Raw genomic sequence first — 275,776 nt, 5'->3', positions numbered from 1 at the left:
GTGCGAATTAGTGTTAGTTCGCTGTCCTGCCAGCCCAGCTGTGTGCAAGTTGACAAACTACACACATCGGCACATCCCAATTGTTCAATGAGGAATCCCAATTGTAGGCACAATCCCTACGAGCACTGAGGAATCATCAGTCACAAGTCAGTCAATGTACGGGTCGCTCCCGTTTGCATCCCAGAACTCTGGTGAAAGTGGTGCTCGAAGCAGTAATTTTTGCTTATTGCATGTATTCTTCACCCACTCATACAGCAAATACTCAATGAGCTCCTCCTGGCTGCCAGGTACTCTTCTATATATTGAGAACACAATGGTGAGCAAAATAGAAAAAATTCCCTGTCCCCATTCTAGTGATGTGTTGGGATGAGGAAGAGGAGACAGGAGGCATTTTTTTAAAAAGACGTGATTAAAATGCATAGTATGTCATAACCGATTTTAAAAATTTAAAACAGGGAAGGGGAGTAGGGAAAGAGGTTGCAGTTTTAAATTTATGAACTTAATGTCATAAGAAGAAGCCCTCATTTCTTTTTTCCCTTGAGACGGAGTTTCGCTCTGTCTCCCAGGCTGGAGTGCAATCTAGGCTCACTGCAAGGTCCGCCTCCCGGGTTCACGCCATTCTCCTGCCTCAGCCTCCCAAGTAGTGGGACTACAGGCGCCCACCACCACGCCCGGCTAATTTTTTGTGTTTTTCAGTAGAGAAGGGGTTTCACCGGTCACCCAGGCTGGAGTGCAGTGGCGTGATCTTGGCTCACTGCAACCTCTGCCTCTTGGATTCAAGCGATTCTTCTGCCTCAGCCTCCCGAGTAGCTGAGATTACAGGCACGTGCCATCAGGCCAGGCTAATTTTTATATTTTTAGTAGAGACGGGGTTTCACCATGTTGGTCAGGCTGGTCTCGAACTCCTGACATGAGATGATGTGCCTGCCTCGGCCTCCCAAAGTACTGGGATTACAGACGTCAGCCACCGCACCGGGCCTCGTTCTTTCAATACATTAGTTTTCTGTGTTTCCGTTTCCTCACTATCAAACCTAGAGACAACAGTTATTTGGGTAAAAATTAAAATATGTAATGAAGTCACATTTTACCCAAAGTTTGAAATTATAGAATCATGAAATTATTACCTAGCAAGGAAACTTGGGAAATTATTTGGATTTCCCTTTAGGTAATTAAATGCCTAAACATTCAATATGGTTGACGATTTTATTTAAAATATATGTTTATTGTTCTTGTATATATTACCAATTTTATAGTAGAATATAAACAAAGTAATGAAAAGAACAAAATAAAAAGAAGCCTTCCCATTATGAAAGATTAGAATCATCACAGTAAAAACTGATGCCGGGCGCGGTGGCTCAAGCCTGTAATCCCAGCACTTTGGGAGGCCAAGGCGGGTGGATCACGAGGTCAGGAGATCGAGACCCTCCTGGGTAACACGGTGAAACCCCGTCTCTACTAAAAATACAAAAAACTAGCCGGGCGCTGTGGCGGGCGCCTGTAGTCCCAGCTACTCGGAGGCTGAGGCGGGAGAATGGTGGAAACCCGGGAGGCGGAGCTTGCAGTGAGCCGAGATCGCGCCACTGCACTCCAGCCTGGGCGACAGAGCGAGACTCCGTCTCAAGAAAAAAAAAAAAAAAAAAAAACTGGAAGGGATCTTAAGCATCACCTAATCCAGTGGCAACCTTATCTTACCCAACATTCCTTTTTTTAATAAATGTTTTTATAATATGCTCTTTGTTAGCCTAAAATGAAATTCATAGGTATATAAACTACCTATATACATGATTTCATCTTAAATCAAAATGATGTTCTATTTATAACATAAATGATATGAAGAAAGTACTTTATAATAAAATTATTTGTATTTCAATATATAAATGCTCAGCATGACTATTCTAGAAATACAGTCAAGTCATGGTTTTGTAGCACTTATAAATAAAATCTCCAACACTAGGGGGCAATGCCACCCCTGTACTGAGACTGACAGTAAGGTGGCAATTCCTAGGTCACCAATTGTGAGAGTCACTACCATCTCAGGCCAGTACTCCTTTTACTATACTACATTGCCAGTTTTCATATGTTTAGGTATGCATATGTGTGTTTATATACTTTCATATAGACTTATGTATGTAACACTTCATTCTCATATAATTTTAAAAGTTAACATTAAATCAGGCCAGGTGTGGTGACTCATGTCTGTAATCCTAGGACTTTGGGAGGCTGGGGCGGGCGAACTGTTTGAGCCCAGAAGTTCAAAGCTAGCCTAGGCAACTAGGGAGACTCTGTCTCTACAAAGATAAAATTTAAAAAACAGCCGGGTATGGTGGTGTCTGCCTGTGGTTCCAGCTACTTGGGAGGCTGAGAGGGGAGGATCACTTGGGCTTGGAAGTCCAGGCTGCAATAAGCCATGATCATGTCACTGTACTTCAGCCTGGGCAACAGAGTGAGACTCTGTCTCAAAACAAAACAAAACAAAAAACATTCAGTTGTATTACTTTGCTTACCTAATGATTCCTCAGTGTAGAACCTATCTATTCACTTAATAAATGTAGTTTATAAACCTTTAGGCATTGTGCTCAATGCTGGTGGTATAGCAAAACAGTGGTCAACAAAACATGGTCCCTGTCCTCATAGAGCATAATGCCTAGTAGAAAAAGCAGAGACTAAATAATCATATATATAAATAAATACAAGCATATAAACAGAAATTCATATATGTGATTACAACTGGTCATGAGTACTAAGAAGATGTTTAAAGGATGTTATGAGAAAGTTTAAGAGGGGAGCCTAATTTAGATTGGTGGGGAGAGGAGGGTAGTCTTTACCAGATTAAGAGTGGAGAATATGAAGAGACAGGAGGTGGTTTTAAAAAAACCTCACCACAGGCTGGGCACAGTAGCTCACGCCTGTAATCCCAGCACTCTCGGAGACCGAGGCAGGTGGATCACCTGAGGTTAGGGATCCAAGACCAACCTGGCCAACATAGTGAAACGCCGTCTCTACTAAAAATACCAAAAAAATTAGCCAAGCGTGGTGGCAGGTGCCTATAATCCCAGCTACTCAGGAGGCTGAGGCAGGAGAATTGCTTGAACCCGGGAGGTGGAGGTTGCAGTGAGCCAAGATCACGCCACTGTACTCTAGCCTGGACAACAAGACCAAAACTCCATCTCAAAATACAAACCTCACCACAGCCAGGCATGGTGACTCATGACTGTAATCCCAGCAGTTTGGGAGGCAGAGGCAGGCAGACTTGAGCCAAGGGGTTCGAGATCAGCCTAGGCAACCTGCCAAAACCCTGTCTCCACCAAAAATACAAAACATAAGCCGGGTGTGGTGGCACACATCCGTTGTCCCAGCTACTCAGAGGGGCTGAGATGGGAGGATCGCTTGAGCCTGGGAGGTTGGGGCTGCAGTGAGCCAAGATTGTGCCACTGCACTCCAGCCTGGGTGACAGAGTGAGACCTCGTCTCAAAAAAAAACAAAAACAAAACAAAAACGCTTCACCAGGAGGTGTGTATAGACTATGATGAGTAAGGGGAAGAGTGGCATAAGGTGAATTTAGAGAAAGGCAAGGGCCAGGCCGGGCATGGTGGCTCATGCCTGTAATCCCAACACTTTGTGAGGCCAAGGTGAGTGAATCATTTGAGGTCAGGAGTTCGAGACCAGCCTGGCCAACGTGGTGAAACCCCATCTCAACTAAAAATACAAAAATTAGCCACACCTGTAGTCCCCGCAACTTGGCAGGCTGAGGCACAAGAATTGCTTAAGCCCAGAAGGTGGACGTTATAGTGAGTCGACATCATGCCACTGCACTCCAGCCTGGGCAACAGAATGAGACTCTGTCTCAAAAATAAATAAATAAATAAATAAAAATAAAGAAAGGCAAGGGCCAGATTATCCAGGCCCTTGTAGATAGGAGACACAGCTCTTATTCCACAGGAAAAGGAAAGCCTGTGGAGGAAACAGTCATGCTCTCACTGACATCTTGAAAAGACAATGCCACCCAATGTCCATCAATGTGAAAGTTATAAATTTAATTTCAATACTTCCATTTTCTGGAATATTACATGGCTATATGAAAAAAGAAAGGAAAGAATGACATATTGACCTGGAGGAATGCCCATGATATGTTTATCAGATAAAGAATAAATAAATACATGATAACATAATATATTGTGTAATATAATACATTTTTTAGAAACAAAAAGAACCAGTGCAGATTAATACAAATATATTTCTGTATAATCACAGAAAAAAGAATAGAAGGATTCATTACACATCAAACATTTAGTGTGTGTTGGATACCTGGGAGGATTGTAATTAGATAGGCATAGAGGGAAAGCATATTTGCTTTATAAATTAACCAGGCTTGGTGGCCTATGCCTGTAGTCCCAGCTACTTGGGAGGCTGAGGTGAGAGGATCACTTGAGCCTAGGAAGTTGAGTCGGCAAAGTCTGCAGTGAGCTGTGATGGTGGGCAACAGAGACCCAGTCTCAAAACAAAATAGAAAAAACAAAAACAAAAACTTGTCTTCAACCTGAGGAAGTTGATTAAAAAAAAAAAAACAAAAAAACTTTTCTTTATAAATTGCTTCATTGATTTTTTGTATATGAATTAGTTTTATACATTTTTAAAAAATAGATCACTCAGCTTTGTGGAGAATGGATTGGATAAAGGCAAAAATGAAAATAGAACAACTAATTAAGAGAATATTTCAATCATCCTGACGGTAGTTCTGATTGTGGTGGTAGCAATAAAGATAGGGGGAAAAAAAGGTGATGAATTCAATATATATTTTTTTGGAGTTGAAATAATAGGACTTGGTGATGCACTACATATGAAGTTCTCATGAATGACTCTGAGATTTTCTGGCTTCAATGGCCTTGTAGATAGTGGCTCCTTTAGTAAAAGGAGAATGGCGAACATTGAGATAGCATCTGTAGAAAGCAGAACAACTTCATCAGAAAAACAGCAGGATTTCAGGGAAATAATGGCTTCTCATTTGAGACTCGTGAATTTAAAAATCATGGTGAATATGTTTTCCCCAACTTAGTGATTTTTCTTAATAATGCTTATTTGCTTGGTTTCTGCCAAAGAAACTATGTACAGTTGGGTTTATCTAGGCTAGAGGAGGACAATAAAAACAAGAGAGGGCAACCAGAATTACGGATTGTTTCCCATTTTTAAGCCTTTTTAAATTATTAATATATAGATTTTAATTTTAATTTTTTTTGAGACAGGGTCTCACTGTGTCACACAGGCTGGAATGCAATATAGCGCAATCTCAGCTCACTGCAACCTCTACCTCCTGGGCTCAAGCAATCCACCTGCCTCAGCCTCCTGAGTAGGTGGGACTACAGGGGCACACCACCACATCTGGCTAATTTTTGTATTTTTTTGGTAGAGACAGGGTTTCCCCATGATACCTAGGCTGTTCTCAAACTCCTGGCCCAAGTGATGCACTCACCTCTGCCTCCCAAAATGCTGTGATTACAGGCATGAGCCATCGCACCTGACCTAGATTTGTATGTCTTGGAGATGGGCGTCTCACTATACTATCCAGGCTATTCTCAAACTCCTGGCCTTAAGTGATCCTCCTGCCTCAGCCTTCAGAGTCGCTGGAACTACAGGCATGAACCACCACACTCAGCTATATATTTTAAATAAATAATATCATTTTCAAGTTACATTCTTGGGATATAGTTTCAAATGTAGACCTACTAGGCCAAGCTTGTCCAACCTGCAGCCCACAGGCCACAGTGGGCTCCAGGATAGCTTTGAATGTGGCCCAACACAAATTCATAAACTTTCTTAAAACATTATGAGTTTTTTTTGTGATGTTTTTTGTTTTAGGTCATCGGCTATCCTTAGTGTTAGTATATGTCATGTGTGTCCCAAAACAATTATTCTTCTTCCAGTGTGGCCCAGGGACGCCAAAAGATTGGACACCCCTGTACTAGGCCAAAGGAAATGATCAATTTTATGACCCTTGTTATGGCTAGATTGCTTTAATATTAATGCATACTAAAGTCACTTTATTGGTGGGACTTTTTTCCCCCCAAAACCCATTAATTTTGTGGGATTTTTCCTGTTATTTAGTTAGTTTTAGTCGTTTTCTTAGTATTTGAGTGTTAAATATTGGCTATGTGGTAGTAAGCAGAACACTAAACTCAGAGATCTTAGGGTTGAAAAGGAGAGACAGACAACAAGTAAAATAATAAGCAAATTACTTATATTGTCAAAGTATTAGGAAGGACAAAGAACAGAATGATAAAAGAAATATCAGGAAGGGATTTACTTTAGATTGGAAAGCCTCTCTGAAGAGATGACTTAATCTGAGATTAAAAGGATTTGAAGAGATTATCCATTTAATGAATGGTCTGTGCCAAGACCCTGATGCAGGAACAAGTCGAGTGTATTCCAGGAATGGAAAGTTAGCCTGTGAAGTTGGGGCAGAGAACGCAAAGGCAGAGTGGTAGGGGATGAGGTTAAGGAAGAAAGTAAAATCCAGATTACGCAGGGCTTTATGTGAAGTTTGGATAAGAGAGAGTTGAATGATTTGAAACTGGAGAGTGACACGACTCAATTTATCTTTTCAAAAGACCACTGTGGCTGTCAGGTGGGGAGTAGACCAGAGAGAGGTGGTGAATGGAGAAGTGGAGAGACCAGTAAGGATGCTACTACAGAAGTGCAGCCTGGAGATAATGCATGGCTTGGACCAGGGCAAGGCTGGGACTAGGTGAGGGGAGAAAGGAAGCATTTGCCTTGGGCACGATATTTTTAAAATTTTTATTTATATATTATTATTATTATTTAGAGACAGGATCTTGCCTAGGCTGGAGTGCAGTGGCATGATCATAGCATGCTGTAACTAAGATCTTGAACTCCTGGGCTTGAGGGATCCTCCCACCACAGCCTCCTAACTGCAGGCATGCAGCACCACCATATCCAACTAAGTCTTTTATTTTTTATAGAGATGAGGTCTCACTCTGTTGCCCAGGCTGGTCTCAGACTCCTGGCCTCAAGCAGTCCTCCCTCCTCAGCCTCCCAAAGTTCTAGGATTACAGGCATGAGCTACCATGCCTGGTCCTAGGGCACAGAATTTAAGCAAACATTTAAAAACTCAGTAATTAAGGTCCATAATGTTTAGATAAAACATTTTAAAAAGTCAAAATTAATGCAAAAAATCCATGATGAACAAAATATTAAAATATAAGATAAAGACAAAATCCTAGACTGGGCATAAAGGATCACGCCTAGAATCCCAGCACTTTGGGAGGCCGAGGCAGGTGGATCACTTGAGCTCAGGAGTTTGAGACCAGCCTGAGCAACATGATGAAACCCCATCTCCACAAAAAATATAAAAAATTAGCCAGGCGTGGGCATGGTGGCGGGTGCCTGTAGTCCCAGCTACTTGGGAGGCTGAGGCAGGAGAATGGCATGAACCCGGGAGGCAGAGGTGGCAATGAGCCTAGACTGCGCCACTGCACTCCAGCCTGGGTAACAGAGCGAGATTCTGTCTCAAAAAAGAAAAAAAAATTAGCCAGACATAACAATAGAATTGTTTTATTTATTTATTTATTTAAAGACACGGTCTCGCTCTGTCACCCAGGCTGGAGTGCAATGGTGCAATCTCAGCTCACTGCAGCCTCTGCTCTACCTCCTACATTCAAGCGATTCTTGTGCCTCAGCCTCCCGATAGCTGGAACTACAGGCGCATGTCACCACACCCAGCTAATTTTAGTATTTTTAGTAGAGAAAGGGTTTCACCATGTTGGCCAGGCTGCTCTCAAACTCCTGACCTCAAGTGATCCGCCTGCCTCGGCCTAAGTGCTGGAATTAGAGATGTGAGCCGCCACACCCAGCCACTTCATAGCAGAATTTTAAAAGTGTTTGCTTTAAAACATGACAAGGATACTCACTACTATCATGATTACTATTTAACACCATACTAGAGGGGCTAGCCAATGCAAAAAGACATAAGAAAGAAATAAGACATTTATAAACTAGAAAGAAAGAAAAAACTCTCACTATTTTCAGATATAATGATTGTCAGTATGGAAAATATATGAATACGTAACAAAAACTAAAAGCAATTCAGTTCACAATATAAACATAAGAAAACAGCAGTATTCCTATATATCAGCCACAAGAATACAAAACCATATGAAAAATACACATGACTAACTAGTAAGACTTGTTAAATCTTGGTAAGGAGTGTTTACAGAGTCATCGGGATTTGTGGCTTCCAGTAGTAAAGAGCATGCAAGGTGATTCTGACCAAACTTCTCTCTTATTATGCGAAGGGGGCGGAACAACACACACCACAAATGCTGCATAGTGTAAATGTAAAATAAGATTTAGTGGGGAAAAGATACTGGCAGAGATGCAGCAAAGCATTATTCCCTATTATCCCACAGATACACATCTGAAGGCTTCCATAAATAGGCTACGTATACTCCCCTCCCCAAAAAGGGGCAATTCCAGGTGACAGACGGCACTCTGATGTTTTACCTACCTACTGAGAATGGGAAATAGGGAGTAGGCAATTATACAACAATGAGAACTTCCTGGCTGGGAATAACCTTGTTAGAAAGGAGCAGCTCCTGGAGTTCAGATTCTGAGAATACTCTTTTTCCTCGGACCTGCTGAAGCAGGTTCTTGCTAGGCTACTTGTCTGATTAGCTATTGCCACAAAAGTGCTGTGTAATAACTACCCCCAAGATATAATAGCTTAAAACATAGTCAGTTATTCTCTCCAACTGCAGGTCAGCTGAGGGTCAGTGGATCTAAGCTGGGTTCATCTCAGCGACTCTGCTTCAAGCTGTAAGTCCAGCTGGGATTGGCTCCTCTCTGTGGGTTAGGTTCAGGATTGCTTTCATCTGTGTTCATTCTGGGGTCCAAGGTCAAGAGGCAGTAGCTTCCTGAGGAAAGCTCTTCACATGGCAATGGCAGGGGTGCAGAAAGGCAAGCCCAAGTATGCAAACTTTTTTTTTTTTTTTTGAGATGGAGTTTCGCTCTGCCGCCCAGGCTGGAGTGCAGTGGCATGATCTCAGCTCACTACAACCTCCGCCTCCCGGGTTCAAGCTATTCTCCTGCTTCAGCCTCCCAAGTAGCTGGGACTACAGGCACCTGCCACTATGTCTGGCTAATTTTTGTATTTTTAGTAGAGATGGTGTTTCACCATACTGGCCAGGCTGGTCTTGAACTCCTGAGCTCAAGCCATCCACCGGCCTTGGTCTCCCAAAAGTGCTGGAATTACAGGCATGAACCACCATGCCAGGCCTTGTAAACATATTTTAAGCCTCTCTTTACACCACATTTGGTAACATCTCAGTAGTCAAGGCATGTTACATGGCCAAGTTCAACATTACAATGCTTGGGAAATAGAGTCCTCTCCCGGAGGGTGAGGGAAATGAGTGAATATTTACTGAACACTAACTACCACAATAATGAAAGAGATATGAATGAATTTCCAGTACCATCTAGATTTGTCTTCACTTTCTGGCTCTTGAAGGTCATTAAATATAAGTCCTTTATCCTTTCATTAAAGATAACTAACAAGAGGTTGGATAAATACCAAAAGCATTTACTAAAAAGCATAAAAGACATAAAAATAGCCAGGCGCTGTGGCTCACGCCTGTAATCCCAGCATATTGGGAGGTCGAGGACGGCAGATCACCAGGTCAGGAGATCGAGATCATCCTGGCTAACACAGTGAAACCCTGTCTCTACTAAAAGTACAAAAAATTAGCCCGGCATGGCGGCAGGCAGCTATAGTCCCAGCTACTCGGGAAGCTGAGGCCAGAGAAGGGCGTGAACCCAGGAGGCGGAGCTTGCAGTGAGCCGAGATCACACCACTGCAGTCCAGCCTGGGTGCCAGTGCAAGACTCCATCTCAAAAAAAAAAAAAAAAGAAACAAAAAAAGACATAAAAGTATAGTCAGCGTTGAAATGAGAGAAAACTTGGAGCTTAAATAAGTGAATTGAAGCGATTTCCATTCAAGGGGCATTTGGTCATCCAAAAGAGGCATCTGAGAGACAAGGCTACCTTCTGCCAATTGCCAAAGGTAAAGAATCCTCTGGCAGCCAAAGATAAAGATCTCCCTCCTTGTTAAATATTCTCTTTAAATATACTACTGCTTTTACCCAGGAGTCATTTGCTAGTCTAGGGGGAGCAGCTGAAAATGAGTAGCTTTATGGAAACTGAGGCTAGAGGAACAGGAGTTGGAGGTCAACACATGCTGAAGGTGAGGACTCTCTGCCCTGGACTGGGACCCTGAAATGCCCTACTTAAGAAAGTAAGGGGGCTGGGCGCAGTGGCTCATGCCTATAATCCCAGCACTTTGGGAGGCCAAGGCAGGTGGATCTCTGGAGCTCAGGAGTTCCAGGCCAGCCTGGGCAACATAGAGAAGCCCCGTTCTCAAAACAAACAAACAACAACAACAACAACAAAAACAGATTTTAGCCGAGCACCCTGGCACACCTATAGTCCCAGCTACTCAGAAGGCTGAGGCAGGAGGATCATTGATTGCCCAGAAGTTCACAGCTGCAGTGAGCTATAATCATGCCACTGCACTCCAGCCTGGGTGACAGAATGAGACCCTGTCTCTATAAAAAGAAAAAAGAAAGTAAGGGTAGGTCCTCAGGCAATGCAGAAAATTCAAAAACAAAAAGAAATATAAAGGAAGGATAGTAACAACTTTAGAGAGTAATCTTGGCAACTGGCATTGTAGCATTGCCTTGGACTACTAGCACCATCGGGTTCTTGGTAGAAGGAAACAAAAATTCCCTGGAGGAAGCCTATATTATCCTAGTTTTTAAAGTATACCTGAAAGAATTTTTAAAATAAAATGTCAGCTGGGCGCCGTGGCTCATACTTTTAATCACAGCACTTTAGGAGGCCAAGGCAGGAAAGTCACTTGAGCCCAGGAGTTCAAGACCAGTCTAGGAAACGTCGTGAAACCCTGTCTCTCTAAGAAAAGTACAAAAATTAGCCAGGCGTAGTGGCATGCACCTGTAGGCCTAGTTACCTGGGAGGCTAGGGTGGGAGGATCACCTGAGCTCAGGAGGTTAAGGCTACAGTGAACTGTAATTGTTCTACTGTATCCCACCCCATCTCAAAATAAAATAAAATAAAATAAGTCCAAGAATCAATAAATTATGGAATATATATGAAGTCAAGACAGTGCAAATCAGGGCCCAAAAAAACAAACAAAAACACAACAGAAAACAAAATCCACAGAGACACTAAGTATTAGAATTACTAGAGAAAAGTTGTGAAACAATTACATTTTCTCTTTTAGTGTAGACAAAAGATAAACTTTAAAATCTCTGCAAGGAACTAGAAACTATTAAAAGTGACTTTATGGAGTTGAAAGAGATCCAACTAGAAGTTTAAAACTGATAAAGGTAATCGCCAAAATTAAGAACTCAGGCTGGGCGTGGTGGCTCAAGTCTGTAATCCCAGCACTTTGGGAGGCCAAGTAGGCAGATCACTTGAGGTCAGGAGTTTGAGACTAGTCTGGCCAACATGGTAAAACTCCAGCTCTTACTAAAAATACAAAAATTAGCTGGGCGTAGTAGCAGGAACCTGTAATCCCAGCTACTCAGGAGGCTGAGGCAGTAGAATCGCTTGAACCGGGAGGCGGAGGTTGTAGTGAGCCAAGATCGCACCACTGCACTCCAGCCTGGGTGACAGAGCAAGACTCCATCTAAAAAAATATAAAAAAAGGAACTCAGTGTATGACTTTAACAGATGATTAGGCAGAACTGAAAAGAAAATTAGTGAACTAGATGGTAGAAGGTTTATTCATAGTAAAACTCATAGAGATAAAATGAAGTCAAATACAAAATAGAGAACAAGAGATAGATATGATACAGAGAAATGGTCTAGTATAGTTAGTATCCCATAAGATAAGAGAGAGAAAATGGAGTTGAGGCAGTATTTGGAGATAATGGCTTTGAGTTTCCCAGAACTGATGAGGGACCTCAATTCATTGATTCAAGATGCCCAGTGATTCCCAAAAAGGTAAAAGAAAGGAAAGAAAGCCATATGTGTTCATTCTAGGGCCCAGGCTGAAGGGGCAGCAGTGTTTACTATAGTCAGTATATATTGAGTCTAACTTCTTAATTCAATCTGATGGTGACTGTCTTTTATTTTGTTATTTTCTAATTTTTAAAAAATTTGTGTAGGGACAAGGTCCTACTATGTTTTCCAGGCTGTTTTCCAGGCTGGTCTCAAACTCCTGAGCTCAAGTGATCCTCCTGCCTTAGCTTCCTAATATACCAGGATTACAGGTTCAAGCCACCACACTCAGCCTGATCACTACCTTTTAATTGAGCTGTTTAAACTATTTACACTTAATATAATTATTGATATGGTTGGATTTAAACCTACCATATTGCTAGTTGTTTTCTATTTGTCTCATCCTTTTTTTGTCCTTTTTTCCTACATTCTTTTGTATTGGGTGTATTTTATTCTATTTTATCTCCACTATTGGCTTATTAGTTATTGCTCTTTTAAAATTATTTTAGGTCAGGCATATTGGCTCACACCTGTAATCCTAGCACTTTTGGAGGCCAAGGTGGGATGATCACTTGAACCCAGGAATTCGAGATCAGCCTGGGCAATGTGGTGAGACCCTAGCTCTACAAAAAATAAAAACCATAGCCAAGCTTGGTGGCACACACTTGCAGTCCCAGCCACTCAAGAGACTGAGAGGCTGAGGCAGGAGAATCACTTGAGCCCAGAAGGTAGAGTCTGCAGTGAGCCATGTTCCTACCACTGCACTCTAGCCTGGGTGATAGAGCAAGACCCTATCTCAAAATATATATATATATATATATTTTAGTGGGTGCCCTAGAGTTTACATCTTTAATACATTCTTAATACAACACAGCCTACCTTCAAATAATATTGTACCATTTTACATATAGTATAAGAATCTTACGACAATGTATTTTAAATTCCTTCTTCCCCTTCTTCATAGTATTTTTGTCATATATTTTACTTTTACACAAGTTATAAAGCTCCAATATATTGTTACTATTTTGCTTTAGACATCAATTATCTCTCTCTTTTTTTTTTTTTTTTAAGGCAGTCTCACACTATTGACCGGGCTGGAGTGCAGTGGCACAATCTTGGCTCACTGCAACCTCCACCTCCCAGGTTTAAGCGATTCTCCTGCCTCAGCCTCCCGAGTCGCTGGGATTACAGGCACCTGCCACCATGCCGGGCTTATTTTTTGTATTTTTTAGCAGAGACGAGATTTCACTTGTTGGCCAGGCTGGTCTTGAACTCCTGACCTTGTGATCCACCCACTTCAGCCTCCCAAGGTGCTGGGATTACAGGCGTGAGCCACCACACCCAGCCCAATTATCTCTTTAAAATAAGAAAAAACATGTATTTTACAGTTACCTTCGTGTTACCTTCGTACGTTGAGCTCTTACTTGTTTATATGGATATATAAATGTCTGTTAGGTATCATACTCCAGCTCAAATAACTTTCATATTTCTTGTAATTTGTCAGGTGCAGATTACAAATTAGCCAGGTATGGTGGCTCACACCTGTAATCCCTACTCAAGAGACTGAGGCAGGAGAATTGCTTGAGGTCAGGAGTTTGAGCTATGATTGCACCACTGCACTCCAGCCAGGGAGACAGAATGAGACTCCATCTCTTAAAAAGCTCACATGTGGCCAGGCGTGGTGGCTTACGCCTGTAATCCCAGCACTTTGGGAGGCAGAGGCGGTGGATCACGAGGTCAGGAGATCAAGACCATTCCAGCTAACATGGTGAAACCCCTATCTCTACTAAAAATACAAAAAAATTAGCCAGGTGTGGTGGCTGGCACCTGTAGTCCCGGCTACTTGGGAGGCTAAGGCAGGAGAATGAACCTGGGAGGCGGAGCTTGCAGTGAGCTGAGATCGTACCACTGCACTCCAGCCTGGGGCGACAGAGTGAGACTGCGTCTCAAAAAAAAAAAAAGCTCAAATGTCTCAAATGTAAATTAAAAAAAAAAAAAATTCTTGTAATGCAGGTATTCTGTCAATTAATTCTCTCAGCTTTTGTTAGCTTGAAAAGGGCTTTACTTTGACATAAATTTTGAAAGATGTTTTCCCTGTGTATGAATTCAGAGTTAACAGTTTGAATATCATGTTAGTCATGGAGGTGCACCACTCATATGTCCCTCGGAAAGAACCTGCTGCAGAGAGCATAGAGGACGGATAATCCCAGATGCTTCACCTTTGAATCTACCACAGCATTCAGCTACATAAAGCACTGGAAAAGCACCAACTTAGAGACAGTACACTGTAAGAGTAGGATGCCATCCTTCCAGATGCAGTACAAACATTAAATCAGAGTCCATGTGGCATAGTGTCCTCACTAAAAATATGTGGGTCCAGGAAATGAGGGTGAAAGCAGGAGTGGCCCCATTTTCCCTTACTCCCAATGAGCTACTGGGGATTGTGTGCTTCGGTGATGCTGGGCTCTAGGGGGTTATAGGTCCTAGTATCCAAAAAGGTCACCTGCTTGCCAGAGGAAATAGCAAGGGTACCATTGAACTATAAGCTACTGCTGCCACCAGTGCACTTTGAACCCCTTATGACCGGGGACCAACAGTTAAGAAGAGTTACCATCTCAGGCGGGCCACAGTGGTTTGCGCCTGTAATCCCAGCACTTTGGGAGGCCGAGGCTGGCAGATCACTTGAGGTCAGCAGTTCAAGACTAGATCAGCCTGGCCAAAATTGTGAAACCCTATCTCTCTATAATACAAAAATTATAATACAAAAATCCACCAGGCATTGTGGTGGATGTCTGTAATCCCAGCTACTTAGGAGGTTGAGGCAGGAGAATCATTTGAACCCAGGAGGCGGACATTGCAGTGAGCCAAGACAGCGCCACTGCACTCCAGCCTGGGCTACAAGAACAAAACTCCATCTCAAAAAAAAAAAAAAAAAAGGCCAGACTCAGTGTTTCATGCCTATAATCCCAGCACTTTGGGAGATGGGGGCGGGTGGATCATGAAGTCAATAGTTTGAAACCAGCCTGACCAATATGGTGAAACCCCTCCTCTACTAAAAAATAATAGTAATAAAAAAAAATTAGCTGGGTGTGATGGTGTGCGCCTGTAGTCCCAGCTACTCAGGAAGCTGAGGCAGGAGAATCGCTGGAACCTGGGAGGCGGAGGTTGCAGTGAGCCAAGATCGCACCACTGCACTCCAACCTGGGCGACAGAGCGAGACTCTGTCTCAAAAAAAAAAAAAAAAGAAGAGTTACCATCTCGGCGGGGATAATTGACCTGATCAGCAGGGGGATGTGGACTACTTTTACACAAGCGGCATGGGAGTATACATGTGAGACACTTGGGCATCATCTTGATGTTTCCTTGCCCAATTTTAATTGAGAGTGGGCACATACAGCAGTCCTGGCCTGAAGAGGTGATAGTTATAAAGCACTCAAATGCCTCTGTAATTAAGATTTTAATTACACCTTCTGGAGAGCCTCTAAGACCAGCCAAGATGAGGGCTGTGGATAAGAGAAGTTTAGGGCCGGGCGCGGTGGCTCAAGCCTGTAATCCTAGCACTTTAGGAGGCCGAGACGGGCGGATCACGAGGTCAGGAGATCGTAGACCATCCTGGCTAACACGGTGAAACCCCGTCTCTACTAAAAAAATACAAAAATCTAGCCGGGCGAGGTGGCGGGCGCCTGTAGTCCCAGCTACTGCGGAGGCTGAGGCAGGAGAATGGCGTAAACCCGGGAGGCGGAGCTCGCAGTGAGCTGAGATCCGGCCACTCCACTCCAGCCCGGACGACAGAGCGAGACTCCGTCTCAAAAAAAAAAGAGAAGTTTAGAATGGATAGTGAAGGAAAGAGAGAAAATCTGTTACAGCTCCATGACCGTAGGCAAACCCTAATAGTTTCTGTATTTCTTTCCACTAACCCCCAACTTCTTTCTAAGTTTACCTTCAGGAAGAGAGACCCACAGGAAATTGGGAGGAGTTGTTCCCTAAACACATGGGAAAGTGGATCTGTGCAGTATAAGAGGTGGACAGTGACAGTCATGAAGTTTTGCTACACAGATGTTCCTTCAAGAAAACCTGCTGGCCAGGTATGATCAGCAAGGGGCGAGGCCAGCTCATGTCTGTAATCTCAGCACTTTGAGAGGCCAAGTTGGGAGGATCTCTTGAGCCCAGGAATTCAAGACCAGCCTGGACAACATAGCAAGACCCTCTCTCTAAAAATAAAATTTAAAAATTAGCCAGGTGTGTTAGTGCCAGCTACATGGGAGGCTGAGGTTGGAGGATCCCTTGAGCCCAGAAAATGGAGGCTATAGGGAGCTGTGATTGCACCACTGTGCTCCAGCATGAGTGACCTAGCAAGACCCCATCCCCCCCCCAAAAAAAAACTTGCCTTAGGGTTGGGGACCGCAGTTAACTCACACACCCTTAGGGTTGGGGACCGCAGTTAGCTCACATGCCTTCGGGTCCACAGCAGTTTCTAGTCATAACCAGGTGTGACTTTGGGAGGAGTGGCTCAGGTGGAATGAAGAAAATGACCATTGAGGTGAGGAGGTCAAGGAACTGAGAAGTCATGTGACAGGAGCTGACTTGGATAGCAAAACAACAGTATGGGCAAGTGGATGAGGGAGAAAGACCAGGAATGTAGATGACATTAAAGAGTAGGGAGAGGTCCCATGCACGGTGGCTTAGGCCTATAATCCTAGCACTTTGGGAGGCCAAGATGGGAGGATTGCTTGAGGACTGCAGGAGTTCAAGACCAGCCTAGGCAATAAAGCAAGACCCAGCCTCTACAAAAAATTTTAAAAATCACTTGGGTGTGGTGGCAGGTGCTTGTAGTCCCAGCAGCTCCTCGGGAGGCTGAGATAGAAGGATCGCTTGAGCCCAGGAATTTGAGGTTGCTGTGATTGGTGATTGTACCACTCACTGTACTTCAGAAACAAACAAAAAGAGTAGAAGGAGAGGATAATATAGCCAAATGTCATGAATTCTGAAGAAACAGGTTTACGAGAGGAAGAAACAGTATTTTTTACTATTTTACTTTAAACATTTTATTTACTTTTTGAAACAGGATCTCACTCTGTCACCCAGGCTGGAGTGCAGTGGCACAATCACGCCTCACTGCAGCCTCAACTTCCCAGGCTCAAGCAATCCTCCTACCTCAGCGTCCCTAGCAGCTGGGACTACAGGCATGCACCACTACGCCCAGCTATTTTTTAATTTTGTGTGTGTGTGTTTAGCAGAAACGGGGATTCACCGTGTTGGCCAGGCTGGTCTCGAACTCCTGAGCTCAGGTGATCCACCCACCTCAGTCTCCGTAAGTGCTGGGATTACAGGCGTGAGCTACCATGCCCAGCCCATTTTTAAATTTTTTTGTGGAGATGGAGTCTCACCATGTTGCCCAAGCTGGTCTCTAACTCCTGAACTCAAGTGTTCTTCCTGCCTCAGCCTCCCAAAGTGCTGGGATTACAGGTGTGAACCACTGTGCTTGTGGAAGAATTGATAAAAGCCTGAAAGCAAAAATAAGATCAAGAAGAACACCATGCTATCTCTGTTTCCTAAACTATGTGGGGTATAAGAAAATAAGCACCTTCGGCCAGGCACAGTGGCTCATACCTGTAATCCCAGGACTTTGGGAGGCCGAGGTGGGTGAATCACCTGAGGTCAGGAGTTTGAGACCAGCCTGGCCAACATGGTGAAACCCCGTTTCTACTAAAAATCCAAAAACTAGCCAGGTATGGTGGCATGCGCCTGTAATCTCAGCTACTTGGGAGGCTGAGGCAGGAGAATTGCTTGAACTCAGGAGGTGGAAGTTGCAGTGAGCCGAGATTGCGCCATTGCAGTCCAGCCTGGGTGACAAGAGCAAAACTCCATCTCAAAAAAAAGAAAAAAAAGAAAAGAAAAGAAAGAAGCACCTTCTGTTAATGGTGACGTGGTGTTCTTGGAATACATGTATATATTAGTTAAGGGCAGTAAAGAAAGTGAATGATCTGGAAAGATGTTGAGAGTATGTGTTGATCACGGAGTAGAAATACGAAAGGACTCCATGGAAGAGTTTGGGAGGAAGGAGAAGAAGTGAGAACTGAATCGGATTGGCACAAAGAACTAAGCACCATGAAAGTCAAAGGGAAACAATGGATAATAGATTTTTTAGCTGTGTGGGTATAGTCTTGCAACTCAAAGTGTATTCCATGAACCAGCATCATTGGCACTACCTGGGAGCTTGTTAGACACGCAGAATCTCAGGCCCTATTGAAAAAGTTTTCATCTTGTTGCTTTTATTGCATGGGAATTAAAAAGAATTTATTATATATGAGTCAGTGGCAATGGCTCATTCCTGTAATCCTAGCACTTTGGGAGGCCGAGGTGAGAGGATCGCTTGAGGCCAGGAGTTCAATACCAGCCTGGCAACATAGCACAACCCCCACCTCTACAAAATAAATATATAAATATAAAAGGCCAGGCGCGGTGGCTCACGCCTGTAATCCCAGCACTTTGGGAGGCCAAGGCAGGTGGATCACGAGGTCAGGAGATCGAGACCATCCTGGCTAACACAGTGAAACCCCATCTCCACTAAAAAAAAATACAAAAAATTAACCGGGCATGGTGATGGGTGCCTGTAGTCCCAGCTACTCAGGAGGCTGAGGCAGGAGAATGGCATGAACCCTGGAGGTGGAGCTTGCAGTGAGGCGAGATGGCGCCACTGCACTCCAGCCTGGGCGACAGAGCAAGACTCTGTCTCACAAAAAAAAAAAAAAAAAAAAAAAAGCCAGGCATGGTGTAATATGCCTGTGTGTCCTAGCGCAGGAGGCTGAGGCTGGAGGATCACTTGAGACCAGGATTTTGGGGCTGCAGTGAGCTATGATTATGCCACTTCACTCCAGCCTGGATGACAGTGAGACCCTATCTCAAAAAAAAAAATGTATTACATATGTTTGAAACTGCGAACTTGATCCAAAAGGATACCAAGGAGAATCTCATTTGCATTTTATTCCTGGGATTTGGACAAGTCAGAGCACCCCTAAGAGCCTCAGGAGTAACCAACAGAAGTCTACTTGTAGACGATCCCAAGAAATCTCCTGAGAGATCAATCTCTAGGCAAGGACCTGACATACAAGATTGTAACAAAGCCTTAGTCATTGGAAAGGCAGGAGATGACACTGAGTCAGTTTATTACTCAGATTTATGTCCCCATTCAGCCCCCTCCATAAACCCATGTGAACTATGAGTCAACATTGAAAGGCCAATTTTCCTAAAATCTGTGTATGACATTGGTATACAAGCTTTAGGTCTTTAATACTCATTCATAAAGCATGACATCTAAAGCACAATGACCCAGAATTCAGAAGAACTTTGGCACCTTGAAAAATGCATCATGTCCACCATCATGATGCCCAGAGAGGGAGGAGGTGGCAACCAGGGCCAAGTGACAGTGTGGTGAGCACCAGAAGTTGCGATGGGTGCTTTTACACAGCTTGAATTCTGAAAAATTCCTGCTGCTGAAGTCTAGGAAATAGACTATATAACATAGAATGTGGGCTTCTGGCCGGGCGCGGTGGCTCAAGCCTGTAATCCCAGCACTTTGGGAGGCCGAGACGGGCGGATCACGAGGTCAGGAGATCGAGACCATCCTGGCTAATACGGTGAAACCCCGTCTCTACTAAAAATACAAAAACTAGCCGGGCGAGGTGGCGGGCGCCTGTAGTCCCAGCTACTTGGGAGGCTGAGGCAGGAGAATGGCGGAAACCCAGGAGGCGGAGCTTGCAGTGAGCTGAGATCCGGCCACTGCACTCCAGTCCGGGCGACAGAGCGAGACTCCGCCTCAAAAAAAAAAAAAAAAAAAAAAGAATGTGGGCTTCAGAGTTAGATATGGATTCAAACCCCAAATGTCATTCCATCCTGTCTACATGGAGGTCCCTGATAGAAGGCATGTGCTGGTTGATAATGGGTACCCAATCACAGTTCTTTCATTCATTCAACAAATACTGATTGAAGACCCACAATGTATCAGGCATCACGGAGGATATGGTAGCGGGCAAAGAAAATGAGCTCCTTTTGCTAATGGGTGAAGTGCAAAAGGTTTGACTCACAACTGTGCTGTTGTCACAAAGAATTACTCCTCTGCCTGCTCATGGTATTCTACCATTTCCAAGTTATAGACCTTTTGTTACCTCTCCGCCAAGCTCCCTTTGGAGAGTTGGATTCAAACTCAGTAGCTTTATCCTGGATACCGTCATTAGTTTCCGCTTAACTCTCTGCCCTTCCCCTCTTCTGCACCCAACCAGCTCCCATTTGCTGGAGAGAAGAGCATTCAGATAGGTCTCTTTGGACAGCCCTGATAACCTCATCAGAAGGAAAGAAAGTTATATAATCTGCAGAGAAGAGTGCAGCCCTTATTTACCTTTGCCTTGCTTTTTGCTTCTCTGGCCTTCCATGAAGAGACCGAGTCTACAGCCTAGTGTTAGAGGTTAACCCATTTAGGACCCTAGTTCTGGGGATCTCTGCCTCTGTGCTTAATTCTCTCAGAGGCTGGGTCCATTTGAAGTTGCTTGCTTACCTTCCTGTTCACTGTACCAGCCAGCGTTCTTGAATGCAAAGAACAACCATAGACCCTGGCTAACATAAGTAGAAAATAAATTTATTAGAAGGATATTGGATGACTCACAAAATTGGTTGGGAAATGGAGAATTAGGCTTGGAAAACAGGCAGGAACCATAGGGCTGGTAGCTGGAGAAGTCTGGATATCAGGATAAATGTCCCTGGCATCACATCCATCACCACTGTTCTGCATAGCTTGAACGGTGACACTGTTATATCTGTCGCATGCTACCCCAAATAAAGCCTGGCTAGCTGTTCCTCCTTACATCACTCACTGTGAGTCCTAGAAAGACCATTCTAGTTGGAGCTTATGTCATACCTCTGCTTTATCTGTTCACAAAGGCAGGCAAAATTCAGTAGCTTTTTTTTTTTTTTTTTTTTGAGGTGGAGTCTTGCTCTGTCGCCCAGGCTGGAGTGCAGTGGCCGGATCTCAGCTCACTGCAAGCTCCGCCTCCCGGGTTCCCGCCATTCTCCTGCCTCAGCCTCCCAAGTAGCTGGGACTACAGGCGCCTGCCACCTCGCCTGGCTAGTTTTTTTTTTTTTTTTTTTTGTATTTTTAGTAGAGACGGGGTTTCACTGTGTTCGCCAGGGTGGTCCCGATCTCCTGACCTTGTGATCCGCCCGTCTCGGCCTCCCAAAGTGCTGGGATTACAGGCTTGAGCCACCGCGCCCGGCCCTTTTTTTTTTTTTTTTGAGACAGAGTCTCACTCTGTCACCGAGGCTTGCAGTGTCACAACCTCGGCTCACTACAACCTCTGCCTCCCAGGTTAAAGAGATTTTCCTGCCTCAGCCTCCCAAATAGCTGGGATTACAGGCATCTGCCACCACGCCCAGATAATTTTTGTATTTTTACTAGAGGTAGGGTGTCAGCATGTTGGCCAGGTTGGTCTTGAACTCCTGACCTCAGGTGATATGCCTACCTCGCCCTCCTTAAGTGCTGGGATTACAGGCATTAGTCACTGTGCCCAGCCTTTGTGTGTGTGTGGCGGGGCGGGGGGGCAAGGTCTTACTCTATCAGGCTGGAGTGCAGTGGAGTGATCTTGGCTCACTGCAACCTCCACCTCCCGGGTTCAAACAGTTCTCCTGCCTCAGGCTCCAGAGTACCTGGGATTACAGGTGTGAACTACCACGCCTGCCTAATCTTTTTGTATTTTTAGTGGAGACAGGGTTTCACCATGTTGGCCAGGCTGGTCTTGAACTCCTGAGCTCAAGTGATCTGCCCACCTCGGCCTCCCAAAGTCCTGGGATTATAGGTGTGAGCCACAGTGCCCAGCCAGTAGCATAATGCTTGACTACCCTCTTTATTGCTCCCATCTTCCCCTGGCTGATAAACCTCCTAATCTTCTGGCTGAGGAATTGAAGAATCAGGGTTGACCATGGACTGAGGTGCAAAATCATATTTGCAAATGGGCTTCCATGGGTTTCATGCTGACCCTTTTTAGGTCCATCATTATATAGACATCTTTCAGAATAGTTTCATTTCTTTTTTATCCCTGCGTACCCTTAGTTCCTTCTCGCTGGCTTTCTCTACCTTTCTCTTTGCATGTTTCTCTGTAACACTACTTGAACCTGTGTTTTCATGACTAAGACCCTTCTCCCAGCCTTAATCATTTCAAACTTACAGTCCTGTACTATGCTATATCTTTTTCACTTTTAGGGCCTTTTTACACTCGAAAAATCTGTGCACCTGTATCTAAAGTTATTTCTCTTCAACCATCTTATCCTGCTATTGAAACACTTCACTTAACTCTTGAACAATCCTTCTCGTAAAGAGAATAATTCATTCCCAAAAATTCACTTTTCTTTTGCATGTTACAAACCTCTCATTTCCATTATGTTTCATTCTTTCCTCTAAATTACTACATTTAAAATTTTTTAATTTTAATTTTTTTGAGACAGTCTCACTCTGCTGCCCAGGCTGGAGTGCAATGGCATCATCTCAGCTCACTGCAACCTCCGCCTCCTGGGTTCAAGCGATTCTCCTGCTTCAGCCTCCCAAGTAGCTGGGACTACAAGAGCCTGCTACCACACCCAGCTAATTTTTGTATTTTTAGTAGAGATGGGGTTTTGCCATGTTGGTAAGGATGGTCTTGAACTCCTGGCTGCAAGTGATCTGCTTGCCTTGGCCTACCAAAGTCCTGGGATTACAGATGTGAGCCAGTGCGCCCGACTTCTTTTTTTTTTTTTTTTTTTTGAGACAGAATCTCACTCTGTTGCCCAGGCTGGACTGCAGTGGATCATAATTCACTGCACCCTCGACCTCCCAAGATCAAGCGATCTTCCCACCTCAGCCTTCTCAGTAGCTGAGACCACAGGCATGCACCATAACTTTTGGCTCATTTACAATTTTTGCAGCAACAGGGTTTCACCATGTTGCCCAGACTTGTCTTTAACTCCTGGGCTCAAGCGATCCTCCTGCCTTGGCCTCCCAAAGTGCTGCGATTACAGGTGTAAGCCACTGTGCCCAGCCTACATTTTTAAAAAATTTGGAAATAAATACTCCAAACAAAACAAAACAAATAAATACTCCAAAATAAATACTCAAAGACCTTCTTTTTCAGTGTTTATCTAATGTTATTTTTTCCCTGACATATCTGTGGTCAGTATGTTTAGGTTTGTTTTTTTCAGTATTATATACAATAGCAAAATATAAAGTCTAAATGTCCATTGATAGAATACTGGCTAAAGAAATTATGGTATATGCATATAATGAAATTCTGTGTAGTCATTTAGAAGAATGACACAGATTTACATGTACTTGTATGGAGCCATGTCCAACACATTCTGGTAAGTGAAAAGGCAGGGGGATAGATGTGTGTATGGTCTATCACTATTTGTGAAGAAATTTGTATATACAACAAATCTCTCCACAAGAATACACAGGAAACTTGGCTGAGCACAGTGGCTCACATTTATAATCCTAGCCCTTTGGGAGGCTAAGGTGGGTGGATCACTTGAGGTCAGCAGTTCAAGACCAGCCTGGCCAACATGGTGAAACGCCATCTCTACTAAAAATACAAAAAATTAGCTGGGTGTAGTGGCTTGTGTCTGCAATCCCAGCTACTCAGGAGTCTGAGACATGAGAATCGCTTGAACTTGGGAGACAGAGGCTGCGGTGAGCAGAGATTTTGCCACTTCACCCCAGCCTGGGCAACAGAGCGAGACTCTGCCTCCAATAAAATAAAATAAAAGACACAGGAAACTAGCAATAGCGATGCCTCTGGAAATGGAATCTTGGCTAGGGGGAAGTGGTGTGAGGGAGACATTCTTTTCACTACATGCTCAATATGGTACCAAAATAAATTATTTCTACTGGGGGAAAATCCAGAGACATAGGCAAAAACGGTGATAATTTATGATTCATCTGAAAGACCTTGAAAAATCACTCTATTTAAGGATGATTTCGTTCATAGTTTAAATGTTTTTTCATTTCTGCTCTCAGTTTGACTGCCACAAAAACTTTGGGAAAAACAGGATTTGGGGTTTCACTTTAATCTATTTGGAGAGGCTGATCTGCATTTAGGGCTTGGCTATCTAACTGTATCTTCCCTTCTATGTTACTCACTCATTCAACAAGTATTTATTGAGCCCCTGGAGAGGCACCAGGGTCTGTGCTACACATCGAAGTGGCCCACATGCTGCAAGCAGGTTTCAGATCCTCTGATGAGAATAAAGTAGAAGAAAATATAAAGCTGGTAATGCTAACTCTTGCACTATCATTGAGAGCACAGTTCTGTGCAATTCTTATTCTAAATCCTTGAAATACCAGTAAAGAGACTTGAGAATTAAAAAAAGAAAAAAAAACCTTGTATATTCAAGCAAATCTGTTCCAAACTATGCAATTTTTTCATGGCACGAGCATTTGTAGAACAAATCAAGAAAGTAAAAGACTATAGAAAATGTCATAGCATGGCGGGGCACAATGGCTCACACCTGAAATCCCAGCACTTTGGGAGGCTGAGGTGGGCAGATGGCTTGAGGTCAGGAGTTTGAGACCAGCCTGGCCAATAAGGTGAAACCCCATCTCTATTAAAAATACAAAAATTAGGCTGGGCACAGTGGCTCAGGCTTGTAATCCCAGCACTTTGGGAGGCCGAGGTGGGTGGATCACGAGGTCAGGAGATCGAGATCAGCCTGACCAACATGGTGAAACCCCATCTGTACTAAAAACACAAAAAATTAGCCGGGTGTGGTGACACGTGCCTGTAGTCCCAGCTACTCAGGAGGCTGAGGCAGGAGAATTGCTTAAACTAGGGAGGCAGAGGTTGCAGTGAGCCGAGATTGCATCACTGCACTCCAGCCTGGGCAATAGAGCAAGACTCTGTCTCAAAAAAATAAAATAAAAAATAAAATAAAATAAAATAAAATAAAAATACAAAAATTAGCCGAGCGTGATGGCTACTTGGGAGGTTGAGGTGGGAGAATCCTTGAACCAGAGAGGTGGAGGTTGCAGTGAGCAGAGATCAAACCACTGCACTCCAGTCTGGGCCACAGAGCGAGACTCTGTCTCAAAAGAAGATGAGGGGGAGGGGAGGGGAGGGGAGGGAAGGGAGGGGAAGGGAGTTGTAGCAGAAGTTTCTGTTTAAATATTTTAAATATATATATTTAATTTTATTTGAATACTTTTCACAGTTTACTTGGGATCATAGAAATTTCAGCAAAATAATGCTACAAGTTTGGAAATAAATTAGTTCTCTTAGGCTTTTTTGCCCCCCATTTGGCACTCTACCGACATCAAGCAATGCTATGAGAATCCAGTTCTTCAGTTATTTTCCGAAGATTTAGACAACTCTTTCCACCTTGAGACATCTGTAGAGACTAAATAAAAAGCAGAGTAACTGAGACAGAAATATGTGCTATTTCATCCAGCCAAGTTGCAATTGTAATGTTCATCATCTTTCCACTGGGGGAGGCTGGTGAAAAATAAACCCAAGCCAAAAAGGAAGCCATCAAGAGGCCACTAGAAAAACAAATTGACGGTGAAAGCCTAAATAACAATAATCTCATAGTGATGATATACATTATGTGGTGCATAAAGATAGATATGTCATTCGTTTCTTTGTTTATTCATTCATTCAGCTTAATAGTTAAGAACATAGACAATGGAGCCAGACTGCCTGTTTTAATCCTAACATTGCTATTTGTTACTAGTGTGTGACCTTGTTCAAATTACTCAGCCCCTCTGGGCCTCAGTTTCCTTATCTGCAAAATAGTACATACCTCATTGGGTTGTTTAAAATTTGTTCTTCGAACAGTGCCTGTCACATAGTAAACATTACAGAAGTGTTTATGAGATTAACACTCATAAGTGTTAGTAAGTTTGACAAGTTATATGGTTTGACAAGTGATATGGTTTGGCTGTGCCTGCAGCCAAATCGCAACTCAAATTGTATCTCCCAGAATTCCCCTGTGTTGTGGGAGGGAACCAGGGGGAGGTAATTGAATTATGGGGGCTAGTCTTTCCCATACTATTCTTGTGATAGTGATTAAGTCTCACAAGATCTGACAGGTTTATCAGGGGTTTCTGCTTTTGCTTATTCCTCATTTTATCTTGCCGCCACCATGTAAGAAGTGCTTTTCGCCTTCCCATGATTGTGAGACCTTCCCCAGCCACATGGAGCTGTAATTCCAATTAAACTTCTTTCTTTTGTAAATTGCCCAGTCTCGGATATGTCTTTATCAGCAGCATGAAAATTGACTAATACAGCAAGTGTGCATTGAGCAACTAGTATGGTCCAGGCATTGAGCCAGGTGCTTGAGATACAGTGGTGAATGAGATAGTCACAGCATCTGCCTCTAGCACTTTTGGACTATGGAGAAAGACAATCAAACAAGTGATTACATAACATGTGAGGAGTGTTTTGACAGGGGGTGTGCAAGGTGTTATGAGATCATAGTGTGGAAGAACCTCCCTAACCCAAGTCAAAGGGAAATCTGGCTGTTCTAGAAAGGAGCTTTGCAGGCACCAAAAGAGGCAGTATAATATAACGGTTAAGCAGCCCTGGGAAGTCCAGCTCTCTGGGTTTGTACTAGCTTGGTGCAAAAGTAATTGCAATTTTTTTTTTGTTTTTGTTTTTGTTTTGTTTTGTTTTTTGATGGAGTCTTGCTCTGTTGCCCAGGCTGGAGTATAGTAGCATGATCTCAGTTCACTGCAACCTCCACCTCCCGGGTTCAAGCAATTCTCCTGCCTCAACCTCCCAAGTAGCTGGGACTACAGGTGTACGCTACCCCATGCCTGGCTAATTTTTGTATTTTTTAGTAGAGATGGGGTTTTGCCATATTGGCCAGGCTGGTCTCGAACTCCTGACCTCGTGATCTGCCTGCCTCAGCCTCCCAAAGTGCTGGGATTACAGGCGTGAACCACCATGCCCGGCTGGTGTTATTTCTAGAAGAGGAAAACCAAAATACATTATCAACAATGCTGTTATTATCTGTGCATGCAGTGGCTCCAATTTCTAGAATATGCTTTGATATTTCCTGAGAGGTCCCCCTTTAAACCTGTATTAAACTAGACTTAAAAGGGAAGGGGTAGGAGAAGAAATTTTTTGTTATAACATTAATTTAAGCAAAAGATACAGGACAAACATAATGCTCTAAAATTTTTACCAGTCTCGTAAAAGGAGAGGTAAAGCTAAAAATGAGACCTAGGCAAGATCAACTGCAACAATATTATCATACTATTATGTTAATATACTATCCTATTTTCATTATGCAATAATACTTATTATTATGTAATAATGCTTAATATTCAAGTAATTCTTATTATTAAAGCACGTAGATGTTGCTTACCATATTCCAGGTACTGTTCTAAGAGTTCTCAGTGTATAAACTCATTTACTCCTCCCCACATCCTAAGACACAGACACAGTTATGACTCCCATTGTATCAATAAGGAAATCTGAGGCACAGAGAGATTAGGTAAGTTGCTCAAGGTCACAACCAGTAAGTGATGGAGCCATGATATTAGATTGAAGCAAAAGTAATTGCGGTTTTTGCTGTTATAAAAACCACAATTGGTCAGGCACAGTAAAATATGGCAAAACCCCATCTCTACTAAAAAATACAAAAATTAGCCAGGCGTGGTGGCGTGTGCCTGTAGTCCCAGCTACTCTGGAGGCTGAGGCAGGAGAATGGCGTGAACCCGGGAGGCGGAGCTTGCAGTGAGCCGAGATCATGCCACTGCACTCCAGCCTGGGCGACTGAGCAGGACTCCGTCTCAAAAAGAAAATAAAAAAAAGAAATAACACCAAAATTGCAGTCAAACAGCTTAGGTTTCATACCTAGCTTTGCCTCTTGCTTGGTGGTCTGGGGAAAGTCACTTGATTTGTCTGATCTTCAGTGTTTTCATCTGTAAAATGGGAAAATAGTAATTCCTAATTTACTGAGTTGTTATGAATACAAATGAAATAATACAGGGAGGAAGGAGGACTTAGTAATCTGCAAAGATCCATTCAATTAGAAATAGAGTCACACGCATTTGCCTCATAAGATCTCATCCAGTTTTCTATATAACTGGCCACTTCCATGGGCTCTATTGCCATGGGCATCTATTCCATGTTGCTCAACAAATCCTCAGGCATTTGCCCCAAAGCTTTGGCTACTTACCTAAATTCCAGACCAATCTAGGAAGCCTATCTAGGGGTTAAATTGCTGGGAGGGATAGGTTTGTGAGAATGGGAAAGAAACTTAAACTTTTTTTTTCTTTGTCACTCTGTTCCCTTTCTCTTCTCTGTCCTTTGAACTTCCTGAAAAACCCTTGATTCACCTGTTCAACAAAAGAATAAGAGGTAAAATGAGTTTTCCTCCCTGTCTCTTATCTATCTGGATTTCTCTGGTGCTTTATATACAGAGAGTTACAGTGTATTGTGGTCATGTGTTGATGTATTTGTTACTACTACTGAATCTCTCTCTTTTTTTTTTTCCCCTATTTGTTTTTCATGGTGGGTTCTCAATAAATGCTTGTTGGATTGAACAGACTATAATGTAATTGAAGCTATTCAGAGCTCAGAATGTATTTCACACACTCAGATCAAGTGATTATTTCACACACTCAGATCAAGTGATTTATTCGAGACTTTCAGAGAGCTTGGTTAAAAATAAAGATCTGGATTCAGGCAATTTTGTTCAGAGAATTTTGGGGGAGTTAAATAGCTCTGGCTGCAGGCTAGGGTCTTCGTTATGGGAAAAAAATGCAACATAGGAAGAATTGCAAAATACCTCCAGGAAAACGTCTGGGTATTTTTGAACCTTTGGCAGAGATGCATGTCTGTCTGGAATACACTTCTTTCCCTTCCCCTCCTGTCTGTAATCCTACAGCTTAACCCAGTAGCACATAATAAATAAGCAAAATTTATAGAAATATTTTTCTGAATCCTGATCCCTTGAAATTATGACCTGGTGATTCCTTCCCCCACCAATAGTTCTGAAGTCAACATGGCATATAAATATGGCAACTACATGTCCTGGCTTTTTCACCCCAGTTTTGAAGTTTTGATTTAAAATACTCTCTCTCAGTATCAGACTTCATCCCATTTTTGGTTCATATTCATGGAGATCCCATAATAAAACATTTGTTAGAAAACTACTGTCACATTATTTTTAAGATATTATGCTTTATATAATTAATGTTTTAATATGTGGCATGGGGAAAGTATTTGTATTTGAACAAATTCAAAACCTCACCAGCAGTAAAAGTGCAAGATTCTGCTTTTTATTCTTATTTTTTCTTTCTTTTTTTCCATCCTAGTTCCTGGCTGTGAATATCTTTTCCTTCCTTCCTTCCTTCCTTCCTTCCTTCCTTCCTTCCTTCCTTCTTCCTTCCTTCCTTCTTTCCTTCCTTCCTCCCTCAGTCCCTCCCTCCCTCCCTTCTTTTCTTCTTTCTTTCGTCCATCTATTTAACCATACGAAGAGGATACCATTAAAAAAAAAACAACTTCCAAATAATATCCATTTAAAAATTTTAGTGTTTAGTGTTAGTGAAGTTTGGAAAATCAGTACATTGTCTAGCAGGAATGTAAATTAAAATCATCTTTGAAATAATTTTACAATATCTAATAAGAGTATTAAAAAGTTCACAGGGCCTGGCACAGTGGCTCACGTCTTTAATCCCAGCACTTTGAGAGGCCAAGGCAGGCAGATCACCTGAGGCCAGGAGTTCGAGACAAGATTGGTCAACATGGCAAAACCCCATCTCTGCTAAGAATACAAAAATTAGCCAGGTGTGGTGGTGCGCACCTGTGATCTCAGCTACCTGGGAGGCTGAGGCAGAAGAATCGCTTGAGCCTGGGAGGCAGAGGTTGCAGCTAGCCAAGATCTGGTGCTTCTGAGTAAGGCTGCTGCCTGCCCTCTGTAATAGTCCCCTGGCTTTCAGGTTTCAGAACAATAGGCCATCTCCCTAGGCTCTGTCTCTTCTTATGCTCCAAAACCTGTTGGGGATCTTCTTCCCTTACAGCAGTTTTGTCAGCTTAGAGTTGGTTTCTAGTTCTCTGCCTAGCCTTTAGGTGGTGAATGGTTTCATGAACTGCCTCTGTTTCTTAACCTGGCCTTTCTTTCACCCTCTTGAGCATCATGGCCCTTCCCACTCTGGGAGCAACAAAAGCGGAGAATGGGCTGCTTGGACAGCTAATAGGCCAGTGCCCCATAGTTTAACTGAGCTGCTCAGATCCATATTTTAGGTTCAGCAAACTGGGGTTAAAAGCAGAATACTGGTTTAAAAACAGACACATACATAGGCCAATGGAAGAGAATGAAATAAATATAAATCCATGCATTTACAGCTGACTCAATTTTCAACAAAGACACCAAGAACATACAATGGGGAAATGCCAAATCTCTTCAATAAATGATGCTGGGAAAATCAGGTAACGATATGCAGAAGAATGACACTAGGTCACCATATACGAAAATCAAATTAAAATAGATTAAAGACTTAAATCTAAGACCAGAAACTGTGAAACTACTAGACAAAAACATTTTCAGCTGCTGGGCAGCAAATAAAAAATGGACAAAGTGAAGAGACAACCCACAGAATGGGAGAAAATATTTGCAAAATATTCATCTGACCAAAAATTCATAACCAGAACATATAAGGAGCTCAAACAACTCAAGTGCAAAAAAACCCCCAGTAATCCAATTTTAAAATGGGCTGAAGATCTGAATAGATATTTCTCAAAAGAAGACGTACAAATGGCCAACAGGTATATATGAAAAAATGTTCAATGTCACAAATCATCAGAGAAATGCAAACCAAAACCATAATGAGATATCATTTCACCCCAGTTAAAATGGCTTTTATCAAAGAGTGAAAAGGGCCAGGTGCAGTGGCTCATGCCTGTAATCCCAGCACTTTGGGAGGCCAAGGCAGGTGGATCACCTGAAGTCAGAAGTTTGAGATCAGCCTGGCCAACATGGTGAAACCCCGTCTCTACTAAAAATACAAAAAAAAAAAAATTAGCTGGGTGTGGTGGCACACAAGTGTAATCCCAGCTATTCAGGAGGCTGAGGCAGGAGAAACGTTTGAACCCGGGAGGCAGAGGTTGCTTTGAGCTGAGATTGTGCCATTGCATTCCAACCTGGGCAACACAGCGAGACTCCATCTCCAAAAAAGAAGAGCAGAAAGGCCGGGCATCGTGTCTCACGGTTGTAATCCCAGCATGTTGAGAGGCTAAGGCAGGTGCATCGCTTGAGCTCAGGAGTTCAAGACCGGCCTGGGCAACATGGTGAAACCCCATCTCTAATAAAAATATGATAATTAGCTGGATGTAGTGGCATGTGCCTGTAATCCCAGCTACTCAGAAGGCTGAAGTGGGAGAATCACTTGGGGAAGCGGAGGTTGCAGTGAGATCACATCACTGCACTCCAGTCTGGACAACACAGTAAGACTGTCTTAAAAAAAAAAAAAAAAACTGGAAAAATGTCAAGGGCTTGGGAGTTAAAAAAAAAAAGAAGACTGGAAAGAATAGATGCCAGTGAGGATGTGAAGAAAGAAGAACTCTAGTACACCACTGGTAGGAATGTAAATTAGTACAACCACTATGGAAAGCTGTATAGAGGTTCCTGAAAAAAAACTAAAATTAAAACCACATGATCCAGCAAATCCACACTGAGTATATATCCAAAAGAAAGGCAATCAATCTATTGAAGCTGTCTCTACATTCCCATGTTTATTTCAGCACTAGTCACAATAGCCGAAATGTGGAATCAACCTAAGTGCCAGTCAATGGATGAGTGGATAAAGAATGTGTAGTATATTACATAGTAGAATACTATTCAGCCAGAAAAATGAATAAAAATCCTGTCATTTGCAGCAACATGGATGAACTGGTGGTCATAATGTTAACTAAAATAAACCAGGCACAGCAAGACAAACTTTGCATGTTCTTATTCATATGAAAGCTAAAAAAGTGGCCAGGCACAGTGGCTCACCCCTGTAATCCCAGCACTTTGGGAGGCCGAGGTGGGTGGATTACCTGAGGTCAGGAGTACAAGACCAGCCTGGCCAATATGGTGAAACCCGGCCTCTACAAAAAATACAAAAATTAGCCAGGCGTGGTGACACACACCTGTAATCCCAGCTACTCGGGAGGCTGAGGCAGGAGAATTGCTTGAGCCAGGGAGACGGAGGTTGCAGTGAGCCAAGATTGTGCCACTGCATTCCAGCCTGGCCAAGAGAGAAAGACTCTGTCTTCAAAAAAAAAAAAAAAAAAAAAAGTGAATCTCTGGCTGGGCATGGTGGCTTATGCCTGTAATCCCAGCATTTTGGGAGGCCAAGGCGGGCGGATCACCTGAGGTCAGGAGTTTGAGACCAGCCTGGCCAATATGGTGCAACCTCGTCTCTACTAAAGTAAAGACAATGATTAGCTGGGCATGGTGGTGGGCGCCTGTAATCCTAGTTACTTGGGAGGCTGAGGCAGGAGAATTGCTTGCATCCAGGAAGTAGATGTTGCAGTGAGCTGAGATCGCGCCACTGCACTCCAGCCTGGGTGACAGAGAGAGACTCAGTCTCAAAAATAAAATAAAAATAAAATAAAATAAAATAAAATATAAAATAAAATAAGTGGATCTCATGAAGATAGGGAGGTGGTTACCAGAGGCTGGGAAAGGTAGAAGGTAGAGGGGGCTGAAGAGAAGTTGATTAATGGGTACAAATATACAGTTTGAAAAATTTTTTTCTTTTTACATTTTTTCTTCTTTTTCTTTTTCTTTTTCTTTTTCTTTTTCTTTTATCTATCTTCAGACCCACTATATACAGTTTAATAGAAGAAAGAAAAGCTAGTGTTTGATAGTTCGGTAGGGTGCCTGTTAATTTACAATGATCTACTGTATATTTCAAAAGGGTGAAAAGAATAACTTGAATGTTTCTAGCATAAAGAAAAGGCAAATCTTTAAGGCAACAGATATCCCAGTTACCCTGATTTGATCTCTAACAAATTACATTAATGTATTAAATCATGTACCCCGAAAATATGTACATCCATTATGTACATATTTTTAAAAAAGAAAAAGCATTTTTTTCTTTTTTAAAAAAGAAAAAACAAACAAACTGAGGTTACATAGAAGAATTCAGTTTCAACTCCAACAGAGGTTCAGAATTAGTTGAATCCTCGGGCTGCAGGAGACAGGAATCTAGCTGAGGACCCTGCAATTAGAGCCATGATTCAAAATACCCAGGAGCTAGCAGAAGGGCAGCAGTACCTGGAAGTGAGATTTCACTCTGGAGAGGTTCCACTTGCTACAGATCCAAGCTTCCCACCTCCACAGCAAACAGACAAATGCTGCTCAGAGGTCCATTCGGTCACCCACCCATGAGCAGGTTAGGGGTGAGGGCAATGCTGAGATGGGCTATAGGTCAAGGAACCCAAGATGGCCTGTTGTGGGGAGTGATCCTCTAGAAAGGCCCAGATTTAGGTGCTGTCATTTCTTTTTTTTTTTTTTTTTTTTTTTTTTGAGACGGAGTCTTGCTCTGCTGCCCAGGCTGGAGTGCAGTGGCCGGCTCTCAGCTCACTGCAAGCTCCGCTTCCCGGGTTCACGCCATTCTCCTGTCTCAGCCTCCCGAGTAGCTGGGACTACAGGCGCCCGCCTCGTCGCCCGGCTAGTTTTTTGTATTTTTTAGTAGAGACGGGGTTTCGCCGTATTAGCCAGGATGGTCTCGATCTCCTGACCTCGTGATCCGCCCGTCTCGGCCTCCCAAAGTGCTGGGATTACAGGCTTGAGCCACCGCGCCCGGCCTCTTTTTTTTTTTTTTTTTGAGACAGAGTCTTGCTCTGTTGCCCAGGCTGGAGTGCAGTGGCTCGATCTTGGCTCACTGCATGCTCTGCCTTCCGGGTTCATGCCATTCTCCTGCCTCAGCCTCCCAAGTAGCTGGGACTACAGGTGCCCACCACCACCCTCGGCTCCTTTTTTGTATTTTTAGTAGAGATGGGGTTTCACCATGTTAGCCAGGATGGTCTTGATCTCCTGACCTTGTGATCCGCCCGCCTCAGCCTCCCAAAGTGCTGGGATTACAGGCGCAAGCCACCGCGCCCGGCCGGTGCTGTCATTTCTTGACAACCTTTTTTGGTTGGCCCTAAGTAGAAATGTTGTCCTGGATAATAGTAAATAGTACTACCTTCCATCTATATGTCCAGGTCCTGGACTAGTCTTGGTTGTTGAAAGGATTTTTGTACTTTTTCCCATCCTCAAGTTTTTGAGACGAGATGACTCTTACTCATAGTACTCAAAATACTACAAAAAGGAAAGAGGACTTTTTGTTAAATTGTGTCTCACAAAATAGTAGCAGGATATAAAGATGTCCTAGAATTGGGAAAATGAGATCAGGAAACATTATCCTTTTAAAAAAATTATTATCTTTTTTTATTTTTATTTTTTTGAGACGGAGTCTTACTCTGTTACCCAGGCTGGAGTGCAGTGGTGAGATCTCTGCTCACTCCATCCTCCATCCCCCTGGGTTAAAGTGATTCTCCTGCCTCAGCCTCCGAAGTAGCTGGGATTACAGGCACGTGCCACTGCTCCCAGCTAATTTTTTGTATTTAGTAGAGACGGGGTTTCACCATGTTGGCCAGGCTGGTCTCAAACTCCTGACTTCAAGTAATCTGCCTGTGTCGGCCTCCCAAAGTGCTGGGATTACTGGCATGAGCCACCACACCTGGCCAGGAGGAGGTTATTTTTTGACATCCCCAGATCCATTTACTCAGCTGTTTATTGAGCCGGGTACCATGCTAGCTGCTGAAGGTGATTACATGTGAATGGAAGAATCTGCCCTCATATTCTTTAGTAAGAGGGTTAGCCATGAAACAGTCTGCCAAATAGTAATAACGATTATTATAAACTGTAAACTAAAATAGTGATCACACAACTTATTGGTTTAAATGATCAGCTGTAAGAAATTCTAAGAGATTGAGTGCAAATTTGTTATAGAAATTTACAAGACCCAGTTCAATCCAGAGACAGGAGTGCTTTTAATCTCGTCAAAAAGTTGCTGAATGAATCAATTCTGGAAAAAATGAAACACAACAACAACAAAAAGTTACCAGAAATAGAGTTTGTTTTCTCAGGAAAAAGGTAGCGAACGAGCTAGATTTGCGAGTGGCACCACATCCTGTAGACAGAGTGCCTGGACCAGCCTCTCCAAAGATTTCAGCTGGCTTAGTAATATCTCTGGGTAAAGAAACTAATATTTTCATTTGGGATTTACTCTCCCCATTAATTAATTAATTTATTTATTTTGGAGATAAGAGTCTTGCTCTGTTGCCTAGGCTGGAGTGCAATGGCGTGATCTCACCTCACTACAGCCTCTGCCTCCCAAGTTCAAGCGATTCTCCTGCCTCAGCCTCCGAAGTAGCTGGGATTACAGGCACGTGCCACTGCTCCCAGCTAATTTTTTGTATTTAGTAGAGACGGGGTTTCACCATGTTGGCCAGGCTGGTCTCAAACTCCTGACTTCAAGTAATCTGCCTGTGTCGGCCTCCCAAGTGCTGGGATTACAGGCACGTGCCACTGCTCCCAGCTAATTTTTTGTATTTAGTAGAGACGGGGTTTCACCATGTTGGCCAGGCTGGTCTCAAACTCCTGACTTCAAGTAATCTGCCTGTGTCGGCCTCCCAAGTGCTGGGATTACAGGCACGTGCCACTGCTCCCAGCTATTTTTTGTATTTAGTAGAGACGGGGTTTCACCATGTTGGCCAGGCTGGTCTCAAACTCCTGACTTCAAGTAATCTGCCTGTGTCGGCCTCCCAAGTGCTGGGATTACTGGCATGAGCCACCACACCTGGCCAGGAGGAGGTTATTTTTTGACATCCCCAGATCCATTTACTCAGCTGTTTATTGAGCCGGGTACCATGCTAGCTGCTGAAGGTGATTACATGTGAATGGAAGAATCTGCCCTCATATTCTTTAGTAAGAGGGTTAGCCATGAAACAGTCTGCCAAATAGTAATAACGATTATTATAAACTGTAAACTAAAATAGTGATCACACAACTTATTGGTTTAAATGATCAGCTGTAAGAAATTCTAAGAGATTGAGTGCAAATTTGTTATAGAAATTTACAAGACCCAGTTCAATCCAGAGACAGGAGTGCTTTTAATCTCGTCAAAAAGTTGCTGAATGAATCAATTCTGGAAAAAATGAAACACAACAACAACAAAAAGTTACCAGAAATAGAGTTTGTTTTCTCAGGAAAAAGGTAGCGAACGAGCTAGATTTGCGAGTGGCACCACATCCTGTAGACAGAGTGCCTGGACCAGCCTCTCCAAAGATTTCAGCTGGCTTAGTAATATCTCTGGGTAAAGAAACTAATATTTTCATTTGGGATTTACTCTCCCCATTAATTAATTAATTTATTTATTTTGGAGATAAGAGTCTTGCTCTGTTGCCTAGGCTGGAGTGCAATGGCGTGATCTCACCTCACTACAGCCTCTGCCTCCCAAGTTCAAGCGATTCTCCTGCCTCAGCCTCTTGAGTAGCTGGGAATAGAGGTGTACGCCACCATGCCTAGCTAATTTTTGTAATTTTAGTAGAGATGGGGTTTCGCCATGTTGGCCAGGCTGGTCTCAAACTCCTGACTTCAAGTAATCTGCCTGTGTCGGCCTCCCAAAGTGCTGGGATTACTGGCATGAGCCACCACACCTGGCCAGGAGGAGGTTATTTTTTGACATCCCCAGATCCATTTACTCAGCTGTTTATTGAGCCGGGTACCATGCTAGCTGCTGAAGGTGATTACATGTGAATGGAAGAATCTGCCCTCATATTCTTTAGTAAGAGGGTTAGCCATGAAACAGTCTGCCAAATAGTAATAACGATTATTATAAACTGTAAACTAAAATAGTGATCACACAACTTATTGGTTTAAATGATCAGCTGTAAGAAATTCTAAGAGATTGAGTGCAAATTTGTTATAGAAATTTACAAGACCCAGTTCAATCCAGAGACAGGAGTGCTTTTAATCTCGTCAAAAAGTTGCTGAATGAATCAATTCTGGAAAAAATGAAACACAACAACAACAAAAAGTTACCAGAAATAGAGTTTGTTTTCTCAGGAAAAAGGTAGCGAACGAGCTAGATTTGCGAGTGGCACCACATCCTGTAGACAGAGTGCCTGGACCAGCCTCTCCAAAGATTTCAGCTGGCTTAGTAATATCTCTGGGTAAAGAAACTAATATTTTCATTTGGGATTTACTCTCCCCATTAATTAATTAATTTATTTATTTTGGAGATAAGAGTCTTGCTCTGTTGCCTAGGCTGGAGTGCAATGGCGTGATCTCACCTCACTACAGCCTCTGCCTCCCGGGTTCACGCCATTCTCCTGCCTCAGCCTCCGGAGTAGCTGGGACTACAGACGCCCGCCACCACGCCCAGCTGATTTTTTGTATTTTTAGTAGAGACAGGGTTTCACTGTGTTAGCCAGTATGGTCTTGATCTCCTGATCTCGTGATCCATGCCTGCTTCGGCCTCCCAAAGTGCTGGGATTACAGGCGTGAGCCACCGCGCCCGGCCACAAACTCAATTTTATTGACAGATACGAAACTATTTGGTTTTTTGCTTGTTTTTTGTTTTGAGACAGGGTCTCGCTTGGTTGCCCAGGCTGAAGTACAGTGGTGCCATCTCAGCTCACTGCAACCTCTGCCTCCCAGGTTCAAGTGATCCTCCCGCCTCAGCCTCCCTAGTGGCTGGGACTATAGGTGCATGCCACCACACCCAGTTAATTTTTGTGTTTTTAGTAGAGACAGGGTTTCACCATGTTGGCCAGACCGGTGTTATTTCGGTTTTCTATTTGGGAATTTTGTCTTTTAGGGGAGTTCATCTAAGTTGTCCGTGGACATATATTGACATAAAGTTGTTCATAATATTCTCTTGTTTTCTTTTAAATATCTGTAGGATCTGAAGTGATGTATTTGTATTTTCTCCTTTTTTCTTGATCAGTTAAGCAAAAATGTATCAGTTTTATTTTTCAAAGAACTAGTGGTCAGTATTTATAACATAGTAATGGAGAATGGGTAATTCATAAAGAGCAGAAATTTATTTCTTACAGTTCTGAAGGCTGGGAAGTTCAAGATCAAGGGACTAGCATCTGCTAAAGCCCTTCTTGCTGTGCCATGACATGGCCAAACGCATCACATGGCAAGAGAAAGCAAGAGGGCCAAACTCAATTTATAACAAATGTACTCTCTAGATAATGAGCCCACTCATGAATCCATTCACGAAGGCAGGGCCCTCATGACCTCATCACTTCTTAAAGGTAGCCCCTCTCAACATTGTTGCATTGAGGATTAAGTTGCCAACACATGAACTTTGGGGAACACATTCAAACTATAGCAGTTGGTTTCATTGACTTTTGCTTTTTCTCTTTTCCCATTTTCTATTTGATTGATTTCCATTGCTTTATTGTTTTCTTTCTCACTATATATATATATATATATATTTTTTTTTTTTTTCTTTTTCTTTTTTTTTTTTAGATGGAGTCTCTCTCAGTTGCCACGCTGGAGTGCAGTAGGGCAATCTCGGCTCACTGCAATCTCCACCTCCCGGATTCAAGTGATTCTCCTGCCTCAGCCTCCTGAGTAGCTGGGATTACAGGTGTGTGCCACCATGCCCAGCTAATTTTTATATTTTTGGTAGAGACAGGGTTTCACTATTTTGGCCAGGATGGTCTCGATCTCCTGACCTCATGATCTGCCCGCCTCCGCCTCCCAAAGTGCTGAGATTACAGGTGTGAGCCACTGTGCCTGGCCTCACTATATATTTAATTTGCTTTGCTTTTCCAAGATGCATACTTTTTATAAGTTTAAAATATTTTCTGATTTTGCCTGTGTGTGTGTGTGTGTGTGTGTGTGTGTGTGTGTTTTTGAAGTCTTTTGGATAGTTCGTTCTCACTAGATCTCACTCTGTTTTGTGTACCAAATTTTTTCTCCTGTAAATTCTTCATTCAACAAATAATTCTTGATCGTCTACCACAAGGTGCTAGGTACTGTTCTAGGTACTTGAGTGACATGAGTGAATAATATCCCTGCCCACATGGATCATACACGCCACATGGATCCCTGCCCACATGGATCATACATGCCACTGGTGGTTATAATTTTTTCATTTGGTCTGTATTTGTCCCTAACCAAGACTTCTCTCCCATTTGAAGTCTTGACATACTCCTTTCTTCCTGTATCTCCACTATGACTTTCTAGTACTTACTTGCAACTATAAAATACCCTAACAACTGATACAGATTTCCTGTCTAGTATATTTCCTGAATTTATAGTCATCTTTTTAAGAGAGACAGTATTTATTGGGAGATGTGTTCTCCTCTGTCATATTTATGCCTTGTTTGGTTTGAAGTCCGAAAGATGGACTAATTTTCACAAGCATCTTTCTAGCTTTAGCTAGCTTTAGCATCACTAAGATTTCTCAACATTATCAATAAAAAAAATTGCTGAGGCTATCTCTTAGGCTGATATTATGGTGATTTAAATTTTTATCCTTTGTACTTTTACTATTTGAAAAATGAATAAAGGAAGCAAATTGATTTATTCTATCAATTTTCTAATTTTAAAAGCATTTCAGGCCGGGTACGGTGGCTCATGCCTGTAATTCCAGCACTTTAGGAGGCCGAGGTGGACAGATCATGAGGTCAGGAGATCGAGACCATCCTGGCTAACACGGTGAAACCCTGTCTCTACTAAAAACACAAAAAATTAGCCGGGCGTGGTGGCAGGCGCCTGTTCCGGAGGCTGAGGCAGGAGAATGGCGTGAACCCAGGAGGCGGAGCTTACAGTGAGCCAAGATTGTGCTACTGCACTCCAGCCTGGGTGACAGAGCGAATCTCCGTCTCAAAAAATAAAATAAAATAATAAAAGCGTTTCAATTAGGGTTATTAATACTTGTGTGTTTATTAAATGTGCACCTAAAATTCTGAACATAATTGACAACTTTTCCTGGTCATTTGTGAAGTGATCCTAGTTTTTAAGATAATGCATTGAAAAACTCAAAAATAAAAAATGAAACAAAAATAACCTGATAATGGCTTAATGTCAATATATATAAAGAACTCCTACAACTCAACATTAAAAAAAAACTTATTAAAAAATGGACAAAGGCCTGAAAAGATATTTCTCCAAAGAAGATACGCAACTGGCCAGTGAGCATGTGAAAATATGCTCACTATCATTAGTCATCTAGGAAATGCAAATCAAAACTACAAGGAGACACTACTTCATACCTATTAGGATGGCTATTGTTTTAAAAAACCCAGAAAATAACAAATGTTGGCAAGAATATGGAGAAATTGGAAGTCCTCTGCATTTTGCTAGTGGGAGTATAAAATGGTGCAGCCTCTGTTGAAAACGGCATGGTGATTCTGTGAAAAATTTAATGCAGAGTGACCATAAGATCCAGCAACTCCACTTCTGAGCATATGCCCAGTCACATGGAAAGCAGAGATATGAAGACATATTTGTTCACCCAATTTTATAGCAGCATTATTCACACAGCCAAAAAGTAGAAGCAACCCAAGTGTCCATCAACAGATGAATCGATAAACAAAATGTAGTCTGTACATATAATGGAATATAATGCAGCCACCCTTAAAAAGGAAGAAAGCTCTGACACATGCTACAAGATGATGAACTTTGAAGACATTATGCTAAATGAAAATATACCACCAAAAGACAAATACTGTATGATTCCAGCTATATGAAGTACCTCGAGTATTCAAAGTCCTAGAGAGGAAAAAATAGAATATTAGTTGCCCAGGGCTGCAGCAAGGGAGGGATGGGAGTTAGTATTTAATGGGTATAGAATTTCACTTGGGGACCATGATAATGTTTTGGAGACAGATGGTGAGGATGGTTGCAGGAGAGTGTGAATGTACTTAATGCCACAGAAGTGTACACTTAAAAATGGTTTAAATTGGCTGGACACAGTGGTTCACACCTGTAATCCCAGCTCTCAGGGAGGCAGAGGTGGGAGGATGGCTTGAGCCCAGAGTTCAAGACCTGCCTGGGCAATATAGCGAGACCTTGTTCTCCACAAAAAGAAAAGAAAAAAAAAAAAAGACAAAAAGATGGGCACGGTGGCTCACGTCTGTAATCCCAGCACTTTGGGAGGCCGAGGCGGGCAGATCACGAGGTCAGGAGTTCAAGACTGGTCAATATAGTGAAATCTTGTCTCTACTAAAAATACTAAAATTAGCCGGGTGTGGTGGCACGCACCTGTAGTCCCAGCTACTCAGGAGGCTGAGGCAAGAGAATCACTTGAAACCGGGAGGTGGAGGTTGTAGTGAGCTGAGTCAGTGCCATTGCACTCCAGTCTGGGTGACAGAGCAAGACTCTGTCTCAAAAAAAAAAAAAAAAAGGTTTAAATGGTTAATTTTTATTTATGTATATTTTTACCACAATAAAAAATATGAGAATGAGTACCTCAGCCTTGCTATAGGTACTATGCAGAGTTAATTTAAGAAACCAAGGAGCAAGAACATTTCATTGCTGGATAGTACCATTTTTCTTCTTAAATTAAACTTTAAAATGACTGCCTTGCTATGGAGTTGTCATGCTTATGGCTGGAGATTGAAACCTTAAAATTATGGTAAAGTTCAACTCCATCCCAGCACTTCGGGATGCTGAGGCGGGTGGATCACGAGGTCAGGAGATCGAGACCATCTGGCTAACACAGTGAAACCCCGTCTCTACTAAAAATACAGAAAAAAAAAAAATTAGCTGGGCATGGTGGTGGGTGCCCGTAGTCCCAGCTACTCGGGAGGCTGAGGCAGGAGAATGGCGTGAATCTGGGAGGCGCAGCTTGCCGTGAGCTGAGATCACACCACTGCACTCCAGCCTGGGTGACAGAGTGAGACTCCGTCTCAAAAAAAAAAAAAAAAATTCAACTCCAAGTTGCTGCAGCCACATCAATTTTCTATCTAATTTTGAAAGCATTTAAATTAGTCTTATTACTAACTGTGTGCTTACTAAATGTGCAATTTAAAATGTATATAGTTGTGCAATGTGGTGAACACTGCCATGAGAACTTCATTAATAGAATCACTGATGCTATACTATTATTAGTACTGAATTAATACATTTTTATCAGACATTTCATTCAATAGCTCCTTTTTTCCTTTCTTTAATCCCTATACTTTACCTTCATCATTCTTCAGTTGGATCATCCTATTACTAGTTCTTTATGTTAAATTCATGTTATTTCACTGAATCTTCATAGCAATCCAAGTATTATTGGAAAGTATTATTATTTCTATTTTAATCGATGAGGAAACTCAGGCTCACAGAAGTTGCATAGCTTGCTTGATAACACACAGTAAGTCATGGGTGAAGTAGAAATTTAATTTCAGGGCAGTATGTCTCAGGAGTCTCTTCTCAACTCCACCAGCACGAGATGCCTTCCTCTGGTGATCATTATCTTCCTGAATTCTCAATTCTCCCATGATGTGGGAAGAGAAGATGCAAAATACACATCACTGAAGAACTGGCCTGAGCCAAGGGAAGAAGAGAAATGGTGCACACGCAGCTTCATGTGAATCTGGAATCTTTCTTAAAAATCTTCTTTCTCTGCCGGGCGCAGTGGTTCATACCTGTAATCCTAGCACTTTGGGAGGGAGATGGGGGTGGATCACCTGAGGTCAGGAGTTCGAGACCAGTCTGGCTAACATGGAAAAACCCCGTCTCTACTAAGAATACACAAATTAGCCAGGTATGGTGGTGCACGTCTTTCATCCCAGCTACTCGGGAGGCTGAGGAAGGAGAATCTCTTGAACCCCGGAGGTGGAGGTTGCAGTGAGCCAAGATCGTGCCACTGCACTCCAGCCTGCACGACGGGAGAGAGACTCCATCTCAAAACAAACAAACAAACAAGCAAAACTTCTTTCTCTATTTACTTACTTTTTGCTTTTGTTTTCACTTGGGAATATTTTCTATTGTCCCTTGTTTCTGGGTTTCCATCATGTCCTGAACAGTATAGCAGTTTATTTCAATTCATGCTTTCTTGTTCCTTGTACAAACATAGCTTCACTTTGAGTCTTTGGGTAGGATGAAGCCTCTGCTCTTTCGTCACACTCAGACAGAATTCTGCTTTCCTCAGGAGCTCCCCTCTCTCCTCCACGCACTACTGCCCAGGGCTGGAGCCAAGTATTCATGCTAATTCCCAGAGTACAATCCAGATTCTTTCCTTTTTTTTTGAGACGGACTCTCACTCTGTCGCCCAAGCTGGAGTACAGTGGTGTGATCTCAGCTCACTGCAATCTCTGTCTCCCAGGTTCAAGCGATTCTCCTGCCTGAGCCTTCTGAGTAGCTGGGACTACAGGCATGGGCCATGCCCCGAAAATTTTTGTACTTTTTGGTAGAGACGGGCTTTCATTGTGTTGGCTAGGCTAGTCGCAAACTCCTGGCCTCAGGTGATCCACCCGCCTTGGCCTCACAAAGTGCTGGAATTACAGGCATGAGGCAGGGAGCCTGTCGCAGATTCTTTCTGATCATATAAGTTGACTTTGCAACCAGCACTTTTATAGTATTCTACTCCTACCTGATTTCCTGTTTTACATCATGCTCCATGGTGGCACATGCCCTTGTTAGGACCAAGGACCTGACATAGAAGAAAATAGGGAGTACCTTGCCTCCTTCAGCTCCACATTGATAGTTCATGTAGCAGGAAAACAGGCACCCAGCCTTCTTATCCAAGAGTTTTCAGGTACTTGCAAGAGAGATGTTGGCTTATGAAGAGTCTTCAAAGAGCCCACAATATAGTCTGGCAATAGGTAGTAGACAGCAGCTTGATCTTTTGCCATCCTTATTCATTCAACAAACTTTTATTGACTACCTATTGGGTACCTCTATTCTATGTGGAGCTTCAGTCCAAAGGGACAGAGTTATGAAAAATAACCACACGTTATGGGATGGACATTTAATCCAATCTAGGGGTAGAAATGGAGTGGGGGAAGGTGATGCTTGGGTTGAGGCTTGATGGCCAAGTAAGACTAACCGGATGAAGAAGCAGCTAAAGGTGTTCTAGAAAGAAAAGATAGCACCCACAAAGATTCTGAGTTTGCCTCATGTGCTGAAGTGTGCAGTTTATTTCAATTAACACTTTTTTTTTTTTTTGAGACAGAGTTTTACTCTGTTGCCCAGGCTGGAGTGCAGTGGCACGATCTTGGCTTACTGCAGCCTCTGCCTCCCAGATTGAAGTGATTCTCATGCCTCAACCTCCTGAGTAGCTGGGATTACAGGCACACACCACCATGCCTGGCTAATTTTTGTATTTTTAGTTGAAATGGGGTTTCACCATGTTGGCCAGGCTAGTCTCGAACTCCTGACCTCAGGTGATTTACCTGCTTCGGCCTCCCCAAGAGCTAAACCACCACGCCTGGTTAATGGTTTCTTGTTCTTTGTACAAACATAGCTTCACTTTTTTTTTTTTTTAATATAAAAAGAGGTTGTGCAGGAAAAGTCCTCTTTTTATTTTCTATTTTTTTGAGACAGAGTCTCACTCTGTCACTCAGGCTGGAATGCAGTGGTGCGATCTGGGCTCACTATAACCTCCGCCTCCCAGGTTCAAGTAATTTTCCCACCTCAGCCTCCCTAGTAGCTGGGATTACAGGCACGCACCACCATGTCTGGTGGAGATGGAATTTCGCCATATTGACCAGGTTGGTCTTGAAATCCTGACCTCAGGTGATCAGCTTGTGTTGGCCTCCCAAAGTGCTGGGATTACAGGCTTAAACCACTGTGCCTGGCCTATGGTTTCTTGTTCTTTGTACAAACATACCTTTGCTTTGAGCCTTCTAATAGGATGGAAGACGAATTGGAAATAGGTCAGACTGGAGTTAAGAGGCTGTTGGGATGATCCGGCCTATGGAAGGAAGCTCTTACACAGGACCCATTTGCTGCATCATGTTGTGGGTCCCTACTCCACCAGATACTGCCAATATCACAAGGTCAGTGGATCTGCAACTACAGTCTATAGCTGGCCACTGACTGGGGATCAAAACATGGACCAGTTGTGTTTGGGTCCTCCACTGGGCCCATACGGAAAATTACAGAGTTTGAAACTCGTCTAAATGTCTAAGTCTTGTCCAGGGGAGTTGTTGTAGCTCCGTAAATCCCAAACCTTGAGCTTTGTCACTTTTTCACTGGTCTATTTCCCTTCTCCCTATCCCATACACTTTGATGACTATGTAAAGTCTTATCATCTGTCCATTCAAATGTGACTTATTTCTTTTTTTTTTTTTTTTTTTTTTTGAGACGGAGTCTCGCTCTGTCGCCCAGGCTGGAGTGCAGTGGCCGGATCTCAGCTCACTGAAAGCTCCGCCTCCCGGGTTTACGCCATTCTCCTGCCTCAGCCTCCCGAGTGGCTGGGACTACAGGCGCCCGCCACCTCGCCCGGCTAGTTTTTTGTATTTTTTTAGTAGAGACGGGGTTTCACCGTGTTCGCCAGGATGGTCTCGATCTCCTGACCTTGTGATCCGCCCGTCTCGGCCTCCCAAAGTGCTGGGATTACAGGCTTGAGCCACCGCGCCTGGCCAATGTGACTTATTTCGTATAATTTCCCCTAATTTTCATTTCCCTGACTCCAAATAAGAATTAGCTGTCCTTATTTTAAGATCTCAAATAACTTTGTGCATAGATTGAAACTCAATTCACCGAGGGTGATAAGGGAAGTTACCAGTAATGGATCAATTAGACTGGGGCATAACTATTTAATTGCTGAACGCTGCCATGTCTGCAGTGTACTCTAACAACTTAGTTAAGCTAATCCTGAGTATTTAATTATACCTCCATTTATGCCTATTTGGCCTTAGAAATAGTTTATTTTTATTTAACAAATACTCATGTAGCACTACATGTCAGACTTATTTTAAGGACTTTACAAATAAGTTCCTTAACAACCCTATGATATAGGTACTAATATTGCCACCCTATTTAGAGAGGAAGAAGCCAGGATACTCAGGAGGGTTTCATAGCTAATAAGTAACTGAAACACAATGTGAATTCAGGAAGCCTGGCTCTAAGTCCTGTGCACTTCATCACAATTGTATGTGATCTCTCCCAGCAGGCAGTGGAAGCACTAAGCTCTGCAAATTATTTTTCTGAATTGTAACTGCAAGCCAGAGATGTGGTAGGAGCATGGAATATAAATATAAAAAGACACAGCTGTTGCTTTCTAGGAGTATATCAGTTATTTCTTGGGCATAACAAATCACAAAACGGTGACTTGAAACAATAGCCATTTACTTGCTCACAATTCTACAATCTGGTCTGGACTCACTTATGCATTTACAGTCAGTTGGTGGATCAACTAGTACTGAGGATCCAAGATAGCCTCACTAATGTTCAACATTTCAGCTAGGGTCTGAATGGCTAAGGGCTGGCTAGGCCTCTCTCCTCATGGTCTTTCATCCTCAAAAAGACAAGTTCGAGTTTCCTTACATGGGCAAAAGAGCAAAAAGGAAGTAACAAGGTCTCTTAAATCCTGGACTTAGAAGTGCCCAACATCACTTCCTCTGCATTTTTCTGGTCTAAGCAAGTCAAAGGCCAACCCAGATTCAATGTGGCAGATGATTATACAATGGCTTCAATTCAGGGACCTGTGATTCACTGAGGACCTTTTAATAATAATCTACCACAAGAAGCTAACAGTTTTAGTGAGGAGACAATTGTCATAGCACATTGGGCCGTAATAAAGGTGGGAAAAAGTGCAATAGGTCTGTAGGCAAAGAAACACCTGAATTTGATGGGGGAGGGGATCAAGGATAGCATCATGAAGGCAGCATTAACACAGACCCTGAGACTTTGAGAGCAGATTATGTTTGGAGGTTAACTTGGTGGGTGGTCACAGGTGGATAAGGAAGGGAAAGAAGGGCAATTCAGGAGGACAGAATAACAGGTGCAAAGACATCGATACATGGCAAAAGAAAGCCTGTTGTACTTAAGGATAATAAATAGTTCAGAATGAGGCCGGGCGCGGTGGCTCAAGCCTGTAATCCCAGCACTTTGGGAGGCCAAGACGGGCGGATCACGAGGTCAGGAGATCGAGACCATCCTGGCTAACACGGTGAAACCCGTCTCTACTAAAAAATACAAAAAACTAGCCGGGCGAGGTGGCGGGCGCCTGTAGTCCCAGCTACTCGGGAGGCTGAGGCAGGAGAATGGCGTAAACCCGGGAGGTGGAGCTTGCAGTGAGCTGAGATCCGGCCGCTGCACTCCAGCCTGGGTGGCAGAGCGAGACTCCGTCTCAAAAAAAAAAAAAAAAAAAAAAAAAAAACAAGTTCAGAATGATTAGAGTAAAGGGCTCTTGAGGAAGAGTGTGGAAGGCTGAAGAACAAGGCTCCCCGGTTGATGCCATTCTCCTGCCTCAGCCTCCCGAGTAGCTGGGACTACAGGCGCCAGCCACCATGCCTGGCTAATTTTTTGTATTTTTAGTAGAGATGGGGTTTCACTGTGTTAGCCAGGATGGTCTCGATCTCCTGACCTCACGATCCACCTGCCTCGGCCTCCCAAAGTGCTGGGATTACAGGCGTGAGCCACTGTGCCTGGCCATTTTTTTTTTTTTTTTTTTGAGACAGAGTTTCACTCTTGTTGCCCAAGCTGGAGTGCAATGGCGCGATCTTGGCTCACCACAACCTCCGCCTCCCAGGTTCAAGCAATTCTCCTGCCTCAGTCTCCTGAGTAGCTGGGATTACAGGCATGCGCCACCATGCCCAGCTAATTTTGTATTTTTAGTAGAGATAGGGTTTCTCCACATTGGTCAGGCTGGTCTCGAACTCCTGACCTCAGGTGATCAGCCTGTCTTGGCCTCCCAAAGTGCTGGCATTACAGGCATAAGCCACCATGCCTGGCCATGTTTTTTGTATTTAAAAATCACTTTCAGGCTGGGCGCAGTAACTCATGCCTGTAATTCCAGTGTTTTGGGAAGCCAAGGTCAAGAGCTCAAGACCAACCTGGCCAACATGGCAAAACCCCCACCCCCATCTACTAAAAATACAAAAATTAGCTGGGTGTGGTGAAGTGCGCCTGTAATCCCAGCTACTCAGGAGGCTGAGGCACAAGAATTGCTTGAACCCGGGAGGTGGAGGCTGCAGTGAGCCAAGATTGCGCCACTGCACTCCAGTGACAGAATGAAACTGTGTCTTGAAATAAATTAATAAATTAATAAAATAAAAAAAAATAAAAATCACCTTGGGAGTCCATGAAAGGAAGATCAGATGAAAATAAGAAAGACAAATGAGAAACCTATTGCAAAATACCAAGTTTAAGAAGATGAGACTTGAACAATGGCATAGAAAGCAGAGAAGAGGAAAACGGTTCCAGAAATATTTGTGAGGTAGAATGAACAGGATTTGATAATTGAAGGAAGAATACAGAAAGAATCTCAGGTTTCTGATTTTGGCAACTGGGTGGATACAGGGGGCAGAGTTTTAGGGGAAAAGTGATCATTTACATTTCAGACATGCTGGTTTTGAAACGCCTGTGTGACAATCAATACAGAAATGAACTGGACAGTTGGTTATACAAATCTGAAGCTCAGGAGAGAGGATCAGACTAGAGATACAAACACAGAATTCATCAGCAAGCAGGTGGTAGTAAGACACCGTAAGATGTCCCGGAGAAGGCATGTAGAATGAAAGGACAGAAACTAGAGATGACCACAGGGGAAGAGCTCGATTTAGTGAGTAGAAGAGGAAGAGAAGTCCACGTAAAACACTAAAAATGAACTGGAAAGAGAGGAGGAAAACCAGTATCAGTGGTGCCCCAGTAGCCACAGGATAATATAATTTTCTTTCTTTTTTCTTTTCTTTTCTTTTCTCTCCTTCCTTCCTTCCTTCCTTCCTTCCTTCCTTCCTTCCTTCCTTCCTTCCTTCCTTCCTTCTTTCTTTCTTTCTTTCTTTCTTTCTTTCTTTCTTTCTTTCTTTCTTTCTTTCTTTCTGAGACAGAGTTTTTACTCTATTACCCAGGCTGGAGTGCAATGGCGCGATCTCAGCTCACTGCAACCTCTGCCTCTGGGGTTCAAGCAATTCTCCTGCCTTAGTCTCCCAAGTAGCTGGCATTACAGGAGTCTGTCACCACGCCCAGCTAACTTTGTATTTTTAGTAGAGACAAGGTTTCACCATGTTGGCCAGGCTGATCTCGAACTCTTGACCTCAGGTGATCTTCCCACCTCAGCCTCCCACAGTGCTAGGATTACAGGCGTGAGCCACTGTGGCCAGCCTATAACTATCATAATTCAGAAAAGTGCCCATGGAATTTGATGACTGATCACTGGTAAACATACCAAGAGCAATTTTAGAAGGGTTTATGATGGCAATATCCCAGTTGCTACGAATTGAAGAATCCTGTGAGAGAATACTTATAAAGTGTAATGATGGGCAAAGAGGACTTGCTGGAAGTTAAAGAGTTACTTTATAGAAAGCAAAGTTATCTACTGAGAGGGAAATGTGTGGGCTTAAAAAGTGCGTGTGGAGAGGGAAAGGCTGGTAACAGTTGTGCTGAGAGAGAAATCTTTGAATGCCACTTCCTGTCAAGTTCCTGCACAGTATTCTTTTCAGTTTCATGATAAACTTCTTGAAATATTCCTTTGCCTTTACTTTCTCTCTTCCCCACTTCACTCCTTAAAACCACTTTAATTGTAGTTTGGCATTTGTCTCTATATAACAATGACTTCTAGAAAAAAATCACCAGTGACTTTTGTGTTTCAAACCTAATGTACATTGTGTCACTTGATATTATTTGTCCAAAATAACAAATGTTCTGTTCTGGATATTCTTTTTTGTTTGTTTGTTTGAAATGGAGTCTCACTCACTCTGTTGCCTAGGCTGGGGTGCAGTGGTATGATCTCAGCTCACTGCAACCTCCACCTCCCGGGTTCAAGGGATTCTCCTGCCTCAGCCTCCCGAACAGCTGGGGGTTACAGGTGCGTGCTGCCACGCCTGGCTAATTTTTATATTTTTAGTAGAGACGGAGTTTCACCATGCTGGCCAGGCTGGTCTCAAACACCTGACCTTAAGTGATCCGCCCACCTTGGCCTCCCAAAGTGCTGGGATTACAGGCATGAGCCATCGCGCCCGGCCAGTTCTGGATATTGTTAACATACTCTGTGCTTTTGTCTAAATTATTTGATTCTGATTTCCAACAGTGACATGGGAATGATGGAGAGTTGATACAATGAGATTGTAAGGCACATGGAACATCTCTGACATAGCTATCATCAGATCATTTTCCCAATAGAATGGTTTGCAGGGATTAAATGAAATAATGGCTGTAAAATTCTTAATACATAGCTGTAAATAGCAATGATTATGTTTGAGTTTGATTATATTTAGCAAACTAAAATTTAACAACTGAAGAAAGAGAGTTCAGCTACTTTGGTTGCTCAGGTAGAAAAATACTTGGTGATTATGAAACGATATGTCTGGAATTTGTTTTAAAATCATCGGGGGCGGGGGGTGGGGAGGATAGGGTGCTGGGGTGCTAAGAGTGGTAAGGGTGCTGCTGTGGTGGGAAATTGGCCACGTTATTGATGCTGAGTGTTCACTATTCTAATTTTGTATCCGTTTGAAAATTTTATAGTTAAAAGTTATGATTTGTTTCGCTCTACGCAACTATGTTGACACAACATACTTGGTAAACTGAAATGTCACGGAAACTTAGTTTTTAACCGGTCAATGACTTTTTGAGGTGTAGACACTTCACACCTTACTCCACTCCCCACTGTAAGGAAGATTTAACTTGAAACGGAGATAATGATTTGAACTTACGGCTTTTATAATCTCATAAGTGGGCGTCATTTTAATAACTACTCTCAGAATATCTTTTTCTATTCCACTTTACTTTTTCCTCTCCACTTAACCAACTCATCATTAGAAAGAAACTACAAGTCCCAGGATGCACTACACGATGAACGTCGGATCGAGGACCTCGTGTCTCTGAAGTGGTTGCCCTCGCCTTATTTGAATAATCCCAATGAAAATTGATGCTTGTGACCCAGAGCAGATTCTGGAGCCTTCTGTACGCCTGGGACGGCCCAGCGTGGAGGGGACAGCGTGGTGTCTTTTTGTTCAGGCTTCACTCAGGGCAGCCTCACTCCTTCCTGGGGCCTCCATACGGCAGAAGGGCTCAGTTAGTGCGCCTCTAAGATGGCGACGCCTTTGGCGGTAAATTCGGGTAAGTGTGGCCAGACAGAAAGGAGACGATTGAGCTGAGCGATGACCAGGTCTTCAGGGAGAGACGAGACCGTGGGGTTTCTCGGAGTCTAGCACCCAACTTATGTGCGGTGCCTGCTTTTCACTAATTCTGGGCCTAGAGTCTCACCCCTCCCCAGTTTGAATGGCGCGCGTCGGTACTGCGGCTCTAGCCCTTGAGTTGGGGTTTGAGAATCGAGGCAGTGAGGCTTGGGCAGCTGGACCCAGGTATTTAATCTCTCACAGCCCAGGGCTGAGCCTGGCTCCCTCACCCCCAAGTTCCACTGTGCGTCTGTGGTCCAGATTTCGCCGGAAAAGCGTCAGGTCTTCAGCAGTGAAGCCAGAGGACACGAGATATTTTCCAGCCATGAGCAGAGGCTGAAAGTAGGCGCCGGAGTTCCTTAGAGGGTGGGGGATCTTGCAGGCAGCCAATACTCCCGATTATGAAGTCGGCCATCTGAAAGGTGGTCAGGAAGAGGGTGGCGGGGCTTCAGCGGACGTCTCCTAACTCTGCGGATGTGGTTAGGCCCTGGATGTTCTTGTACCTTTGGAGCTGTAGATTTTCGGGGTGGAATTGAATCTAGAAGGTAGTAAAAGAACTCTGGAAGATTTGGGGTGGATCCTCTTTTGATGATTCTCAATTCGGGAGGTACCGCCCTCCAGTGGTATTTGAATGAGTGAGTGCATTTTGATTGTCATATTTCCTGGGGTACACTGCTGTCGCATAGTAGGCGGGGCAAGGATGCAGAAAGTCCTTCATAAGCAGAGCAGTCCGGGAAAAGAATTTGGCGCTTAGAATGTTAATGCCTCGATTGAGATGCTCAGAACTTCGCGGGCAAGATTAAGAGTATATCTGTGTGGTAAATGCTTGTAAGAATCTCACTTAAAAGGACTCTTTCGTGGGTGCATTTTCTGTTTCTTTACAGTCATTTTTTAAAGTATTGGTTCTATTTTCCACAGGACTGATTTTCTCGAAAAGTTGTCTAAATCTGTTTTGTAAATCATTTCAGAAACGCTATGATAAATTATAATGAAAGCTATGTTTACTGAGCACATACTATATCCCAGCTTTACGCTTATTATTGTGCTTATCTCATTCAGTTGCCATTTATACACCTTTGGAGTAGTTGCTGTTAAATACACCATTTTACAGATTTGGAAATAGAGACTTCAAATAGTTACGTAATGTCCCCAGAGTTAAACATCTAATGATTCTAAGCCAGTCTTTTTTTTTTTTTTTTTTTTTTTGAGACGGAGTCTCGCTCTGTCGCCCAGGCTGGAGTGCAGTGGCCGGATCTCAGCTCACTGCAAGCTCCGCCTCCCGGGTTTACGCCATTCTCTCGCCTCAGCCTCCCGAGTAGCTGGGACTACAGGCGCCCGCCACCTCGCCCGGCTAGTTTTTTTGTATTTTTTAGTAGAGACGGGGTTTCACTGTGTTAGCCAGGATGGTCTCGATCTCCTGACCTCGTGATCCGCCCGTCTCGGCCTCCCAAAGTGCTGGGATTACAGACTTGAGCCACCGCGCCCGGCCCGGAAACATTTTTAAAAGCCAAGAGTCAGGAGGTGGTTTTTTTAAAAAAACTAAACGTCATAGGGAAGGAACCCTTTTTCCATCAAGTAATGAATGTCGAGTTGAGTGGGTAAAGGAAATGTGTCATATACATGCAGTATACATAATGTATATGCATATACATAACATATACATGCATATACATAATATCTTTATGCAGCCTTAAAAAGGAAGGAAATCCTGTCACATAAAACAATGTAGATGAATCTTGAGGACATACTAAGTGAAATAAGCCAGTCACAAGACACAAATACTGCTTGATTCCACTTATGTGAGGTATCTGAAGTAGTCAAACTCATAGAAACAGAAAGTAGAATGGGGTTGCCGGGAGCTGGGAAGGGGAAAATGGGGAGTTGTTAAGGGGGCATAGAGTTTCTATTTTGCAAGATGAAAAAAGCTTTGAAGATCTATTGCACAGTGTGAATATGCTTAACACTGCTGAACTGTACACTTAAAATTTGTGGAGATTGCATTCTGTGTTAAGTGCTTCCTTTAAATTAGTTTTAAAAAATCAAACATCTTAGAGTTGTAAGGAAAAAATATAGAGATTGTAGAGTTCTAAGACCTATGGTTGGCCGGGTGTGGTGGCTCATGCCTGTAATCCCAGCACTTTGGGAGGCTGAAGTAGGCAGATCACTGAGGTCAGGAGTTCGAGACCAGCCTGGCCAACATGGTGAAACCCTGTCTCTACAAAAATACAAAAATTAGCCCGGCATGATGGCAGATGTCTGTAATCCCAGCTACTTGGGAGACTGAGGCAGGAGAATCGCTTGAACCCGGGAGGCAGAGGTTGCAGTGAGCCAAGATCACGCCATTGTACTCCAGCCTGGGTGACAGAGCAAGACTCTGTCTAAAAAAAAAAAAAGACCTATGCTTGTATTTCAGCTGTATAACAACTGGTCGTGCGACCTGTATCAACCCAGCTGAGTACACTCACATACTTGTGAATAAGCAACTATTAACACTGCTTGGCAGTCCTTCTGTGATAGTCTGGTCACCTCGTCCATTCACAGCAGTGAATACTTCAGACCTTTCCACACTCTTCAAATCTTTAACCTGCGAATAACTAAACCCTCAGACTTCTAGTCACAGAAAAAATAGGAGCCAACATGCATGAACGCCCTTTATTCACTCTCAAACCTTTAAACCTAGGTGTGTCTGCATCCTTTTGAATCAGTTTTCCTCTGTGTTCCTATCTAATGTAAATCCCACCCATGTTCTTCTTCTGTTCTTCTTCTGTTACTCTTTTTTTGTGTTCTTCTTCTGTTACTCTTTTTTTGTCTTATATATTCACTTCTCTGTCTTGCTCTTTCCTTTCTCTCCACTAATAATCTCATGCCTCACTCCACTTACTGTCCTCTTCCTAGTCAAACCTGTCAAAAGATTTGTTAGTATTCACTGACTCCATCTCCTTCCTTCCTCCCTCCCTTCCTCCCTGCCTCCCTCTCTCTGCCCAGGCTGGAGTTCAGTGGTGCAGTCTCGGCTCACTGCAGCCTCCACCTCCCAAGTTTAAATCATTCTCCTGCCTCAGCCTCCCTAGTAGCTGGATTACAGGCCTGAGCCGCTGTGCCCAGCCCACTGACTCCCTCTTCATACCTACTATTCCTTCACCCATTCTGGTCTCTTCCATCCTTGTAAACAGCTCTCAATAGGGTTAACTTCTGTTTCTTGTAGTTCAGAAAGTCCCTTTATAAAAAATTATTTATTATTTATTATTTTTTTATTTTGAGACAGGGGCTCATTCTGTCGCCCAGACTGTAGTGCAGTGGCATGATCTCAGCTCACTGCAACCTCTGCCTCCCAGGTTCAAGAGATTCTCCTGCCTCAGCCTCCCCAAGCAGCTAGGATTACAGGTGCCTGCCACCACACCTGGCTAATTTTTGTATTTTTAGTAGAGATGGGGTTTCACCATGTTGGCCAGTCTGGCCTCGAACTCCTGACCTCCAATGATTTACCCACCTCGGCCTCCCAAAGTGCTGGGATTATAGGCATGAGCAAAAAGTCCTCATATTTTAAATCTTCATTTGACTTGATCTTTTAGAGTAAATACCAAAATCTTTTTTTTTTTTTTTTTTTTTTTTGAGACGAAGTCTGGCTCTGTCACCCAGGCTGGAGTGCAATGGCGTGATCTTGGCTCACTGCAACCTCTGCCTCCCGGGTTCAAGCGATTCTCCTGCCTCAGTCTCCCAAGTAGCTGGGATTACAGACATCTGCCATCATGCCGGGCTAATTTTTGTATTTTTGTAGAGACAGGGTTTCACCATGTTGGCCAGACTGGTCTCGAGCTCCTGACCTCAGTGATCTGCCTACTTCAGCCTCCCAAAGTGCTGGGATTACAGGCCTGAGCCACCACGCCCAGCCATCAAAATTCTTTAACGTGGGCAAGTGAGCCCTGCGTGATGATCTTGCCAAACCCGTTTTCTGTACTGCAGCTCTCTTGGCCTTTTGAGTTCTTTTACATGTCGCATTCCCTCTTGCCATAGAAACCCACATGTCCTCTTCCTGGAATGCGTATCTTCACCTCCCACCTGTCAGTTAACTACCACTTTTGTTCTTCAGATTTCAGCCTAGTTATCACTTCCTCATGGATAATTCTCTCCTCCTGCCTCTCTGGCTAGGTCAGATTCCCCTATAATGTGATCTCTTGCCCTGGCTACCTCTCCTTCATATCCTTCATATCCTGACCACAGCTGGATTTTACTTTTTTTTTTTTGGGATGAAGTCTTACCCTGTTGCCCAGGTTGGAGTGTAGTGGTGTGATCTCGGCTCACTGCAACCTCCGCCTCCTGGGTTCAAGCGATTCTCCTGCCTCAGCCTCCCGAGTAGCTGGGACTACAGGCGCGTGCCATCACACCTGGCTAATTTTTTGTATTTTTAGTAGAGATGGGGTTTCACTGTGTTAGCCAGGATGGTCTTGATCTCCTGACCTCGTGATCTGCCTGCCTTAGTCTCTCAAAGTGGTGGCATTACAGGCGTGAGTCACCGCGCCTGACCAGATTTTACATTTATGTATGATTATGATTAATGTTTTTCCTCACTACAGTGTAATCTTACCAGTACTTTACACATGGTGAGTGAGTGAGTAAATATGATTTGCTGGCGGTATCCCTAAACATTAAGGAAAAGAAATGTATTTCTCAGCTGACTAAACTACATGTTAAAAGTACATATTTAGTAATTTTGAAAAATTTATAGTGTCCCTTCATTTGTAATCAGTAAAAAGGTATTTACTGTAATCCTGGCACTTTAGGAGGCTGAGAAGGGAGGATCACTTGAAGCTAGGAGTTCAAGATGAGCCTGGGCAACATAGTAACACCCCAGTTCTACAAAAAATACAAAAATTAGTCAGGTCTAGTGGTGTGCGCCTGTAATCCTAGCTACTAGAGAAGCTGAGGCAGGAGGTTGCTTGAGCCCAGGAGTTTGAGGCTGTAGCGAACTGTGATTGCCTCACTGCACACCAGCCTGGGTGACAGCAAGACCCTGTCACAAAAAACAAACAAAAAAAAGATATTTACTAAAATTGGTCAAACTCAAGGCAGATTGAAGATAACTCTCTGTTGTAGCTACCTTTGGTGTTTTTTGTTTTTGTTTTTGTTTCATTTTTCTTTTTTGAGACGAGGTTTCACTCTCTTGCCCACGCTGGACTGCAGTGGCTCAATCATGGCATACTACAGCCTCTACCCTCTGAGACTCAGGTGATCCTCCCACTTCAGCCTCATGAGTAGCTGAGACTATAGAACAAGCCACCCATGCCCAGCTTTGTTTTTTTGAGACGGAGTCTTGCCCTGTCACCCAGGCTGGAGTGCAATGACAAGATCTCAGGTCACTGTAACCTCTGCCTCCCAGGTTGAAGCGATTCTCCTGCCTCAGCCTCCCAAGTAGCTGGGATTACAGGTGTGCGCCACCACACCCAGCTAATTTTTTTTTGTATCTTTAGTAGAGATGGGGTTTCACCATGTTGGCCATGCTGGACTTGAACTCCTGAGCTTGTGATCTGCCCACCTTGGCCTCCCAAAGTGCTAGGATTACAAGCGTGAACCCCCACGCCCAGCCGGTTTTTTTTTTTTTTTTTTTTTTTTAAGTAGAGACAGGGTTTTGCCATGTGGCCCAGGCTGGTCTTGAACTGCTGCACTTAAGCTCCTTGAACCTTAGGAGGCCTACCTCGGCTTCCCAAAGTGCTAGGATTACAGGTGTGAGCCACCTTGCCTGGCCCTTTGGTGCTATGTTGATATTAATGACGAACTAAGTAGGCCAGTGTACCTGTTTTTTTATTGTTGAGTTTGTTTGTTTGTTTGTTTGTTTTTTGAGATGGAGTCTCACTCTGTCTTCCAGGCTTGAGTGCAGTGGGTGTGCTCTCGGCTCACTGCAACCTCTGCCTCACGGGTTCAAGCGATTCTCCCACCTCAGTCTCCTGAGTAACTGGAATTACAGGCGCACGCCACCATGCCTGGGTAATTTTTTTTTGTATTTTTTGTAGAGACAGGGTTTCAACATGTTGGCCAGGCTGGTCTTGATCTCCTGACCTCAAGTGATCTGCCTCCCTTGGCCTCCCACAGTACTGGGATCACAGGTGTGAGCCACTGTACCTGGCCTATTGTAGAGTTTTGACCTTTAATTGGATGCCTACTGTTATTGGGGGAAAATTGGATTTTTCCGTAACATTCACTGAGCTTACTACACTAAATATGTGTAATACAAGGAAATTTTTTAGTTTTTCAGAGGTCCTGCTGTGTATTAATTAATATTTAAAATGAAGGAGAGAAAATTAACTTTCGTCAGCACTTTATCAGATTTCTGAAATATCTTTGGTAAGGTGTATTTCAGATTTGCGCAGGAGTCATCATTAATACCTTCCCTTTATAACTTGTGCCATTTGATAACCAATTCTGAGTCCTTTCTTTTACTAACAGACCTTTTCTTCCTCCTGTACTGTCCTCATCCTAGTTTAGGTTCTATTTTCATATATATATATATATATATATATATATATTTTTTTTTTTTTTTTTTTATTTTGAGATAGAGTTTCACTCCTGTTGCCCAGGCTAGAGTGCAATAGCGCGATCTTGGCTCACTGCAATTTCCACTTCCTGGGTTCAAGCGATTCTCCTGCCTCAGCCTCCCGAGTAGCTGGGATTACAGGTGCCTGCCACCACCCCCGGCTTATTTTGTATTTTTGGTAGAGACAGGGTTTCTCTATGTTGATCAGGCTGGTCTTGAACTCCCGACCTTAGGTGATCCACCTGCCTTGACCTCCCGGTTCCATTTTCTTATAAGTGGCTTACTTACCTATTATCCTTGTTTCCTGACACTGCCTGTTCTAGTCTATCAACCACACTAGAACACCATTGTCCTACAATGCCAGTTTCATTTTGTCGTCTACTACTGGAAACTTTGCCATTTACTAATAGGAAAAATTCCATCATGGGCCTGGAATCCAAGGCTGAAACCTACTCTATTCTTTGCAGTTAGAGAGAGGGCCAAGAAAATGATCCTGAGGAAAGTCAGCTAGTCACCAGGATCTAGGTCCTCATTTTGGCAGGCACAGAAATCTGATTTTTTTCAGAGTATTCAGAGTTGATTAGGTCCCATTCATTGATTATTCGCTAATCAAATTCAGAAAAGACAGATACATAAGCCAGTGTTCCAGTTATTGCTCTTATTATTTTATTATTTATTTATTTGTTTGTGTTTTGAGAGAGAGTCTTGCTGTGTTGCCAAGGCTGGATTGCAGTGGTGTGATCTCAGCTCACTGCAACCTCTGCCTCCCAGATTCAAGCGATTCTTGTGCCTCAAACTTCTTTGTAGCTGGATTTACAGGTGTGCACCACTGCGCCTGGCTAATTTTTGTATTTCTCTAGAGATAGAGTTTCACCATTTTGGCCAGACTGGTCTCGAACTCCTAGCCTTGGCCTCCTGAAGTGCTGGGGTTACAGGGATGAGCCACAACCCCCATCTGCCAGTTATTGCTCTTTAATGGGAAGTATGTCTGCATAGGTATTCACGTTGCTTTGTCAACACCTTCTTCATACTAGAAATTTGTATGTCGAGCTGTATTTTTAATCAGAAGATTGACAAGTGTGGGACCAAAGCAGGAGAAGCAAAGCAGGGAATTGAATGATCTCTCTATGTAAGGAAGATCTCGACATGCAGATTCCCATTCTTTCACATCCCCACATCAAAGACCTGACGCTTCACTTCCTGCCCTAATCTTCAGAATAGGTTCTCTCTTTCATGCACTCTCAAAGCACTCTGTACTTCATCATATTTTTTATTATATTGATATCTTTGGAATTCTTTGTTTTTTTTTTTGTTTTGTTTTGTTTTGTTTCTTGAGACAGAGTCTTGCTATGTTGCTCAGGCTGGAGTGCAGTGGCACGATCTCAGCTCACTGCAACCTCTGCCTCCCGGGTTCAAGTGATTTCTCTTGCCTCAGCTTCCTGAGTAGCTGGGACTACAGGTGTGCACCACCACACCCAGCTAATTTTTGTATTTTTAGTAGAGACGAGGTTTCACCATATTGGCCAGGCTGGTCTCAAACTCCTGACCTTGTGACCCACGCACTTGAGCTTCCCAAAGTGCTGAAATTACAGGTGTGAGCCGCTGCGCCTGGCCTGGAATTCTTTGTTTAATGTCTGTCAGTCTTATCAATTTATTAATTCCATGAGGCTTGGGATTCTGTCTGTCTTGCTCAGTCTGTATCTATAAGGTCCCTCAGTAAATATTTGATAGTGAATGAAAGTATGAATAGATGATCCAGCTCCATTGGTTTAGTCCATCCTCTCCCTGTACATCTACCCTTTACAATTTTTTTTTTTTCAGCCTGGATGTGGTGGCTCATGCCTTTCGTCCCAGCACTTGGGGAGGCCAAGGTGGGCAGATTGAGTCCAGGAGTGTGAGACGAGCCTGGACAGCATGGTGAAACCCTGTCTCTACCAAAAAAAAGGAGGAAAAAAAAGATCAAACAAAAATTAGGCAGGTGTGGTTGCACACCTGTAGTCCCAGCTATTCAGGAGGCTGAAGTGGGAGGATCTCTTCAGCCCAGGAGGTCGAGGCTACAGTGAGCTGAGATGGCGCCACTGTACTCTAGCCTGGGCGACAAAGGGAGACCGTGTCTCAAAAAAATTTTTTTTCATTACATTGCATCATCTGACATCATTGTTCATTGGTTTACAATGTATTTAATTACATTACAGTTATCTTTCATGTTATTCTTATATCCTGGTAACTTTATTTGGATTTGGGTTTTCTCAGCAGTTTAACCTGTTTACAGTCTTTAATGTTTAGGCTATAGTTAGTTCTAAGTTTCATCTGTTGAGTAATTGATTGGTTTTGACCAGTTTTTCTTTCAGAGTCTAAACACAGGGGTACCTTATCTGCTTATTTCCAAACAGGAAACTTTAGCTTTAGGGTCATATTTTTTAAATGGTGAGTCTAAAATCAGTTTACTAGAGGCCGGGCACCAGGGCTTACGCCTGTAATCCCAGCACTTTGGGAGGCCGAGGCGGGCAGATTACTTGATGTCAGGAGTTCGAGACCAACCTGGCCAAATGGTGAAGCTTCATCTCTAATAAAAATACAAAAATTAGATGGGCGTGGTGGCACGCCTGTAACCCCAGCTATGCAGGAAGCTGAGGCAGGAGAATCACTTGAACCCGGGAGGTGAAAGTTGTAGTGAGCGGAGATTGTGCCACTGCACTCCAGCCTGGGTGACAGAGTGAGTGAGACTGTATCTTAAAAACAATAAAGAAAAAATCCATTTAGTGGACCCCTCACTGAAAATTGGATAGAACACAAAATATCAGAACACAAAATACATACATTAAATGTAATAAATGAATTTATTTTAGTTTTTTATTGTTGTTATTGAGATAGAATCTTTCTCTGTTGCCCAGGATGGAGTGCAGTGGCACCATCTAGGCTTACTGCAACCTCCGCCTCCTAGGTTCAAGCAATTCTGGTGCTTAGCCTCCTGAGTACCTGAGATTACAGGTGTGTGCCACCACTTCTGGCTAATATTTTTGTATTTTTGGTAGAGACGGGTTTTTACCATGTTGGCCAGATTGATCTCGAACTCCTAGTCCCAAGTGATCTCCCCGCCTCGGCCTTCTGAAGTGCTGAGATTATAGGTGAGAGCCAGCCTGAGTTTTAGTATTTTATATAATACTTTTGTTTCAGTTTTGTATATGCATGTGTACTGGGTTGAAACGTGAAATATTTCTTACTATGGATTATGGTCAGAGTTTGAAAGCACTACTTCTGCCTCTTTAATCTTGCTACTGCTCTGTGAATTCTCTTTCACACCCTCACACCTGTCTCTGATCCTTTGCTCACACTTATTCTTGGCTATTGTTTGTTGCCCAGATTTTCCTCATCCTTCAAATGCTGCACAAGTACAGCCATTCCTTAGCCAACTCTGACCATCAGTTTGATCTTTTGAAATTATTTTATTGTTTGTGCCAACAATCATATTCCTTTACTGGAATATTTCACTTACGTACATTGTATCTCCCCAACTTGTGAGCTTTAAGACAAGGATTGTTTGTCTTATCCTCTTCAATAGTTTACTATTCATTTATGGAGCTTAAATTTTTTTGTTTTTTGTTTTTTGAGATGGAGTCTCGCTCTGTCACCCAGGCTGGGTGCAGTGGCACGATCTCGGCTCACTACAACCTCCGCCTCCTGGGTTCAAGCAAATCTCCTGCCTCAGCCTCCTGAGTAGCTGGGATTACAGGTGTGCGGCACCACGCCCGGCTAGTTTTTTTGTATATTTTAGTAGAGACAGAATTTTGCCATGTAGGCCAGGCTGGTCAGAACTCCTTACCTCAGGTGATCTGCTGGCCTCAGCTTACGAAAGTGCTGGTATTACAGGTGTGAGCCACCTCGCCTGGCCAGAGATCCACTTATTAATTAATTAATTAATTAATTTTGAGATGGTGTCTCACTCTGTTGCCCAGGCTGGAATGCAGTGGTGCAATCTTGGCTCACTGCAATCTCCGCCTCCTGGATATAAGTGATTCTCCTGCCTCAATCTCCTGAGTAGCTGGGATTACAGGCATCCATCACCATGCCCAGCTAATTATTGTCTTTTTAGTAGAGACGGGGTTTCACCATTTTGGCCAGGCTGGTCTCGAACTCCTGACCTCAGGTGATCCACCCGCCTCGGCCTCCCAAAGTGCTAGGATTACAGGCTTGAGCCACTGTGCCTGACCTGAAGTCAGGATTTATTTTACAAGTCAGATGAAGTGATGTCTTTGTATCAATGCTTGAGAATTTTAGTAAACTATGCTTTTATATTAGTGTCTCTTAATCAGTACATTGATATATAATTAGCAGTCATTTATATCAGTCATCAATCATTATCAATATATCAATCAATTAATAATCATTTATTAATATAATAAATGATTATAAATATAGTTAATGTAATGTACTAATTATAGTTATTTATAATATAATTGATAATTATATTAATTAAGATACCTTCCTAGATGAAGAAGTAGCTATGAGTGTAACTAAAATGTGTAGATGGTAACCTCATATTATTTTTCAAGTGTATGTTTTCTTTGACGGTGGTTTCATTTATTTTTTTCTTTAAGCTGCTAGTCTATGGGGTCCTTACAAAGACATTTGGCATAAAGTGGGAAATGCTCTTTGGAGAAGACAACCTGAAGCTGTTCACCTTCTTGATAAGATTTTAAAGAAACACAAACCTGACTTCATCTCATTGTTCAAAAATCCGGTAAGAAATTTTCTTTTTCAGTTTTTTTGGGTTTTTTTTTTTTTTTTTAAGATTGAGGAAGCAAGTAAACTCTTTTTTTCTTCTTCTTTTTTTTTTAATTTTCAAATTCTTTTCAGAAATTTATTTACTGTGACACAGTCTGGTGAAGTCCTGATGACACGTGCCCCTAAACACTTAAAAAAAAAAAGACAGGGTCTAACTTTGTTGCCCAGGCTTGTCTTGGACTCCTGGTCTCAGTGATCCTCCTGCCTCAGCTTCCCAAAGTGCTGGGATTACAGATGTGAGCCACCATGCCAGCTGCAAAAACTTATTTTTAAAACATTTTTTTAATTTTTAATTTTTGTGGGTACATAAAGGATGTATATATTTAAGAGGTACATGAGATGTTTTGATACAGGCATGCAGTGTGAAATAATCACATCGTGGAGAATGGGGTACCATTCATCCCCTCAAGCATTTATCCTTTGTTTTCCAAACAATCCATTTATACTCTTAGTTATTTTAAAATGTGCAATTATTATGGAGAATAAAAAGATAGTCATTGCTCCTAAGAATGATAAGAAATACTTCTGTTTGTCATGTTACCAGGCTGAATTATATCATGAATAAGCTTCTGTAGGTAACACTTTGGGACCTTGTCTCCAGTGTGCTATTTTCATAACAATTAAAATTTTATCATTGTAGCCAAAAAATGTTCAACAGCATGAGAAGGTTCAGAAAGCCAGTACAGAGGGAGTCGCCATTCAGGGTCAACAGGGAACTCGACTTCTTCCTGAACAGCTCATTAAAGAAGCCTTTATTCTCAGTGACCTTTTTGATATTGGAGAATTGGCAGCTGTTGAGCTTCTTCTTGCTGGTGGGTTGACATTTAACTGAAACAGTGGTAAAATAATGCAAAATTATAAAATGACTTATAGTTTAAAATAGTTTATTGTTTAGATTCTATCATAGTTTTTAAGGATGCAGTTTGGTAAAACCGTGTTCAAAATATTTCCTTTTTTAATCTTTCTTTGTTTATTTATTTATTTAGAGACGGAGTCGCACTCTGTTGCCCAGGCTGGAATGCAGTGGCACGATACCAGCTCACTGCAACCTCCACTTCCCAGGTTCAAGTGATTCTCCTGTCTCAGCCTCCCGAGTAGCTGTGATTATAGGCACATGCACAGCCACCCCTGGCTAGCCTTTTTTAACTTTTGATTGAAAGGAAGGCTTCAGTTTAGTCATCAGAATTATTAAAGACATCTCAGAAATTTTATAGCACAAAGCACTTATTGTTGGTGAGTAGGCAGGTAAGGTCATTAATGATGAGAATTGTTAATGACATCTCAGAAATTTTATAGCACAAAGCCCTTGCTGTCAGTGAGTAGGCAGGTAAGGTCACTGCTTTTTGGGAATTTCTTTTTGAGAGAGTAATTCAGATAATGTGTGAATAGGTGAAAAATAAGATGATTTCAATAATACAGAGTACTAGGAAGAAAATAAAGCAGTGGGATATAGAGAGGTGGAGGCTGACTAGGGCAACTCTAAGTAGGGTCTGTAGAGAAAGCCTCTCTAAGATGGGTTCATATGACTTGTGACCCAAATGATGAGAAGGTTCCAGCCACCCAGACCTATTGGGTAAGGCTTTTCCAGGGAGAGCAAGCAGCCAGTGCTTGAGGTGGGAATAAAGGTGTGTTTAAGGATAAAAAGACCATTGGGGCTGGAGCATCATTAATGAGAGGGAAAGCAAAGGAAGATGCACATACAGCAGGAATCAGAGCATGTTTGATTTTGCATGCTATGAAAGGTATTTGGATTTTATGCTAATTGCAATGGAAAATTGTTGATGAGGGCTTTAAGCAGAGACATTACATAATTCATTCTAACTCTGAAATTATTTCTCTGGTTGCTGTATAGAGAAAAGAGAAAAATTTCTATATTATAAGTAGTTTGTTTTAATTATAACGGAGGAGCCATTTGAAGAAAATATGGGCATTTCAGTTGAACAAATTTTAATATGTCTAAAAATAATGTATGGCTGCCCAAATCCTTTTTGACCTAAGACTGCATTAAAAGAAGTATGATATTGAGAATGAGGGGGATGTTCACTAGACATGCTTGAGTTTTGAGTTTAACTCAGAACTTCCATTTAACAAACATTTCTTCTATACCTACCATGTGCCAGGCATGGTGTTAATTATATCACTTCAGTGATATAAAGATGAATAAAATCTCAACTAATGTAAATAAGCTCATATTCTAAGAATTGAGAATGATGTGGAAACAAATGATTTTGACACAATTAAGTACATTAATGCAGTTTTGTGCAAGATAGAGAGATGGTCCAGAGAGAAGGTATTAGATGGACCTTGATTATACAGAGAAGTCTTAACAACATCATGAAGTTTAAGGTAGATATTGCAAAATGAGTAAGCATACATCAGGTGGAATAGGTGGTTATTTGGGAGGATGAAGGGCATCCTGGCAGAAGAAATTGCCTGTGCAAGAGGGTGAAGCAAGGTGATGAATTTGGGGAACAGAAAGGAGTAGAGTGGAGGAGTAATTGCAGTAAGGGGAAAAGAAAGCTATAGGAAATGAAACGGAAACTATAGGCAAAGTACTCTTAAAAAAAGTGAAACTTAGCCGGGGGTGGTGGCTCACGTCTGTAATCCCAGCACTTTGGGAGGCCAAGGCAGGTGGATCACAAGTTCAGGAGTTCAAGACCAGAGTGACCAACATGGTGAAACCCCATCTCTACTAAAAATACAAAAAATGGCCGGGAGCGATGGCAAGTGCCTATAATCCTAACTACGCAGGAGGCTAAGGCAGGAGAATTGCTTGAACCTAGGCAGCAGAGGTTGCAGTGAGATCGCGCCACTGCACTCCAGCCTGGGTGACAGAGTGAAACTCCGTCGCAAAAAAAAAAGTAGAACTCATTTAAAGGAGAGCAGTTAAAATGGTGAATGAACTTGAATTATAAAAAGGTTATTTATTCAGAGAAGATTCTGAGGGAAGAAACTTAGAAATATTTGAAAGATTCCACATGAGATAGTAAAATGGGCATTGAATAAAATTAAATTCAGTGGACAACAGTGAGACCAAAAGATTCTCACCCAGTGTGTAGAAAATCACAGGTGAGTGTGAGAGTTAGAAATTGAGAGTATGGAAAATGGTGAATTCCATATTCCTGCTGGTGTTTAGGGATAAGTTGGATGGCCCTAGAATATGTTGAGCAAGAAATTAGACAGTAGATGGATATTTGTAGTAGAGGACCCCACGGCCCCTTAAGCCCTGAGTGACTGATTCTTTGAACTGAACGTTGTTAAATTGATTTTTGTCTCTTCCTAAACACATATGTGTTTATTAATAATATTATTTCTCAACTTCCTTTTTTAGGAGAGCACCAACAGCCACATTTTCCTGGCCTTACCAGAGGATTAGTAGCTGTTCTTTTGTACTGGGATGGAAAGCGATGCATTGCGAATTCCTTGAAAGCCTTGATACAGTCTAGACGGGGAAAGACATGGACCCTAGAACTCAGGTTTTTTTACTTCTTGGGGTTTCAGGGGTTAATTTGAAATTACTTGAGGAATGACAATATTTCCCTTTGAGCAGTATGTAACAAGCTGAGTAGTATACTCTCTCATTCTGCCAAGAAAGATAAAACAATTTAAATCTGTTTTATTGTGTTTATAAATAAAAAATAATTTGGACCCAGATGCAGTGGCCCTAATCATTTTTGGATTACAAAGTGCTGAGATTACAGATTACAGTCTACAGATTACAGATTACAAGGATCACTTAAGCTCAGGAGTTTTAGATCAGCCTGGGCAACATGATGAAATCTCATCTCTACAAAAAATAGAAAAATTAGCTGGGCATGGTGGCATGCACCTGCAGTTCCAGCTACTTGGAACCCTGAGGTGGGAGAATGACCTGAGCCTGGGAGGTCAAGGCTGCAGTGAGCAGTGATCACGCCACTGCATTCCAGCCTGGGTGACAGAGCAAGGCTCTGTCTCAAAAAAAAGAGCGTTTGCTATATCTATTATTATGAAGAAGCATGAGCAATATTGTTTAACATAGTTTATTGATTTCTTTTCATTACAGTCCAGAGCTGGCTTCCATGACAACACGCTTTACAGATGAGCTGATGGAGCAAGGATTGACTTACAAAGTTCTTACCCTGGTGTCACAGATTGATGTGAATAATGAGTTTGAGAAACTACAGCGAGAAAGAGGTTTGGGCAGTGAAAAACATCGCAAAGAGGCAAGGGTTCAATGAAATCAATTCATGAGTTGTCTGTCAAATCTCAGAGGCAGAAACATGACAATTAGAATATTCATGTTTTCAAGATGAATTATGTAGCCAACACCATGTGTGATTGCCAGTTTTCTTTTTTTTTTGCTTTTATTATTTTTCTTTGACCCAAAATTGTATATATGTATAGGGTACAGTGTGGTATTTTGATACATATGTGTGATATGTAATAATCAAATGAACGTAATTAGCATATCCATCACCTCAAACGTTTATTATTTCTTTGTGTTGGGAACATTCAAAACTCACTGTACTACTGTTTGACAATACAGTATACAATAAATTATTGTTAATTATAGTCAGCTCATAATGTATATTAAAGTTTGTAGTCAGCTGTGTCCATAAAATTGACCTGCAGTTGTTTCAGCTTCTGTATAGTCATTTATGTGCCATTCTAGCTCTTTTTATGAAGTGAACAAGAAATTGGTCATCCCAATTTCTTAAGGAACTTAAGAATAAGGAATAACAATAGGGTTTGTTCAGAATTCCAGAGGTGACATCTTAGGATCACTTGTGGATTTAGATAGGTTTTTTTTTTAGCCTTTGTAAAAGGTAGTTTGTACTTTGGTTAATAAGACCAGGCTTCAGTGTAATTTATTTATGCTGATAGTCATATGTTTTTATTTCTAGGTTTCTGATCTCATTAAGGAGTGCAGGCAGTCTCTTGCAGAAAGCCTTTTTGCCTGGGCTTGCCAGTCACCTTTAGGCAAAGAAGACACTCTCCTCCTTATTGGACATTTGGAAAGAGTGACAGTTGAGGCCAATGGCTCACTGGACGCAGTGAATCTGGCTCTTCTTATGGCACTTCTGTACTGTTTTGATACCAGTTTTATAGAGCAAAGCACAGAGGAACGAGATGGTATTGAGTTTTATACATTTTCCTACATTAAAGTCAGATTTAAAATGTGGGGATAACATTTAAAAAGGATGATATTCTAGCTACTAAAATAGAATGCTCTGTTCCTGTGTGTGCAATCCGTTCATATTTGAATATTTGTATATAAGATCACATTTAAAAAACAACTGCAGTCCTGTTAATTATTTCTGTTTTTTGGGGGAATTTGGAATGGAAAGTATTAAAGCATATATTATACATGTTCATGATTGCACATGCCTAATTTACTTAATTGCTTGTTTCGTTACCATTTATTTACATTTTCAAACTTTTTATTAAAACATTCTGAGAGACAGTGACTGTCATTTCAGTAATGTTATCTTTGACCTGTGTTTTCTATGAAGTAAATAAAATTTTTATGATCTTTAGATAGCATGATTAATATTCTAGAATTTATGTGCAGAAAAAAATGAGTGTCTTTAACTTTTTTCTAGTTTATTTGTAGTACAGTTATGAAAATAACTGAAGGCCGGGCACGGTGGCTCAAGCCTGTAATCCTAGCACTTTGGGAGGCCGAGACGGGCAGATCACGAGGTCAGGAGATCGAGACCATCCTAGCTAACACGGTGAAACCCCGTCTCTACTAAAAAAAAAAAAATACAAAAAACTAGCCGGGCGAGGTGGCGGGCGCCTGTAGTCCCAGCTACTTGGGAGGCTGAGGCAGGAGAATGGCGTGAACCCGGGAGGCAGAGCCTGCAGTGAGCTAAGATCCGGCCACTGCACTCCAGCCTGGGCGACAGAGCAAGACTCCGTCTCAAAAAAAAAAAAAAAAAGAAAATAACTGAAAATAGTGAAATTAAAATTTAGGATTATTGTCATTTTATTTTTTTGTTTTTAGTGTGTGTACAATCAACAGTAGTGTACCTTTTGGTTTATAGAAATTAATGTTAATTAGTCATTATTCTTCTGTGAGAATGCTCAGATTTTCTGACTTTCGGACATTATTCTTATGTATCAGAAGTGAGAATTTATCTGGTGTTTGGTAAAGTGGTCTATTTTTGTGTTTTCAGATATGATTCATCAACTTCCACTGTTGACAGAAAAACAGTACATTGCAACAATTCACTCTCGTCTTCAGGACTCTCAGCTTTGGAAACTGCCTGGGCTCCAAGCCACTGTTAGACTTGCCTGGGCACTGGCATTGAGGGGAATATCCCAGCTACCTGATGTGACAGGTGAATTGATTGTAGGTAATTTTGTTATGAGAAACAGCATGTTAGCACTTAATGAAGTTTTTGGAAGGAGTCTTATCCTTGACATACATAAGCACAAGCATAGGAAGATATCCAGAGCTGTATTAAATGAAACTTTTTAGTGTAGTAGTGAAATACAGACTTTTTTCTCCTTGTTTCTCAAAAATATTATATGAAATACTATTTCCCATTCTTGGAGCCAGTGACAATGCTCTTTTACCTTCAGGGTATGAGTTTAAAATTTGGAATGACAGTGTCACCTTAAATGTTTTTTTTTTTTTTAAGATGGAGTTTCGCTCTTGTTGCCCAGGCTGGAGTCCAATGGCACAATCTCGGCTCACCGCAACCTCCACCTCCTGGGTTCAAGTGATTCTCCTGCCTCAGCCTCCCAAGTAGCTGGGATTACAGGCATGCATCACCACACCGGCTAATTTTGTATTTTTAGTAGAAACAGGGTTTCTCCATGTTGGTCAGGCTGGTTTCGAACTCCCGACCTCATGTGATCTGCCTGCTTTGGCCTCCCAAAATGCTGGGATTACAAGGCATGAGCCACCCCGCCTGGCCTTAAATGTTTTCTAAAATTAAAATTTACTATTCCTTTTATTTTTATACATTTTCTTTCTTCATTTGTTCACAGACTAATTTTTCACATTGTGTCAAATTAAAAACAATTTTTTTTTCCATACAATACATTAAAAAGGAGATATTTGGATCAGTCAAGAATAGATATGGAATCCCGACTTTCCTTTTTAGTGGTCCAGGCTGGAGTACAAGTGGCTCAATCCTGGCTCACTGCAACCTCCGCCTACTGAGTTCAAGGGATTCTCCTACCTCAGTTTCCTGAGTAACTAGGCAACAGGCACATGCCACCACGCCCGGCTAATCTTATGTTTTTTTGGTAGAAACAGGGTTTCACTATGTTGACCAGACTGGTCTCGAACTCCTGAGCTCAGGTGATCTACCTGCTTTGGCCTCCCATAGTGTTGGATTTACAGGCATGAGCCACCGTGCCTGACCAGAATACTGACTTTTAACAACCTATTAACTAACTGTAGCATATATTATTCTGCTATTTACATTTACATTATTTAATTGTCATATTAGTAGGGGTTTATTCTAACAGAATGAGGACCGTACATGGAACTTGAAGCTCAAAGAATTGTCGTTGTCTGTATCTTTTTATGGTAAATCTGGAAAGGCTTTATTCAAGTTTACAGTTTATGTCAGTTTTCTAATCCTAAAGTATCAACAGATTCTAGTATCTTATCAATTATATAATTCCAGAACATTTTGTTTTCACTAGTGTCATGCTATTCCCAAGGTGTTTGCAGAAAGCTTTTTTTGTGTTAGGAGTCTTTCCTTGGCCACTTAATTTCTGTCTATCAATTTATATATCTAAATGTTGATAGCTAATTAGACTTTTACATTCCTGTACAAATTCTGTTTCTCACCTATGCATACCCTCTTCATTTATAAATCTTACTTCACTACTTTTCTGACATAAAGTTACCCTTTAACCTTTTAAGTGGCTATGTGATAGTTAATATCTTTTTTTAAATTTTATTTTGGAGATGGAATCTCTGTTGCCCAGGCTGGAGTGCAGTGGCATGATCTCAGCTCACTGCAACCTCTGCCTCCCAGGTTCAAGTAATTCTCCTGCCTGAGCCTCCCAAGTAGCTGGGACTATAGGCGCACGCTGCCACGCCCAGCTAATATTTTGTATTTTAGTAGAGATGGGGTTTCACTGTGTTGCACAGGCTGGTCTCTAACTCCTGAGCTCAGGCAGTCTGCCCGCCTTGCCTCCCAAAGTGCTGGAATTACAGGCACGAGGCACCATGCCCAGCTGTGATAGTTAATATCTTATATTAGCTATATAATATAGTTACACATAGATAGTTATAATATTATGTAATATAGTCACAATCTTATGCTATAATTTTCCATACCATTGCACTAGTTTTGAAAGGTTTGATAGAATATGCTATAGTTTGCTGCAGAATAATAGTAAAAATAGGTTAGGAATCATAGCCCAAGTTTCAAGTCCCAGATCTTTGGCTACTTAATCTCTTTGATTTTATATGCTCATACCCTTTTATAAGCTTTAATAGTTAGGGGTATTATAGTTAGAACTTTTAAACTATAAAATTTTTTCTGTTAATTTGCATTTTAAAAATTGTTAGAGGCCAGGCGCGGTGGCTCAAGCCTGTAATCCCAGCACTTTGGGAGGCCGAGACGGGCGGATCACGAGGTCAGGAGATCGAGACCATCCTGGCTAACATGGTGAAACCCCGTCTCTACTAAAAAATACAAAAAACTAGCCGGGCGAGGTGGCGGGCGCCTGCAGTCCCAGCTACTGGCGAGACTGAGGCAGGAGAATGGCGTAAACCTGGGAGGCGGAGCTTGCAGTGAGCTGAGATCCGGCCACCGCACTCCAGCCTGGGCGACAGAGCAAGACTCCGTCTCAAAAAAAAAAAAAAAAAAAAAAATTGTTAGAAAAATTGAATAGCTTGTGTTATTTTGCAGAATGGTCACTTCTTGAAATAATCTGGACAAGTTTTAACTCAGATCTCCAATTTGAAAAATTGTTTTCTATTCTCTTCATAGATTTCTGAAACTTTTATCAAATGTGTTTATTATATTATTTTATAAAAGGCATGAAGCCAGTTGCAGTGCCTCGTGCCTCTAATCCCACCATTTTGGGAGGCTGAGGTGGGAGGATTGCTTGAGCCCAGGAGTTCATGACAAACCTGGGCAATATGGTGAGACCTCATCTCTACAAAAAAATTAGAAATTAACCCAGCGTGGTGACATGCACTTGGCTGTAGTCCCAGCTACTCAGGAGGCTGAGGCGGGAGAATCACTCAAGCCCAGGAGGCAGACACTGCAGTGAGCTGAAATTGCTCCACTGCACTCCAGCCTGGGTTACAGAGTGAGATCACATCTCAAAAAAAATTTAAAAAACAAGCATCGGCTGGATGTGGTGACTCATGCCTGTAATCCCAGCACTTTGGGAGGCTGAGGCGGGCAGATCACTTGAGGTCAGGAGTTCAAGACCAGCCTGGCCAATGTGGTAAAACCCCGTCTCCACTAAAAACACAAAAAATTAGCCGAGCATGGTGGCATGTGCCTGTAATCCCAGCTACCTGGGAGACTGAGGCAGGAGAATTGCTTAAACCCAGGGGGCAGAGGTTTCGGTGAGCTGAGATCGTGCCACTGCACTTTAGCCTGGGCAACAGAGTGAAACTCTGTTTCAAGAAAACCTAAAAACAAAAACCAAGCATCTCTGTAATTTCACTGAGCTTTACGGAATTTTAGCATAATGTTTTTAGGCATTGAAACTCAATTTATATTAATTCATTAATGATGCCTTATTACCTAAATGGTCTTCAAGAAGTAATTTTTGGCAAGTGTAGTGGCTCATACCTGTAATCTCAGTGCTTTGGGAGGCTGAGGTAGTCGAATCACTTGAGGTCAGGAGTTCAAGACCAGCCTTGGCCAACAGGGCGAAACCTCATCTCTGCCAAAGATACAAAAATTAGCTGGATATGGTGGCACATGCTCGTAATCCTACCTTCTCAGGAGGCTGAGGCGGGAGGATCGCCGAAACTGGGAGGCAGAGGTTGCAGTGAGCCAAGATCGCACCACTGCACTCCAGCCTAGGCAGCAGAGTAAGACTGTTTCAAAAAAAATAAAGGACGTAATCTTTGAGTTGACGCTCTTTTAATTCCAGTGTTTTTGAATTCAAGTAAAGGTTTGAAAGAATTTATTGTTATTAAAAATATTTAATAGTAATTTTAGTAATCGTTATTATTAGTCATACTAAAGAATTAAGAAAATATTTTACTCTTAAGGATTTTGTATAATATGGGTAGATATGCAGGTTTTTGTTTGTTGTTTGCGATAGGGTCTTACCCTGCTGCCCAGGCTGGAGTGCAGTGATGTGACCATGGCTCACTGGCCTCAACCGCCAGGGCTCACGTGATCCTTCCACTACAGCCTCCCAAGTAGGTGGGACCACAGCTAATTCTTTGATTTTTTTGTAGAGCTGAGGTCTCGCTGTGTTGCCCAGGGTGGTCTTGAACTCCTGGGTTCAAGCAGTCCTCCTGTCTTGGCTTCCCAAAGTGTTGGGTACAGGCATGAGCCACCACACCTGGCTGATATGCAGACCTTATTTCAAAATACGAAACAAAACATTAAAAAAACAGGCCAGGCGCCCTCGGTGGCTCACGCCTGTAATCCCAGCACTTTGGGAGGCCGAGGCAGGCAGATCACAAGGTCAAGAGATTGAGACCATCCTGGCCAACGTGGTAAAACTGTCTCTACTAAAAATACAAAAAATTAGCCAGGCGTGGTGGTGCGTGCCTGTAGTCCCAGCTACTCGGGAGGCTGAGGCAGGAAAATCACTTGAACCTGGGAGGCGGAGGTTGCAGTGAGTCGAGATCACACCACTGCACTCCAGCCTCCGTGACAGAGCGAAACTCCTTCTAAAAAATAGTAATAATAAATAAATAAATAACTACAAATCGTATGTTTTCCTCTGTTTGAGACTGTCTTGGCTTTTATCTGTTCTGGCCCTTTTCAAAGCAATGAAAATGTACTTTCAGTAGCAGACTATGTATTTGGTCTGTATGACAGTCAAACAGAATAAGCTGTGTAGTAGTCTTTTTCAAAGCCAGATTGCCACACAATTACCTAGCAATTTTATATTAAATAATTTTTTTTTGAGACAGAGTCTCGCTTTGTCTCCCAGGCTGGAGTGCAGTGGCCGGATCTCGGCTCACTGCAAGCTCCGTCTCCCGGGTTTATGCCATTCTCCTGCCTCAGCCTCCCGAGTAGCTGGGACTACAGACGCCCACCACCTCGCCCGGCTAGTTTTTTTGTATTTTTTTTTTTTTAGTAGAGACGGGGTTTCACTATGTTAGCCAGGATGGTCTCGATCTCCTGACCTCGTGATCCGCCTGTCTCGGCCTCCCAAAGTGCTGGGATTACAGGCGTGAGCCACCCCTCCCAGCCTTGTTTCTTAAGTATATTTTTGAGTTGTACACTGCAAATACTGACTGGTAAAATGTTAAATTTTCTGGAATTTGCTTTAGTGAGATACGTGTGGGTGGAGAGGGGGAAGATATAGATGAGGTAAGATTGTCCGTAAATTGATAGTATTGAAACAAGTGATGGGTATGTGGAGGTTTATTATACTTATTTTTAGATATGTATTGGATATTTTCCAAATAAAATATAAAAAAATTAGTTAGACAAGTTTATATTCAAGTTAAAATTTAGTTTTTAAATTTCAGCTACTTGGTTACCAAATTAGTATACTTACTTACCTATTCATGTTCAGGTTTTGGTCTTGGATTGAAGACTTTTCAGATGACCCATGAGATTTCATTGGGATTAAAGCTTTAACATCATTTTAATATGTGAATGTTTGGATAATAGTTCCCTGACTATATCAGTGTTGTATCACACATCTCTAAAGTAATTTTCATTAGTTATGTTATTATTTCGAAGAGTATGTATTTTTCTAATACACATTCAGAGTATATTGTTATTTGGGGTTTATGAGTTCTTTAGGGTTTATGAGTCAATTACAGTTATATATAGTCTCATTTTGTGCATAGCACATGCTAGAAGGCTGGGAAGATGTCTGAACCATCAGCAGAGTATTATGAGATATAATTACAATCTGGGTTAATGACTTTTCCTCCATGTACTGTGTTTTAAAATCTATTTCTAGCTCTGGCAGAATTCACAGAGGCAGATGAAGCAATGGCAGAACTTGCAATTGCTGACAACGTTTTCCTATTCCTCACGGAATCTGTAGTGGTATCAGAATACTTTTATCAGGAAGAATTTTATATTCGCAGAGTCCATAATCTCATCACAGATTTCCTTGCACTTATGCCAATGAAGGTAAGTGTAATAATGTAGGATGAGTAAATAGTAGAAGAATTTTATAAAATAATTTAAAACTGATTAACTAGCTTTATGTTTTGGAAACTAATAAAAATTTTTAATACAGACTAAAATTTGCCAGTAGTTGTATTACATCTTGTGAATCAATTTGTGACTCATGAAATAAGTCATGAGTCTCTACAAGGTATGAGAACATACCTTGTAGAATTTCCGTTGTACTAAATTTGTTGAGGTTTGTTTTATGGCTCAGAATATGGCCTATCTTGGTAAATGTTCTATGTACACCTTAAAGGAAGACATATTTTGCTGCTGTTCTATGGAAATACGTTCTCTTAACTGGGGATAAGTCGGTAGAAAGAAATAATTTGACACTGTGAATGGTTTATAAAGGAGGAAGTAATTGGTAAATGAGAATGCTTCTGTGGGTAGAAAATTACTAACCCCATGCTACCCTAAGGATTAGCGCCAAGATTGCTTTATTTAATATTTTTATACATGATTTGGAAGAGGCACAGTGGAAAATTTGCATTTTATAGATAATTGTTTAGATTTTTCTTTTTTGTGACGGAGTCTTGCTCTATTGCGCCCAGACTAGAGTGCAGTGGTGTGATCTTGGCTCACTGCAATCTCCACCTCCTGGGTTAAGTGATTCTCCTGCCACAGTCTCCCAAATAGCTGGGTTTACAGGTGCCCGCCACCACGCCCAGCTACTTTTTTGTATTTTTATTAGAGATGGGGTTTTACAGTATTGACCAGGCTGGTCTTGACCTCTCAACCTCAGGTGATCTGCCCAGTTCGGCCTCCCAAAATGCTGGGATTACAGGTGTGAGCCACCACACCTGGCCCGATTGTTTAGATTCTGAATTGCGGTGTATAAAAGGGCTTCAGCATGGATACAGGTAAAATAATAAGGCTACTTTTGAGTAGATGGCTTGAGCTGTAACTGTCATCTGAAAAGCAATTCTTAGAGCCATTTCAAACAGTTCCTTATCGTATATGGTCTGTGTGCTGTTTTGTGCCAAAGAAGCCATCAAATGTTGGTGGGAAGTAAATGAGGGAGAAAAACATCTTTTTTGTGTTTATATTATAAAACCACCTACTTCAAATGTATATATTTTAAAAGCACCCTAAAAGGTCTATACTTGTAATATATTGTGCAGTTTCAATACCATATCTCCTGAAAAGTATAAATTGATTATCATAAATTTGCCCTTAAGATTCTTGTTTTCTTTTTATTTTTATAGGATCTATAGTGATTTTTCTTTTTAATTCCTAAAATTGGTAATTTGTGTCTTCTCCCCCGGTTCTTAATTAACCCTGCTGGGAGTTTATTGATCTTACTGATCTTTCCAGTGAGTTAGCTTTTGGCTTCATTGATTTTCTTATCTTTTGCTTCACCACTACTGATTTTTGCTCTTATGTTTATTATTCTCTTCCCTTTGCCTTGGTTTAATTTGTTCCTTTAATTTTGTTTTTTAAGATAGAAGTTTAGATTATTGATTTTAAGTCTTCCTTTTTTCTAACATAAGCATTTAATAATGCTGTACATTTACCTCCAGTCACTACTTTAGCTATGCCACACAAATTGTGATATGTTGTGGTTTATTTTTTTGTTCAGTTTAATATGTTTTCTAATTTTCCTTGAGACTCCTTTGATTGATGGGTTATTTAGAAGTGTGTTGTTTAATTTCCAAATTGTTTGGAGACTTTTTCAGATCTCTGTCACAGATTTCTAGTTTAATTCCATTGTGCTCAGAGAACATACCTTGTAGAATTTCATTTGTATTAAATTTGTTTAGGTTTGTTTTATGGCTCAGAATATGGCCTATCTTGGTAAATATTCTATGTACACCTGAAAGGAACACATATTTTGCTGCTGTTCGGTGAAATGTTGTGTGTCAATTAAGTCAAGTTGGTTTGCTGTTTTTCAAGTTTTCCATATCCTTACTGATTTTCTGTGTACTTGTTCTATTGAATATTGAGAGAGGAGTGTTAGTATTTCCAACAATAATTGTGAATTTGTCTAGCTATGTTTGTTTTATTTTTTAACAGAATTTGTTTCTTATTTTTGTTGGCATTTAGTTCATATAAACGTTGTGAAGCAGTGACTCTCAACTGAGGTATAATGTTCTTCAGAGTGTGTTTGGGAAATGAGTGGAGCCAGTTTTGCTTGTTATGATGACTCTGGTGTTGTTACTGATAGTTGGTAGATAGTTCTAGGGTTGCTAAATGTCCTGGAATATTCAGGATAATCCAACCCAGTGAAGAAATGTTGTGCCCATATGTCAGTAATGTCCCCATCGAGAAACACTACAGTTAAGTTCAACTTTTCTGTAGTGAAAAATGCATTGAAGTTTTAAGATACTATAAATTATGGATAGTAATATTGCAAATAAGATTCCTGGCATGTTTCTTCATGTCACCTAAAGTGGAATAGATATTTAAACAATATATTTCTTGTATGTGATCACTTTAAGACAGTTGCCTGATTTCATTGTTATTAGCATGTACAATACATTTACATATTAAAACTATATCTAATAAATTTAATAGGTGAAACAGCTGAGGAATCGGGCAGATGAAGATGCTCGAATGATTCACATGAGTATGCAGATGGGTAATGAACCCCCCATTTCACTTAGAAGGGACCTGGAACACTTAATGCTATTGGTAAGCCATTCTGTTAGAAAGCTTGTCCTCTTTCCCTCCTTTCATTATTTTTTCCCCTAACTTTGGAAAATTTCAGGTCTAATACTTTAAATGTCCTTTTTTATTGAAAGTAATTTTTGAGTCGTAGACATTTCCCTACAGTCTTTGCTTACTCTTTGCAGATTGGCGAACTATATAAAAAGAACCCTTTTCATCTGGAGCTTGCTCTAGAATATTGGTGTCCCACAGAGCCTCTTCAGACTCCGACTATCATGGGTTCTTATCTAGGGGTAGCACATCAGCGGCCCCCTCAACGCCAGGTAAGACTAGGTTTTCCTCATTTATACTCTGGTACTGTGATAGAGAGTCTTGAAAACATGAAAGATGTTACATCCTGATTTTATTGCTGTTAACACAAATGATCACTAGTGTAACCTTTAGAGATTTATACTTTTTAAATTTTATGTATTTATTTATTTATTTTGAGACAGAGTGTCACTCTGTCACCTAGGCTGGAGTGCAGTGACGCAATCTCAGCTCACTTTAGCTTTGACCTCCCAGGTGGAAGTGATCCTCCTGCCTCAGCCCCCAGAGTAGTTGGGACTACAGGCATACGCCACCACACCCGGCTAATTTTTGTATCTTTTGTAGAGATGGGGTTTCGCCATGATACCCAGGCTGGTTTGTAACTCCTGAGCTCGTGATCCATCTGCCTCGGCCTCCCAAAGTGCTGGATTTACAGGCATGAGCTACTGTGCCCAGCCTACTTTTCTCTTTTATAAAAGAAAATTTGAAACTCTTAAAATTGAAGTTCTGTTGATTTTGAAGTTAATGTAGTCAGTCCTTTATTGGATACTAGATATATGTTGAATTATTAGAGGCAGAAAGGCATCCAGTCTCTTTATTATTTATTTATTTTTAAAAGACAGAGTCTTGCTATGATGACCAGGCTGGTGTATAACTCCTGGCTTCAGTCAGCCCTCCCAAAGCAATGGGATTACAGGAATGAGCCACTGTGCTCCGCTTGAATTTTATTAGTATTTTAGTTCTCCATAGGCATGACAATCTTTTCAAGTTTGGGGGGATAGGAGAGGTATAAGTATTAAAGGAGAAGTCTTAAACGTTTTAACTGATGGCCAAATGCCTGTGAGTCTGTAGATAATATAGGCTAAAGTTCATTCTGTATTAACTTAAGTATGATGTGCAGAGGCACATAAAATGAATTGCTATGCAGTAGCTCACACCTGCAGTCCCAGTGCTTTGGGAAGCTGAGGTGGGAGGATCGCTTGAAGCCAAAATTTGAGACCTGCCTGGGCAACATAATGAGACCCCATCTCTACAAAAGCACTAGCTCAGTGTGGTGTCATGAGCCTGTAGTTCTAGCTGCTCAGGTTGAGGCAAGAGCCCTGGGGTTTGAGGTTACAGTGAGATATGGTTACACTACTGCGCTCCAGCCTAGGCAACAGAGTGAGACCCTGTCTCTTTAAAAAAAAAAAAAAAAAAAAAAAAGTGTTGGAGGGAGATTGCCATGTAAGTGTTCATTTTGGGGGATTTCTGTTCTAGAAGCTTTTATGCCATGTATTTTTTATTTTTTCTGGACTACAGATCAGATGCCTTTTTTTGTTTGTTTTGAGATGGAGTTTTGCTCTTTTTGTCCAGGCTGGAGTGCAATGACACAATCTTGGCTCACTGCAACCTCCTCTGCCTCCTGGATTCAAGCGATTCTCCTGCTTCAGCCTCCTGAGTAGCTGGGATTATAGGCATGCGTCACCATGCCAGGCTAATTTTGTATTTTTAGTAGAGATGGGGTTTCTCTATGTTGGTCAGGCTGGTCTCGAACTCCCTACCTTAGGTGATCCACCCGCCTCGGCCTCCCAAAGTACTGGGATTACAGGCATGAGCCACCACGCCTGGCCCAGATGCCACTTTTTAAACTGTATTGTTTCACTGTTTTTCCCATTTAAAAAATATGTTTTGAGCTGGGCCCGGTGCTTCACACCTGTAATCCTTGAACTTTGGGAGGCCAAGGTAGGCAGATTGCTTGTGCTCAGGAGTTTTAGACTAGTCTGAGCAACATGGCGAAACCCTGTCTCTGTAAAAAATATTCTAAAAATTAGCCAGGCATTGTGGTGCGTGCCTATGGCCCCATCTGCACTGGAGGCTGAGGTGGGAGGATCATTTGGGCTGCAGTGAGCTGTGATTGTGCTACTACATTCCAGCCTGGATGACAAAGTAAGATCCTGTTTCAAAAGAAAAAGAATGTTTTGGAGAAGGATTTATTAAAAAATTTTTGAAGTTTTTAAGAAAGCTTGCTGTTACGAAAAATTTGAAACGTGGAAGAGGGGATTATTATAAGCAATGCCACATATTTTAATTTCACATCTTAAGTTACCATCTTGTGATGTTTGCTTCATCTACTATATTATTATTATTTTTTATTTATTTATTTATTTTGAGACGGAGTCCCACTTTGTCGCCCAGGCTGGAGTGCAGTGGCGCGATCTTGGCTCACTGCAACCTCTGCCTTCGGGTTCAAGTGATTCTCCTGCTTCAGCCTCCCAAGTAGCTGGGACTACAGGTGCATGCCACCATGCCCAGCTAATTTTTGTATTTTAAGTAGAGATGGGGTTTCACCATGATGGCCAGGATAGTCTTGATTTCTTGACCTCGTGATCTGCCCACCTCAGCCTCCCAAAGTGCTTGGGATTACAGGCAGGAGCCAGTGCACCTGGCCAAACCATTGTTTAACCTAGCTGATTTAACAGTGATTTGCAGATATCAGTAGTATTTTCAGTTCTCAGTTCCAGCTAGTGAGTTTGAGTAATATTGTTAGTTGTTGATAACAGGTTTAAGGTATAAGGAAGAAAAAAGGAAAAATTAGGAAGTAGACTTAAAGAACAGGAGTATGGGAACGTGGCATTGGTGAGACCACAGAAGAGAATATACTTAAGTTACCATCAAAAATGATTTCAGGTTCTTAGGTCTTCATACTAATTTGACTGGGATATAGGAACTCTGGATTTTAAGTGTACCTTTGAATTGCCAGTTGGTTTTGGATGAGTAAATGTCACGTGTCTTATATTTTAAAAATCTGAATGGTCTTATATTTTCTGACATTGAGGCGCTTTTTTTTAAATGTTCTTTTATTTCATAAAGATATTATTTTATAATTGCATTAAATTGCTAATGGCAAGCTTAAACAATTTTTCATAAATAGAATATCAGTTAAATTTGTTGTGAGGGTTAAGTCAGAGCACTGCTTTTAGTTTATTAGCTAGTCCGTGTTGCCTTAAAGTTAAGCTATACATTATAGAAACCATTTGTTTCTCTCTTTTTCAGGTTGTCTTGTCAAAGTTTGTTAGGCAAATGGGTGACCTGTTGCCTCAAACTATTTATATTCCTTATTTGAAGATGCTCCAGGGATTGGCCAATGGGCCTCAGTGTGCCCACTACTGTTTCAGCCTACTCAAAGTCAATGGTAGTAGTCATGGTAAGGAATATGTGGATGTTGTTAAAGTTTGTTGTTATACTCTTAAGTTCAGTATCCCAGTACCTATTAAGAACATTGGTATTTGAACTAGGTTCTACCAGAGGTATAAATTATTTTCATAACAATAGGGTGAAAGAAGCACGCATACAGCTTTATGCATAGTGATGTTGTGATTATGGTCTCACAGATTGGGGAGTTTCGCCATTCTCCTTTATAAAATACAGTTCATTTTGACAAATCAGAATTAATGTATGAAAATTTTCCGCAACACATCTGGTCCGCAAAGAAAGCATATGCCCTTGCCTTATAAATTTGATTAATTTATCTTTGTATTTTTTTTCTTCTTAATTTAAGAAAAAATTTGTCTCTTGACCCTCTAGAATTTGTCTCTTGACCCTCTCCCAATTTTCTTATTTGATTATCAGACTGGTTTAGTTAGACCAAAAACACTGTAAAAGGGAAAAGAAATTAAGCGTCTGCTTTGTTAGGTAGATATTTTTATCTTTACATGTGAAGAAACAGGTTTAGAGAAGTTAAGGAATTTACCCAACATCACAGCTATTTGGGGAGCCATGATGGGAGCTGAAGTCGGCTTGGCTCCAAAGCCAGTGTTATGACTACTTTGTCAAACCTGCCAGTCTTGTGTGCTGTGCTTTTGCTTCTGATGCCTGGTAGGCAATGGAGTAGTGTAATTCACAAATTAAGACTGTAGTTACCTCTTTCTTTGGGAATTCAAGCTCAACATTTGCAAATTATTCTGTGGGAAAAAGCAGCCCTGTACAGTTAGTTACATGAGAGCACAGGGAACTCTCCTGGATGTGAAGTAGGTAACTGACATTCAAAGTAAATTACCTTTCATTTACATGGGCAGTAGCCCCTTTCTTCAGTAAAAGTTAATCCAGAGGAAAAATTAATCCAGAGTTCTAGCTCACAGAGGGATTCTAACCCTCAGCACAGAGGGATTCTCACAGAGGGATTCTAACCCTCAGCACATTACTTAATCCAGGACAAAGATCGCCTTTGTGCTAAGACAAAGGCAAACAAAGTTTATGGTTTTAGGCTGGGTGCAGTGGCTCATGCCTGTAATCCCAGCACTTTGGGAGGCCGAGGCAGGCAGATCGCTTGAGGTCAGGAGTTCGAGACCAGCCTGGCCAACATGGTGAAACCCTGTCTTTACCAAAAAGACAAAAATTAGCAGGGCGTTGTGGTGCACACTTGTAATCTCAGCTACTTGGGAGGTTGAGATAGGAGAATTGCTTGAACCTGGGGAGTAGAGGTTGCAGTGAGCCGAGATTGCCCCACTGCACTCCAGCCTGGGTGACAGAGTGAAAACCTGTCTCAAAAAAGTTTATTGTTTTAAATTAATTTTCTTTCCATTTCCCAGCAAATGCTTAGATGTTTTTTAAAGAAAATTCTGTGCTGTTTTTCTTTATAGTTGAAAATATTCAGGGAGCAGGTGGCAGTCCTGTTTCCTGGGAACATTTCTTTCACTCCTTGATGCTTTACCATGAACACCTTCGGAAGGATCTTCCAAGTGCAGATAGCGTTCAGTACCGTCACCTTCCTTCCCGTGGCATCACCCAGAAGGAGCAAGACGGATTGATTGCTTTTTTGCAGCTCACATCTACCATCATTACTTGGGTAGGTAACTTATCCCCAGCATAATTTTATTTTTATTATAGCACAGTAGCATTTTAAGAGCCCCAAACATTTTCTTTTAATTTAAGAGTAATAAACTTAGCCTATATAGATAGACAGATATATAGCATTCTGCCCTTAAGTTTTTTGTTTTTTGATCTCTAGAAGGTGTAAGTTATGGTAGCCCTGCTCATTGGCATAATCTTAGTATAAAAATAGTAGCCTGAGCCTGAAAGAAAATAGTCAGAAGGGCAAATTAGAACCGGTTGTTGGATGCATATGCTTCTAGGTTTCCAGCATAGGTGTAGAGGTATATGTGTGCATTTATGTGTGTATACATAAAGAATATTGTAATTAAAAGTTATTTACTGAATTATTTTTTCTCTCCTTATGCCAAACCATTTTACTTGCCACTACCAAATTGGTCTTTGTAAAAAACATTATTTTCATGACTGTATGTAATTTCCCAACTCGGAAATATCTTTTAGTTATGTCTGTTGTTCACTAGAATAGTCTGACATTCTCTCTGAAGGGTAGGAATAGGAACTTCTAAGTTTTTGGCTTTTCTAATAGTACTTAACATTATTAGGCATCAAAATGTCAGTTATTAACTATTTCTCACTGAATTAAAATGGAGATGGGAGGGGAGGATAGGGAAAGGTTAGTTAACATAAAAGTTACACACAGAGAAGAAGAAAGTTCTAGTGTTCTATGGCACTACAAGGTGAATATAACTGGCAGTAATTTATTGTATATGTTCAAAAGCCAGAAGAGAGGATTTTGAATGTTCCCAACACAAAGAAATGAGAAATGTTAGATGATGGATATCCTAATTACCCTGATTTGATCATTACATATTGTATCATGTATCAAAATATGACTGTACCCGTAAATATATATAGTTATTACATATCAACTAAAAATGAAAAAAAGTTATGATACTTGATGCTGTATATCTCCATTTTTTTTTGAAAAAAGGACAAGTTTTTTTCATTCATACTTTATATTACAGTATAATATATTGTTCCAGAAAGGATTTAAGATGCCTAGGTAAGATTTATCCAACTCTTGCAGACCATTTATCTCTGTTTGTATTATTTCTCATACTTGGAACTGCAAAAGTAATTCTACAAAGTCTATTTCTCCTCCAGTTTTTTACTTTGAATGAATGAGTGACCTGATTTGATGTGTTGGTAGACTTCAAACATAAATGATAGGCTTATTTTTGTTTTAGTATATATTAAACCTATGAGGACTCAGTATAAATGATAGCAATTTAGATGATTGCTGGTCATTTTCTTAACTTTTAAAAATGGAAAGTCTTGTTCTTTTTGTGTCAATTCTTAGAGTGAAAATGCTCGCTTGGCACTCTGTGAACACCCTCAGTGGACCCCTGTTGTGGTGATTCTGGGACTCCTCCAATGCAGTATTCCCCCTGTCCTAAAAGCTGAGCTACTGAAGACACTCGCAGCTTTTGGAAAATCTCCTGAAATTGCTGCTTCCCTCTGGCAGTCATTGGAATACACTCAGGTAGGGCTCTGAAGTCCCATATTTATATTACCCCAATGTGGAAAGTTGGGCTTGATAATCCTGTAGAAGCAAGAGCATTCGATTGGAATTGATAGTACATCATGAACATCCCCACTAGAGTTACGGTTTAGGGACTGAGCATAGCAACAGAAACTAATAGACGGGTTTTTTTCTTAGTTTGGTTGATAACTTCACTAGGTTACCAGAGATTGGTTCTTCATGTACTGTACCTCTCTGAAGACCTTATTTTTCAATGTCTATAAGATATTACTAGATGGACAGAATTCCTCCACTCTGTCTTTAAACCAGGCTGATGTAAGCCCTCACAAGTCACCTGCACTCATTAAATGGGGGGAATGTTTGTTTTTCTTATCTGCTCTTTCCTGCCCTATACCAGAAGAGTGAAGTATCTCTATATAGCTACATGGTCAGTAGGGTTGTTTTTCCATTAAAGGGCAGGTGTAACTGTCAAGTTTGCACGTAATTTTTTTTTTTTTAAGACAGGGTCTCGCTCTTTTGGCAAGGATGGAGTGAGTACAGTTGTGTGATCTCAGCTCACTGCAGCCTCCACCTCCCGGATTCAAGTGGTTCTTGTGCCTCAGCCCCCTGAGTAGCTGGGATTACAGGCTTGCGCTACCATGCCCTGCTAATTTTTGTATTTTTAGTAGAGATGGGGTTTTGCCATGTTGTCCAGGCAGGTCTTGAACTCCTGGCTTCAAGTGATCTGCCCTCCTTGGCCTCCCAAAGTGCTGGGATTATAGGTGTGAACCACCACACCTAGCCAGCAGAGAAATTTTAACAGCATTTAGAATACTTTTTATTGGTGTTTATGAAGGTTTATTTCCAGGACCATAAACTTAACTTTGGGCAGAATGGGAATGTGACAGTTGGATTTTTTTTTTTTTTTTGAGGCGGAGTCTCGCTCTGTCTCCCGGACTGGAGTGCAGTGGCCGGATCTCAGCTCACTGCAAGCTCCGCCTCCCGGGTTTACGCCATTCTCCTGCCTCAGCCTCCCGAGTAGCTGGGACTACAGGCGCCCGCCACCTCGCCCAGCTAGTTTTTGTATTTTTAGTAGAGACGGGGTTTCACCGTGTTAGCCAGGATGGTCTCGATCTCCTGACCTCGTGATCCACCCGTCTCGGCCTCCCAAAGTGCTGGGATTACAGGCTTGAGCCACCGCGCCCGGCCGACAGTTGGATTTTTTGACTTCTGTACCCTGAGGGAATGTACCTTTGCTGATGTGGGGAAGTAAATGGATGATATAATGTTTAAAGTCTCCTTAACTTCAAAATTATTAACATTCTTTTCTCTAAAGATAAGCTCCGTTAAAAATTTTCTATCAGGTATGATTATTTTATATGTGATAAAATAAAAAAGGAAAATATGGATGTGCTTTATAGATGTATCTCTAGGAAAATGGTTAGGTGGGATATGTATATCTGTCTTGGAAGTAATACAACTTAAGAGAGTCTGAGATTCTAACTCATTATTCATAGAAGCAAAAATTTTTTTTTTTTTTAAGACGGAGTTTTGCTCTTGTTGCCCAGGCTGCAGTGCAATGGTGTGATCTTGGCTCACTGCAACCTCCACCTCCTGGGTTCAAGCGATCCTCCTGCCTCAGCCTCCCAAGTAGCTGGGATTATAGGCATGCACCACCACACCTGGCTCATTTTATATTTTTAATAGAGACGGGGTTTCTCCATGTTGGTTAGGCTGGTCTTGAACTCCCAACCTCAGGTGATCTGCCTGCCTCGGCCTCCCAAAGTGCTGGGATTACAGGCATGAGCCACCACGCCTAGCCGGAAGCAACCATTTTGAAGCAGTGAAATACTCTAGATTATTTTCTAACATATGTATCCTGAAGATGTTATTGATACTTTGTTAACATAATAATTAACGGAGTTGGGGTTTGCTGAGAGGCTGAGTAACTTTTGGCTTACTATTGATACTTCACCTTTTGATTCCTGAGTGTTCCAATACTTACTAGTGTCTTACAGGCTTAGTGCTTCTTTACACCTGAAATCAAATGTGATTGGGTTTAGACATTTGTATCCTTAGAGCAACACTATTGTTTTTGAAGGATTCTACCTAATTAGTATACTTTTGATTTGCAAGAAAGTAAAGTATCATGACAGTAGCATTATTTATTATACCATAAACTACTTAGGCCCATATCAAGGTCTGGACAGGACATCTTAAGTCAAAACTTCAGCCTCCTTTAACAAACCCGTTCTTAAGAAGTTTGTTGGCTGGGCACAGTGACTCACACCTGTAATCCCAGCATTTTGGGAGGCCAAGGCGGGCAGATCACCTGAGGTCAGAAGTTTGAGAACAGCCTGGCCAACATGGTGAAACCTTGTCTCTACTAAAAATACAAAAAAACAAATTAACTGGGTATGGTGACACATGCCTGTAATCCCAGCTACTTGGGAAGCTGAGCAGGAGAATTACTTGAGCCCAGAAGACAGAGGTTGCAGTGAGATGAGATCATGCCTCTGTACTCCAGCCTGGCCGACAGAGCGAGACTCTGTCTCAAAAGAAAAAAAAAAAAGGAAAAAGAGAAAAAAGTTTACTTTTTGGGTTTTTGTGCCATCAGTAGGATTAGTTAACAGTCCAGTATCTTGAACACTGGTGAGATTTTATCCCGTAAATCCTTTTTAAAGATTCATTTCCTAGAATATCTGAGAGGAAATTTGCTGAAAAGTCTTGTGTGCTCTTAGAAACTACCAATTTTCAGAACCCCAGGCAGTCAAAAGTTCTATCGCAGCCTGACAGAACTGCTAATGAAAGTCCATCCAGGGACTAATTGATTGTCATTTTGATGGACATTGTGAGATCTGTGGGTCCAGTGGGTGAGATATGTGACTATTATATTGCAAAGCCACTAATATTCATTGATGAATGAGGAGTGCTTCTGACATCTACTTCTTACTATTTTAAGATACTGCAGACCGTGAGAATTCCAAGCCAGAGGCAAGCTATTGGTATTGAGGTAAAGTTTTCCTTTTAGTTTAAATGCTAATTCATTCATGCATGTAATGATAAGTCTATGAATCACTCTTACCCTTTTACGTTTCCATAATTTTCAAATTTAATGTATTTTTATTTGAAGGGTTTTCTAATCAGTGTTGAAATAGAGATGAAACTTTTAATAAAAGGAACCAAAATATTTAGTGTTTCAGAGTTAGAAAAGGATGTTACATGGCAGCCATCCAAATGGAAAGTTCTTGATTTTAACTCAGTTTAATTAGATTACTTGAGTCAACCTGAGATGAGAATTGTTTTCTTTTCTCTCTAATTCTCCCTCTCTTTTAAAAGAAACATTAAAGATTTCTGTTTTTAATTCAAGTTTGGGGACAATAAGTGGGAATTTGGAGTTCTTCCATCTGACTCATCTGGATTCATATAATACTTTTTTATCTTTTCCTCTAAATGAAAAACAGAAATATCTGTTATGTCTTTTGGTGTGAGTTAGCACTATTAATAAGTTAATGTCTGCATAATACTCTGCACTTCATGGCTAATAGTTTTTATTACCATGTTTTCTTTCTTTTTATTTGGAAGGTTGAACTAAATGAAATAGAATCCCGGTGTGAAGAATACCCGTTGACTCGGGCCTTTTGCCAGCTTATTAGTACCCTGGTGGAGAGCTCATTTCCTTCTAATTTGGGTGCTGGACTGCGGCCCCCTGGCTTTGACCCTTATTTGCAGTTCCTTAGAGACTCTGTGTTTCTACGATTCCGTACGAGAGCTTACCGGAGAGCAGCTGAAAAGGTTATGTTCAGAGAAAAACTTTATCTCCTTATGCATTTCCTGCTTTTCTTTTATCAAAAGTATATGGTGCTAAATTCGTGTTAGCTTTTGAAAGGGAGTAAAATTCACAGTCTTTATTTTGAAATATCTATGGTCTGATTAGTTTATGTGCACTAAAAAATAAATTTGGTCATGAAAACCCAAGCACTGACATTAGTCATCAGTAATCTAATCGATAGGAGTTCATATTCAGATCCTTTTTGACTAAAATGGAACAAAAAGTGTCACATTTGTTGGAAACACACTACTACTGCTAATTGGAATGGTTTAGGTTAGGGATTGAAATAAGTTTAAACTTGCACACCAGTTTCTACTGATTAGTGGCACTGGGTTGTGTAGTATTGGCTTAGGGGGAAGGAGTATTATAATCGTTTAGGCATGTCTGCCATGGATGGAGGCTGAGAGAGCACTGATCTTTATGACACATTTGCTCTAGTTGCAAGACACTAACCACTGAGCTTATATATATCATTTTATATAATTCCAATATTACCATGAGGCAGGTACTATTTAATATTCCCATTTTACAGATGGAGGCTTAGCAAGGTTAAGGAACTTGCCTAAGGTCCAGGACCAGGATTTGAACCTAGGACTCTGATTCCAGATCCAAGCTCATAACCACTAAGCTATGTAAGAGACTCTTCTAGGTTCTGATGTAATTCACGTTAGTCTATAATACTGTTTATTAACCTTAAATAATACTCTTGGTTGTATCTTATAGGAACATTTCTGCTTTATTTTGGTAGTTGGCTGTTTTTGACCCTGTTGGGTTTTTTTGTGTTGTATTAATGACGATAAACATAATTTAGTTAATGTAAATTTGGAGAAATTAGGAAAATATAAAAAATAAAAGAAAATGGCCAGGTACAGTGGCTTACGCCTGTAATTCCAGCACTTTGAGAGACCGAGACGGGTAGATCACTTGAGGTCAGGAGTTCCAGACCAGCCTGACCAAACTGGTGAAACGCTGTCTCTACAAAAATAGAAAAATTAGCTGGGCATGGTGCTGCACAGCTGTAATCCCAGCCACTCAGGAGGCTGAGGCAGGATAATTGCTTGAACCGGGGAGGCAGAGGTTGCAGTGAGCCGAGATCATGCCACTGCACTCCAGCCTGGGCGGCAGAGCGAGACTCCATCTGAAAAAAAAAAAATATATATATATATATATATATATATATATTATATATCTGTGTGTATATATATATGTGTGTGTGTTTATATATGTATATAAAGAAATTATATCATCCTTAATTTTGTTGCCAAAGGAAGAATAACTACTTTTAGTCTTTTTCTTATGCCTGTACACTTAATTAACATTTGAGATAATTAGTTATATTACTTTGTATTTCTTTTTTATCCACTTAGCATCATGGGGATTTTTTTTCATGTCCTAGGATATTCTTTGAAAATAGCCTTTTTAGGCTGGGTGCAGTGGCTCACACCTGTAATCCCAGCACTTTGGGAGGCCAAGGCGGGTGGATCATGAGGTCAGGAGATCAATACCATCCTGGCTAACACAGTGAAACCCCGTCTCTACTAAAAATACAAAAAAGTTATCTGGGCATGGTGGCGGGCGCCTGTAGTCCCAGCTTCTCGGGAAACTGAGGCAGGAGAATGGCGTGAACCCGGGAGGTGGAGCTGGCAGTGAACCGAGACCACACCACTGCATTCCAGCCTGGGTGACAGATCAAGACTCTGTCTCAAAAAAAAAAAAAAGAAAATAGTCTTTTTAGTGACTGCATAAAACCTATTACTTGTATCTAGCATAGTTTATTCACTGACCTGTCATTGGATATAGCTTGTTTTTGATATTTAGACACAAATAATTGAAGTTCTTTTTTTTATCAATTGCATTAGAATTTTGGCTTGCCAGATTGTAAAAATGAACACTGAGATGGAGTATAAATTTAGCTCTAGAACTACCTTGTTGACATATATTTCCTGATGGGAAGAAAACAATAACAGCAACCATGCCTCACAAATAAAGTCATTTCAGATGAATAATGAGTGCTGATAATTACAGCACTCATTTCATCGAAATGTTCTGGTACTTTTTTTACAGTTGTTTTAAATGCCTTATATGCCTTTTCTTAAAAAGATCATTGTGATCTGAGTGTTTAGAGCATTCGTCAGCCATATTCTCTCCAGATGCCATCACTTTTCACCCATGCAGAGCCACACTTCAAGTGTTGCTGCTTTTCCCTAGCTGCCATTCTTTCAGTTCCACCCCAACTTACTCTAAAAAATTTTCCCTCAATTTTGTGAATTTGTTTTACTTGAAAGTGTTCTTAATTTATATGACTATTTTAGGACACTAGCTGCTCACACAAACAGTGCTTTGGATTGAGATAAATAACAAGGTGTTAGAGGCAATCAGTATGTTTACCGGTCCTAAATCCATTATTATGTGGTAATGTGCCTTTTTTATTTAAATAAATTTTTTTGAAAATTTTGGAAACTGCAGAACAGTGAATAATATAAAAATAATGAAAAAGTCACTTTATAGTTCCATTTTCTAACTCAGCCTTGATACAATTAATGTGCAGTGGAAATAATAATTTTAAAATAGTAATTCAAAAAACCACCCTGTCTACAGTGACCAACACAGTCTTATTAAAATTCTATGTAGCGGATTTTTTAAGCAAAGTTTTAATTTTACTGGCAATGCGGTTGTATCTAATTTTTTTGGCATAGGTATTTTTCTTTACTGGTACATAGCTTTTAAATACATTTTGAACAAGAAGGCGATCATGGGATTATTTGGGGCAAGCCTAGCAGTGATTGTGTCTTCTTACCTTCTTTGGCTATAGCCATGGATGGAACCCTGGTCTAAGAACAAGAAGGCCTGGGCTCGACTTTCAGCCTGTTTGCTGCCAGACTTTATGGTCTTGGGGAATTCATTCACTGCTTTGAGCTTCACTTGCTTCACTTATAGGGAGTTTAGATGAGATGATTTCTCAGATTCCATGCAGCCGAGCTTCTTAGAGAAAATGTGAAATATTTGGCACTTGAAAAGTGTCCAAATTTGATGTTTAATTATAAATTGACTATGACTAGATACTAAATGTTGTCAATGTATTAATGAATTCCAAACATCTCCTATAAAACTATATCTTTAAGAATAATGAATTAAAAATACGTTACCTTGAAAATGAGCCAGTTCATTATCTTGTTGCAAAATAAAGCAAAATGAATTGGTATTTCTATATTGCTTAGCCTAAGTGAATAAAGTAGATAAGAAACTTCACTCATTTACTGGAAAAAGAAGGGAAAGAGGGAAAAGCCTCGCAAGGCCACCACCTTGGTCTGTTTTATTGTTGTTGACATATTTGTATCTTTCTATAGTGGGAAGTTGCTGAGGTGGTTTTGGAGGTGTTTTATAAATTGCTCAGAGATTATGAGCCTCAGCTTGAAGATTTTGTAGACCAGTTTGTGGAACTACAAGGTAATTTAATTCTGTCACTTTCAAATAAGGTATCAATTATTTATAATTTATAAATTATGGCTATGTGATACATACATTTAAAATTATACTTTTAAATTATAATTTAATCTTTTGTTTCATTGTTTTAATCATTTTAATTTTTCTGTTCAAGAGAAAAAATTATTGAATGGAAGATCAAGAACACTGCATTACAGTTTCTTTAATGAGTTAACAGAATAGTTGACTAACTGCTTCATGCAGATTCGCCCTTAGGAGAATTACTACTGTGTTTCTAAATTGAAACTTGCCTTTATCTATTTAGATGCCATCTAATTTATAAGTCTCATACATTTCATATAAATCAAGGGTGTGACAAAAATACTAACCCATCATCTCTTGGAATATGTTATGTTCTATTTAGGAGAAGAAATCATAGCCTATAAGCCACCTGGATTTAGTCTGATGTATCATCTGCTGAATGAGTCACCAATGTTGGAGCTTGCTCTCAGTTTACTGGAAGAAGGAGTTAAGCAGCTTGACACCTATGCCCCCTTTCCTGGTATATACTTAAAAGTCTTCATGTCTTGCAAACAGTTTTGATGTTTTCATCTTTTGTAAACTGAGAATTTGAAATAGATGATCTCTGAGGTCATTTTTCCCTGTAAGATTCTCTCTCTGTATCTGAAGTGGTGTTTTCAATGAATCATTTAAACGAGAGTGTATTATAAGTAAAAACAGACTAAAGTACAGAGAGATTCTCAGTGTAACTGTGTTTCACTGCAGGGTCTTTTGTAAGTAAAGTGATCTTTCTATCATTTTTAACATCTTTAACATCCCCAACTTTAAAGTACTTTTTTGTCCATCGCCCCCGCTCCCTCCCCATAATATTTTTAAAAGCACTTACTATAGTGCCTGATACATAGTGGTCAATAAATTTTACTTGTTATTGTTACCACTAATTATTATTTATTGAGTGCTTACTATGTATTTGGCTCTTTTAAAAGCACATTGCATATATTAATGCATTCAATCTATTCAAAAATGTGTTAGATCTTATTATTTTCATTTAAAAAATAAAGAAGCTGAAATACAAATAAGTTACACTGGCTTTCCCTAGCAAGTATGGGAACTGGGATTTGAACCTAGTCAATTTGGCTCCAGAGCTCATGCTTTTTACCATGATGCTATATTACCTTTACTTAATGTGGCTATGATCAAAATGAGAAAAGAGATTCTAAACATATGAACAATAACTGTATAGTCAGAATATACAGGTAAGAAACTATAAGAAGAATTAGGCCACAGTTTTAAATTTGGTCGGTAAGATTATGGGTGATCCTTCTTTCTGTTTTCCGCTTTATTTTCCACAATGATTTTGTCTTACTTTAGATCAGAGTTTCTCAATTTTGGCACCATTGACATTTTGGGCTGAATAATTCTTTTTTGTGGATGATGTCCTGTGTTATCGTAAGCTGGATGCCAGTAGCACATTTCCAGTTACGATAACTAGAAGTGCCTCCAGACATTGTCAAATGTCCCTTGGGGCTCAATCACCGCATTCTGAGAACCATTGCTCTAAACAATAAGGGAAAAGATAAAGGAGAAGTGACTTGAGAATCCATTCCATGAAAGTATTCTGGATTGCAAAATAACCATAACTTGCCTAGATGAATGGTTTTGTGAAGTTGGAGTTGAAATTGAAACAATGAGAGCTTAAGTCTCTAGGTTTTGCTGCTGAAAGTTGGAAACAAGAGTCTAACTCTCTAGATTTGAAAATCTAAAACTTGTCATTTGTCTTGTTTTCCCAAGAATTGACTGTGAGTTTTTAAGATAAATTTAGAACTTTCTAACTTTATTTTTGGTTGATAGGGAAAAAACACCTGGAGAAAGCAGTGCAACATTGCCTTGCACTTCTCAATCTTACTCTGCAAAAGGAAAATCTTTTTATGGACCTTCTAAGAGAAAGTCAACTGGCTCTAATAGTCTCTCCTTTAGAACAGCTTTTGCAGGGAATTAATCCCAGAACTAAGAAGGCAGATAATGTGGTAAACATTGCCAGGTAAGTTACCTTTGTAGGTAGAGAAATGAAATAGACATTCTAGCTTTGATTTTCAAATCTGGTTAGATATCTAGTGCATTACTTTTTTTTTCTTTTTGCCTCATTTTCCTTTTTTTTTTTGAGACGGAGTCTCGCTCTGTCGCCCAGGGTGGAGTGGAGTGGCGTGATCTCAGCTCACTGCAACCTCCACCTCCTGGGTTGAAGTAATTCTCCTGCCTCAGCCTCCTGAGTAGCTGGGATTACAGGTGAGCACCACCATGCTCGGCTAATTTTTGTAGTTTTAGTAGAGACGGGGTTTCACCATGTTGGTCAGGCTGGTCTCGAACTCCTGACCTCATGATCCGCCCGCCTCAGCCTCCCAAACTGCTGGGATTATAGGTGTGAGCCACTGCGCCTGGCCTCATTTTACTCTTGCCTTCTCTAGCTACCCTGATATTAATTACTCTGAACTTTACAATTTCTTCTGTTCCATGTTCTAAAAATCCAAGTCTTTTTTTTTTTTTGGAGACAGGATTTCGCTCTGTCACCCAGACTGGAGTGCAGTGGTGCAATCTTGGCTCACTGTAACCTTCGCCTCCCAGGCTCAGGTGATTCTCCCACCTCAGCCTCCCAGGTAGCTGGGACTATAGATGTGCACCTCCACATCCGGCTAATTTTTGTATTTTTAGTAGAGATGGGCTTTCACCATATTGGCCAGTCTGGTCTCAAACTCCTGACCTCAAGCAATCTGCACACCTCAGCCTCCCAAAGTGGTGGGATTACAGATGTGAGCCACCGTGCCCACCCAAAATCTCTAAGTCTAAAATGACAATATTGTCTATCTCCTGTAGGGAAACTAGGTGTTTGGAGGATAGGGCTGGACAGGAAGCAAACTTGTCACAGAAAACTTGAGCTTTCTGGTGGTTTGATGTTCCGTGGCTTGTAGAAGCATCACTCTGATCTCTGCTTTCAGTGCTGCATGGCATTTTCCCTGTGTGTGTATGTTTGTGTCTGAATTTACCCTTTTTATGAGGACACCAGTCATATTTTATTAGGGCCCTCCTTAATGACCTCGTCTGAACTTCTTTGACTATGTATGCAAAGACCCTACTTTCAGATAAGGTCACTGGGTTAGCCAGACTTTACATAAGGATTTTGGGGCCAGGGACATGATTCAACCCCTAACAGACTGCATCTGTTTAGAAGGGAACAGCTTTTTCTAATTTACCTCAAAGTGCTGTATGGGCAGGGGAAGCTCTGGTTCTGAATTTTCTTTATTGGGAATAGTGAGACACCAAAAATTTTATCACTGTTCCTCAAATGTTTTCTTTTTTTAAAGATACCTGTATCATGGCAATACTAATCCAGAATTGGCTTTTGAAAGTGCCAAGATCCTCTGTTGTATCTCTTGCAACTCTAATATTCAGATAAAGTTGGTTGGAGATTTCACACATGACCAGGTAACTGATTTTGTTGCTGTTGTTGTTTTTTGGTGCATTGTGCATTTTGATTATATATGAAAGTTACAGTGTCTATAGAGGAATCATATTCTTGGTTGTGGAAAAATTCATTAAGAGTAAGTATATTTCTATAGGATGGGTGAAAACCTATCCACGAACTTGGCTATGACTTATCTTTGAAGATGATGCTATTGACAATGTTACTGCATACATTATAGTATGTGGCTGTATAGCCTAACACAACCACTGCTACTCTAGGCACGTTTAAAATTGTTAGGTTTGCTGTAACTTTGTTTACTGCTCCCGACCTGTCAGTTGCCTATGTTCTAAGTGAGCCTCTGCAGTCCTGAATATCTCGTTGTCGTAAGTTGTCTACTTCACTGGTTTTCTTGTGATCCACCTGTGTGTCACTTCATCTGATAACGCTGCGGGGTGTTTTTAGGAGTTCCTCTTTTTATTCAATTTATAATAGTTCTGTTCACTGAATACCTACAATTGCTGAATCTGCTTTTTTTCTGTATGAACATTTCATCCCATTGTCTTTATGTTGGCAGTCACTGGTTTAGCTAGTTGAAGAATTTTTATTTTTCTTCTTTTGAGACAGGAACTCGCTCTGTCACCCAGGCTGGAGTGCAGTGGCACAATCTCAGCTCACTGCAGCCTCTGCCCCCAGGCTCAAGCGATCCTACAGGCGCATGCTACCACACCAGCTAGTTTTTTTGTATTTTTTTGTAGAGACAAGGTTTTACCATGTTGCCCAGGCTGGTCTTGAATTCTAGAGCTCAAGCAGTGTGCCCACCTCGGTCTCCCAAAGTGCTGGGATTACAGGCGTGAGCCACCGTGCCTGGCCTCGTTGAAGGATTTTGTTGTGTAGTCCTTCATAGAGTCCCTATTTTGAAATAAGGACTCTTCTGGCATGTTGATGGCACAGATCTTTTGTGTTAGAGTCCCTCACATCTAGTACCTTTAGCATCCCTAGATGCCTCTATCTGTCAGTAGTAACCTCTAGTTGTGATTACTTAGATGACTCCACTTATTTCTAAGTTCCCTTTGGAGTGGTGGTACCACCCAGCATGAGAACCACCATAAGTGTAAATCTCATCTGTGGCTTACGGATGAGGTTTATGAAACCATGTGATAATTGGGGGATGCTAAAGGTTTTTGATATGCTGATTTTTTTGGTCGATTTTGGTATAAATTATTATTGCTGATTTAACATCCTCCTAGATTATTAAAGGCAAAATCAGCTCAAATAGAAAACGAGTGATAAGTAATACATTTCTAAAGAGAGAAGATGAAAATTTTATTTTACGTTTAGTTAAGATCTCATAACATTGACTGTATAATGAAGAGCTCAGTAAACAGCAGTTTGATGTGATTTTTTTTTTTTTTTTTTTTTTTTTTTTTTTTGAGATGGAGTCTCGCTCTGTCGCCCAGGCTGGAGTGCAGTGGCCGGATCTCAGCTCACTGCAAGCTCCGCCTCCCGGGTTTACGCCATTCTCCTGCCTCAGCCTCCCAAGTAGCTGGGACTACAGGCGCCCGCCACCTTGCCCGGCTAGTTTTTTGTATTTTTTAGTAGAGACAGAGTTTCACCATATTAGCCAGGATGGTCTTGATCTCCTGACCTCGTGATCCGCCCGTCTCGGCCTCCCAAAGTGCTGGGATTACAGGCTTGAGCCACCGCGCCCGGCCCATGTGATTTTTTTTTTAAACTAGCTTGATTCTTTGGGAAATCAAGGAAAATTAGGAAGCAAGTTTTGAAATCAATAAATTTATAAAACTTTTGTTTCTTATTTGTATAGAGAGCTAAATTATGGCAACTTAAGGCACTGAGTTTTCTACTAAAAGTGTAACTAAAACATAAATACCTAAGCAGATTTGCCTGTTTTTCTTTATGGATGAATGTTTATACATATATCAATCATAGTTTTTCTAATATTTAGAAACCTGTAATAATTTGTTATTTTTTACCTTCATGTTACTTCAGAGTATAAGTCAGAAACTAATGGCTGGATTTGTGGAGTGTTTGGATTGTGAAGATGCAGAAGAATTTGTACGTCTAGAAGAGGGTATGCCTTAGATTAATGTGCATACATGCATTCTTTTACTTTTTATATATGCTTAATTTAAAGAAAACACTTGTAATTGTTAACTGTTTAGTGATGGTGTAAGAGAAATTGAGAATTTGCTAGAATACAGGTTGAGAATACAAAATTCAGAATAAAATCTGAAACCTTGTGAGCACCACCAACTTGACTCTCAAAGGAAGTGCTCATTGGTTCATTTTGGATTTTGGATTTTTGGATTAGGGATGCTCAACCTGTATAATGCAAATATTCTAAAATTCAAAAAATCTGAAATCTGAAGCACTTCGAGTCCCACACATTTCAGATAAAGGGTACTCAACTTGTAAATTTATAAGGTTTTTAGGATTCCTCTTTAAATAAATCTGAAATGAATGTGATAGATAATCAGGCAAATGATCTAAAGAAAACATGGAGGTTTGGAATACAAGTTTTGTATTTTTCATTTGACTTACATTACCTTTCCATTGTTTTGTGATTTCTGCATTAAGGGTCAGAACTTGAAAAGAAATTAGTTGCAATTCATTATGAAACAAGAATCCACATCTTGAATCTTCTCATTACCTCTCTGGAATGCAATCCACCCAATCTTGCTCTCTACTTGTTGGGCTTTGAATTGAAGAAACCTGTCAGTACTACAAATCTACAAGATCCAGGTATAGCCTAAGACATAAAGGCATTTCTTTCCATCCATATTTGTGTATCCCAGGGGTCATTTATTGCATTCTGGGCTCATGGGATAATTCATTCAAAGAAAAAGTGTATGAAAGGTAAGGTGATGGATGGGTCAGTCCTTAGGGCTTAGAACAAACTGGACAAACTGAGCTATAGAGAATCAGCCTTTATCAATTTTCCATACCAGTATTTGAAAGAGTGTTTACAGTACAGCATATATTTATAGAATTTAACTTTTGAAAAGACAGTCTAAGATTTTAATGCAGAAATTCTAAAAGAAAAGTTGAATTTCTTTTTGGTTTAATGTAGGAGTGTTAGGTTGCCCTCGGACATGCCTTCACGCCATCCTAAACATCTTGGAGAAAGGAACGGAAGGGAGAACAGGCCCAGTGGCAGTGCGAGAATCTCCTCAACTTGCTGAGCTATGTTACCAGGTACACAGAAAGCCGGGTTTTATGGTACTTAATAGAAGAAACTTGACCAGGTGCATGAGTACACCACAGATATGACAGTATAACAGTAGGACTTAGTTGAAGTGAGTTCATTTAGCAGTTTGACGTTTCATTTGTGGATAAAATCCATAAAGCACAAACCCCAAGATCTTATAGATCCAAATCTTATGTTAATCACTTGAAAAATGGAGGAAATAGATTTTTGTGATGGATTTTTATCAGCAGTGTAGAAACTTTTCAACAGTGCTGTGTTTAAAGTAGCTCCTTCTGATGGGTCAGAAGACCTCTGGTTCCCATCTCTACCCCATGACAGGCAAAGTCACCTTGGGCATGGCATGAAACGTCTCTGAGTTTTTCAATCTGAAATGGACTGTTGAGAGACTTCAATGAGAATGTAAGTGAAAGCACTTTTTTTTTTTAAGATGGGGTCTCACTGTCACCCAGGCTGGAGTGCAGCGGTGTGATCACAGCTCATCGCAGCCTCAACCTCCCCTGGATCAGATGATCCTCTACCTCAGCCTTCCAAGTAACTGGTACTATATGTGTGTCACACCATGCCTGACTAATTTTTGTGTTTTTAGTAGAGATGGTGTTTTGCCACGTTGCCCAGGCTGGGAAAGCACTTTTTTTTTTTTTTTTGATACAGAGTTTTGTTCTGTCGCCCAGGCTGGAGTACAGTGGCACGATCTCAGCCCACCGCACCCTCCGCCTCCCAGGTTCAAGCGACTCCTGCCTCAGCCTCCCAAGTAAATGGGACTACAGGTGTGCACCACCATGCCCAACAATTTTTGTATTTTTAGTAGAGACAGGGTTTCTTCATGTTGGCCAGGATGGTCTCGATCTCTTGACCTTGTAATCCACCTGCCTCGGCCTCCCAAAGTGCTGGGATTAGAGGCATGAGCCACCGTGCCTGGCCAGAAAGCACTTTTTAATAACTAAGTAAATTAAGAAGTCCTATATACAACTATGTTAAGTGGTAGAATGTCAGAATAAGATTTAAACTATAAGAGGGCTGGGCTTGGGCACGGTGGCTCATGCCCATAACCCAGCACTTTGAGAGGCTGAGGTAGTCTGGATCACTTGAGGCCAGGAGTTGGCGACCAGCCTGGGAAACATGGCAAAACCTTGTCTCTGCTAAAAATATAAAAATTAGCTGGGCGTGGTGGCGTGTGCCTGTAATCCCAGCTACTTGGGAGGCTGGGGTATGAGAATTACTTGAACCCAGGAGGTAGTGGTTGCAGTGAGCTGAGATCATGCCACTGCACTCCAGCTGGGTGGCAAAGTAAGACTGTCTTAAAAAAATAAAGATAAATAAATAAGTAAACTATAATGAGAACTTTCATTTTGCTTGTTCATTTTTGTTTATTTATTGTTTTATTCATTTTATAAGTGTTTTAAGAACTAGGCTTGGCCAGGCACAGTGACTCACGCTTCTAATCCTAGCACTTTGGGAGGCTAAGGTGGGCAGATCACCTGAGGTTAGGAGTTCGAGACCAGCCTGGCCAACATGATGAAACCCCATCTCTACTAAAAATACAAAAAAATTAGCTGGGCATGGTTGTGGACGCCTGTAATCCCAGCTCCTCAGGAGGCTGAGGCAGGAGAATTGCTTGTACCCAGGAGGCAGAGGTTGCAGTGAACCTGGATCATGCCACTGCATTCCAGCCTGGGCAGCAAGAGCGAAACTCTGTCTCAAAAAAAAAAAAAAAGAACTAGGCTTTATAAGCTGTGACTAATTTCTCAATTTAACTGTTATCCTAAATTTACATTTTTTTTTTTTTTTTTTTTTTTTTTTGAGACGGAGTCTCGCTCTGTCGCCCGGGCTGGAGTGCAGTGGCCGGATCTCAGCTCACTGCAAGCTCCGCCTCCCGGGTTTACGCCATTCTCCTGCCTCAGCCTCCCGAGTAGCTGGGACTACAGGCGCCCGCCACCTCGCCCGGCTAGTTTTTTGTATTTTTTAGTAGAGACGGGGTTTCACCGTGTTAGCCAGGATGGTCTTGATCTCCTGACCTCGTGATCCGCCCGTCTCGGCCTCCCAAAGTGCTGGGATTACAGGCTTGAGCCACTGCGCCCGGCCAATTTCCATTTTTATGATAAGAAATGGCGGATCATGAGGTCAGGAGATTGAGACCATCCTGGTTAACACGGTAAAACCCCGCCTCTACTAAAAATACAAAAATTAGCTGGGCGTGGTGGCAGGCGCCTGTAGTCCCAGCTACTCGGGAGGCTGAGGTGGGAGAATGACATGAACCCGGGAGGCAGAGCTTGCAGTGAGCCTAGATCACACCACTACACTCCAGCCTGGAAGAGCAAGACCCTGTCTCAAAAAAAAAAAAAAAGAAATGCATCACTAACCTCTTCGTGTTACTGGCATAGAGATTTTTCTTTGTTAATCTCTTGGTTTTCTTTTTGTGATTCTTTGCTATCTTTTCTGTCCTCTGTCCAAACATCCCTTCACTGTAAGTACTGTAGCTAGGTTTTCCTATAAATCAAAATTAATTCTTCCTTAATGGGGGAACAAATTTGATGTACATATTAGCACAGATTTACAGAATTTGATATATAAGTAGAAACAATTGATAAGCTTAACACCTAGGCTAATGGCAGGTGAAGTAAATGAATGAAGCCAGTGCCAGTTAAGAAGGGAGCAGGAGGAAGGGAGAATCTGGCAACTGGAGAGCACATGCCTTCCTACTAAACTCTGGCTTATTTTACCATGCCAGAGTGCAGGATTTGTTGGGCCAGATTGTCTGAATTTTTGTTTTTATTTATTAATTGTTAAAAGGATTTCGAAATCTGAATTTTTGTGAAAGTTGTTCTAATTTTTAGAACACTGTACTGGCCAAGGAAAACATGTCCATACCAGCAGTCTACCAGTTTATAACATACTCTCTAGTTTTTTGTTGTTGTTGTTGCTGTTACTGTTTTTTGAGTTGGAGTCTCACTCTATTGCCCAGGCTGGAGTATAGTGGTGCGATCTCAGCTCTCCGCAACCTCCATCTCCCAGGTTCAAGCGATTCTCCTGCCTCAGCCTCCCAAGTAGCTGGGATTACAGGCATGTGCCATCATGCCTGGCTAATTTTGTATTTTTAGTAGAGACGGGGCTTCAACATGTTGTTCAGGCTAGTCTTGAACTCCTGACCTTAGGCGATCCACCCACTTCAGCCTCCCAGAGTGCTGGGATTACAGGCGTGCGCCACCGCGCCCGACTATAACATATGCTCTGTGACCTTGCTACTCAAATATGGCCCAGAGACCAGTATCATCAGCTTTATCTCCTAGGAGCTTATTAGTGCAGAATCTCAGGCCCCACTTTAGACCCGATGAGTTAAGATCTGCATTGTTTACAGAAAGCACTGCTCCATTTATAACTAAATATACTGCTTTTACCTATATGTTTGTACTTCACCCTGCTTCAGAAAAAAAATTTAGGCCGGGCGCGGTGGCTCAAGCCTGTAATCCCAGCACTTTGGGAGGCCGAGACGGGCGGATCACGAGGTCAGGAGATTGAGACCATCCTGGCTAACATGGTGAAACCCCGTCTCTACTAAAAATACAAAAAACTAGTCGGGCGAGGTGGCAGGCGCCTGTAGTCCCAGCTACTTGGGAGGCTGAGGCAGGAGAATGGCGTAAACCCGGGAGGCGGAGCTTGCAGTGAGCTGAGATCCGGCCACTGCACTCCAGCCCGGGCGACAGAGCAAGACTCCGTCTCAAAAAAAAAAAAAAGAAAAGAAAAATTTTAACCTGTAAGTAAGAAGAGCTTGTTAGTTTAAATAAATCTGATCGTAGGAAAGGGAAATGGTCCTTATTGATACCTTCCTTGTCCTGCAACACAAAGTCTTCTGGGTGAAGAAGCTGAGACCAGGCCTGGTGCTTTTGCCCTCTTTTCTTTAAGAACGGAGATTTCTTCTACCTGGTCTTGGAAACCAGGAAGGATATAGGCCACATCTTAGTAAAATGGCTTGCAGTGCTTTTTGAACTCACTTTTTGTGTCCTCCTCTTCTTCTTTTTTTGGTGGGGGAGGGGCGTTGGGGGACAGAGTCTTGCTCTGTCACCTAGGCTGGATTGCAGTGGTGTGGCCTTGGCTCACTGCAACCTCCGTCTCCCAGGTTCAAGCGATTCTGGTGCCTCAGTCTCCCAAGTAGCTAGGATTACAGGCGTCCCCGGGCCACCACGCACGGCTAATTTTTGTATTTTTAGTGGAGATGGGGTTTCCCCATGTTGGCCAGGGTGGTCTCAAACTCCTGACCTCAGGTGATCTGCCTGCCTCGGCCTCCCAAAGTGCTGAGATTACAGGCGTGATTCTCTGTGCTCGGCATTTCTCTTCTAATAGTGTTATTTCTTCCACATGTTAGAGTATCTTCTTGTGTTTTCTTAACTTACCCAGTAATACACCTAACTGATTTTGTTTTGAGAAGTTCAGTATTAGCTTTTTAAGTTTTTGTTTCTTTATAGAATATCAAAACAGTATCAAAACTGAAAGGTCAATGTACATCTGTAGCAGAACTGCTTACTCTGTCCCTTGTCTTCTCCTTTTCTCTTTGTGTATATACATTGTTTATAGTTGTATTTAGTATACATGAAATTTTGTGCCCTTTTTACTCCTTCTCTCTGTATAAACTTTTTGTGCTGCAACAATGTGAATTACATTCAGGTTGTTTCCAGTTTTTTTTTTTTTACTCAGCTCTAGTGAACAAAAATCAGCCAGGCGTTGTGGCATGTGCCTGTAATCCCAGCTACTTGGGAGACTGAGGCGAGGTTGTAAATAAATAAATTACCTTTGGTTGTTTTATATTTTTCTTAAGAATATATTTCCAGGTGGGCATGGTGGCTCACACCTGTAATCCCAGCACTTTGGGAGGCTGAGGCGGGTCGATCACGAGGTCAGGAGATCAGGACCATCCTGGCTAACACGGTGAAACTCCATCTCTACTAAAAATGCAAAAACAAAAAATTAGCCAGGCGTGGTGGTGGGTACCTGTAGTCCCAGCTACTTAGGAGGCTGAGGCGGGAGAATGGTGTGAACCCAGGAAGTGGAGCTAGCAGTGAGCTGAGACCATGCCACTGCACTCCAGCCTGGGTGACAGAACGAGACTGCATCTCAAAAAAAAAAAAGAGAATATATTTCCAGAGAAGCGTTCATAGTCATTTCTTGTTATTCACAGTAGTTGTGTTTTATAAAGTCATTGTGAACACTGAATTGGTGAATTCACTGGCCCTGTGGAAAATACAGGCTAGGATTCCTACAAGTTTCTGGTTCCAACAGTCTTGTCAACTGATGAATTCATAATCATGTTTTATGTGTGTTTCTGTTTAAAGATACCTTACTTCATGTAGTTGATTCATTAACATTAAACTCATAGCCAGCAGCACTATAACTCAGCCTCAATGAAATGTATCTAATGTAGTATTTTATCTGAAAGGCATATCACAGCCTTTTTACACTTAGGAACACAAGGCAGCATTTCAGCACTATGTTTGGGGGCCGTTTTAAACAGCAAAATCAACAAGCACAAAAATGCAAAAACTGGCACTAAATAGACCATTTAAAGGACGCTTTTTATAGTATGATAGCTGGAACAGGAAAAGCATTGCTTCATTTGAGAGCATGAGAGTTGGGTGACTGCAGTTTGTACCTATTCTACCTCCTGCACATGAAGGACCATGGAAGCACTGCAAGTATCGATTTGGGGATTATAAATAAATTTTAGCATGTTAGGTGAATTTGCAAATATGGAATCTGAAAATAATGAAGATTGACTGTCGGGTCAAAGGCTATGAAGAGTTTGACTTTAGATTTTAATTCACAAGTAGTCATAACAATTATACTAGGTACTAATAGTGCTCAGAATAAAGATGTCTAAAGTGCCTGGTACATGGAAAACATCTAATAAATGTTCATATTAGCCACGCATGGTGGTATGCAATTACTGTAGTCCCAGCTACTCAGGAGGTTGAGCTGGGAGGATCGCTTGAGCCCAGGAGGTTGAGGCTGCAGTGAGCTGTGATTGCACCACTGTACTCCAACCTGGGTAACAGAATGAGACCCTGACTCAAAAAAAAAAAAAATTTGCTGATTTGTAATATGGTACCTACCTATTATCATGTTTTTTTTTTTTTTTTTTAATTCCTGAAAACAGATGGACATTTTTGATTATGGGCTACTTTTATTTTTCTCACATAAAATGTCTTTTACCCTTTGACCTACTTAGATATTTATGTTATTCATATCTGTAATGGAGACCTTTATATACATTAGAACTAGTAACTTTTTCTTATATTTACTATAAGAACTTTTTTCTCTTATCTGTTCTTTTTTGTTAAATTTTTATTCAGTTTATTGTTATTTAGTAGAATTGATGGATCTTCTTTGTAATTTCTGCATTTGCTTTAGTTTCGGTAATTTTAATCTTCCTGAGGTTGAGATATAACTCGTATGGTTCTCAGAAGTTATTTCCAAGTAATTTACTACTAATACATTTTTTTTTCTTTCCTTTTTTTTTTGAGACAGGGTCTTGCTCTGTCACCAGGCTGGAGTGCAGTAGCGTGATCTTGGCTCACTGCAACCTCCACCTCCCGGGTTCAAGTGATTCTTCTGCCTCAGCCTCCCAAGTAGTTGGGACTACAGGCACACACCACCATGCCTGGCTAATTTTTGTATGTTTGTAGAGATGGAGTTTCACCACATTGAGCAAACTGGTCTCAAACTCCTGACCTCAAGTAATCTGCCCACCTCGGCCTCCCAAAGTTTTGGGATTACAGGCGTGAGCCACCAGGCCCGGCCTGCTACTGATAATTAAGCTAAAATACTAAAATTTACTAATTAACTATATGTGTATGTATTCATAAGTATATTAATAATAGTTCTGTAGTAATGTCATCAACACTCAATTATATTTCAGTGTATTTTTCTTGAGCTAGGCTACCAAGGACTATTCATAACTCTGAGCTTCTGTTTTGTGCATCTGTTTGTTCATTTTACTTGAGTTGTTGATGGGCCCTGGTTTTTCACTTAGTAGGTCTCAGTTCATATTTTGTTACCTTAATATGTGTAACACAGAAAGACTGATTTAGGGATTTTTCTTACTTTAATGCTTTAGGTCATATATCAGTTATGTGCATGCTCTGATACGTCTGGTCCTACTATGAGGTACTTGAGAACCAGCCAGGATTTCTTATTTTCCCAGTTGCAGTATCTACCATTTTCTAACAAAGGTAGGGCACTATTTTCACTTATTATAAGAACACATTTGTAATTCCATGTTAAGTTATTTTATTTATACAATATTTGGGGGAATTCTGTTCTAATTCAGATAATTCAGTTTCTTTGTTATTTTAGGTTCCTTTTGTAATTTCTGCTCAAAGAAGCAAGATATTTTAACTGCTGGCAAAAACTTATTTAAATATAGCCTGTCAAGGATGGAATTTGATTCTCTTACAGCAAATAAAATTTAAAGATTGTGTTGAAGGGATAAGAAAATTAATGGGAATTTAAAGGTTTTGAATGAAAATTGTTTTACAGAGATTTCTGATTTTCTCTTCCCAGGCTGTTTAAAAGAAAAAAAAAATCCTGATATACTTTCGTTTCTTGTGTTTGTATTGAAACCAATTCAGGTCTTGAAATGAAAAGTTGAAAACTAATTATGGTAGAAAACAGTTTAAACTTAGTTTATTGACATGACTAACAATTATTCCAGGCTAATGAAGTGTTATCAGGATTCTACTTTATTTTCTTTTTGACCAACTTTTAACAGTTTTCTGAATTCAGATTATATTCAGACAGTCTTGGTCTATTGAGTTTTTTAAAAGTTTAGCTTGTATCATCTTTATGTTTTAGGAAATTGGGGCTCACACATGCCATAAACAAATTTCTATTACTAGTAATTGTCAGCATTTAATTTACCTTTTAGCATAATGGTGTTAGACCTCTGAGAGCTATCTAATGGCAAGAGGTTTTTCACTTTATTTTCATAAGTGTCTTATTTTTAGATCTGTGATTTTGTTTATGTAAGAAGCTTTTAGAAACACTCTTTTTACACCTAACTAATTAAAAATAAAAATTAACATCTTACCTATTATGGTACGTGTTTTATAAAACTTCATTTAGCTTCGCTTGAAATTATTATTAGTATTACTGTTATTTGGTTAATTTTATGTTTATACTATCACAATTTAGGGTTTCAATGTCAAGCATATTAAAATAGTATTGGATTAAAAAACTCTTATTGTGGGACCAGGCACGGTGGCTCACGCCTGTAATCCCAGTGCTTAGGTAGGCTGAGACAGGAGGATCACTGAGGCCAGGAGTTCAAGTACAGCCTGGGCAATAGAGTGAGCCCCTGTCTCAACAATAAAACATAAATAAATAAAAATAAGAACTACTGTATAAGTGATTCTCAGCCTTAATTAAATGTTAAACCACATCCTTAATTGAGGTATTATAGAATCATGCAATTTAAGTTTAATTTTTCTTAAGTATTTGTTTTGTGAAATCAAAACCAGACTATGATAGTTTTTGAGTTATGTATTTGAAAGTTACTTTAAAATATTGTTTTATATATCAGTGTCAAAAAACAATAGACTCAGGATCTTTGTGAAATTAAAATCAGTAATGAAAACTTGATTTTCTTTTACTCTTCATTTACTTTAGCTCATCTTTCATAGATTTATACTAGCTTATTTTTTCTTCGTTGGTATCTTTTTTTTCTCTTGTTATTTTACAGATGAGAAATTTTATGTTGCTGAGTTTCATAAATTATTGACTTTGTTACATGGGAAATATCTGTTGAATTACAGAATTTGTCTGTTTTGATACTGTGTTATTACTCTGGGAAACAAAATTTGCATGTTTAAATTCTAGAATATGAAATATCTATGCTGAACCAGATGTCATGGCTTATGAAAACTGCCTCAATAGAACTAAGGGTAACCTCTCTGAATCGTCAGCGGTCACATACCCAGAGGCTCCTACACCTCTTACTGGATGACATGCCAGTGAAACCATACTCAGGTGATTATTGGTATTTGTTTTATTGTGCTGGTGACTAGTTGTTGTGAAGACAAACACAAATGTGAAGCTTGTGCTTAGTATGTGACTATAAACCAAAACTATCTTCTCACTTTTAGAGTTTTTTTTTCTTAAAACACAAAAATTTTAACTCATCTTATGATTGTCATTTATTATTATTTTAAGCATCCACATGACACTATACTCATACCGGTATTACATACAGAATTGTCAGTGGAGTTTGTCATACTGAGCCAGCATGACCTAAGCTATTTCAGTATGTATTATTCATGCAAATTAAGTATAAACTTTTAAAATCATCTCATGGCATGATTGGGTCTTGCCATTTTTGCGAATCTGATTATTCTCTTTACAATAGTGAAGTGGATTCCATAGGGACAGAAAGATGAATGTTGGTAGTAAGTCCTCATCAATCTTTGCATTTTAATTATCCATTTGCACAGAGCTCTTTGTGCAGAAACAATGACCTAGAAATAAAATACCTTATGTTTGTTGTTTCCAAATAAATGTAGTTTAAAGAGTATGTTCTTCTTTTTCTGATTCAATATTATTGATGTTCCAACAGATGGTGAAGGAGGAATGGAAGATGAAAACAGGTCTGTTTCTGGGTTCCTTCACTTTGACACTGCTACGAAAGGTAATGCCCTTTGAATTTGTAATAAATTTATTTTATAGACATACATTAAATTGCTTAAAACTTCAAGGGATTGTTAAGCCTGTGCCTGCAAACTCTGAACTGGTATAGAAAAGCTGTATAAAGGATTATTTGCCACCTGAAAATTTTTTTGTAATAGTATTATACAACAGGAAAGAAAATATTTTTGTTAATGGATGTATCAGAAATAAAATCAAATTTAGATTCCAATACAGTTTTCAGTTTCTTGACTATTTTATGCTCTTTCTGAAAATAGCACTATCTTTGAAAATCAACTGAATATGATGGTTTACCCTTCTCTTCGATGTCCCAAGTAAAATCAAATTACTTTTTGTTATTTCTAGTACGTCGAAAAATTCTGAATATTCTTGACTCGATTGACTTCAGTCAGGAGATCCCTGAGCCTTTGCAGTTGGATTTTTTTGATCGGACCCAGATTGAACAAGTTATTGCCAACTGTGAACACAAGAATTTACGGGGACAGACAGTCTGCAATGTCAAGGTGAGAGTTGCTTTAAAGTACATATCTGCAGTGTCAAGTGGCTCAGACCTTAAGTCATCAGAAACAAATAGAACCATACAGGTTTTCTTTCTGATAGAGACATTGGTTTACTAGTTTATAGGAAGGACTGTGGTTTTTGTAATATATCCCTGAAATAAAACTTAATGTATCACACTAACTTCTTGAAAAGGGATACTTAATATTTTGGTCTGGAAAGTGGACATTGCTCTTGTTAGATTATATATAAAGGTATCTGACGCCTTTCCCTTTAGGGCAGTTTATGATAATTGCTAGGTGTTATTGTTCTACCAGTGTCTGAAATGTCTTATTTTTCTTTCTTTTCCTAATTATCCAGCTTCTTCATAGGGTTCTTGTAGCTGAAGTAAATGCCCTTCAGGGTCTGGCAGCCATAGGACAGAGACCTCTACTCATGGAGGTAAGCTCTATTGAGTATGTGTTCATTTCAACCTTTTAACTACTTAGGTCGCTGGTGAAAAGACTAAAATAGTATATTAACATGTAGTTTGCTAATTAGTAAGCTACCTAAAAATTAAACATTTAGGGAGTCTTTCACTTTTGATTTTATAACTTTTATAAGCTGAACTATCTGGTATGCCGAAATAAATAACACCTTTTCTGCTAGGCTAGTTAAGGATTTGCCACCTGGCCATATTTCGTATTATACCTCACTTGGTCCCCATCAGTGAGAGAGGAGGGTCACTTGTCATCACAAGTGGAAAGTTACAGGTAAGAGGTCAGGTGGGAAGAACCACATGCATGGAGACATAGCTGGCCAGGCCAAAGCAAGAGGCAAAGAAATGAAAGAGATGTCAGGGAAACATGCCATTGAACTTGGAGTTTAGATAATTCTAGTGCTCTAGAGTAAGCAAGTATAAGTAGATAGGTACAAGGAGAAAGAAGATAGTGTCAAAGCATACAAATTTATCTATGACACCTCTGTCCCCTACCTTTCATGCACATACACACAAACGTACACACTTTATATATTAATATTTTTTATAGCCCTGGCTACTGAAATAATATGAAAAGATATCTGCTTCCTGGCATGCATGTAGTAGGTTTCCAAATAGATATTTTCTGAGTAACTGACAGATAACTGATCTTATTTGCCTGTTTAACCTTGTGATTCCATTCCTGTGGCTTTAGGAAATCAGCACTGTACTTCAGTATGTGGTAGGAAGAAATAAATTGCTGCAGTGTCTTCATGCAAAACGTCACGCTCTGGAGTCATGGAGGCAACTGGTAGAAATTATACTGACAGCTTGTCCCCAGGACCTCATTCAGGCAGAGGATCGACAACTGATTATTCGTGATATTTTACAAGACGTGCATGATAAGGTGACATACTTCCTGAATTACTTTATACTGCTGAACGAATATGTATCATTTAAACGAATAAATTTTGGCACCCCAGTTGTTTTCCATTTTTGATCAGGAATAAAATAGAATTGCGCAATACCAACATTAAGACTTTCCTTGAGAAAGGGATTAATTCTGTACAGTAGTGACTGTCAACCAGAGTATGTATCCGAATTATCTAGGGAGCTTTGTAAAAGTTTACATGGACAGAGCCTACCCCAGACCTACTGAATGTAATGGTGAGACCATTTATGTGAATTTCAAACAGAAAACCTCCTTAGGGAATTCTGATAGGAAGCCCTTCTGGTTAAGAACACCCATTACTTAGCATCATATTTAAATTTCTCTGTATATATTAGATTTTTTTCTTTCTTTTCTTTTCTTTTTTTTTTTTTTTTGACTAATATCTGTATTCCATCCTTATATTGTTATCATAGTTGACAAGCTAAATGTATATAAAACTAGTTAATGGGCTCTATGCAGGATTCATGCCTGTAATCCCAGAACTTTGAGAGGCCAAGGTGGGAGGATCGCTTGAGCCCAGGAGTTGGAGACCAATCGCCTGAGGTGGGAAGACCACCTGAGCTCAGGAGGTCAAGGCTGAAGTGAGCTGAGATTATGCTACTGCACTCCAGCCTGGGTGACAGAGCGGGACCCTATCTTAAAAAAAAAAAAAGCTGTGAAACTTGTTAATGATTATAGCTGAAAGCAGGATTCTCACTCTAATTTGCCCTTGTCCTTTAAGATACTGGATGATGAAGCAGCGCAGGAGTTAATGCCTGTGGTCGCCGGGGCAGTGTTCACACTGACTGCTCACCTAAGCCAGGCCGTCCTCACCGAACAGAAGCAAACATCAGTCTTGGGACCAGCAGACGCCCATTACGCTTTTATGCTTGATAGTTCCTTCACCTCACCTCCTCCAGAAGAGAACCCATTAGTGGGTTTTGCTTCTATTGGAGATTCTTCACTTTACATCATATTGAAGAAACTGTTAGACTTCATTTTGAAGACAGGTTTTTTTTCATCTAAAATTTCTATAAATTCTGTCCGTTGTATTTAACTTTAATTGAGAAAAGATTTTCATTTGACATCTTCCTAATCTCCCTAGGTGGTGGATTCCAGCGAGTGAGGACTCACTTGTATGGCTCTCTGCTTTATTACTTACAGATTGCCCAGAGACCTGATGAGCCAGACACCTTAGAAGCAGGTAGAATGAGATCGATTCCTAATCTTTTCTGGATTGGGAGATGGTTACTTTAAACTGGAAAAAAAAAATCACTTCTCCATCTTTTGACTAATCACAACTGTAATAAATGAGTGTTGGTGTCATTTTTAAAGCATTTACTGAAAAGTTGAGGGAGAATGTTTAGTTTTTAAGAATTATGAAGTAATACTTGAATACTCCTTTTAAAAAAACCTTCAAATAATACTTTAGCTTTATATACTTCTGTAACTTCCTCCCTTGCCTCAAGTCCCACTGAGCAGTATACTCTACATAGAATCAGAGTACATATCTAGTTGATTCTTTTAAAATATCTCTTCCTGTCATGGTGGCTCACGCCTGTAATCCTAGCACTTTGGGAGACCGAGGCCGGTGGATCACCTGAGGTCAGGAGTTTGAGACCAGCTTGGCCAATATCATGAAACCCCATCTCTACTAAAAATCAAAAAATTAGCGGCCACGGTGGCTGGCATCTGTAATCCCAGCTACTCGGGAGGCTGAAGCAGGAGAATTGCTTGAACCCAGGAGGCGGAGGTTGCCCAGATCGTGCCACTGCACTCCAGCCTGGGCAACAAGACTGAAACTCCATCTCAAAAAAAAAAAAAAAACCCACAAAAGTCTTTGTTATTCCATGATATGGATGAAACACTTATTTAGCCATTTTCCTTATTCATAGGAATTTCAATTGTTTCTAAATTTTTATTACAAAAATGCTACATCAAATTTTTTTATATGCCTATATTTCTCAGAAAGGATGCTGCTTAATGGTAGAATTTCCATGTGAAAAAGTATGTACTTTTATTTTAATAGATGCAAATGAAAGACCTTCTCAGTATAAACTCATCAATAGTATACATGTATCTTTTTGTACTAGTGAGGTTTTCTTTGGATAAATTGCAAGAAGTGGAATTTCTTGGTCAAAAGTTAGGCATATTTAAAATATTGCTAAATGCTGCTTTCAAAATATAGTTAGCATTTTTAATTGAGACTAATCTTAAGACATGAAAATGTTAAGTGTTCAACATAGCAGTATATAATGCTTTATATACTTTATAGACATTTGATGTTCGATCAAGTCATTCAGAGTTACTCTGCTATTTGTTAAGAAGTTGTCAGAGCACCTTCTGATAATGGACTTTCTTTGCACTCTTCACCTTTGTGTTATTTTGTATAGACTGTTAAAAACCACTGTGTACGTAAGGTTCAATTGATCTCATTATTCTTATGGTGGTTGTGTCTTATGCCATACATAGTACTCGAGAAGGTAGTAATAGCCAAATGGTAGATTTATAGGCATGTAGCACCCACATAAATAATGCATGAGAATGTTTGTAAGGTGAGGAAAAATGACAGAATAGTTCAGAGAAGTTTTTTTAAGCAAACACAAGCTTCTTTTAAGAAAAGAGATAGTGATGGGATTTATCCACTCTCAGCACCTCCCACATTGTTCTTTTGTGTGTGTGTGTGTGTGTGTGTGTGTGTTTTAACATTCCATTTGGTTGAATTGGCCAAGTCACCACTTAACCACTAGGTGGGGCTCTACAATAGGCATTTTATAAGAAGTCATTGAGATGCCAATTTAAAAACTGCTGCTATGTAGTAGTTGGAAAAATGAGATTAGTTTCAAATACAAATTATTGGTTTCTTTAATGTATTTGTGAACCATTTTAAAGACTCTTAAGAGTGTATTTATGAGTCTTACATAAAATGTATGATCATACTGTTCATAATCATTGTATATTTAAATTTATATTTAAATTACCTTTATAATGGGTATGCTTTTATTTTTAATAAGTATTTCAACTAAAAAAAGAATAAAAATATCTGATTTTTTTGGAGGTAGATTTTTGTCTACATTGTATCTGATCCTTCCTAGCTGAATTTTCTTTTTTTTTTTTTTTTTTTTGAGACAGAGCCTCACTCTGTAGCCCAAGCTGGAGTGCAGTGGCGTGATCTCAGCTCACTGCAACCTCCACCTCCTGGGTTCAAGTGATTCTCCTGCCTCAGCCTCCCCAGTAGCTGGGATTACAGGTGTGCACCACCACGCCCCACTAATTTTTTGTATTTTTAGTAGAAACGGAGTTTCACCATGTTGGCCAGGCTGGTTTTGAACTCCTGACCTCAAGTGATCTGCCCGCCTCGGCCTCCCAAAGTGCTAGGACTATAGGTGTGAGCCACCACGCCTGACAATTTTCAGAGATCTCAATAAAAGATAAAAGGTTGATTAGCGGCCTGGCGCAGTGGCTCACACCTGTAACTTTGGGAGGCCAAGGTGGGGGGATCATGAGGTCAGGAGATTGAGACCATCCTGGCCAACATAGTGAAATCGCATCTCTACTCAAAATACAAAAATTAGCTGGGCATGGTGGTGTGCGCCTGTAGTCCTAGCTACTTGGGAGGCTGAGGCAGGAGAATTGCTTGAACCCAGGAGGTGGAGGCTGCAGTGAGCTGAGATCGAGCCACTGCACTCCAGCCTGACGACAGAGCGAGACTCCATCTCAAAGAAGAAGAAGAAGAAAAAAAAAGATTGATTAGCAGGATAAATACAGGACGTTGGTTCTCATGGAGTTTTGTAATTCATTTTGATCTCTTTAAGAATGGTTTATCCTTTTCCTGGTACAATTGTTATCTTAGTGGTACGAGCTATGCATGAAATAGGTGCATTGTGTTATTAGAGTTAACCTGCTTGGACCCATTGGTCAGTGGGCCTTTGTGTATAAGCAGTAATGGAAGGATCTTGTTGTTGTTGTGTGTTTTTTTTTCCCCCTTCTCTCAGCTCACATCTAGCGTGTGTGGTATAATTACTCAGTTATTACACTGCTTTCTACTGGAGTGTTTTTTTCTGTTTTAATCCTTTTAGCCAAGAAAACCATGTGGGAAAGACTGACAGCCCCTGAAGATGTATTTAGCAAATTACAGCGAGAAAACATAGCCATTATTGAAAGTTATGGCGCTGCCCTCATGGAAGTGGTCTGTCGAGATGCTTGTGATGGTCATGAGATTGGAAGGGTAAAGCAACTCTTATTTAGTATTGTAATTGAATAAGTATTTTGACTTACTAAAGTATAAACTTATTCACGACTCGTTGTGGTGCCTCATGCCCGTAATCTCAGTGCTTTCGAAGGCCGAGGTAAGCAGATAGCTTGAGTCTAGGAGTTTGAGACTAGCCTGGGCAACATGGTGAAACCCCATCTCTACAAAAAATACAAAAAATTAACTAGCCATGGTGACATGCACCTGTAGTCCCAGTTACTTGGGAGGCTGAGGTGGAAGAATTGCATGAGCCCAGGAGGCAGAGGTTGCTTGCAGTGAGCTGTGATCAGGCCATTGCACTCCAGCCTGGCCTACAAAGTGAGATCCTGCTGCAAAAAATAAAATAAAATAAATTGATTCAACTTTTAATAATATATGTTACATATTAAGAATTTTTTTTGGCCAGGCGCGGTGGCGCAAGCCTGTAATCCCAGCACTTTGGGAGGCCGAGGCGGGCGGATCACAAGGTCAGGAGATTGAGACCATCCTGGCCAACACGGTGAAACCCTGTCTCTACTAAAAAGTACAAAAAACTAGCCGGGCGAGGTGGTGGGCGCTTGTAGTCCCAGCTACTCGGGAGGCTGAGGCAGGAGAATGGCGTGAACCCAGGAGGCGGAGCTTGCAGTGAGCTGAGATCCGGCCACTGCACTCCAGCTTGGGCGACAGAGTGAGACTCCAAAAAAAAAATTTTTTTTAAATAATATAGTGTATTTTCTTATTTGCTATAATTTGGGACTTCTATTTTATTTATTCATATGTTGTGTTTTATTTTGTTAGAAACTTAATTCAGAATTGCCTTTCAGAATTATCTTCTTGCTAATTTTGAGGTTGACTGGTAGAAACAACAGAAATGCTGCTTAATAAAGATCTTTGGTTAAGAGAATGCTGAATAAATTGCCTTGTACCAAATATATCTTTGTCTGCCTAATTGCTTTGTGGAGAATTTGCATTTATATTTCTTATGCAGTATTGTGGCACACTGGTAATGATGCAGTGAGAAGATAACTTCTTAATGGAAAATTATGTAGCAACGTTATGTAGCAATTAAATCATGTTTTTGAAGACCATAGGAAATAGGATTTAAAAAAATAAACTGTCATAACCTTTTAGTTATTTTTTTGTTTTGTTTTTTGAGACGGAGTCTCGCTCTGTTGCCCAGGCTGGAGTACAGTGGCGCAATCTCGGTTTGCTGCAAGCTCTGCCTGCCGGGTTCACACCATTCTCCTGCCTCAGCCTCCCAAGTAGCTGGGACTACAGGCGCCTGCCACTATGCCCGGCTAGTTTTTTTGTGTTTAGTAGAGACGGGGTTTCATCGTGTTAGCCAGGATGGTCTTGATCTTCTGACCTCGTGATCCGCGTGCCTCAGCCTCCTAGAGTGCTGGGATTACAGGCGTGAGCCATCATTCCCAGCCACCTTTTACTTATGTTTTAAAAATTTAAAAATATTTGCATGCATAGAAAAAATGCTGGTAGGAGACAGACCAAAATGGATGAAGTTCATTTACCAGGTTGTGTAGTTATTACTTTTCTTTTTCTTTTCTTTTTTTTTTTTTTGAGACAGAGTCTTGCTCTGTCGCCCAGGCTGGAGTGCAGTGGTGTGATCTTGGCTCATTGCAACCTCTGCCTCCCAGGTTCAAGTGATTCTCCTGCCTCAGCCTCCCGAGTAGCTGTTACTACAGGCACGCACCACCATGCCGGGCTAATCTTGTTTTTTTTTTTTTTGAGATGGAGACTTGCTCTGTTGCCCAGGCTGGAGTGCAGTGGCGTGATCTCAGCTCACTGCAACCTCTACCGCCCAGATTCAAGCAATTCTTTGCCTCAGCCTCCTGAGTAGCTGAGATTATAGGCGCCTGCCACCACGCCCAGCTAATTTTTTTTCGTATTTTCAGTAGAGACGGGGTTTCACCATCTTGGCCAGGTGAGTCTTGAACTCCTGACCTCGTGATCCACCCGCCTCAGCCTCCCAGAGTGCTGGGATTACAGGTGTGAGCCACTGCGCGTGGCCTAATTTTTTTAATGGCTAGGACTCCTGACCTCGAGTGTTCCGCCTGCCTCTGCCTCCCAAAGTGTTGGGATTACAGGGGTGAGCCATGGCACCCAGCCTAGTTACTACTTTTCTGTGTTTTCTGTAATAAGCATTATAAAACTTCGCAATGAGAAAAAACAGCTGTTAAAAAAATTTCTTTTCTCTAGCCAACAATGTTAGAGTCTACTAAAATATATCTAATGCCACTATTTTAACATGTTAGGTTTTGTTTTGGAAATAAATCTTTACCTGACTGCTTTCCTTTATTGATAAATTGAGATTCTGGATCCATAGTTTTCAACTTCTCAAAAAAAAAAAAAAAAGAAAAAAGGAAATTTTATTGCAAGCAACATTCTCTTTATGAAAAAAATTCTTCATATTTCCAGATAAAGTCAGTTACTGTTGTTGATTTTGGTAGCATCTACTTGTTTTGGACTTTAATTTATTTTTCCTTCAGATGCTGGCCCTGGCTCTACTTGATCGGATTGTCTCCGTAGATAAACAGCAGCAGTGGCTTTTGTATCTTTCTAACAGTGGCTACTTGAAGGTCCTCGTAGACAGCTTGGTAGAAGATGACCGTACTTTGCAGAGCTTACTCACGCCACAGCCTCCCCTTTTAAAAGCACTTTATACTTATGAATCTAAAATGGTAAGGCCTTCTAGACATTTGGTGTTAGATCAAGAAGTCATTTTCTCTTGGCTATAGATGTATTAAAGAAAATGAGTGTAGCATTCGTTTTGAATATTTCTATCATAAGCTAGAATCCTTTTTTTAAGGAGTTTTTTTTGTTTTGTTTTGTTTTGTTTTGTTTTGTTTTTGAGACGGAGTCTGGCTCTGTTGCCCAGGCTGGAGTGCAGTGGCCGGATCTCAGCTCACTGCAGGCTCTGCCTCCCGTGTTTACGCCATTCTCCTGCCTCAGCCTCCGGGTAGCTGGGACTACAGGTGTCCGCCACCGCGCCCGGCTAGTTTTTTGTATTTTTTTAGTAGAAACGGGGTTTCACCATGTTAGCCAGGATGGTCTCGATCTCCTGACCTTGTGATCCGCCCGTCTCGGCCTCCCAAAGTGCTGGATTACAGGCTTGAGCCACCGTGCCCGGCCCTTTAAGGAGTTTTAAACTTAGGAATCTTCCTAGTGTGCGAAAGATGGGTGAAATGCTCCTCCAAGGGACAGCTGGATAATGGGACTGCTGCTTCCCTCACTCATTCAGGTTGCTCATGATGGCAGTATGATAGCTAGTGCTCCGTGAGGACAGAGCAAAATTGTCCTCTCACAATACAATTCAGACTGTAGTTGTTGCTGTTTGAAAATTTCCATGTAGATATGCTGGTTCTATTCTAAACACAGCATTTTTAATATAGTATATAATTCATTGTTTCTTTGCCTGCAAATCTGTTTCAATTTCTGTTTCCTCCTGGCTAAAAGGATCACAAATGTTACAATAATAGAAGCACTGAAGTTTAAGATTCTTCATTTACTCCTTTTCCCTCCTTCATTTATTTAACAGGTATTTATTAAATACCTGCAAAATGGCAGGCATGGCACTAGGTACTAGAGACATAGCTGTTAGCAAAACAGACAAAATTCCTTGTCCTCCATGGGCGCACATGGTAATAACAGAACCCGCACTGTAAATGAATACTTGAGTCATGCAAGCTACTGTCTGTGGGTACTTTAGATATGTTGAACACTGAGTCCTCATGAAAATCCTAGGAAGAAAGCGGTATAATGTAACCTGGTCACTAGCCCAGATTTCTCTTCAGTGATAACTAAGGATGAGAAATGTGCCGTGAAAGTGTTTCACTTTTCTCTGAGGCCCTTGGACATGATTTCAGCACTGATGATTTTTTCTCTTGTAACTCCTCAGGCATTTCTCACAAGAGTGGCAAAGATACAGCAGGGTGCATTAGAGCTGCTAAGATCAGGGGTGATTGTGAGACTAGCTCAATGCCAAGTCTATGACATGCGCCCAGAAACGGACCCACAGAGGTAAGTGTCTGTATAGATTAATTTGGTTAAGCTCCCAGTAAAGGATTATTAAGGGAACAAAAAAATTCCAAACATAATTTTGCCACTTAACAGTTCTCTTTCATCTTGATGTGGGGTTTTTTGTTCATACTGTGCCCCTGTCATTTACTAATAAATGGAAGTTGCTACTAGGGAAAAAGTAGGTAGGGGTGGGAGAGAATTTTTAAAGAGTTGTAATTAAATTATAATTTTTTACGGCTTTCCTGTTCTGAATGATTTGAATAGGATTTTAGATTTTATGTATATTTTTTCTTACTTCAATATTTTGCTTACTGCTTGCTAATTCAAAAGCTTCAAATGGAATTATTTTCAAGTTTCGAGCTTTTCAGCTAATTTCTTAGTTCAGTTTGAATGTGGAAAATTTGATTTGATTTTCTTTTTTGATTACATGACTGCAGCATTGTCAGGCAGTCAGCATACCTTCCTAGAAGTAAATAATAGTTTGAGTTTAGTAATTGTTTTAAAAGTATCTGTTACCAACTTGAATATTTGAATGCTTAAGGATTAACTGCAGAACTATTTTACCTCCAGGGGAAAAACATTTATTTTAGTATTGCTGTCTAAAGTTTCCAACATGAGAGTTATTACTTTCACCTTAGGTAAAGTTAATTAGTTCATGGCAGGTTATTATCACTTGTCTGTGCAAAGCCTCTCTCATTTTATTTTCATATTCTGCTTTCCTACTCAATAGGCAGCCATTTTTTTGGTCTAAAAATTTAAATATAGACATTTACAATAAATATTAGCTTATTAATACAGTGTTCTGAAACCTACTCTTAAAGGTGAAGTGATTTTACAGCCTCATTTTAACTCTTAAGTCTTGTTTGATTTTTATACAGATTGAGTTTCTCTAATCTGAAAATCTGAAATCTGCAGTGCTTCTAAATCCCAAACTTTCTGAGTGCCAATATGGTGCTTAAAGGAAATGCCCACTGGAGCAATTTGGACTTTGGATTTTCAGATTGGGGATGCTCAACCAGTAAGTATATATAATGCAAATATATCAAAATCCAAAAAAATCTGCAACACTGCTGGTACCAAGCATTTTGGATAAGTGGTACTCACCCTATACAACGGGCAGCATAGTGGATTTTTGGCTTGGGTAGAGGAGAGGGAACTTTAGGGAAAGTGACTTTTTAAATCTGTTTCTTACTGACAGCCTATATGGCCCAAGGGAGCATTTAGAGAAGAATAAAAATGTTTGGGAAGTTTCAAGATTGTGTTGTCAAATTACATAGGTTTTCCTTGATAAGATTTTTCAGAATTCAAATAACTGTTTTTACTAACTAAGCTATGAGTTTAGGAAGACACTTCTTTCTTTGGACCGCAGATGTATATGTGGGATGCAGAGTACTCACTAGTAGCTTCACATCTTAATCAGTTGGCTGTGATTTATTTGCCGTATCAATGTTAAGGAATTGCCGAGAGTATACCTTAATTCTTGGAGTGTTTTCTCCTTGTTTGGTTGAAATAAATCAAGCATGTTTGGCATGAGAGACCCTCCAGTGTTCATCCCTACCCCAGTGGATCGCTACCGCCAGATTCTCCTCCCAGCTCTCCAGCTGTGCCAGGTCATCCTCACATCTAGTATGGCCCAGCACTTGCAGGCAGCAGGGCAGGTAAGGTGAACCCTTTGTTTAGATATTGTCTAGAGCAAAATCCTCATTTTACAAGTATAGAAACCTTACACGTAGAACACATAAGTGAATTTACGTTAGTCCTACTGCTTGTGGCAGAGCAGGGTAGAGAAAACAGGCCTCTGTACTTTGTTTTTAACTACATTGGCCCATTTTTATACTTTCGTTTGAATGAAACACTGTAGCTAATTAATAGAATCATGAGACAGAAAACAAGAGATTGAACTTTGTTCTTCTGTAAAAGAAAGCAGTTATTGTGATAGGAATAAGCTGGCTTCTAAAATGTAATTTAACCAGATATTTATTGAGAGAGGGCTATGCTAGGCCTTGCAGGCTGGGCATGGTGGCTCATGCCTTTAATCCCGGCACTTTGGGAAACTGATAGATGATAATACTGCATTTATATATGATAGAGAATGAAATAATTTAAATGATTGATTTTGCTATCAAAATGTTTTTAAACACCAGAAATTAGTTTTGTTTTGATTGCTTTTCAGTGAAACACTCTAATGTTCCAACACGTATTTTTTTAAAAATTAATTTTATATGTAATTTAGCCTTTCACTGATTAATTAGGCTTATCATTACGAATCTACAACGTTTTATTGTATTGCTTTATTATATTTTGGAACTGTGTCCTAAAACACTTTGATTTCTGGTCATTTTTTCTGCTTTCTCTACCATCAGGCCTTAGGCCATCTCACCAAGGTAGATGCTGCTGTTCTAAAGTGGCACCTTATTTTATACCGCATCAATCTGGGTTGACGTCCTACTTCTTTTGGGCCTATGTGGTCTTCAAGTTAGTACTTTTTAAAACTCAAGAGACTTTGCCTGTCTTCTCCTAGATTGAGATTAAGGTTGAGATTTTTTAGTAGAAGTGGGACATTTTGATATAAGACATTGGTTCCCCAACACCAATCTTGTATTGACTGCAGCAGAATCACCTGAGGAGCCTCTTAGAAAAGCATAGATGACTGAGTTCTGTGACCAGCCATTGTAAGCTTAGGCTAGGAATCTTTATTAAAAAACAAAAATGATCACAATTCTGAGTGATTCACATCCTTGGCTTGTTTTGGCATATACTCTCCTTTAACATGTTTGTAAGCTAGTTGAGATATTCCTAAGTGAAAATACTGAAAGAGGACTCCATGAGTATACACTATAAAATGCCAAAATGGAAGGGTAGAGTTTGGAGGTCAGGATTTACATCTCCTTTTTTTAACCGCATCGAAAGGAGAGTTATGACCAGGTGCAGTGGCTTATGCCTGTAATCCTAACACTTTGGGAAGCCAAGGTGGGAGGATCACTTTAGCCAGGAGTTTGAGCCCAGCCTGGGCAACATAGTGAGACCCTATCTCTCTGTCTCTGTCCTTTTTTTTTTTTTTTCCGAGACAGAGTCTCACTTCATCACCCAGGCTGGAATGCAGTGGCATGATCCCAGCTTACTGCAGCATCCACCTCCCGGGTTCAAGTGATTTTCGTGCCTCAGCTTCCTGAGTAGCTGGAATTACAGGTGTGCACCACTACACATGGCTAATTTTTGTATTTTTAGTAGAGATGACATTTCACCATGTTGGCCAGGCTGGTCTCAAACTCCTGACCTCAAGTGATCCACCTGCCTTGGCCTCCCTCAGTGCTGGGATTACAGGCGTGAACCACCATGCCCGGCCCCTATCTCTATTATATAATAATAAAAGTGAATTTTTTTTAAAAAAGGAGAATTAGACAAAAGCTTTTATGTGATTTCCCCATGTCATGCTAGTTATGCTTTCATAGAGCAGCTTCTCGAATTCAGTAATCATTTTTATACCCACTTATTTTAAATTCTTCCTCTAGTTCATTTGGCAAAACAGTAAAAGAAAGAAAATAGGGGTCAGATAATAGTTTTCATACAGTAGTTCTGCGTTATATTCTTCTACAGTAGTCTTCAGATGTATTAACTTACAAACTTTAAAATAATCCTTTTAGTCTTGTGAATTTTAAATGTTTACTTCCTGAAGGAATAAATATGTAAGTGCAGAAAACAGTTGCTTATCTGTTATTCATCGTCACTTATTGAATTACTTCCTTCAACATTATTTATAAGATGAATTATGCATTTATAATATAATTTTCTACTTCTACCTCTGTTTTTTCTGTTCCTCTTCCTTTTCAATGGCTTAGGTATTGCAGTTTCTTATTTCACATTCTGATACCATACAAGCAATTCTGCGCTGTCAGGATGTTAGTGCTGGGTCTTTGCAGGAATTGGCTCTGCTAACAGGAATTATAAGTAAAGCAGCACTTCCTGGTGAGTTGATTATGTTGAAAGGACTTTTAATAATTCTTTACTGACTGACATAAATTAATAGAATGAGGTTTTTTGTTACTTTGCAGCTATATATGACTTATTTGAAACTGGTACTGCTAATAGAGGCTTTATTTATGTAATAAGTTTATGTTTATAAAATGATACATGCTTGGCTGGGTGTGGTGGCTCATGCCTGTGATCTCATCACTTTGGAAGGCTGAGGCAGGAGGATTGCTTGAGACCAAGGGTTCAAGACCAGCCTGGGCAACATAGAGAGACCCTGCCTCTACAAAAAATAAAAAAAAAATTAGCTGGGTATTGGGGCATTCACCTATGGTCCTGGCTACTTGGGAGGTTGTGGTAGGAGGATTATTTGAGCTGGGAAGTTCAAGACTGCAGTGAGCCAAGATTATGCTGCTGCACTCCAGTCTGGGCAACAGAGTAAGATGACTCTCTTTTTTTTTTTTTTTTTTTAAGATATATGCTCATTATAAAAATATTCAAAAGAAGATAACTAACAAACACTCAAAATCTCACCACCTAGAAATTATCAAATGTTGACATTTGATACATTTTCAAACATCGCTTTATGTACTTTGAGAAAGGGAGAGAGAGAGGGGGAGAGAGAGAAAGCAACAGAGACATACAGAGGTAACTAATGAGAATAGGATGACCTTTTACATGCTGTTTTAAAAAACAAGTATTTAATTTTACATGAATTTATTTTTAATTATACTTTAAGTTCTAGGGTGCATGTGCACAATGTGCAGGTTTGTTACATATGTATACATGTGAATTTTATATGAATTTAACAGACAAAAATCTAATTGAAGAGAAATGAAAGGAATTGCCAAATTCCAGACAAATGTTTCTTAGAGTATGTCACCTTTTAAAAGATCACCGTAAGGAAAAAAAATTATGAAACATTATTAAGATATTTTGGTTACTTCCCCCACCTTATAATTCCTTTACTACACGTAAATTTTAGAATCAATTAACTCCCTGATGGGAAAGATGAAATGATGACTTCTTTTACACTTCCTCTTCCACCCTCAGATGATGTTTGCTTATATCATTTTAACCTTGTCAGGTTTTGTAACATTTACATCTGTTATGCAACTATAATATCCTCAGCTACTTAGTTTTAGTTGTATGTTTACATGGATTCACTGCAAAACACCAGTTGTGTTCCCCACCATGGTGTCACCATTCACGAATTCTTTCTTTTGATTTATCTCTTGGTATTTTTAATTGTACTGAGGTTCATTCCCTCAAGAAAAAGCATGCTGTCTCATATTCCCGAAATTCTCTAATGTTTAAGAATGTCTAAAGGTTGTCTTTGTTCTTTAATGACAGGACCACCAATTATGAGTTTCTTTTGTTTAGAATATGTAATATAAATGATAGTAGCTGACATTTATTAAGCATGTATGTGCCAGGTACTGTTTTAAATACTTGACATGTTAACTGATTGGAAGACACAGCAGTCTTATGAGGTAGAACTGTCATTATCCACGTTTTACAGCTGAGGGGGCTGAAGCACAGGAAGGTTAACTTGTCCAAAGTCACACAGAAAACACTGGATAGTATAGAGTTTCCCAGGCAGTACGTCTTTTGAATCTATATATGTAACTACTAGGCTATACTACCTCCATTTTTATGTTGCTTTGGAGACATCTGAGGCAACCTCTGAATCCACCCTATAATTCCCCACTATTTTTTTTTGTCTGGGCTGTCTCGGTGGCTGAGCCCTCTGGGTTGAGAGAAGTTGAGAGTTGGCCAGGGCTGAGTACAGTGCCGGCTGAGTTACTTGGAGCCTGTGCTTCTTCCAAGGAGATCCCAGGGTCCATTCCACCCAGCCTATGGTGTGCTTCGTTCACCAGTTCATTCCAGTGTCCTAAGATAATACTAAGTCAGGCCAGCCTTCTTGCCTCTACTAAGGTCCTGTAGTGTTGTGGGTTGGAACTCCTAATGGTTTTTCCTTTGATTTTTTCCAGGACTTAACTAATTACTGTCAATGTACTTCTGTAAATTGCAGGGTCTCCATGAGATTTTTTCTCATCAGCACATTTAGCTCATTGACTGCCTAGTTTTCCAGTTGTGAGATAGTTAAGCAGACACTTGTTTTATTTGTTTGTGTTTGTTTTTATTTTTGGGGGGACAGGGTCTCACTCTTGTCACCCAGGCTGGAGTGCAAAGCTGCAATCTTGGCTCACTACAGCCTCGCTCTACCTGGCTCAAGTGATCCTCCCACCTCAGCCTCTCAAGTAAGCAGGAAGATAGGCACATGCTGTCACACCAAGCTAATTTTTTATTTTTTGTAGAGACAGGGTCTTGCTGTGTTGCCCAGGTGTTCTCGAACTCCTGGCCTCAAGCAGTCCTCCCACCTCAGTCTCCCAAAGTGCTGGGATTATAGGCATGAGCCACTATGCCTGGCCTATTTGTATGTTTTAGAGACTGGGTCTTACTCTCACCCGGGCTGGAGTGCAGTGGCACGATCATAGCTGGAACTCTCGAGCTCAAATGATCCTCCTGCCTCAGCCTCCCAAGTAGCTGAGAATACAGCACACACCACCACGCATAGCTAGTCCTTTGTTTTTTAATAAGATTCTATGACATGTTGACTGTTTCCAAGCTTCTTAAAATTTTAAACAGTGCGGCATTTAATAACTTTGTGTATATGTGTGTGTGTGTATACTTACTGTTTAGCTATGTATTTACATATGCATTCATATACATTTTTGTACATTTGTTTTTATTACTTTTTTAATTTTAATTTTTTGTTGTTGTTGAGACAAGGTCTCGCTGTGTTGCCCAGGCTGGTCTCGAATTCCTGGCCTCCAGCAATCCTGCCTCAGTTTTCCAAAGTGTTGAGATTACAGGCGTGTAATCTCACTCACCCAGCCCCATTTTTGTCCATTTGAACTGATAGACTTGATAAATTCCTGGCAGTATTTTATCAGAAATATATGTGCTTAACATTTTTGTTAAAAATAATGCCAACTATCCTCCCAAACTTTTGAAAACACTTTTAAACAAGTTATACTCTTATCAACCCTGTTGTATACAGTTCAGCCCTGTATTATCCTGTAATATACTATAATTTATGCACATTTGTCTTAAATGCTTGCTTAGATTGCAGTTCTGTTTGTAACTTTGTATCCACCATGCTGCCTAGCCCACCACTGTGTATGTTGTACCTCCACAAATTTTATCAGGAGATTAATTTTGTTTCTGTGACTCATAGATATATATTTTTTTTAATTTTATTTTTTCAAGTAAAAACGAGGCCTCACTATGTTGTCCATGCTGGTTTCAAACTCCTGGACTCAAGCAGCCCTCCCACCTCAGCTTCCCAAAGTGCAGATGTGAGCCACCATGCCCAGCTGGCTCACAGATACTCTGAAAAGTATTTTGGAGTTGAGAGTGATTGATATACATAGAATAGTTAGATGGCATTTAACAGAAAGATCTTACAGAATCTGAGAACTGGAAGTCCTTTTAAATTGAGGCAGCAGTTGACATTCAGGGGAAAGTGAACTTTGAAACAGCAATACCTGGTGCAGAGTTCAGCAAGTTTGAGGACAGAGGAAAAAGTCTTAGTTTCATGATAGTGTTAGGTGAAAAATCCAGGTTTCAAGGAGTTCAGATGGCAAAGGAGGGCATAAGAATTATGAATACAAGCAACAACTAAAAAACTTTCAAAAAATTGATACTAACCAAGTTTTTGCTTGATTTGGTTTGGTTTTGTCTGGTTTTGGAGTACAAGAAAGAGTTGAGTCTATTTTCAAATAGGAAAACTCTTCTGTGGCAGGGTAGATTTTAGTATGTTAGAAGAGAAAACAATTCTGGGAGGAGACTGTCAGAGGAGTTGAAGGTGGGACAGGATAGGCTCTCGGGAAGCCGTGAGGCACAGGTGTGGAGGTATAACGAACCCGCATGTACCAGATGATAGGATTTTCTGTCAGTTTGTGTTGAGGGCTGAGCTAATCTAAAAAGAGGAAGACTTGTCATTATGAGGAGAGAAGGATCAGGTTCTTGGTTTGTGCTGTGGAGTCTATGCTTGGAAGTGAGGATGAAGTGAATTAAAGGAATCCGAAAACACATAGGAAGTTTGATGGCTAGGATAGGTTTAGGTGGGTATTCCTCAGCATGATTAGTGATGGAACAAGGAAACAAACTGATGGGGAGAATGACATGTTAGGGTCACTTGCAGGCTCATTAGAAATCAGGAGAGGCTATGGTGCTATTAGAGGTGGGTCATTTCGATTTAGGAGTTTTGTAATGGGTCCAAACTAAGAAGTTGAATGGAAATGTTTTTGTGTTCTTTTTAAATTGTGCTTTGCCTAGGGGAAAAGAAAAAGCAAATTGTATATGTTTAGAGGGGTTAAAAAGAAATGCATTTTATTCTTATTGTTTCATGTTCTAAAAACTCATTTATGAAAGAAAGTAATTTAGAAAATTACTTTTATTATTATAAAAAAATTAGATTTTTCTTGAAAACTAAAAATGCCTTTTAAGATCAATTCACTCTGCATTTTAGATTGGGTGTGAATGCACATGTACCAGTGCTGTTATTAATATACTTACTTAACCGTCTTTGTAAAATCATAGTTCTCAACAGGTACTTACAGATACTTACAGACTTTGTAAAGTCATAGTTCTCGAAACTTTTTTATGGCAAGAATATCTGTTCATGCACAAAAAGAATGTCAGATATTAGAACCTCTCTTCCTAGTTTTTAATGTTTTTGTTTACTATAGTATGTTGTAAAACATTCTACATTTTATAGGGATATTAAGTGAACTTGACGTTGATGTAAATGAAGGATCTCTAATGGAGCTACAGGGACATATTGGAAGATTCCAGGTAACTGATTCTTATTTCTTTAAATAGCAGGTATAAGACACGTTACAAAATATACCATCCTCCCCATCGTGCCCCCTAGATTTGGGAAATCCCTTTCAACTGTTTTGGTTCTTTGGTATTTCTTTTTTTTTTTTTTTCTGAGACGGAGTCTCGCTCTGTTGCCCAAACTGGAGTGCAGTGGCCGGATCTCAGCTCACTGCAAGCTCCACCTTTCGGGTTCACGCCATTCTCCTGCCTCAGCCTCCCAAGTAACTGGGACTACAGGCGCCCGCCACCTCGCCCGGCTAGTTTTTTGTATTTTTTAGTAGAGACGGGGTTTCACCGTGTTAGCCAGGATGGTCTCGATCTCCTGACCTTGTGATCCACCCGTCTCGGCCTCCCAAAGTGCTGGGATTACAGGCTTGAGCCACCACACCCGGCCGGTTCTTTGGTATTTCTAAATAATATGCTTATATTGCTGCGTAAAGGGGTTACAAACACACAGATCACCTTGGAAGATAAATGCAAATGTCCCCAGCTTCAAATGTTAATACTTCTCACCTGAGAATACAGTATTTCCCATGGTTATCAAAGAGAAAGGACAAGCTTTTCAATACTGGCAGTATATCTAGAGGTTAGCTGATGGCTTTGAAATTAGAGACATGGGTTCCAATAACAGGTACAACTTTTTGCTTTGCGACCTGGAATAAGTTACTTAATTTCTCACGCCTATATGTTTACATTTCTAAAGTGGTAGTAACAATTCCTATCTTATAAGATGGCTGTCGGCCGGGCGCGGTGGCTCAAGCCTGTAATCCCAGCACTTTGGGAGGCTGAGACGGGTGGATCACGAGGTCAGGAGATCAAGACCATCCTGGCTAACACGGTGAAACCCTGTCTCTACTAAAAAATACAAAAAACTAGCCGGGCGAGGTGGCGGGCGCCTGTAGTCCCAGCTAATGTAGTCTCAGCTACTCGGGAGGCTGAGGCAGGAGAATGGCGTAAACGCGGGAGGTGGAGCTTGCAGTGAGCTGAGAACCGGCCACTGCACTCCAGCCTGGGCGACAGAGCCAGACTCCGTCTCACAAAAAAAAAAAAAAAAAAAAAAAAAGATGGCTGTCAGGATTCCCTGACACATGGTATTTTATTTAAAGTGCCTAGCACAATGTTCTGCACATAATAATGTATTTTAAATGAAACGTGTATTTTAAAATTGGTAATACCATATACAGATTTAGATGTATAGAGATCTATATACGAAGTCCCTGGGAGCAACCACAGGAGTAATAGCTTTTAGATTTGTGCCTTGGTAGACAAAATTATCACAGACATGTCCATCTTGTGACTGCCCTCTCATTTTGCTCTCTTTTGTTTATAAACTTGTTTTTCATTTAATGAGTATCTTCCAAAGAATTAACACATACTTTGATATAATGCAGAAAGTTATTTGGCAAACATTTAGATGATACTGGAATTTATTGCTTTAAAAAAGATGGTACTCTTTTCATCTGTTAGCTACCAATCAAATACCTTTGCACAAAGTTGTAATTTTAATAATGCTACTTTTAGGTGGCTCAGTTTTAAGTATGCTTTAAGGAATGATTCCATTCTCCACTGAGTTTCCTTTTTCTATCCCTCAAGAAAGAGAGGTTACTTATTTTAAATACATTTAACTACATATCAACAAGATATATTTTTCTTTCTTAGCGCCAGTGCTTAGGACTACTAAGTCGCTTTGGTGGCTCTGACAGACTGCGTCAGTTTAAATTTCAAGACGATAATGTGGAGGGAGATAAAGTAAGCAAGAAAGATGAGATTGAACTGGCTATGCAACAGGTAAGAGGGGCAAGAACCATGTGACTTCTCTAAGGTTTTTATGGTTTTGGAAAATGTTGATAAAAATAACAGATGCGGGACCAGTGCAGTGGCTCACGCCTATGATCCCTGCAGTTTGGGAGGCTGAGGCAGGTGGATCATCTGAGGTCAGGAGTTCAAGACCATCCTGGCCAACATGGTGAAACCTTGTGTGTACTAAAAATACAAAAAAAATTTAGCTGGGCATGGTGGCATGCGCCTGTGGTCCCAGCTACTCAGGGTGGCTGAGGCGGGAGAATTGCTTGAACCCGAGAGGCGGAGGTTGTAGTGAGCCAAGATCACGCCACTGCACTCCAGCCTGGGCAACAGAGGGAGACTCCATCTCAAAAAAAAAAAACAAAAACAAAAAACAGATGTGAGTCATTTTACAGATTGATTTATAACCTTTTCTTCTCCAAATCTCGATTTTCATGCTAATTAAGGCATTTCAGGGTCTAACATTTTTGTTACTGCTGGTTTTTGGTTATAGATTTGTGCCAATGTAATGGAATATTGCCAGTCACTCATGTTACAGAGTTCTCCTACCTTCCAGCATGCTGTGTGTCTCTTCACTCCTAGCCTTTCAGAAACAGTTAATAGAGATGGACCGCGGCAAGGTGAGCTTAGTTTTTCATTCTGTATTGAAGGAACTAAGTTGCTATGGTTATGACATAGCTCTCCAGCTTGGCTCCATTAAGATGCAGTATTTTCTTTAAGTGTCATTAATGGGAAACATTTTAAACAAGTTTTAAAGTTGAGCGGGAGGTATTATTATTAGACCTGTGTATAAGACTGGAGAGAACAGAGAAATTCAAGATTTACTGAGAGTAAATCTAGAGGAACCATGTTTTGAATAGCACTTGAGGGCTCAAAGGATCTAAATTGGGGAGTAAGTTGGCTGGGTGAAAAAGATGAAAATACAACAAACAGTTTTATATGTTAAATCATGTTAAACTGAATTCGGTGTCTAAACTGGGTTTTTTATTATAGCTCCAAATTTCTATAACATAACAAAATACAATTTAGATACTAATTAGGCCAACTTATCCTGTGATTCTTTAATGACTCAGCAGGGAATGTTTGAATATGGGGCAGGATAATGGGTAAAGCTGTTATCCTATGGAACACTCAGAAGAAAAACCCCGTTTTTATCTTAGTGGGGATAATGGAACTGACTGTGGTGATTTCAGGAAGTCTTTGTGATCTGTGAGAAAAATTTTGTCACATTTTCTTTTTCTTCAAGATCTTGTTATCCCTGAAAATTACTTAATCACAAAATATATGTGTTTAGTAGAATAATAGTATAAAATGACGTTATGAAAAATATATTACTGGCCGGGTGTGCAGTTGCTCACTCCTGTAATCCTAGCACTTTGGGAGTCTGAGGCAGGCAGATTACCTGAGGGCAGGAGAAGACCAGCCTAGCCAACATGGTGAAACCCCGTTTCTACTAAAAATACAAAAAATTAGCCAGGTGCAGTGGCGTGCCTATAATCCCAGGTACTCTGGAGGATGAGGCAGGAGAATCGCTTGAACCCAGGAGGCAGAGGTTGTGGTGAGCTGAGATCACACCACTGCACTGCAGCCTGATCTACAGAGTGAGACTTTGTCTCAAAAAAAAAAAATTAGTTTAACCCAAAGGATTATAAATCATTCTACTGTAAAGACACATGCATACATGTTTATTGCAGCACTATTTACAATAGCAAAGACTTGGAACCAACCCAAATGTCCGTCAATGATAGACTGGATAAAGAAATTGTGGCACATATGCACCATGGAATACTATGCAGCCATAAACAAGAATGAGTTCATGTCTTTTGCAGGGACATGGATGAGGCTGGAAGCCATCATTCGCAGCAAACTAACACTGGAACAGAAAACCAAACACCGCATATTCTCTCACTCATAAGTGGAAGTTGAACAGTGAAAACACATGGACACAGGGAGGGGAACATCACACACCGGTGCCTGTCAGGGGATAGGCAGCAAGGGAAGGGAGAGCATTAGGACAAATATTTAATGCATGTTTGGCTTAAAACCTAGATGACAGGTTGATAGGTGCAGCAGACCACCATGATACATGTATACCTATGTAACAAACCTACACGTTCTGCAGATGTATCCCAAAACTTAAAGAAAAATGTATTAGTTTAGCAACATTCAACCTTATCCTATATAAATTATGTTAAGAACTTTGTTAGACAAACTCTATTATAAAATGTCCTAGCTGGTAGTATTAAATTTGTTGTTGTTGTAATTTATGTACAACAAAATTCACCCATTTTAGGTATACAGTTTGAATGCTTTTTGGTAATTATATAAAGTTGGGTAACCATCACCACAACCAAAATACAGAACTATTCCCTGTTCCTTAAAGATTTCTTCTTGCCTTTGATTGCATTTGATTGTTTCCTTCGACCCCAGCCCAGGCATCTACTATTCTGATTTTTGTCACAAAAGTTCTGCCTTCTACCAGTGTCTGCTTTTGTTTGTATTATGTCTAGGCTTTTTTGTTTTATGCCATGGATGGGGGAGAAGAGTACTGACCGGTAGAATCTTAGTTTGTATTCAGCTAATAAAATATCTTTATTTAAAGGTATCTTTCAGTGATTCAAAGGGAGTAGTCTTAGGTGACAGGATGTCTTCAAGAAACCAGGGAGGTAGCTACAAAGATTTGTAATTCCATTTTATGGAGTAAAATAGTTAAATTAGACTGGACATGTAAAACAGTTCCTTTGACTTAAACAAGTTAATTCTACATAGTTCTTGTTTTCTCCTGTATTCAGAAAGTTGGAACCAGGCATGATGGCTGAGCCTGTAATCTCAGCTACTCAAGAGACTATGGCAGGGGGATCACATGAGCCCAGGAATTCAAGGCCACAGTGAGCCAAGATCATGCCACTTGCACACCAGCCTGGGTGACAGAGTGAGACCATGTCTCTAACAACAAAAAAAAGTTTGCTGCCAGGAAGATAGGATAAAAAGGAACCACCATGGGGGGATTCCGATATCTGCATGTCCTCACTGGCATGAGGGGAAAGTTATCCTTCTAGTCCAAGTGGCTCAACCAGTGTGAAAAAGAGATCATTTCACTTTGGAATGGCATGGAATGATTGGGATTCCTATCCAAAGACCTGTCAGCCAGCAGTAACTTATAACTTGATTTATCCCCTTTCCATCTGGCAGTTTGAAAATGGACATCAATCTGTTTATTAATCTCTGTAGGACAATAGCTTGATGGAGACTTCTAACTCTGCCTCAAAAGGGCTCCTTTCTTTCCCCTTGAAACTAACCTTGTAACACAAATTTAATCTGAACATAAGATTTTTCAAACAAAAATGTAATTTTGTATTCTTTAATATTAATCATGTGCTAATAATGTTTCACTGGTCATTATTAAAATTTTATTTAGTTGCTTCTCATTTTGAGCTAATCTGTTCCATATCCTATCAGTCTTTGATCTTTAATACTTGAAGGCGAACTCATTGAGTCTTTTTTTTTTTTGAGACGAAGTCTCGCTCTTGTCCCCCAGGCTGGAGTGCAATGGCGCGATCTTGGCTCACTGTAACCTCTGCCTCCTGGGTTCAAGCGATTCTCTTGCCTCAGCCTCCCAAGTAGCTGGGAGTATAGGCGCCTGCCACCATGCCAGGCTAATTTTTTTTTTTTTTTCTTGAGACGGAGTCTTGCTGTGTCGCCCAGGCTGGAGTGCAGTGGCACATCTCAGTCTCAGCTCACTGCAAGCTCTACCTCCTGGTTCACGCCATTCTCCTGCCTCAGCCTCTCAAGTAGCTGGGACTACAGGCGCCCACCACTATGCCCAGCTAATTTTTTGTATTTTTAGTAGAGACAGAGTTTCACGCATTGGCCAGGCTGGTCTGGAACTCCTGACCCCAGGTGATCTGCCAGCCTTGGCCTCCCAAAGTACTGGGATTATAGGCGTGAGCCATCATGCCCAGCCCATTGAGTCTTAGAAATTGTTATTTTTCCATTTTTTCTTAGACTCTTTTTAGGGTCAGCAACCATATTTTTCTCTTCCAATTCTAGACACGTGCGTGAGTAGGTATGTGATATAGAGAAGTAGTTTAACCTAATCGACTAATGACAAACTGCCTGGATTTGAATCCCAGTTCTACAAATAACTTATTGGTGTGATTCTGGAAAAGTTAATCACCCTCTTTGTGCCTTAGTTCTCTTATCCATAAAATGGAAGCAATGACAAGCTCTCTTCCGATGAATTTATTTTATTTTATTTTAGAGACAGAATCTCATTCTGTCATGCAGGCTGAGTTCTGTGGCACGATCTCGGCACATTGCAACCTCCACCTCCTGGGCTCAAGCGATTCTTATGCCTTAACCTTCTGAGAATCTGGGACCACAGGCACGCGCCCCATGCCTGGCTAATTTTTGTATTTTTAGTACAGACGGAGTTTCACCATGTTGGTCAAGCTGGTCTCAAACACCTGACCTCAAGTGATCTACCTGCCTTGGCCTCCCAAAGTGCTGGGATTATAGGCACGAGCCACTGCGCCCGGCTGTTTTATGCAAACCTAATAGCCTCGGAATGCGCAAATATCTTCTAGACTTGGGCAAATTAGTATTGTGAGAACTTCTGAAATGCTTTGGAGTCCTCCAAGCATTCAATCATCCTCTTTGTGGATATCTTCCTACCAGGATAGAGACCACACAAATGTTATCTGGGGACCAGGATACCTGATTTCACTAGGAGAAGGCTCTCTATAACAATGTATTGTGAAAACTGTCACATCTTTGCTGTAGACTAAAAGAGGATACCTGACAAATTGAATTTGTCTAGGATGTCCTAGTTGGTGGCACCATCCACAGACAAGGGACTCTTCTGTCTCTTCTGCTCTGTGTAAAGATCTACGGGATTGGCCAGGTGTGGTGGCTCATGCCTGTAATCCCAGCACTTTGGGAGGCCAAGGCAGGTGCATTGCTTGAGCCCAGAAGGTAGAGACCAGCCTGGGCAATATGGTGAAACCCCATCTCTACAAAAAAATACAAAAAATTAGCTGGGTGTGGTGGCGTGCACCTGTAATCCTAGCTACTTGGGAGACTGAGGTGGGAGGATCACCTGAGCCCAGGAGGTCAAGGCTGCAGTGATCCCTGTTTGTGCCACTGTACTCCAGCCTGGGTGACAAAGTGAGACCCTGTCTCAAAAAAAAAAAAAAAGAAAGAAAGATATATGAGTCTGACTTTAGAGCAAAGTTAAGGGAGTTGTTAGTGAAGAAAAAAGCAAATACAGATCTCTCCTTCAGTATTCATGGCAGTTTGGGTCATTAAACAAAGATTATCTCCAATTTGAACTTGAAATTGCCACAGTGTTGGACCAGCTGTGGTGACTCACACCTGTAATCCCAGAACTTTGGCAGGCTGAGGCAGGCGGATCACCTGAGGTCAGGAGTTCGAGACCAGCCTGGCCAACATGGTGAAACCCCGTCTCTACTAAAAACACAAAAAATAGCTGGGCGTGATGGCATGTGCATGTAATCCTAGCTACTCGGGAGGCTGAGGCAGGAGGATCGCTTGAACCTGGGAGGCAGAGGTGGCAGTGAGCCAAGATCAAACCAATGCACTCCGGGCTGGATGACAGAGTAAGACTCTGTCTCAAAAAAAAAAGAAGAAAGAAAAGAAGTTGCCACAGTGTTTCCACGAAATCCCTTAGTCACTAGAGGAAATTGTTCTAATTGCACTACACAGATTATCGCTGGGATGATTTTTTTTTTTTCTTTTCTGTAGGGACGGGGTCTCTTGCCCAGGCTGGTCTTGAACTCCTGGCCTCAAGCCATTCTCTCTCCTCAGCCTTCCAAAGTGTTGAAATTACAGGTGTGAGCCACTGTGCCTGTCCTAGGGTAATATTGTTATTGCTTTCTAGTTTTCCCTCTGCAAACAGCTTTTATGACATCCCACTGTTCCTTTGTGTCTTCATTAGCCAGTAGCCAGGTAAAAGGCAGATCATTTTGTTTTACTACCGTAATGTAGTAGTTGTGGTAAAAGATTTTTTAAAGTTTAAATCCATTTATATTTTTTGAATATTTCAGTTAGTGTTCTTGTCTCTTTGAAAGAATGACTTTGAACTGGCAATTTAGTAACCAGAAGGATGCAGACCAGAAATGAATCCATACAACTAGAGCCATTAGGCAAGGCAGAAATTATTCACTTGGTGTTAAGAAACCCCAAATTTGTGTATATTGTTTTTTATGTGGAGGTGTGTGTGTGTGTGTGTGTAAGGTTTATACTTTGATAGAGTTCTCAAAGAACTCTTTGCCTAATAAAAGGTAGACTCTGCCAACGTGCATCAGTCAGATTTCTTTATTCTTGCAGGATCTCCAGCCTTATGTATGTACCTGATTACAGTGGCTCCTAACCATTTGTTCTTTAAACTATTAATGGTATTTAAAAGTAATCTTGGGTTGGTTTTAATGACAGATCCTTAAATTCTGGGGCATCCCTTGTTTTAAAACAGGTCATTTGAAATTCACATGAAATGCTTATAAGTGGAACATTGTTTTATGTCATCACCTCTATTAGATACCCAAGCTCCAGTGGTTCCATACTGGCGCCTGCCTGGTTTAGGCATTATTGTCTACCTGCTGAAACAGAGTGCTAATGATTTCTTCAGCTATTATGACAGTCATCGACAGAGTGTCAGCAAGCTACAGAATGTAGACCAGCTTCCCCCAGATGAGATAAAAGAGGTACGAATCTTATAATGAGCTGGGCGGACTTGAGAAATCATTGCTGTTACTAGGGCCAGGGTGCTGGTCTCAGACTGAGTAAAGATAGTGTATACATCATAACTGAAGGAATTGGAATGATTGTGTGATTTGAAGAAGATTCTTTTGCCATAGCACCAGCCTTATAAGCATAGAAACTGTTGACTGAAAAACAGTGAAGTGTAGCACCTGTTCAAAAAAATAGAAAGGCAGCTGGCCTTTGAATGAAGAGTTTTGGGTCATTTATACTGTAAAATCTGTGCTGAGAAAGGCTTCTGTTGCAGATTTTTTTTTAATAGAACTTAGGTAAATGTCTCTGTGCCGTCAACATCTTCAATATCTGTTTAGCAAATTTTTCAAACAAAATTGATAGCGTATGAGACTTGACTGCCTTCTCTCAGTGACCCAGAATCATTCCTTCTACTTAGTGTATTAATAACTAAAGATACTGAGTTACCAGGATTGCTACTAAGTATTTGCTGCCTTTTCCATTTGGCACAGCTGAATGTAAGGCATCTCTTGGCCGGTTCCTAAGGCAGTGCTGAAGCTTCCTGGTGTCCTGTGGCAGCCCGGATGTTGAACCACTTTATCATTCCTGGTTTGCACCAAGCTTTCTAAAAACTTCCATGTTACTCTTTTAAGTTGTCCATGCCTACTCCCTCTTGCCACTTTTCTGGTAATCTCAGGGGACATTTATTGAGTGTCTACAACATGCCAGGCCCTGAACTACACGTTCTACCTAACACCTGGGCAGATACTGTTTTTATTCTCATTTCTCATGTGAGGAAACTGAGGCGAAGACTTGCATAACTCACCCAAAGGCATGTAGCTGACAGGAACAGGGTGAGGCAGGAGTCAATGACGGAGTTTAGGTAACCCCTGAAATTTTGGGTTTATGCCTGGCAGTCCTTCCTCTAATGTGTAGCTAATCAGTGATGCTTGTACTTGCAAGAGGAATTGCATCGTCATCATGAAGTGTGTGGCATTCCATCAGCCTCACTTCAGTACACCTTCCGTGGAATCCAGCATTGGAACATTAGCTGGAACCATTGTGCTCGTGTGTGTGCCACATTGAGAAGTGGTCATGGGAGCTTTGGTTGAGGGTCATATTTTAGTTATGCTCTAGGTGTCTACCTTGTATTTTTTGCAGGAGATACCTGACAACTGTTAGAAATTCTCCATGGGATTGTTATAGCTACTGCTTGAAAAACCTATCGTTTTGTCTTGCTTTGTTTTAATGTGACAGGAAATTCAGGGTTTCATCAGCAACTCTGTGTTTCAGGGACAGACTTTTTCGAAATGCAGCAGATAAATGTTCATTTGTGAATTTGCTTCTTTGGCTCTAATTTTTTAAAATTGCTAGCTTCTTAGATAAAAACTCTTATCTGCAAGGATGTTTAAATTCGAGTGTTTTCATAGCATTCACCACGGTGACCTGCTGATAGTAGTTTTTCATTAAAAATTTTGTTCCAGTTGATGTCATTCTAATACTACGTTTGTTTCTTCTAGTTATGTCAGTCTGTGATGCCTGCTGGTGTTGATAAAATCTCCACTGCCCAGAAATATGTTCTAGCAAGACGGCGCTTGGTGAAGGTGATCAACAATCGAGCTAAACTGCTTTCCCTTTGTTCTTGTATCCTTTATGAAATCATGCACTTGAGTGATGACCTTGAAATGTAGGAACTCTTCACTTATTCTCACATTATTTGGGCACCAAAACCAGGTGGAAGGAAATATAAACTTAATTTTTTCCCAGTAAATGCCTAATGTATTTCCAAATCGTACTTTTTTGTTCTTATCTTTTAGAGTAGCTGGTAATACTGATAATATACACGGGCACTTTCTGTCAGGGAATAAGGTAGGGACATGAGACTGCTGGCACAGGACCCCCACCTCCTTCCTCAGCACCCCTTGCTGCTTCCTCTTGAGGAGCCTCCAGTGGGACCCTGTCTGTTAGACTGAGGCTCTGGTTACCTCATTAAGTGAGTACAGTCTCTCCTTTTTTCTCCTCCTCAGAAACTGGTTTGTAAAAAATATTTGATGAGATTATGTTCCTTTCATCTGAGCTCTGATATAGTTATCATAGAGACCTGCCTGTTTATTCTTTGGCGCCATCTGGAGTACTACTTGTTACATTGCATGCCCACGGATTCTCAAGATTCCTTATTTGCCTCGAGAACCTTGTTTAAAAGCAGAAGACTGCAAGGTAAACTTTCTGCTGAAAATTAATGAACCATAAATACCTATTTGTGCCTTGAAAAGCTAGTCATGTGTTTATTTATTTTTGTTTCCAGATTACTTGGAGTGAATTGGGTGAATCAAGAGCTGCTTAGTCACTAGATGTTGCTATTTCTTGCATTTTACTTTCTGTTCACGGGACATTGTACTGAGCATAAGAATATTCTAGAGGCTGCTCATCAGCTGTTCCTCAGCTTCTTGCTGCAGTTAGGGGCTGACCCAGCTCTAGAAGAATGGAGTAGGTCTGCTATTATGCTGATTCTTATTGCTAGAGTGGGTCTCTGTGACTGATGGGCATGTATTGGATCCCTTAGGTGGAAAGAAATAGAGAAGAGCTGAGAACCCTGGTCTAGACCAGTGAAATGCTTTCTAGGGGCTTCCATTTGCTGAAAGTTGAAAATTGAGTTCCTCATCTTGAGCCATGTTTTTCATGGTACTATTGTTATTGTTCATTGTCATCAGGTTCCTCCACTGTGTGACAGATGTGTACTTGCACAGCCGGTATGACCCTGTTCTTTTATCTCTAGATTCCTTCGCCTCAGAAACCAATCTGGATTTTAGAAGTGGGCTGGCTATAGTGAGCCAACATGATTTAGACCAGGTAAAGTTCTATTCTTATATTCTTTTATTTTTCTTTATTAAAGTAAAAGGGCTAGGCGTGATGGTGCACACCTGTAATCCCAGCGTTTTGGGAGGCCAAGGCGGGAGGATTGCTTGAGCCCAGGAGTTCAAGACCAGCCTGGGCAACATAGTGAGACCCTGTCTCTTAAAAAAAAAATTTGGCATACTGTGGTGGCATGCACCTGTAGTCACAGCTACCTGGGAGGCTGAGGTGGGAGAATCACCTGAGCCTGGGAGGTTGAGGCTGCAGTGAGCTATGATTTCACCACTGCACTCCAGCCTGGGCAACAGAGCAAGATCTTATCTCCAATAAATGAATGAAAGAGTGAAGCAAGACCTTGTCTCCAATAAATAAATAAATGAATGAATGTAAGTAAGTAAAAGGAAAAGCCTAGTATGTTCATAAGATTATGATTTTCAGGGTTGCTTATAGAGACCTGGTTTGAACTCTAGCGTGACCATTTTAATAGCTATGTGACTTTGAACAACTTACTTAACTTCCGAGCCTCAATTGTTTCATTTAAGAAATAGGAGGGATGATTCAACCTCAAAGGGTTTTGTCAGAATTAAGTGAGGTTTCATGTATGTGAAGCTGCTAATGTTGTACCTAGAACATGGTAAGTGTTCCGTGATTGGTAGGCATTAAGATCTGGAAACTCCTGATATCTTTTGATTAGCTTTGTAGAACTTTTTAGGTACAAAGTATCACTCAGCACTTACTTTTCAGGAAATCATTTAATGGTGAGATTGAGAGCAGCCTATACAAATCCCGCTGTAGTAGACCATAGTACACAACACTGTGCTTTTACTAACCTGTTGATCAGTAGTGTTGGAATGAATGAAGAGCATGTTAAAAACAATTACAATGAAAACCTCGTATTAAACTAATAGCAAAGTTATGTTTCTAACAAAGCAGGTATCAGGGTGTGTGATGTTAGGGAAAATGAATTACAGCTAGATCCTCTACTAGCCATCTGCATGTCCTTAGCTATGATTTGATAAAGCCTCTGCTCCTCCCTAATCCCTCTTTTTGCTGTTTTTCTTAAAACAAGGTTGGGAATGAAAGGTGCAGTTATAGCAACCTCCAAAGCACACCTTGCTAGATGTCATGGATACCACGCTCCCATCCTAATCCAGACTACATTCACTCTTTAGTGACTTTATAAAAGGAATTTTGTGGCTAGGCTTGTTTAGGAGAACTAATGTTAATTGAGGCCATGTGCAAAATTAGCCAAAGATATTCAGAGGTTTGTTGTTTGTTTTGTCTAAGAGACAAGGTCTCGCTCCGTTACCAGGCTCTCGTGCAGTGGTGTGACCACAGTTCACTGCAGCCTCAACCCCCTGGGCTCAAATGATTCTTCCGCCTCATCATCCTGAGTAGCTAGGACAACAAAAATAAATATATTTTGAAGTAATAACTGTTACTATGTCATTTAGACTTCTTTGTAAAAAAGCTAGAAAAAAAAATGCAGGATTAATAAATAATCTCACTTTGTGCTGTGATTTTAATGCAAAACTGAAAACAGGTAGATTCATCTAATTTTGTACTTAAATTTAGTCTTTTAGTGTAACATCAAAAAGATCCCTCTGAAACTACATATACATTCTAGAATATATATGAATTCTAAAGCATATGCCAGGTTTATCCACACATGAATATTTTTAAAAAACAAAAGCATGCAAGTGGGTTTTTTAAAAATGCAAAATGAAATAAAAAGTAAAAGCTTCTTTCCCACCTACCCTCCCGCCCTCCCTCCCTCCCTTCCTTCCCCGCATCGTCCTTCCCTCCCTCCCTCCCAGTCTTACTGACTTCTTGTATGGCCCTTTAGGAAATGTTCTTGTTTGTATGTTAGTATATCAGCATCAGCATCAATATTCATTGCTATTTAAAGCAGATTTTTAAATGTATACAAGAAAAGAAAACAGGAAAAACATGCGAATTAAACCAAAAAATTTAAGGTAGAAAATGTGAATGTTTAGTTAATTTAGTAGCACATTACAAAAATTCAAAAGTATTTTACATTGAAAGAACCACATTACAAAAATTCTAAGGTGTTTTAAATTGGAAGACTTAGAATAAAAGAAATATTTGAGACAACAATTTTAACAAAATGTCTTTTGTGTCACTTCTAGCTTCAGGCTGATGCAATCAATGCTTTTGGAGAATCATTACAAAAGAAACTTCTGGACATTGAAGGATTATATTCAAAAGTTCGATCTCGATATAGTTTCATACAGGCTCTTGTCAGACGTATCCGTGGCCTCTTGAGGATATCAAGGAACTGAGAGCCTGTGCTTATGCTCTTCTATGAGAGAGATGAATTGGAGAGAACTGTCTCCGTTTTATAGATTAGTTTCTTTCTAAATTATGACCAAAAATATTTTGCTATTTCTTTCTTTGTATATGGACATCTTTTCTGTAAACTTTGCCTAGTTCCATCCTCACTAGTAAAAAATAAATACTTTTTAAAAAAACCAAACAAATGTATGGTTAATCTTTTGATCTTTTATCTAGAAAATGATCAACATTATCAGGAATCTGACAAATAAACCTTCAACAGTGGTGATTTTCCCGTAGAGATATTATTCAGAATGCCAAATTAAAGGCATAGTCTGAAAATTCTAATTTTTTTACCCTTTGTAGCTACATTTGCACTATTACAATATTCAGGGTTACTAAACTATAGCCATGTTCTTATAGAATAGTGTAATCAGTACTGTGAAAATGTCTGAAAAAGTTAAGCTTTTTCCTAAAATTATTTAGGTTTTGCCTTTCTTTTTTCTTTTCTGCATGTAAGTTGACAACACAATTGTCCCTTGAGATCTGGTGAGGACTGGTTCCAGGGCTCCCACGGATACTAAAGCCTATGTTTTGGTATGCATGTTCCTTACATAAAATGGCATAGTGTTTGCATATATATAGATACATCTTCTTGTATACTTTAAGTCATTTCTAGATTACTTATAATACCTAATACAATGTAAGTTCTATATAAATAGTGGTTATACTATGTTTTTAAATTTGTATTATTTTTTACTGTTATATTGTTTTTTCCCCCAAATATTTGTGATCTGTGGTTGGTTGAATCTGCACATGTTGAACCTGGGGATATGGAGAGCTGACTCTACAGTAATTTGCATTTGTTCCTTAGAAATGATTGTGAAATTTATCAAATTAATCATCTGCCAATATTTCTCATATAATTAATATGATGGCTATCACTAGGACAAAACATTTACATAATCACCACTCTATTTCTTACCCAGTTGTTTTCATGTTCAAGTAACTACATCATCTGAAACTGCAATTTCCTTTTCCAGCCAGCAATTATTTCAGCCTAATACTTAAGAGAGACTGCTGAGAGGAGAAAGTCCTCACTTTCATGTAGTAACAGAATAAACGCTATAACACTACAGAATAAAATTGATACTTATTCTATAGTGTTATAGTGCTGTGTTTTGTTTTTGAGACAGTCTCGCTCTGTCACCCAGGCTGGAGGGCAGTGGCATGATCTCGGCTCACTGCAGCCTCTGCCTCCCAGGTTCAAGCGATTCTCCTGCCTCAGCCTCTTGAGTAGCTGGGACTCCAGGCGCCCGCCACCACGCCCAGCTAATTTTTGTATTTGTAGTAGAGATGGGGTTTGACCGTGTTGGCCAGGATGGTCTCAATCTCCTGACCTTGTGATTCGCCCGCCTTGGCCTCCCAAAGTGCTGGGATTACAGGCGTGAGCCTCTGCGCCTGGCCTAGTGTTGTTGTTTTTAAATGCTTACAATAAAACTTCTATGGCTTCCAAGCATTGGTTTTGGCTTTTGGGTTTTGGGTTTTGTTTTGTTTTGTTTTTGTTTTTTTTTTGGAGATAGGGTCTTACTCTGTCACCCAGGCTGGAGTGCAGTGGTATAATCGTAGCTCATTGCGACCTCCGCCTCCCAGAGTCAAGTGACTCTCCTGCCTCCGCCTCCCGAGTAGCTGGATTACAGGCATATGCTACCATGCCCAGCTAATGTATTTTTAGTAGAGACGGGGTTTCACTATCTTGGCCAGGCTGATCTCAAACTCCTGGCCTCAAGTGATCTGCCCGCCTCAGCCTCCCAAAGTGCTGGGATTACAGACGTGAGCCACTGCACCTGGCCTTCAAGCATCTTTTTAAAACAGCTTTATCTTAGAGAAAGTTATGCTGTCAGGTTTAAAAAAAGAAAAATATAAAGGCTTTGTCAATGTTATATTTTGTAATTAATTTACTGCCCACCAGATATAAACATTAGCTGGAAAACATTCTGTTAATAAATAGAAGTCCTGAATGTGAAAGAATAAATAAATGGATCCATAATGTAGTCAGTGCATATTGCTCTGCTGGTCACGTATATGGTTATCTCTATCATCTGGAGCACAGGCATGAACCTAGAAATAATTAGCAAAGAGCCTGGGCGTGAAATCAAAGCATTTTATAAACTTCTGAAGTACGAAGCCTTCTTAACAGATAAGACATAGAGCTAAATTTAGAACTGAGATTTTGAGAGTGAGGAGGTGGTTCTTGCCCATGTTTTGTGTGCATGAGAGCAAGTGAGTGTGTTTATGTAGGCAGGGGAACTCTACTGCTTCTTGTCAGTGACTTCCTCAGATTCCTGTATCCCTCCGCCTCCCCAGCTGCTGCTGCTGCAGTGGCTGCTCCCTGGGTTGTAGGAAATGAGTGATAATGATGACATGGAGGTGGAGAGTGACAAGCTATAACAGAGATTGCAATCTGCAGCTGACAAATGGGCCCATCAATGAAGGGGTGGCCTGCCCCTCCACACCTGTGGGCGTTTCTCGTTAGGTGGAAAGAGAGACTTGAGAAAAGAAATGAGATACAGAGACAAAGTATAGAGAAAGAAAAAGTGGGCCCAGGGGACCAGCGCTCGGCATACAGAGGACCCACGCCGGCACCGGTCTCTGAGTTCCCTCAGTATTTATTGATAATTACCTTTACCATCTTAGAAAAAAGGGAAGTGGCAGGATAATAGGATCATCGTAGGGAGAAAGTCAGCAGTTAAGACATGAATAAAGATCTCTGTGATGTGAATAAGTTTAAGGAAAAGTGCTGTGCCTTAATATGCATATGCAGACATCTTCATAAACCTTTTTAGTGCATAAAGAGCAGCTGGCAAGTCCCACCTTTCGCCCTAAGGCGTTTTTCTCCTTTCTCAGTAAACAGAACATCGGGTTTTACACTGAGATGTTCCATTGCCCAGGGACGGGCAGGAGACAGATGCTTTTCTCTATCTCAACTGCCAACAACCGCCAAGAGGCCTTCTTTCCTCTTGTACTGGTCCTCCTCAGCACTGACCCTTCACGGGTGTCAGGATGGGGGACGAGCAGGTCTTTCCCATCCCACGAGGCTATATTTCAGACTATCACATGGGGAGAAACCTTGGACAATACCTAGCTTTCCTAGGCAGAGGTCCCTGTGACCTTTGGCAGTGTACGTGTCCCTGGGTACTTGAGATTAAGAGAACGGTGATGACTTAACCAGCAAGCTGCCTTCAGGCACTTGTTTAACAAAGCACATCCTGCACAGCCCAAAATCCTTTAAACCTTGAGTCACCACAGCACATGTCTCTTGCAAGGACAAAGGTTGGGGGTAGGGTCACAGATTAACAGCATCTCAAATACAGAACAAAATGGAGTCTCTTATGTCTACTTCTTTCTATATAGACACAGTAACAGGCTGATCTCTCTTTCTTTTCCCCACACATCATGATGCACTGGAATGAAATCGTAGGGACCACATCAAAGGCAGCTTTCAGTTTGTGGGACTCAGTCCCAATACTCCAAGGAAAGAAGGCATCCGGGGCCCAAATCCTAGACAAAGCCATAGAGTATATCCAGCCTATGTGGAGGGAAAAACCACACGCCAGTGAGAAATTGATGACCTCAGCAGTAGAATGCTCTTCTGAAGCAGGAAGTCCGTGCACTGAAGGAGAGGTCAAGTGCCCAGCCACAGGCCAACTATCCCTCCTCAGACAGCATCCTCTACACCAATGCCAAGGGCAGCACCACCTTTGCCTTTGATGGGGGCTCTGACTCCAGCTCAGAGTTGGAGCTTGAAGAGCCCTGAAGTAGGAAGAAACTCCAGATAGAGGCCAGCTGAGTTACTCAGGGCAGACTAGCAATGAAGACTGTCTCCATCATCCTTCTTTCCATTTCCTCAGAACCATTTCAGAGACTATTTTTCTCTTTCTCCCTTAAAAATGTTTTTTAAGTGTTTATGTAAAAGCTCTCGGGGCATGGCGCAGTAGCTCACGCCTGTAATCCCAACACTTTGGGAGGCTGAGGCGGGCAGATCACTTGAAGTCAGGAGTTCGGGACCAGCCTGGCCAACATGGTGAAACCCTGTCTCTACTAAAATTACAAAAATTAGCCTGGCCTGGTGGCGCACGCCTGTAATCCTGGCTACTTGGGAGGCTGAGGCAGGATAATTGCTTGAGCCCAGGATATGGAGGTTGCAGTGAGCCTAGATGGCAACACTGCACTCCAGCCTGGGCAACAGAGCAAGAGTCTGTCCCCCTCCCTACCCCATCCCCCCAAAAAATCTCTTGTGCTCCTTCCTCATTTCCACTATAACTGTTTTGTTTTTTGTTCTTTGTTTTTTTAAACAAACAAACGTATTCCCTTCAGGGATTCCCTGTCCCCACCAATAATTTTTAGACCAAAACACCCTAGCTTGGCAGCTTTTTCTGTAGAGGACAGATAACCAGCCTGACCTCTGAGCACAGTGTCCTGCCCACTCCACCAGCGCCTCCAGCCCTGCCAGGCACTTGCCTGGAGGACACCTGCCCCACCCAGGCTGCCTCCAGGTTCACATTCACCTCTGTTTAATAGACTTTGAGAATCTGTGAACTGCTGTACTTTAAATGACTGGGCCGGGTGCGGTGGCTCATGCCTGTAATCCCAGCACTTTGGGAGGCAGAGGCGGGCAGATCACCTGAGGTCAGGAGTTCGAGACCAGCCTGGCTGGTCTCTACTGAAAAATGCAAAAGTTAGCTGGATGTGGTGGTACACACCTGTAGTCCCAGCTACTCAGGAGGCTGAGGCAGGAGAATCGCCTGGACCCGGGAGACAGAGGTTGCAGTGAGTCGAGACTGCGCCACTGCACTCTAGCCTGGCTGACAGAGCAAGATTCCATCTCAAAGAAAAAAAAAAGATGACTGGTTTGGAGTAATCAGATTTACACTTTCTCCTTTTTAAGGACTTTTTTCTCTTTTTCTAAAAAGCTGTTTATCATTCCAATTGAGTGACCACATCCTTAAAGAAGTTTGTGGTGTAAAAAAAAGAGGAGTCATGTTTGCAGCACAGAGCCTTTGGCGTGTTTCACTCCTGCTTCTCAGCCAGTTGTTTAAGCCTACGGTGCCAGCCTTCAGGAGGGCTGCACGACACCTGTGGTATGTATTGGAGATGGCAGCAGTGAAGTGGCAGCCACCAGGGAGTGGTCCTTTGGGGTTGGGCAGCGAGGGTAATATTGGGTGTTGTAGAGGTTTTGTATTGAGGGCCAATGATGGTGTTTTGATATTTATTTCCTGCTACTGAAATTTGAATCTGAGTGAATTGTCCCTATTTCTTAATAATACCGGTATTGCAAAATAACAGATTCATAAAGTAATGATCAAATCTTCCTTTCTGTGTGTATGTCTACGAAATAGAGCCAACTGATTTTGTATGTAAATACCAAGAGTAATTTACCTGGTGCTAAACCCCATATCCCAGTGCCAGCCGTTCCCTGCCCCAGCTACTTCCCTTCCTGTGGCCCTGCTACCTGCCTCCATTGTGTGATCCAGCCCTGGTTCTGGCTGCGGTCAACAGATCCCAGTGAAGGGTTTTGTGTGTTTATGCCTCATTTGTCTTTTTCCTGCTCCGTTCCTGGCATTTGCTAATTTCTAGTATACATTCTGTAGTCTCTGTCTGGGTTTGATTCCATTCCATAGAAATAAAAAGTATGTTGTACAGATCCTTGCAAGAATTGTCTCACAAGTTAAGGCTTCCTCCCTTTACTATAAGACTATAGTCTTAAAAAAAATAAAGATTTTGGATTTACTACGTTTCATATTGTTTTCTTATCATTTTGTCCCAAATTACCACTGACTGTGGATCAGAATCTGGGGCAGTGGAGAAGTGTGTGGGAGGGAGTGACGGGCAGGCCTGCAGCTGCATGGTGCTGCTGACCAGAAATGTTTGTGTGACACAGCGGGGAGAGGCTGACATTCAGCCTGACCTCTGCATTCTGTTACCTGGGGCATGCAGAGAGGGCGCCAGGTGCAGCACGCACTCTTCAGCGAAGCAAGCAAAGAGGATAAAACCAGGTGTTCAATAGTTTGTTTTTAAAAGCTACATTTAAATTTTAAACACATGTAGGATTTAAATATGTCATTTTTACTCAGTGAATCAGTTGGGTGGGTTAGAAAATCAAAAAGAGGTACACACTCTCTTCCTAGTCATTACTACTGTAGTCTTGGTCAGTTGGTAATATAAAAATTATGTCTGAACTTTGAGCTTTAACAGCTGTTAATATACAACATAACCTTTTCGAAATATTTGTCTAGTGTTTTCTCAACTTATTTATTTATTTTATTTTCATTTTTTGAGACTAAGTCTTGCTCTGTCGCCCAGGCTAGAGTGCAGTGGCACAATCTGAGATCACTGCAACCTCTGCCTCTGGGTTCAAGTGATTCTCCTGCCTCAGCCTCCTAAGTAGCAGAGATTACCGGCGCCCGACACTATGCCCGGCTAGTTTTTGTATTTTTAGTAGAGACGGGGTTTCACCTTGTTTGCCAGGCTGTTCTCAAACTCCTTGACCTCTGGTGATCCGCCTGCCTCCACCTCCTAATGTGCTGGGATCACAGGCTCACGTGACCCGGCCTTCCCAATTATTATGAACAATTTTAAATCTTCAAAAGAATTGGAAGAAAAGTACCATGAACCCATACAGTTTTCACCTAGATTCACCAGTTGTCAACAGTTTGCACATTTGCTTTGTTTTTTTGTGTATATACACTAGTTTTCTTCCCTAAATTGTAGACATTATGACACTTTATCCTATTTTAGCAAGTGAGAACAAGGATATTTTCCTTCCTAACCACAATACCATTATCATATCCAAGAAATTTGACAATAAAATACAATAAAAATATCTAATCTGTCCATTAAAATTTCAATTGTTCCAAAAATGCACTTGATAACTCTTTTTTTTTTTTTTTTGACTGGAATCCAATTAAGAATCACACATTGGCCGGGCGCAGTGGCTCATGCCTGTAATCCCAGCACTCTGGGAGGCCGAGGCGGGCGGATCACGAGGTCAGGAGATCGAGACCATCCTGGCTAACACAGTGAAACGCTGTCTCAACTAAAAATACAAAAAATTAGCTGGGCATGGTGGCGGCCGCCTGTAGTCTCAGCTACTTGGGAGGCTGAGGCAGGAGAATGGCGTGAACCAGGGGGCGGAGCTTGCAGTGAGCCGAGATCACGCCACTCCGTCTCAAAAAAAAAAAAAGAATCACACATTATATTTAGTTATCTCTTTTTTTTGTTTTATTTTTTGAGACAGAGTCTCGCTCTATTGCCCAGGCTGGAGTACAGTGGCTTGATCTTGGCTCACTGCCACCTTTGCTTCCCGTGTTCAAGTGATTCTCGTGCCTCAGCCTCCTAAGTAGCTGGGATTATAGGAGTGCACCACCATACCCGGCCTATTTTTGTATTTGTTTTAGTGGATACAGGGTTTCACTGTGTTGGCCAGTCTGCTCTCGAACTCCTGACCTCAAGTGATCTGCCCACCTCGGCTTCCCAAAGTGCTAGGATTAGAGGCATGAGCCACCATACCCGGCCCAATATTTAGCTATCTCTTTAGTCAATTTTTATTCTAAAATGGTTCCTTGGCTTTTTGGAGGATGGGAGGCTTTTTTTTTTTTTTTTTTTGAGGCGGAGTCTCGCTCTGTCGCCCGGACTGGAGTGCAGTGGCCAGATCTCAGCTCACTGCAAGCTCCGCCTCCCGGGTTCCCGCCATTCTCCTGCCTCAGCCTCCCGAGTAGCTGGGACTACAGGCGCCCGCCACCTCGCCCGGCTAGTTTTTTTTTTGTATTTTTAGTAGAGATGGGGTTTCACCGTGTTAGCCAGGATGGTCTCGATCTCCTGACCTCGTGATCCACCCGTCTCGGCCTCCCAAAGTGCTGGGATTACAGGCTTGAGCCACCGCGCCCGGCCGGGAGGCTTTTATAACTCACATTTTTTAGCTGTTTTGGAAAAGGTTCTACAATTTGTTTTCTTTTGATTAGACTCAGGTTAAACACTTGTGGCCAGAATACCACACTTGTACAGTTGATTTGTGCCTTTGGTGTATCACATCAGGAGGAGGTGCATATCATTGTGTCCAATTATATTAAGCTTGACCACTTGGTTAAGTTGGTACTTGACACACATCTTTGTTGTAAAATATATGTTTCCCATTATAATAAGTGATCCATGGAGGGATACTTCAAATATCTTGTTCTTAAAAACTTCGCAACTGGGATGCGCCCCTGGCCTTTTTTTTTTTTTTAGATGGAGTCTCGGTCTGTTGCCAGGCTGGAGTGCAGTGGTGCGATCTCGGCTCACTGCAACCTACACCTCCCAGGTTCAAGTGATTCTCCTGCCTCAGCCTCCCAAGTAGCTGGGACTACAGGCACGCACCACCATGCTGGGCTAATTTTTTGTTTTTAGATGGAGTCTCGCTCTGTTGCCAGGCTGGAGTGCAGTGGCACAATCTCGGCTCACTGCAACCTCTACCTCCTGCGTTCAAGTGATTCTCCTGCCTTAGCCTCCCGGGTAGCTGGGACTACAGGCATATGCCACTATGCCCAGGTAATTTTTGTATTTTTAGAGACAGGGTTTCACCGTGTTGGCCAGGATGGTTTCGATCTCTTGACCTCATGAACCGCCTGCTTTGGCCTCCCAAAGTGCTGGAATTACAGGTGTGAGCCACCACGTCCGGCCCAGTCATCATACTTTTTAATTTTGCCAGTCTAATGGGTATAAAATGTTATCTTGATTGATTTGCGTAGTTTGTGTACCATTCTTTCCCCCCCTTTAAAAAGCTTTACCCATTTTTTTTCTATTGGGTTTTTTCTTTTTGATGTGTAGGAGGTAATTACACATCCTGAATTTATGTGTAATTGCTGAATTACACATGGCTGAATTGAAGCCATTCAGAATAGCTTCAATTTTTTTCAGTTTTCTCTTTTCAGATAACCCAATCTGTTGGATTATCTTTTCAACTTTTTTATGGTATACTTGTTTACATTTTAACGTGTCAAATCTTTTCCTTGATGGTATGTGCTCTTTATCTAAAAATTTTCTCCCACTTGAAATCATAAAGATACTCTTCTGTATTTTCTTTTGGCATTTAAAAATGTTGCCTCTTCCTTAGGTCATTAATTTCTCTGGCATTGATATTTGTGAATGGTATAAGCTACGTTTGCTTTTTTCCATATGGATAATTTTATGATTTATTGAATAGCACATTCCTTCCTACTGATACCTTTGTCAGTGCCTCAAATGGTAGCATACCAACACTTTGCTTTTTTCACTTGAGGATATTTTCATATCAGCACATATAAAGCTCTTTTCTCTTGCACAAGTATTTCAATGTAGATATATAGCATGATTTTAATCGGCAATTTATTGGTTAACATTGTTTCCAAACTTTTTCTACCATGAATGTTTTTGAGCAATTGCTAGGAGAAAGTTATGCTTATTTAAAATTGTAGTTCTGGCCAAACTGCCTCCATGAAAGTTTTAACAATTCATTCCCCCCTCAATGTTGTGTAAACTGTGCCTGTTCTCCCACTTCTTCCAACACAGTATGTTATCAAGCTGTTTAAATTTTATTTCATTTATTATTTTTTTGAGACAGGGTCTCACTTTGTCACCCAGGCTGGCATGCATGCCGTGGTGCAGTCACAGCTCACTGCAGCCTTGACCTCCCGGGTTCAAGTGATCCTCCTGCCTCAGCACCCCCAAGTAGTTGGACTACAGGCGCACACCATCACAGCCAGCTAATTTTTGTATTATTTTGTAGAGATGGGGTTCCACCACGTTGCCTACGCTGGTCTCAAATTCCTGGACTCAAGCAATCTGCCCACCTCAGCCTCCCAAAGTGCTGGGATTATAGGCATGAGCCACCGCGCCTGGCCAACCTTTCTGATTTTTGCCAATTTGGAGAAAAATGGTACCTCATTATAGTATTAATCCACATTTCTCTTAGTATTAATATAAATGCTACTCACAGTATCTTTTCATACATTTGAACCATTTGTATTTCCTTTTCTGTGAACTGTTCAAATTTTTGGCCATATTTTATTGAGCCATTGGTCTCACTGATTTGTAGCAGATCTTTATATAAATGAAGTTAGCTCTGTCACCTGTTTCACAAAAAGTGTTTACAGAATTTTAAAATTTTTATGTAGTTGATTTTCTCAATCTCTTATGGCTTCTGGATTTTGTATCATGTTGGTCATGTGAAAAAGCTTCCACTCTCATTTGCAGATTATAAAATAACTTCTCTCTTTTTCTCCTACTGATTTTAACATTTTTTGTCTTGTTTAAGCTGTTATTGTGTGCAGTGCCATTTATGTTATCTGTAATTTATGTGCAAAGTGTGAAGTAGGAACCCAACATCATTATTTTTTCCAGGTAATGATCCTAGTTAGATGAGTATCATTTGCTCAATGATCCATCTTTTCTCCATTTAGTGCTTAGAATCACTGGTATGGGACTGGAAAAGGTAGAGATCAAAAATTAGAATTTTAAAAGGCAAGTATCAAGAGAAGACCACTGGATAAGAGAATTGAGAGTTAACAGTCCTTAAAGTGCTGGTCTCTTGGGGTATAGACTAGATAGAGAAGGATTGAAGCCTTCCAGAAGGGAGCACATAGCTCATGAGAATATGGAATAGCTGAGTGGAGATCTGGCTAAGGTCAAAGGGCTGATAGGAGAGGAGGTAGGATTTTGGGGTATACTTCACAGGTCTACAATATGACAAAGTGTTATGATCATGGCAGGGCACTGCTGAAGGGGGGTGAAGGTGAAGGTCACTGGAAGGAAGGAGTTCTGGAAAGTACAAGTGTATATGGCCTTGAAGTCACCCAAGATTATGATAACGTGGCACTGAAAGGAAGGCGGTGGGTTAGATGCCAAAGCCTTCAGTGAATGAGGAGACTGCCTCAGAAATCAATAGATTAAGACATTAAGAAGGGCTAAAGGTAGGCTGAGTGCAGTGGCTCACAGTTGTAATCCCAGCACTTTGGGAGGCCAAGGCGGGTGGATCACGAGGTCAGGAGTTTGAGACCAGCCTGGCCAATACAATGAAACCCTAATAATATATGAAAATATAATAATTAGCTGGGCATGATGGTGGGCGCCTGTAATCCCAGCTACTCAGGAGGCTGAGGCAGGAGAATCACTTGAACCCAGGAGGTGGAGGTTGCAGTGAGCTGAGATCGTGGCATTGCACTCTAGCCTGGGCAACAGAGCTAGACCCCGTTGCAAAAAAAAAAAAAGGGCTAAAGGCAAACAGGAAAGTAAAGGAAGTGTTTTTATATAAGGATATTGAAGGGATAATTCGGAAAGTAGCAGTGGGGAGCAAAAGAGTCCTGCCTTGCTTCTCCATGCCCTGTGGTACATCCAGGAGCAATGGAGGAAGAAGCAGTCTGATGTCATGTGCTTTCTTCTGAGGGTCTGCTGCTGGCAGTACCGCCAGCTCTCTGCTCTCCACAGGCTCCCTGCCCCACCTGGCTTGATAAAGCACGCCAACTGGGCTACAAGGCCAAGCAAGGTTATGTTATAGATAGGATTCGTGTTTGCCGTGGTGGTCGAAAACGCCCAGTTCCTAAGGGTGCAACTTACAGCAAGCCTGTCCATCATGGTGTTAACCAGCTAAAGTTTGCTTGAAGCCTTCAGTCCACTGCAGAGGAGTGAGTTGGACACAACTGTGGGGCTCTAAAAGTCCTGAATTCTTACTGGGTTGGTGAAGATTTTACATACAAATATTTTGAGGTTGTCCTCATTGATCCATTCCATAAAGTTATCAGAAGAAATCCTGACACCCAATCGATCACCAAACCAGTCCACAAACACAGGGAGATGTGTGGGCTGACAGCTGCAGGCCGAAAGAGCCGTGGCCTTGGAAAGTGTCATAAGTTCCCCTATACTGATGGTTCTTGCTGGGCAGCTTGGAGAAGGCACGATACTCTCCAGCTCCACCGTTACCGCAAATATAAGTAGTTTGTAAAATTCATACCTAATAAACAATTTAGGACGGTCACGTCTGCTTATAGGTGTTGTCTGTTAAAATTAGTCTGCAGATTGTTTCATCAATGCTTTGTCAAATTATGAAAATTAAAGTGCAATAATGTTTGAAGACAGTAAGTGATGGTGTATCTTGTTTCTAATAAGATGAACTTTTTGTCTTTGCTTTATCTTATTAGGGAGTTGTATCTTATTGGGGAGTTAGTGTTTAAAACATACTGTGTGGTATAATAGGCTTAAAATACATTCTTTAAAAAAGAGAGAGAAAACACACACACACAGACCAAAAGACTGAAAGAACAGATTCTTTGTGGCGATATGATACCAAATTGTCAACAGGACCTATGGCCATGCCAGGCAAGAAACCCAGCTGAGCCAGTGACACTGAGGGCCAACCTGATGAGGCCTGCCAAATGAAACTTCTCTCACTTGTTTTTAGTCACCTGCTCTTAGTTTTTAAATCAAACCCATATAGCTAAAGTCACAGAGCTAAACAATATATATCTAAGCTCCCACTAGCTTCCTTATGGATAACATCTCTGACATCTGGGTTGCTTGATAAGGTTTCTTGTTTTTCAGGAAGTTGGGGTCAGTTCTTTTTTTTTTTGTTTTTTTGAGACGGAGTCTCGCTCTGTCGCCCAGGTTGGAGTGCAGTGGCGCGATCTCAGCTCACTGCAAGCTCCGCCTCCTGGGTTCAGGCCATTCTCCTGCCTCAGCCTCCCAAGTAGCTGGGACTACAGGCGCCCGCCACCTTGCCCGGCTAGTTTTTTGTATTTTTTAGTAGAGACGGGGTTTCACCGTGTTAGCCAGGATGGTCTCGATCTCCTGACCCCGTGATCCGCTCGTCTCAGCCTCCCAAAGTGCTGGGATTACAGGCTTGAGCCACCGCGCCCAGCCTGGGTCATTTCTTGTACAGCCGGGACCACCAATCCCTCAACTGGGCCTGCATGAAAGCCTTATGGGTGTCCTTCTGACATCAGAGGGCCAAAACCTCCACTCTCAGATCATGCTCACTCTCAGCTCCACTCCCATCTCAGATGCCCTTTTGTGACCATGTATCCTATGAAGAGCCATGAAGCTTGACTACCTCGCGCAAATCACCCATTGCCAAACTTTTCCTGACCTCCAATCGCCTTTCCCCACACCTCAGACCACCTTGCTCCTCTATCCCATAAATATCCCTAAAACCCATCTTTGGGGAGGCAGATTTGAGATCTGTTCTCCCGTCTCCTCGGCTGGCTGCCTGGTGAATAAACCCTTTCTCTGCTGCAAAACTCATCATCTCAGTGACTGGCGTGCGGCACAGGGCAGCATGGACCCCATCCGGTATCACCAGACTCCAAAGCCCGCCATCCGAGCTTCTTAAACACCCAGCCTCTACCTTGGGTCCTCAACGCTGATCACACAGCACACCTGCGGAGCTTTGAGAGCTACAAGCCTCCTTTCCTCCCCGCAAAGTCCAGCTGGGCCCTAGTAGAGGATGTTGCAAAAGCTCCCACGATTCAGCTGCGAACCTAGGGATGGGACCCGCTGCTCAGGCCGTCCTTCTAGGCCAGAGAGCCCTAAGCTGGGCTGTGTATCAGAATCATCCGCGTGCTGAGAATAATACAGATTCCTGGGCCCCGGCCCAGGTTTACAGAGGCGGGATGCTCAAGGCTGCCCAGCCAGGCTCCGGACTTGGCTCCTCGCAAGTCTTGTCGCGCGCTCGCTGCCCCGCTGGTTCAGGTTGTGAGGCCGATGGTTCAGGTTGTGAGGCCGACGCGCTCCGCCAGGGGGAACCGGGGCGCTGCGACGCTGCGAGTCGTTTCCGGGCGCGGGCTGGGCGGGAGGAGCGAGGCGGGGCCGGGCGGGGTGTGACCCGGAAGTCGACGGGGCGTTCCGCCCCCCGCGCATGGGGAGGTAGCCTTGGACCGGCCCGCGGAGCTGCAGCAGTCCTTCGCGCCCTCCTCGCCCTCCCCACCGACATCATGCTCCAGTTCCTGGTGAGTGGAGCTGCCGAAGAGCGGGGCCCGCTGCCTGGGGCGTGCCTCGGATCCCATTTCCCCCTCGAGGACTGCCGACCCCACCGACCCGGCCTGGGCGTGGGTCCCGCGGTCCCTTCGGCCCCCGCGCCTGGTCGTCGCCTCTCAGGGCGGCCGTTTTCTTCCTGCCTCCCCGGAAAATCCCTTTGCCACTATTTTTCTGCAGCCATCCAAGTCCCTAAAACTTTGAGGTGTCAGAGAGTGTGCGTTTCCAGAGCTACTTATTGTGCGCCGCGCCCCGCGCTCATTGTGTGATACTTGTATTAAAGCTTGTGTGGTCCTTGATGTTTTTTCGTAGTCCGCCCCCCTTTCTGCGCTCCTGTTCCATTACATAGTCGCCGGCCGGTCCCTGCTGTGGAGCCCTGCTAGTTGGCGTTTCTGAGGAGGTAGGAGGGCCAGAAATAAACCGTAAATTAGCCACCTCACGAAGTCCGAGAGGCTAAGTCCTCATCAGACCTTTCAGACTTGGAGGAATGAGTCAGACACTGGTATACACGTCATTTTTCCCGAAATGAGTAAGCATGAGTAAGCAGACTGTTTCTCCTGGCTCCTTATTTGAGTTAAAAACGAGTTTTCTGGCAAAATTGGGTATATTTCAAAGATTGCTTAGTGAAGGTTCCAGGAGGACTTGCTCATCAAATTTTCAAGTGAAAGTTTTTCTGCCAAGCTATTGTGCACTCAAAACTTGGTGCTTTCAACCACTAATTCCTTTTTCTTTTTTTTTTTTGAGACGGAGTCTCGCTATGTCGTCAGGCTGGAGTGCAGTGGCACGATCTCGGCTCACTGGAACCTCCGCCTCCCGGGTTCAAGCGCTTCTCTCTCCTCGGCCTCCCGAGTAACTGGAATTACAGGCGCGCACAACGATGCCCGGCTAATTTTTGTATTTTTAGTAGAGGGGGGTTTCACTGAGGTGGCCAGGCTGGTCTCGAACTCCTGACCTCAAGTGATCAACCCGCCTCAGCCTCCGAAAGTACTGGGATTACAGTCGTGAGCCGCTGCTCCCTCTCGAATGCTGTGTCTTTATTTTTTTGACGGAGTCTCGCTCTGTCGCCGGGCTGGAGTGTATTGGAGCAATCTCAGCTTACTGCAACCTCCGCCTCCTGGATTTAAGTGATTCTCCTGCCTCAGCCTCCCGAGTAGCTGGCGCGCGCCAGCAGGCCCAGCTAATTTTTGTATTTTTAGTAGTGACGGGGTTTCACCCTGTTGACCAGGATGGTCTCCATCTCCTGACCTCGGGATCCGCCTGCCTCAGCCTCCCAAAGTGCTGGGATTACAGGCGCGAGCCTCCGCACCCGGCCCCAAATGCTGTATCTTTATCAAAGAGATTAAAACACAAAACGTGCCTCTTCTGTCCTTTTGAAAGATGGTAATGGATTGTTAAATCCAATTAGTCAAAAGAGTGTCCTTAATCTGCCCAGCTAAGACAGGGCTGCTCCTTTGCCTCTAGGAGTTTCTGTAGTGTCCTAACTAGGTGTTAGTTTATGAGTTCAGAATAATGACAGTCATTTTCTTGTAGTAAACACTAGATTAAAAGCGGTATCACTTAGCTCCAGGGTATAGGATGATGTAATTGAGCTGCCTACTGTATCTGTTGCTCATTGATAAACTGAGAGGACATGATTCAGTTACAATTAACTTTCTGAGTGGTTTTGCAGAATGGGTCTATTTGGTTTTGCAATAAACTTTTACTGTGTGTTAATTTTTTTTTTTTTTTTTAAGAGACAAGGTTTCTCTTTGTCACCTAGGCTAGAGTCCAGTGGAACAATCATGGCTCAGTGCAGTCTTTAACTCCTGGCCTCAAGCAGTCTTCCCATCTCAGCCTCTTTAGTAGTAGCTTAGGACTACAGACCCAAACCACCACCCCTGACTGATTTTTAAAATTTTTTTTTTTTTTTTTGGTAGAGACAGGTCTCATCTAGGCCTCCTACAGTGTTGGGATTACAGGCATGAGACACTGTGCCTGGTCATATTTCTGATTTGAGAATTCAGAATTCTCAGTGTTTAAGGAGAGATGCTAAAGCTGTCAGTTATATTCCTAGCTCAGAAGTAACTGGAACCCTGATGTTCTCTCACCCTCTGGTCTCCCACCTCACTGCTTTTTTTTTTTTTTTTTTTAAATAAGTGGATAGCATTACTTTTCACATTGATTCCACCCCTGTCAAATGAGCCACTGACTCTAAAGTTGAGCAAGTATTTCTCTTTGTGTTCAGTCATTTCATCTATAAAACAATGACCATCACGTTCTAGTGTTTAAGAGGTTAAACTTCAGAGTCAGACTTCTCACTTTGAACCCTGCCTCCCATCATTTTCAAGCTGTGGTCGCGTGGGTGGGCTATTGAAATTTTCTGTGCTCCCATTTCCACATCTGAAAATGCAAACCCACCTCACGGTTTTGTTGTGAGGATTAAAAATGAGTTAACACATTAAAGAACTTAAAAACAGGGGCACTCAACAAGGATTCAGATAGTGTTCAGTTTTTCTTTTGCAGGGTGTCATTTGAACCCTGATTGAGTTTCTTCTCAGAAGTGGGGATCAGCTTCTCACAGAAGGGTAGGTGATCGGAAAGGTTTAGAAGTGATGAAACAGTCACAAGTTAAGCAGGTGCATTGTCATTACACATTTGGGAACCCTCTAAGATGTTTCTCCTACAGTTGTGATTTGTGGAGCACAGTTTGAAAACCACTGTATTTGCTTGTGTTGGTGATATCTTCCTTCCATTGTTCATATTCCTCCTCAGGTTAAAATATTTGCCTATTGTCTCTATCTTGAACAGACCTTGTTCCTGTGGTTTTTCCTTTTTCTTTTACTGCAGTTTTTTCCCCTTTATTATTATTTTTTTAATAGTAGAGATAGGTTCTCACTATATTGCCCAGGCTGGTCTTGAACTCCTGGGCTGAAGCGATCCTCCCACCTCAGCTTCTCAAAGTGTTGGATTATGGGCTTGAGCCACTACTCCTAGACTGTTTTTAAAAAATGCATTGCTTCAGGAATTTGCATGTCATCTTTGCGCAGGGGCCATTCTGATCTCTGTATCATTGCAGTTTTAGTATATGTGCTGCCAAAGTGAGCACCCCCCCTTTCTTTTACCACAGTAAAAGACACCTCTTTGCAGATAGTAACCAACACTACCTGAGGAAAGCTACTGCTTCCTTATTCATAAGGTTTAGCTAGAGTTATTTTAAGGATGCTTTCGGAGGGAAGCTAACATGATGGCACTGCTGGGGGCTTTGTGCACACTGCCTATGATGCTGTTATTGTAATTTATTGCTTTTGTTTGTTTGTTTTTGAGACAGAATCTCACTCTGTCACCCAGGCTGGAGTGTAGTGGTGCCATCTTGGCTCACTGCACCCTCCGCCTCCTGGGTTCAAGTGCTTCTCCTACCTCAGCATCCCAAGTAGCTGGGATTACAGGCATGTGCCACTACGCCTGGCTAATTTTATTTTTTTAGTAAAGATGGGGTTTTACCATGTTGGCCAGGCTAGCCTCGAACGCCTGACCTCAAGTCATTTACCCACCTCAGCCTCCCAAAGTGCTGGGATTACAGGCGTGAGCCACTGCACCTGGCTGGTTTTCCTATTATCCTTTTTACCTTCCTGAATACTCTTCATGGTCCCACTCTGATATTTTTCCATGAGGCCCTCCTGATGACTTATGCTCCTGAAACCTTTACACTATTATGTCTTTGTTTTGTTTTGTGTTTGAGACAGAGTCCTCTGTCACACAGGCTGGAATGCTGTGGCGCAATCTTAGCTCACTGCAACCAATGCCTGCTGGGTTCAGGCAATTCTCGTGCCTTACCCTCCCAAGCAGCTGGGATTACAGACGTGTGCCACCATCCACAGCTAATTTTTGTATTTTTAGTAGACACAGGGTTTCGCCATGTTGGCTAGGTTGGTCTCAGACTCCTAGCCTCATGTGATCTGCCCGCCTCCGCCTCCCAAAGTGCTGGGATGACAGGTGTGAGCCACTGTGCCTGGCCTTACACTATTTCACTGTTATGATCCATTTCCTCATTTATTTAGGTCTCATGTCTTTTCATTAACTTCTGAATAATTATCTTGCACCTTGTTTGTTATGTTTATTTCTATTTTGTTAATTATTTCACCAGTTGATGGACATTCAATATGTTTCCCCTTTTGGCTATGATGAGTAATCTTGCTAGAAATATTTGTGTGCAGGTTTTTGTGTGGATGTGTATTTTAGTTCTCTTGGGTATATACCCTAAGGTGGGATTGCTGCATCATGTGGTAACTTTTTTTTTTTTTGAGGCAGAGTCTCGCTCTGTCGCCCAGGCTGGAGTGCAGTGGCCGGATCTCGGCACACTGCAAACTCCGCCTCCCGGGTTCACGCCATTCTCCTGCCTCAGCCTCCCGAGTAGAGGGGAATACAGGCGCCCGCCACCTCGTCCAGCTAGTTTTTTGTATTTTTTTAGTAAAGACGGGGTTTCACTGTGTTAGCCAGGATGGTCTCGATCTCCTGACCTCGTGATCCGCCCGTCTCAGCCTCCCAAAGTGCTGGGATTACAGGCTTGAGCCACCGCGCCCGGCCATCATGGGGTAACTTTATGCTCAACTCTTTGAGGAACTTTTGGACTGTTTTCCAGAGTAGCTGCACCATTTTACATTTTTACCAGTAATGTATGACAGTTTCAATTTCTCCACATCCTCGCCAACATTTGTTGTAGCTGTTATTGTTTTTGTTAAAACAATTCTAGTGGGTGTGACGTGGTTCCTTATTATGGTTTTGCTTTGCATTTCCTCAGTCACTAATGATGTTGAGCATCTTTTCATGTGCTTGTTGACTATTTGTATCTTTGGAGAAATCCTTTCATGTCATTTGCCTATTTTAATTTTAATTTAATTTAATTTATTTATTTTTGAGATGGAATCGTGCTGTGTCGCTCAGGCTGGAGTGCAGTGGTGCAATCTCAGCTCACTGCAACCTCTGCTTCCTGGGTTCGAGCAGTTTCTCCTGCCTCAGCCTCCCAAGTAGCTGGGACTACAGGCATCCACCACCATGCTTGGCTGATTTTTGTATTTTTAGTAGAGACGGGGTTTCACCAAGTTGGCCAGGCTGGTGTTGAACTCCTGACCTCAGGTGATCCACCCACCTTGGCCTCCCAAAGTGTGGCATTACAGGCGTGAACCACTGTGCCTGACCAATTTGCCGATTTTTAAATTGAGTTTTTTTTGTGTCATTCAGTTATTTATATATTCTGGATACAGATCTCTTATCAGATATATATTTGAAAATATTTTATCTCATTTTGTGTGTTGTCTTTTGACTTTCTTGATGGTATTCTCTGAAACACAGACATTTTTAATTTTGATGAAGTCCATTTTTTTTTTTTTTTTTTTTTTTTTTTGGTTACTTGTACTTTTGGTGTCATATCTGAGAAAACTATTTGCCCAGCCCCACTCATGAAGGTTTACACCTATGATTTCTTCGAAGAGTTTTATAGTTTTAGCTCTTACATTTAGGTCTTTAATCCATTTTGAGTTAATTTTTGTTTATAGTGTGAGGTGGCAGTCCAACTTTATTCTTTGCATGTGGATATCCCATTGTCCCAGCACCATTTCTTGAAAAGATTATTCCCAGCACCATTTCTTGGAAAGACTGTTCTTTCCATATTGGGTGCCTTGGCACTCTTGTTGAAAATCACTTGACCATAATAAGCCTTTATGGTGTATTCCTGGGCTCTCCACTCTATTCCATTGATCTTTATTGATCAATAGAAACAATTCAGTCTTGTTTGCTTGCCACCACAGTAATCAGCTTTTCTTTAACAGGTACTTGGTTTTCTTAAAAAAAAAAAAAAATTACCTTTTTTGATTCCTACATCTTTTCATCATCTAGTAGGTCCTTGCTTCCTTAGCCTTTTCTGAGTATAGGTACCAGGAGAATGCTTCTCAGGCAGTGCTTTCATCATGTTGCTGCGGGCAAAGAGTAGTCAGTGGCTCCCTACCACAACTACATGTGAAGGAAACTCCCCTGCCTCTGTCGCCCAGGCTGGAGTGCAGTGGCATGATCTCAGCTCACTGTAACCTCTACCTCCTGGGCTCAAGTGGTCCTCCCACCACAGCCTCCAGAGTAGCTGGGACTACAGATGTATGCCACCACACTCGGCTGATTTTGCATTTTGTTGGTAGAGATGCAGTTTCACCATGATGCCCACACTGGTCTCAAACTCTTGGGCTCAGGCTATCCTCTCGCCTTGTCCTCCCAAAGTGCTGGGATTACAAGCATAGTCATTGAGCCTGGCTGCCCTACCTGCTGTTTGAAGCCCATCATCTAGCCCTGCCCAGCTTTCCATACTTAATTCTCTCCATTCTTTAACTCAAATTCTCTTTTCCAGTCAGGCCTGTTTCTTTTATGCCAGTCATCACATCTCCATTCCCATCTTGTGCCTTGATTTTCCACATTCAGTTTTCTTCGCATTTCCCTTGCCAGTTGTATTAGTCCATTTTCACACTGCTGATAAAGACATACCCGAGACTGGGTAATTTATACGGGAAAAAGGGTTTAATGGACTTACAGTTCCACATGGCTGGGGAGGCCTCACAATCATGGCAGAAAGCAAGGAGGAGCAAGTCACGTCTTACATGGATGGCAGCAAAGAGAGAGCTTGTGCAGGGGAACTCCTCTTTATAAAACCAGCAGATCTCATGAGACTTACTATCATGAGAACAGCATGGGAAATACCTGCCCCCATGATTCACTTACCTCCCACTGGGTCCCTCCCACAACATGTAGGAATTAAAGATGAGATTTGGGTGGGGACACAGCCAAACCATATCACCAGTTTAAATGTGAACACTTAGCATATTTAGAGCCTTTAATGTCAACCTGAGGTACATATTTTTCAAGTATGATTTCTTAAAAGAATCACTTCTGTATCATTCATTTTGCCACTTAATGCATGGCCTAGTTCTGATTTTTGGAGCATCTGTTAACATTGAAAATCCTGTGCAGGGTCCTGCCTTCTGTTGTTATATAACTATTTTGCCTAGCATTTCTTCCTATTCATCATATAAGTTATCTAAGGGCAGAGATAATTTTTAATCCTTTCATGGGGCTAAATATGAAGTTGATTTTTAGTATATTAAGGTCTGCAGTCCCTTAATCAAAATCTTTAGGGGCCGTATGTATTTGGGAAATCAGATTTCTTTTAGATTTTAGAAAAGTATTAAGCTGTATCATGTACCTTGGTACTTAACACCCCCAGCAGCATCTGGGATAGCACTTTGTAATCAAATGTATTAAATTTTTTGCTGTGAGACATAATCTCCAGTGAGGAGGTCTAAGGCAGGATCCTATGTTTAAAGATTTCTATTGCTATAGCTAAAAATGATTATTCACACTAAAATGTGATAATGACTATAAATAGTCTGCTATTAGTTCAGGTCAGGTATGCTTTTGCTACCAAATGAGTTATGATGTAATGTAGTTTGGATTGAGTTGAGTTTCAGAATTGTGGATAATGGATTGTGGGGCTTCACTGATTCTTAGTGTACTCTCTATTTATAGAGCTGACAATGCAATTCTTCTGTTGTGTACTGCTCTGTGCCAGTCTAGACTTCCCTTTTAGGGCTCTTAGCTCCAGCATCTTCTGCCCATCTATTTTTCCTGTACACTGCTTTCCTCATCTCAGTCCTCTGTTTTCAAACTTGCAGTGTTGTACCATTAATTGTCCCCAATGTTCCTGTGAAAAGAAGCTACTTTTTCTTACCCCTAAAGTCTCAAAATTATTGCAGAGAGGGTGTGATAGTAATGCACTTAGTATTGAGCTTGGGAAGAAAGCATTGCACTCCTTATGCCACAGTCTTCTCTACAGGGAATACTAACAGGTGACCATGTAGGGGAAGCAGGGCATTGTGATGGCATTCACCTGACAGAACTACTGATGAGGTTTCCAGGTCTTGGCCTGGAAGAAGTTAGGCATTCTTGGCCTACAAAGAGGTTGCAGACTCATCCAAGACCTCCTATAATCTGACTCCAGTCTAACCTCTCAGACTGAGTCACTGTTCCTCAGATTTAGGTTTTTTTTGTGTGTGTGTAAACATGCCTATTGACCATCCCATGAACAACATACTGTATATGCTTTTCTGGCTTCATGAATTTTTCCCTTAGTGACATTTTTCTTGTGTATTTAATCTTACAGTACCCCTTTGGTAGATCTGGTAGTATTCGGAAACATTTTTCTTAGTGACATTTTTCTTGTGTATTTAATCTTACAATACCCCTTTGGTAGATCTGGTAGTATTCTGAAACTGGAATTGGATATGACTTGTTTAGAGGCTTATGGTTTTTGTTTTGTGTTATGTTTTAAACTAATCATGAGTTTTTCATGTGCCCTTATGCCTGGCGAAGTTGCCAAAGTGAAGCCTTATTTAGGGACAGATATGGTAAGAACTAGGAATCTTAGAATGTTAGAGCTGGACATTACATTGTGAGTATAATGTTTTATAAATCAGGAAGCTGAAATCAGCAAAGCTCCAGAGAGGTTAAGTGTCTTGCTTTAGGCACACTGCCTGATAGTGGTGGAACCAGAACTCGATTATTTTTTTTGAAAGTTTTTAAATCCCATGTTTTTTCTTTTTGGTGTTAGAGCTAATACTTTCATTTGATTTTTTTTTCTCTTCTTTTAAGCAAATTTAATACTCCTTCTGGATTTGGAAAACCTCTTCCTACCTGGTTTCATCCCATAGGAGAAAAAAATCATTCTGCTTCAAGGTGCAACATTGGTAAAAGTAGGATTTTGCAGGCCATATCTGATTAATCAAATGGTCAGAATGGTCTATGAGTAGAGATTAGATAGCCTCTTCTATGTTTCTTATTGCTAATAACAAACCAATTTAAATTATGCTTTTGGTGTTTCAAGCTTAGTAAGTTTAAAGCGTACTAAGAACCCAGCTGCATTCTGTTCCCTGTGTGCATCTCCAGCTTGAAGATAAGGTTCAGTCATGTCATGTGTGATTGATGGTGTTAAGTGCCGCACTTTATTTTTTTAAAAACCTCTCTGCTGTGTATTGATTGAATAAAAGCAACACTGATTAAAGAAAATGATGAAAACAATTCGTGCTAGTTTGAATTTATAAAATGAAAAATTAAGGTCCAGATGGAGCCTCTTAATTACCAGAGGAAAACAAGGAATTATTATCATTAAAACTCAAAGCTGAGGAGCCTTGGCCCTTTTGGGTATATCTAAATTTTCATGAACCAGTTTTTGTTTAGGAAAATAGTCACCAAATGGGATAAATATTTAAAGTTTTCTAAATGTTGGACCTGTCTCCTCACTGTGTTTCCCACCGACCTTAAATGTCCTCCCAGACTGTACCTGTTAGCATGTTAGACTGTACCTGTTAGCATGTTAGACTGTACCTGTTAGCATGGTAGACTGTACCTGTTAGCATGGTAGACTGTACCTGTTAGCATGTTAGACTGTACCTGTGGGAGAGTGCTAAGCCATATGTACTCTCAGTGGTGTGTCAGAGTTTTCTCTTCTTCTCTGTCATCACATAGTTTAGTTTTTGAGTGTGAAGCTAATGTAGATTGTCTTGTCCTCCTTGTTGTGAATGCTCTTGGAGAAGTCCCTTCCCATCCTGGGCCTCAAGTTCCTCTGTTTGAACTGTGAAGAGATTGTAAACTGTGAAGAGTCCCTTCATTCTCTGAGATCCTACGAGTTGGCTGAATATTTATTTATTTATTTATTTATTTTTTATTTTTATTTTTTTTTGAGACGGAGTCTTGCTCTGTCGCCCGGGCTGGAGTGCAGTGGCCGGATCTCAGCTCACTGCAAGCTCCGCCTCCCAGGTTCACGCCATTCTCCTGCCTCAGCCTCCCGAGTAGCTGGGATTATAGGCGCCCGCCACCTCGCCTGGCTAGTTTTTTGTATTTTTTAGTAGAGACGGGGTTTCACCGTGTTAGCCAGGATGGTCTCGATCTCCTGACCTCGTGATCCGCCCGTCTCAGCCTCCCAAAGTGCTGGGATTACAGGCTTGAGCCACCGTGCCCGGATGAATATTTATTTATTTATTTTGAGATGGAGTCTTGCTCTGTCTCCCAGGCTGGAGTGCAGTGGCATGATCTCAGCTCACTGCAACCTCTGCCTCCCGGTTTCAAGTGATTCTCCTGCCTCAGCCTCCCAAGTAGCTGGAATTACAGGTGTGAGCCACCCCGCCTGGCTAATTTTTGTATTTTTAGTAGAGACGAAGTTTCACCATGTTGGCCAGGCTGGTCTCAAACTCCTGACCTCAAGTGATCCACCACTTTGGCCTCCCAAAGTGCTGGGATTATAGGTGTGAGCCTCTGTGCCCAGCCTTGAGTGAATACTTTAAAAACTGAGTAACTTTTATTTGATTTAAAAAGGAATAACAATATCCATAACTAAAAAAAGACAAAAAATTGCAACATTCAACAAGAAAAATCTGAACTTTGGCTTGAGTTTCCAGAACTTGTAGTCAAGTATTTATGTGAGTTGTGAGGGGATAAGAGAATTTAGGGTAGATTTATACAGTGTTACCATTTATTATTTTTTGCAGTTTTATTTTTTTCTTATGTTTGGTTGGTGTCACCGTTTATTCTTTTGTGTACTCTTTAGCCTCTGGAGAGGGCATCTCTGTGTTTATAGAAGAAAAATGTGACTCTCATGTTGTACACAGCCCTAGACTGGACATTAAGGTCTTCTAACTGTCTGGACATTAAGGTCTTCTAACTGTCCTAAGCTTCTTAGGAAGATACTGTCTTTGTATTTTAATTTGGAATCATACTGGCACAGGACTCAGTATACACTGTAACTCTTACTATTCTATTTTTTCAGCTTGGATTTACATTGGGCAACGTGGTTGGAATGTATCTGGCTCAGAACTATGACGTAAGTGGCCATATCCATGACTACCTTGATTCCATGTAACTGTTTTAGAGTGACTTTTCTTTGTTTGAGGTAAGGTGTGACTTCCAGCATAAATGAGGTCCATAGGGCTAAGGCAAACTCCTGAATATTGTAGAATGGTTTGCCATTGTTTGAAAAAGTAATAATACAGCTCATGAAACATCTGTCCTCCATATCACCACAAGAGGGAAAAATCCCTTCAGTTCAGCTGGGCTCATGATGATCCTCAGCTGTGACTTGTTAGCCCAGAGTAATATTAAGTTGGGCTCTTAAAATTCTTTGGGAAATCATGTGGCAAGTGAGAATTTAAAGATTAATTGGATAATATTTTCAGCCCCACTACCCAGTAGTGGAGATAACTTAGAATTTTGGAGATGCATCTGGGTAGGGGGACTGAAAAATATAGATCTATATCCCATCTTCAAAATTCTAAGGGTAGCACATTTGAGAACAGAGTTTTGTGAAGCTGTATTAACCTCACTTTATAGATGGCGATGTTGAAAACCAGGTGGTGCAGCAGCCTAAGAATGGGGATTCTGGACAGGTGTTTGAAAAAGACAAGCAAGGGAAACATGATATTGATTTGTTTTGTTGTAAAGCTTTTTGTATGACAAAGGGAGTTCCTTTGTCAACCTTCGTTTGAGTCATATAGTTTTCTAGGCAAAGGCTATATTATGTCACATTTATTGTTTATACGTACAACCTTTACTTGGCACCAGATCGAGCGGAAGTGGGTGTACAAAAGTAGAGGTGGCTTTCAGAGAGGAGCATACTTATCTGACAACTTCTGATATCTTTCTATGCAGTTATGAGGCTAAGAAATAGCACTGTCGGCCGGGTTTAGTGGCTCACGCCTGTAATCCTAGCAATTTGGGAGGCCAAGGTGGGCAGATCACTTGAGCTCAGGAGTTTCAGACCAGCCTGGGCAATGTGGCGAAAGCCCATCTTTACAAAAAATACAAAAATTAGCCAGGCGTGGTGGCATGTCTGTGGTCCCAACTACTTGGGGGACTGGGGCGGGAAGGATCGCTTGAGCTCTGGAGGTCAATCCTACAGTGACCTATGTTTGCACCATTGCGCTCCAGCCTGAGTGACAGAGACCCTATCTCAAAAAAGAAAGCAAAAAGAACCACTATTTAGCAGATCTCTTTCAGAGGAAGATAAAAGCTTGTAAAACCATTTATCTTTGGAGGAAAAGAAGTACAAGAATATTGATTAGGTTGATGCAAAATTATAATAATCTTTGTTCTCTTTAAAGATACCAAACCTGGCTAAAAAACTTGAAGACATTAAAAAGGACTTGGATGCCAAGAAGAAACCCCCTAGTGCATGAGACTGCCTCCAGCATTGCCTTCGGGATACACTGATTCTACTGCTCTTGAGGGCCTCCTTTACCATCTGAACCAAAAGCTTTTGTTTTCGTCTCCAGCCTCAGCACTTCTCTTCTTTGCTAGACCCTGTGTTTTTTGCTTAGAGCAAGCAAAATGGGGCCCCAATTTGAGAACTACCCTACATTTCCAACATACTCACCTCTTCCCATATTCCCTTTCCAACTGCATGGGAGGTTCTAAGACTGGAATTATGGTGCTAGATTAGTAAACATGACTTTTAATGAATAGTGTCTTCTTTATTGTTTGCGATTTTTACTACCTTTTGTCAAGAGAAAAATTGATGAGTTTTGTATAGCTGGTCAGATACAAATAATAGTGACTTCACAGTTTAGCAGTTATAATGGGTACTTTTAAAATATTTGGTACTAAATTATGTTGCTGCAAAGTAATTAAAATTAACATCTAGAGCTAGTTTTTGGTGAATTATTCATTTATTTTGTTCTGCTGTTAGGCAGCTCCGTAGTTGCTAATTTAACCAATGAGTCAATTTGCTGTTCGTTAACTAAGAAATGATTCTGAGAATCCTGTCAGGAATTGGGGAATGAAAAAATATGCAAAATAATGGTCTTTGTCCCAGTAGAGTTCGTAGTCTATTTAGTGTGCATGTTTTTCTTTAATGATGTATTTGATCTGACTTTTCCTTCTCAGAAGAATCATACTTGGGATTACAGGTACATTTGATGTTATGTGATGGATAAGTGAAAAGTTTTTAAAGGAGATTTTATACCTTTTCACATTAAAAAAGGTATTTATACTATTACTTTGTAGTGATTCTCTTAAGAAAAAATGTAGCCCAAATGTATAGTAAAATCAGCAGATCAAGGAGAATTTCTGCTTCTCTTTGTAGTTGATGCTTTGTTTTTTCCTGCAGTCAGAAATTCCCTGAATTTGTCAAATGTATAATCAGTTTGTATTGTTTTTAAATTTTAAAAAAATTGAATAATTAACTTTTCCCATAGGACAAGATACAAAAGTAATTTCATGTAAAGGGCCTTTCCCACCCCTGTTCTCTGGCTCCTGGCTCCTCTTTCACAAGTTACTGTTACCACTTTGCCTTATACTTTTGAGAAAGAGTCTGTGCCTAAACAAACATGTGTAACACAAATAGTAACTATCCACAGAGGTCTGACCCTCGTCTTCTTTTTTTTTAATGGAGATCATTCTATATCAGCAAGTAAGTAGCAAGGAACCTCATTCTTTTTTTGACTGCCTAATATTTTTTTGAATAGATACAACATAACTGATTTAATCTGCTACTGGTAAATGCTTAGGTTGTTCTTTTGCTATTACAATGATAACCTCATTCCTAATGTTATTAAACATACCGATTCAGGATAGAGCTATAAGATACAGTCCTAAAAGTATAATTTAGACTAAATATAAATACCCATTTCACTAGCTGTTTTGTTTCAGAGGGCTTGTTCAGCAGCTTCACTAATAATGCCATTTTTGAAGACATGGCAGGTTCAGAATCAATACACTGGCAGAATTGTTCAGAGCATCTTTTTTCAGATAGTAATGACACTGATTCTATATGTGATAAAGTGATTCTGCTTCTCTTTGACAGCTTGCATCTCTCCTACATGGAAGTAAGTTTTATTCCTGTCAAGGTTGTCTTTGTATGTGAGACAGATTAGGATTAAATTATGGTTTGACTTTTCTTAGCAGCGTGATCATCGGCAAGTGGCTTATTCTTTTTTCTTTTTTTTTTTAAGTTTTTTTTTTTTTTTTTTCAAGACAGAATCTCACCCTGCTGCCCAGGCTGGAGTGCAGTGGCACAGTCTCAACTCACTGCATCCCCTCTTCCTGGGTTCAAGTGATTCTCGTGCTGCAGCCTCCCAAGTAGCTGGGATTACAGGTGCCTGCCACCACATCTGGCTAATTTTTGTATTTTTAGTAACGATGAGGTTTCACCATGTTGGCCAAGCTGGTCTCGAACTCCTGGCCTCAAGTGATCTGCCCACTTCAGCCTCCCAAAGTGCTGGGATTACAGGCGTGAGCCACTGCGCCCAGCTTTTTTAAACTTTTAGATTCATTTAATAGGTAAATTTAGGTAAATTGCGTGTCAGAGAGGTTTGTAGCTTATTCTTTCAGAAGCCCTTGCATTATCTGTAGATGTGGACGTAAATGTCCACCTCATGGGGTTTTCATAAAAAAATTATTGAGATAATGTATGTAATGTTGCACAGTGCTTTGCAGACTATCTAATAAATAGTAGCTATTAGTACAAACTTGTTGCTTTTTGGCTAGTTCTGCAGTCACTTTTGGAATCAGCTTATGAACCACACAAAAAATTTGTCATTATTCTGTAGTCGCTATTTTTGATACTGATGAAAATTTACAGTATCCACCTGGATCATACCATCTGGCTCACAAGATTTGATCCTGAATTGTTAGCACAATGAACTAGGGCCCCAAAGGATGAAGGTTTACCTTGTGGGTATTAAAAATGCTAGAAGCTTAGAAAGCTGTTTCCAAAGAGAGATTCCTTGTTACCAACCATGATAGCATTGCTATGGTGTGTGTGGTCTCCCAGAGTGGCTGCTTTGGGATGGGAGGTCACTTAGCTATTAGAAGGTTAGGTCTCTTTGTATTATACCTTATAAACAAGGCTCATTTGGACTGAGGGCTTCCCTTAGGGGTGACACTTAACCTTGCCAAGGAGATCATTTCTACCAGTGGGATCCATCCAGCAGATCAGTTCTTAAGTTCAGCTTCATCATGTAAACTGCTACACAGTGCAGGCTGACTTCGCATTCACCATTCAGATGCCCTCTCCTAGTTTTATGTTCTTGGCAGCAGTGAAAAGGACCTCAGAGTTCTCAGGCAAGATGATCTTCACTGAGCTATATGTTGGAGGAACCCAGAACCATCATAGTTTTAGGGTGCAGTTGAAAATCCTTACTGTGAATGGGGTTTGTGGCACTGAAAGTTACCCCTTCCCTGGGAATTTTGTAGGAACCCTTGCCACACAAATCAATGGAGCAGTGGGAAGAAGCACCACAAGATACGCCTTTTTTTTTTCCTTTAAAAAATGTTTGAAAACTCCTACTAATATGGGTAGGAAAACTTCTGCCACATCTGATCATAAAATGAGAGTTGCTCAAAATACTAGTGCAGATCACTCTGACATGTGAAATACAAGACTTCAGGATTGGTGCTGGAAACTTAATAAATACAGTGAACTTGAAAAGCTTATCCCTAAACTGTAATCCTCCCAAACAAAACAAAAACAAAGCAAGAAAAAAAAAGTTATTTAAAATTGTCAAAAGAGGCTGCATTTTTTGAAGTTACCAAAATTATATCTTTAGACCTTTCTTCTGATTTGATATTTTATGTATTTAAGCAGTTAACTGATTCTGATTTAAAGGAGCAATTTTATTTCTTCTTTTCTAACTCATTTACCCAATGAGTTTGTGTGACTATAGAGAAAAGTAGGCTGTGTGGTTTTTCTAGTTGTCTATACATGTTGCCTCACAGAGCATATGTACACATGTGTAATGTTTTCATTTCCACTAAGCCGTTCACTCCCTAGATACTATACTGGTATTTGTTTTTCTGCCGAGGTCTCCCACATTTTTAATGCCTTTCTGAGTTATTCCTCCTGAAGGAACATTATATACTGTACTGGAAGCAAATGAGGCTTTTCTTAAACTTCCAGTCTTGGGTTTTGCATGTAGCATTTCCATTCCTTACAGATGAATGAGTTCTTTTTTCCCTATTGACTATTAGGGCTTTGCCTTATGGAAAGGAATAGGGTGGTGAAGGGAAAATATTTTGAGATCTTGCCTGGTCTTAATAGGGAGTTTGTGACACTTAGATTTTCAAGTGTTCAGTTTATACCTTTCCCAAATCTGGTTGCAGTGTATTTAGTCAAGCATTGAAGACCTAACATATGGCATGTTTTGCAAGGCACAGGGAAAGAAAAATGAACTGACAACAGCGAGACCTTCTGGAAATTCCCAGGGTGGGACGCTGCAAACCCTGGGTCCTGGGCCTGCCTGAATCACAGCCTCAGTGGGAGGATCTTATGAAAGGTACAGTGCAGTTGTATCATCTTACACAATTGTACAGGACTGGTACCAAAAAAGATGCCACGTAAATAGTGCATACAGTTGTGTTCAGTGTTCGTTCAATGAGGACAGCCCCACTCAGCTACCTGTGTACTCAGGTGGTCTCGGTTCCCTTTGTGTTCTCATGGTTTTGAGTTTCTTGCTGTACTGAGAGTGATTCTAGTATTTAAAGACTTTCAAATACCGCGGTCCCCAAATGTGAAGCCAACTACTTCATTTATTGTATAGCTGAACAAACAGATTTGTTCTGATGTTGGAAGGAAAACTAGCTGCTTTTTATTTATTAAAAGATGGTACATGAGTGTTTGTGATATGTAAATATTAATGTGAAAGATTGTGTACCATGTACTTTATGTCTGACTTAATGGAATTTCAAAGGCAACTTTGACTAAGCAAATTTGATAAAGAATTGACTTAAGAATAAGATGCAACTATACTTAGTGACTTTGGCTCAGAGTTTCATCATCCACAAAATATTAGAAGGTAAAATTAAATTATATTTGCGAGACACACAAGACTATTAAGGAGGGCTAGAAGTTATCCAACAGTGGAGTGATTTAGATGACAAGGAGTTATTAATCATATCTGCCATTTCCTGTCACTGGAATGGGCAACCTTGCTTGGCTTGAATCTCCAGTTCTGGGAAAGAACAGTGCTGTGCTTGAGAGCAGTTAGTAGACCAGACTGAAATAAACGCTCTTTCTAAATTGGCTGGTTGAATGCATTCATTACTCGGAGCACCTGGCAGCAGTTGCTGGCACAGCTTTCCCTTCAGGAGTGAGTCAGGTTCTCACATAGTTGAATACCGGCCAGTAATTCTAAGTCCACTTAATTCTAAATCAACTTTTCTTTCTCTTTTTATTTATACTCCCAGAATCTTACTGATTATCTACACCTTTGTCCTACTGTCTGACTTAGGGACAAAGGATCTGCGTTCTGTGATGGGTCATAAATGTGATGTTTGGCTCTTCTGATAATAAGTAACACCCTGACTCTCTTGAAAATTTAAAGCAAATGACTTCAGAGATGTTGGCTGGATCAAATCAGCTGTAGCTTACCTAACATTGGTATTTCATTTGGGCTTGTGAGGTCTTAACTATTACATTGGACAAATAATTTTGGTCTAACTCACAGGGCAGAAGCACTAATGTTCCTGTTAACCCTGGTCAGTCACATTCTGTGGTTGGAGCAGATGTGTGAGGTTGTTTCTTTTGCTCCAAAAGAAACTTTACGACTCACGGATGCTTGATCAATTAAGGGAGTGATTTTATAGATAAATTATTATGGGAAAACTGCACGTGCTATCAATAGTAACTTAAAATCACTTAAAACAGTGCAGTAATTGTAGGGGACTCCCTTTCCCCTAAGACATATTTAGCAAGCAACTGATGGTAGAAATAAAAAAATCTGTAATGCCAACAAACTAGAGGGATTGAGAGCTATAGCCAGTCATGTAGCAAGGATATCTATCATGGAGAAAATGGCATGATCTTTAGGAGGAGAAAGAAGCCTTGATTTCCAGACAGCTTTTTTTCTCATGGGACACGTTTATTGAGCACTTACAGCTTACTACATTGTAAAAGTTGCTGGGGGATTTCAAGAGGCATAAACAGCTCTTCTCCCTCAAGGGGCTCATGTAGGGATGTGTAGGAAGTGACAGATGTGTTTGGACCGTTGGCTACTACCTAGTACTTTGTTTTCTCAGGAACAAACTACTTATCTTATCCAGAAGCAAGCCAGTGTAATATAATAATAGTGCTGTGGTCTTAATTATAGTTTTGGTGTCTCTTATAAGACTGGTAGGAAAGTTTTCCCTCCCTCCCGAAACTTAACCAAGGCAATAGATTTGTGGTTAGTGACAGGTGGAGAGATGTTAATCTCAGTGTATCTTCTTTCTTGACTTCCCTTTCCTTTTTTTTTTTTTGAGACAGAGCCCTGCTCTGTCGCCCAGGCTGGAGTGCAGTGGTGCAATCTCAGCTCACTGCAACCTCTGCCTCCACCGCACCTGGCCGACTTCCCTTTCCTTTGACTAATAGAACAACACCAGCCTTTTTCTGAAAGGGAACACTATATCTTTACGGGAATTTGGTGCCAAGGTAAAGGGGAGCCATTGAAGAGAGATGCTTAACGGGGAATCAAAGTAGTGATGAAAGAGTACTGATTGCCATGAAGAAGACCTACTAAGAAAGCCTTCTTGTGGAGGGAACTTAGGATAGAAGCACTTAAGAGAAAGGAGCTGATGGCCGGGCGTGGTGGCTCACACCTGTAATCCCAACACTTTGGGAGGCTGAGTCAGGTGGATCATCTGAGGTCAGGAGTTGGAGACCAGCCTGGTCAACATGGTGAAACCCCATCTCTACTAAAAATACAAAAAACTAGCTGGGCATGGTAGCACATGCCTGTAATCCCAGCTACTCAGGAGGCTGAGACAGGAGAATCGCTTGAACCTGGGAGGTGGAGGTTGCAGTGAGCTGAGATCGTGTCACTGCACTCCAGCTTGGGCAACAGAACGAGACTCCATCTCAAAAAAAAAAAAAAAAAAGAGCAAGAGAAAGGAGCTGACAATTAGGTTTCCAGTTCTGGGTGAGGTTTCCCCCAAAAAAGATGTCACTGGTTTCACTCTGCCTCAGTAGGATGACTTGGGTATCTTTCCACTCCTAAGAAGGTATTAACATAAAACCTAGTGAGTTTGCGAGGCTTAGCCTCTGAAGGGCAAGTAAGACAGGCTTTCTTTTCCTGTCTTCAGAATGAATGGATTACAAACACTAGATACAATTTTAGGTTTTCTTTGTCTTCTTTTTTTTTAACTTAATTTTTATTTTCTTTTTCTGTGAGCCTATGGCTTGTATTGAAACTTTAGGTTTTCTTGAGCTGTGGTGCTGAGGGCGAGAAGAAGACACTAACAGCTAAGCATGTGTTTGTGGTTGTTGGAGGATTCCTGCATTTCACTTGAGGTGGTGGAATCTTCTGTTGGAGGGATGCCCTCCGGCGTGGGTCTGGGGTTGTGTGCTCCTGGTGGTCCCAGTGGTTTTCTTTGCCTGTGGTCCAGATTCTGCTGGGTACTGGCAGCTCCTGTGGTTGGGCCAGTTTGTGTACTTGCATTAGGCTTGATCAGTGATGTTGCTGACCCTCGCCCATAGTGGGTAAGTGTCCAGGTGGAAGAGGCTAACTCCCCAGGTGTTGATGGCTACCATTACTATCACCAATCCAATAACGTTGACTCCCAGGCCAGCTTTCACCTACAGGACACAAACCAGCACACCCTAGTCACTCTGACCAGCAGCAGCACAGATCCCCAAGTCCCTCTTCTGTTCCCGCAGCCTATGCCTTGTGGCCCAGATTAGTTCCCAGTGCTGTCTGGGGTGCTCTAGCATTGCCTTGTAGGGTGCACAGGACTGTGGTAGGGCGGGAAGGGGACAATTAGAGCCATGTCCACTTCATGCTTACAGCACTCTCACTAGGTTTCAAGTGGAAGCCTAGAAGGTATGTTAGTTACTTGGAACACCCACTCTATGGAATGTGAAGAGGTATTTCTGCAGCTCACTCTTAGGGAAATGTGCTAAACAAAACTAGCCAGATCTCTGTAAAGCAGAAACTTCTCAGAGCCCCTATGCGCCAATACGGGGAACTTGTAGCAGGGGCTATATTACATGAAGCCTTTGCTACTGTTACCTTTTTTTAAGGAACAGCTTGTGGAAATAGTGTACCTTGAGTTCACCTGGGGAAACAGTTCAGCTGCCTCTGCTCAGCTCTTCCTCAGGAACGAGACACAGGTGTGCTAGCTGGAGTGGAGCCTTTGCTTCTTTCCTCTGAGGGAATTACACCTCAGTGACTGACCCTTTTCACTTCTGCCTTGACATTGACACTCACAGGCTGAAGTGGGGGGATGTGAGGGATGATGGGCTGGCAGAGCCAGATGGAAAAATGTGTCCTGTAAGGATAGCTGGCACCCTTCCAGTGAGTAACCAGGCATACAGCATGTAGCCAAAACAAGTCACTAGCTGGCATTAAGTTGGGAAAATTGCAAGGGGAAAATGGATACTGGGAAATTGTTTCAAGCAAATGGCTAGACATGTCCTCTCTCCCCTGCTGTCTGGTGGGGGCCCCCTGGGCATTTTGGCATGGAGGACAGCCCATTGTTTCCCCACAGGTGAAAGGGCAGGTTCTAGCAGGGCTAAATTAAGGAGTGTTAGAATTGAAAGGGACCCCATGGAGCATCCAGCTGGAACCTCGTCATTTAGCAGATGAGGAAACTGAAGTCAAGGTAGTGCCCAAGCTGGGGATAGAACCATTCCCAGAGTGGCTCACTTCTTGTCACCTGGTACCTTTGAAAATTACTGCCTCTAATCATTTGATTCCAGTGTAGAAAGCCAGAGGTCAGTGGTGGGGACACACAGCAGAAGAAGCGGGAGACAGGAGAGCTGGAGTAGAGCTCAGTGCGAGCGGACTGAGGGTTACTCAGTAAGATGGGAGGGGAGAGGGATGGCTGGGACACCCCATTCCAGGAAGTATCACGGATGACTTAGATGAGCAGTTTGAAGAGTCAAAAGGACCTGAATAGGCCGGGCGCGGTGGCTCACGCCTGGAATCCCAGCACTTTGGGAGGCCGAGGCAGGCGGATCACCTGAGGCCAGGAGTTCAAGGCTGCCTGACCAACATGGTGAAACCCCATCTCTACTAAAAATACAAAACTTAGCTGGGCGTGGTGGCACACACCTGTAGTCCAAGTTACTCTGGAGGCTGAGGCATGAGAATCACTTGAACCCAGGAGGCAGAGGTTGCAGTGAGCCAACATTGTGCCACTGCATTCCAGCCTGGGTGGCAGAGTGAGATTCTGTCCCCCCCCCCCCCCCCACCAAAAGGAAAAAAAGGACCTGAATATCTGCCACCAGCCTGAAACCTTTTCTTTCCTCTGTTGCTTTACAGGGCTGCAAGAACACATTTGGCTCCCATGGAAAAAAAAAAATTGTGAGACCATCAGTAATTTGTATCAGTGTTTTCCATCCTCTCCTCTACCCCCTCAGCCCTGGATATTAAGTATAGCAGCATAGTGTACATAGTATAGTGTATAGGTAGAGGAGTAGAAGGTAGATAGACCCAACACTAAAGTCAGCAGCAAAATATCTCAAAGCCATCTTTTGTGAGCCCAGCTGAAAATGAAAATGAATGATGGATGCTTCATTTTCCATTGTTGCTTCAGGGGTTTCTTGCCTGGGGGGTGAGTTGAGCAGAAGAATCCTGTTTTCTCAAAATACCTTTCACCCTACGTTCATACACTTTCTCATTCTCATCATCTGTGAATAAACCAGTAGCTTTCTCAATGAATGTCTCCACTGGCCTAATGAAGAAACGAAGGCAAAACTTTGCGCAGGCTCATGTCTTCTGGAACTGGGCAACAGCCTGTGTGTTCCAGCTTTCTCTACCTAGGTACCCACTTCTTTCCAGGGGAGGGCTGGGGAGAGCACATTCTTGCTATCCTTGGTGCTTATAGACCAACCAAAAACCTCTTTATAAGCGCTGTTCTTGCTACCACACTGGGTTAGTGTTGACAGGCCAGGGACACTGCTACAAAATAAGCTTTGAAAGAAGGCTGCAGAGCTGGTCATCCCTGTCCTCATGGTAGCTGGCCCTGGCAGGGAGAGGCACCCCAACTCACCATATCTTTGATCTGACAGTGCCCATAGCTGAAGACGATGGCATTAGGGGGATTGCCCACAGGCAGCATCACTGCAAAGGAGATGCACATGGTGACTGGGATCAGGGTGTAGAGGGGGTTAATGTGCAGCGTTTCAGACTAGAAGAGAGAATTCACAGAAACATTTCACGAGATTAGGCTTGCATTTCCTGTGCTTAACGTAACGAGCATGCTTTAATGATGACTTGGTGCTGGCTAACCTTAGCAGGACACTATGTGGAGGGGTAGTTAGGTCCCTACCCTCGGGGGCATGCAGTGCCCTTGGCAGCCCGAATAGGCTGATGCTGCTCACTTGCTCCACATGGAAATATGGCTTTGAGTTGCTCCCTAGAAGGGATGTTTGATTTTTTTGGTGTTATTCTAAGGAAGTGGTTCCTAAACTTTATTCTTTAGCTAAGACTTCCTTTCCTTAAACCCAAATCTTATGAATAAGTTGCTTTGATTGAAGTGGGTATCCCTCAGTCTTAGGGTACAGAACTAAGGTGGTTTTTTTTTTCCTAGGGAAGATAATTGTTTTATATGGGATTTGAATCCATGGTCCTGCTCTCAATGTTGCCAAGTTTTAACTGCACTCTCTTGCTCACACAAGCAAGATGATGGAAGGGAGAAGTTGGGGTCATCTGAGCAATGAGCAGAGAGTGTGGGGCTGGGGTTAGAAAGAGCAGTAGGAGACTATGTTGCTGGGGTGGGGAGGGGCCTTCATCTCCTGGATTCTGCCTCCCAGAATGGGACAGATGAAGCATGGGGTCAGATGCATCACCTTTCAGGCTGCTTGGCCAGGCTAAGATCTGGCCATTGCTCCCCTCCCCTATTCCATTCACAGCAAACTGGTCTGAGGCTGTGGAGCAAAGCTGACCTTGCTCCCAATCCTCAGAACTTCCCAGAGGACAGTGAATCTCAGTGGAGGCTGTGATGATTGTCTGAGTTGTGATCTCAGTCTTTGCAGCTGTGTTTTACCTACATTTTCTGTGGCTACCTCTTTGGCCCTCTCAGGTTTTATCTCAGGATAGAAAGGTTGATGATGATTGCGGGGAATTGAAATGATAGGGTTTGAAGATTATTTTGTATGTTCTTTGGTTTCTACTCAGGGCTGCCCCTAAACGAATCCTACTCTTTTGGACAAGGATTTCTAGAACTCTTGCTGTGATTTATTAGTGTATCCTTTTATTTGCTAGTTGCTATTTGAAAAACTTCATTTTTCAAAATAGGAATTGAACACCAATCAGTGAAGGCTGTGGGCAGTAACCAGAGGAGAGGGTACAGCCACAGAAGCTGCCCTGAGCTAGGCCTGCCACTCCAGGCCCCTGGGACAGCCTGTTTGGACATCTTGGAGCCCCGCGCTACTCACCAGGCTGCACAGGATGGGCAGGAAGATGGTGATGGTTGCTGGGTTGCTCACAAACTCAGTGACAATGGACACAAGGATGCATGCCAGCAGGGTGACAGCCCATGGCGGGAGGCTGCTCAGAGACAACATCTGGTTCCCTATCCATGTAGAGAGGCCAGAGCTCTGTAGGAAGAGGTGTTACAGTAAGAAGAAAGGAGGAGAAACACATCCCAGCTAGAGTTCTTAGAATTCAGAAGGTCAGGGATGTTGGAAGGCTGGACCACCAGGGATCCTCTGATCTTTAGTTTGAATGAAGCCAGAGGTGTTCATGATTTTTATGATTTGATCATTTTTGTAGCTCAGAAAATTGGTTTTTATGATTGTACAACATTTGGTCTTTCAGTTTCATCATGGGGCATGAAGAGCCACCCACCCTAATTGCTATGATCCTTCTTAGGACTTTGCCATGACAACTTGTCAGAGGTTGGAGATCTTTGCTCCTCAACTTCAATCTCATTACCCTTTCTCTAGCCTCTGACATCCTTACCCTGTGCATTGATTCGACAATGCCCTTCACAGAGGGCCAAATATAGCCCTTTATTCAGCTTTTGAAATCAGTTTATTTTGTTACCTAAAAAAGGGAAAAATGTATCAACATCTGTAGATAGTAGCCTTTCCTGTCTTTTTAGGGAGACGAACAGGCAGGGCTGAGCACTGGAGGTTTTACAGGAGTAATAAAGTAGAGAGGGATAAAAGTATATTTCCATTTAGTGGAGAAGGTGCCTCCTAAGTGCCATGGAGGCTGGTCATTCAGCCCCAACCTGTTTTAGGTTCAGATCCCATTGTGGCTGACATTAGTTCTACTATCAGGATTTTTTTTTTTTTTTAATTAAGATGAGAGTCTTGCTCTATTGCCCAGGGTCCAGGATGAGTGCAGCAGCATGATCATAGCTCACTGCAGTCTCAACCTCCCGGGTTCAAGCAATCCTCCCACCTCAGCCTTCCAAGTAGCTGGGACCACAGGCACATGCCAGCACACCCTGCTCTTCTTATTTGTAGAGACAGAGTCTTTCCATGTTGCCCAGGCCTGTCTCAAACTCCTCAGCTCAAGCGATTCTCCCACATTGGTCTCCCAAAATGCTGGGATTATAGGCGTGAGCCACCTCACCTGGCCTGCCAGTGCTTTTTGAAGACACAGATATGAAGGCATATTGACCATCCTAAATTTATTCCACTAGCAACAGTTACACACATCCACTTAAATAAATGAACATTCTGCCTGGGTGAGGTAGCTCACACCTATAATCTCAGCACTTTGGGAGGCTGAGGAAGGTGGATCACTTGAGGTCAGGAGTTTGAGACCAGCCTGGCAAACATGGTGAAACACTGTCTCTACTAAAAATACAAAAATTAGCCAGGCGTGGTGGCAGGTGCCTGTATTCCCAGCTACTCAGGAGGCTTGCTTGAACCCGGGAGGCAGAGGTTGCAGTGAGCCGAGATTGTGCCATTGCACTCCAGCCTGGGTGACAGAGTGAGATTCTGTCTCAAAAAAAAAAAAAATAAATAAATAAATACATATTCCCACTTGTAATGATTCATTTGGGTGGAAGATGTTCACCTGCAAATAGAGAGAGCTATTTCCGTCTCCTACAAAATGAAAGGTATCACTGAGTATTGTATTAAAAATTCCAGGTTGCCATATGCATCCTGCCTCCCTTCCTCTCTCTCTTCTATGTTGACAGGCTCTGCCTTTTCCCATGGTACTGTAGAAACTGCAAATATAATGACGATATGGAGAGCAGGGGCAGAAAGCAAGGTGAGACATTTATGATTCCTCAAGCTCTTAAGTCCTGCTACACATGTTTTACTATTAAAGACCTCCTTCCCTACACTGTCAGCATGTTACTTTTTCTCCTCTCTTCCAAATTCATCAAAAGCTCATTTCATCTCTGTAGTACCCTGGCTACCTCCTGGCGAGCTCATAGACAACTGACAACCAAAGGCCTTCAGAATTCTCTCTGTTGTAGCCACTTCACCTTGTAGAACTTTTCTTCCTTTTCTTCCTCTCAACTGACTGAGAGCTTACAAACCTGGTCTGTGCAGACTGCATCAATTAATGCTTGTTTCAGAGCCCCAAGGCCTCCAGGAACTCTTTAATTGTTCCCTCTGGTAACACATTAAACCTCACTCATTGGACAGAGGCAGGGGAGGAAGAGCAGTTAGTTGAGTGGAAATGATACATTATATAAAGAAATAGAGTTTTACATAACATGTTATCCAAATAGTACTGGTAAGTAAAGTGAAATAATTTTTTTTTTCTTTTTGAGACAGAGTTGCGTGCTGTCGCCCAAGCTGGAGTGCAGTGGCAGCAGCTCAGCTCACTGCAACCTCCGCCTCCTGGGTTCAAACAATTCTCGTGCCTCAGCCTCTCAGGCAGCTGGGATTACAGGCGTGCATCACCATCCCTGGCTAAATTTTATTTTTTTTTTGAGAGGAAGTCTCACTCTGTCATCTGGGCGGGAGTGCAGTGGTGCGATCTCAGCTCACCGTAACCTCTGCCTCCCTGGTTCAAACGATTCTCCTGCCTCAGCCTCCCAAGTAGCTGGGGTTACAAGTGTCTGCCATCATGCCTGGCTAATTTTTGTATTTTTAGTAGAGACAGCGTTTCACCATGTTGGCCAGGCTGGCCTCAAACTCCTGGCCTCAAGTGATCCTCCTGCCTCAGCCTCCTTAAGTGCTGGGATTACAGGCGTGAGCCACCATGCCCGGCCTAGTAAAGTGAAATCATTTAGTGGCAATCATTTTTCCAGCAGAATGATTTTATACTATAATTTGAAATAAATTAGACTTCAAAGTTAGGAAAAAACACAATCAAAGGAAGTCTCAATTTTTTAAACTCTTGTTATGAAAACATTTTACAATGGATTTTCTTTGCTAATGTCAAAACTGAAATCATTTCAAACTCAGTAGGAATGACATATATGCTACCCAAATCATTACTAAAATTAGTAGAGGCAGTAGGCTTTACAGAAATAACTGTACCATCTCTAATATGTGCACAATTTTTTTTTTGGTGGCAGGGGATAGGGTCTCCCTCTCTCTCCCAGGCTGGAGTCCAGTGGTGGGATCTTGGGTCACTGCAGCTTTGAACTCCTGGGCTCAAGTGATCCTCTCACCTCAACCTCCTGAGTAGCTGGGACTACAGGTGCACACCACTACACTGGGCTAATTTTTGTTTTTGTAGAGATAGGGTCTTACTATGTTGCCCAGGCTAGTCTCAAACTCCTGGACTCAAGCAATCCTCCCGCCATGGCCTCCCAAAGTGCTGGGATTATAGACGTGAGCCACTGTGCCCAGCCCAATTTTGGTTAAAAAAAAGTAAAACATTGCCAGGCCAATCTTGTCAAAGGCCAAAACTAACAACTGAAATTAAATAAAGATAAACATAAATATCCTGAACTTGGAATGAGAACTATTGATAGCACATATATAGGATGGGTTGAAAGTCTAGTAATGATTAACAGTTAAAAGAATGAAGCGTTCTAATTGACTGCAGTTGTAATATAATTGTTGACGAGTGCCAAGGATGCTTTATAAAAGCTGCCATAAAAATGCAGGGTGCTGCTTGAATCAGAGGTGAGAAACGGGGCTTGGGTAATATAACTACTCTGCTTGGCAGTAGACTGGCCACCCCGTGGACCATGTTTGAATAAGGCCAAGTGTAGTGAGTCCTGAGGAGAGAGACGCAGGTGGTATGGGTCACTACTTCTTGATTTGTTCGTGTTAATAATTATTAGCTAGGAGAGGGTCCCAGAGAACAGAACTAGAGCCAACAGTGGACAGACAACATGCAGAAGACCTGAGCTGAAAATAAGGAACAACTATTCTTTGTTCCCTGCACAGGGAGTACCTTGTCACTGGAAGTGTCTGAGCCAGAGGTACCATGGAGGGAAATCTCACCACGGGCAGGAGATAGGACTCATTGTTTTCTAAGGTTCTCCTCAGTGTAATATTCTGTGACCTTCTTATTAATAATGCAAAGAGTATTTTGGGCCATCAAAAGTGAACCAAGCCAGGCGCAGTGGCTCGTGCCTGTAATCTCAGTACTTTGGGAGGCCAAGGTGGGCAGATCACTTGAGGCCAGGAGTTCGAGACCAGCCTCACCAACATAGTGAAACTCTGTCTCTACTAAAGTACAAAAATTAAGCTGGGTGTGGTGGCGTGTGCTTGTGATCCCAGCTACTCGGGAGGCTGAGGCATGAGAATTGCTTGAACCTGGGAGGCAGGGGTTGCAGTGAGCTGAGATGGCGCCATTGCACTCCAGCCTAGGTGACAGATCAAGACTCTGTCTCAAAAAAAAAAAAAAACAAAAAAAGGGAACCAAGTTTAGCATGGGATAATGCATGTAGACAAGCTGGAGGGAGAAATAGTCTGAACCTTAACCTAATTCATTCTTAGGACTCTCTTCTATTTTAGGGAGGGCTAACACTTTAGGAAATTCAACCATCCCCTCACATCCCCATCCCACTTAAAAGATCTCATCCAAACTCCTCCCAATTAGAAAATTAAGAAGTATTTACATCAGCTTTAGCCTAGATTTTCCAAAGGGGCTCAGTCTATGTATTGTGGACAGACAGTTGACCATGTGTCACTTGGAATATCTCTGGTCCCTTACAGAGTTCTCCTATTACCACTCCTATTACCTATGTCCATCTCCTGTTACCATCTCCTATTGCCACTGTCAAATCCCAGAAGGAGATGGCTACAAACTCCAATAAACCTTTTACTTGTAGCAGCATGGGCCCCATAGATGAAGTATCGATGCCCATGTATCATGATTGTGTGGCACAGCCGATCTGTTCCTCTGTTCCCAGTAGTGCTAACTGAGAAGCTTAGGGCAGGAGGGGACATCCATGCTGCTCTATTGCTTCCCTTCCCAGGGACTCGGTGAACATTTACTTCTCAGCTCCATTGAGTCTTTCCTCCCATGCCCATAATGATTCATTAGGTAAAGATGCTGGAAAAGTATTTCACCCATAAGAACAGAATTCAAGCCAGGTGCAGTGGCTCACGCCTGTAATCCCAGCACTTTGGGAGGCTGAGGCGGGTAGATCACTTGAGGTCAGGAATTCGAGACCAGCCTGGCCAACATGGTGAAACCCTGTCTCTACTAAAAATACAAAAATTAGCCAGCATCATGGTGCACACCTGTAGTCCTAGCTACTTGGGAGGCTGAGGCAGGAGAATCACTTGAACCCAGAAGGCAGAGGTTGCAGTGAGCTGAGATCATGCCACTGCACTCCAGCCTGGGCGACAGAGCAAGACTGTCTCAAAAAAAAAAAAAAGATCAGAATTCAAGAATTACCTTGCTACCAGAAGCCAGAGCATAGCCTCCCCCCACCAGAATGACAATCTCCCAGGGCATGGTCTTCTGGAAGTCCTTCCAAGTGATGATGGGTTCGGTCCCCAGTGAGTGCTCCCGGTTCTCTCCTGGATTAGAGAGAGATGTAAAGCCAGATAAACCCTGATAGGCGTGATTTGTGGAGATAGGAGCCTAATTGGTGAAGTGGATGATTTGGGATACTGCTATTTCGGGGGGTGGGAATCTGAAGGACCTTGGTAAATCTCTTTGGGAGTATTAGTCTGATTTGGGGATTCTTCAACTAGAGCCACCCCCAGTTTCTTCCCTTGATCCTTCTCTCACCATCATTCTTTTTCCCAAAGCAGGGTTTCTTCGCTGGAATAAGGAAGAGGAGGAAGCCAAGGAAGACAGAGACTGTGGCATCAGTGCGGTAGCCTTTCCTAGTAAAGAGACAAGCATAGCTGAGGAGAAGGGTCAGGAATTTTCAGGAGTAACATGATGTCTCGGGGCAGTCTGTGCAAACACAGTGCCTCTTTTTAGGACTTAGTCTAGAGGTGAAATTAACCTTAGTTCTTGCCAGTTGCTGCCATGCTATCCACAGTGGATTTAATGGGCAGTGGTGAATGTCTGGAGGCAGGGCCTGGCTAGAGTAGATGTCTTGGTGTGAATTTGTGAGCCCGTTAATTGGGGCAAGTCCTAGAAGGAGTGATCAGGAGTGAAGATGGTTAGATGAGAATAGAAGAGGATGAGACCTCTTTCCTATGAAGGCCACACCTCCATGTGCCTCCCTTCTCAAGTGAGAAGTTGGTCTCTTTTCTTTACAGTTGGTACTTTATAGATGTTTTCTCCTTTAACTCTCATAACCACCTATGAGGTAACCAAGCTTCCAGGAGCTTATGTAATGAGACTACATGCAGCACTGGATCCCAGCCCCAGACCGGGACTCCAAAGGGTGTTTTTCCTTCCTGATTTCACACTGCAGCCTCCCTAAAAAGAGTGGATTCCCCAGGGAATGAAATCTTCCTGGCTTCATATCTTCCCCTGAGAGTCTATGAAGGATGCCAGTAGTTGTTGCCTGAAGAATTGGGGTGAGGGAGTTGTTCTTAAGGAGGAAATTGTATCACTTACTTTTCAAAGAAAGAATCCCAGCCAGGGACAAAGCCAGGCTCCCGGGTAAACCACAGTACGGTCATCAGGATGAAGAAAAATCCAGTCACCATTTCAGGGTAGCTATAAAATAAAACAGAAAGACCCACTCAGGAACTGAGAAATTTCTCCTAGCATTTTCACTTTGCTTCTGGAAGCTTCTGTATTTAGAGTTTCAATACCCTGGACATAAAACACACTCACTGCCTAACCACGATGAATGGCTGACAGTGAGATGAGGAGAAGACCGAGTGCCCCCAGAAAATATGACATTAACCATGTTCCCTGGAGAAACTTCTGTGGAAAGGGCAAGAGAACACAGCACTGTACATTTATAAAATAATTTCAAATACAGCCTACAAGGAGAGTGCAGTGAAATAGGCACCCCCAAACACTGTGCTGGTGGGAAGAGGAATTGCTACAACCTTTTTGAGGCCATTTGATGATATACATCAGAAGCCTTAAAGTTGGTCATTCCCTGGCCGGGCGCGGTGGCTCACACCTGTAATCCCAGCACTTTGGGAAGCCGAGGCGGGCAGATCATGAGGTCAGGAGATGGAGACCATCCTGGCTAACACAGTGAAACCCCTTCTCTACTAAAAATGCAAAAAATAGCCGGGCATGGTTGTGGGCGCCTGTAGTCCCAGTTACTTGGGAGGCAGAGGCAGGAGAATCACTTGGACCCCAGAGGCGAAGATTGCAGTGAGCCAAGATTGTGCCACTGCACTCTAGCCTGGGCGACAGAGCGAGACTCTAGCTCAAAAAAAAAAAAAAAAAAAAAGTTGGTCATTCCCATCATCTAACCAGAAGTGCATACTGAGACATTCATTACCTATTAAAAAATGGAAGCATCCTGTATATCCAATGATATTTCATACACTGAATATGTTTTGATATAACTTGATGTCAAAATGAGATGCATCCACTGATAATCCTGTTTCCACAGCAGAGTTAAGGACGTGGAACGTATTGTACACCGTTGAGTTGAGTATAGTGTTGAGTTGAGAAAGGCAAGGTATACGACGGTTTCGGTGTGGACTGAATTTTACCAAAAATACATAGAGTTTTGCACAAAAAAGCATGGAAAGAAGTGTTAACATTTGTTAACATGGGGTGCTAAGAATTCAGTCAATTTTAATTTTTTTCTTATACTGGCTTGTATTTTTGAAATGTTCTATGATAAACTTTTATAACTTAAAGCTTTAAATAAGACAGTGTCTACCTGGATTGTTTTATGCAAAGTTGTATGTGCCAATTACCATAAAAGGAGAAATAGCACTAAATAGGAAGCGGGGTCCCTGTGGGGAAGCTGATAGAAGTGGCTGAGAGTTGGTTAGTGATTTCTTGGACCCTCTGTCTCCAAGTCTGTCTTTGATACTGCTTTCTGCCCTAAATATAGCACAGAGTCTCCCATCTCCCTGGGAGTGATAACTGGACCACTGTGGTGGCGTGTCTGAGCAATGAGAGGAGGCCTGGCTTTGGAAGGAATTCACATTTTCCAAGAGGGTGACTGTGCTGTTTTTCCCTTCTTCTGCCTCCGTCTGCCCCATGGTCAGTACTCCACCCCATGCCACGGCTATACCTTGGTCTCCAAATAGAGCAAAGGGAAAGGGTGGCCACCTGAAATCTGGGCCAGCTTGGCTTTGGCATTAAATAGCATCTTCTAAATGCCTGATTCAGAGTTGTGGAAAATTCTCCCAGTGTCAGGGACTGTCAAGAACAAGGCTACTCCTGTGCTCACTTTACCTGCTGTGTTTCTGCTAGAGGAGAAGAGAAGAGGAATGGCTGATTTTTACCTAATGTCTCCCAGCTTTTCATATTCTTCTTGGATCCTCTTCTCTGACAACTGTTCCCTTTTGGTCTTCTTTTTCTTGCTTAGAGAGCAGGTCTCTTTAAAACTGAGAGGGGAGAATGAGCAAATGATTAAAGAAAACATACTCCTGAGGCCCAGAGATCAAATATTAGGTAAATACTAAACCGCTCGCCTGCTGCAGTCACTTTTCTCCTCTTTCACATGCTCTATCCCTCTATCCCCCACCTATTCATACGGCTTTTATCTGCCACATTATCCGGACCCTCATCAACCTTGTCCCCTAGACTACTGGGGATATCCATCTGGGTCTGTCTGTGGTATATCGGTGTGAAGTGATGTCTCAAGGACTCGTGCAAGTGTATTCGCGCGGGGTCGTTTCTACCTGCTTGTCTTTTACATAAGTAAAATAATTAGTGTAATGTGGTCTATGTGTCTAGGTGTATAAACTACAACTTTTACTCCACTATGTGTCTGGATGTATAACTAACATTTTTACTTCAGAGAAGCTTTGTCTCTAGCCAAACAAACACACAAACATCTGCATATATGGAACACACAGTGTTAGTTTTATATTGGCAATACTGGAGTTAAGAGGTATATAGACATCATTGGTTTGACAACAGTCTGAGTAAAAAGAAAAGTCAGAGAACATTTCTTGACCAATGGGAGCCTACGGACTAATAGCAAAACATTATATTATCTTCTCTTATGTGTTTGAAACTGATCAAATTTGGAGTAGACTGACTTGTTATTTATTTATTTATTTTTTGAGAAGGAGTCTCGCTCTGTCCCCGTGGCTGGAGTGCAGTGGCGCGATCTCGGCTCACTGCAAGTTCCGCCTCCCGGGTTCCCGCCATGCTCCTGCCTCAGCCTCCCGAGTAGCTGGGACTACAGGCGCCCGCCATGGCGCCCGGCTAATTTTTTGTATTTTTAGTAGAGACGGCGTTTCACCGTGGTCTCGATCTCCTGACCTTGTAATCCGCCCGCCTCGGCCTCCCAAAGTGCTGGGATTACAGGCGTGAGCCACCGTGCCCGGCCTGACTTGTTATTTTGAGGCATATGAGCATATTTTATTCAGGCTACTAAGTATAAATCACCCATGCCTATAAAGTTAAGCCTAATGCAAATTCTACTTAGAGTCATATTTTTTATTTCTTATTTCTTGGAGTAATTGGAAGTACTCTATATGCTTTGAGAGCAATAAAACGACATTAAATACTCTTCACGTTAGACTTTGTATAAACTGGACAGGCTCTCTAACCATTTAGTTGGAATTAAGAACATTTCATGTAGAGCTGAGAGTGAAGTACAGAGTTCACAAATGTTTAGAATGTCTAGAAGAGACAGCACCTGACTCTCAGTCCAGACCACTGCATTCTCCTTGGGCATCCTCTGTGGTTACCTGGCAGTCCCCCTTGCACAGAGCCATCCAGGGCTCATGCCAGGGCCTTTGGATCAATAGGGGGGCCTCAGTGCTTTGCTGAAAGGGCCCTGGGACTCACTTGCAGCCTAGGAACAGCCAGTGCATCCAGAACCAGCTGACCACCAGCATGATGAGGGATATGGGGAAGCTGAAGAGGAACCAGGTGCCAAAGTTCACCACCTCTGCGGCTGGATACTGGCTGGAGGGTAAAGAACCAGGTCAGCAATTAGAAAAGGGAGGGTTTCCATATAGTATTTTGGGGTAGTATGCCAAATGCTCCCTAAAACATAGAGATAATGATAACGATATGGTAAAACATTGTCTACAGACTCATTTAGTTGACAGTTGCAATTGTACAGAGCCCAGACAAGTATCATGAAACTAGCTTAAAAAAGTAATCAAAACAACTAAAATTCTTATCATTAAAGTGTATTTACCTTGCACTCAAGAGAGTGACTCAGGACGTATTTGCCCTTAAAGATTCTGCTAAGTTTATTCATCTGGTTTGCAAGACAACAGAAAATGGAGCAGCTTGGTATATTTTTTTTGTTTCTAAAATCACCAGGAATGTAAGTTTTGACTGGGGGACACAGTTCTGGAGAATTTGAAGCTCCAGGGCTTAATGAAGTTTTTAGATATTACGGTGCCCATAAGAGAACCAGGACTTGCAATCTCCAAATCTTTATTAAACATCCACTGGTCTCAGGGTAGAGGGGATTTGTATGGCAAAGTGCTCATTCATCAGCCGGCAGAGCTGTGGCTCCCCAGCCCAAGTGTTGTGTCCTGTGGAGCCTGGATGGACCAGGCCGTGAGCCATGGCTTTTGCCTAGACAAGGCTCAGGCCTAAATGACCTATGCTGTGTTTTCGTTGGGTCTCTGTTTTGGGGGCTGGGTGTAAAACTCCTCTAGGTGTGAGACATCCCTCTTATCAGTGATCCCTTCTCCCAGATCTTTAACTTTGCTCTCATCTGGATCATCCCTACCAGCATTTAAATGTCTCCCATCTTGAAAACTCCTTCTTGACCCTACTTTCCTTTCCTTTCCTTTTTTTTTTTTTTTTAATTATTTTTTTTTGAGACAGAGTCTTGCTCTGTCACTCAGGCTGGAGTGCAGTGGTATGATCTCAGCTCACTGCAACTTCTGCCTTCTGGGTTCAAGCGATTCTCCTGCCTCAGCCTCCCAAGTAGCTGGGATTACAGGAGCACACCACCACGCCCAGCTGATTTCTGTATTTTTAGTAGAGATGGGGTTTTGCCATGTTGGCCAGGCTGGTTTCGAACTCCTGACCTCAGGTGATCTGCCTGCCTTGGCCTCCCAAAATGTTGGGATTACGGGCATGAGCCACAGTGCCCGTCCTCTACTTTACTTTTATTATTATCCCACATCTCTCCTTCCCTTCACAGTCAGTTCTCTATTTTCTCACTCACCAGAATCCTCAACTCACCAGAATCTGGCTTCTCCCACCACTTGACCAAGGTCCTCTTGCCTACATCACCAGTAACCTCCACGTCACCAAATCTAATGGATACCTTTTCATCCTTACTTTGCATCATCATTCATTGACATTAAATATTGTAGGCACTTCCTTTTTCTTGAAATACTTTCCTCCCTTGGGTAGAGTGGCACCAGATTTCCCTTTCCTCTCTGCTGTCTGATACTGTTTCCTTCTGTCCGTTAAATATGTGAGCTTAGTATTTATGTCCTCTGTTCTCCTTACTCTGTATATTCTAGGTAATTTCCTCCACTACTGTAGCTTCCCTTACCAGGAGGCAAAATGAATATGTGGCCCCTTTACCCAAAGGTTATTATGAATATCCAGGCAGGGACAGCAGAACATTAAACCAAGCGTGACGCCTATCTGGGCATGGTGGCCCGTGTGCCTGTACAGGTGGCATGCCCAAGGCCCCAGCCCTGCAGGCCGCTCACTTCAAATCTATGCCTTCAGCCTAAACATTAATATTTCCCTTGAGATTCACAGGTCTGTTTTCACCTGGACATCTCGGCCTCTATGCCACTTTTTCCAAGACCCCATTCCTCCTCTTTCCCCTCTATTCCTTCACCTGCTGAGGGCAGGAGCCTGAGAGGCAGACACAGCCTTTCCCTATCTCAGGCCCTGTCTAACCTTCCTGAGACCTAGCAAGTGACCTCTGAGTTTCCCTTAAACCTGACTGTTCCTCCTCCCCACTGCGCTGTCAGCCAAGCCACCGGCTGCCCTGGACAACTTTGCAGCAGTGTCCTGAATTGCCTTCCTGCTGTCTGCTTTCTCCTTTCCAATCTGTTTACCTTTTTTTTTTTTTTTGTCTTTTTCATCCAGAATGAGTTTTCAAAACCATAAATCTGACCACCTCACTAACTGCTTAAAATTCTTTAAAAGCATCTCAAAGCCTTTCAGATGTGGTCCAAGTTCCTCAGTGGGTCTTGCCAAGCCCTGGAGATCTGCCCGTCCAGCTCCCTGGCCTCCTCTTACCCTCTGTCGTTTTCTTTTATGTGCTCTGCTGTCCTGCCTTGGAGCCTTCCTACGCACTGTTTTCTTTGTCTGGATAATCTCCCTTCATCTAGTTGACTCCCGTCCTTCAGGTTTCCACATGGTCGCCTCTTCAGGGAGGCATTTCCTCCCTGCAGATGGGCGAGCTCCCTGAGCAGGGCTCTCCCTGCAGAGTCTTAGACTTCTCCAGTCTCACTTAGCTATAATGACTTGATTTCCCCCTTTTTTTCCTTTTTTTTTTTTTTTTTTGAGACGGAGTCTCGCTCTGTCGCCCAGGCTGGAGTGCAGTGGCCGGATCTCAGCTCACTGCAAGCTCCGCCTCCCGGGTTTATGCCATTCTCTCGCCTCAGCCTCCCGAGTAGCTGGGACTACAGGCACCCGCCACATCGCCCGGCTAATTTTTTTTTGAATTTTTTTGTAGAGACGGGGTTTCACCATGTTAGCCAGGATGGTCTCGATCTCCTGACCTCGTGATCCACCCGTCTCGGCCTCCCAAAGTGCTGGGATTACAGGCTTGAGCCACCGCGCCCGGCCTTTTTTCCTTTTTTAAATTTTTATGTATTTATCTATCTATCTATTTATTTTTTGAGATGGAGTCTCGCTCTGTCACCCAGGCTGGAGTGCAGTGGTGCGATCTCAGCTCACTGCAACCTCTGTCTGCTGGGCTCAAGTGATTCTCCTGCCTCAGCCTCCTAAGTAGCTGGGATTACAGGCACCTGCCACCATGCCTGGTTAACTTCTGTATTTTTAGTAGAGATGGGGTTTCACCATGTTGGCCAGGCTGGTCTCAACTCCTGACCTCAAGTGATCCGCCTGTCTTGACCTCCCAGAATGCTGGGATTACAGGTGTGAGCCACTGCGCTGGGACTTTTTTTTTTTGAGATGGAGTCTTGCTCTGTTGCCCAGTCTGGAGTGCAGCGGCACGATCTTGGCTCACTACAACCTCTGCCTCCTGGGTTCAAGTGATTCTCCTACCTCACCCTCCTGAGTAGCTGGGATTACAGGTGTACACCACCACACCTGGATCATTTTTGTATTTTTAGTAGAGACGGGGTTTCACCATGTTGGTCAGGCTGGTCTAGAGATCCTGACCTCGTGATTCCCCCGCCTCAGCCTCCCGAAGTGCTAGGATTACAGATATGAGCCACTGTGCTCAGCCTGTTTTTCCCTCTTTCTACAGAAACTCTTCCATTCTCATTTTCTACCATATCTCTAGCACCTAGTCCAGTTCCTGACACACAGTGGTGGTTAGTAAATATTTGTTGACCAAGTGAATCACTTACTTGTTGAAGTGTTCCAGGAAGATAAGGCTGGTGGAGGTGCCGATAATGGTGGTCAGGCCACCAATGGTAGCAGAGTAGGATATGCTCAGGGAGAGGCACTTGCAGATCATCTGGTCATGGTGGGACCTGTACTTTCTGTTCAGCTTCTGCTTCCTGGGGCTGGGGGTCAGGACTTGTGGCTTTTCCTAACAAAGGAAAATCAGCGAATCTCTCCATCCCAGCTTGGGCTCTCTGGCCGGAGCATGAGAGGTAGGCGGCACCGTGGTACAGCGGAAAGGGTTTGAGCTTGGGTGTCAGAAAGACAAATCACAGTTTCTACCATTTATCAACTTGCGCATGCATCAGAGCTACAGTTTCTTCTCTGTAAAATGGTGGAAACCGTATTTTCTCTGCTGAATTGTTGTGAAGAGTAAATGAAGTAATATATGTAAAGTGCTTAAAACACTTCCCGGCATTTAATGAATGGTAGGCTATTATTATTTTTGTGATTAATGTTATTATTGACAGCATGGCTTTTTATTTGAACTCCAGTAAAACTGGTGTCGCTCCACATTGTATTTGAGTAACAAACAGATGTTATTCCTGTAGAGTTAGAATGACAGGATTTGGCCTTCCCCTCGGGCCCTTTCTAATCCTACCAAGACCCATCAAGCTACCTCTGAATCTCTCTCAAGTTTGGCCATTCGAGTCCATCCAGCCCTGATGGAGAAATGACTAAAAAATACCCCTGGATTACATAAAAACCCTAGTCTTCACTGGGAAGAGGGTTGAAGTGTGATTCTTTCCTCCCGCCCTTCCTCACTCTTTTCTCCTTGCCTGACTTTTCCTCTCTCCTTTTTTCTTCCCCCTTGCAGATAAACTTCAGCTTAGTTGTGGTCCTCTCTGGCCCTGCTTGGTCCAGATGATGGCCTTTCAGGGTCAGAGAGGTTGCTGAACTCTGCTCTCAAGTGTTGCCTGAAGAAGCAAGTCCCTTCTGTTCCCTTCACACCTGGCCACCTTCATTGATTCTTCATGAGACTAGGAAAGTCCTGGTGCAATTGTCAGCAAGTCAGGTCATGAAAGAACCAATGGGGAAGTGCCACTTTGCCACATCTCTAAAGCCCTTTCCCACTGCCCCGTCTTCCTCGTGGGGCCAAAGTATGGCTGGACTCTTCCAGACCTCTAAAAGATCCATTGATTATCAGAGCTGGAAGAGACCTCAAAGATTCCTTGGTCCAGTGGTTTTCCACAATCCTTTCTTCTAGTGAAATTTTACACAGAATAGTATAAATGTAGCAATTGGATACATCTTTTTTTTTTTTTTTTTTTTTTTTTTTGAGATAGGGTCTCACTCTGTTGCCCAGGCTAGAGTGCAGTGGTGCCATCATAATTCACTGCAGCCCTGACCTCCTGGGCTCAAGTGATCCTCCTGCCTCAGCCTCCTGAGTAGCTGGGACTACAGGCATGCACCACCATGCCAGCTAATGTTTTTACTTTTATTTTTAGTAGAGACGAGGTCTGGCTGTGTTTCCCAGGCTGGTCTTGAATTCCTGAGCTCAAGGGATCCTCCTGCCTTGGCCTCCCAAAGTGCTGAGCCACCGCACCTGGCTGGCATGCATCCAATTTTGTAATTGGAAGTATATGGATGGGTTAATTCCATGTGGTCAAGGAGGCTTGGATTTGAATCAGAATGCTCCCCTACCTAGTTCCTTGGCCTTGGGTTATGATTTCATCTTTGCCTTGTTTGCAAAAATGTAGCTCAAAATCGCTACCTCATTGAGCCAAGACCAGAGAAAAAAATGCTGAGTGCAATGATCGGTACATAATAAGCATTTAATAAATGGCAGTTATTTATGATGATGGACATTAAACAAGTGAGACTGTTTTGATGAACCCAGACATTTGAAATCAAGGGTCATAAGTGACAGTTGGTATTTTATAGAAGCCTTAACATTAATTCATTTGACTTCTGCATTTATTTCAGAGGAATTGTGCCAGCAAGATCATTATTAGTTCAGAAAATCAGTTGCCTTACAATCTTAGGATACTCAAATAAAATATTTGCAGTGTCCCTGAAGCATTTTTGAAGACTAGTTTGAGGCCCTCTGATCTACACCAACCCCCAGCTTTTATAGTTGAAGACTCTGGGGCTCAGGCAGTGGACTGTCTTGCTACAGTCAAGTGAGCTTGATGTCTCATCTCCGTGGTGCACACAGGCCAGACATGTATGTGGGGAATGAGTGCCTGGTGACAGCTCACTAGCCTGACTCTGTTACGACTTCAAGGCCAGTGCCCTTGGGAAGCAGCTCACAGCGTTTCATGTAGGAAACAGGGCCAGAAGGGGCTGTTCTATTACCTGGGATGAGTGTTGCTTCTTGCCCTCGTGTTGGTTTGCAGTTTTGATGGGGTTGGTGCTCGAAGGCACACCATTCAGGTTCTGTTGGGACAAAGGCCATCTCACTGTTAGGAAGAGGAAGTGGTGAGTCAGGTGCCTCGAGAAGGACCACCTAATAATCATCCCAGGGCCACCCCATGCCTCAGCACTGTAGGAACCAGACAGAAGCCAGGGGGAGCATGCACACCAGGGCATCTCAGCCAGGCCTGCCCCGCTCAGCCTGGTGTCAAGCTCTCCATTTGAAGAGGCTTTGAAACTAGGCAGAACATGGCTCTGCCCCTAGAGGAGAGGCAGCCTTTTTGGGACTTTATTAGCTAATGAAGAACCCTTCATATAAAAGATGAAAAAAAAAAAAAGGAAAAACAAATCATCACAACCAAGTCCACAGTTTTTTTGTTTGTTTTAGAGACAGGGTCTCACTGTGTTGTCCATGCTGGGCTCAAACTCCTGGGCCACAGCGATCCTCCCACCTCAGCCTCCCCAGTAGCTAGAACTACATGGGCACACCTTTGTACCCAGCTGAAGTCCAATGTTTTATTGGCCTTCTACACTTCTCATGAAAAGATGTATAACCAGACTTGGGGGAGTGAAGTAAGTTTGAGTAACTGTGTGCAGGTAAATTCTGCTTTCCCCTGTAAATGTGTTCTTTTTATTTTTATTTATTTTTATTTTTTGAGATGGGGGTCTCGCTGCATTGCCCAGGCTGAAGTGCAGGGTCACGATCTGGGCTAACTGCAACCTCTGCCTCCCGGGTTCAAGTGATTCTCCTGCCTCAGCCTCCCAAGTAGCTGGGATTACAGGTGCCCGTCACCAATCCCAGCTAATTTTTATATTTTTAGTAGAGGTGGGGTTTCACCATGTTGGCCAGGCTGGTCTTGAACTCCTGGCCTCAAGTGATCCTCCTGCCGTGACCTCCCAAAGTGCTGGGATTATAGGTATGAGCCACCATGCCCAGCGAATGTGTCCTTTTTAATAATAACATTTTGTCAGTGGAATCCTCAGTGAAAGGAACTCTAAGGTGGATCTGTGGCTGTTGAAAATCTGGTTCTGAATCTTAGGTTTCCATGAAGAAGTGCTGAGGGATTTTCAAGTGATTCCAAAGCACAGAAAAACCCCCAGGTCATACCTCATTGTGCACCAGAGTGGTGAGGTCTGCGGTGGACCTGCTGGAACCAAGCAGAGGACACAGGAGCTACATCAGTGAGGCTGACTCCTGGGAGGGGAGGTCCCCCTGCATCAGGTGTTTGGTGTAAGGGACTTAAACTCTCTGGGCTCCAGTTTTCTAGCCTCCAAAGAAGACTAATCTCTCCCTTGCCTTCTGAGATGCTGTAAGGATTAGTGGGGCTGGGGCCGGCTTCCTTCTGAGAGCAGGGGCAGCACTTTCCTTTGATATTAACGATCGTCCTAACAGCAGACGTGGAGTGGTTATTAGATACAGAGTACATATATATGGGCTTTAACCCCCAGATATTGTTAATCCTCATCACAGATCTAAGGTACTGGCATTCATACCTCCATTTACACCAGTATTTAGCATGGGGATGCTAAGTGGTAGAGAAGGGTAGGAGTCCAGGAATCTGTCTCTCTGGAGAGCCTATGCCCCCGACCATGCTCTTACTGGCTGACTCTGGGAAGACCACTATCTAGAAAGGGGAACTTGTGATATGCGTATCTGAGGTGACAGAAGCAAGGAGGGCCTGGATTTTACCCAGGGAAAGTCGAAGGAGAGGGAGAGGGTGGGGGAGGGGAAGAACTTCTGATCAGCAAGTACACTTCAGGGGGTGAGTCTGTCCCACCCCTGCTGGTCCCTTTGCCTTGAGGACAGAAGATGAGAACTTAGCCATCAGTGTAACTGACACACTGAGTGATCAGTGAATGTTTCCAGTTCGTCTTAGTTGCAAGGACAGTGGGTGCCACCAGCTCAGCCACTGTGAGGACGGAGAGCGTATTGGGCACACACACACGGGATGTGGGTCCTGTGGCCACAGCCCCTCTCCAGGCTTTGTCAGGGAAGGATAAGAAACTGACAGGTGTGCAGAGGGAAGTGTTCTTGGAGCGAGTTCTTTGCCTGGGAGGAAAATGTGCTGTGATGTTTCCCCTTCCTTCTTCCCAAACTGGGTGAGAAGGGCAGGCGAGGACCCTCAGGTAGCATGGGAGGCAGTGGCCGCAAGAATGCTGTCTGCATGCCCAGCAAACGACCCAGTTCCCACCAGCACAAAAGATGCTTAGAGTTCTAGGGACAACTCAGGCTTTTCTTTTGGAGGACACATTTTTGTGTGGAAAAGAGCAAAGGCAAGAAGCCAGCAGGGTAATGCCAGAGAGGCCACAGGGAGGAGAAAAGGCCACAGTGAGGATGACCCTTTCCTGGGTCATCTGGGAAAGGCCACATTTTGAAACAGAATCTCCAAATGGAATCAGCTGTTAATGGAGCTTCCTCCCAGGAATGTCTGAGACTGTTTCTCCTTTTCCAGCTCTGCTTCCCATCATCACATGGCCCTCTCACCTCCTGTCCCCTCATCCCCTACCTGTCACCTAAGTTTTCTTTGCCATATCTAACAAGACCAAATCTACTAAGACCTTATCTAATATCTAGAAAATATTTCATGATTCTCCAGGAATCTGCAGTGACATGGGTATGTGAATGGTTTTCCATGAACAAATTAAACATATTCTTTTCCTAAAAGGGACATGAATTTAGATGAGATACTGCATGGTGGCTGTGTGGACAGTTCATATATCCATGGAGATTCAGTGTGGCCTTTTTATTTCTTCCTCATCACTGCAACACTGTGGTGAAGGAAGTGACCCTCCAGGTCCTGACAGGTGGCTCCTAGGTGTGGAGAGGAAATGGGGGAGGTGGGGGAGTGGCAAGGTGGTGAGCTTGGACCGTACATCTCAAAGAGCTGTTTGTGGGTCCAGGTCCCATCTTTTCTGACCTCCCCTATGGATTCTGAGAGGCTCTGTCTGGGAAGAGGGCAGTCATACTCACTCTTCATTGACAAAGACGAGTTCCAGAGAAGGTTGGCTGTTCTTTACATCCAGACCTACGAGTAGCAAAGAAAAGCAGTATGTGAGAGGTGGAGGCTGGGGCGGACCCTGTGGGTTGGAGCATAGCTCAAGGGCTTAGGGCGGGGGTGGGGCATATGGAGTGGGTGACATTTCTCCTTCCCTTTGCTCTGTGAGTAGAGTGGGGCTCATGGATGCAGACTGACCCCAGGATTTTGTAGTGATACTTGAGCATTTGGGGGCAAAGAGCAGTGTGTACCCTTGAACATTTGGGGGAAAAGAGTCCATAAGTGAAGGAGGAAGGAAGAGCCAGAACAGGGAGTTCAGGGAAGCTTCAGAGGAGCCAGGCAGGAGGACCCCAGGGGAGGTTGGAGGAGCAAAGGAGGGATGAACTCCAGCAAACTGTACTGATGGGTTCGGCCTCTTCGGTGTTGGAGTTGCCTGCCACAAGCTGCTCGTCCTCAGCACTGACCAGCTCCTGCAGCACGGCCTCCACGATGGGCATCACCATGGCGGTGGTGGAGGTGTTGGACAGCCACATGGACAGCAACGTGGTACAGCACATGAAGCAGAGCAGCAGCCTGGAAGGCAGGGAGGGTTGGGGCAGAGTGTCCACAGAACACACATCCCTGCGGCCCCACAGCGGGCCTGCTGCCAACCTGCTGGGGCTGGTCTAGACAGATGTGGCTGGAAAGGCAGGCATTTGTCCTGCAGGGTGCCATTCAGCTCTGTACTCCCAGTGCTTGGCACAGCATAAACATTAAAGCAATACTTGTTGAATGAATGAATTACGCTTCATGGACTAGCGGCCTTAGCCAGAAAAAAGTCCTTAGTGAAGCTCTGGTAGTAGTGCCACAGCATGTAGACTCACCATTGCTTTTCTGTCTCCGCAGACATTGGCTGGAGCTTGGCGGTGATGTGTGTTTGTGTGTGGAAGGGAATACTTTGTTTGCCCTTGCAGTCAGTAATTCTGTAGTGCCACGGTACTCCTTGCTTTGCTGCCAAGTCACCATAGTTATCAGTGACCCCATAGAGATGAATGTTTGGAGCTCACAGTTCCGCCCACTACCTGTCAACATGCTGAAGGGATAGCCCCCAAAGTCACAGAAGTGTCCCGTGTCACTGTGTGCACTTTTCCAGCTGACATGGTAAAGTGTCAACACTGGGAGAAAAACACTAGGATAACCTTCCAATTATTTCTCTTTGGCTTTGAGAATATTGTGCAATATGTGCCCGTACAGACATGTCCTAGTTTCCATAAGATAAGCCAATATAAAGACTACCGTGTTTATTATTTCAGGTGGAATTACTGACTTTGCACAATTTGGGGACAGTGCGTTTATCATGTGGACTCCATCAGCTGACAGGGACATGACTTCGCCGATTCTGTACCCACATAGGTAACTGCCTCGGGGGCTGGCAACTTGCTGACTGATGTAAATAGGGAGGAGTGGAAATACGAGAGGATAAAAATTCTTGTCCGGGCACAGTGGCTCATGCCTGTAATCCCAGCACTTTGGGAGGCTGAGGAGGGTGGATCACAAGGTCAGGAGATCAAGACCATCCTGGCTAACATGATGAAACCCCGTCTCTACTAAAAAATACAAAAAATTAGCTGGGTGTGGTGGCGGACACCTGTAGTCCCAGTTACTTGGGAGGCTGAGGCAGGAGAATGGCATGAACCCGGGAGGCGGAGCTTGCAGTGAGCCGAGATTGCACCACTGCACTCCAGCCTGGGCGACAGAGCAAGATTCTGTCTCAACAAGGAAAAAAAAAAAAAATTGAAGAAGAAAAAAAAATTATTGCAGAGAGTACACAGAGATTCTAAAGAGCCACAGAGTCTCCATATGATGTGATGAAATGCCACCGTGTGCCTGGGAGGTTGAGTGTGGGGACAAGATTATTACTGAGCTAGGGGGTGGATTAAGCTGTAGTTAGCAGACCTGTTTGACAATCTGGGAGACAGGAACATGCTTTTAAGCATAACCTATAGTCATCTAAATGACTCGTGTTGAGAACCAATACTATATTATTTATTTATATTCACATTGACTTCCATAGGAGTCAGGGCAGCTTACATAAAATATAGCAAGTAAGTTGTAAACTAGGTGAAGGTGAGCAGGATATTCCAAAAGGGAAGACACAGGCAGGGGAATCCAAATGAAGCATCAAATGAAGCTAACACAAAACTCAACCCTGACACCGTAACACATTCCCCGAGGGTGGGACCCCGTCCTGCATCACAGTCAAATGCAGTGTCTCTAACTGGGTCTGTGGTCTGAACTGATGACAAAAACTCAGGGTGGATGGGAGGAAACATTCACGTCTCTTTCAGTGACAAAGGCGAAGACAGGCACTTCCGCTCCAGCCTGTTCCCTGATACACAGGAAGCAGGTTGGGAAACAATTTCTATTGGTCCATCCTGTTTTACCTAATGGGCCCCTATATGTTGTAAGCTGCTGCCCTTGTGGCCTAGGTCAGTGGGTAAGTTCTGTGGATAATGATAGCAAGGTCACAGGTTCACATTTCTACTCCATGGCCCTCTCCCTGGATGGGTTCTATGGCTCTGATGTCAGCCCGTCCCTGTTGGTGAAAAAACAGGCTGAAGTGGACATCCGCAGTGACCTGAGACCACTGTCCTGGTGGCACACTGGGAGCTAGAAGGATGCACTATAGCCTGGCATCCCAAATAAGACTTACATGCCCGGCTTGGCTCCCGCCATCAAGACCATGCGCAGAGCGATGCGCTTATGCAGGTTCCACTTCTCCACGGCAGCCGCCACGCAGATGACCCCCACCAGCAGCAGCGTGGTGTTCTTGAAGTACTCCGCCGCCACCTGTAGGGAGGCCAGGCAGGTCAGCCACCCTCCTGGACCAAGGACCCAGGGCCCAGCACCAGCTGGGAGAATGGGCCATACCCAATAAAACCTGTTCTCAATCAAAGAAGCTGGCGAAGAGGAAGCAGGGAGGTGACGATGATTGAAATAGCCGGCCATCCTAGAGTCATATCTACTGAGCGTTCACTGTGGGCAGGCACTGAGCTGAGCACTTTACAAAGATTATTTCATTCAAGCTGGCCAGTAACTCTATAGGATAGATATTCTTCTCCATTTTGGAAAACATAAAACCACTGTATTTAAATATGATGTGAATATGATTTTAAAGAATAAACACATATAGTTTTATATTGATCTTTTAAAATAACCCTAGTTTCTCCCCAAACCTAATTTTTAATGTTTTTAGAATACATTAGAAAATTATTTTCATTTCATTTCTATTAGAAAATTAATACATGCTCAGTATGGAAAACTTCAAAATATAGAAAAAGTTACAGACAACATTACCCTTAGTCATGCTACTGTTAATACTTATAGTTTCTTCCATTTTTCCTATATCTATATAGTCACATAAATGGATTTATACAGTATGTATACTTTTATATCTTACCTTTTTTTCATTTAACATAATATCCTCATCATTTTTTTCAGAGTCTCACTTATTTTTTATTTTTTATTTTTTTGAGACGGAGTCTTGCTCTGTTGTCCAGGCTAGAGTGCAGTGGCGTGATCTCGGCTCACTGCAACCTCCACCTCCTCCTGCCTACGCCATTCTCCTGCCTTAGCCTCCCGAGTAGCTGGGACTACAGGCGCCCACCACCATGCCCAGCTAATTCTTTTTTGTATTTTTTGTAGAGATGAGGTTTCATTGTGTTAACCAGGATGGTCGCAATCTCCTCACCTCGTGATCTGCCCCCCTTGACCTCCCAAAGTGCTGGGATTACAGGCGTGAGCTGCTACACCCAGCCTTCATTTTAAAAATTTAAATAATTCCCAATAATTCTCAAGTTCCAATAAATTCCAAAAATGAAAATAGTACAAGGAATACCTATACATTCTTTTTTTTTTCCTGAACCATTTAAGGGTAAGTTACATACATTTTGACTGGTCCTTTTCCCCTATATACTTCAGTGTATATTTTCCTTTCTTTTTTTAAAAAAAAATTTGAGACAGGGTCTCACTCTCTCACCCAGGCTGGAGTGCAGTGGCATGATCACGGCTCACTGCAGCCTTGACCTCCCAGGCTCAGGGTATATTTTCTAAGAATAGGGATTTTCTCTTCCTTAGTAGCCACAATACCAATTATAAACTCCTCTCTACTTTTTAATTTAATGATGGGGAAGTTGAGACACAGGATAGTTAAAAAGATGTTTCACATGTTTGAGGTTCATGGACCAAATCTGTTGATTCTCTCACTTGGAACGTTCTCTCTTTCCATCTCTGCCTGTACATTCCAATCAGATTTTGAAGCCCAGTTCAGGCCTGGCACCCTCCAGAAAAACCTTTCTTGTGGCCCTAGCCTCTGACTCCAGAACATTCCTCCTGGGCACCATTAATTCCACACACCACAGAGCACTTGGAGCAATGCTTGACTGATTGCTTTCTGCTTGTACTGTTGTCTGTTTATTTTTGTATGTGTACCTCTCTTGTCTCTCAACTCAATTTTTTGGCTGTGAATGGTTCCCTTCTATACATCTTAACACCCAGTAGAATAATATGCAAAAGTAGAGGCTCAATAAATATTTGTCACATACATGAGAATTGCTTCCAACTGGAGGAACCATGACAGAAATTGAGAGAAAAAGATATAGAAAAGATTAACTTCTAATTGAAAAACCCTCTTGGAGTGAGAAAATAAGAACATTTTTAACTGCAGCAAAAATAAAAATTCAACAGGAAAGGAAATATATAGTAAAATACATAGCATTTGAAATAATATGTATATAATCATACTAATTTTGATTACTGAATTAACAAAAATTGTGATATGAGCATATTGGGAGGATGGTCATGGAAGGCAGAGTGGGGGATGTAAAAGAAAAAATCTTCCTGGGAGGTGGAGCTTGCAGTGAGCCGAGTTCGTGCCACTGCACTCTAGCCTGGGCAACAGAGCGAGACACTGTCTCAAAAAAAAAAAAAGAAAAAATCTTCATCTGCTATAACAAGAAGTCAACTGATAAATGCTTAAAGTGAGAACTCAAGGACTAATATAAGACTATCATATAGGAATGGAGCTTAATGACAGAAGAAGCTGTTAACAAAGTTACAAGTTATTGACTCTGAGGGTGGGGTGGGACTTGCTAGGGGGAGAAGTGGAAGGGATGAGAAAGAGACTGCTGACTTTTCATTGTAAGCGTTCAGTATTAAAGTATTTGATTTTTAAACTTTGTGCACGAAACACTTTGATAACATCAAAACCAAAATAAAGGCAGGCTGCTCCATCTCTCTTTCTTTTGCACCGTGGACATTTCATTGCCTCTGGTTGATGAGGGTTGTGTAGGAGAAGGGACATCTGCTCTCGCTGTGATCATTTCCTGGGAGGAAGAGCCCCTGCTTCTGGTTAACCTAGTTCTTGTCTCCAAGCCCGTTCCTCAGCGGACTACTGTCACGAATGGCCCCTGGGGGCAGGGAAGGCCCACTGCTCTGGACAGCTTGTGACTCCATGGCAGAGTCCACTCTAAGAGGGCGGTGATCATGGTGAGGGGTAGGGTAGGGTAGCGCTGGGGGATGGGGTGTGGTGGGGGGAAGCAGCCCCCTGGGGGGGAGCGGGAGGCGCTGCAGGATTGTCCTAGGGAAGCGGCTGAACTTGGGGGTCAAGGGCCTTTCTCACTGCCTGGTTACTTTCCCAGGCTTCCAGGAGTTGGCCTTGTGGCGCAACCGGAGCTTTATTTTCTTGTCTACCGAGGAGAGAAACGCACAGAAGATGCGGGACTGTTGTGGGGGATGGTCTTTCCACTAGCCCCATGACACAGCCCTGCGAAGCTTTTTAAGTCAGTGCAACTGGGGTTACTTTCCCCAGGGACTGACTGACAACAGCTACGTTTTCTGCCTCTTTAGCATATCCCATTCTAGAACACCAGTTTGGCTGTGATGGCCTTTTAGGAGACTCAGTGCCTAAATGATGGGTAGGCTACTTTCTCTGGGTTCCACTTGGAGGCAGAGGAAAGGAACCAAGAATATGGAGAGCCTTCTAGTGTCGGCATTTTGCATGTTGCATTCGCTTTCTAATTTGGACTCCACCACAGTCCTATGAAGCAGCACTATCCATATCTCAGTTTACTGATGAGGAAACTGAGGGTTTAAGGAGCATCTCTCAGGTCACAGTGTAAGGGCAGAGGCAGGATATCAATCCAGGGCCATCTGAATCCGGACCCTCCTAGACTGCCTGCCACACCGTGAGCCGACTGGAAACCTCCCATCTGATTCAACTCTAAGGGGATTTTCTTGGTCTCCCAGACAGCATGAGCTGGCACACATTGCTTGTCGTTTGTTTGTTTGTTTGTTTTTGTTTTTTTGAGACAGAGAGTTGTTCTGTGGCCCAGGCTGGAGTACAGTGGCGCAATCTCGGCTCACTGAAACCTCTGCCTCCTGAGTTCAATTCTCCTGCCTCAGCCTCCCAAGTAGCCGGAGCTACAGGTGCTTAGAAAAACTAAGGAAATCACCTCAGTGAAACCACTACACTTGGCTAATGTTTTTGGATTTTTTTTTTTTTTTTTTCAGTAGGCACGAGCTTTAACCACGTTGGCCAGGCTGGTCTTAAACTCCTGACCTCAAGTGATCTGCTCATCTGAGTCTCTCCCAAAGTGCTGGGATCACAGGCATGAACCACTGCACCCAGCCCACTGGTACACATTTTTAATCTTCATTTATAATCACAGTCCTGACATTGGCCTTGAATGCCCCGGCCAGAGCCAGTCTGAGCTCCAGGCCCAGCTTCAGTGGGATATTGGCTCTGTGCTGGGTGTTTGGTGGGCTCAGCTTTGTTCTCATGTCTTTCCTGCTCCCTCGTAAGTGATACCATGTGCTCGGGAGACACGGCCTGGGGCTCAGGATACAGTTTGTGATTACAGAGGTAACATCCCTGAGTGGGGAAGAGGGAGGACTCTGGAGTCAGCCAGGACTCTACTGTGTGACCCCTAAACAAGTTATTCAGCCTCTCTGGGCTTCATGTTCTCATCTAAAAAACAACAACAACAACAAAAAGGAAGGTTTTGTGAGTCCCTACCTCATAAGGTTATTAAATGGCACGGGCAAACCAGCTGGCATGGCCTGCCACATTGATGGCCAGGATCCCTGGCGACTCTTCCTGCTGTGAAGTACTCCATCTAAAGGCTGACCTGGTTTGAGGCCATTAGCACACAGAGTGGGCTCCTCCACGCACAGAGCAAAGCAAAGTATGTGTGTATTTGTGTACATGTGAGTGTGTATGAGTGTGAATGTATGTGTGAGGGTATTTGTGTGTGTGAATGTGTGTGTATGTGTGTATTAATGTATGTGTGTGTGTATAAGTGTATGTGTATGTGTGTATATGAGTTTATATGTGTATGCATGTGAATGTGTGTATGAATATGTGTGTATGTGTGTGTCTGAGTGTGTGTGAGTGTATATGTGTATATATGGGTATGTATGTGTGTATGAGTGTGTGAGTGTATGTGTGTATGTGTGCAAAATTTCATTTTCAGAAATTAAAATTCTGTTCAGTGGTGTTGGTAGTTTTCTACCCCCTTGATTTTTCTTTCACAATAACACCTGGGTTATTCAGAACCTCCCAGGGAACACCAGACTTCCAGGATTCTCGAGGATGACTGTAATTGTTTTCTAGAGTGTGTTGCAGATTTCCTGCCTTTATCAACAGAGCCCGTGCATTTTCCCCAGCTTCTTGTGAGACACGTGCCAACTCTCCCCATCATAGCCTCAGCCCAGGGAGCCCCTTATCGCTCTTGCCCTTGACCAGCTGTCCAGGCTACTGGTCCTTCTCTGGTCCCTGGGTCTGCATTTTGCTGGTTTCCTGTCTCATTCTTAGGCGGCTGCAGTTTCCCGATGTGAGGATGCTTGCCATTAGCATTCCTTTCCCCGTTTTCTAATTTCCCAGACTCATGTCCTGTGAGCTGGGAAGCCAGATAACGAAGCTTGTTAGAGTTATTTGTAAAGAGAAGTTAGATTCTAAATGGCTGTTCCTCCCCAGGAGTAAAGTGCATGGATTTTAGGACATTTGCATTGGTGGTTTGATTGCTTTTTCTGCTTTTCTGCTCTGTGGTTTTTCTCAGTATGCCACATCACTGAACTTGGAGAGCAGAGGTGTTTCTGGACTGTGTTATAGGAAAGATGGGCTCAAGGAGGTCATCCTGACAAGGAATAGCTATAGCAATCTTGGGCTGTGAAGTTCAGACGAGCTACCTGCTATTGGACAAGCTAATGAACCTCTGTACCTCTGTCACCAATTCTTTAAAGAGCCAATAGTGATGCTACATAGTTAATCTGCTGTGACATGGGCTTTACATGTAAGATAATGCAGGTGGGCTCTTTTTTTTTTAATTGTATTTTTTTAATTTTATATATTTTTTGAGACAGAGTCTCACTGTGTCGCTTAGGCTGGAGTGCAGTAACATGATCTTGGCTAACTGCAACCTCAGCCTCTCAGATTTAAGCGATTCTTCTGCCTCAGCCTCCCCAGTAGCTGGGACTCCAGGCACCCACCCACCACCACGTCCAGCTAATTTTGTATTTTTAGTAGAGACGGGGTTTTGCCATGTTGGTCAGGCTGGTCTTGAACTCCTGCCCTGAAGTGATCCGGCCACCTTGGCCTCCCAAAGTACTGGGATTACAGGTGTGAGCCACCATGCCCAGCCTCATCTGAACAATTTTGCAGTGAAATTCTCTGAACCCTGGGAGCAGATACCTGGCCTGGCTCCCACTCAGTGCTAGGCTAAGCCCCGCTAGGGCTGAAGCCCCCCAGGACTCCATTCCAGTTAGTGTCCAAGCAGCGCAGCCAAGCCAGCAGTGTCTCCTCTCCACCTTCCCTGGGGGCAGGAATGCTGTTTCTGCTGGGTAAGCCCCCAGCAGGGGCTCAGACACCCTTCTCATCACCTGATTTGCATTCCTGGTTCCATCTGTTTTATATATTGAGTCTTCTAAGATTTGATTTAAAGAAAAGGTTTCGTTGCTTAAAAAAACATTCTTTGCAAATCCTGCCCTAGAGAAGTCTAAAGTAGAGAGACCCAGATGGGTGCTGGCATGACCCAGAAGCTGGCCCAACTCCTGCATGACTGGAGACACTGATTCATACCCACCACCAACCCTACCCCAGTTTCTTCTTTGGGACTGTATGAACTACCCAGATGGGGAAGCTGAGGCAGGGGGCTGGGCTCTGAACCACGAGCCAAGGGGCTGCTGGTCAGGTGGTGGCTCAGAGGGAGCTGCTCCTCCCCACAGAAACATTAGCTTGGTCTCGAAAGACTGCAAGGTCTGTAGGCTCCCACTGAAAGCCCAGTGTGGAGCTCAGCCCTGGGCTGCATCTGGGTGGCTCAGGGTGAGGGCAGCCTGGGGTTCAGGCAGGTGGCCAGCTGGATGTCCAGCCCACATGCCACGGGCCCACATGCAGAGGGCCGGTCAGCCTCCACGGCAGGAAAGGTGGGAAAGGCAGAGCTGAGAGTGCTTTATGAAATGCCCCCAGGCTTAAACAAACAGAGAAAGTCAGGGTAAGGAGTCAGAGGGCAGGAATCTGGCGGGTCAGAAAGATCAGGACCCAGCAGGGAAGCGGATTCATGACAGCCGACTCCAGTGGCACTGGGCGGCAGAGGCTGCAGGCTATCCCAGCGGTCACAGCCTGTACTCCTCTCCTGCCCCTGCAGGAGCTGGAAGCTGAGTGAGACCGGCCCGAGGCCTGCAGCACAGGGCCAGAGACTGCAGTCTGGGCCCAGGTGAGAGTGTGTGTGACAGTGTGTATGTGAAAATGTGTGTGTGTATATGTGTGTCTGTATGTGTGTATTTGTGTACATGTGAGTGTGTATGAGTGTGAATGTATGTGTGAGGGTATTTGTGTGTGTGAATGTGTGTGTATGTGTGTATTAATGTATGTGTGTGTGTATAAGTGTATGTGTATGTGTGTATATGAGTTTATATGTGTATGCATGTGAATGTGTGTATGAATATGTGTGTATGTGTGTGTCTGAGTGTGTGTGAGTGTATATGTGTATATATGGGTATGTATGTGTGTATGAGTGTGTGAGTGTATGTGTGTATGTGTGCATGAGTGTGTATGTGTGTGTATGTGTATGTGAGTATATATGTGAGCATGTGTATGAGTGTGTGTGTGTATGAGTGTATGTGTGCATGAGTGTGTGAGCATGTGTATGTGTATGTGTATGTGAGTGTATGTGTGAGCATGTGTATGAGTGTGAGCGTGTGAGTGTATGCATATGTGAGCTTATGTATGTGTATGAGTGTGCCTGTGAGTGTGAGTGTATGTATATGTGAACGTGTGTATGAGTGTATGTGTATGAGTGTGTGTGTGTATGTATGTGTGAACGTGTGTGTATGAGTGTGAGCGTGTGAGTGAGCGTGTGTGTGTATGAGTGTGTCTGTGAATGTGTAATAGTGTGTATGAGTGGGTGAGTGTGTATGAGTGTGAGCGTGTGTGTGTGTGTATGAGTGTGTCTGTGAATGTGTGTGAATGTGTATTAGTGTGTATGAGTGGGTGAGTGTGTATGAGTGGGTGTGTATGAGTGTGTATGTGAGTGTGTGTGCACGCTGGGGAAAGGATAGAGATAAAGAGCACATGCAATTACTCCCTGAAGTGTACCCTAACCCTGGGCCTCCTGGAGAGCTGTGTGTTCCCAATCCCCAACATCCAACCCGTGCTTTCTACTACTCCACCAGAGAGCCCTGCAGTGCCCACCTCTATGCCATTCTCCTACAGACAGGAAATCTTAGCTAACTTGATTGACACAGGTATCATGCCCAGGCTATAAACTTTGGGAACAATGCATTAGAAGGGGCTTGGAGGACTTCAGAGGCAGATATAATGACAGTGAGTGAGAGTCACAGTGGAGCCAAAACAAACACAAACAAACACAAACCTAAAATGCAGGACTAAGCCCTGTGCGTCAGAAAAGGAAGTATCAGCTGGATGCTCACAAGATCATAGAGGGACCTTAGAGTCCAGCCCATCTCCCAGGACACAAAGTCTATGTCTAGTGTATCTGGCATGGTCATTTGGCTCAGACTTCTAGGGATGGGAACACAAAGACCACACATGGCAACTCATTTCAGAGTTTTTCTTTATACAGAACGGGGAATTCCTTTATGGCACTCTGACTCTGGTTCTGGTGTGATGCTTTGGGCTTGGAGTGTGGAGCCATGGAAGCCTGGACTCATGGAAGCCTGGACTTCTGTCCCCTTAAGTCTTCTCTTCATTCCTCATGTGACTCAGGTTCCAGCTTTTTGACATCCTGGCCACCCACCTCTGGATGAGCTGCTTATCCAGAATTTGATGCACTGGACACATCATTTATTAATTTTTAAAATTAAAAAAATTTTTTCTTGAGATGGAGTCTCACTCTGTCATCCAGGCTGGAGTGCAGTGATGTGATCTCGGTTCACTGCAACCTCCGCCTCCCGGGTTCAAGAGATTCTCTTGCCTCAGCCTCCTGAGTAGCTGGAACTACAGGCATGTACCACCACGCCCTGCTAATTTTTTGTTTTATTTTATTTTTAGTAGAGACAGGTTTTCACCATGCTGGCCAGGCTGGTCTCGAACTCCTGACCTCAGGTGATCTGCCCGCCTCGGCCTCCTAAAGTACTGGGATTACAGGCATGAGCCACCGTGCCTAGCCCACAATTTATTAATTCAACGGAAGATTTTGGTCACATTGCCTAGAGGTTAAGAGCTCAAGTTCTGGAATCATATAATCTTGGATTCAAGTCCTGGCTCCACCACTTAGTAGCTCCATAATCTCGGGTAAGTAAGTTACTTAACCTCTGAACTTCAGTTTCCTCCTCTTTAAAATGAAGATAAAAATAATAGCTCCTTCACAGAGGATTAAGTTATATAGTGTGTGTAAATGACCTCCCACGGTGCCTGGCGTATGGTAAACACGCGGAATTTGGCAGCCACGTTGGACTGATGGTGACTCATGCTGAGACTGTACTTAGCTGAAAGCCAAGGGTCTTTTTCGCATGAACTGCTGGCATTTATCCTTATTAGACTTCATTTTGTCAGTTTCAGTCCATTGTCTCTTCCTGTCCACATGTCTCATTCTGCCACCGTACATTAGCACCGTACATTAGCCAGCTAGCGCATCCAACTTAGCCATCTGCAAATCTGATAATGTGCCTTTTATAGTTTCAACTGCAATCTCACCCCAGTCTGATGCCAACATGTTATTCAAGATTCTTTAGGTTCAGCTGTTCACCCAACCCTCAAGTTACTCAACTGTGCTTTCTCACGGAGCCCACTCTGGCTCCTCCGAGTGAGAAATTCTTTCTTTCCCCCTGGAAATTTTGAAGGTTCCAAGGAAAAAGTTAAATTAGATTTAATAACTTCTGTTTAAAAGACCAAGGAAATTATAAAACCCATTAGAAGGACTGCAATCAAAAATTGGTCAACATGAAGTTTGGGCAGTTGGCAGTATAAATTTTATTTATCTAGAACATCCCCTCTTGAGGAGTGGTATAAATCCTCCACAATGCCAGAAATCGAGGCGTTCCTGCATAGGGCGTTCTATATTTTTCCACATGGTTTATACTTTCTCTCTATTGAAATAGAAACTTCTCCAGGTCAGGAGCCCTTCTGTCATTTTGTATCTCTTATCAGCACCTGAGTCTGAGCTTCGCACACAGCTCCTCATACCCACTGGCTGACAAATCGTCACTGTAAAAATGGACCATTGATATGTACTTGTGATGGTTAACTTTGCTTGTCAACCTGGGTGGACTACGGGGTGCCCAGGTTAAGCGTCGCTTCTGGGTATTCCTGGATGAGATTGGCATTTGAATCAGTGGACTGCCCTCCACCATGTGGACAGACGTCATCCAATCTGTCGAGGGCCTAACTAGAACAAAGGGTGGAGGAGGTGGGAATTTGCCTCCTTTTTCCAGTCTCACTACCTGGGCTGGTGCATCTCTCATCTCCTTTCCTGGGACTGGGATCTACACCATTGGCTTCGCTGGTTCTCAGGCCTTTGGACTCACACAGAGTGACAGCACCAGCTCTCCTGGGTCTCCTGCTTGCAGGTGGCAGCTCATGGGATGTCTTAGCCTCCATAATTAATCAAGTGAGCCAATTCCCACACACACACGCGCGCGCACGCACACACACACACACACACATGCTAGTCTCCTCTTGGTTCTCTTTCTCTGGAGAAACTGCAGAACATATCTAGCTTCAGACAGTGAGAGCTCAGATATGAGACTCAAGAGGGGAGAGATGACATTTTGTTTATTTTTGTTACCCTCAGGGTACCTGTATCATCCCATGTTGCACCTGGTAAATCTAGAACTCAGAAAATATTTTTTTCTAAATGTTGAATGAATAACATGAGGGAACACAGCCACAGTCCCAGAGTCACACTGATCCTATTCATGTGCCTTCCTTCCCTCACTGAAGATGACATTACTGACACATTGTCAAGAAACACTGCAATCAAGAGCCGTCAATAGAGGTCTGATGCAAGGATGGCGCTGGGCTATAGATAGGCCATAGACATTGTACATCCCAGAGAGCATGAATCTTGGTGGGGAGAGCACATGTCTATGAAAAGTTTACATCTGGTGTATCTGATGCACCATTTAAAAGATAAAGACATCAAATAGACTCAAAGAGAAGGGATCAATACTTTCAGACTTTGGTCTTTGGAAGGGCTTCACCAAAGAGAGTAATTGACTAGGGCTTTAAAGGTCAAAGGAATGGGAGAGAATTTTCCAAAGTGGAAGAATAACCCAAGTCGCAGTAAGAGGATGGTCAAGAAGTAGGTGGGTTTGGGGAATGACAAGGATTTGGGGGTTCCTAAAGAGCACCAGCCCAGCTTCCCTCTATGAGCCATGGCACATTTCTGGTGTCACAGTGGTGCACAGGTGGTTGTGGAATAGATGTTTTTTCTGCAAAGTTAACTGGCTCAGAAAGGGCTATAACCCATGTGCTCTGCCTTACTGGCATTTCCCTCTAATTTGAGCTAAGAAGTTTAGCTAAACAGACTATATTTGGACTAAGCTGCTCCCTGTAGCCCAACTACTAAATATCATCACCAGCCAAAGCCATGTCATCAGGCAGGTGGATTAGGATTTTTCACCTCAAATGATTAAGACATGCTTTCTGGCTCCTTCAGCCCCCAGCAATAGTGACACACAGTCCCTCCCTGGACCGTCTTCCTTTACTTCTCACAGAGTCCTGTTACCCTCCCAAGCGACTGCCTCTGCAGACTCTCCTTATGGACAAAGGGGCGTCCCTCGGATAACTGTTGCCTGGCAACATCTCTACTGTGCCCTTGGAGAAATAGAGACATTGTCTGCTTGAAAGCTAAGGCACGCTGTTGGCTTTTGGGCTGCCTATAGTGAAATACAAAGATTAGGTTTCTCAATTAATAGTTTTCTCACTTTAAAATGTTATTTAGGATTCAGTTCTTTCTAAACGTCATTTTTCCCTCTACCCTCTACTTTCAACCCCTGCCCTTGCTGGTTTTAATTTCACAATTTTAAAGAGAAGCCTGGAGAACAAGCTTGTAGAGCTTTCGTAAGAAAAGTCACATTTTAGGTTGCTTTTATCTTTAGGCAGATACGAAACCCCGTATTACCTATTCTTTTTTCACAAAAGAAGGGGGGCAATTAGAACAACTGCCTGGTGATTCTGGTCACAGATTAGCTTTTACATGGGTCCCCAGAATATTGGGGTTGTACCCATCTCCAGGAATGAAAGCACTGCTGAGAGCTTTGGGGATTCTATTCTTTTTGGTGAGCCTGAGGCTATGGCTATGCAATGCCCACTATATATATATGTGTGTGTGTGTGTGTAGATAGGTAGCCACACCCACACATATATATGTGTGTATAGATAGATAGATAGATACAAAGAAGAAGGAAAGAGAGAGAGAGAAGAAAGAGAGAGAGAGACAGGGGAAGGTGGGGGGGAGAGAGAAAGAAAGAAAAGAAACTAAAAGCAAACAAAAAAATAGTCAGTTAAATCTATCCAGTAGAAAGACAAAGTGTTCATTTGCAGTCAAGTACAACTATTGGAGAATTGCCTAATTCTATTTTTGGAAAGTTCTGTTGTCTATTAAAGCATCCATAGGCCCAGCTCTGTTCTTCCTCATATCACAGAAGCGAAAAGACTCACAGTTCTTAGTAATAACTCCATGTGTTCACAGTGCCATGAAGCCACATACCACTTTATGGAGTCTTTTGCTTATGGTGTAGTGATCAAGTGTATACACTTTGAAACCTAATAGTTACAGGTTTGAATCTAATTCTGCTACTTTCAGCTTGTGATTTGGGGTGAGTTTCTTAATTCTCTGAGCTTATGTGTAAAATGGAAATACTAGCATGTGCCTTGTAGAGCCCTTGGGAGTATTACATAACAAATGTAGCACTTCTGATAGAGTGCCTGGCGCTTAGTAGGCATTCAAACATGAGCTTCCTTTCGTCTTCCTTCTGTGCCTCCGCCTATAACCTTACCCCCATCTCTATGATTCAGGCTTTTTCATCCGAAACCCTAAGCAGAGGTCAGGTGTGAATAATGAGACAGTTCGAATGGAACCAGGTGTTACTGAATGAGATCATCATTCATTCTGCTCCCGGGTTCTGGCTGTTTTGTTTTGTTTTGTTTTGTTTCTTTTTCCCTACTCATGGCAGGCTTAAACATTTGCTCTGAAATTTTGCCACAACCTGGGCTTCCCGCTGACAATTTCTGTTTGAGCTTTTGAGAATGCCACAGATAGTGAATGGAGAGGGTTTACTCTAGGGAAGGCGCAAAGAAAGAACATGCAGTAACCTTAAGTCGGAGGAGAAGAAACAGAAATGTTGTTTTTTGGAGGGGTGGATGAAAACATTGTCAGGGCTCAGGGAAACATGGTAAGTCTCTCTGTAACAAACATTCATTGAGCACCTACTGGATACAGGCTCAGCTTTCTAATGAGATGCCCCCAAAATGGGAGGTCGGATTCCTGCCTTTGTGTGCTTATCAGCTAAACAGATATCCGAGACTGAAAAGGTCAACAGCAGCTGAGTTTTCGGCATCAATCACACAGCTCCTAAAAGGTTTCAGACGGAGGGAGCAACTGGATGTGTTTAATCAAGTAAGGCTTCCTGAAAGAGGCAAGTTTTGAGCCAGTTTGAAGGAGATGAGGATTATGGGTGGAAGGAGAGGAATTCAGGGTCTAGAACTGCAGATGCCAAGGCTCAGTGTTAAGCGGTCATTCCAGTGGGTGACAAGGCCCCCTCATCCTCAAGTGCTGGGTGAATCTCCCTTCATTGGAGGCTCTCTTTCAGGGGCCCTGCGGGGACCCAGGCAGGGGGTGGGGCTACAAGTGGTCTAACCTCATTGGATCGGAGGACTCCGAAGAACGGGTAGAGGAAGGCCGGCACCAGGGCTGCAGCTCCCAGAGGCACTGCCTCCGACACCCAGTACACAGCAGTCACGATCAGCACGTAAGCACACGAGGCCTCCTGCGAGGGAAGGAAAGGGCAGTCATTCACCAGAATAGCAGGAATAGTCACTGCCACTGAGCGTCCGGATGCAACCCTGACATCTGAAGCAGCAGGTACTCGCACTCTAATGCAGGTACCAGCATACAGCCCTGGGACCAAAGCCGGACTGGCAGGCGAGCATAGGGAATACATGGTGAGTCCATCCTTTGGTGGGTGACATTATGGCTGCTCCTTGGGGGACCGATGCCTGGCCTTTGGTTTGCACTGGTGTGTGTAGCCAGGCAGCTCTGAGGGTTCTGGAAACTGCCAAGGTGGGGATTGAACTTAACTGAAGTGACCAGACCCATGATTACAAAACCATACAAGTGGAGTTCAAAGCTTTAACTTGAACTGGGATGTAACTGGTGTTAAGTTGACTGGGTAGTAGAAGTCCTTGGGGTAGTTGGAGATAGAAATCACTGCGTGCGGTTGGGACTGGGGCTCGTACTTGTAATCCCAGCACTTTGGGAGGCCAAGGTGGGAGGATCACTTGAGCCCAGGAGTTTGAGACCAGCCTGGGCAATATACAGCAAGACCCCATCTCTAAAACATAAAAGATAAATTAGCCAGGTGGGTGGCACAGGCCTGTAGTCCCAGCTACTTGGGAGGCTGAGGCCGGAGGATCACTTGAGCCCAGGGGCTTTAGGCTGCATGCAGTGAGCTATGGTCACGTGCCACTGCACTCCAGCCTGGGACTACAGGACTACAGAGTGTGATGCTGTCTCCGGGAAAAAAAGAAAGAAAAAAAAAAAGGACAGTTAGTTCACATGTAAGCTCTGAGATCAGCCATCCTGAATTTGACTCATGTGCCTAAGATAAGAAGATATGTGTCATTGGTGTGTGCCTGACTGAAGAGAAGCGGATCAGTAAGAAGTGAGATTTACAAACAATCCAAAAGGTGATTTCTGGACTGTGCTCTTGCAGCCCTGGGCGTCTTGGGTGTGTCTCAAGAATATCCCAGGGAGATGAGCAAGGCTTGGAATCTGGACCCCTTCTCCAGCCTCATCCCAAATGGAGTAGCTTTGTTCTCATTTGATTCATATATAAACATTACATGTGAAATTTCATTTGAAAAAAAAAAAAAGGCTTTACTGCTTTAAAAATGAATAAACAAAGTTAAATCCCCCTGTTTTAGACTATTTGCTGAAACAACTTGATTCAGTAGTAAATTTTAATCAAATAAATTGTTAGGCAAGAACTGGTTGACCATTCCCCCTTCAATTTTGGATCTGAGGTTCTATCATGTTTTGCATCTAGAGACTGATCCTTCGCCCAAAGGTCTCTGTAAGAGTTAATAAGGAGCTTCCTTCCCTGGGCGAGGGAAGGGAGGACTGAGGAGGAAGGCAGCGATCCTGAGCGTGGGACTCTCATTTTGGATGAAGAAGCATCAGCTCCTAACTCAGTGTTTCTCAACCTTGGCACTACTGACATTTAGGGCCACACAGTTTCTTGTTGCAGGGGGCTGTCCTGTGCACTGTATAGGAGCAGCATCCCTGGTCTCTACCCACTAAAGACCAATAGCACTTCCTCCATTGTGACAACCAAAAAACCATCTCTAGACATTGCCAAATGTCCCTTGGGGAGGTAAAATGATCCCTGATTGAGAGCCACTGCCCTAACCAGCGTCTGGTTCTCATTGCTCTTGGACTCCCTTCTACCTGCTTGACCCCATGGAAACATCCGTCTACAAAGACTAAAGACAGCCTTCTATCTGGAAGGGGAGGCCTGGAAATTCACCAACATTTTCCATAGCCCACTCACTTTGCTGGCTGTACAACCCAGGGGTGCACAGGGTAATGAAGTACAACATTCTTATCAAAAGCCAGCCCTCCAGCAGCTTATCCTCTAGTCATGCTGATGGCCCTGAATTGCGCTGATGAAGGCTGTTACGACAGGTTACTGGCTTGCTCTAGGGAGAGGCTACAGTTCAAGGGCCTTGTTAATGGGAACATCACCAAGCTCCATGACTCAGAAGACCATTTATAGAAAATCCAAGTTGGCTGTGGGCACCTCAATTTTTACATAGTTCTAAACTACCAGGACTCGTGTCTGACTTGCCCTGAGGCTGGCTGCTGATCAAGGAATCTGACAAATCTTGCTGTTTATCGCCCCTTGAGTTCAGAACACGCGTCCTCAAACTCTTGCATAAAAGTTACAAAAGGTCGCTGTATCAGTGAGGGGCAGCAGGAGTGATTAAATCAGCTGGGCTGGCAAGGACCTTTGCCCTCCTGATATTCGTGGATTACGGGATTGGGGTTTGAGAAATGGGAACTGGGCCCAGTGACTGTTGACTATAGTTCCCCACTGAGATGTTCTCTGGGGCCAAAAGATCAGAGGGAAGATAAAACTTTTGGAAGTGCTGATAAGACAACAGAACCAATGGTGGAAAAAAAAAGGCTCCACTTGGAAATGAATTCAATTTAGAGAAATACCCTGTTTGCTATAGAAATAAAACTACCTAAAGGAGTTCAAGCCCACGTGTTCTCGTCTCTTTTCTGGGAAAGACAGAGTGGCAGATCTTAATTCCAGTTGAAGAGAAAGAGGTGAGAAACAAAATGTCTGCCCCTCACTGGGGACCCCTTATTTCTTCCTGGAACCCTTGGTCTTTCTTGATCTGGTCATTACAGGGTTACAAGTTATAAGTTAAGGGGAAGGAGGTAGGGAGAGAAGGTGGGGAGAAAGGGAAAGGAGAAAGAGGAAAGGAGCCTGTAATCCCAGCACTTTGGGAGGCTGAGGTGGGTGGATCACTTGAGGTCAGGAGTTCGAGACCAGCCTGGGCAACATGGGGAAACCCCGTCTCTACTAAAAATATAAAAAAATTAGCCAGATGTGGTGGCACATGCCTATAATCCTACCTACTCAGGAGGCTGAGGCAGGAGAATGCCTTGAACCGAGGAGGCAGAGGTTGCAGTGAGCCAAGATCGCGCCACTGCACTCTAGAGCCTAGGTGACAGAGTGAGACTCTGTCTTGAAAAAAAAAAAAAAAAAGGAGGAGAGAGAGAGAGAGAGAAAGAACGAGAGAGGACTTTCCCTCTGCCAGGCACCTTTAATTTTGAATTAGGAGAATTTGGGTAAAATAAGGCAAACATTTTGGTTGTAAATATTATTAGACATGCGACTAGGTTACTGGAGGAAGTAAGTCATCAGGCCACCTTCACCCAGCGGTATTAAGGACAGGATTGATTACTATCATTTTTTACCTGGATTTTCCTTAGAGTAGAAGAATGAACAAGAGACACCTTTAGAGAGTCTTTCCATATAGTTTCCACTTATTTCACCCATGGAATCTCCATAAACTTCATTTTTCCCCTTCTAAACCTTCCCAGAATTCAGGAGGTAAGCTTGTATTCAGACAACCAAAAATACTGCAAAGTTTGCTTACAAGGAGTCCCATGTCCCCGGCGCCTATCCCACGTCTAGCAGGTGGCTCAATTCACGTGGGCTGAACTGCACTGGACTTCTCTGCTGGCTGTCAGGTCTCGCTCATCTGGAGAGAATATTCTGCAACCCCCAGGCTCTTTACCAACACCACTGGTTCCTTGTAAACAGGTGTGTGGGGGTTGGGGATTGGTGAGTATTCAGACAATGTCTTCAAGGGACAGTGCTATCTACTATTTTTTGGTTTCTGTTTACAAGTAAAGGAAAGAGTTTGAAAGTGGCATTTCCCTATGTAGGACGTTTCCTAGTCAGCTACTAACTTAGGCATGGAACTGCTTGTTTTCCACGCAATTTGACCACTCCAGTGATATCCCACTCCAACTTCACGGGAAGGAGGTTGAAGTCTGTTATCTGTTACCATCAACGACTGGGGGCGCCTTTTAAAAAAATTTAGCTTGGGTGGTTGAGATGCAACTTTTATCCCACTGAGGGCATTGAGGAAGGGCTTAGTTATGGATGCCCTCTCTTGTACCCTCTTTTTCTATAACCTGATAAATAGTGTCTGGACCTCTAGTTTTAGAGAGCTGGGCAAGAAAAAGGGGGAAGGTCATTTTGTTTTTTTTTTTTTTTTTTTTTTTTTGAGACGGAGTCTCGCTCTGTCACCCAGGCTGGAGTGCAATGGCGCGATCTCGGCTCACTGCAAGCTCCGCCTCCTGGGTTTATGCCATTCTCCTGCCTCAGCCTCCCGAGTAGCTGGGACTACAGGCGCCCGCCATCTCGCCCGGCTAATTTTTTGTATTTTTTAGTAGAGACGGGGTTTCACCGTGTTAGCCAGGATGGTCTCGATCTCCCGACCTCGTGATCCACCCGTCTCGGCCTCCCAAAGTGCTGGGATTACAGGCTTGAGCCACCGCGCCCGGCCGGGAAGGTCATTTTGACTCCTCCTAAAATGTAGCTGAGGCTTGTCGCTTAGAAGAACCGTCAAAACTGCAGGCCAGGAACTCCTGCCCAGGTACTGCATCACTGCTCTCAACTCCAGCCCAGAGCAAGCACATCCATTTGGAATTTTAAGGGTTCAATATCAGAATCTAAAACTTTGATGCAGGCCAGGCATGGTAGCTCACACCTGTAATCTCAACATTGTGGGAGGATCACTTCAGACCACAAGTTTGAGACCAGCCTGGGCAACATGGTGAAACCTCCATTTCTACAAAAAAAAATTTGTTTTAAAAATTTTTTAATTAGCTGCATGTGGTGGTGCTTGCTTGCCTGTAGTCCCAGCTACTCCGGAGGCTAAGGCACGAGGATTGCTTAACCCCAGGAGCTCTGCAGTGAGCTATGATTGTGCCACCGCACCCCAGACTGGGTGACAGAGTGAGACTCTGCGTCTACAAAAAAAAAGTTTGATGAAAGGGGTGATAGATGGATGAAAGACAATCTGCCTGCTGGGCACCTAGTCTGTGCCTTCTGTGGGCTGTGGCCAAGGTCCCCAAAGGTGGGGCTGACTCAACCAGGAGATATGAGAGGTTCCCGATACTGCTCGGGAGAGGAGGCTAATATGTCTCTTGGTAACAGTCCCTTATATCAACCTGACATTGAGAAAAAACAAAAACAAGAAAAGACACAAAAAGAAAAAAAATCAGACCCATTTGGACAAAGCAGAAAATTGACTAGGGAACAGTCCAGGAAAAATGTCAGCAGCAATCACCATCTGCTAATCCCAGCCCAGTTTTAATTGGCATCTCCCTGGCACTCTGCAGTATTTATTCTATGAAAGATTTAAGCCAGTTTGGTTTTGAGAAGAGCCATCCTAATCCCCTCTGTGTAACTTTTTAACTTAATCTTGGTTACCAAGTTACTTAAGGAGCAGAGTAGAAGAATTACTCTCCCTCCTACAAACGTGATTAACCTGTTTTAGCTTACTTTTCCTAAAGTCTCCAGGGCAGTGCTTTAGGAAAGGACAAGCCAAAGACAGGAGGAAGAGAACAGCAGAGGGAAGGGAAGGGAAGCAGGTGACCACGGGGAGGGTGTGACAGTCAAGCTGGATGCGGAACCAGAGCTCAGGTTCCTCTGTTCACACAAACCAGGTGAAGAATGAGCTCGCGGGGTAGAGTTTGAGGGCTCTCATCTCTTTTTTATCGTGTCACTTTTTATCTGTCCTTCAAGGGCACAGAGAAGAAAACACAGAAGACACAAATAATTCAAGGCCAGATGCATGGGACCGGGGCAGCCTGCCAAGCTCTTCTTTCCTTCCTTCTCTAATCATTCATTCCCTGAAGCTGATAGAAGACTTCAGGATTAGAGCTTCAACTGTGGTCATCGAAGCCCACCAGGATGCAACCACAGACCACAGACTGGCCCCACGGTTCTCTTCCTCCCGCAGCCTTCTCCTCAGTGCCACTATTGGGAGCTCTTTCTGTGTCTCCAGGGGCTCTCAGATAACCAGGATCCCAGGTGAATTCCCGACAAACACAGATGCACCATGTCGTTTGCATGGGTGTCGCTGGCCCTGGCTGCTGGGGCGTACTGGCCTGCTGCTTGGTGCAACACCCATCAGTCACTTCTGCCAAGGCCCCTACTCTGTCCTGACCCCTGGTGGAGGCCATGGGGTTGGGGCACTGGGACTGGGATAGGAGATGAACATGACAGCTTTTAGGAAGAAGGTATCTTGGTTTCCTCCAGAAAAACCCTTCCATTTCTTTAAACCCACCGCAAGCCACTTTGAGGGACTGCCTGAGCACCCCATGTTCCCCATCGACCTCCCCTCTTTGCCCTCCCACTGACTCCCCGACCCCCGGCGGGCGCAGGTCGGTACTCACGCTGCTGGGGTGGAGGACGGGCAGAGGCAGCAGCAGGAGTGGGACGCAGACGACCAGCAGCAGCTTCCGGGCTCGGAGCAGGCCCTGCAGCAGGCCCATCGCGCCTCTGTCCTCCCCAGCTCGTCCTCGGACCCCGCTCTGCCGGCGAAGGGCTTCCTCCCTGGGCACTGCTCTCTATCCAGAAAGACTTCTTAAACCTTTCTTGGCTTCCAAGAGTCCTCGTCGTCTTGGGGGCAGAACTGGAGGGCAGTTATACCCTCGCTGTTTCTGCAAGAGGCTGGGCTCCCGGCCTCCTGCTTTAGGTGGGATTAATGAGCATCGTTTTGTGACCCGCAAAAAGGAACTGGGAAAGGATGATAAACGGGGGCATAGTGGGCCTTCTCTCGGCTTGATTAGTAATAGAGTAACTTCATTCTAGGTGTCAGCAAAAACCCTCTTAATCCATTAAACCACACCTTTGCTGCTGCTGCTCGGCCTTGAAGAAATCATTTAAAAGCTTAAAAACATTAAAAACGCTCAGAGCATATTGTGCTCTCCATCAGTTTTCCTCCCTCTGATGACCTATTTTGGGGAGTCCTTGTTTCATCTCCTACCTGGGCTCCCTGTTGGTAAGAATCTAGTAGCCCCTTTCCTTAAAACAAGCACCTGAGCTTGTCAGAGTTGCAGGCGGACTTCAGGTGGGGCTGCTGGTCGCTCCCAGGACCTGGTACCTTAACGCTGTTCACATGTCTTTCCCTCAGATTGGTTCCCTACTTATAATTTGCCTTGAGCCTGGGCCTCCAAAGCAGAAAAGAAAAGTCCCCACGACATTCCTTTTTATCAAAGGACAAAAACTTACTGGAGGCCCACCTTTAACTTTCATCCACCAATGGGAAGCTGGGACAGAGGCAGTAGCTCCGCCCACTCCTCAAAGCCAATCAGCAAATTGAAAAGAAAGAGTTAATTTCTCTCCCCGAGGCCGCTCTTGATTGGTCACAGCGGGGGCTTGCTGATTCCGCAGAACCTAGGCAGCCTGCTAAGCTTATTTTTCAGTTTCTCCAACTTCCTACGGCTGGAGTGATGACCATCATCGTAAACATAATCTCACGTACCCAAGCACAGCTTTATTGTTTCGGATCATAGGACACAGAGCTTTCGCTGGGAGGGCCACCTGCTGTTCTAGACCTTAGGAAGGGAATGTGCCTGGTGGCAGGGAGAAAATGCAACATTCCTTCTGGAGAATTTGCCTCAGAGTGTACAAAGTTAAGCCTTTCAGACTTCCCTGCTGGCAAAGATCGTTTGCCTCAGCACCGGGGGGGGATATAAAGGGTCTAGGCCAGCAGAGGGTATGAGCCCGTGAGAAAGACTCCAGATCTTTTGGGAAGTATAGCTGCCTCCCTGGCAAAGTCTAGATGCCAGTCTCATGCCCAGATGTCAGTGGACTCTGGCTTAAGTAGGTGCTCAAATGCTTCTCTCTGAGGCTCTCCAAAAAGGAAACCAAAGCCCTTCTTTGGCTGGTACAAAAGGAGGGGGTAGGAGGGCAGGGAAGAAGTTGATGAGTTCAGGGACAAGGTCTTAGCTGCAGTTGAACTCTGGAATTTCTCCTGCTTACAGCTTGGAAGAAGTTGTTAGCTTCTTTTCTCACAACGGACATGTGGATTTGGGGCAAGGAATAAAAGCAAAAGCAAAAGCTCAAACATTCTGTAAGTAGTGGTTCCTGGCAACATGACCTTACCTTGATCTGGGAGATGCTGAGCAGAGTGAAAGGGTTATAAAACCCACGTTGTCTTGAATTCACAGAACACAGGAATGGCGTTCCAAAATCTGCACCTATACTACTTGAAAATGATCCCCAGGCTAAAGTGACCAGGGAAGTCACCCAAAAAACAAATTCTTCTTGACTTTTAAGGCAGGTGCAACTGTGGACAGCCCAGGTCCCCTTTGAAATTATCTTGCCATCGTAGGATGGGCTAGGATGACTCAACTCTTTAAATGCATGTTAAAGACTGGCTACTGTATTTACTACATTCTGGTCTCATTTTTTTTTTGGTTATGATTTTGAAACTCAGAATGAACAATACCACGTGTGATGTTTTGGTCGCAAACATTAAAGGCACCGGATAATTATAAGCAGCTGTAGAAGTCAACATCCACTGTTAAACCCATGAACCATTTCAAATTCCTCAGTGAGATACTCTGAGATAACAAAGATTCCAGTGAGCAACTCAATCATGACATTTTTATTATACCATAGACGAATATTTGTTAAATAAAAATAGGTACAGCAAGTGATACAATAACACCAGTAGTTCTCCTTCAGAACTCGACCCATTTTTCAGAGGAAGAAAACACTTTTCCAGAATACAATGCTCAAGAAATGTAAGCCAGATCCCACTTGTATGAGGTATCTTAAGTAGTCAGACTCTCAAAATCAGAAAGCAGAATAATGGCGCCAAGAGCTGGGGCAGGCAGGGGGAAGGGGGAAAGGGGAGTTGTTCAATGCATATAGAGCTTCAGAATTACAAGATGAGAAAGTTCTGGGGGTCTGTCGCACAGCAGCATGCATGGAGTTAACACTGCCATACTCTATGCTTAAAAATGGTTAAGATGGTAAATTTTATGTGATATGTTTTTTTACCACAATAAAAAAAATAAGATATTGAAATGGATTAGGAAAGTAAGGGGTGTTGTACAAAGTAATTTAACAAGCATTTAATTTTAGACTGTTGGACCTGCAGAAATACTTTGATTTGTTAGATTCAAGGTGAGGTGACAGAGCAATGAAGGTTTCAGCAGTTAAATGTTTGTTGATGTCTCTTGAGTGACATTGGAGATAGCTGTGAGGATGCCAACGATGGAGGAAACGTAGAAAGGTTTTAGATCGTGGGCCGGGCGCGATGGCTTACGCCTGTAATCCCAGCACTTTGGGAGGCTGAGGCAGGCAGACCATTTGAGGTCAGGAGTTTGAGACCAGCCTGGCCAACATGGTGAAAACCCATCTCTGCTAAAAATACAAAAAAATTAGCAGGGCATGGTGATGTACACCTATGGTCCCGGCTACTTGGGAGGTTGAGGTGGGAGAATCGCTTGAACCCTGTAGGCAGAGGCGCCACTGCACTCTAGCCTGGGGACAGAGAGAGATTGTCTCAAAAAACAAACAAACAAAAACAAAACAAAAAAACCCACAAAGTTTTTAGATCCTAAAATTTGTCAGCAGAAATGGTTACATAAGTCATGGGCAAGTTTCCACTATAAACATCACACTCCCATATTATTCTAATAGTAATTATAACCAAATGTGACCCCTTCATGACTATAGTTGTGTAGAGTGTGGCACTAATGAGGCAAAATAGGAGACCCTGTTTGTCTGTCTAGTCTACATTTCTACTGTTCCTTGGGCAAAGAATAGGGTTTTCTGGCTGCTGGTGGTGATCATAGTATTCGATTCTGCATGTCAATGAAGTCATTGTTATAAAACTGTGGGTAAACAATTATCTGCATTCAGATTAAAATAGTTTTTAGGATTCTAGTTACTGAAAACGAGTCTTCATCTGTCTTTAAAAAGGTCATGTCCTTCTTTTTTCTATTTTTTTTCAGTCATTGATTGCCACAGAAATTCAGGCCCCAATTTGTGTTTAATTTTTTTGTTGCTGGGTGAATGTTCCTGGGAACCATCCTCCCATTCATGGATTTCTTAACTACTGGGAGCAGCCATCTACATAACATGGTGGTCAGGGACTACAAGGGTGGGCCTTTCTATCTGATGATTCTGAGTACAAGAAAGTTTTCAGATCCATTGTCAAGGGAGTGGAGCCTCAGGGCGGGACACTGACTATCAGGGTATTGCACAGTGTCTAGGGACTGAGGCCATTGCTCATCCACTCCCCACCTGACATCGAGGAAAAGTACAGTGAAGATAGGCTACCATGTTTATCTGGGCGATCCCAACACTGTCTGTACACTGACTTTTGCTTTATTTAAACAATGATACCCAGAGAAGACTGACAGACAGTGAGTGTTAGAGTGTGGGTCAGCAGAGATAGAGCAAAGGTCAAGCAGAAGAGTCTTGGAGATGCATCAAAAAACAGACACAAAGATACATGGAACTGGGCCCAAATATAGAGCAGCAGAGATACCAACTAAAATAAAACAAAGAAAGAAAGAGACAAGCAGAGTGACCGTGTCAGAGAGAACATGTACATTTAGAAAGAGAAAGATTGAACAAAAAAAGCATATATCAGAATCTGCATTTGGAGGAGGTAAAAGAGCAGTATGGTCAAGGAATGAGAAAGAGAGACTGAGACTTACTAATCTTCTGAGCCTGAGAATATCAGGATGCAAAACTGTGTTTTTCTCTGATGATGAATACCTTCTTCCTGCATCCCAGTATTTCTCCAAAAAGATCATGCAGGTAGCACTGCTAAGCAAAGCTTATTTGCTCAAAGATTTTGAAGGAGTCCAGACCTCATCATTACCAAATGACAATTGTTAAATACCCATTTCAGAATCAAATTTAGCTGAATAAATCCTTACTCATTCAAAGATCAGACTTCTTGCAGCTTTAGCTTGCAGAACACAGCTGTAAACTTAGGAGAAGCCAGAAAGATCTCTGAGCTAATGAGGAATCCTTATTAGGACCCAGACACTCGACCCTTAGCAGAGGCCTTCATCTATTAACTCTTATTTAACATAGAATTATAACAAGCCTGGCTATCTTAGTTTGTAGGCGATGGCCAGCTAAGAAAGAACAGACTGTGAAGGGCAAGTTGTATTGGCAACAAAGAAAAATATGCTGTAATAGTCTGACAGTGAGGGAGACAGCAGAAAAACTCAGAACTGAACACAGAATGAGGAGTCTGGGACCTCTCAGCGTCGGTACAAACAGTTGAGCAGACTTCTTAGGTCCAGGTGCTCTCCTTATAGCATCTCACAGTTAAACAATTGTAGAAACTTCATAGGTAGGAGTCTTAGAGATTATCTTATCCAACTCCTTCATTAGAATATTTAAATGATGATATGGCTGGGTGCAATGGCTTGCACCTACAATCCCAACACTTTGGGAGCCTGAGGCAGGTGGATCACTTGAGGCCAGAAGTTCGAGACTAGCCTGGCCAACATGGCAAAAAACCGTCTCTACTAAAAATACAAAAATTAGCCAGGTGTGTTGGTGCACGCCTATAGTCCCAGCTACTCGGGAGGCTGAGGCAGAAGAATCACTTGAACCCAGGAGGCAGATGTTGCAGTGAGCCGAGATAATGCCACTGCACTCCAGCCAGGACGACAGAGCGAGACTCCATCTCTCTCATATCACACACACACACACACACACACACACGCGCACACACACACAAGAATGTTTAAATGATGATCTTACACTAAACAAAAGCTTAAGGTGATATGTATGTATAGTTTAAATAGATATCGAGTCAATATCTCTAAAAGGAAAGTTTTGGCATTTGAAAGGGTAGAATTCTGTCATCTGAAAATCATTTTTATTTGGAGCATTTAGTGCTCTGATGATGCTAAATTATTTTCACATGAAGACAGACAGGCACAGGCCTTCATGCCATCTTGTTCGTTGGGAGACTCTTTCTGCATTTGCTTGGTTTTTCTATTCAAAGACAAGGTATGGCTGGACTGGGCTCTGGGCCCCTTCCTGTTTCTCTTCTGTGTTAAGCCAGCTTTCAAAAAAGAAGAGTTCAGACAGAAAGGTCATAAAATTACTGATTTTCTAATGGATTCTTCTTGGCAGCTTTTGGAAAAGTCAAGAAGTATATCCTTGGCAAATAATATATTTATTTGGGTATAGCTCTAGTTTCTTTATATTTACTATAGAACCTCTGGAAAAATGTTCATTCATCCCAGCACCCTAGTCCCTTAGGACCGAAGGAATCTGTCCCCCATCTTCCTGCCATGATGTCTCCTTTAGCTCATTCCTCACTCTTTTTTTAATTTTTTTTTTTTTTTTTTCTTGAGACAGAGTCTCACTTTGTTCCCCAGGCTGGAGTGCAGTGGCACGATCTCAGCTCACTGCAACCTCTACCTCCTGGGTTCGAATGATTCTCCTGCCTCAGCCTACTGAGTAGCCAGGATTACAGGCATGCGCCACCGTGTCCGGCTGACTTTTGTGATTTTAGTAGAGATGGGTTTTCACTGTGTTGCCCAGATTGGTCTTGAACTTCTGACCTCAAATAATCCTCCCATCTCAGCCTCCCGAAGTGCTGGGATTACAGGCATGAGCTGCTGTGCCTGGCCTGTCCTCACTCTTGAGTGTGTGTGGCGAGTGCTCTGGGTTGAAGCATATCGGACTTCTGCCTGCCACAGGCAACCCATTCTGCCCATGGAGGCATCTTGAATGACCACTCCAGCCCTTCCAGGTCACATGATGGCATGAATCAGGTGTGTCTTCCAGGAAACTACAAGGAGAAAAGAGCATCGGGGTTACTCTGTTTGATCTCTGCTGCTCTGTGTCAGCGGTACGTGTTTTGTTGCTGGTCTCTGTAAATGGAGTAGAGAATGAAGACTTTCTGGATTACTGTGCTGGTCCCTGCTCCGAGGTCCTGGTGTGGGCCAGTCTCTCAGGGCGGTACTCCCGGCTGTGAGGAGCGCATCAGGTCATGCCTCAGGGCCTGGAAGAGGCTAATGAGGGACTGCGCCCAGATGTCCTTCTGATAGCCGTGGGACAGGGCTGTGCGGTAGGCCACATAGGCTAGGGTCAGCACTGTCCTTTCAAAGTCTTCTTTCTTGAGGATGCCAGGGTGGCTGGAGAGGCTGGCGCTGAGCCGGCGGATGTCTGGGATGCTCTTGGGGATGACATTGTTGCAGATGGTGCGGAAGTCCGAGGCCTTCCTCAAGGAGGCCAGCTCCTCGTCCTTGATGGAGATCTGCAGGTCAGGGCTGATCTCAAGTTCGGCCAGCAGGAACTGGTGAGAAACGTGAATGTGCAAAAATATGAAGTGGGGCATTGCTGAGGACACAGTTGTATTCATTATCACGCACCTTCCCTTAGGGAGGCAGCTGCCAGAAGAGCTTTGGAACCCAAGAGACCTGAGTTCCAGTTCTGACTTTCTCACTTGCTGTGTGACCTTGGACAACTTACTTAACTTCTCTGAGCCTCACTTTCCTTCTCTGTGTAAATAATTAGTAACAGCATCTACTTCACTTGGGTATTGTGAGAGGTAAATAAGACAAATATGGACAGAGCTAATACAGTGCCTGGTTCAAAACCAGTATTTAAGGGACTAATTATAGTTTCTAGTGTCCTGGATAAATTCCTTCTTCCCTTTCTTTCTCCCACCCAACAAAGATCATCTAAAGCATCAACTATTTCAGATAATTTTAAGGCAGAAGCTGGGAGACTCTTTCTGCATTAGCTTGGTTTTTCTGTTCAAAGACAAGGTGTGACTGGATCGGGCTGTTGGCCCCTTCCTGTTTCTCTTCTGTGTTAAACCAGCTTTCAAAAAAGAGTTCAGACATAAAGGTCATAAAATTACTGATTTTTTTTTTTTTTTTTTTTTGAGATGGAGTCTCACTCTGTCACTCAGGCTGGAATGCAGTGGCACGATCTCAGCTCACTGCAACCTCCGCCTCCTGGGTTCAAGCGATTCTCCTGTCTCAGCTTCCCAGGTAGCCGGGATCACAGGCGCCCACCAGCATGCCCAGCTAGTTTTTCGTATTTTTAGTAGAGATGGGGTTTCACCATGTTGGTCCAGCTGGTCTTGAAAACTCCTGACCTCAGATGATCCCCCAGCCTCGACCTCCCAAAGTGCTGGGATGACAGGCATGACCCACTACGCCGAGCCAAATGACTGATGTTCTAACTGATTCTTCTTGGCAGCTTTTGGAAAAGTCAAGAAGTACATCCTTGGCAAACAATCTATTTATTTGGGTATAGCTCTAGTTTCTTTATATTTACTATAAGACCTCTGGAAAAATGTTCAGAGTTTGAAGGATGCAGAGGATTGTGTTAGGAATCAATTGGGATACAGAGATTTGCCCTTGTCTCTCACCTGCCCACTAAGCGTAGGAGCTGGGTCTGCCATGCACTTCCCTGCGTAGTGCCAGGCTCACAGTAGGGACGGAATGACTCCAAATCCTAACTCTTCTCTCTGTCTCTGTCTTCCCCTGCCCTAATTTATCCTCCATGACACTGTCTATGATCTTTCTGAAATATAGATCTCTTTGTATGACTCCCATGTTCAAGACTAGGCAAAGACTCTGCATTTCCCAGTCTGGTTCCCAAGGCAGAATTTGAAATCTCTCCCCTGACTTAACTACATGGCTACAGCAAGTTATCTCTTATTTTATTTTATTTTTTTAAGATGGAGTCTCGCTTTGTCGCCCAGGCTAGAGTGCAGTGGCATGATCTGAGATCACTGCAACCTCCACCTGCCAGGTTCAAGTGATTCTCCTGCCTCAGCCTCCCAAGTAGCTGGGATTACAGGTGCACGCCACCACGCCTGGCTAATTTTTGTATTTTTGGTAGACATGGGGTTTCACCATGGTGGCCAGGCTGGTCTCGAACTCCTGACCTCAGGTGATCCATCTGCCTCGGCCTCCCAAAGTGCTGGGATTACAAGCATGAGCCACCACACCTGGCCCAGCTGTCTCTTTCTTAACCAGACAGTCCTAGTGCATGGAGTCAGAGGATGTCACAGCTGGAGGGGAATTTTGGACAGCATAGTTGAATTCTCTCATTTAACAGATGAGGAGAGTCAGGCCCAGAGAGAAACTATGGCTTATGCAAGGTGGCACAACAGACGGGTGACAGAGCCAGGACGAAAGCTCAGATCTCGAGCCTGGAATCATAACACTGAACCAATCTGGGCGGTCTTGGGAAACTGACCCTGTGGTTTGGAGGAGGAGTGGGGTCTCAGTGATGCAAGGTGAGAGGTAGTGGAAGCCAGCCGGCAGGGTGGCCCGTGGCTTCCAGAAACCCAGCTGGGCTGGCAGCTCATCCAGACAGCACTGCCGTCACAGCATTCAGGGCCTTGGAGACATGGCTGCACCCAGACAACGGCTTGGCATTTCCTGGCAAGTCCTGCCTCAGGGCCTTTGCTTGGGAATTTTGCCACACTCTTCTGCCTGGGCACCAGGATTGATGCCTATGGGCCAAATCTAATTTTAATTTAAGCTGAACTGAACTCCTAACGCCATCATTCTCTGTTATAGCATGTGGGAAAGACAGGAGGCATGAGGAATACTTTATGAATGAGCAAAATTCTGTGACCTCTACAAATTAGGCTATTCCCTACCACAGCAGGGGTCACTCATGGTCAGGGGCTCAGGTCACTTCTCCTTTTCCAAAAAAGAGAGAGAGAGTGCAGTGCCTTTTGGGTGACTTGGATTGAGCACGTTCCCCTCTGCCTACCTCGAAGAGCAGCTCCACCTCCTCCAGGGAGGTCTGCAGGACTGGGTTCAACGGCAGTGATGAGGACCTCTTTGGCCGGTGGGCAGCAGGGAAGAGCACGGCTGAAAGAAAGAAAACAGTGAGTTCCTGGCTGCTGTGTGTGCCCAGACCTTTTCCCTCTGATCCACCTGCAGGGTAGTCAGGGATTCTTAAAAATGGACTGACTTGGCCAGGCTTCGTGGCTCACGCCTGTAATCCCAGCACTTTGGGAGGCCGAGGCGGGTGGAACACCTGAGGTCAGGAGTTCGAGACCAGCCTGGTCAACATGGTGCAACCCTGTCTCTACTAAAATTACAAAAAAATAGCCAGATGCAGTGGCAGGTGCCTGTAATTGCAGCTACTTGGGAGGCTGGGGCAGGAGAATTGTTTTAACATGGGGGGTGGAGGTTGTAGTGAGCTGAGACTGCGCCATTGCACTCCAGCCTGGGCAACAGAGCGAGACTCCATGTAAAAAAAAAAAAAAGGACTGACTTGAAAGTGGTGGTGGACACAGAGTGAGGAGAGAGGTGACACACCCCCCTGGTGTGGCCCAGAAAGCTCTCAGGCATGTCAGACCAGTGGCTGAAAAACTGGCTGCTCATCAGAACCATCTGAGAAAATGAGAAAAGAAAAGAAAGAGAAAAAGGAAGAACCATCTGATAAACTTTTGTAAAATCTATATGCCTAGGGATACACATGCCTTAGGGAATTTATATTAAACCAAAGCAAAATAAAGCAAAGCAGAAATGATGAGCAAACAAAAAGCTCCAAAGTCAATAAGTGAGTTTGCTGAAAACACTGTTCCCTGATAGCACTGCACACATCTTAGCATGTTATCACTGTGAAGTGCTGGTTTATACCCTTTTAAATCAGAAGATCAGGCTTCTGGCTACCTCAGGCTCATCCAAAATACAGCTGCCAAGAATCTGAACACAGGTGACAAAATAAAGGAAGAGAGCTGCACAAGACCCTGGCCCTTGGCCGGGCGCGGTGGCTCACGCCTGTAATCCCAGCACTTTGGGAGGCCGAGGCGGGCGGATCACAAGGTCAGGAGATCGAGACCATGGTGAAACCCCGTCTCTACTAAAAATACAAAAAAATTAGCCGGGCGCAGTTGCGGGCGCCTGTAGTCCCAGCTACTCAGGAGGCTGAGGCAGGAGAATGGCGTGAACCCGGGAGGCGGAGCTTGCAGTGAGCTGAGATCCGGCCACTGTACTCCAGCCTGGGCGGCAGAGCGAGACTCTGCCTCAAAAAAAAAAAAAAAAAAAAAAGACCCTGGCCCTTGGATCTAGGGCATCATTGTGGGGTCAAGCTCAGAGCTTTCCCCAAGGGCTGACTGATTTCTTTTTTTTGTTTGTTTGAGATGGAGTCTTGTTCTGTCACCCAGGCTGGAGTGCAGTGGCACAATCTCGACTCACTGCAACCTCTACCTCCTGGGTTCAAGTGATTCTCCTGCCTTAGCCTCCCAAGTAGCTAGGATTACAGGTGCGTGCCACCATGCCTGGCTAATTGTTGCATTTTTAGTAGAGACAGAATTTCACCATGTTGACCGGGCTAGTCTTGAACTCCTGACCTCAAGTTTGTGCCTGCCTCAGCCTCCCAAAGTGCAGGGATTATAAGCATGAGCTACTGCGCCCAGCCAAGGCTGGCTGATTTAGTATAAAGTCAGTGACTTGACAGTGCTGTTCCCCAGTGGTTGCATGCAGAAGTGGTAACTGGAGGAAGATGAATGGCCACTAGAGGTGCACAGGACAGCAAGAATTAGGCACTGGCTGGGGTCAAGTGAGGGAGAAGACAGAACATCAGAGGGTATAGGAAAGATCATTATAAATTGCAGTTCTCCAGGACCACGTCAGGCTAGGAGCAAATGGCCCTGGTCACCTCCACGGCCCCTCTGGGGAGCAGGCACTGTGCAGAAATGATCGGCAAGCCTTCCGCCAGCTGATAAAAAAGGTACAGCTTCTTTAAGACACTTGATTGTGATCTACCAGAAAACTGGGGAAATAACGGTAAAAATCGAGACTATAAGGTGTTGGCACCCCCTGCAGTTGTACAGGCATATTTTGCTTAATCATACATGGCAGCTCTGCTAGTTGATAATAGTGCCCTTAAGCCACTGAGAAAAGGTCAAATTATGTTCAGTGTACGCAGTTAAAGAAGGCAGGCTGGGCGCGGTGGCTCACGCCTATAATCCCAGTACTTTGAGAGGCCGAGGTGGGCAGATCACATGAGACCAGGAGTTTGAGACCATCCTAATAAACATGGTGAAACCCCATCTCTACTAAAAATACAAAAATTAGCTGGACATGGTGGTGCGTGCCTGTAATCCCAGCTACTTGGGAGGCTGAGGCAGGAGAATTGCTTGAACCCGGGAGGTGGAGCTTGCAGTGAACCGAGATTGTGCCACACTGCATTCCAGCCTGGCGACAGAGTGAGACTCCATCTCAAAAAAAAAAAAAAAAAGAAAGAAAAAAAAAGGCAGAGAAGGATGGAAATCATTTTAGAAGGATTTCCATCAGACGTGATAAAAAAAAAAAAAAAAAGGAAACATCTTTAACTTAGAGGAACTTTTCTGTAAAGCTCACTGGTGGGGATCTCCCATGTCCCAGAAAAGCCTGATGGATGTGTCACAGTATTGCTGTAAATTACTTTCTTAGTAACTCATTTATGATCGATACCACAAGTTCCTCAAGGACTGGGATCCATATAGTTTAATATTTCTGTACCCGTGGCAGAGCCTGGCAGGCATCTGGGCTGTGTGCCAGGCATAGCTGTTGATGACCAAATCCCTGCACTAATGGTCGCCTCGGCCAGCAGAATGACCAGCTCTGTTTTGCCAGACCATGCTCGGGGAAGAAGCCATCAGCTCCATGGCAGTATTCACTAGCCCGGCATTTCAGCAGAGTTTATACTCTGCCAAAAAAGAGCCAGTTTCCCACAGAATCATAGATTTCATGGCTTGAGGAAGCCTTTGTCCCTGTTCATCCACTGCCAGTGCCTGTAGTGTCAGGTGGAACGCAGGAGAGTGAGGTGTCTGTGACGTCACTAGTTCACACTGTTAGAGTCACCAAAGTGGTTTCTTGAACCTGGCTCCAGAGTTCTGGTTTAACTGAATCAGAGTGCAATGAACACAATATGATTTCGTAAAGCTTCCTAAGTGCTTCTAATGACAGCCAAGGTTGAGAACCACTGTCCTAGTGAATGAGCTTGACCTGAAATTGTGTGGAAGACGCTGACCTTAGGCTGTGTGGCCGCTCTCTGGTTAGACTGGTGCTTCCCAGCCTTGACTAGACATTCGATTCATCTGGGCACTTTTAGAAACCCGAATACCCAAGACCACACCCCAGGCCAATCTGTGGGCATCTCTGGGAGTGAAACGTAGGCACTGGGACTTTTTCCAGCTCCCAGGCTCCAGTAGGCAGCCAGATCTGTGTTATCCACATCACAGGCTGATGGTGTCCTTCTACCATAAAACAATTCAGAGTTCTTGCCTATCTGATGGGGCCTTACAAGGCCAACTGAAGAGACCAAGGTCATCACGTTCTGGGAGGTGAGGAGTGCAGGCACAGAGAGGCATGGGCTTTGTCTCTGCTTTCTCCTTGGTATGAGATGAGTTGGTCTTAGGTCAAGGTGTGCCTGTTTCTTTCTTCATGCTCTTCTTTTCTTCCCGCCAGGAAGAAAGGGGGTGGATGAAAGCCCCTTCTTAGGATAGGATCTAAGAGTGACTTTACTTCTTTAATTCTGCTAGAATTTATCTCTTATTGCCAAATTAAAGGTTCCCTTAAAAAAAACACACAAACAAAACAAAACAAAACAAAAAAAAACCCTCAGTCCCAGCAGATGAAGGCGATAGGGAGGGAATGTCAGGGCGTGGAGCCCTTTCTTTTCCCTGTAATCACAGCCAGCCTGTGGCTGCCTGCCTGGAAGTTATTCATGATCTTAGACCTGGACTTTCTTCACTCAATTGTTGCCCTGCAAACAGCAACATGCCTTTAACATGCTCACCCCAGGTGGACCTCTAGTTCTCAAACAGCCAAGAAGAAAATACTTCCTGATTCAAAGCTGAGCTTGATAATGGAAACTCTGTCATTTCCAATAGCTCTTGGTATCCTACTGAATAATAACATAGTTTGGTGGAGACTTAGAAATAGCTTCAGCCTTCAGGCAAGGGGAATGGCTATTGCTTTACGATGTAAGTTTGTACCAGGCGCGGCAGCTCACACTTGTAATCTCAGGACTTTGGGAAGCTGAGGCGGGTGGATAACTTGAACTCAGAAATTTGAGACCAGCCTGGGTAACAAAGTGAGACCCGTCTCTACTAAAAATAAAAAAAATTAGCTGGGCGTGGTGGCACATGCTTGTGGTCCCAGCTACTTGGAAGACTGAGGCAGGAGGATCAATTGGGCCTGGGAGGTCAAGGCTGCAGTGAGCTGTGATTAGCTACTGTATGCCAGCCTGGGTGACAGAATGAGACCCTGTCTCAAAAAAAAAAAAAAGAAAAAAAAAAAAAAGCAAAGCCAAGCAAATGGGAGAAAGCATTTCCAATGAATGTAACTGATAAGGATCAATATCTAGAAGCTAAGAAAGAGGTCCTACCAATCCACTTAAAAAGCAAAAAATCAGAATGTATGTGTGGGAAGCACAGGAATCTTAAAGATGGATCTCTCTCCCTCCCTTCCTCACCCCCACCCCTGTGCTGGTCCACCAGCCCTAGCAGTGCTGCCCCTCGCATTTCTATGGCTGCTTTGACCTTGTGCATTGGGCAGGGGTAGGGAAGGTTGTGCCCCTTAGGCTGCTGGAGTGCAGCCAGCTCTAGGGCAGACATCTCAGTGGTTCAGCAGCCACCCAGATCTGACTCCCTGTGTGAGGCAAGACCTAGAGGGAATCTCCACTGGAGAGGCTGGAGGTGGTGGGTGAGAAATAGCTCTATCTGATCAATGTCAAAACACAGAGGTCAAATTTCACAATGTACAGTCACTCCAAGATGTTCTTGTCCATAATGACAAAGGCTGGACCCCACCAGAAATGCTGATGGCTGAAACAAGGGCTGGCAAACTCCAAGATGTATATGTGCAAAGCTGGAAACTAGACTTGCTCCTCCATTTTAGAAAATCCCGTTTCCGCCGGAAGACTTTCCTGGGAACCCCACTGTACATGGTTGTTTTCCTTCTCTATCTCTATCTTTCTTTATCCAGGCCACATGTTTGGCATCTTGCTGCACAGCACCCTGAAAAGTTTCATCAGGGTTGCCAGGCCCTGGGAGGGAGCGAATGGGCTGTGTGCAGCCTCTGCCTCACCTCTCTGTGTGTGTAATGCAGTGCTCTAGGTGCAGTCTCAGGATACGTTTTGGAATGATTTAAGGAAACATAAACCAGGTAGTGATAAAACCAAACCAAAACAACAGCCTTGGAGACTCTTCAGGGCTTTGCTGGTTTTTCTTCCTTTTCCTTCTGCTCCATCCCTCAAACTCACGGAGGTCGCTTAAAGTTCAGCTCCCTGCTCCCTGCTCCCTGTGAGTAAAGTGCTCTGGGCAGCCCAGCCTTCGCAAGGCTGATGGGAGGGAGGCCTGAGTGCTCCTCCCTGGATGCCCATTAACAATGGCATCCCCTCTAAGAGTGGGGTGGGGAGATCAGAGACTGGCAGGAGGATCCCACGCCTCCCAGGTGCCGCCTGGGCACTGAACCTCAGACAAGAAGGTTGGTGTGACATGTATGTCAGAAGCACGGACTTTGTGCATCTTTTGCTTGTGTACAATTGGGCCCATTTGTTTACTTTCTTCTCCATTCAATGCTCCCTGCCCAGCCCACTGTCCAGGCGTTTCTTCAGGATGTGAATGTGTCCATGAGGGCCACTCAGTGTGTCTGTCCTAAGGGCCTTGAGATTCAATGGTCAACTTGCGTGGAAGTTGGCTGCCCAGGCTGGCCATGGGGTGGGGAAACCAAGCGCTGCTCAGTTCCTCCTCGATTCCCTGCCCAAATGAGCATCTAGGACACATGGGACCAACCAGCATAGAACAAGTGACTCACTTGCTAAAGGTCATGCCACATGGACTGAGTTAGTCCGGGAGCTGGATCCAGAGTTCATGATTCATGTGTTATAGCGTGTTCTGTCCACGTCTTCTGCTGAGAGATACCTCTGGAGCTTAGACTAAAGCTCTTAACATGTGGAGCTCAGATATAATAATGCAATAGCTCAGGGGCACCCACTGTGTGCCTTGTGCTGTCCATAGGTACCTCGTGAGGTAAATATGAACTTTCCATTTTATAGATGAAGAAACTTGGAGGTTAAGAAAATTGCCCTAGGCCATCCGACTTATGTGAGGTAGGGCTGGGATTAAAATCCAGATCTCCAAGGCTGCAAAACCCAATCTCACTGATAAGTGAACAATTCTCTTTTTGGTAGGTACCTCTGCCCAGAGACTGGGCATTCTTCAGTTCTGAATAACGCCAGAAAGGATAAATGGTAGTTAGTGATGAATGAAGGAATGCCTATGCATTTGGTAGAAAACGTATTCTTAAATGGATCACACATATTTTTCAAAACTCTGACTTTGACTTATAATAATGTGATATGCAAGGTAAAAGGACTACTTTTAGGATCACTCTCCTGCTTTGATTCTCCTTTTCTCCCTCATTGTTCCTCTTTTTTTTTTTTTTTTTTTTTGAGACAAGAGTCTTGCTCTGTTGCCCATGCTGGAGGGCAGTGGTACAATCTTGGCTCCCAGGTTCAAGCGATTCTTGTGCCTCAGCCTCCTGAGTAGTTGGAACTACAGGTGCCACCATGCCCGGCTAATTTTTTTTTTTTTTTTTTCTCCAGTGGAGACGGGTTGTTTATCATGCTGGCCAGGCTGGTCTCGAACTCCTGACCTGAAGTGATCCTCCTGCCTCAACCTCCCAAAGTGCTGGGATTACAGGTGTGAGTCACCGCGCCTGGCCCTTTATTGTTCCTTTGCAATCGCTTGGCAAAAGCACAATCCAGCTCTACCCATTCCACACCTGCCCCTGTGCACCTGAATGTGGCTGGAGAAAAAAGCTCTTTGTGATGACTCTATTTAAAATTACAACCCTCTGGACTCTCTAGCCTCTGTCCCTACTTTATGATCATCCAACAAATCACATATTTTAAAATATAAATATATTTGTTGCCTGTTTCCTCTCACTAGAGGGTATGGGATTTTGTCTATTTTGTTCACTGTTGTACTCCCAGTGCCTAGCATCATGCTCCTTCCTGTTCATCAAAAGAATAAATAATCCCATAGGAACACATTACCTGCCCTGTTCACTAAGCTCTATTCTTTTCAAATAGAGTGCCTTACAAAATCCTTCCTTTTCTAATAGGGTGAATCTAGAGTTTATCTGTGATTCTCGGTCTTGGCTAATGATCAGAAAGTAGATGTTGACTTCTGTCTCCACCACACCCTCCCCTTATCCCTGAGGAATCCCTGTTTGGGCCCGGAAGAAGCTATTTTTTAATTGATCTCAGTGAGTGCTGTCCCCTACCTCCCCCACACCTTAGCCCTTCAAAACTTTCTTGCCTAGACAAACAGCCAGAGGCACTCCAGTGGAGTAGCCTGCCTTTGTTGGGCGGCCCGACCTTCTCTTTGACTTTCTGTAATCTGGGTTAAAAGTCTCTTTCTTCTTTCCTCCCATCCCTCTGATATGTTCAGTAGCACAGTATTCAGGCTAATCATGCTTTCCCCGGAACTGTGTGTAGTATTTGTGGCAAATAGCTTGTTGGAAAGGATTCAAGCTGCAGACCATCTCAAGCCAAACTACAACTGTATTTTTAATGAATCAGTTGAAGCGACTCGATGGAAAGGACAGTGGGTGTGGAAAGAAAAAGCTCTCGTTTGTAAAAGATCTTTTGCCAGATCTGATGGATGTCATTTACTTTTTGGCTCCTGGACCAGCCCTCTGTAAACACAATGCTATTCTGAGGAAGCCAGGGTCTTGGCCCTGTGCGTGGGGACCCTCTGGGAGCGCTCCTGAGAGGGCTCTGGCAGCCAGCTCCTCTTGGCTGGAAAGCTCCACCATGGAGGGGGAGCTTGGGGTTGCCGGGAGCAGGTGAGTGGCCCATGGGGATGGAGAAATATGCAGAGCGGACGAATGAGCACAGGGCACTCTGACAGCAGATGGACCTCGGGGATCAACTTCAACCCTGCCCTTGCAGCTGGGGGAGCTGGGGCACTTCGCTTCTTGCCTCACCCTCCAGTTTTCTTACCTGTAAATGGCCAGGATAGCACCTGCCTCATGGAGTTACTGTGGAGTGAGAAGATGGCTCTGCATGGGGCACCTGGGCAGTTAATACTTAAAACAATTTTCGTTTTGGACACAGGGTCTTGCTCTGTCATCCAGGCTGGAGTGAAGTGGCTCAATCATAGCTCTCTGCATCCTTGACCTCCTGGGCCTAAGTGATCCTACCACCTTCATTTCCTGGCATTAAGTGATCCTACCACCTTAACCTTCTCAGTAGCTGGGACTACAGGCATATGCTGCTACACCCAGCTAATTTGTTTTAATTTTAATTTTTTAAGACATAGGTTGGGGGGGGTCCCACTATGTTTCCAGGCTGGTCTCGAACTCTTGGCCTCTCAGCCCCCTGAGTCACTGGAATTACAGGTGTGAACCACCATGCCCGGCAGTCAGTGAGTACTTACTGAGTACTGACCACAGGCCTTTCCCTCATGGAACATTCATGACTAAGGACACACACAACCCTAAAATGGACACCTGAAAATGACATAATTTCCATCAAAAAATGGAAGGGCTGCTCTATTAAACTGCTTAAAAAAATAATTTGTGTGTATTCAACAAAAGCATAGATATTCATATTCCTTAATAGATGCATATTTGTTTCTCAAGTATGGCTAGTCCTCCCCCTTCCAGTAGTGCCCTGGCAGGACCTGGTATGTGCTGGGACGTGGGCCACCTGTGTGTGTGTTTGTGTGTGTGTGTGTGTAGATGTGGCTTTCCTGGCTTGGCCACAGGTGAGTCATTTGGTCTTCATCAAGCTGGTAGGGCTGGAATGGGTGATCCTGGATCCTGGCATGGAAAGCTGCCTCCCAGGGTGGAATCCTAGAGAGCGCTTAGGGAAAGGCTGGGAGGATGGTAGGAAAAAGACAGTCCTAACAGCAGGGTGCATATTGCCTGTGGGTTTACGTCTACATTTCTACGTGTTGGAGCAGGAGGGTAGGAGGATGGACATGGGGTAGCGGTGGGGCGGGGTCTGAAGGGCAGGGGGTGGAAGAGGAAAATCTCAGGAAGACATTGCCCTAAGACTTTCCAAAGGGAGTACTTTGAATTGAGGCTGGAGGTAGGGTGCGGGGAAGGATGAAGGTGAAATGAATAATACATTTGGAAAAACTGTTATTCATTTGGGTGTGACTCCTATTCCGTCTTAAAAAAAAGATGGCGAGAACTGTGTATTTCTTTTATAATTAGAAAAAAATGTTAAAAATGAAAAAAAAATCAGCTACGTGGAAGACATTTGATGATGGTTGGAGGGACTCCATATCGTTTGTTGACTCTGAGCGCTGACTTGAGCCATTAATCTAGCACGTCACATCTGCTGCCTCATAGTGGCCTCGATATCAGATGGGCTGGCTTTGAGTCAGTGGATCATGAACTCACTGTGGAAAGACCTTCCCCATTGTGGAAGGACATGGTCCAGAGAAGCTGCTCCCAGAATGTTGCTAGATTCCCCTGTTAAGAGCCTCAAACTTCCTTTAATGAAAAATTTTTATTTTTCAAAAATGGGCAGGCAATAGCTAATATTTATATTGTGCTTTGTCATTTACAAAGCATTTTCAGCTATATTTTTGAATATGACCCTCACAGTAACACCATGAGGGTGAGTTTTATTGATGTGATGGATGTTAATGTCACCTGTTAGTGAACTAAAGCTCAGAGAGGTTAAGAGACTTGTCTGAGATCACACTGCCAAATAGAGGTGGAATTTAAATCAGGTCCCTTGCAGAGTAGCTCATGATGTGGCTGTTATGTTTATAAGCCATATTGCAAATCAAATGATCCCTTTTGGCTTTGTAACAGCCTGTGCATTAGGAAGAGTGGGCATTATTATCCCGTTTAATAAACAAATCTCCAGTGTGACAAAGAGGGGAGCGACAGAACCCAGCTCCAAGATCTCTTTGCTGTTTACTTCCAAGTGCTACCTCAAAGTTTGTGCACATTACTAACAGGGAGGTGTGACAACAGAGTGACTATAGTCAATAATAATTTAATTGTACATTTAAAAAGAACTAAAAGAGAGCCGGGCACTGTGGCTCACACCTATAATACCAGCACTTTGGGAGGCTGAGGTGGGCGGATCACTTGAGGTCAGGAGTTTGAGACCAGCCTGGCCAACATGGTGAAACCCCATCTCTACTAAAAATACAAAAATTAGCCATGTGTGGTGGCGGGTGCCTGTAATCTCAGCTACTCTGGAGGCTGAGGCAGGAGTATTGCTTGAACCTGGGAGACAGAGGTTTCAGTGAACTGAGATTGCACCACTGCACTCCAGCCTGAGACCCCATCTCAAAAATAAATAAATAAGTAAAGAAATAACAAATAAAAATAATAAAAGAGTATCATTGGATTGTTTGTAACATGAAGGATAAATGCTTGAGGGGATGGATACCCCATCTTCCATGATGTGATTATTATTAACTGCATGCCTGTATCAAAACATCTAATAGACCTCAGAAATATAAACAACTACTATGTACCCACATAAATTAAACATTAAACATTAAAAAAGGAAAAGGGAGGGGTGTACATGTGCATGTGCATGTGTATGCAATGTTGTTATGGGAAAAATGAAGAATGCTGTATTATTTGTTTCTGGGCAATGATCACTTCACAGCTCAGCTCAAAAGACTTATATCCCTGTTAGAGATTAAGTCTCTAATATCAGGTTGAACCGTGAGGAAATAAAACCCAGCATAAGTACAGTAGCTTTTGCCTCCCTCCCATTTCAGATCCTTCTCTCGCGCTGCTCTATCCCCACTCCGGCCACTCCTTCCTTCCCTGACACGGTCCTTGAGAAGCAAGCAGGAGGTGCATCCATGCCACCATGCCAGTTGCCTTCCAATTTTGCATCTCTAGAAACACCTACTGGCCTCACTTGAAGGAGCCCATTCTTGTTGCAGTTCTTTCTGGGAGAGTGAACTCAGTTGACTTTAGGCAGTGGAAAGATTTCCATTCATATTGGTGAAGAGTGGGCAGTGCTGTGGGTATCTCCTTTCCTAACAGTGATAAACTCAGGCTCGAGGTGCTCCCGGTGTCTACCAAGCAGAGCCAGTCCCTGGGAAATGGAGAAAAGATGCCATCCAGCTAGGAGGAACTACATCCTGAGAGGGAGGAAGTCAGTGATGAGAGAACAGCCTTTTCTGGGGCCCCTTCCTTTGTGAGGAGGTGGTGGGGCCGGTGGGTGCGGCGGAGGCTGAAAGGTTGCTCTCCTCACCTGCCCACCTCTGGCTGCAGAGATGCATCCCCTCCTGGTGAGGAGGCAATGTCCTGTAGATCTTCTGCTCTCTTTCCCCCAGGGAGCAGGCCTTTGGCATCCCAGCCCCCATCACTCCATCATTTTAGAAGCAGACCTCAGCACCTGCTCTCCAGACGGTCTGGCCCAACTGCTGCAGGTGGTGGGGGCAGTCGAGGAAATGAGTTCTCTCTGGGATACCAGAAAGGGATGCTCTCTGGGTTCTCCACCTCGACCTAGTTCCCCCAGGGGCTTTGATTTTTTTCCAGTGTCATTTCCCCATCACCCTCTAAGAAGGGGGAACATGTCAAGAAGCATCAAGCAATTGACAGAGATTAGATAAAAGGAGAGTGCGGGGCTTCTAAGGTACTTCACTCCAAATTTTGAATTGCATTTAAAAAAGAATAATGAGCATCAAACAAACAAATGAATAAAAAGCAACTCACCCTTGCTCCACCTGTGGCACATAGAAGCCTGAGCATTGTAATACAACAGCAGAAGCAGCAACGTCTTCCAATGCATCTTGTCCTTCAACAGGTGACAAATCGACCCTCAAGCCCAATGGAACCCCAGTAGCTGCAGGTATGCCCGCGCTGTTCTTCCCAACGAGACGATGGAGTGCTTCCCTCCCTTCCTTTTGCAGACGTGCAGAAATGCCTACTCTGCCTCAGAAGGCTGGAGGCTGAAGGCTGCGTCCTGGGTGGGACAGGAGTCAGTACCTCTCTTCATTTGACTCTCTCTGGGATTGGGGGACTGGGCTTCCACAGAGAGACTCTGTTTTTGAGCACATCTGGAGTGACTCACGGGGCATGTGATCTCCTTGGCAGTGGGGCGGATAAATATAATTTCTGTACTTGAGTTCCATGTGTTGGATGCACCCACTGGAATTTTTTCTTTAACAAACAGACCCGCGGAACTTGTTAGAGAGCCCGGCGAAGACTTGGCTGCTCTCCCCTTCCACACATACGATACCAGAGCCAGGGGCGAGGGCTGGAGGCAGAGTTGGGAGCCTGCCTGGCAGACACCAGGGCTGGTTGAGCCTAAGTTGCCTTCAGGACAGCAAAATCGTTGTGGTGCCTGGACTGAGTGTCACTGTTGCCCGGCCCTGGAGCTAGACTAGGACATTGGCGCCTGCCTAGAGCCTGTGTCTGGTCTTCCCAGGTTCTGGGTGGGTGGAGAGTTGGCAGGTTGTGACCCAGCTGAAGTGGAAAGGTGACATGGTGCATTGCTATTGTCCGTGCGAATGTGTATAGGTAATGATCCAGGAGCCCACAGGTGACCCCCAATTCGCATTGGTGATGCTCCCATTTCTGGGCTGTGCCTAGACCTGGGACCAAGCCGCTTTGATTTTCCCAAGCAAAATGGGAATGTTTTTCCATAATCATTGTAATATACTGCCATGAACACCTTAATTCTTTCCCATACCACTTTCTCAACTTCTCTGGAATGATAGGGAGCACTAAAGCTTGAAGGAAACTTAAAGATTATGCCATCCTGTGGGTTTTCCGGTTTGTGGAGGTGGTGCCCAGGGTGAATGGGCTCCTGGAGAGGGCTCCTCGAAGCTCTACGCTGCTGCAAAAGCTCCTCTTTAATCTGTTATAAGAAGTTGTTTGCGAGCCGGGCATGGTGGTTCACGCCTGTAATCCCAACACTTTGGGAGGCTGAAGTGGGGGAATTGCTTGAGGCCAGAAGTTCAAGACCAACCTAGGGAAAATAGACCCTGTCTCTACAAAAAATTAAAAAAATTAGCTGGGTGTGGTGGCATGTGCCTGTAGTCCTAGTTACTCAGGTGGCTGAGGCACAGGGATTGTTTAGGCCCAGGAGTTCAAGGCTGCAGTGAGCTATGATCATAACACTCTATTCCAGCCTGGGTGACACAGTAGAACTTTTCTCTTAAAAAAATTTAGAAAAACCTTTTTTTCTTTCTTTTTTTTTGGGAAAAAATTACTGGACTACAACATTTGGAAACCAGTCCTGTCACTAATATTAATCATAGCTATTAGATGCTAAATTTGTTTCAGGCAGTGTGCTCGTGCTAGGTGTGCTCCTTGTATTAACTGATTTCATGCTTCCACCGAACTAGGAGGTTAGGGCACTAGTCAGCAGCACCCTCCAACAGAAATATAGTGTGAATCACAAACGTCACTTAACATTTTCTACAACTCATATTAAAAAAAGTAAAAAGAGGCTGGGCGTGGAGCCTCACGCCTGTAATCCTAGCACTTTGGGAGGCCGAGGTGGGCGGTTCACCTGAGGTCAGGAGTTCGTGACCAGCCTGGCCAACATGGTGAAACCTCGTCTCTCCTAAAAATACAAAAATTAGCTGGGTATGGTGGTGCACACCTGTAATCCCAGCTAGGGAGGCTGAGGCAGGAGAGTCTCTTGAGCCTGGGAGGTAAATGTTTTGGTGAGGTGAGATCATGCCACTGCACTCTAGCCTGGGTGACAAGAGTGAAGCTCCATCTCAAAAAAATAAAAATAAAAAAAAGAAAAAAATTAAGAAGAAACAAGTACAATGAATAGTAATAATACCTTTCATTTAATTCAATATATCCAAGATACTATCATTTCTACAAGTAAGTGATACAGTATTAGTAAGATATTTTATATATTTTTTTACATGAGGTCTTTGAAATCTAATGTGTATTTCACACTTACAACACTTCTCAAGTCACACCAGCCCTGTTTCAAGTACGTGATAGCTCCATGCAGCCAGTGGCTTCTGTATCGGGCAGTGAGGAGCTAGAAGGTGAGAGGGCAGGCTCTGGGGCAAGATGCTTGTCTTTGTATCCCAACTGTGCCCCTGACTAGCTGTGTGATATTGGCGGAGTTCCCGAATCTCTCTTGGGCTTGATTTTCTCCATCTATAGAATGGGGATAATAATAATTTCTTCTTCATAGGATTGTTTCAAGGAATCAATACATTAATATGTATAAATGTTGGGAATAATATCTGGTACATAGTAAGTGTTGAATGCATGTGAGCTCTATACACATGAAGAAACAGGCTCGGAGGGGTTTAGTAATTTGTCCCAGGTCATCCAGCTAGTAGAGCTGGGATTTTTAACCTAGGTCTATGTGATTTCATAGCCCGCATGCAAAACCACTCCCCTCGCCTGCCTTAAAGCCTTATGTTTTGGGAACTCCTTATTGGAGTGCTGGTAAACCAGTTCTGGAGGGGTGGGGAGAAACCTTGATTTGTAGTGCCTGCCACTACAAATACTCTGGTGAAAATACTCATGGCTGATTTCAAACTACTGATAATTTAACAAGTGGCTTGCAAAATTTCTGAAAGATTAACAATGGCTCTCAGGAAGTCCGTAAGAGCTGGCTCCAACACACAATGGCCTCTACTCACCAGATTAGTCTTACTGGCTCTAACTATCTCTGCTTCTGGTGTAATGTTTTCTTTTTGTACTTTGTAAATCTGCAAGGATTGCCCAAAGGACCTAGCACAGGGTAGCAAGCACCCTGCAGTTGCCCACTGAAAACTTGTTGATTGACGCTGGAGCCAAGGAGATTCAGGCCTCCCTGGTCTCCTGCCGACACTCTTGTGAGTGAGGAAGATGGATGTGGCTTGTGAGGCCATGGGGAATCTAGGAACAGAAATCACGATCTTGACCTCCAGTCCCAGACTTTTCGAATCTGTAGGCTCAAATCTCCAAACTGTCACCTCCTAATTACTGAACTGGGGTGAGGATTAGCCTTTGGATTTGGGCTGGGAATGAATGTGTTTGTAACTAATTTCACTTCCTAAGATGATGAGCCAGGCCTTCTCTCTCACCACTACACCTTGGCACCAGGAGATGAACATTTACAGCTTCTCAAGGGGCCTGATTGAAGTCTTGGGAAGGCCTGGCCTAGTATACAGTACTGATTTTTTTCTCTCCCCATGTTTTTCTTGTTCCCGCTGCAATCCTGAGTGCACTGGTTGAGACTGGTAAGGAAATGGATAACACTGCCTTTTGTAGCAGAGCACTAAAATCATGACAGTGGAGCTTCCGAGAGCTAATGACTATGTAAGGAATACTTTATGGCTTTAAGGGGAGATGTTCTACTGAAGACAATAGTTGTCCAATACATCTTCACTCTGAACTCCCACTATGCCTACCTGTATTTCTCAGTCAGTTTTCCAGCTTAGGTACCTCTACCATTTACTGAGTTCTGATTACACATCTCATTTTATCTCATTCAGTTTTCCCAGGAATTCTATTCGGTAGATACTAAAATAGAGTCCGTTTAACATATGGCAACCTGAAGCTTAGAAAGGATAAGTAATGAGGGTCACACAATTACTGTATGGTAGACACTCCCATATGCTGCCTAGCAGGGGCTGAAATGAAGATCAGAAAACCAGGCCGGGCACGGCTCACACCTGTAACCCCAGCACTTTGGGAGGCCGGAGCAAGTGGATCATCTGAGGTCAGGAGTTCGAGACCAGCCTGGACAACATGGTGCAACCCTGTTTCTACTAAAAATACAAAAACTTAGCTGGGCGTGGTTGGCAGGCACCTGTAACCCCAGCTACTTGAGAGGCTGAGGCAAGCGAATCACTTGAACCCAGGAGGTGGAGGTTGCAGTGAGACAAGATCGTGCCATTGTACTCCAGCCTGGCAACAAGAGCAAAACTCCTCTCAGAAACAAACAAACAAACAAAAAACCACCACCACAACAAAGAACAAACAAACAAATAAAACCCAAGAAAAACCAATAAAGTGGCTGTGGCTCCTAGACATGGGAAGTGCAATGCATTGGAGGGAATTCTGGTCTGGGCCCTTTTCATGGTAATGTGGGAGAAGAGTCTGCTCTCTCTAGGCTCTAACACAAAATGGCTCAGTCAATACCACTTCGTTTGTCCTTTACTCCTTCATTCATGCATTCATTCATCTGGGTTTTGAAAATCTCCTCTGTGCCAGCAGTGGATATACACCACATCAAATAAGATATATCCCCTGCTGTCAAGAATCTTCATAACAATGGGGGAAATAGACTCCTCTGCAGATATCCAGAACACATGATGTTGTATTTAATGCTGGAGGATTCTCATGTAGAAAATGAGCGGGAGAGAGGTGTTAGGGAAGGCTTCTTGGAGGGGTTGAAATCTGAATTAAGTGTTTAGAAATGCATTGGATTTCACTAGGTTGTGGGAGAAGGAATGATGAGGGAGTAGACAGCCTGAAAAACAGCACTGAGGGGAGAGACATCCCGATGTAGGTGCAGAACCTCATGCCGTTTGGCCTTGCTGGAAGATCAGGTAGGATCCAGGAAGCAGTGGGAGGCTGGCTGGTGGGCTGGGAGGGGAGGGCCTGGTGGAGTCATGGGCTAACATGTGCACTGCACCCTACTGGTCACTGGGAGTCCTGGAGAGTCCCAGCAGGTGGGTGGGGGGCTCGGCTTTATGGTTGGCTGTGCTGTGGAGGGTGGATTTGACAGGGCAGAGACCAGTCAAGAAGATGCCAAGCTCCAGGGACAGATGATAAAGACCTGAATCAGGGCAGGAACCAGTGGTAAGGAGAGAAGAAATGGATTTGAGAAAGACTGAGGACATAAAATCAGAAATGTGCCGATGTCTGAGAGGAGGAGATGGAGTGGGAGAGAGGGAGCAGACAAGAAGTTCTGGCCAGAGGTGGTGGCTCAAGCCTACGATCCTAGCACTTTGGGAGGCCAAGGCAGGAGGATCGCTTGAGCCCAGGAGTTTGAGACCAGCTTCGGCAATATAGTGAGACCTCTTCTCTACAAAACATAAAAAGAATTAACAGGGTGTGGTGGCATATGCCTGTGGTTCTAGCTACTTGGGAGGCTGATTGGAGAGGATCGCTTGAGCCTGGGAGATGGAGGCTGCAGTGAGCTGTGTTCCCACCACTGCATTCAAGCCTGAGAGACAGAGAGAGACTGTCTCCAAAAAAAGAAAAAAAAATTGAGAAGTGTCCCCAGGCTAGATGGAGAGCTCAGGAGAGGGGCTTACAGTTTCTGTGGAGAAAGCTTGAGAGTGAGGCAAGTGCTGAGCATTGCTATGACTTGGTTTCTACAGAGGCTTGCTTCCTCCTTACCCTTGGAGATAAGCGGCTGTTCTTTCCCTGACCGCCTGGGGAATGGCTCTTGCTCTGTAATTGGAGGGCTCTCTTCTGCACTGGGTTCTCTGCTGTGGCCTGCAGCTCTGGGGATGGCAAACAACAGAAATTCTTTTGGAGAGAAGAGTCACTTGTGGATTGGAGTATTTCCGTCATTGGAGGGACATACGGACACAGGGACAGAACTCTTCTGGGTTTTCTCCCTCAGCTAACAGGACATCTAAGATCCCCTCTTTGGTTGACTTCATTCATGGGTAAATGAATGTTTCCAAACTAGAAACAAGATGAGCCTGAAGTTCTGTCTCCATCATGCTCCTGTTCGTTCATTTACAGTCTTGCGGCACTGTTCTGTTTCCCTCACGAGGAGAGGAAAAGGAGTCCTGGGTTTTTAACAATTAGGACGCTTGTGTCTAGCTTCAAGCCCTCCCCTCTGGCTGAGTCCCAGGTTCTGAGTCCTGTGAAGCCTCCCTCTTGGTCTGTGCAGCCAGCACCTTTGGCTTGATTCTATTTTAAGGCTGTAAGTGAGGTAATTGGGTATGACAACACAAACACAGCTGTAATTATGATGCCAGCCTCCAAAGCAGAAAAGTCATCCGGCCCTCAAGGGTTGCCAGCACAAATGCCTCGGTGATACGTGCACGCCTCTGCCGGGCCAGGCCGGAACATCCACCTGCAATGTGGAGTCCACTGTGTATAGCAGGTTCTGTGCCAGATCAAAGAATCATTGGGGCAATTCAGTTCCTCTGTCTATGTAAGGCTTGAATATCGAGTTGTTGCTGCAGCCCCGCTAGCCAGACCAGTGATTCAGGAAAGTAAATGCTGGACCACCAATGGACGGGCCAATTGAGCAAAGTGGGCCAGGTCTTTCCTCTGATGCAAACACCAACTGCCCTGGTGGAGCCTCTGAAGGCGTGTTTAGGTGTCCCTAAAGCAGCTGCAGTGCAATCAGTTCAGCTTCTGGGCTTTGCATAGACCGAATGCCTGTGTAATGTCCACTCCAAATGCAAGTGCTTTGTCTAGGGGAGGACAGGGAGATAAAAATTGCAGTTTTATTTGACCTGTCCCAAAGCCGTGGATCTTTGTATTTTCAGTTTAAAAATAACTGAGTTACACGCTTTGCTGACAGGTGCTTCTTTTTTTTTTTTTTTTTTTTTTGGCGGGGAGGGGTTTGAGGGAGGTTGCTAAAACAGGGACACAGTATGGGTAGAGATTTAGATGGAACACATTCGAGATGGTCCCACCCACCTCTCAGGCTTTTATTTATTTATTTATTTATTTATTTTGAGATGGAGTCTTGCTCTGTCGCCCAGGCTGGAGTGCAGTGGCCGGATCTCAGCTCACTGCAAGCTCCACCTCCCGGGTTTACGCCATTCTCCTGCCTCAGCCTCCCGAGTAGCTGGGACTACAGGCGCCCGCCACCTCACCTGGCTAGTTTTTTGTATTTTTTTTTTTTAGTAGAGACGGGGTTTCACCATGTTAGCCAGGATGGTCTCGATCTCCTGACCTCGTGATCCGCCCGCCTCGGCCTCCCAAAGTGCTGGGATTACAGGCTTGAGCCGCCACGCCCGGCCCTCTCAGGCTTTTAAACTTCACTAATGATGCTACCAATTTCTTCCTCAAAATTACCCCGTTCTCTTCAGATAACAAACATCCACTGGTGTCTACCATGCACAAACCACAGCAGGACAAACATAGGTGGTGGCAGTGCCCTCAGAGATTACAGTTTTTTCCTTCATTAGCAAAAGGAACTGCGATCAGTTTCTATAGAGGCCAAACTAGAAGGGCGTGCCAGGGCAGATGTGGAGACTTCCTTATTTGCTAAAGAAGGCAGACAGCAGACCTGGAGAAAAGACGCAAAATGATTTCTTTGAGAAGTCTCTTTGGGTGTGAAAAGCTCTGAGGAGAAGGTGGTGTAAGGTACACAGGGAGTCCCAGAGCATTCTGGGAGGGGAGGGCAGGGCATTCACTTCATCAGTCAGGACCTACAAGCTTCTACCACTTTAACAAATAACCCTGAGGTTCCAAGAGCTTACAGCAAGAATCAGTAGAGGTTTATTTCTCATGCATGCAACGTATTCATCCTGGGTTGGCTATGGCTTTCCTCCATGTTATCCTCATTCTGGGACTTGGGCTAATGCAGCAGCTTCTATATGAAGCACTGCTTGGTCATGATGACAGAGGGAAAAAGGGTCAAGTAAACCATGCTCTGGCTCTCATAATTTTTGCTCAGAAGTGACACACATTCCACATTTCCATCTCCCCTGCCCCCAACCTATTTTAATGGCTAAAGTAAGTCACAGGGCTGTTTCTGAGTCCAGCAGGGCAGGGATGTATACTTCTTCCACAGCATGGAAAGAGGGCATCATTGTGAACAGGAACACAATCTCCTAGAGGCATGTACACCCTCCCCTGAGATTCGGAACTAGGGAGATCTGTTGTGAATGGGCATCAGGCTGGCTCCAACTGTGGCCAGTGGTACAGACAGGCAACTGGATTCCCAGAATGAAGTTACTAGGAGGTTTGAGGTGGGTAGACTGATGGATAGATGGACAGGGGGAGCTGATAAATCCACCTGACTGAGGCAGGAGAGAAGGGAAAAATGGTTCCGGATCCATGAGGTACTTGCTCAATCCCATTCTGATCCAGGTCTCTTGGGGTCTGCTCACCCAGGGGAGTAGCTGAAAGAGTCCTTGTGGAAAGGAGCTTGGATCTTTAGCATAGTTTCTTGACTACTAGCCCTGGAGGGTCACTACTGTGGTTTCCAGGGAGTATTGCCTATCTTGACTACACGCCCAGCTACCAGCCTGCTACTGTTGTTGGCAGAGCTGGATAGGACTGAATAAGTTTTGATCCCTCTCTGACTTCTCATTTCCTTTGCATTTTTTTCTTCCCATTTCCTACCTATCTTACCTACTTACTTACCAAAGGTAAGTATCTTTGGATATATAAAAGCAAAGGAGTTGGAATTTTGTAAAATATAGAATTAAATAAAAATATAGGATGTCCAGCTGCTACTAGCTTTTGAAGGCTCAAATCTTGCATCTGGGACCTGCCTGAAGTATGCTCTTTACACTGCAAACTATAAAGAGGGACATCTCTGTTACATAAACATGGATAAGTCAGAGTTCCTCAAAAAATTAAGACCTTGAAGTCTAGAAGTATAATTTGGAAAAAAACCTCAAAATCATAGCAATATTTGCTCAAATGTTAAACAGGAGAGACAAATAAACCCTCTGTGTTAATTCACTGAGATGTTGGGGATGTTTGTTGCAGCACCCAGCCTGCCCTGACTAATACACTGTGTCTGTGTGTGGTGGGAGTTGGGTCAGAGAGGTGGAGTTGGTGGGGCAGAGGAACGGGAGGTGATTCCAGAAGGAATTTTCCCGAATGGAAAGTTCCCTGGGGTGGGCATCTTGGCTGCTGTCTGGCTGGATTACATAGAAGGAGAGGACATCATGCAGCCTTTAGTGAAGGAGTGGTTGGTGTCTCTGCAAGTTAATCCCACCTTCTTGCCTCAACTCGTGCCAAACGGGATTTGATGAATGGATGTGAACATATGCTGTGATTTGCAGTAAGAGGCTGGTGGGCTTGTGCCCAGAGCCAGTGGGTGCCTGGACTAGAGACTCAGGGGAAATAGTCAGGGAGGAGTTGGAAGCTCCTGTTCCTGCTCCCGGCAGGCTTCGGGAAGACGGGCTAGTTATGCAGAGAATTTCCTGTCTTTGCAGTTCTTCTTGCCAATAACCACAGCTTAGCAAATTCACCTCCTGGCCACTTTTGGTGAATTTTTAAAAAATATCTCAGAAACTCTTTTTAGGTTTGCCTTTAAAATTTAAATCCAGTCTCAGACTGGGTCATTTCGGAATCAGATTTTGGGTAAATAACTGACAACTGGCTTATTTTCATCCACGACGAAAATGGAAGAAACTCCTTTTCTTTTCCTCTTAATTTAGAAATGCCGGGGAAAGAATTTGTTCTTGAAAGAACAAGAGGTGGGTGGAGGGCGGGGAGAGGTTAGAAAAAAATACCCTGGTTTTCAGATGACGCCTCCAGAGCCCTGGCTGGCCGGGGCTGATTGGGGTGGGTGAGGCTGTCAGGAGCTGGTTCTACACGGTGTTGCCATTTTAAGAAAAGGGCGAGACCAGCTTAGGGAAAGGAAGGGAAAGGAGTCAAGTATAATGACAGACAAGCACCACCCCTGCCTGTTGTGAGGATGAGAGATTGGCAGCTCAGGGACTATCACTGATCGTTAGGATCCCAGGGAGGAATTTCATTCCCTACCTTGGTAAAGCTAAGTGGGTGGGATGAGGGAGGTTTGGGTCTTGATGTGAAGGAGCTGGGGAAAGTAATGGTGCATTAGGCCTGCTGGAGTGCAGATAAGGTCTTCCTGGGGTATATGTGGGGTAAGGTGAGGAACCAATAGTACCTAAAGGCGGGGTACAGGAATCTGAATGGCTTGAGTATAAAGGCTGTTTAGTTGTAACAGCTACATCTGTGTGTCCTCTCCCCACTCCCCCACCCCCTTTTCTTTATTCTGTGAACTCATAAAGAGCCTTGGAGATTGGCAGACAGGAGACTAAGTAGGAAGAGGGATAGAAGAGGAGGGGAGAGCAGAAGAGAGATCAGGGCTGAGTCAAGAGGGATAAGAGAAGACAGAAAGGGAATGGGATGGAATCTGTGTGCCTCACCGCCCTGCCCATAATATTTTTTTGTTGCAGTCTTAGGTGTGATGAGGGTAGGACTTCAGTGTTTGGATGGTATACATCATTGGCTGAAAAGTGAAATAACAGGCACTAGAACTTAGAGAAATCACTGTTAGATTTATTCTGAGCCACACTTGAAGATGGAAGCCCAGGAACACAGACTCAGTCTAGACTAAGAATGTGTCCCTAAGTAGGTTACAGGAGGCACAGTATAGATACATTTCCTAATGGGGGACAGGCATGTCACAGAAGGTGGGAGAAAGGAGGGAAGCAGTAGTTGAATTCTTGTGATTCTGATTGGTACTCGGTGACACTGTCCATTTAAGATAAGGTAAATATATGGTGGAGTGTGTAGGAGAAAGGTTAGGTGCCTTAGGGTCTGGTGGAGGGCAACTCTTTGCATCCTATCTTTGTTCTACAGCTGATAAACAGGTTTATAACCACTACCTGTCAGTGAAGTGTGTAACAAACTCCAGTTACACATCAAGAAGTCAACTTTAGTTTATAGGCCTAGGTTTTATTAACTACATGTCTGACTACAGCCATCGTGGGCCATTGTGCAAATTTTCTTTTGAATTTTCCTTTTTTAGACACCATGCAAGATGTTAGGTACTACAATAGTGGTAATTCCGACTTTGGGGAGTTCAGTCCTTGTGGCTGAATGAATATGTGTTGAATAAATCTTAAGGAAAAGGTTTTTTTTAAAAAAAATAAATATATCATTTTAAATGATTGTTTCCAATCTTTTATTTTCATGTCCAGGAATAGTATAAAAGAGCCTTTGTCTGGGTTAAATAGAAGCTGGACGGTGTGATGGAGTGTGCACTGCAGTTCAGCTCACCAGGTGTGGAATAGACTCATTAGAGTTAGCATTAGATGAAATGAAAATCTGAATACGATGGGTGGCAGGAATTCACTGCAGGATCTGAAAATTCTGAGAAATGCTTTGGAGGCCTGGTGAATAGTCCATTGTGAGCTTCATTCTTTCCCACCTATCTCAAGAAAGAAACCACCGTTGTTTTCCACGGAGGAAAAAAGGATTGAAATGCAGTAGCTATATTTATTTATATTCCACCATTTCTTCCGGTCACTCCCAACTTGTTTCCAGTGCGCAGAACAGGAGAATGTCTTTCATTTGGAAATAGGTGCCATCTGGTGAAGTGATAGGAGTATGTTTTTTTTGCTTGAATAAGTTCTCTAGTCTTTGTCGGTGAATTTATAGATGCAGCGGTTGTTTCTACATGAAAATAACCACTGTCTGTATTATACAGTTCAGAGAAAATGTTAGAATTCATGCAAGTAGGTGCTTAACAGCAGCTCTTAGAGAAGACATTGGATTAGAGGATTTCATGTCTGAAAGGATCTTTGAGGTCATCTAATAAACACTTCTTTCTATCTCAACTTCTGGGAGCTTGGGAGGATGACTTTTATTAGAGTTTGTTTGAAGGGGAATTAAAATAGGCACATGTTTTGAGACAAATTAACACAAAATTATCCCTATCCAATTCATATCTTTAGGATAAATATATTATAATAACCAAAACTGAAAATAACCCAAATATCCATCAACAGAAGAATGGATAAAAAGAATGTGGTATATTTATACAGTGAAATACTACACAGCAATCAAAAAGGACAAATTACTGACACAACGTGGATGAACCCCAAGTACATTATATTGAAGAAAACAATATTAGGTTGATAATAAGAAGTTCAAGAACAGGCAAAACTAATCTATGGTGACAGAAGTAGAAAAAAACCTGGTTATTTCTTGAAGTGGCTATCGACTAAAATAGGGTTCGAGGACACTTTCTAGAATGATGGGAACATTTTATATCTTCATCTGGGAACATGTTTCTTGGGTATATATGTATATAAAAGTTATTAAGCAGTGTACTTAAGATTTGCACATTTTACTTAATATAAATCATATCAACCCTGCTGCCTCCAGAAAAAACCCCAAAATCCCAAGCAATGAAAACATCTACAGTGGGAAATATTTGTCTGATTTGGAACTTTTATTGTTGATAAGTTCAGTGAAGCAAATTTGATAGAAGTTCCCCTTGACTAGCAGTTTAAATAACTTGGGCATGTTACTTAATGTCTCTGGGTTGTGGTTTTTTTTTCTTTTCTTTCCTTCTTCTTCTTTTTTTTTCTTTTTAACAGCAGTTCATTTGTTCATCACACACAGGATCTACTACCTCAGGGGGCACTGGTCCAGCAGGGGAGAGGACACAAAGATACTCCATTTGCAGTCCTTGATGCATTTCTGCCAAGACAGAAAGCCCAGTAACACCAAACTCAGTGTCGCTGCCGAGACCAGCCCTGCCCTCGTCTCCAGCCCTGCCACAGTCTCCCTTTTTCTGCCTTTCTGGTTACAGCAGCACCGCCGCAGCCTCTGAAGAGGCCTCTGTTCAGGCCCAGGCAGGAGTGCCTCCTGTCCTGTGGGGACCTGGCTTCCACTGGTCTCTGTAGCTGCTCTTGTCCTCCAGCCGGCTGGCTCAGAAAAGCTCTTTCTGTTTGGTGACTAAGCCTGAAGCCACGGCGGGGGAAAGAGAGAGAGAGAATGAGAATTTGAGGGCACCAGATCCCCACCCAGTCCCCAGAGCCTAAAATATGTGGCTAAGAATCGAAGTTTTTTGTCCTCAGGGAGAGAAATGACGAAGGTCCTCCCTAAGGCTGTCCCAAAGACATATAAAGAGACACTACCCCTCCCCAGCCCAGCCCACCAGCCTACACCACAGGAACAGCACAGTGTCTCCCCACCCTGTCCTTGCCACGGGCCCTCCAAAGGGAGAAAAGTGGCATTTGTGGTTTGGACCTAGTCACAGGAACAGCATCTGGGTAATTTTCCATGTCTTCATTGACTCAAAGGTTTCCTCCGGACACAGGGAGGCAGAGCAGTTAAGTAGTTCCTGTTTGCTGATGAGAAAACTCCAAAGACTCAGGGTCCTCGGGCAGGGCAGAGGTCCGCGCTTGCCCTTCCTGAGTGAGACTCCAGATCAACACAGGAAACTAGTTTATCTCCTTGACCTGGAGTGGAGTAAACAGCCTTTGGTTAAGGCATCTCTTCTCAGAAGCAGGGTTCAGTGAAAGCATAAATATTGGCCCAAGAAAACGATAGCTTCTTAGGCTAGATTGGATTTAGAGATCAGAGACTCTAACTCTATTTTATAGATGAGGAAACTTAAGTCAAGTGAGGTGAAGTAACTTGCTTAGGGGCAAAAGCCAATCAATGACACAACTATGAAAAGAACAAAAGTCATCAAGTCAGCCCAAATTCCAGAGATGACCAGATAGAGCTGACTACATCATATTTCATCCCACTAGACGAGGGTTCTCAACTTCAGCACTGTCGACTTCTGGGGCTAGATAATTCCTTGTTGCGGGGGACCGTCCTATGCACTGCAGGATGTTTAATAGCATCCCTGGCTTCTACCCACTAGAAGCCAGTAGCATCCCTCACCCCAGCTGTGTCAATCAAAAATGTCTGCAGACACAGCTAAACGTCCCGGGGCGGGGGTGGGGGGCACAAAATTGGTCCTGGTTGAGAGTTGCTGCGACAGAGAGCCCACTCTTTTAGTTCAACACTGAAAGTTACATTGAGATGCATTATTATTTGTGGATCTGTCTCATGCATCAGTCTGCAGTTCTTTGAGGGTCCAGACAGGGTTTTATTGACCTTTATGTTTCCTGTGTCTTGCATAGTACCTGACATGTGAGAGATGCAATTGATGGGTTTGCATGAATGAACGAAAGGACAGACTCACTGGGAGACCCTGGGATGTAAACTTTCTTTTTTTCTTTGAGACGGAGTCTGGCTCTGTCGCCCGGGCTGGAGTGCAGTGGCTGGATCTCAGCTCACTGCAAGATCCGCCTCCCGGGTTTACACTATTCTCCTGCCTCAGCTTCCCGAGTAGCTGGGACTACAGGCGCCCGCCACCTCGCCTGGCTAGATTTTTGTATTTTTTAGTAGAGACGGGGTTTCACCGTGTTAGCCAGGATGGTCTCAATCTCCTGACCTCGTGATCCACCCGTCTCGGCCTCCCAAAGTGCTGGGATTACAGGCTTGAGCCACTGTGCCCGGCCGGGATGTAAACTTTCACTCACTATTATCCAGTATTATATAAGCACATTGGCCGGGGGTAGCCTGGCAGGAGATGCGGCAGCATGACTCGACTCATATGGCCTTCTATCTGGGGGACAGGAAGGACTGCTGTTTATCTACTTTGTCATCCACTGTCATGGCACCACAGAAGGCATCTTTTTGAGCTGTATTCCCTGGGGTCCAGGCTTAATTATGTGGCTTCTTTTCATTCTGATAAAACAATAGAAATAGGTACTACATGGTAGGATTTTTTTTTTTTTCCCCCACCAGGGATGTAGCCAGCACTTTGGAAAGTTAAGCTTCGAGACTCTTACAGTTAGAAGAAAAAGTCCCCCAAACACAACCATTAGCAGCCATGAGAGCCATGGGAGAATATTGATCATAGAGTCATAGAATTTTGGCACTGGGAAAAGTCACAAGTAAAATATAAAAGGCAACCTCTCTACCACCAAATCCTATCATATTGTTTTTCTTAATCCCAGAAATTTTCACCAATGTTGACTTTAGGGAAATGACTAAATAATTTTGTGTCTGTTTTCCAGAATATGAAATGCTTCAGAGGGTAGAGTCTTCATTTGTTTAAAAGAAAAAAAAAGTATCTTCAGAGGACCTTGTATGCTAGATTACAAAATGTAAATTCCAGTGAATCTTGAAAGGGTGGGTGTACTTTGAGCAGAACAAAAATGGAAGAGACTGAGTGAGAGAAAAAAATACAAGCTATCAGTTAGATAGATCTTACCAGAGAATCAGTTTAAGAATAAAAGGGGGCCGGGCGCGGTGGCTCAAGCCTGTAATCCCAGCACTTTGGGAGGCTGAGGCAGGCGGACCACAAGGTCAGGAGATCGAGACCATCCTGGCTAATACGACGAAACCCCGTCTCCACTAAAACTACAAAAAATTAGTCAGGTGCGGTGGCGGGCGCCTGTAGTCCCAGCTACTCGGGAGGCTGAGGCAGGAGAATGGCGTGAACCCGGGAGGCGGAGCTTGCAGTGAGCCCAGATGGCTCCACTGCACTCCAGCCTGGGCGACAGAGCGAGACTCCGTCTGAAAAAGAAAGAAAGAAAAAAAAAAGAATAAAAGGATGGACTGACTTTTCATGAACTTTACTGGTCGATTAATTCAAATGGACAAATTGTTTGGAAAGAGAACACAGTTAAAACAGCAATCAATACAAAAAAATGAGTAAAGATTTGGCAGTGAGAGGGAAGAATAATCGTGTTAGAAGCATGGCTGGGGCGGGACGTAGTGGCTCACGCCTGTAAGCCCAGCACTATGGGAGGCCGAGGCGGGTGGATTACAAGGTCAGGAGTTCAAGACCAACCTGGCCAATATGGTGAAACCCCGTCTCTACTAAAAATACAAAAATTAGCCGGGCGTGGTGGTACTCACCTGTAGTCCTGGCTTCTCGCGAGACTGAGGCAGAAGAATCGCTTGAACCCGGGAGGCAGAGGTTGCAGTGAGCCGAGATCATGCCACTGCACTCCAGCCTGGACAACACAGTGAGACTCCGTCTAGAAAAAGAAAAAGAAAAAAGAAGCACGACTGGGTGGTCTTGGGCTCGTGTTACTTTAAAAGTGAATTTTACCAAGTGCATAAAGGACTCAGCGTAAAGCTCACATGTTGGCCTTTACTGCGTCAGAATTCGTGTGATTTCTTTTCAGCCTAAATTCCGATAAGTGACTACTTATCAGGGATAATGAGTGTTAATATTAACTGGTTGCTCCTGGTGAAGTAGGAGATAAACCTACTTGGCCAGGGGAGGACGAGAAGACTTGAGGTCCCAACTGCAGTGAGGGTCTCCAAGCAGAACCCATCTTCTGAATGGGAGGGCAAGGCTGGGAAGGTAGAGAAGTGTTAGATGCTTTAGGAAGAGCTGGGAAGCAGTTTGCTACGGGGACCCCCATGAGAGAAGGAGCTGGGGCAGGAGTGGGACCCCTGGGTGGCCTGGGACTGAGCAGGCCTGGGCAGCACCGTGGTTGGGGAGCCAGGGGGTGCACGGACTCAGAGAATTTAGAACAGGGAGGACTTCAGGAATTTGGCGTAAATGTGCAATTTTCAGATGAGGCTTAGACAGATGGGTGTTTTCCATAAACTTCTCTGTACACAAGTGGGAGACCGCTCTCAAAAACGTCACTATCTCCTGTGGAAAAAACGGTCCCTGTTTAAGAGCATAAAATGAATGTATTGATTTTTCAGGTGTTCAGTGTGACCTTAGGCAAGAAGGTCTGAAGCAGCCAGACAGGAGGTGACTCCAGGTGAGGTTTCTCTCTGATGCTGTTCAATGCTGAATGCAGATCTATATCATTCCTGTGTGTTTACGGTATGGACCCCTCCAAATCATCATCTGTAACAAAGGAATTCTGCTGCACTTCTGATGACCAGTATGGGACCAGTGGGGGCAGAGCCAACTATTGGGGAGGGATGGAGATTGGGCAGAAATATGATGTGATAGTGTTGCCAGATTTAGCACATAAAAATACAGGATACTCAGTTAAATTAAAATTTCAAATGAACAATGAATGACTGCTTAGTATAAGTATATCCCAAATATTGCATGGGATATACTTATATACTGAAAAATTATTTACTGTTCATCTGAAATTCAGATTTAACTGGGCATCCTGTGTTTTATCTGGCAATTCTTTCTTGAGACTCTCAAAGAAGCCAACATGCTGAAACCCCGTCTCTACTATAAATGCAAAAATTAATTGGGCATGGTGGTGTGGTGCCTGTAGTCCTAGCTACTTGGGAGGCCGAGGCAGGAGAAATGCTGAACCTGGGAGGCTGAGGTTGCAGTGAACTGAGATGGTGCCACTGTACTCCAGCCTGAAGACAGAGCAAGACTCCATCCCCCCACCCAAAAAAAAAAGAAAAGAAAAGAAGCCCGAATCCTTGATGATGGTAGTGAGTAGTGAGGTTGGTGGTGTTGAGCTGCCATATTTTTTTCTCTTCTCTTCTCTTCTCTTCTCTTCTCTTCTTTTCCTTCCTTCCTTCCTTCCTTCCTTCCTTCCTCTCTCTCTCTCTCTTTCTTTCTTTTTTTGAGACAGCATCTTGTTCTGTTGCCCAGGACGAAGTGCAGTGTGGTGCAATCATGGCTCAATGAGGCCTCAACCTCCCGAACTCAAGTGATCCTCCCACCTCAGCCTCCTGAGTAGCTGAAATTATATGCGTGCGCCACCACACGTGGCTATCTTTTTATAGAGAGGAGGTCTCACCATGTTGCCCAGGCTGGTCTCAAGCTCCTGGGCTCAAGTGATCCTCCTGCCTCGGCCCCCCAAAGTGCTGGTGTTATAGGTGTGAGCCACCATGCTCAGCCTTCTGCCTTATTTCAAATAGAAGATGCCTGCCCAAGCCTGCTTCTCTCACACCTTTTCTCATCCGTCTGCAGTTTCTTGAAGAGTCAGGAAATCCTATTGCCTTTGAGAAGCCCAGGCAGCAAAGGAAGGAGAGATAAGTTTCACAGGTCATTGCTGTAAGAAATTTCGTTCTCCTGTTCCCTATTGTCTTGCTCCAGCAAGAGGAGCGGTACCCTCTTTAAGGATTTGAGGACAGAAGGCAATTCGGGTAGATAGAGCCGGCACACGCTGTAGCTCGTGTCCTGGGGAGATAATGGCTCTGAACCTGCTAAAATAAATGGTCTGCTTTGTTCTTGAATAATAATCAGTTGGCAGCTTTGTTCTGTCTTCCCAGCAGCTGGATGAGATTTTGATTTCAGAGGAAAAAGAAGGACTAGGGCTGATCATACTGGACAGAGGGAGAAAGGAAATTTACAACAGCCTCCCATGTGTGGTGAGAGAGTCCCTTGCTGTGAAGTACTGCCTGCCCCACTAGCTGTTGTAATGTCTAAAGTTCTGCCATTAAGTCTTAAGGTTAATGACCTTCTCTTTTATTTATTTGTTTGTTTGTTTGTTTGTTTATTTATTTATGAGACGGCGTCTTGCTGTTGCCCAGGCTGGAGTGCAGTGGTGTGATCTCTGCTCACTGCAACCTCTGCCTCCCAGATTCAAGCGATTCTCCTGCCTCAGCTTCCCAAGTAGCTGGGATTACAGGCGTGTGCCACCATGCTCGGCTACTTTTTTTGTAGTTTTAGTAGAGACGGGGTTTTACCATGTTAGCCAGATGGTCTTGATCTCCTGACCTCGTGATCCGCCCACCTTGGCCTCCCAAAATGCTGCGGATTACAGGCTTGAGCCACTGTGCCCGGTCCTTGACCTTCTCTTTAAAAAAAAAAAAAAGAGCAAATATTCTGGAGAAACACAACATATTATTATCCTTTTAGAATAAAATTGTTCGTTGGAGTTTTTCTAACCCCACATTTGGCTGAAAGCAGAGTCTTGAAGTTATTGGATCCTAGGACAGGTAATTTTTATAGGTGCTGAGTGACGGAGAGGTTGATCACATACAGCGAGAATATAAGGGAAGCCCAGAAGTAGAAGGATCTGGATAGTTCAGGAAAATGGAAGAAGTGGGAGACTGGCTGGAGCCACTCATGCAGTTTTCCATTGAGAAAGAATCGTGTTGTCTCTGTCCTCCTAGAAGTTCTCTGAGTCCCAGCGTTTCCCCTCTGCTCCATTGGTCCAGCTGACTGAATGTTTCTAATTCAGGTAACAGCAGAATTTGGAGCATGATGAAACTAGTGCAAAATTCTCTAGATCATGGCATGGATAAAGCTTAGAGGTTCCAGGACCATAGCCTGTTGCCAACTGTCCTTGAAATGTGTCCGCTAGGTTTTAAAGGGCAAAGGATGTGCAGCTTTCCCCCTCCATGTGACAAAGTACCTGATTCAGTGACGATAAGGATTTTAGAATCAGAAAACCAGGGGGCAAGCCCTAGTTTCTTTCCTTGTCAAGTGGAATGGCATCCAACAAGCACGATTGTTTCCTGCTCTGCAAGACAGAAGTAAAAATCCCGGATTGTCTCTTTCATAGGGAGGTCAGGCTGGGCTTTACCCAGTTGTCAATAAGTAGAGTTTGCCGATTGTGACCACAGCTGTGGATGGAGAGTGTCAATTTCCTAATGAAAGGGCAGCCTATTCGGTGGCTCTGCCTCTGTTGTCCCTGGTGAGGGCAGTGGTCTCTAAAGCAACACTTGGAACGTAAGAGCTGCTAATCAAAGAACAAGTGACATAAATTAGTCCAAATGAACAAATGGTGAAGGCCTTCTCATCTCTACTTCAGCTCATCCCAGGACGTGGGATACTGTGGTCCAGCCAGGCTGTTCACAGGGATTATCCATTCTGGGACATCACATATCACTAAGTGTGCCCGAGGGCATGAGATGGGTACCAGTTAGTCAAAATTTCACTACATAAGCCCCTCCTGCAGGAAAGGACATGAGAACTTGGACACCATTGTTTGTCTCTAGCACTCATCTTCCTAGAAACTCTTCTTTGCTACTAGAAAGTATTTTTTCATTTTCTGGTTAAAAAATAAAAAAATACTACTGTAAAAATATCATTGGCTATCTCCAAAATGACCAAATGAAGGCAACTAATCAGAGGGCTCGGGTAAATTTGGTGGATCTGGGTATCCTATGCATTGATATGGGGGATGTAAATGGACAGAAAAAACAATGGGTAATATTCATCGAAAGCCTCTATGTGCCAGACCCAGCATGGAGTGGCTACACATATTACTGCATTTAATTCTCATAACAACCCCCTGGGGTAAGTACTATTATTACACCCACTTTATAGATGAGGAAACTGAGGTTCAGGGAAGTCAAGGAGCATTCCTGTGCAGTTAGGAAGTAGCAGGGCTGAGACCGAAAACGAGCACTATTTGATTCCAAAGCTCATCCTCTTACCCCCCACACAATTATTTACCTCTTTACCTTGTCTTCCCATCTTGTAATTTCCAATCAGTCTTACCAGAAAACGTATCCCTCTTGCCCTTGAATTACCAGTGTTTCCTTTCTGCTCTTGGGCAACCCTGTGTTAAACTCCAGAGTGAGCCTCTGCCACACTGGAAGGAGATTGGCATTTGGTGTTGAGCTGTGGCCCATGAAGGCTTGTGAGCAGACTGGGCACCCTCTCTGGCAATGACTAAGGGTGCTGCAGATGCCCCTGCAATCTTTAGGGTGGGGACATGGAGGGCAGAGATTAAAGGGCCAGGGATGAGATGCCCTGTCACCATGAGGCTCTTCCTGAAGCTGGCAGGGGTCCTGCCCCACAATGTCAGAGCTGTCCCCTGAGCCCCAACTGCACAGGTCATCCAGGGGCAGAGCTGAAGTTTCTGTTCTCACTTTCCCCTTCTTCAAAGTGGGCGTAATGACGTGATACCAAGGGACAAAAGGATAAGGAAATGTGTTTTGCCAGTTGTTTCAAAAACCTCAGAATCCAGCCCGTGCCTCGTCCGTGGAAGCCTTCTTGTAGAGGCACTCCTGGCTGCCACTCCTCATCTTTCTCAAAACAGCGCCACATCTCTGGGAGGCCATCACTGAAGAACAAGGCTGGCTTAAAGCGCCCTCCCTCTGTGCATTCTGCTGTTTGCATGCATTATTAGTACAAGAATGCCATTAGTGCATTTAGACCAATTTACTTGTCATTCTCCCTCTGCCTAGACTGGAGGCTCTCTTGGGGTCAGGACTACCTCAGTATCAGCCCTTAACAAATACTTTGTGCATTTTGATGATCTGAACCATTAAACTGAATTGAAAAAAATCAACACCCACTTCTAAGGGTGGCAGTGGCTATTGTATTTTGGCTGTTTGTTTTAAATACCCAACTCTTCTACCTTTTAAGCAGACCCATTCTTCGGAAATTTTAGACGTCTTCGGAAGTTTCCTTGCCTCATTCAGATCACTGGGTCATGATTTAGTGTTCCAGGGAATTCCAGGGAAAAAAATTCATTTTGCTTCTGTAAACCCTAATGTCCACTGCTCTGATAAAGGATCCCAGCTGTGACAAGGAGATTATTTACTTGAAACTAATGAGCAGAGCTAATTACTGCAATGGACTTGGGCAGGGACACAGTGGGACAGAGTGTACCAGAGCAGGCTGCTGGCAATCGTTCCAACCCTCCAGTTGGCAGCTGAGCCAGGAGCCCCCAGACATGTCAGTGCCTTTTAGTCTTCCAATTGCCTGTTCAATAGCAAACAGATTTTAAGATCGTGGTTTGGGGCTCCATTGTCTGACAAGAGCCAAGAATGAATTTCTGTGGCTTATTCTTTTCCTCACTGGTTCCAATTTTTGTAAAATATTATAAGAATTAAAGTCTGACTTTTTTGAGGGTGTGGGATTTGGGATCCACCCCTCCCTTCCACGGCTTCATTCCTCACAAATCCTACCATGGTTCCTCTCCTCGAGAACAGGAAACCTCTTTCTCACCCCCCCCTACCACACACAAATGCCTGGTTCTTAGGGCTGAGGCTTCTCTGGGCTAGAATATTCTCTCTGCCTGGAGTCTGAGCCACGTAAGCCCAAGCTCACCTGCCAACAAGTTGTGCCACTGACCCCACCTCATGATGTTTATGCCTTTATTTGGCATTCTGAGCTGTGTTTGTACCAGATTCCAAATCGCATTATATCCCAGGTAACAAACCTGCCCACGTACCCCCTGAATCTAAAAATAAAAGTTAAAAAAATCTCATTATAATTAACTATGTGGGACATCGAAATTCTTTCCTGTTGTGGAATTTTGTTAAACTGGGACATGAGAGGAGGCCATAGTGGTATGAGGTGAAAATGAAGAGTTCATGTACTATAAAGTGCCGAGTTCAGCACCTGGCACCAGTTATGTACCTTTTTTAGACATTTAATTTCAGTACGCCTCTTTAGAGCATAGACTGTGAAGCCCAGTCCTGTTTTCTATGCTGTATGAGACACACACACACATGCATTAACCATGATCTGTGCTCTCAAAGGCTCTGCTTTGCAGTGGGGAGTGGCCAGACACACAGGCATGGAAGGTAGAAGCAGTTCTAAGATGATGCAGGGGCTGCAGGAGAGAGATGGTATAAAGAGAGGGTGAAGGAGTGCTGGGATTCAGTGAGCAAAGGCCAGCTATGGGTGGCATGAGCTGGAAAAGGCTTAATGGGGAAGAATCATTGAAAACTATAGACTCTGTTTTGCCAGAGACCATTGGAGAAGGGACTCTGGGCATGAGAAAGGGTGTGTGGAAGCCCAGAGATGGTTACTATGGCAACAAAGGATGCCAGGACCACTGAGGTGCAGCGTCTGATGGGCATTGGTAAGGTCTGTAGGAGATGAGGGGATGATGGCACCTGGGGATGCATCATTAGGGAAACTCTCAGGGGCCTGAGCAAGGATGACTTCATGAGAGGGGTTAGCAGATGGCCAGCATTTCGATATCCGCGTAAGGAAAACATTGGTTTTCCTTGAAAGTATGGCATAAGAAGCATCTCCCAGCTTAATCTAGAAGCAGGCAGAGGAAGGGAGCCTCTGTGTTGGAGAAACGTGGCCAAAGTGCGCCCTGGAAAATGGCAGGCAGCTAAGGTGACAGTGGAAGAAAGAGGTGAAAATGGCCCACAACAAAGGCAAGTTAGCACCAAGAATCCATAGGACAAACCACAGGGGTTGTTGCCAGAAGCTCTGGCGCAAACAAAAGTGGGCACCTCGTTTTTGTTTGTTTGTACGTACTGAATTAGTAAACACACTCTGTGCTTTGAATCCTTAAAGACAAATAAGGTATTGTCATGGATCTAAGTTCTTGAATTTTTTCAAAAAAATTTAGAGATTTTTATTCCATACAATTGAGTCAAGTGATAGGTCAAAATAAGGGGGAAAAAGTTGAGGAATCAGTACAAAAATATGACCCCTGTATATTTTAAATATTTTAACTTAAAACATCAAATGTGTATTTATCTACTAATATTTTAATATTGAGTCTAGGCTTTTTCTTTGACCACAGGTATGCTGGTTTGAGCTCCTTCTCTTCTTTCTTGTATGAGCCACATTAATAATGGATCCAATAATGGCCACAAATAAATCCTTTGCAACTCCTCACGTTGAGAGCTAGAGTCCAATTTTTCTTTGCTTGAATCTGTGCTGGCTTTTTTCTTGACCAGTAAAATGCAGTGGAAGTGGCATTCTGAAATTTCCATGGCTGGGGTTGAAACTCTCCACTGGGTTCCTTGGAATCCTTGCTGAGAACCCTGAATGACCATGCAAGAAGTTTACTACTTAGAGTTCACATGCTTAAAAGGTTACATATTGGTGCCAGCTGAGCTCAGCCTCCCAGCCATCCCCATCAAGGCATCAAAGTGGAAGACATGAGTGAGGCCATCTTGGGCCCTCCAGCTTAGCCCATCCACTATCAAATGACTTTTGTTGATACCATATGGAACAGAAAAATTGAATGGCTGAGCCCTGTGTGAATTCCTAATTCACAAAATCGTGAGATATAATAAAATGGTGGTTTTATTATATTCATATATATTTATCCTTAACATTGATTTTAAGCTACCAATGTTTAGAATAGTTTGCTGTGTCACAGATGCCTGGAACTTTGTTGTAGAGAAGGCTGGGCACATGTTAACAGAGCTGAGGGAGACCTAGAGGTCAGTTATTTCAACTCCCTGATTTGCACATAAGAATTCTGAATATTGTCTGAGGCTTCCAGAAACAGACCACAAAATGCAGCAATCACATAGAAGGTGCTGGAGCTTCCTTACTTCAGCTTTACCTCCCCTGCCCTTGACAGTGAAGGGTCTCTTGTGTTTACCTTTCCTGGATAACCGCACTGGAAATGTGCCCATAAGCAGAGTAAGATGTATGAATGGTCAACCATGTCATCTTGTCCATATGAAGTTGTTCCGAAAACCTATTTTTTAGCGACAGTGTCTGTCTACCTCCCAGATCAACAGAGAGCTGGCTCTCTGAGGTCTAGGACTGCATTTTCTGTTTGTCTGGCTTCACTCCTCTTTCCATTCCTTCTAGAGGGCCTACTACAGAGAGGGTCCCTCTACCCCACTGGGGGCAGCATCCCAGCCTAAACAAGGAGATTTGTAGTCTATACACTCACAGACAATCCCATGACAGATGCAGTTCCATAGGCCTGTGACCAGTGAAGTCACACAGGGCCCCATACACAGAACCCTGTGCTCAATTTAGTGTTCTGCTGTTGCTGTCTTGAAATTCATAATATATTTTGAACAAGGAGCCCTGGCTTTTCATTTTGTACTGGACCCTGAACATTAAGTAGTTGGTCCTGCTGGTGACTCATACTTGTATGATGGGACCAGGAGCCTCAGCTATTTCATTAGTTCAGCCTGTACTATCTCACTGGGGACCAGGTGGAAAGGCTGCGTCAGCAAGGAAGGACAAACCACATGAAAACTGAATACTGTATTCATGTTTCCCTCTGTCTGACAGATCCCCTCAAAGACCTTAGGAACAGATACTCCCAACCCCTGTAATTAACAATAAGCCCTAATCCTCTGGTAGAATTAACCGGGTGTGAGGGATGCGAGGCTGGGAACGGGGCTGGAGACAGTGTCCTGTAGCTCAGGCTTAAAACAACAGAACCTAGAATGTGCTGACTCTCAGCTCTTCTTCCCTAGGAACCAAGCTGAGGAAGCTCCTTCTCCACCAGCTGGGTTTTTTCAACTCGGGGAGATAGGAGGGGACAGGGAGGAGCAGGGGTGTCAGGCACGCAAAGCTTCTATAATAGGCCAGGGAGGAAATGAAGAGCTAGGACCCCAACTAGAGCCTTGAAAGTATAGGAAGCTTGGCTGGACTGAAGAGGGCCCACAGCCCTTCCTCCTGCAGCAAACGTGAATCCCACGCCTCATAACAAATCATTGCACATGTGCTCATCATTTTTAGCGCTCTCCTCTGCCTGCCATTGACTTGCCCTTGTGCATATCTGCCCCCGTCCAAACACAGCTGTTTCTTTTTTGTCTACCAGCTGTGTCTCAAAAAATCAAAAAGGCTGGATTGGAGGCCTAGCTGATGTTTCTTTGCCTTTTCTCTATCTCTTTATTGTCTGAGAACCATGATACTCAAAGTGTGGTCCCTGAACTAGCAGCACCAGCATCACCTGGGAAATTGTCAGAAATGCTGATTCTTGAATCTCTTGAATCAGAAACTCTAGGGTGTGGCTGGAAATCTGAATGTTTAACAAGCCCACCAGGTGAGGCTAATGATCACTCCAGTTGGAGAACCACTCTCTTTGAAACATATGACAGAAATAAGGCCCTCGACCAGCCCCCAAAATTTCAGAGTTGACACCTGTGTGATGGATGAGGTCTCATTTTTGAAAAGGAAAGAAATAGTAACTTTTAGGTACAACACCCCTCATCCACGCACACACGAAAGTACACACAAAGTGGAAGAATGCCTGGCTCCTCCTCCCTCCTCTGTTTACCATCTGTTAGCCATGATTTGAGTTGTTTGAACAAGAGAATCAGCGTCAGAATAAACTTGCTTGTAGGGTGTCTGGAAGGCAGGTGCGGCCTGCCACTTCTAATGCAAGCTGAGAACAAACACGGCGTACTGAGCCCAAATCGGCCTTCTGCTGCTAAAGACAGAGGTAGAATTTATGTTTTGCTGGGATGATGCCCCCTAATGTGCCCCCTAAGGCCTTACCTTGGGGCCTTAATTAGAAGCAGCAGTGGCCCTCGGGCCTGCTGAGCTTCTCTTTGATGTGATTGCACAAAAGAGCTGAGATGGAAAACTAGACCTTTTTGTTATTTCACACGTTCTAAAAAGCTTTTTCGTAAAGTCCTCTTTCTTGTTTCTTATTTGCTGTCACATGCATCAGGATCATTTTAAAAAGATTTATGCAGGATAAACAATTGGTAAAATCTGTCTTTCCCTTGTTTGTTCTAGTAGTATCAGGTTCAATTTATGTTATCTCTGCCCCTCCTCCTCTTCCTCGCAAAAGCCCTCCCATCGGCAGCCACCTCCCATTTATTTACCACCGCCTCCCTGCGGGTCCCTTTTCCTTTTCCTTGGGTCTTTCTAGAGCTATCCCAGTATTTAGTATTGGAAGCTTGAACATTTAAAAATATATTCAATATAAAAGTGAAAAATATCCACTTAAAATGTGGGTGTTTTAATTTCATAATTGCATCCCTCTGGATTGACCTGATAAAGCTAAAAAGCTGTGCAGATGTAGTTGGCTTGCTTTATATCCATAGAAGCAATGGAGGACACGCCACAGGCTGTTAGACACCACCAGTAACCTGGATGAATGCATAATAAGGAGGAGGAAAGAGATGTGACTATGTTCCTGGATCTACCACGTGTGTTGTGTAAATAAATTCATGAGCTCAGCCCAGTGGAGTTCTTGGCTCAAAGCAAGTCCTAATTAACTGTGTACTGTGTGGCACTTCCTGCATAGCAGAGTAGCCTTACCCTTGGTTAACAGGAAACTCATCAGAACTGATGTTTTCTGAGATATCAAGGGCTCTCGCACCTGGACCTGTGGAGCTATGTTGATCAGAAAGATAACTCTCGTTGTTCTCTGTCTTGACTTCTCTGGGCTTTCAAATGGTGGCTTATTCTTGTTTGTTTGTTTTTGAGACAGAGTCTCACTCTGTCCCTGAGGCTGGAGTGCAGTGGCACAATCTCGGCTCACTGCAACCTCTGCCTTCTGGGTACACGCGATTCTCGTGCATCAGCCTCCCTAGGATTACAGGTGTGTGCTACCACGCCTGGCTAATATTTTTGATTTTTAGTAGAGACAGGGTTTTGCCATGTTGGCCAGGCTGGTCTCGAACTCCTGGCCTCAAGTGATCTGCCCTCCTTGGCCTCTCAAAGTGCTGGGATTACAGGCATGAGCCACTTCGCCCGGACTTGTTTGTTTTTAAAGTTCATTTAACTTCCTTTAAGCATAAAAGGGGATTTATTGGAAGAGTCCTGGAGTATCACACAAAACTCAAGGCCAAGAACTACAGCCGGAGCTACATGAAGGCCTGGAACCAGGAAGTGAGTGCAAAACCTTCAAAAACCTATTCAAGAGGTTATTTCATCCTCACTTTTCTCTCTCTCTCACTTGGTCACCTGGACTCTTTGCTCTCTTTTTCATATTTGATCTCTGCTGCTTTTTCTCTGTAGACCAGCTTTCACTTCCTTGGCATGAGCAGGGACAAACATGGCGGCCACAAAATGGTAGACTTTGCTGCCTGCTTTGAGGGGGAGCCTTGAGGATATTCCAACACTCAATAGTTGGTGGAGAAGCTGAGAAGACTAGGTTAGGAAAGTTGTGACATAAAATGTGGCCAGGCCAGAGTCATGTGGTACCATTCCTGCTGTGGTTCATTTCAGCAGACAGGGATTTGGCTGTTAAGAAAAAATTATCTCAGATTTGGACATAAGGCAAAAGAAGGGCCTTGTTTCTTTCAGTGTCATGTTGGAGTGGTGTTTAATCCCTTTAGGGCTTTTTTTTTTTTTTTTTGAGATTGCTGTGGCACAGGCTGGAGTGCAGTGGTGTGATCTCAGCTCACTGCAGCCTCTGCCTCCTGGGTTCAAGTGATTCTCCTGTCTCAGCCTCCTGAGTAGCTGGGATTACCAGTGCCCGCCATCACACCCAGCTAATTTTTTGTATTTTTAGTAGAGATGGGGTTTCTCCATGTTGGCCAGGCTGGTCTTGAACTCCTGACCTTAAGTGATCCATCTGCCTTCTCCTCCTAAAGTGCTGGGATTACAGGCATGAGTCCCCCTCAGGGTTCTTTAAGTATCTAGGGGAATGTATGTTTATTTGACTCACCTTCTATCACTTATTAAAGGCCCTGACTCTGTGAAGTGACATGTTAACTTGCTGACCTTTGCAGTAGAGATGCAAATAATTTCTGTCTGGTAGGAAAGATAACCAGACATTATGGTTTTAGTTTCTAGCAGCACACAGCACATGAATCAGTTTTGTATCTAATTTAACAATCTTATTCCAGGTGGGGCACAGTGGCTCACGCCTATAATCCCAGCACTTTGGGAGGCCAAGGCAGGCAGATCACTTGTGGTCCGGAGTTCGAGACCAGCCTGGCCAACAAGGAGAAACCCCATCCCTACTAAAAATACGAAAATTGGCCAGGCGTGGTGGCATGTGCCTGTAATCCCAGCTACTTGGGAGACAAGGGAGGAGAATGGCTTGAACCCGGGAGGCAGAGGTTGCAGTGAACTGAGATTGTGCCACTGCACTACAGCTTGGGTGACAGAGGGAGACTCTATCTCAAAAACAAAAAACAAAAAACCTATAAAAAAAAGGGGAAAGATAATCATTAAATTCAGGATAATGGTTGGCTTTGTGAAGGGTGGGAGGGTATAATGAGTGAGAAGGAACACTCAGGGATTTTCTAGGGTACAGGCAATATTCTGTTTCTTGACCTAGTTAGTAAGTTGGTAGTTACTTGAAAGCTCTCTCTCTTTTTTTTTTTTTTTTTTTTTGAGATGGGGTCTCTTACTCTGTTGCCCAGGCTGGAGTGCAGTGACATGATCACAGTTCACTGCAGCCTTGACCTACTTGGGCTCATGTAATCCTCCCACCTCAGCCTCCTGAGTAACTGGGACTACCAGTGCATACCACAACACCTGGCTAATTTTTGTATTTTCTGTAGAGACAGAGTTTCATCATGTTGTTCAGGCTGGTCTTGAACTCCTGGGCTCAAAAGATCCAGTTTGGCCTCCCAAAGTGCTAGGATTGAAAACTCATTTTAAAATAAATCATGGACTATGTGTTGTTTTGTGTAAAATAAAATACTTTTATTTGTAAAATAATAAAATACTACATATCTAAATTTGTGAGATGCAACTAGAATGGCATTTGGAGGGAAATTTATAGCCTTAAATGCTTATATTATAAAATAAGAATGGCTAAAACTCAAGGAACTGAGCATCTGATTTAAGATGTTAGTAAAAGAACATTAAAATAACCCAAAGAAAATAGAATGAGGAAAACAATAAAGACTTGAGGAGAAACTAATGAAACAGTAAACAAATATAGACTAAAATATAAAATAAAAATGATTAAAACAAATAATTAGTTCTTTGATATGAGTAATAACATTAACAAACTTCTGGCAGTATTGATAAAGACCTAAAGAGAGACGACAGAAAGTCAATATTAGGAATAAAAAAAGGAATAGGTAGCAGATGCCACAGAGATTATAACAATCATAAGAGACTACTGTAAACAAATTTATGCCAATAAAGCAGAAACAGCAGAAATAGCCAAATTAACAGGAAAATAGTAAAGCTGATTTATTTATTAAAGCTGATTTAAAATTAAAAGAAAATTTGAATACTTCCATAATCATTAAATACATAAGACTAGTATAACTAATCTTTCCATTAAAAAATTGCCAGCCTAGATAGTTTTAGAAGAAGGTTTTATCAGACTTCAAGAAACAGGTTACTAAAATATTACACAAGCCCATGCAGAGAATAGAGTAGAGGAAATGCTTCCCACTGTGTTGATGAAGCTAGTAAAAAAATTTCCATACCAAAAGCAAATAGGTACAATATGAGAAAGGAAAATTATAGACTGATCATACTCAAGAACCTAGATGTGAACATCCTAAACAAAATGTTACCAAACTGAACAAATAATATTTACATATAAAAGACAATCAATCATGACTACATTGGAAAGAGGCTTATCCCAGAAACGGAAGACTGATTCACCACTTGAAATCTGACATAATTGACCATATTCACAAGTCAAATGAAAAAATCCACATGGCATTCTCTCAAAAAAAGCAGAAAACTGTTCAATATAATATCAATTTATGAAAAGGACTTTTAGAAAACCAGGAATTAAAAAACACTGCATGAACCTGGTAAAGGACATCTGTATACATAAAATAACTTATAACAAACACTATACTTAATGATGAAACAGAAAAAGCAGGAATAAGACAAGAGTTCCTACAAAAGACCCTAAATAGCCAAAACAATCCTGAGCAAAAAGAGCAAAGCTAGAGGTATCACGCTACCTGATTTCAAAATATACTACAAAGCTCTAGTAATCAAACAGTGTGGTACTGGCATAAAAACAGACACATAGGCTAATGGAACAGAAAAGAGAATCCAGATATAAATCCATGCATTTACAGCCAACTCATTTTTGACAAAGGCACCAAGAACATACAATGGCGAAAGGACAGTCTTTTCAATAAATGTGGCTGGGAAAACTGCATAACTATATGCAGAAGAATGACACTAGACCCCTGTCTCTTACCATGCCCAAAAATCAAAATGGATTTAAGACTTTAAGACCTGAAACCATGGAACCACTAGAAGAATACATTGGAGAAATGCTCCAGGACATTGATCATGGGGAAAGATTTTTTTGTGTGTAAGACCTCAAAAGCAAAGGCGACCAAAATAAAAATAGACACTTGGGATTACATCAAGCTACAAAGCTTCTGCACAGAAAAGGAAACAATCAACAAAGTAAAGAGACAACCCAGAGAACATGGGGAAATATTTGCAAACTGTCCATCTGACAAGGGATTCATAACAAGAACATATAAAGAACTCAAACAACCCAATTGCAAAAAAAAAAAAAAAAAAAAACCCAAATAATCTGATTTTAAAATGGGCAAAATATCTGAACAGTCATTTATCTAAAGAAGACATGTCATGACCAAACAGGTATGTGAAAAAATGCTTGACATCACTAATTATTGGAGAAATGAAATAAAAACCATGAAGAGATATTGTCTCACTCCAGTTAAAATGGCTTTTAGAAAAAAGATGGAATAACAGACACTGGCAAGGATGGGGAGAAAGAGGAACACTGTTGGTGAAAATGTAACTTAGTGCAGCCACTATGGAAAACTGAATAGAGGTTTCTCAAAAAACCAAAATTAGAACAACCATCAAATCCACTACTGGGTATATATCCAAAAGAAAGGAAATCAATATATTGAAGATATATTGGCACTCCCATGTTTATCGCAGCACTATTCACAATAGCCAAGATATGGAATCAACCTAAGTGTCCATTCATGGATGAGTGGATAAAGAGAATGTGGATATATATGTGTGTGTGTGTGTGTGTGTGTACATATATATACACACACATATGAAATCCTGTCATTTGCATCAACGTGGATGGAACTGGAGGTCATTATATTAAGTGAAATAAATCAGGCACAAAAAGACAAATATTGCGTGTTCTCATATGCAGGAGCTAAAAAAGTAGATCCCATGAAGCTAGAGTATAGATTGGTGGTTACCAGAGGCTGGGAAGAGGAGGGTAGGGAGATAAAGGGGGGAAAAATATTTATTTATTTATTTATTTATAGATGGAGTCTTGCTCTGTTGCCCCAAGCTGGAGTGTAGTGGTGTGATCTTGGCTCACTGCAACCTCCACCTCCTGAGTTCAAGAGATTCTTCTGCCTCAGCCTCCCGAGTAGCTGGAATTATAAGTACGCACCACCACGGCCAGCTAATTTTTATATTTTTAGTAGAGACAGGGTTTCACCATGTTGGTCAGGCTGGTCTGGAACTCCTGACCTCAAGTGATCCATCTACCTCAGCCTCTCAAAGTGCTGGGATTACAGGCATGAGCCACCTTGCTCAGCTGAGAATATAAATTTATTACCACTGAACTGTACAGTTAAAAATGATAAAGATGATAAATTTCACATGTGTATTTTATCTCAATAAAAAAATAAAATTAGAAAGAAGTTAAAAATTTAAAAAAGAAAGTCAAGGGCTTCTGCTTTCACCACTTCTTAGTCTATAATAAAGCAAAAAAAAAAAAAAAAAAAAAAAAGGTTTACAAAGTGTAAGGACTAGAAAAGCAGACACAAAACTTGTTATTCATAGATGATATGATTTTTGCATAGAAATATAGAAAATTTGTTAGAATTAATGAGAGTTTGGCAAGTTTGTCAACTATAAGCCCAATATAAACAAGTCAATTGCATTTTTATACACCAGTAACATTTGGAAAATTTAATTAGATAAACCTATCATTTACAACAGCAACAAAAATGTAAGGTACCTAGAAATCAATCTAATAAAAATGTGTAAAATCTACACCGGTAAACTTGTCCAACTTTACTGAAAGTCTGTAAAGAGGACATAAATAAATGGAGAGTTCACAGTCTTAGAAATTGTGTCCATTTTTCCAACTTTGAGCTCTAGATTTAAAGTATTTCCAATAAAAATACCAACATGGGTTTTCATGGTAGTTGGCAAGCTGATTCTAACGTTTATGTGGAAGAGCAAAGGTCCAAGAACAGCCAACACAGTCTAGAAGAAAAAAGGACAGAGTGCAGGAATTTGCCTACGAGCTATTAAGTCTCATTATAAAGCAATAGTATTTACGACAGTAGGGTATTAGTGCAAGGATAGACAAAAACACCATTGGAACAAAATAGAGAGGCAGGTACAGACCTAAGCGTATTTGGAAACTGGATAGATGACAAAAAAAGCATTAAGAGAAGTGGGGAAGTGCTAAACTATGTAATAATTATCCACATGGGAAAGAAATGAAACTGAAGTCCTATAGCACACCAAGCACAAAAATTAATTCTAGACTGATTAAGGACCCAAAAGTCAAAGGAAAAATACACTTTAAGCCTTTTGGAAAAGACAGAACATCTTTAAGACCTCAAGGTAAGAAAGGATTTCTTAAACATGATACAACCATACAAGCCATCCAGGAAAAGACTGATAAATGTTGCTACCTTAATTAAGAACTACCACAAGACCCTATAAAAAGAGTGGAAATAAATGCTCCAAAGAGGGAGAAGATATTTGTATCACAGATGAACAAAAAATTATCACCCAGAATATACAAATAACCCCTAAAAATTGTTAAGAAAAAGGTAGAGCACATGATGTGCAAATAGAAAAGACAGATGTGAATAGGAACATTACAGAAGAGGAAACATAAATGAATAAAGGAATATGAAAAAATGTTCAACTTTATTATTAATTGGGAGAATGCAAATTAAAACAAAGCAGAGATGCTATTTTATACCACCTACCTGGCAAAAATCAGTAATTCAGACAATACCAAAGGTGAGGAGCAAAGTGCTACTAGTGGAAGTGTAAATCTGTAAAATTACTTTTGGGAAAAAATGGGCATTACCTAGAAAAGTGAAAGCTGCAAAACAACTGCATGACCCAGACATTTCACTATTACACCCTAGAGAAACTCTCCCAAATGAGCACCAGGAGAGATGCACGAGAATTTTCATAGCAGAATTGTTGCTAATAACAGAAAAACTGGGAACAACACAAATGTCCACACAGGAGAAAATGAATACATACATTGTGCTACATACAGTGAAAAATAATGAATTACAGTTCATACATTAACCTGGAAAAAAAATCTCACCAACAATGCTGAGTAGAAGAAGCAATTTGCAAACTAACGTAAACCCGGTGACTCTGTTTATATAAAGTTTGCAAACGTGCAAAACCAAATAGGGTTTTAGTCAGGGATACATAAATAAATGCTAAGATACTTGGGGGAAGCCTCCTAAGAGACACATTATATAAGGTAGACTGCTGGATGCCTACCATTTTGGGCAAGAGGACCCTTAGCTGCCCTTTTGGGAGATGATTGGACCCGGGTCAAGACATCAGGCATCCTCAGAGAGGCTCAGGCCCACACTCCATCCTAGATTTCAAAATCTAGGATGTGATGTGAGACCAGGGAACATTTGGGTACGATTAGAGCAAATGTTAGTAAACCTGGTCCCATCCGTTCCGTAGCCACGGGAAGATTGGCAGGGATCCTGTGTCTTGTGGGCTGCAGCTGCTCCTGCTGTCCATTGAGTGGAGTCACGTGGAGCTCTAGTGGCTGTCCCCCTTCCTTTCTTGCCAAGGCAGTCTTCCCTGGCAGGTCTGCCTGGTCTCTTCCCCCTCACCATCCCCTACTTCCTTCCTTTCCCATCCCCTGTTCTGGTGGGATATTGAAGGGTAGGAGAGAGGACGATGAGGGAAGGCACTGGGGGACAGGGAAGGAGGAGAGTGGGGGATTATGAGGGCGAAGAGACCAGGAAGACCTGCCAGTGAAGCTCTTTAGTCCCTGAGCCAGGATTTCATTTTAAATACACCAAGACCTTTTTTAGCAAGTCCTAGACAGACCCACCATTCATCTGGACAGTGCATTTTTCCTTGCAGAAAATAACCTATGACCAGCCAGCAGCTCCTGGAGTGTGGGCTGAGGAACACAGTCCAGTGGGCCAGCACTCCTTCATCCTGTGATGCCAGTGGCCACGAGGAGCCCACATCACGGCCTAAAAATAGCCCCCATCTCTACTCCACCTCTCCCGGGCCCTGGGCTTTCCAGGGACTCCCTCTCCATGTTGACTTGGTTTGGGACAGGGAGTGTGTTTCTGGAAGAATATTTCTAGCCTGAGCTGCTTTTTCCTTCCAAGTAAGGCAATTTGAAAGCATTGGTCTTCCATGAAAGAAAAGATATAATTTCTATGAAGTTTGGGTACCTGATTGAAACAGAATTCAAAGGTCAAGGTCCTAACAGTGGTATGATATGAGATGTACAAACAAATACACACATAATTATGGGAGGGCCAAAAGGCAAACACGGACCTGCTTGCAAATTGGTGA

The 275,776-nt window shown here is 42.9% G+C and overlaps 4 protein-coding genes, 1 non-coding gene and 2 pseudogenes across 7 annotated transcripts; 4 read left to right on the top strand and 3 right to left on the bottom strand.

Moving 5' to 3' along the window:
• Window positions 1-51,175: 51,175 nt before the first annotated feature.
• NUP205 (nucleoporin 205) lies at window positions 51,176-140,718 on the top strand. Of its 2 annotated transcripts, XM_033191873.1 has the most exons (43): window positions 51,176-51,264; window positions 62,448-62,590; window positions 63,275-63,446; window positions 65,966-66,110; window positions 66,677-66,836; window positions 67,518-67,746; window positions 68,793-68,957; window positions 74,713-74,888; window positions 77,445-77,561; window positions 77,723-77,860; window positions 80,880-81,030; window positions 82,466-82,671; window positions 84,016-84,198; window positions 87,140-87,190; window positions 87,763-87,972; window positions 91,357-91,456; window positions 91,857-91,994; window positions 93,305-93,494; window positions 94,813-94,933; window positions 96,921-97,002; window positions 97,509-97,673; window positions 98,002-98,126; window positions 105,245-105,359; window positions 107,005-107,154; window positions 107,738-107,809; window positions 108,172-108,329; window positions 108,685-108,765; window positions 109,497-109,688; window positions 110,455-110,722; window positions 110,818-110,916; window positions 113,792-113,940; window positions 116,448-116,639; window positions 117,857-117,978; window positions 119,498-119,636; window positions 121,818-121,944; window positions 126,737-126,813; window positions 128,500-128,628; window positions 129,137-129,263; window positions 135,199-135,365; window positions 136,893-137,016; window positions 137,461-137,589; window positions 138,149-138,222; window positions 140,376-140,718. In XM_033191873.1, exons 1-43 carry the CDS (start codon window positions 51,237-51,239, stop codon window positions 140,526-140,528), a joined length of 6,039 nt encoding a protein of 2,012 aa, XP_033047764.1. In that variant the 5' UTR covers window positions 51,176-51,236; the 3' UTR covers window positions 140,529-140,718. The 2 variants fall into 2 exon arrangements, with proteins under 2 accessions (XP_033047764.1, XP_033047765.1); XM_033191874.1 differs by lacking the exons at window positions 136,893-137,016; window positions 137,461-137,589; window positions 138,149-138,222; window positions 140,376-140,718 and having other exon boundaries at window positions 135,134-135,227.
• A 1,571-nt stretch (window positions 140,719-142,289) lies between these two features.
• Window positions 142,290-144,589, top strand: LOC117072037 (annotated as a pseudogene).
• A 7,323-nt stretch (window positions 144,590-151,912) lies between these two features.
• LOC117072810 lies at window positions 151,913-152,553 on the top strand (annotated as a pseudogene).
• A 1,643-nt stretch (window positions 152,554-154,196) lies between these two features.
• Window positions 154,197-167,079, top strand: STMP1 (short transmembrane mitochondrial protein 1). The gene is made up of 3 exons (XM_033192085.1): window positions 154,197-154,532; window positions 165,392-165,445; window positions 166,722-167,079. The coding sequence occupies exons 1-3, from the start codon at window positions 154,197-154,199 to the stop codon at window positions 166,794-166,796; spliced, it is 465 nt and encodes a 154-aa protein (XP_033047976.1). The 3' UTR covers window positions 166,797-167,079.
• On the bottom strand, window positions 157,539-157,642 carry LOC117073805. The gene has a single exon (XR_004433372.1). It is a non-coding gene; the product is annotated as a U6 spliceosomal RNA (small nuclear RNA).
• Window positions 167,080-173,709: 6,630 nt separating the features above from the next.
• SLC13A4 (solute carrier family 13 member 4) lies at window positions 173,710-220,374 on the bottom strand. Of its 2 annotated transcripts, none has more exons than XM_033191929.1 (16): window positions 219,553-220,374; window positions 213,206-213,334; window positions 199,542-199,678; window positions 197,250-197,422; window positions 196,825-196,879; window positions 194,962-195,001; window positions 193,797-193,877; window positions 191,462-191,646; window positions 187,773-187,892; window positions 186,254-186,355; window positions 184,440-184,541; window positions 183,654-183,751; window positions 183,315-183,439; window positions 177,971-178,132; window positions 176,584-176,721; window positions 173,710-174,166 (listed from the first exon to the last, which is right to left on the bottom strand). In XM_033191929.1, the coding sequence occupies exons 1-16, from the start codon at window positions 219,649-219,651 to the stop codon at window positions 174,029-174,031; spliced, it is 1,884 nt and encodes a 627-aa protein (XP_033047820.1). In that variant the 5' UTR covers window positions 219,652-220,374; the 3' UTR covers window positions 173,710-174,028. The 2 variants fall into 2 exon arrangements, with proteins under 2 accessions (XP_033047820.1, XP_033047821.1); XM_033191930.1 differs by having other exon boundaries at window positions 194,962-194,998.
• A 1,374-nt stretch (window positions 220,375-221,748) lies between these two features.
• FAM180A (family with sequence similarity 180 member A) lies at window positions 221,749-241,199 on the bottom strand. Its single transcript, XM_033191928.1, has 3 exons — window positions 240,847-241,199; window positions 228,902-229,002; window positions 221,749-226,454 (listed from the first exon to the last, which is right to left on the bottom strand). The coding sequence occupies exons 1-3, from the start codon at window positions 240,920-240,922 to the stop codon at window positions 226,110-226,112; spliced, it is 522 nt and encodes a 173-aa protein (XP_033047819.1). The 5' UTR covers window positions 240,923-241,199; the 3' UTR covers window positions 221,749-226,109.
• Between the last annotated feature and the right edge of the window lie 34,577 nt (window positions 241,200-275,776).

This window comes from Trachypithecus francoisi, unplaced genomic scaffold (genome assembly GCF_009764315.1).
Source record: "Trachypithecus francoisi isolate TF-2019V2 unplaced genomic scaffold, Tfra_2.0 Lachesis_group4, whole genome shotgun sequence".
NCBI classification, from domain to species: Eukaryota; Metazoa; Chordata; class Mammalia; order Primates; family Cercopithecidae; genus Trachypithecus; species Trachypithecus francoisi.
This window is presented reverse-complemented; position numbering and strand designations above follow the sequence as displayed.

What these genes read in the sequence shown, in the direction of transcription:
- NUP205 (XM_033191873.1), top strand. Translation starts at nt 51,237, where the DNA reads ATGGCGACGCCTTTGGCGGTAAATTCGG. An exon ending in AGTCAATGGTAGTAGTCATG is followed by an intron (nt 81,031 to 82,465) that starts GTAAGGAATATG and finishes TTTTCTTTATAG; the next exon opens with TTGAAAATATTCAGGGAGCA. An exon ending in CATCTACCATCATTACTTGG is followed by an intron (nt 82,672 to 84,015) that starts GTAGGTAACTTA and finishes GTCAATTCTTAG; the next exon opens with AGTGAAAATGCTCGCTTGGC.
- STMP1 (XM_033192085.1), top strand. Translation starts at nt 154,197, where the DNA reads ATGCTCAAGGCTGCCCAGCCAGGCTCCGGACTTGGCTCCTCGCAAGTC. An exon ending in ACATCATGCTCCAGTTCCTG is followed by an intron (nt 154,533 to 165,391) that starts GTGAGTGGAGCT and finishes CTATTTTTTCAG; the next exon opens with CTTGGATTTACATTGGGCAA. An exon ending in ATCTGGCTCAGAACTATGAC is followed by an intron (nt 165,446 to 166,721) that starts GTAAGTGGCCAT and finishes TTCTCTTTAAAG; the next exon opens with ATACCAAACCTGGCTAAAAA.
- SLC13A4 (XM_033191929.1), bottom strand. Translation starts at nt 219,651, where the DNA reads ATGGGCCTGCTGCAGGGCCTGCTCCGAGCCCGGAAGCTGCTGCTGGTC. An exon ending in TGGGATTCTTTCTTTGAAAA is followed by an intron (nt 183,752 to 184,439) that starts GTAAGTGATACA and finishes TCTCTTTACTAG; the next exon opens with GAAAGGCTACCGCACTGATG. An exon ending in CTCTGGCTTCTGGTAGCAAG is followed by an intron (nt 178,133 to 183,314) that starts GTAATTCTTGAA and finishes CTCTTCCTACAG; the next exon opens with AGCTCTGGCCTCTCTACATG.
- FAM180A (XM_033191928.1), bottom strand. Translation starts at nt 240,922, where the DNA reads ATGCATTGGAAGACGTTGCTGCTTCTGCTGTTGTATTACAATGCTCAG. An exon ending in GTGCCACAGGTGGAGCAAGG is followed by an intron (nt 229,003 to 240,846) that starts GTGAGTTGCTTT and finishes TCTTTCTTTCAG; the next exon opens with CCGTGCTCTTCCCTGCTGCC. An exon ending in AGGTGGAGCTGCTCTTCGAG is followed by an intron (nt 226,455 to 228,901) that starts GTAGGCAGAGGG and finishes GTTTCTCACCAG; the next exon opens with TTCCTGCTGGCCGAACTTGA.